Source organism: Aotus nancymaae, unplaced genomic scaffold, assembly GCF_030222135.1.
Source record: "Aotus nancymaae isolate 86718 unplaced genomic scaffold, 86718_ANA_hifiasm-v0.15.2.pri h1tg000077l, whole genome shotgun sequence".
Taxonomy (NCBI): domain Eukaryota; kingdom Metazoa; phylum Chordata; class Mammalia; order Primates; family Aotidae; genus Aotus; species Aotus nancymaae.
In genome coordinates, this window is record NW_026988492.1 from 3,416,661 (window position 1) to 3,705,018 (window position 288,358).

At 38.7% G+C, this 288,358-nt stretch overlaps 2 protein-coding genes across 5 annotated transcripts in view; one reads left to right on the forward strand and one right to left on the reverse strand.

The window, feature by feature from the left end:
* The first annotated feature begins 503 nt into the window (after window positions 1-503).
* On the forward strand, window positions 504-140,192 carry ITGB1 (integrin subunit beta 1). Of its 4 annotated transcripts, none has more exons than XM_064368478.1 (17): window positions 504-521; window positions 109,710-109,776; window positions 112,670-112,755; window positions 115,493-115,715; window positions 117,200-117,370; window positions 119,258-119,496; window positions 121,896-122,051; window positions 123,928-124,023; window positions 124,321-124,410; window positions 126,163-126,303; window positions 126,457-126,656; window positions 128,215-128,453; window positions 128,672-128,894; window positions 129,853-130,085; window positions 132,111-132,277; window positions 133,490-133,570; window positions 138,962-140,192. In XM_064368478.1, exons 2-16 carry the CDS (start codon window positions 109,710-109,712, stop codon window positions 133,562-133,564), a joined length of 2,406 nt encoding a protein of 801 aa, XP_064224548.1. In that variant the 5' UTR covers window positions 504-521; the 3' UTR covers window positions 133,565-133,570; window positions 138,962-140,192. The 4 variants fall into 4 exon arrangements, with proteins under 4 accessions (XP_064224548.1, XP_064224549.1, XP_021520870.1 ...); XM_021665194.2 differs by lacking the exon at window positions 504-521 and adding an exon at window positions 91,247-91,303; XM_064368479.1 differs by lacking the exon at window positions 133,490-133,570.
* A 52,749-nt stretch (window positions 140,193-192,941) lies between these two features.
* CCDC7 (coiled-coil domain containing 7) overlaps window positions 192,942-288,358 on the reverse strand; it is a 149,209-nt gene continuing 53,792 nt past the window's right edge. The window contains exons 2-18 of the mRNA XM_064368481.1: window positions 273,681-274,013; window positions 272,196-272,286; window positions 270,160-270,161; window positions 269,422-269,505; window positions 263,178-263,198; window positions 262,828-262,860; window positions 248,401-248,567; window positions 247,085-247,146; window positions 245,865-245,921; window positions 234,562-234,637; window positions 218,824-218,854; window positions 218,299-218,388; window positions 215,503-215,588; window positions 214,568-214,619; window positions 204,759-204,824; window positions 198,625-198,849; window positions 192,942-192,980 (exon numbers count right to left, since the gene is read on the reverse strand). Of these exons, the coding sequence (XP_064224551.1) occupies window positions 192,942-192,980; window positions 198,625-198,849; window positions 204,759-204,824; window positions 214,568-214,619; window positions 215,503-215,588; window positions 218,299-218,388; window positions 218,824-218,854; window positions 234,562-234,637; window positions 245,865-245,921; window positions 247,085-247,146; window positions 248,401-248,567; window positions 262,828-262,860; window positions 263,178-263,198; window positions 269,422-269,505; window positions 270,160-270,161; window positions 272,196-272,286; window positions 273,681-273,959 (1,461 nt within the window). The 5' untranslated portion in view covers window positions 273,960-274,013. The remainder of the gene's footprint in view (window positions 192,981-198,624; window positions 198,850-204,758; window positions 204,825-214,567; window positions 214,620-215,502; window positions 215,589-218,298; window positions 218,389-218,823; window positions 218,855-234,561; window positions 234,638-245,864; window positions 245,922-247,084; window positions 247,147-248,400; window positions 248,568-262,827; window positions 262,861-263,177; window positions 263,199-269,421; window positions 269,506-270,159; window positions 270,162-272,195; window positions 272,287-273,680; window positions 274,014-288,358) is intronic.

Below are 288,358 nucleotides of genomic sequence, written 5' to 3' on the forward strand. Positions count from 1 at the left end.
GTCACAAACTTAGCCGGAAGGGCTCTCCGCCAGTGTTCCTGCCAGTCCTCTTGGTTTTACACAGGAGGAAACTGAGACCTAGAGAAGTTAAGTTACTTGTTAACTAGTCGCCCAGGAGCAGATCTGCAAGAAGCTCTTAGCAACCCTGATTCCAAGTCTAAAGCTCTTGCGTTAGCTCTGTGCCGCCTCCTAGATGCTGATCTTCTTAATACTGAATAGCACATTTGCCAAATGTTTGCTGCTATGCTTTGGCTGTGTCCCCACCTAAATCTTATCTTGAATTGTAGTTCCCATAATCCCCACGTGTCGTGGGAGGGACCCAGTAGGAGGTAATTTAATCATGGGGGCGGGTACCCTCATGCTGTTCTCGTGATAATGAGTGAAGTCTCACGAGATCTGATGATTTTATAAACAGGAGTTCCCCCCGCACACGCTTTCTTGCCCACTGCCGTGTAAGAAGTCTCGTTGCTCTTCCTTCATCTTCCGCCATGATTGTGAGGCCTCCGCAGCCATGTGGAACCGTGAGTTCATTAAATCTCTTTTCTTTATAAGTTACTCAGTCTCGGGTATGTCTTTATTAGTAGTGTGAGAACAGACTAATATGTTTGCCCTGCAAAACTTCCTTATTCTTAAGCAAAATGATTTCCAAATTTTCTTTGTTAGACATGTAATTTAGAACTACAATTAATTAAACAATAACTGAGTGTCAATTACTGTAGTATTTCCTGCACATGGACACATTTAGGGTCAAAATGATGTACAAGGTATTATTTTCCTGGAAGCTATAAAACGTAGGGTATCAGTAAATGGAAAAAGATAGAACATTAATTGATAAAAGAATTCCGCTACAGAGAATCTCTTCACCTTCAATATAGCCATAGAGACTAGTCATTATTTGCAGTTCACAAAACAGTTAAAGGGCCTACAGAAATATTCTCAGCTATTTAATGAAGTGGCTGGCAAGTGAATTTGGTGTAGGTGCGTAAATTTGTCTGCAGGGGGTATGTTATAGAAGAAGGAAGTCTGGGTTCAGCTGGGGGATGGCAGGAAAAGCAGGATCCCAGAAGGAGGCTGGAAGAGTTGGAAACAGATGGAATGAATGGCCCACATGTCAAGTCTCTTCACCTGCCCACCTGGCCACAGAAAAGGCAAAGCTCTGCAAATGGATCATCTCATTCTTACTGTAACACATAAAAAGCAGTAAGCAACACAAACTCACCTGTGTCAGTGGAAAGAGTTAAACTCTGTGATATATTTAAGAAGGTTTATTTTGAGTCAAATATGAGTGACCAAGGCCAGCAACACAGCCCCAGGAGGTCCTGAGACCCTGGGTGTTTGTACCCAAGTTGTTTGGGTTACAGCTTAATTTTATACATTTTAGGGGGACAGAAGTTACAGGCAGACATCAATTAATACATGTGTACACTGGTTGAGTCTGAAAGTGGTTGTTGGGAACAGACTGGGAGGATAAGGCACAGCTTCCAGGTCACAGTGGATTCAAAAATTTTCTGATTGCCAATGAGTTGAAAGAGTTAAGTTATTATCCAAAGACCTGGAATCAACAGAAAGGAAAGTCTTCTAGGTTAAGATAAGAGATTGCGGAGACCAAGGATTTTATTATGCAAATGAAGCCTCCAGGCTGTAGAGAGAATAGAGAACAAATGTCTCTTATCAGACCAAAAAACATGACAAACCCTTAGTTAAATCTCTCCCAGATGAGATAAAGACCTAGAAAGGGAAGAGAATTTTCTACAGAATGTAGATTTCACCAGGAGAGACAGCTTTTCAGGGCCATTTTAAAAGATGTCAAACAAATAATTTTGGGGTAAAATACTTCAGTGTTTTTAGGGGCGTGCTATCTGTCCTGTGATGCTATACTAGAGTCAGGTTGGTGTTTGGTGTCTTATCACTACAAAGAGTCGGCTTTGTCAATTCTGAGATCTCTGTTTTAATGTTACTGCTGGTCAGTTGAGCCCAAATTCCAAAGGGAGGAGGGCATAAGGAGATCTGTTCAAGCCCCTCTTCCCATCACAGCTTAAACTAGTTTCTCAGGTTTACTTTGGAATGCCCTTGGCCTAGAGAGAGATTCATTTAGTCATTTTGGAGGCTTAAGATTTTATTTTTGGTTTACACCTGCTATTTATTTTTTCTCTGTTACGTTGGAAAAGTAACCCCATCTGCCCCTGAAAAAGGCTTCCTGGTAATCTCTCTCAGGAATCAGGGTGACTTCTCTAGTTGTTGGCGAGTTTGACAAACTGCAGGGGAACTGCTGCTTCCTAATCCTGCTCCAGATGTGTTCTGACCCTAGAACTGAACACTGAGAGAGTTCCAGTCCAACCCTACAAGAGGCAAGGGAAGGAGAGCCGCCCAGAGAGAGTTCAGTACCAAAGTGCACCTTCATTTGGTATTAAAATAATAATAATAATAAATAAAAATTAAAAAAAACAGCAAAGACAAAGGAATGTTGACTGGACCATATGACATCAAACTAAGCTATAAGAGCCCCCTCCAGAAAGCGTCTAAGTGAGTCTGAGGAAGAAATTATTCCAATCAAACACAGATCTTGAGAAGAGTAAAAAGGACTTGGCAGAGAATCACTGAAGTAGGGAATTAAAAAGGTTCAAACCTAGTGTTAAACAAACCTGAATTCCAATATTCAATGAAGCATCTTTGGTTGTGTTCTGAAGTTAAGGAAACTAGAGTCAAGTGTAACAAGAGGCAAGGGCCCCAGCTACAGGGCAGGGTGGGCCTCAGCTTGCTCAGTCCCCTTTTAAGCTAATGTTGGGGCAGGCAAAGACAGATGAAGTGAGAGAGGCTCCACTGTGCAAGTGTGGGGGCAGATCCTGCCTTTCTTTATGATGTTAATATTTTGTTCATCATGATTGTTTTTCCTTTGACTTTTACATTTAAAAACATTTCACAGCTGGGTGCAGTGGCTCACACCTGTCATCCTGACACTTTGGGAAGTCAAGGTGTGTGAACGATTGAGGCCTGGGAAACATAGAGAGACCCCATCTATGCAAAAAATATATTGAAATTGGCCAGGCATAGTGATGCATGCCTATAGTCCCAGCTACTCTGAAGGCTCAGGCTCGGTAGGATCCCTTGAGTCCAGGAGATGGAGGGTGCAGTGAGCCTTCATTGCACCACTCCACTCCAGCCTGGGCAACAGAGTGAGGCTCCGCTTCAAAAATAAAAAAATTAAAAAAGACTACAAAACTGACCAAAAGAAGGCACAATATATTTTTTGAAAGACCCACCTCGTTTAAAATACAATTTATCATGACTGCTGAGCTACTTTGTGTCCCCGTAAATTTATTGTTCCCCATGAGTTCTCATTTGTTTGACTCTGGTCACAGCCCCAGGAAAGAGCTTAACAGATGCAAGTGACAGATGCGAAAGATGGCGACGGAAAAGTCACCATCTCTTAAGGGTTGAATTGTGTCCACCAAGGGGTCTTAACCTGCAGTACCTTGGAATGTGACCTTATTTGGAAATAAGGTAATTGCAAATGTAATTAGTTAAGATGAGGTCACACGTGAGTAGGATGAGCCCCTAATACCATGATTGGTGTCCTTATCAAAAGGGGAGATTTGGACACAGACATGCACCCAGGGAGAAGGCCATGTGACTATGAGGGCAGAGATTGGGGTGATGCTTCTATAAGACATGGAATCCCAAAGATTGCCAGCACAGTGCCAGAAGCCAAGAGAGCAGCAGGGAATAGAAGGGAACAGATTCGTCCTCACAGCCTACAATCCTGCAACACCTTGATCTTGGACTTGGAGGCTCCAGAACTGTCAGACAATGAATGTCTGTTGTTGAAGCCGCTCAGTTTGTGGTACTTTGTTGTGGCAGTCCTAGGAAACTAACACACCATCCCTGGTCTTAAGGACAGACTGAGCACCTCTGTATCAGCCAGGCCTACTTCAGCCCTGTATCCAGGGAAGACCAGATCGGCTCTCATCCCAGAGATGAGCAAATCAACCCAAATCCAGAGGCTAAGAGGGCCGGATGGGAGGGAAAAGCCAGCTCCTTACAGGGAGGGTGAGGCAGAGTTAGAACCAGGGTCATGATCACTGTCAGAACACGGCACCTCATACAAATGCCAGAGCCAGGCAGGTCAGATGGGCAGACATCTCTGAGGATGGCTGGGTGATCAAAGCAAGTGGGAGCAAGAGAGAAAGTGTGCATAGGACAGAAATTTAGCATTGAGTAATCCTCTCGGACGACAGCTGCTTCATCAGATCTCATGAGACTTAATCACTACCATGAGAACAGTATGGGGGAAGCCACCCCCATCATTCGATGATGCCCCACTGGCTTCCTCCCATAACACATGGGAATTATGGGAGCTACAAATCAAGATGAGATTTGGGTGGGGACACAGCCAAACCATATCACCCAGCAAGGAAAGGAGGCCGATGGAGGACTGAGTTGTTTCATATTTCAGTGTTCTCACTAATACTGGGCATCTACTTCATGGGAAGAATGCTCATGTGACATGCCCAAGGAGTTTATGTACTCTTTACATAGAGGAATGAGGTTAGGTCAAATTGCGCCATCCTCATGTGCTTCAGAAAAGCAAAACCTGGGGGAATTCAAGCATCTCCTTTGCTCCGTTGCTGACAGAGCTCTGCTTTGTTTTCCCTTGTGACACATTTGCATTTCACTCTCAAAGTATGCCTGCCTCAGTTTTTCATTTATAGCTGGATTCTCTATTGTTTTCATTTAATTCCTTCTCAGATTCTTGAACTGCACATTGTCCGTGAGCTAGATGGTACCCAATAGTAATATGATACCATGCAAAGGCCACCGGGAACCATTCTCCTAGACTCAAGTGACCAGGTTCTGCTAACTTTACAATCCCTCTCCCCAAGCACCTTCCAGCAACCAGAAAAACCCTCAGGTCAGCTTCCTTCTCCAACCTCAAAATCTGTTTTGTGACCCTGCTGTGCACAGTGAACTCCTAGAAGCCTCCTTCCTAAGTCACTATTAGCTTTCTCATCAGCCATGTTTCTAAACCAAAATAACCCATCAGTGGGAAAATAATGCAGAAACTTGAGAAACATTCCCAGAATCACAACTTCTACTCTCCCTTTTGAGGCTGAGGATCCTCCAGGGCAGAGTCTCATTCATCTATTTACAAAGTTTTAAAAAACATATTTGTGGGTATATAGTAGGTGTGTATATTTATGAGTTACATGAGATATTTTGTTGCAGGCATTCAATGTGTAATAATCACATCAGGGTAAATGGAATATCCATCACTTCAAGCATTCATCATTTCTTTGGATTATAACTTTCCAATGACACTCTTTTAGTTTTTATTTTATTTTATTTTATTTTTTTTGAGAAGAGTCTTGCTCTGTTGCCCACGCTGGAGTGCAGTGGCACCACCTTGGCTCACTGCAACCTCTGCTTTCCAGGTTCAGGCAATCCTCCTGCCTCAGCCTCCTGAGTGGCTGGGATTACAGGCACCTGCCACCACACCTGGCTAGTGTGTGTGTGTGTGTGTGTGTGTGTGTGTGTTTAGTAAAGACGAGGATTTCACCATGTTGGTCAGGCTGATCTCAAACTCCTGACTTCAGGTGATCCACCAGCCTTGGCCTTCCAAGTGCTGGGATTACAGGCGTGAGTCATCATTCCCAGACTCTTAGTTATTTTAGAATGTACATTTAAATTCTTATTGACCATAGTCATGCTATGGTACTATCAAATAGTAGACCTTATTCATTGTATTTTTTGTGTTCGTTAACCATTCCCATTTCCACTCCCTGTTCCCCACAACCCTCCTCAGCCTCTGGTAACCATCCTTCTACTCTCCATCTCCATGAGTTCAATGGTTTCAATTTTTAGCTCCCACAAATGAGTCTGAATATATGAAGCTGGTATTTCTGTGCCTGGCTTATTTCACTTAACATAATGTCCTTCAGTTCTATCTGCGTTATTGAAAACGACAAGATTTCCTTCTTTTCATGGCTAAATAATATTCTGTTGTGCGTATACACCACATTTTCTTTATCCATGTGTCTGTCGATGCACATTTAGGTTGTTTGCCAAGCTCGGCTGTTGTGAATAGTCCTGCAGTAAACATGGAAGTGCAGATATCTCTTTGCTATGCTGAATTCCTTTCTTTGGGGTATGGACCTAGTCCTATTCTGCTTTACACCCCTAATGTCTAGCCTTTCTACATTTAGTAGTTGATCAAAAAATGTTTGTTGATCTAAAATGATTTGCATCATCCCTTGCATCAAAGGAAGCCAGCTATGCCAAGCGGGAGTGAATTTTCACTGTGAAGCCCATGGGGCGCTGGCCTTCCAAAAGCAGGCACTGTCACCCCTCTACCACCACCCCCTGGAGGCACCTGCCTGTTACCCTTTATTATGGTAAGAACAAATACTCTGTTGGTTATGATTTAAAATGCAGAGAGGCCATCACATGCCTTCTAATTAATTAAGGTGGATTAAATCACAGAAATTAAAGATTTTGAGTGTTCTGTTATTTTAGCTTCATATTTAAAGACTCAACGATGACCTGTTCCTCCATGTGCCATGAATCATGTGATGAATAAATGATTTAAGGTAACTGCTACATTATACCCAGGAGGGCCTGTCAATACGGCTTGCTATCAACTGCCACTTTATATCAAGGCTAATGGAATGAAATGTAATGGGAAATCCTGGTTTGGAGGAAAATAAAAGAGTGGTTGTCCATTGATTAAATTTACCTGAAAGTCTGACATATTCATCGACCAAATGTTGTATTTCTGAATGAGTCATGTGCTTTTAAGAGCCTGCCAGTAAAATGCTGGTTGCATTTTTGACTGATCACCAAAAGCATTTGTTCCCTAGGTGAATACACGTGATCCTAGGGACCAAGAGCTTCAGAAACTCCAAACATGCCCAGTCAGTACTGTGTGACTTGATTGATCCTAGCTATCTGCTGTTGAAGACCCCAACTCAGTGGGCCTAGAACACAGACCAGAAAGGCTTTGCAAATAAACTGGTCCAAGCTCACATTCCACAGATGAGGAAACCTTTCTGCTACACTGCTCAGTTTCCTATTGTTGCTGTAACAAATTACCCTCAACCTAGTGACTTTAAGCAATGCAGATGATACTCTCTTATGGTTCTGGAGGTCAGAAGTCTAAAATAGAGGCCTGGCATGGTGGCTCATGCATGTAATCCCAGTACTTTGGGAGGCCACAGCAGGAAGATCACTTGAGGCCAGGAGTTCAAGACCAGGCTGGGAAAAATGGTCAGACCCCTCCCCATCTCTACAAAATAAAAAAACAAAAACATTAGCCTGATGTGGTTGTGTACACTGACGTCTCAGCTACTCGAGAGGCTAAGGCGAGTGGGGTGGGAGAATCATCTGAGGTCAGGAGTCTGAGGCTGCAGTGAGCTATGATCACACCAGTGCACTCTGGCCTGGGCAACAGAGTAAGATTCCATCTCAAAAAAAAAGTCTAAAATGGGTCTGCAAGGCTGGGTTCCCTTTGGAGTTTCCAGGGGAGTATTTCTCTCCTTTCCTTTTCCAGCTCCTAGTGACCCCCTGCATCTTTTAGCCCTTGCCTGCCTTCCTTCATCTTTAAAGCCAATAGGGCACTGTCTTCTTTCGCATATGACCTCCTGCCTCTCTTTCTTGTAAGAGCCCTTGTGACTACATGGATCCCACCCAGGTAATCCAGAATCATCTCCCCATCTCAAGACCCTTAAGTGAATCCCATCTACAAAGCGCCTCTGACACATAAGGTAACACATTTGCAGGTTCCGGGGAGTAGAATGTAGATATCTTTGGAGGACCATCATTCTGGGCCCCCATTCTTTGTGTAACCTCAAGATGGCATAAAAGCATCAACCATCTGGCCATTTCTTTGAGATCTTGTATTATGTCAGACTCACGTGCATATCAATAAACGTATATATACCTTTTCTCTCATTGATTCACCTTTTGTCAGTTGATTTCTCAGAGAACCATCAGAGGGTGGAAGGGAAGTATTCTCTCAGCCCCTGCAACCTCATACCCACCTCTGTCCATTTGAAGAAAATTGTTCTGAACAATTCTGGGAAGGATGCTAAGAAGGAGATTATTTTTGACCACAGACTAATATCTTTCTTCTTAATTCTTTGAATAAATGATTCATGGAATGCATGCATTTTAAGGAATTGAAAGCATTTTGGTTGTTTTCCTGGAACTCCCCATTTCTGAACAGTCATAAATATACCCAGACATACAGCTGAGTGACTATCAGAATGCCCCATGTGTCTGTTACATTTGCTCCAGAAAAATTCATTAATAAATAAACATATTCCATAAATATGCCAGATAAAACAAAGGTAATGAGATTCACTTTTAACAAGTCAATATTGAGAATAACAAATGATGACTTTTTAGGGGATTTTCCTGTAAGTTTCCTGAAAGCCCCATAAATCTTTTCCTTCACCTCCTTCTATCCATAACTATTTTCTTCTGATTAAAAATTTACCATCCCACAATTAAAAATCCGGTCAATTGCACAGTTACAAGAAAATGATGAGAATGTGGAAAACGGCAAAGAATCATGGGAGTGAGTCTTCTGATTGTTCAAATTCTCTTAATGCCCAGTGACCCAAGGCTGCTACCCAGTGTATTTTCTCAGAGGGATTGGAGTATAGGTAGGATTGGCAGCCAGAGGTCCAGTGTGATTTGAATATTATTATTATTATTATTATTATTATTATTGATACAGAGTCTCACTTTGTCACCTAGGTTGGAGTGCAGTGACATGATCATAGCTCACTGTAGCCTTGAACTCTTGAGTTCAAGAGATCCTCCTATCTCAGCCTCCCCAGTAACTAGGACTATAGGCACATACCACAATGCCCAGCTAGTTTTTCTTATTTTTAATTTTTGTAGAGACAGTGTCTCACTATGTTACCCAGGCTGATCTCAAGCTCCTGACCTCAGCAGTCCTCCCACCTCAGCCTCCCAAAGCACTAAGAATATAGATGTCAGCCCTCACATGTGGTCCAATTTGAAAATATTGTGCTGAAATGGCTTTCCCCACTGGCACTGGGTTCTGTGACTTCCATTCCAGTGGTGTCCTGCACATTTAATAAGGACTCGAATGAATTAGTTAAGTCTTGATTGGCCAAGGTACAGAGTTACATTCGTTTTGTATGATAAGGTTTGCAAAAGTCAAGGTGGAGAGGAGTACCCCATTAGGCTTTCACAGCTTAATGAAAATACCCCCTAAGCTTAAAATGGTATTATGGAAAGAAGAGGAGATTTGGATTCTTACAGACCTGGTTGAATCCAAGCCCCACACTTATAAACCAGTTTCATGATCTTGAACAAGATACTTAATATCAGTTTTAATTCATCTTGAAGTAGCTGCAATAAAGGCTAATTCACAGGATGGTTGAGGGGTAGAATAAAACATCCTATCTAAATTACCTAGAGCGGCAATAAAGGTAGCAGATAGCCAATAAATATTTAGGTTTTTCTCCCAACCTGTCCCTACCCACTGATCCCTTGGCTTTAATTACTTTTATTTTAATTCAGATTTTCCAAGTAACCAAAGTAGGAAAAAATGTCTAACAAACTATTTGAAATATTTTTTTTCTCATTATTAAGTACATTGCATAGTGATCTATCTATCAAAGTTGTATTATTATTTGTATTTGGAACTTAATGGTTAGAATCTGGGGGAAAAAAAAGCCATTCTAAGCCACAAAGAGTTTTTCTCTACAAAGAGTTTGAAGGTCTGCATTCACCGTTTTTGCAGACTAAACTATGTTTAAAGGACATTCTTTGATTGTATGGATTTGAAAGAAAACACTGCAAGGTTGTCCCTGCTGCTTTAGGGTGACCATTCACCTGAACGCAATATTTTACACTGAGGAGAAATTTGGTTGAAGAATTAGGATATTGCAAGACTTGATTGAGCTAAAGTCATTTAAGAATGTCTTGCCTTTTGATGGTGGTGGGGGTGATAGTCTCTGGGGAGGATACTGGGGTGTTTCTTAGTTCCGTGTGACCCTAGAGAGCCTTCTGCACACTGATGCTTGTGCTCTGGAAATTGTTGGTGGAAAATCTGGATTAGAGAGATGGCAGAAGGTAGAAAGGACCTGTGTTTCTTTCCAGAAGATTCTTCACACCAGAGCGGAGATGGTGGAAAATACTGGCTTGAGCTTGGCACAGACCAACATGGACTAGACTATCAATTCTCCTAAGTGACGTTATCAATGAATAAATGATTCATAACATACTGATATCAAACCATTATGCTCCCATGATATTATCCTGCTGGAGACATAGAACAAGGTCACTACCCTGTGTGTAGGAGTGGGTTCCCCTGGAGGAAAGTGGATGCTTCCATTGTTAATTCTTGAAGGAAACAGTAGATTATGGAACAGGAACCATCGCTGAGCTTCCAGCAAAACATTTCCTCTCTTTCTGTGGCTCATGACATCCTGGCATCAACTGTCCTGTGAGCCATCCATGGAAGTTCTCTTCTGAAGCCACAGTGGAGGTAGCATAGGGGGATGTGGAGAAGAATCGCTGTGCCCAGGGCAGTCGTCAGTAATAACAGAGCTGATGGGACAATAACTCAGAGAGGCGAACCACAGACAGCACCAGGGGCAAATGTTCTTCCTGATTGACGGGAGGTTCAAGCCGATGTCAGAAAATAAACAAAATCTCACCACATTGTATATTCACAGACTTCTTAGGTTCTAATATTTTGTTTACAAGACTAATCATCTCCCTAACCCTGCTCGTCTTAATTGACCTGGTTAAAATTGTTTCCAAACCCAGCAATTCTAAAGAGCAGAACCCGAACAGAATGGAAACTTTCTGGACTTGCTCACCAAAACCTGAGACCCTCATCTCAGCCCACCCAATGAGTATACCTGAAGGTTTTGTTATTTCTTTCAAAAGACTCCCCGACCCCGTTCTGCCTTTTAACACAGAGAATAAGAAAGGAAAACAATGTGTGTTGAGTTCAGTCCCCTCATAGTGATATTTATTCACCAGAGACAAATTACGTCTTCATTATAAATTCAGATTTGAATTATGCTTCACTAGCAAAACTGGCTCTGTGTTTTATTCATAGAGGAAGCCTGTGTGATCTCCCAACCTCAGCTTAGATGGAAAGAAGAACACTTCTGTGCGTCTGCTCACCGGAGCCTGATCACATTTCCAGACACCACCCCAGCAAATTAAGCGGATGCTAAAATCACTTGGAAGGGTATCTAATGCACAGGATAAACATGAGCTACTGGAAAGAGGTATAGGATCAGTAATACAGAAGAGAAAAGGGAAGAAAGCACAGCCCATTTGGAACAGAGGGAAGAAATCACACACCACTCGACAGAGGAAATTGCTGCATTTCACCAAGGCAGGTGCACCGGGAATGTTTGTGTATTAAATCATTACTGGGATTTAAAGAGACCATGTAAGAAGGCAGTGTTACAGATTGATTCACACGCTATTTATAATTCCTTAACAATGTTTGATGTTCTGGAGTCAGAAAAATAGATCATGGGAATGGTTCACTGAAAAAAAATTAAACACACGGTATTTATTTCTCTCTGCTGAATGAAGTGCGGCAACCACTATTTATATTTTTTCCAATGCCGTAAAAATGTCTTTGTTGTTCTGCATAACACTATATAAAACATGGTGCAAAGAGGATTCTTGCTTTCACAGGCGTGAGAGTAGAGGAAACAGCCAAAGGAATGGAAACCAGGGCTCCTAGAAACCACATTCTCAGGCCCCATCCAAGAATCTGAGAGGGAAGACCAAGGTAGTAAGCCTGACGGCCTTCAGGCTCACCCTGAAACTGGGAAAGAGAGAAATGTTCCAGTTGTCCTTAGACCTCGCTTCCGGAGCGCCAGGCCTGAGTCTTGCGAATGGAAGTGGGAAGGAAAGTGAAAGAAATCAAAATGTTTCACCACAAAATATGGTTCCCTGGCATCATGAGCACTTTACACTAAGAATTCATGGAGATCATCAAGTGCTGGAGGAGAACTTTTGCCTTATCTACATAAAGATAGGACTGACTGGGCACGGTGGCTGATGCCTGTAATCCCAGCACTTAGGGAGGACAAGGCGGGAGGATCACTTGAGACCAGGAGTTCAACACCAGCATGGGCAACATGGCAGGGAAAAAAAGAGGGATAGGACTGACCCACCAAGGAGAACAATTGTTCTTGTCCTCCTCCTTGTTAACGCGTTACCCATTACAGGAAAGAAGACCATTTTTCAAGACAATGACTGTCTCAAATGATCGTTTAAATTCCAAAAAGAACATTTGCAAGTTACTATCTGTTTCTCCCCCACTTCCAATAGCCAAAGCAATCTTAAGCAAAAAGAACAACGCCAGAGGCATAAGGCTATAGTAACCAAAACAGCACGGTACTGATATAAAACAACTAAATGGAATGGAGAACTCAGAATTAGTGCTAAATACCTAGAAGCCACTGATCTTCAACAAAGCAGATGAAAACATACACTGTGGAAAGGATCTCCTATTCAACAAATGGTGCTGGGAAAATTGGATAGCCACAGGTAGCGCAATGAAACTGGATCCTTATGTCTTACCATATGCAAAAATTAACTTGAGATGAATTAGAGTCTTAAATCTAAGACTTGAAACCACAAAAATCCTAGAAGATAACATAGGGGAAACCCTTCTGGACACTGATCTAACAGAAGCCACCTCCAGACGGCTAAACTTAACACCCTGCAACACCCGCCCCCTGGGGCTTCAACTGTAAACGTTCACCCCTAGACATTGCCGTGGGGTTGGAGCCCCACAACCTGTCCATCTGTATGCCCCCCTAGAGGTTTGAGCATTGGGGCACTGAAGAGGGAAGCCACTGCCCCATCAAATGCCCTCCAAGGGGGAGAAAGGGCTAAGTTTCCCAAAGATATACAGGGTGGAATAATGGATGTTGACAACCCAGGGAGGGGGAGAGATGAAAAATTACCTATTGGGTAAAATGTACTCTATTCAGGTGACAGGTATATTGAAAGCCTAGACTTCATCACTACACAATGAATCCACATAATCAAAAAATACTTGTACTTCTAAAGCTATTGAAATAAGTTTTTTAAGGTTGATTTCTGTTCCCCCATCCAATCATTCTCCCTAGAAATCACGTATTGTCCCTCAATAGAATTCCTCTTTTCCCTCCCGCCTCTTATAACCTGTTTTACCAGGATCCAAGACTGCATTCTTTCTGTAACCTCAAGGTAGAATATCTTGAAGCTTCTGTACCTCATTGGAAAGTTGGGTCTTTATTCTGTACCCATGTGTACATGTTAAATTAATTTGTCTGTCTTCTACTAACCCATCTGCCTCATGTCAGTGATTTTCAGTGAACTTCCAAGGGGCCAAGGCTCACAAAACGATGGAGATGTCTTTCCTGTGTGTCTGCAAATTCCTCCACACCACTCAGGAAGCTGGAAGCTGAACCACTGGCTCTGGCTCTCATCTCTTTTAAAGGACCCCACAGAAATTCCTGTCCTTTAGCCAGGGTTCATCCAAGGCAGATGTCTCTATAATGTCACAGACAAAACATCCTCATTTTCTTCCCACAGCCTTGGGGGGCGCTTGTTGGAGCTCTATACCGTGAGGCAAGAGCTGAGTTGTCTCATCACTCGTGGAGAGAGTGAAAGAATCCCTGCAGCGGTAAACCATCCCCAGCTTGAGGAAAGGTATGGATACTGAGGGAACCCAAACTATTTCACTCCAAAGCCTGTTCTTTGACATATTTCAGATCCAATTCAGAAGGGCTGGAAATAGAAGAGTAGCTAAGAAGCTGTTTTTGCTGGGAGCTTTGGGTCTATAGAGAAAATCTGATTCATGCAGCCATTCGTTCTCTGAGGCCCTCCCTTGTCCAGATCTAGGAAAGACAACTGAGAGTTTGACATCTCTAAAGGTCTGAAGGAAACATGTACCATCTCTTCTCTTTGAGGGCTGCTACCCCCGTGAGGTTTCATCTGCATAACAAGGCCACCTTTGCTAGCCAGCCATCCTCTTCTCTCCCTTCCATAACCCGTCTTGCCAGCATCGCCTGATTCACCACCATAACCTGTTTGTGGCCATGCTCTGAGCCCCCATTCTTTATGTAACCTCATAGCTAATGCATGTGGGGGTTAGTACGCAGGCGACAGGTGGCTAGGTTCAGCAAACCACCATGGCACACGTTTACGTATGTCACAAACCTGGATGACCTGCACATGTATCCCAGAACTTAAATAAAATTAAATTTTAAAAAGAGAAAAGCTTCTGAGCGTCACTGGGGTGTTGGGGGTCATCTGTGTTGTCCCCCATGCATATTATTCATAATAAATTTGTATGCCTTCTCTCTTAGTAATCTGCCTTTTGTCAGTTGGTTTTTCAGCAAAAGTTCCAGAGGGCAAAGAAAATTTTCCCTTGGCCTCTATAGTACCAGCTAACCAGAAGTAGGCTTTGGGGAAAGCGTGTGCTCTGAGTCACCCAGAACCATCAGTGACACTTTCATTACCCTTACCCAGGCCTCTGCAGTGTGTGACATTAGGTACCTACCACAGCCATGCAATTTCCTCAACGCTGGGTCAACCTAAGGGAAGAAGAATTAACCTCTGCCCTCCAGGAGCACACAGATCTTTATTATTTTTTAAATTTATTTCAATTTATGTATTTATTTTGAGACAACATCTGGCTGTCACCCAGGCTGCAGTGCAGTGGCACAATCTTGGGTCACTGTACCTCTGTCTCCCGGATTCAAGCTATTCTCCTGCCTCAGCCTCCCAAGTAGCTAAGACTCCAAGGTGCGTGCCACCATGCCCAATTAATTTTTGTATTTTAGTGAAGACAGGATTTTGCCATTTTGGCCAGCTGGTCTCAAACTCCTGACCTCAAGTGATCCACCCGCCTCCGCCTCTCAAAATGCTGGGATTACGGGCATGAGCCACTGTGTCCGGCCCAGGAGTTTACACATTGCAAAATAAGTGGTAAACATTGTGAAATTAAGTAATCTGAATTTAGCTGTTAGATATTTGAACTTTTTTTCTTTTTGAGGCAGGGTCTCTCTCTGTAACCCAGGCTGGAGTCCAGTGGCAACATTTCAGCTCACTGCAACGTCTGCCTCCTGGGTTCAAGCGGTTCTCCCACCTCAGCCTCCTGAGTAGTTGGGATTACAGGCACATGTCATCATGCCTGGCCAATTTTTTGTATTTTTAGTAGAGATAAAAATGTCGCCATATTGGCCATTTCCCTCTGTTGGTCTCGAACTCCTGGCCTCAAGTGATCTGCCTACCTTGATTTCTCAAAGTGCTGGGATTACAGGCGTGAGCCACTGTGCCTGGCCAAGCTGTTGGTACTTTAGAGTACTCTGAGCCTTGGATGGAATGTGGCTATTCGCCCTAAGCCACATAGCACATAGGGAACTTCTGCCTTTTTTTTTTCTGTAAATAATTAAGAATTATTGGTAAGAATACCAAGTGGCTCCAGAGATAAGACCATTCAGATCTTTACCTCATGTAATAATAAAGTAATCTTCCTTGGAATGTAGCAGTCTGCAAACCAATCAAATCGCTGTAACCTATGCACGAATCTTGGGTAGAAAATGCTGTGATCCTGCTAACACTTCTCTGTCTCTGCCTATATAAGTGAAACTTGAACTGCTTCACTTTGGGACGCTGGCCCCGTTCATTTGGAATCTGTGTTTTCCAGATGGCTATCCTTAAGCTTTATGCTCAAATACATTCTATATTTACCTATATTTTAAAATCTCATGATTTAAGGTTGACAGCATAATGTGAGTATTATCAGTGGCTAATATGGGGAAATAAAGGAAGAATCCCAAACCAGGAAGAGGACATAGCAAGTCAGGAATTCTCAAGGACAAGGGTAGTACTCTAATGCCTATCACAGTGCCCTGCATAGAACAGGAACCTACTAGGCCAGGCACGGTGGCTCACACCTATAATCCCAACACTTTGGGAGGCCGAAGCCAGGGAATAACTTGAGGTCAGGAGCTTGAGAGCAGTCTGGCCAACAGGGTGAAACCCCGTCTCCACTAAAAATACACAAATTAGCTGGGTATGGTGGTGCATGCCTGTAATCCCAGCCACTCGGGAGGCTAAGGCAGGAGAAACACTTGAACACGGGAGGTGGAGGTTGCAGTGAGCCAAGAGAGGGCCACTGCACTCCAGCCTGGGCAATAGAGTGAGACTCTGTCCCCTCACCCCACCCCAAAAAAGAATAGGCACCTACTGTTTGCACCAAACTGCACTAAATATGCACTAAACTAACTGGGAATTTTCCCTCTGCCCATCAATACCTCCTCTTTTGCCAGCACTACCCACTCCCTCCACACACTGTCTTCCAGCAATGCCCTAACAATACAAAAGTCCTGTTTTGCAGAAGGTGTTAATATGACTGGAATGTGGGTTTAGATTATCTAGTTTTAAATTCTGTCTCAACCCCCACCTTCCCTTGTGAAACTCAGACAAACGATTTATCTTTTCTCATCAGCAAAACAAAGGGACTGCTCTAGGGTCTCTGAGGTTTCTTCCAACTCTGAAACTCTACGCTTCTAAGTTTCGACATAAAAAATCATTATTTCCAGTACTGCTAAGAAAATCTTTTAAAAAGCAATGAATACACATATGCTTTATTAATCATTATCCAAGTGCCCTGGATATATAGTCCACAACCTAACAGAAAGGATGAAATAAAGGCGATCAGTTCTCCTTTGAGTATTCTGCTGGGTGTTCCATACTTAAGAACTTCTAGTCAATTTTACTTGAGTTCAAACACATATTTCTTAAGTTCCAGGTATGTCTGCATATATTATAATTTTTATAGACATTCATAATTAGGAACTTTACTTTAGGTACTTGGCAGGATTTTCCTCCAAATACTTTTTCATGCCATAAATGAATACTCCAGGGCATCCTGAATGACTGCCTTGAAGAGGGGGCTACCTTTGGAGGGTTTATCTTTCAGCTAAACTGAAAGGGATCCAACGTGTTCTGACTTCCAAGCCTTAACAAACACTGCACAAGCAAGTCTGCATGTGTGCCCATTTCCGTCTTTCTTTATCTGATTGTAACATAATTCAGAAAGATATTTGGAAATAGCTGGATGTTTAACTTTATTTAGACAATCATTGTTAGCTGAATTTTTCACAGTACTTTTGCAACTGTCTATCAACCTCGTTCAAACTAAGCCCCTCAGAAACAATATGCACCATTTCCAGGCCAAACCTTTTAAGAAGCAGTCCTCGAACAGTTGATTTTTCCCCGATATGGCTCATTCTGAGATATGACTAGTGCTGCTATTACAAATAGTATCTTATTTCCTACTATAAGCCTGTTGGCTATTGCTGGTATGGTACAATACTGCACAGCTTTTCTTCAGAACCTGGCTGAATTCTCTTCTAGTTAAAGTTTACTCATGAATTAGTTGAGAAGAAAGTGAATAGCTAAGAGCCTAAATACTGGAGCTAGACTTCCTGGGTTCTAATCCCAGTTCCAACATTTTCATTTTGGAAAATATTTGTTAATATGTCTTCAAAGATTTCACCCCCTCCATTTTTTTTTTTTCACTATTTTGGGGTCTCTTTTTACACGGATGTTGATACTTCTGTTTCTGCCTCCCTGCAGTTCAGTCTCTCAAACTGTCTTTGTATTCCTTCCTAATGCTTTCATATTTTCTTTTTAAAAAAAAATAGAGAAGGGATGTCACTATGTTGCCCAGACTGCTCTCGAACTCCTGGGACCAAGCAATCCACCATCTTCCATCTTCCCAAAGTGCTGGGATTACAGAAATGTACCCCTGTGCCCAGCCACTTTTGTAATTTCCTGACGCAATCTTTCATCTTATTTATTCTTCAGCTTTATTGATTCCATTATGCAATCAACCTTTAAATAATAAATCTTCCATTTCAATAATTATGTTTTTAAAGTTGAGATTTCAAATTGCTTCTTTATACCTGCTTGTTTCTGTGGCATTTTTTCTGACAGTCTCTCTTATTTCTCTGGTGATCCTAATCATATTTATTTTACTTTCTTGATCTGTTTTCCTTTTGATTTTACTTCCTCTCCTAGGAGAGTTCTAACCATTTGCTGCCTTTCTTTCAATGTATTTATACTCCTCAGATGCCTGGGAATTTCCCTTATGTCTTTGCTGAGCTTTATTTGTTTGTTTTGAGACAGGATCTTGGTCTGTTGCCTAGCAGCCTAGGCACAATCAATCACACTCACTGCAGCCTCAACCTCCTGGGCTCAGGCAATACTCCTGCCTCAGCCTCCTGACTAGTTGGGATACAGGCACACAACATCACAGCCAGCTAATTTTCTAATTTTTTTCTTCTCCAGGCTGGTCTCCCTTGGCCTACCAAAGAGGTAGGATGATAGGCATGAGCCATCTCACCCAGCCGTCTTTCCTTTTTATTCTTGTAGGACTAACAGTTGCTGTTGCTAGTAATGTCTACCTAACGAGGGGGATGAAAACCTAGAATCTAGTTTCTGTCCCATAGGTCTTAATAGGCCCAGGTTAGAGAGGCCCTACAACTGTAATCTGGGCTCAAACATTCCCTGTTCTTCCAGCCATCCCTGTTCCCAGGGAACCTCCGAATTAATCAGGGACTGCTGTGAGCTGCACTGATTTGTAGTGAGCCATCTTCTGTCCCTGTGATAATGGCTTTGCCCTTGGGGAAAGTGTGAAGTTTCCAGATCTGCCAATCCCCGCTCTCATCTCTTGACTTCCCATACCAGCTGGGCTCCTGAGCCACCCTAGAGCAGCCTAACCTTGCAGCTTCAGGCTGGCTTCCTTGCCACCTGGTAGCAATCAGATTGACAATGGGCCCTTTAGAAAAGGGAAGAGAATAAACTCCACCACTCTTCTCAGCCCTCTCCCACTTCAGGCAACCTTCACACAATTGCTGCTCTTCCCAAACTGGGGCCCCCCCGCAACCCTTTGACCCTCCAAGTTTCAGGAAGGTTTGGTCACTTGCTGACTGACACTCTCTGATAGTCACGGCTGTTTAATTCATTTAGTTTTCTTTCTTTTGCATGGCATCTCTGGGATTTGAGGAAGGAGTCAGCAATCTGTGGCAATTCTCCATCTTACCCTTGAACTAGAGAGTGCAGATAGCTTACTGGGCCAAAGCAAAATTTGTGCTGAGAGACCTTGGATACAATTAAATTTCTAGCTTCTTAAGTGGAAACACACACACACACACACACACACACCAGTCCTGAACTTTTGCCACACCCCCCGGCAGGTTTCCTTGCCTCCAGTGGCAAGCTGCTATCACTTTTCATGCCAGATGCCCCAGCTTAGCCATTCTGACATGTCCCTTTCAGCTGGGCATCTGCCCCTTAATAATTGCTGGTGGAAAAAAATTGCTGGTGGCATTTTGTCATGAACCCCAGGTTTTTCAGCCTGTCATTTCAGTCCCTCCGCAAATAGGTTCCTCCTAATAATACTCCAGATTTTATTTTTGGTAGGAACCTTCTCTCCAGCCCCTCAAAACAAACACATCATTTCCCTTCTATTGTGGATTTCCTTCTCAGGACTATCCTTTATTTCTGCCTCTTATCCACATGCCACCCAACCTAGTTCAATGCTATTTATAAATGGCCGCCTGAGTCTCCTCACTTGAAATTCCTGTTTCCCTCATTTGAGTCCCTAAAGCAAAGATTCAGACACCATTGATTTGGGTCAGCTCACTTACTGCTCTCAAATATTTTCAAATATCCTCTATTAGCTTGTAGGTTTCCTTGAGAGTAGGAGTTTTTTCTTATCATATATATGATAGCCTTGAACACGATGTTACGTATTTACAAAGGAATCAATAGTTACTTGTTGTTTATTGATTGATCGAAGCCTGCAACTAATTCTACAAGTCACATTGTTTAGAATCGCCCAAGACAGAGAGAGGTCAGCTCCCTCATTTTCCTTCTGCTCTCAGAACTATGCCCAGCATTGAGATATTATCCTTGGCATCAAAATAGCTTCATTTCTACACCAAATCTATGAATAGGTTGCATTTCTGGCATCTTATAATGAAAACTTTAACTAATAATAACTTATTTGTTGTACCCCCATGCGAAAAAAAGCAATGCCCTTCTAGAAGGTGAACGAAACTAGGCTGAATGTGGTGACCTTGACTTATCTAAGTTAGCAGCCAGAAAGCAAATGGGATTATCCCAGATGGGACTAAGCTTACAATTTTTGCTCAGTACTAGATAAGCTCATGAACAAATCTAATTACCTGATATCTAATCTGCCAGCCTCAATAGGTCACCCTTCATTACTTGGGAGCATCTTACTTTTACAAGACAATTGGAAATGCTGAAGTCCTGAAGATTGTGGTTATTCACGAAATACTTCATTATAGGAAGTTTACTCCTAAGCAACTTGAACTTGTCTATTTTCAGCTCTGAACTTCGCAGTTTCAAAGCAGAAATAAAACATTTGTAACTATAGAGGCCTCCAATACCAGTACCTCAAAATCATACCCATGAAAGTTAAAAATATTGTTGCTTGAAAAACTATAAACACAGTTGCATCAGCCCTTTCTTGGCTACCCTTTCTTTGGGACACAAACTCTCAAAGACTCATTTTCCTCATCTGTAAAATATGAATAATGGTACTATCTCACAGGATACCTGTGAGAGTTAAATCAGTTAATATATGTGGATATGATTAAATTAAAAAAAAAACTTTCATAGTCCACCAACTGAGGACAATCAAACTCTTCATGATCTACAACCCTGAGATTAGGTTTTCTAAAAAGCAAAATTAGAGAAAGACTACTCTTGCCACCCACACCACAAGACTTCTCTGCTGGCCAGGCGTGGTGGCTCACGCCTGTAATCCTCGCACTTTGAGAGGCTCAAGGCGGGCTGATCACGAGGTCAGGAGTTTGAGACCAGCCTGGCCAACATAGTGAAACCCCATCTCTACTCAAAATACAAAAATTAGCTGGGTGTGGTGACAAACGCCTATAGTCCCAGCTACTCGGGAGGCTGAGGCAGGAGAATCGCTTAAACCCAGGATGCGGAGGTTGCAGTGAGCTGAGACTGTGCCATTGCACTCCAGTGTGGGTGACAGAGTGAGACTCCGTCTAAAAAAAAAAAAAAAAAAACACTACTATCATGACACTCTTATCTCTTAATTTTTTCCTTACTTATGCCTCTATAAACAATAAAATAAGAAAGAGAGTCTTGTACACTCGTGGGGTATACTTTTACTTGTAAAAGATTTTACAACCAACTTTATACATGGACAAATTTATACCTTAATAGGAAAAGATAAAGGGCCAGTGTGGGGGAAAAAAAATCTAATGGTACTTTTGTTACTTCATGATCAGTCAAAAACAAATCGATCTTTCTTCCTTTTTCCTTCCATTCCCTCCCCTCCCCCTCCCCTCCCTCCCTCCCTTCCCTTCCCTCCCCCTCCCCTCCCTCCCTCCCTTCCCTTCCCTCCCCCTCCCCTCCCTCCCTCCCCTCCCCCTCCCCTCCCTCCCTCCCCTACCCCTCCCCTCCCTCCCTCCCCTCCCCCTCCCCCTCCCTTCCCTCCCTCCCTCCCTTCCTTCCCTCCCCTCCCTCCCTTCCCCCTCCCCTCTCTCCTCCCCTCCCCTTTCCTTTTTTTTTTCAGGGTCTTACTATGTCACCCAGGCTGGAGTGCAGTGGTGCGATTTTGGCTCACTGCAGCCTCAATCTCCTGGGCTCAAGCCATCCTCCCACCTCAGCCTCCCAAGTAGCTGGGGACACAGGCACAAGCCACCACACCCAGCTAATTTTTGTATTTTTTGTAGAACGGAATTTTGCCATATTACTCAGACTGGTCTCAAACCACTGGACTCAAGTCATCTGACTGCCTCGGCCTCCCAAAGTGCTGAGAATACAGGTGTGAGCCACTGCACCTGGTCTTGAATCAGCCATTTCTGTCTTTGACCTGTGTTATATTCAGTTTTCTCAAATACAGAAGAGGAAAAATTAGTAAATTTTCATCAATGTATGTAATGGAAATGAAAGAAACTTAAAGCTAAGGAGCCCAGGTTAAAATCCTGTTCTGACAGTTTTCTAGTTGTGTAACTTGGGACACAAACTCACAAAGATTCATTTTCCTCATCTGTAAAATGTGAATGATAATACCTATCTCATAGGATACCTGTAAGAGTTAAATCAGTTAATACATGTGGAGATGATTAAATAGAGCACTTGTCAACTAGAAATTAATGCACATATGTTGGCTATGATCATCACTTTTCTTCATTTAAAAATTCATAATGCCAATGTATTTATGGCCCTAAATTAGGTACCTTAATATATCAGAAAATGGTCCCATTTAAAAACATTGTATTTTTATTAGCATATTTTATAATTCATTGGAGCACTATCTCTAATATTCAGGGGCCTGAGTTTTACATTGACTAATATAGTTCAAACATTCAAAGCACTTAGCTTCCAAGGATGCTGTCTAGAAATTGTGACATGGTCACCTAAGAAAAATTAAATGGAAGAGCTGTAGCAGCAGTGGCAAAAGGCAGGCCTTTGATGTGTAAATTTACCTTGGGCTTTTCTTGTTTGTTTCATTGATACTTACAGAAAGACCTCCTACTCTAAGCAGAAATCACTTCAAAATTATCTCCAAATGAGAAGGGTATATATTTTTTCAAGGAAATAAATTTTGCATCTTCATCGATTGTGTATATTAGGACTAAGCAACCCAAGGCTTTTAAAGAATCTGCTTTTTAAAACTTCTTTAAGAAAGAAATTTCTATTATAGAATAAAAAGAAATTATATCTCAAAGAAGAAGGTTAAAGGGAGAAAAGCTATGTATTCTGTAAGGTTTCTAGCCGAGTTAAATGAGGAAACGGAGACCGGAGTAAGGAAATTAAAAGCCAATTTATTCAGCTCCTGGGTGAGGTTCTATGGTCCTGGAAAGGGGCCAAAGAAGTCGCGCTTCTCTTCTTGGGGCGTGGGGTTTTATAGGGAGTGGAGGTAGTTGATCGGCTGTGGGGGAAACAAAGCGGAGGTGGTCTCATTGGTTATGAAAGGACTGGGCACAGACGAGGTGAGCTGCCACTGGCAGCCAAACTGGGCTACTGGCGAGTGGGCTGGTTGAGGACGTAAGGGGCAAGCTGCCATAGGGCAGGTCTTTGGCGGGATTTTTCAAAATTTCGGCAGGTGCATAGTTTGCTGATGAGTGCGGGACTGAGATTGGAATGCAGAAACGGGTGTGGTGAGCCCGCGTGGAGAGGCCAGATGCTGAGTAATGCGCTCAGAATGGTGACGTAGTTTTCAGGCGTGGAGAGAGAGTGGTGTGTCCATTTGGCTCCCAGCGAGGCGACCGGCCTTACATATTCAGTGTTTAAACCAAATTTATTTTATGTATTTGTTTGTTTGAGGCAGGGTCTCTCCCTGTCACCCCGGTTGGAATGCAGCAGTGCGATCACAGCTCACTACATCTCAACCTCCTGGGTTCAAGTGACCCTCTCTCCTCGGTCTTCTAAGCAGCTGGGACTACACGCACATGCCGCCACACCTGTTAATTTTTTAGTTTTTTGTGGAGATGAGGTGTTGCTAGGTTGCCCAGGCTGGTCTCGAACTCCTGGCCTCAAGTGATTCTCCTGCCTCAGCCTCCCAAAGTGCTGAGATTACAGGCATGAGCCACTGCACCTGGCCTAGAATAACTTTAAACATCTTTAAACAACTTCAAATGCAGAAGTCTAGGAACAATTTATGACCTTTGTGTATTTTGGTTATTTTGACTTCTCTAATAAGCTATTATGTTTTTCTAAAATTACTATTTGATATGGAGAATTTTTTAAAGCATATTTTCTGCTATCTCATTTGATGGCAAAAGAGAAAGAAAGCAAAACAAAGACAGGTGGTAAATTATGGATTAAGGTTAAGTATTTCTAGTGGTATGATGAGTTGTTCCAATGCAGATTTAATTTATTCTATTATTATTGGGTTGTTAAAGTCAGCACTGTGTATTAAATTGTGTTTCTTTATATATTTACTATTACAATTCAAGTAGTAGTAATTAATAAGAGTTACCAGCTATCATTTACAATAAATCAGGCACTATGTTAACATCTTTACATACATTATGTCCTTAAATCCTCAAAACAACCACTGAAATAGACACTATCTGGATTTCTACTTTCTGGTATGGTAAACTAGCTCATTTGGACAAGGTTACATATTCAATAGGTAGAAGATTCCATACCATGTTGGTAGTGCCAGAGGATCCCTCAGGTGTCACCTTGCCAGCTGGAAACTTCTGTGGCTGGCGGCACCTCTGCTTGGGTTTGCTCATGCCCCCTGGGCTCGTTCTGCCCACTCGGCCCAGCAGGCTGTGCTTGGCTGATGCTACCAGCCCGGATCCCACGCCTGCAAGGGCGAATCAGGTGCAGAGTGTCACCGGGTGTGAGAGCGAGTGAGTGCGGAGTGCAGCCAATGCACACAGTCAGGTGTGCTGGCTGAGGCAGGTGGGCAGCTCAAAATGCCAGCTCTGTGCAAGGCTGCAGCTGGACCAGACATACCACGAGCAGCTTCCGCTGTGAGCACCAGTGTCTGGACAAGGGGTACGTGATGGTGCCCAAAAGCTCAGAGCCCCAAAGAGCGCGTTTCAGCAGGTCACAGCCTTGGCTCAGGGAAGTCTGGGCTCCCAGAAGAGCCACAGCTCTTCTCTCCTCATTGTCCGCAACAAGGTGAGCAGGGGGCATGTTTCAGCCCTGTTTGTGTTACAGCTCTTTCAGTCCTGCCATCTGGTGGGTCCCAAGTTCTTGTCTCCTGTCCAGGAAGAATGAGGTTGGCAGACGATTGGAGGGTAAGCAAGGCAGAGATGAGCTTTACTGAGCAACAGAACAGTTCTCAGGAGACCTGTAGTGGGTAGCTCCTTTCCACAGGCAGGTCCGACCAACCAGTGTGTGAGTCTGGCTGAGTCTGAGGTTTATATGAGCTCAGAAGGGAGGAAGTACATGCTGATTGGTCCATAGGTGGCCATGGTTGGGCCTGGAAAAAGCACCATAAGTTCTAACTCCTGGTCTTGGACTTCACCTGGAACCAGCATCCCAGCCCCCAGGGTTCAGGCCGCCCCTGGCTTGAAAGTGAGGCTTCACCAGGGACCTGCCCCTTCCCACCTAGGAACGTGTCTGCCCCCTGCCATCATCAACATGCCATCCACAACAGACTGTTCATGCTGAGCTACCCTCAGCCCCCCGGACCTCCCTCTCTGAGCTTGTCAATGCCCACAGTTTCAGAGGGGGTGGAGGAGGCCAGGGGGATGGCATGTCAGTGAGGCCCTGAGCATGTGCACACCTGGCTAAGTCATGACAGTGCCCAGGCTCGGCTTCAACTTTGCTTCAAGATCAGAGTGGGCACCGGGAGCGGGAAGAGAAAAGAGAGCAGGAGCAAGCACTTTGGAGCCTGTGGGGGAGGCAGGCTTCCTGGGCCCCTGAGAGTGTAGGCATGCCTGGGTCCAGAGCCATGGCTGGGCGACTGCAGCTGTGCCCAGGAGCACAGGGTTCCAGCCCCACCAACTCAGTAGGGGGCAGGGCTTCCACTTGTTCCCAGCCCCCGCTAGTTCCACTGAGCACAGAGTTCCGGCCACGCCTCCCCCACTGCAGCTGGCATCCCCACAGCCGCTGCTCCAGATGCACCGCCGCTGCCATCAGTAGTAATACAAATGACCTGCCAACGTATATGGCTGCTACTATGTTTACAGAAAATGCTATCAGCTGGGCAAGATGGCTTATGCATGTGACTCCAGCACTTTGGGAGACTGAGGCAGGTAGATCACTTGAGTCCAGAAGTTCAAGACCAGCCTGGGAAGCATGGCAAAACACCATCTCTACCAAAAGTACAGAAATTAGCCAGGCGTAGTGTTGCATGCCTGTAGTCACAGCTACTCAGGAGGCTGAGGCAGGTGGATTGCTTGAGCTCAGGAAGCGGAGGTTGCAGTGAGCCAAGATTGTGCCACTGCACTCCAGGCCGGGCAACAGAGAGAGACCCTGTCTTAAAAAAAAAAGAAAGTACTTATCAGATATTAGTGATTATAATTTTGATAGAATACTATGAACGTATACATATTTATAAAAAGCCATCTGCCATGACTTTTCTTTGTAGACTTGGTTTAAAAATTTGTCCACGTTTGGCCTATATTGCTTATATGTTATTTGATTAGTTTCAGCTAGATAAACTATATCTAGACTAGGAAAATTGCACCTTAGACCTAACCCTAATAAGTAGTGTATTTTTAAACATCATTTTACTTTTGAGCAGCTAAATTATGTAGAGCACTAGTATCTGGAACAAGGTAAAGAGAATCTCGGGTGAAATGACCCTAACCTTGAATTCTCTCACAAATTTAGGTTATGCCCTGAACATTACATTTATGCTATAATTTTGTGTCATTTTGGTTTAAAGAAAGAAATTCTAATGTACAATGTCTTATTGAGCAGCTGTGGTCAAATATTTATTAAAAAGGACATATTGATTTGCAGATTAAAACTGACCACATATGAACGCTTCTTTTCCAGTGACATTCTTATTTAAGGTATTGATTAAAGACTTTTTATGCAGAAAGCATTTTTCTTGTCAGCTGAGTTATGCTGGCTTTTGTAATAAGCTAATTTGATTTCCTTTTTTAACCTTTGTTTGATTAGGGAACAGACATTTGCATTAAAATTCAAGAGAGATGAAGTCTATCATCGATCTTGACTTCCTCATGGACCTCTTGTACTCAGCGAAAGATGATTTAGAGAATGTCAAGAATCTTGGAACAACCATAATGAGAGCGAGGAAAAAAATCACTTCAGACTTATAAGCCAGGAAGGGCTTATTTGACAGAAAGGGCAATTGCATTTGGTGGATATGTTTTAGAGAAATCAAATCCAGGAAGTTTAATTTTGTTCTTAGGCCAAATCATTAAAAGATCTATGAGATAAGCTGCCATTAATAAAGTACTTGCTAGTTAAACGAAAACATTTCAAAACATCCAAAGAGGTTAAACAAAACACATACATTATTACTTGTCACAAAGGGAGAGTAAAAGTAAATTCTAATATTTCTTTATAAACGTGTTCCTGGTAAAACGCTAACCTCAGACAGGTTTGTGATTTAATCCTCTATCGCTTTCTCTGAGAATTGTGGGGGTAAAACCCTAATAGATTAGCCCATGTCTTCCATGAGTGTACCCAGGATTAATCCTCTTTCACAATAGGACTCAAAGCTATTTGCAAATTTTTTTTAATTGGAAAAAAAAAGGTTTTTAGACAGGGTCTTGATCTGTTGCCTAGGCTGCAGTGCAGTGGCATAAACAGAAGGCTCACAGCCTCAACTTCCTGGGCTCAAGCAATCCTCCTGCCTCAGCTTCCCAAGTAACTGGGACCACAGGTGTGCATCACCACACCCAGCTAATTTTTTTAAAAGTTTTGTAGAGATGGGGTCTCACCATGTTACCCAGGCTGTATTTGCAAATCCTTATAGTTGCCGTGGCCTCTGTCGCCTCTTCCTAGACAGAGACCAATGTATTTCTATGGCCTCAATAGCTTAGGTCCATTGCTCGTTCCTGTAATCTTTATTTGGGTCTTTTCTGTGAGTGGAGGCTTCTTCCATTTTCTGAGGACTTCCACTGGAATTGTAATTTTCAGTTCAAGAGGAACTGAGAATCTACAACAAACCTCATGATGTATTACATATTTAAGAGGACCCGTGGAAAGTGTATCAGATGGGCCCACCCATCTCTTATAACTACTCAGAACATTTGACACAGTAGTCACAAAAACAAAAGATAGAAAAAAGACCAACTTGGTTAAATTCTCTCAAACAACTGGTTACAAAACACCTGGTTCCCAGTATCACTGGGCTATCTCTTTCAGCTCAAACAAATAAATTCTCATAATTCTAGGTTACTTGGATACATTTCTAGGGGCAGCAGGTCATTGCTAATTTCTTTTATTTTCTGGAAAGTTATTGAATATATTTATTGAAAGTAATTTTCCGTTACCCGCTGTCCTAACAGCGATCCCTCCTCCTTAGTCCCATGTTTCTAGATCTCACAAGTTAGAGATGTGGTTTGGCCTTCTTTTATATCAATTATTTTAATTTATGTAAATTAATGTACTTCTTTAAGTTAACAGAAGCTAAGATTCTACAAAATTCAATTTTAAAAAAATTTAATTAAATCTGGAAGTAGAAGATATTTATCATTTGGTCTTAGAGGTCAATCTAGTGGTTTTTTTTTCTGTTGTGGATAATACTATAAAATTATATATCTTGTAGATATTTTGTTTCTAAGGACAGCAGATAAAATGAGAGGGTGCACATGGGAAAATATTTTTTTTATTTATTTTTGAGATGGAGTCTCACTCTGTCTCCCAGGCTGGAGTGTAATGTCACGATCTCTGCTCACTGCAACCTCTGCCTCCCCAGTTCAAGTGATTCTCCTGGGAGAGAATCTCAGGAGAATCCCTCCCAAGTACCTGGGATTACAGGGGCCAGCCACCATGCCCAGTTAATTTTTATGTTTTTACTAGAGACTGGGTTTCGCCATGTTGGCCAGGTTGGTCTCAAAATCCTGACCTCAGGTGATCTGCCTGCCTCAGGAAAATAGCTTTAAATTAAGAAAAATAATATGACTGAAAATACTTTGACATTCCATGAAGTGAGGCTCTTTTACAGGAAAGATAGCACTATTTTATTTCATGTCTAATAATTGAGGGAAAATATTCCATTTACAGTAACAAGTTTCCATACTGTTAGTGGTTCAGAAGCAGAATATCTATAAAACACAGCTGAGGAATTTAAGAGAAGTATTTTCATACATCCCATATGGGCAAAACATTAACTGTTCTTTCATGTCATGAATCCAAAAGTACCTATATTATGTTTTATATTGTGTTAAAATCTATATAATGTAATACAAAATTCATCCAGAGGATAATATATTTATGTATTCCTCAGGCAATTTTAGTTGAGATATTCATTTGGACTTTAATTTTAAAAATCACGCTAAGCTTCTATCTGCCTTGTTCCTCCAGTTTCATGGCAGAGAAAACAGTTCTAGCACCTGCGAAATCCATCAGACTCATCCCAGTGGAGGCTTTGAAAGCAGACACATCATTTTTTCAGACTTCAGTTGCCCTTCAAATCCAGTAAACAGAATTCCTTATCTTATAACACAAGGATTTTACTCGAGTATTTTATGTGTAATTTATCAGAATAGCTGCCAAGACATTCAAATTTGTTTTAAAAAGACAGGATCTTTGTAGCAGACAGGCTTGAGGTTTAAAAACCGGATTTTGCATGCTCTTCATTTTCCCTGCGGTCTCTGAAGTTTAGTATATTGGTCACTGCCACCTTACGAGTCCTGTCTCATCTGATTCTCCATCTCTCAAAGCCAATAATAATTGCTAACTATGACTAATATCATGTGGAAGGTCGCAGAGTTCACTGCTAACCTTTGTTCCAGCTCAAAATGTTTCCAAGGTTAATAGATTGATTTTGAGCTGAGATAGGATGCATTTATAAAATGGAAGAAAATGAAAAATTTGGCATCACCAATAGGCAGATCATTTTAAATGATTCATTTGTTACATTTGGATTGTAGCCATGAAATTCATTTGATATATATCACATCGTTATAGTCTAACCTAGATGCTGGAAAATAAATTAATGATACATTTTAACATCAGACAATTTTACATACACACACTCACACATACTCCAGGATGAGAATTAGGGCATTATCGCTTATTGATCACGTTAGCCCAGGAATACGACATATGTAAAATAGAGCCTAGCCTCTTTCAAAGACTGAGACTTATTTAAAATACAGTTAAGTTAAAACTACAGTTCTAAGAGCCTGGCTACTAATTGCATCCTTTAATCTCCTTGCTTGAAACAGAACACATAAAATCTCAAACCTTGTCTGAGCTCTATGCTTGCTAGACTTTGGGGAGCCCTGGTTCCAGTCTACAGAGGTCTTCTGATTTGCTCACACCCTTGACTGCACTTGAGGAGGACTCTAGCGTCCCAGAGAGATCTTTACCACCAGCCTTTCTGACCTTGCCCAACACCTGTGTCTGGGCCCATTTTTGTAATCAGTTTCTGAGCTTGCCTTTCCAGTTCAGTTTAGTGATTGCAGTAATCCCTGGCCTCTGGTGCTGGCCTGGACTTGGAGTTTGGCCCAGCATTGCCAGAACCTGGCCCACCAGATAAAAGGCAGCATTTCCTCAGAGTCTTCTGGTGTCATAAGATGTGTGGTCTTTAGTAAGAACAAGTCGGCTGGGCATGGTGGCTCATGGCTTCGATCTCAACACTTTGGGAGGCAGAGGCAGAAGAATCACCTGAGGCCCAGAGTTTGAGACCAGTGTGGGCAACAGAGTGAGACCCTGTTTCTACAAAAAGTTAAAAAAAAAAATAGACAGGCATGATGGTGCTTGCCTATAGTCCCAGCTACTCAGGAGGCTGAGGCAGGAGGATCACTTGAGCCCAGGAGGTCAAGGCTGCAGGGAACTGTGATTGGGCCACTGCACTCCTGCCTGGGTACCAGAGCAAGACTCTGCTTCTAACAGAGAGAGAAAAAAGAACAACTCACCACAGCCTGTCATTTCTTCCTTTCAAGTGTTCAATTCACCATTCCTTCATAGTCCATAATGTCTAGATTACTAATTTTATGCTCTAGCTAGATTGCCTTTATTTTCAGGCTCTTCCTTCCCATTTCCTAATTAATCAGCCCAACCACAATAAATATATTAGTCTTCTCCAAAAACATCCCCAGTGACTTTCCCTTATCTACAGAACTGCACACAAGCCTCTGGGCGTGGCTCCCAAGGTTTCCTTCCTGTTCTATGGTGTTCCTGTTCCTTGTCTTGCGTCGTTCTCTCTGTTCTCAGGGAGGAGACAAATCTGCCATCTGCCTTTCACTCAGCTCTCCCATCCTAACGGTGTGGGCATGGGCTGTCACTTCATCTGAATCTCCAATCTTCACCTTTGTACAATGGTAGAAATAAAACCTTCCTTATAGTTGCTGTGAGGATCAGCCACACATGGAGGAAAGGTCCTAGGACAGTTCATGGCACGTGGCAAGGCCTCAATGCGCTTGTAAGAGGGCTTTGTTTCTGGCTCACAGCTTTTAGTGCTCGCAGAAGACCCTCTATCTCCCCAAATCCCACCCACTCTTTAAGTCCATGTGAGATTTCACTTCCTCCTTGAAGATTGCTGTGATTAGGTCGAATAAAATCTAAAAAGCAATTTAGTGCTTGAACACATTTTATATTTTTTTATTTCCAAGATTTTCAGATTTTCTTGCCTTTCCAACCATATTATAAATTCCAGAAGGACAAACTAAAACCTTAACCTTTGTCACAAAAATTTTGGTGCTTCATGGAGTCACCTGCTCCCTGCATTCAGTCCTTGCCCTGAGTATTTCTGGGGGGCATCAGAATGTGTCTACAGGGTTCATTAATGTTTCCGCTTTGGGCCAGGAGTAGTGGCTCATTGCATGTAATCCCAGCACTTTGGGAGGAGGATCACTTGAGGCCAAGAGTTCGAGACCAGCCTGGGCAAATGGTGAAACTCCCATCTCTACAAAAAATACAAAAATTAGTCAGGCATGGTGGCACATGCCTGCAGTCCCAGCTACTTGGAAGGCTGAGGCAGGAGTATCCCTTGAGCCCAGGAGTTAGAGGCTGCAGTGAGCTATGATCATGCCACTGCTCTCCAGCCTGAGACACAGAATGAGACCCTGTCTCTAGAATATGTATATTTCCCTTTAGCAGTATCAGCCCCTGCTGAGCACTGCCATGCCTACTGAAGACAGCCTCACCTGCAGTTCCCACATGGCCTTCATGAGGCGTTTCCACTCAGTACCGTCACCCACATCGAGTCTGCTCAGCACACCTGCTACTGTGCCTGCAGGCTGTCATGCCACTGTTCATCATCTCATTGCATGGGACAATCGACTCCTGTTTCTTGTGTCTCCAATGTCTTACGAGAGCTTTTAGGAAAATGGTCCTTATTTAGGAAAATATTGTTCCTAAGATAGGATTTCACTGGAAGACAGCCAGGAAGAGAATCAGAGGGACACAAAAATGAAATGAAATAAAATAAAATAAAGCAAATTTTTAAAGAATTTTAAAAAGGCTGGGTGCAGTGGCTCATGCCTATAATCTCAGCACTTTCGGAGGCAGAGGCGGGTGGATCACCTAAGGTCAGGAGTTCGAGACCAGCCTGGCCAAGATGGCAAAACCCCATTTCTACTAAAAATACAAAAATTAACCAGGTGTAGTGGCGCATGCCTGTAATCCCAGCTGCTCGGGAGGCTGAGGCAGGAGAATTGCTTGAACCCAGGAGGTGGAGATTGCAGTGAACTGAGATCGCACCATTGCACTCCAGCCTGGGCGGCAGAGTGAGACTCGGTCTCAAAAAAAAAAAAAAAAAAAGACCCGAAAAGAAGAAAAAAAGGAATCAGAGGGACAGATTCCAAATCACCTTATTCAACTTGTAGCTAAGCTGTGATTGCTGGGTTAAGTCTGCAAACCCGGTTGCCTCTTTGTTTTGCCTGGGCTTGCTTCCGGGAGCCTTACTGCCTCAAGCAAGTAGACATCTAATGAGTTCAGAGCAGTGCAGCAGCCACACCTCATTTCCAGTGCCAGCATCCACTTAGCTGCAAGCTGGACCTCGGCTTCACATTCTTGAACCCCTCATGGCGCCTGGCTCTCTGCTGGGCTCACATATAAAAACTAGCTAAAGACCAGTAGACCAATGATCTTACTCCAGTAGCAGACATCAAGGTAATTCTGGGCTTTAGGTTCAATTTGGGCCATGGAGTTTTATTTTTAAAATTCCTGTTCTAGGCCTGGCACAGTGGCTCATGCCTGCTATCTCAGCGCTTTGGGAGACCGAGACAGGCAGATCGCTTGAGCTCAGGAGTTCAAGTCCAACCAGGGCAACATGATGAAACCCCATCTATACAAAAAATACAAAACTTAGCTGGACATGGTGGTGTGTGCCTGTAGTCCCAGCTACTCAGGAGGCTGAGGCAGGAGGATTGCTGGAGGCTGGGAAGTTGAGGCTGCAGTGAACCATGGTTGTGCACTGTAATCCAGCCTGGGCAACAGAGTGAAACACTGTCTGAAAAAAAAAAGGAAAAGAAAAGAAAAGAAAAGAAAAAGAAAAAGAAAAAGAAAAATTGAAGCAGTAATAAAAAACCCTCCAACCAAAGTAAACCCTGGACTTAGTGGCTTATGCCTGTAATCTCAGCACCTTGGAAGGCTGGGGTGGGAGGATGCCTTGAGGCCAGGAGTTCAAGACAAGACCTGGCAGCATAGTGAGACCCTATCACTACAAAAAAAAAAAAAAAAAGTAAAAAATTAGCTGGGCATGATAGTGCACACCTATTATCCCAGCTACTCAGGAGACTGAAGTGAAAGGATCGCTTGAGCCCAAGAGCTTGAGGCTGCAGTGAGCTGTGATTGCGCCACTGCAGCCTGGGAGACAGAATGAGGCTCTGTCTCAAAAATAAAAATAGAAAATAAAATTTCTTTTCTGACCTTGTTTTTCTGCCCTTTGTCTCTGTTATAAAAGTGGAACTAAAAAGAAAACAATGTCTGTTACTTAAAACACGCATATAGGGGAATTCATTGCACATCTAAGGTCAAACAACCAGGTCGAAGAAGAATAAGCTTTGCAAAAGCATCTGTTTGGAAAAGAACTGATTTTGCATGTTGCACTTCAGATAGCGAAGACCAAAATGCTTCCAAAGCCTAGAAGGTAGAGACCACATTAAAGAAACTTGTTCAGCCTCCACCTTCTAGAGTTTGGAAGCATTGTGGTCTTCCCTATCTAAGGTGGAGCCCACATTAAAGAAAGTTGCTGGGGGTTGGACGCAGTGGCTTACACCAAGCACTTTGGGAGGCTGAGGCGGGTGGATCACTTGAGGTCAGGAGTTCAAGACCAGCCTGACCAACATGCTGAAACCCTGTCTCTACTAAAAATACAAAAATTAGCTGGCCATGATGGTGGGCACCTGTAATCCCAGCTACTCAGGAGGCTAAGACAGGAGAATCGCTTGAACCCAGGAGGCAGAGGTTGCAGTGAGCTGAGATCACGCCCCTGCATTCCAGCCTGGGTAACAAGAGCAAAACTCCATCTCAAAAAAAAAAAAAAAAAAAAAGGAAGTTGCTCGGGATAACTTCCGAAGGCTACCAGAAGTCTATTGGCCTAAGAACTTAAAACTGCTCACTCACCCACTAGGTGTCATCACCCTCTGCTCCTGCTTCAGGTGAGCCTCATCCCAGACTGGCGCATTCCCATTCTCCTTTGTCCCTAACCTTCCCTGAGAAGACCAAGGTGTCCTCCAGGCCTCAGCAGAACCTTGGCACCCAAAACCTGTTACGCAGAAGTGCACCAGTCTGAAGGAGTCCTCCCTGGATTCTGAAAGTGAAATGAGAAAAGTGTTAGTGCGTCACTTGCATAAAGAGACCACCAGGCAGTCTTTGTGTGAGCAGCATGGCTGTTTATTCACCTGGATGCAGGTGGGCTGGGTCCAAAAAGAGAGTCAGAGGAGGGCGGTGGGATAGGAGTTGGTTTTATAGGTTGGGGCAAGTGATCAGTTAAAGGTGGCAATCTATTTTAGGGAGGGGAAGGGCATCCCGGGATGCATGGTCACAAGGGTAGGCGTCATCTATTACAAACAGGCATGATCATACGGGTGGGGGTTATCAGTTGCAAGCAGAGGGGAGGGTTAGATAAATTGCATAGTTACAGGGGTGGGGGACCTGAGATACCCAATATCCAGGGGGATAATTCTGCAAGACTGAGCAGGGACAGGTTGCAGGTTGCAGGGAGAGAGCAATTAGTTGAGTCAGGGACAAGTTGTTTCACTTCTTTCTGTGGCCACCTGGTTACCTGTGGTTACTTTAGACTTTCTGGCTCCTGGGGACCATCCAGAGGTGTATATGCGGGTCACCAAGGCTATAATGGCCAGGCTTGGACTTGGAGGCCTGACAATAAGGGGAAGGATAGTTTGAAGGAAATAAAAGATCAAGGAGAGAAAGAAAGGTACCGTGTCTGTTTAGAATGGATCCTCTGGGTTTTGGTCATCTAAATGCAGTGGCTTTACTTGGTTGCTTTAAGGTTTTTAAATCTGAATATAACACCAACAGACACGTGGCCTATACCAAGGTATATAAGCATATTCACACAGACCCTTTCAAAACTGAAAATATTAAGGCAAATCAACAAGAGATTCATTTCACAGTTGTTGCCATTTTCCAGTGACATAAGTTGGGCACAGCAACCACAGAACTGATTTTCCAGACGACATGACACACAGTGTAAACTACGGCATTCACAGAGCGTTAGAGCTAGGGGTCATCTTGGCGATCATCTAATTCCATTGCCTTACTTTGCAGATGAAGGAACTGGGGTCTCAAGAAATAAAGAAACGATTCAAAGTTAGAGAGATGGTCAATGTTAGAGCTAGAATTAGGACTCAGATCTCTCTGAAACACCTATCTTTCCATGAACAGCCATTGTCATTCGCTCCATGGGAAGGTTTAAAACTGAAGTTGCCGGGCCAGGCGCAGTGGCTCACGCCTGTAATCCCAGCACTTTGGGAGGCCGAGGCAGTGGATCACGAGGTCAAGAGATCGAGACCATCCTGGTCAACATGGTGAAACCCCGTCTCTACTAAAAATACAAAAAATTAGCTGGGCGTGGTGGCGTGTGCCTGTAATCCCAGCTACTCAGGAGGCTGAGGCAGGAGAATTGCCTGAACCCTGGAGGCAGAGGTTGCGGTGAGCCGAGATCGCGCCATTGCACTCCAGCCTGGGTAACAAGAGCGAAACTCCGTCTCAAACAAAAAAACACAAAACTTAAGTTGCCTTCTGAACCTGATATTTGTTACAGGGTGTTTGCAAACTGCCAGCTTACTCAGGTATAAACATGTTTTGTGGTTTTCACACCTCCCGTGCTAAAAATGTTTTACATTGTGGCTGAAAATTTTGAAAGGAATTCAGTCAATGTCTTCCTGATTTTTGATGTTCGGTATTTTCATTTTAGGATTCTCTCTCCTTTTAATACATCCTTTACTTTGCTCCTTATTTTGTCAATGGGTCATTTTTAAAGATTAAAAGCTGATTAACTTTAAGCTATTGTCAGAAAACACCTGAAAAGCCATGGAAGGAACCCCATTACCGGAATGCAAATAAAAGTACAGATCGATGTTCCTGCCTGGTAGTTCCGTTAAATTACATGCCTGTTGCTTTTTGCTGTTCAATTTCATATGGCCATCCTTCTATCACTTACCTTGGGCAGAAACTTATGGAGACGATAGACAATCTTGGCAGAAACTGAAGAGAAACTGTTGCCAGGGGGTGGAAAAATGGATGTAGCTGACAAATTACAGGGTTACCCATTCAGTCATGAGAATTGGAACAAGTCTGTGAATCAACGTATGAAAAGGATGCTTAATAAGATGAGAGAAGCCTCTTTAACACCTGTTTCTTCTGCAATTGAATGCCCTAATGCCAATCACTCACAGTCTGGACCCACTCTCCAAGTGGAAAATGATCTCATCTCTTTTTCTTTAAAGATCGAAGCAGCAGACCGTAGTCTATTTTTAACAGTCCTCGGAGCAATAACCATGGCATTGGCTGCTAGGAAAGATTGTCTTAGAAGGTCTGGCCTGCGGCAGTAGGGAAATCAGAGCCAGGAAAGAGGGAACCAGAGAGATGATGAACTTGGGTAAGCACGAGCACATGAAATTACTGCAGAAAATTTTAAAAGTCTGAATAAAAGGTGAACTCGTTTTACTCTGAAAGTTACTAAGCCTAGGGTTGTAAATGCCAAGATGAGGAGGAAGAGGCTCAGCCAGTGGTTTTTATTGCAATCCATTACGGTAATGGAAAAATCTTGTTTTGAACTGTAGCTGTCCGTGCTGACTTTGGTAAGGCGGAAATTCAGGCCCATTTATTGAGAAAGAAGGATTCAGAGTAACTCAGCCCACAGCTTCCCGCATTGCCCTGTGGGAGGACCTCTTTCACATAGACTAGGCAATGAAATGTTCAAGAAAGCGAGTTTGTGTCCCACATTTCTCCAAAGCTTGGGGGTTCCTCTGTACAAATGGTGTGGAGATTGTATTTCATTGGAGACCCTCACCAATCTCAGGTTTATTCTTTTCTGTGCATGTCAGCCACCGCTGTGGAGAGCAGTGTGAAGCATGCAGTATCATGATTGTCTTGACCTCAGAAATGTATTACCTATGCTTTCTTTTAGCTTTTATATTTCTCCAGAGATGAACGATGCATCTAGAACACATTCCCAAATAGCTTACAACTTCTCTAAAATAAAACTCAGGTTTTTTACTATATTGTAGGCAAGAATGTCTGCCTGATTTTGGACTTGTACTTGCTAAGAGGTTATTCAGTGAGATGCTGATATCCTTAAGGACTCGTGGGTATCTGGCTCACTTAATCATTTCTCCCAGTGTTTTACAGTAAGGGAGAGAGACCTTAGATGAAAGGGACCTGGGGAACCAGAATTGCTGCACGGGAAGCTGCCCACCAAATACCTCATCGGACTATGACCCGAGTGAGAAATAAACGTTCTGTGCCGTTAAGCTACTAAAAATTGGAGATTGTTCCTTACAAGAAGTTAACCTATCTATGTCTCTTAATTGTTTCTCCTGACATTTTACAGTATAGGGGGAGAGGCAAACAGGAAAGCAAATGAAAAATCCAATGTCATATTATAATAAAATACCATAAGGAAAGTAGGTTGTGGGTGCGTGCAGAAGGCAGTAATTCATTCTTCTTCTTGCGGGAGGAAGTTCAAGGAAGGTGTTGACAGAGAAGAGATGTCTGAGCTGGTCTTATGGTGGAGGAAGAGCTGGCGTTACGGTGGAGGAAGAGCTGGCGTTAACGGTGGAGGAAGAGCTGGTGTTACGGTGGAGGAAATACGGTGGAGGAAAAGCTGGCGTTACGGTGGAGGAAAAGCTGATCTTACGGTGGAGGAAAAGCTGGCGTTACGGTGGAGGAAAAGCTGGTGTTACGGTGGAGGAAAAGCTGGTGTTACGGTGGAGGAAAATCTGGTCTTATGGTGGAGGAAAAGAGTCTCAGACAGGAAATGACATTTGCAAAGGCCCAAAGGTGTGAACGTGTGTGACACATTCAGAGAATAACCAGTGGTCCAGTGTGGTCAGAGTGTTAAGTGCACGGGGCAGGGAAGGCAAGAGGGCTGAGTGCTGAGCAGCAAAAGAGATCTTGCCGAGGGCTCAGAACTTCTTTTGCTAAGAGAAGAGAAATTGCTTGACTTACCAGTTGCATTCTTCACAGCAGGTGGACATCATTCAGTTCTTTCCTATAGGCGTTTTGGGCCCCATAGGCCTTCTTATTATGTTCTTCAAACCCATTCATTTTCCTCTTGGGCACCCAGAAGACTACATTACACAGCTTCCCAGACAATTATATGGACGCACTGTGACTAAGTTTTGGCCAAATGAAATGTGAGCAATGCAATGGACACCACTTCCAGAATCTTCCAGTAAAGACCCGTAGGACTCCACAAAATGGCAGAGGCACTAGGTGGGAGAATCATGGGGTCCCATGATCACCGCATGGGAGGCTGTCCACCAAATGCCCAGTCAAACTCTGACCTGAGTCAGAAATAAAAGTTCTGGCCAGGCATGGTGGTTCACACCTGTAATCCCAACACTTTGTGAGGCTGAGGTGCACGGATCACCTGAGGTCAGGAGTTCAAGACTAGTCTGGCCAACATGGTGAAACCCTGTCTTTACTTAAAAATACAAAAAATTATCTGGGCTTGGTGGTGCATGCTTGTAATCCCAGTTACTCAAGAGGCTGAGGCAGAAGAATCTCTTGAATCTGGGAGACGGAGGTTGCAGTGAGCCAAGATTGCACCACTGCTCTCCAGCCTGAGCAACAGAGCAAGACTCCATCTCAAAAAGAAAGAAAGAAAGAGAAAAGTTTTATCTATGCTATTAAACTATTAAAAATTGGAGATTGTTTATGATAGTAGTTAACCTATCCACTAATTAAATAGGTGATGAAGTTCTAAGAGAAAAGATAGCTGCTTGCACCAATGGTATATCCCAGTATATGGGCAAAAACCAATGGTACCTGCTCACTTTTCTCCAAGAGGGTGTGGGAGTCCTGTATGTGCCTTAGCACCAGACTGTCCCCAGTTCATTGGCTGTAGGTGCACCGTGGTCATCTCATTCTTCCAGCCCTGATTGACTACTTCCATAAGGCAGTACAGAGCCAGCTCCAAAGAACCAGGTGTCCAGGCAGGGTTCCTAAGGGTCACAGAATGCTCAGTTCCTGCTTCCATCAAAAGCAGATAAACATCCTTAGGAAGTCCCTTCCAATTTTCAGTGCCCTAGGGCAAGAAAGTCTAGACTGTAAATGTGCCTATGTTTAAAACCTAATCGAGGCTGACTTTAGATTGAGCCATCCAAAGAAGCAGCCCAAAACTAGTACTCATTAGAGCATTTATGTAGTCTCCATTCTAGCCCTGGGACTTGCCGATAAATGGCTCCAAAGAGGATCGGAGTGAGCTGAATAGGGTAATTGGTTTAAATTTAATGATTTTCACTCAAATATAATTACTCCTAGTTACCAATAGGCAGTCTATTTATAATAATATTATTCTAGTTTTGATTATATCATTAATAAAGATACTAGTTTAGCAATTCCACCTAACATCTTTACTACTATGTCTAAAAGGCATAATATTATCAAGGTTTATCATGGGACTCTCATCATCTTAAATTTACACTTCACTTTAGCCACCAAGATAGTAATCATTTTTCTAGTCTTCACAGCCTGTGAAGCTTCGGCAGGCCTGGCACTACTAGTAATGGTGTCTAATACTTATAGTAGATTACATATAGAATTTATATATTTATTTATTTTTATTTTTTAGTAGAGATGGGTAGTATTTTATTTTATTTTGCTATGTTGCCCAGGCTAGTCTCAAATCCTAGCCTCAAGTGATCCTCCTGCCTCAGACTCCCAAAGTGCTGGGATTACAGATGTGAGCCACCACACCAGACCTCTGTAGAATGGAAATCTCCCTCAATGGTAAAAATTATCAAGCCAACAATCATACTTTTACCAGTGATGCGATATTCCAAGAATTACATAATCTGAGTTCATAGAGCTGTGCAGTTTCCAATCAGTTTCATTGGTTTATTTCTCTTTAGAAATAAACTGTATTGACAGTGACAAGTCTAAGCTTCTCATTCATCATTTTTCTGATTCACTATCAACACCCCTCTTAGTATTGACAACCTGATTACTCCCCCTAATAATCATGCAGCTGGTATGCTGGGACCTGAATTACCCCTGGCAGGGAGAAGGCTCGCCTTGCTCTTCCCAGTCACATCATTCAGGGTGTCAGTTGTGTTTGCACTGAATCCTGTCACTGGTGTCCTCTCTATAGCATCACTCACCCATCACAGCTCTAGAAGAATTCATATTCTTAAATATTTATTGAATTACTGTAAAGTTCAATAAGGTGACTAAAATAGAAAACCATTTCTCTTAGGAACGCTTTTGGTGGGAGTGTTTTCCACCAACACTTACGCTGTTGGTGGGAGTGTGAATTAGTTCAACCATTGTGGAAGACAGTGTGGCAATTCCTCAAGGATCTAGAACCAGAAATACCATTTGACCCAGCAGTTCATGACGGGGTATATACCCAAACAATTATAAATCATTCTACTGCAAAGACATATGCACACGTATGTTTATTGCAGCACTATTTACAGTAGTAAAGACTTGGAACCAACCCAAATGTCCATCAATCATAGACTGGATAAAGAAAATGTGGCATATATACACCATGAAATACTATGAAGCCATAAAAAAAGAATGAGTTAATGTCCTTTGCAGGGACATGGTTGAAGCTGGAAACCATCGTTCTCAGCAAACTAACACAGGAACAGAAAATGAAACACCAAATGTTCTCACTCATAAGTGGGAATTGAACAATGAGAACACATGGACACAGGAAGGGAAACATCACATATCAGGGCCTGTTGAGGGGCTTGGGAGGCAAGGAGAGGGAGAGCATTAGGACAAATACCCAATGCATGTGGAGCTTAAAACCTAGATGATGGGTTGATAAGTTCAGCAAACCACCATGGCACATGTATACCTATGTAACCTGCACATTTTGCACATGTATCCCAGAACTTAAAGTAAAATAAATAATATAAATAACAATAATGAGAAAAGAAAAAGAAAATCATCTCTCTAATTTTCATAAATCCTATGAGATGAGTTGTAAATTGTCAGGGACATATTTGATCTATATTTGAATTATCTGGACTGAGGAAACATATTCTGAAGGATAACTTAAAAACAACCAGTTAATACTTTTACCCAAAATTTCTCACTCTTCCAAAAAGTTTTCTCCTATGAGAAGGTGCTAGGACTGTAAGAAACTCTTCACCAGTGGGCTTTCTTTTTGGTAGTAGATAGTCAGTGAAATTGAATCCGATTTAAATTCTAATCCAAGATGCTCTTTGAGAACCCCACCTCAGAGCAAGAACATAGCAGTTTTTCCTAGGTTTTTAGAGCTTTCCCTCAGGCTGGTTCTGGGATGCTGTTAGTGAATTCTAAGATAAGCTATTTTTACATTATCACAAAAAAGAAAACCTTAAAATGTTTCTACAGATAATGGAGAGCTTATTTTAAAGCTGTAGTTACAAGGAAGGAAGAGTGATAAACAGGGATAATAAAAATCATGCAGGGTTTACTTGTGGCTCTTTAGAAATGAAGGTGGGTCCTTGGAAGGGCAGATGCTTTTAAATTAAATTTGAAATGTTCCCTTGGCAAACAATGGAAGTCTCAGAGTGAGCAAAATGCTGTTATAAACCTCCTGCATTTCGAGGCCTGTAACTTTGAAACCAGCACTAAGATGGCCATTAAGGGATGCTGGTTATTGCTTTTTTTAAAAGTTATTATTAATAATAGTTTTAAGGAAATTCATGGAAAGTACTTTCACATGCATTTTGCTGTTCTTGCCCACAGGAACCCCAGGAGCCAGGCGACAAAGGCTTCATTATCATCTCAGACAACAAAATATGAGCTCAGAGAGGTTGAAAGCTGCACAAGTAAGAGGTTAGATGGCTCATTTTGCTTCAAGACCATTGCTCTTTTCTCCATATTACCAAACCTTACTAAAAACTTACCAATTGACTTCTAATATTTAAATTAATAAATAATTTTTTAGAGATGGGGTCTTGCTATGTTGCCTAGCCTGGTCTCAAACTCATGGCCTTAAGCAGTCCTCCAGCTTGGCCTGCCAAAGTGCTGGAATTACAGGCATGAGCCACCATGCCTGGCAGACTTCCAGTATTTAAATGGCAGAATAAAGCTATTAATGCCTCCTTTCCTCTGTCCTCCAGAAACACATGAGGCAGAGCTGAATAACGGATCGCCGTTATCCCATCCACCCACAAGGCAGCATAAAGGCAAAGGGGTGTGCATGGTCAAAGGCGATGCAGCTGCCAATCTCTGCTGGGCAGAGGAAAGGAAGAGAGAGCGCACTCACATGTACCACTCTGCAAAGAGGAACTTCACGGGGAAGTTAGGTGTCTCTGTCCCCTGCCTCACATTCACCACCTGCAATTGCTGGTTCAGGAAGCCCATCCTAATGAAGACGCTCTATAGAAAGACATTACAAGAGGAAAGGCAGAAAGAAATGGAGGAGAGGAAGCTGGGGGAGGTGGGGGAGGCTGACACATTTAAAAGCAGTGAAACTTACAGTCACGGCAGAAGGCGAAGGGGAAGCAAACATCACGAAAACAGTGTGCCACAGACCAGATAAAAACCAGCATCAGTATCTCATAAACTCACACGAGTTTGAAGCCAAATGATAAGGGAAGATTAGATGAAATAATAAGAGAATTATGAAGACGACTTTGGAAGTAGCACGAAGGGCCTAGACACTGCTGAAAACATAGCAAGACACGTGGAGGAAGGAGTGAGAAGAGTGAGGAGGTGAAATGGGAGTTGATGAGACCTGGAAAGGGTCAGAGAAAAACAGCAAATATAGATGATAGATTAAGGAGATCCAGAATTAATAGGCTTGGATCTAATTCTTAAATGGCACCTCTTATTCTAGGAAAAGCATTCTATCAAATTTTCAACACTGAGATATATCCCAGGAGAGCTAATGGATACCAAAGATAAAGAAATAATTCTTAACAGCAGAAATACTATACAAATAACAAAAGTTCAGAAAGAAAGAGGATAGAAAGAGATAAACAACATGGTTTAGAGAGTTCGTTACATCCTATAGCCAAGCACAAACGCTGGTAAACCAACAAATGTAAGTTTATTCAAATATATAAATATTAATACTAAGAAAAATAGCAAAAATCAAACAAAATCACGTAGCAGAGGGAAGGCTGGGGTTAAGTGGCAATCACTGAATTCAACATTGATTATGGTAAGTGTTACGCCTGTCGTTCACATAAAAAGACCACCAGCAGGCTTTGTGTGAGAAACAAGGCCGTTTATTTCACACTTGGATGCAAGTGGGCCAAGTCTGAGAAAGGAGTTAGGCAAAGGGGCAGGAGAGGGGATTGGTTATATAGGTTGGGGCAAATGGTCAGCTAAAGGCAGTAATCTGTCTTGGGGAGGGGAAGGGCATCCCGGGATGCATGGTCACAAGGATAGGGGTCATCTATTACAAACAGGCATGATCATATGGGTGGGGGTTATCAGTTGCAAGCAGAGAGGAGGATGAGGTAAATTACATAGTTACAGGGGTGGGGGTCCTGAGATACCAAGTGTCCAGGGGGAAAATTCCATAAGGCTGAGCAGGAACAATAGTTGCAGGTTGCAGGTTGCAGGGGGAGAGCAATTAGTTGAGTCAGGATCAAGTTATTTCACTTCTTTCTGTGGCCACCTGGTTACTTGTAGTTACTTCAGACTTTCTGGCTCCTGGGGACCATCCAGAGGTGTACATGCGGGTCACCAAGGCTATAATGGCCAGGCTTGGACTTGGAGGCCTGACAATAAAAAATCAACAAATGATGATCAGAGAAATAGAATCATTATATAAGGCATACTATATTCTTATTAAAAAAAAACCACTAGAAAAATTTAATTTTTCACATTATCACAAAAAAGAAAACACTGACTACATAGTGAAAGACAGAAATTAATGCATCAGTAAAAACAGGTAGCATATCATTAATTATAATGTCATATCGACTTCTAGAAATTTATACTACAAATATGCTCATATACATGTGATATTATGTATGTACAAAGATGTGGACTGCAGAGTTGTTTCTAATATCAAAATACTGGGAACAATTTAAAAGAACATCAATAGAAAACTGATTGAATCAGTATGGCATGTCCATGAAGCAGAATATTATACAGCAGTGAAAAATAATGGCTTCAAGGTAATATTGCTAGGTTTAAAAAATAATTGTAGAACTAATGTTGTACAGTATACAACCATTTGATGAAAAATCATATGTACTTATCTGTGTATGTGTAGTGTGGGTTTAGGCATATATTATCATCCCTGAAAGGTTAAAGAAAGACTAAAAACAGATGTCCCCAAAGAAGGAAACTAGATCCTTGGGAAATGGGAGTAAGAAAGAGAGTAACGCTTCACTGCATACTCTTCTGTGCTTTTTGGATTCTGTACATGTGCAGGTTTTATCTAGTCAAAATCACAGAAATTAAATATTATAACTTATAAAAGACAAACACAACCATGCCAGTTGATTGACCCTTGATATGGTTTAGCTGTGTCCCCACCCAAATCTCATCTTGAATTTTAATTCCCATAATCCCCATGTGTCAAGGGAGGGACCAGATGAGAGGTGATTGGATGATGCTGTTCTCATGATAGTGAGTTCTCATGAGATCTGATGGTTTTATAAGAAAGAAAGTTTCCCCTTTCTTGCTCACTTTCTCCTGTTGCCATGTGAAGAAGGTCTTTGCTTCCCCTGCAAGTTTCCTGAGGCCTCCCCAGCAATGGGAAACTGTGTGTCAATTAAACCTCTTTCCTTTATAAATTAACCAGTCTTGGGCAGTTCTTTATAGCGGTGGGAAAACAGACTAATATAACCCTGGTGTACAAGTGCAGTTTATAATGAATTGAGAATGAAGAAGTTTGACTCTGAATAATTTTCTGCCTAGAACATCTCTGAGTACCCAGTTTACTTTTGACTCCCATTGGGACATAAGGTTTCATTTTGGCTTGGAGCCACTTAGAGCTTGACTTACAGGGGACTTGGACACAGGAATCACCCTCTGAACTGGAAATGGTCTAGATCAGCAGCCCAGAGCCTGACTCAAGAGAAGGCTAGAGACTGCCCACTGTTGTGCCATGTGCCAACCAGACAGAGGGACATCAAAGTCACAGTTGTAGTTAGACAGAGGTATGATGTGTCCAGGAGCCTGCCAGTCCCCTGTTAGGATATTACTAAGTGCACTTCAATTTTTAATTTTTCTAACTGAAGTGGAAGCTGTCCCACTGAGAGTACATTCCTGCCAATGTCATGTGACGTGAGGAAACATTTCTTGCTTTGTCTGTAGTTTGTGGATCCCTGAAGCCATTCCTTTTCTAATATATGACTAATAGATGGTCATGGTCAGACCAAAACCCGAGGGACAATTTACATGACGCTATTCCCACAGTGTGACTGTCCACAACATGTTCTTTCAAGGCATGGGAAAAAGAGTCACCACCGCCTAGAGAGAGAAAATAATTAAAAGGACAGCCTCCCCCTTGAGAGTTAAATGTAGTCCTTTAAGTCCAGTGATTCAATCTTTTAAAAGTAACTCACATGAAATTTATAGTAAAAGACTTTGTTCAAGAGAGACAGAGTCTTGCTGTGTCACTCAGACTGGAGTGCAGTGGTGCCATCATAGCTCACTGCAGCCTCCAACTCCTGGACTTAACTGATCCCGCACCTCAGCTTCCCAAGTAGCTGAGACTACATATGCGCACCACCACACCTGGCTGATTTTTATTTTTTGTGGAGACAAGGTATCACTGTGTTGTCCAGGCTGCCCTTGAACTTGAACCCCAGGACTCAACCAACCCTCTCCAAGTGCTGGGATTACAGGGGTGAGCCACCAATACAGCCCACAAGACATTTCTCAGTGGATTTTTCCCCAAGGTTTCCCACTGGAAACTTGTTCAGACAACATTTGAATTTATAGAAGACTAGAAAAATCGTATTTTTTGCACACATATTCCAAGGGCTAAATCGTCAATATTATTATGACATGGTGGAGTTTGGATCTTAACACATTGGTGTATATTCAGTGGATAGTGAAGTCACAAGGCTGTGGCTTCAGAACTGGGGCCCGCCTACCCGCACCACAACCACCAAGCTATGAGGAATGTGGGGCTGGAAGACATTTGACTTTCTAAGCCTACAAAAAAGGGGTCTGAATAGCTGGTCTTCCCTCCCACGGCCTGCTGGGAGAGCAGAAGAACACGAGCTTTGCAGTTGTACTTTGTATTGTTGTCACCATCTGGGCAGTTCCCAGTGGGAATAATTCTGGGCTTTTGGTGAGTCCTCTGTATCTGGTACATTATATGACAAGTTCCTAGTTGGCTTCAATTCTCATTTTAAAATCTCTTTCCATTTTTATCGTGAAAGATTTTTATAACTTGATTGAAAACCAATACTCTTTTTTTCCTTCAACTTATTTTTTTTTGAGACGGAGTCTCGCTCTGTTGCCAAGCTGGAGTGCAGTGGCGTGATCTTAGCTCACTGCAACCTCTGCCTCGTGGGTTCCAGTGATTTCCCTGCCTCAGCCTCTTGGATAGCTGGGACTACAGGTGTGTACCACCATGCCCGGCTATTTCTTTTTTTAAATAGAGACAGGGTTTCACCATGTTAGCCAGGATGATCTTGATCTCCTGACCTTATGATCCGCTTGCCTTGGCCTCCCAAAGTGCTGGGAATACATGAGAAGAAAAACCATGCCTGGCTTTTTCTTCAACTTTTAAGTTCCGGGGTACATGTGCAGGATGCGCAGGTTTGTTACACGGGTAAATGTGTGCCATGGTAGTTTGCTGCACAGATCATCCCATCACCTAGGTATTAAGCTCAGCATGCATTAGCTGTTCTTCCTGACGCTCTCCTTCCCTGTTCACCTGCCCTCGCCAGGCCCCAGTGTGTGTTGTTGCCCCCTGTGTGTCCATGTGTTCTCATTGTTCAGCTGCCACTTATAAGCGAGAACACGTGGTGTTTGGTTTTCTGTTCCTGTGTTAGTTTGCTGAGGATAGCAGCTTCCAACTCTATCCATGTCCCTGTAAAGGACATGATCGTGTTCTTTTTCATGGCTGCATATATTTCATGGGGATATGTGCCACATTTTCTTTATCCAGTTTATCACTAATGGGCATTTAGGTTGATTCCATGTCTTTGCTATTGTGAATACATGCAGTGAACATACGCATGCATGTATGTTTATAGTAGAATGATTTATATCCCTTTGGATATATACCCAGTAATGGGATTGCTGGGTCAAATGGTACTTCTGCCTCCAGGTCTTTGAGACCTGTCTTCCACAATGGTTGAACTAATTTACATTCCTACCAATAGTGTAAAAGCATTCTTTTTCTCCTCAATCTCTCCAACATCTGTTTTTTTTTTTTTTTTTTTTTTTTTTTTTTTTTTTTTTTTTTTTACCTTTTAATAGTAGCCACTGACTGGCATGAGATGGTATCTTATTGTGGTTTCAATTTGTGTTTCTGTAATGGTCAGTGATGTTGAGCTTTTACTCATATCAACTCAAGCCACATGTATATCTTCTTTTAAGAAGTGTCTGTTCATGTCCTTTGCCCACTTTTTAATGGGGTTGTTTTTTCTTACAAATTTGAAAACCAATCTTCTTTACATGTTAATAGTATTATCACAAAATAGAAGTAATAATATTGCATTTCATAACACTTTTAGGTGCAATTACAAAAGTCATTTGTGGCTGGGCATGGTGGCTCCCACCTATAATCCCAGCACTTTGGGAGGTCGAGTCAGGAGGCTGACTTGAGCCCAAGAGTTCGAGTCAAGCCTGGGCAACAAAGTGAGACCCCCCACTTCTACAAAAAGTACAAAAATCAACCAGGTGTGGTAGTGCACACCTGTAGTCCCAGCTACTCAAGAGGCTGAGGCAGGAGGATCACCTGAGCCAAGGAGGTGAAGGCTACAGTGAACCATGATAGAGACACTGCACTCTAGCCTGGGCCATAGAGCAAGACCCTGTGTCAAAGAAAAAAGAAAAAAAAAGTCACTTGTTACAACTATGCATTTAAATTTTCTTTAGACAGTCAATGTAAGCTTCTCTCTACTGCTTTTGTTTGATTAATGCATGTGATCATTCTAAAGCAGTAGCACCGCGTAACAACCTTTTGACATCTTTTTCCCTGGGTATAGGCCATCCCTCTGAACTCCCTGAGTGTAGACATGATATTTTCATTTTGCTTCCCTGTGCTCCTGCCCAGCACACCCAAGCCTCAGGGTCCAAGCCAAGCATGGAAGAACAAAAACATGTGAGGAAGCTTCATGGTGCAATTCCAGATGGAAAATGAATCCATCCTGTGGCCAGAGGAGGAACTACCTAGAAATTCTCCCCAACTCCGGTCATTCACTGACAACTCTGGCTAAAACACCTTGTCACACAGCAGTGGTTTTTAATTATTCCTCACGTGCCTGTAAGCTCCAAAACCGCAGGAGCCCTTTCAGCAGGCTAGGAGGTAGGGAGGCAGTCGGATCCACCGTGGTTTAAAGGAGTAAACAAGTCAGCTCATTTATTTGGATGAGTACAGAGGGTTGTGCCGGAGAATGTCACCTATGCCCAAGCACTCGTTTGTGGTTTTCAAAAAGGACAAATGGGTGTGGGCTGAAAATGTGGCATCACCACCCAGAAAGAACTGAAATTGCCACACAGGCTGCAGAAGCACACACCCTGATTATCATCTGTTGTCTGTGCCACAATATGAGCGTGTGCCCGTTATCTAGAAATCTATCTGAAAATAAAGATGGGCTTAGTGCATCACTCTGTGAGTATGATGGCCATGGGGTACACAGGGAAGGGGACTAGACAAGGAGGAAGTGCCCAGAGTTCCTGTCCTGGCACTGCCGTTCCCAGCAGCAAGTCTTGCAAATGCTCTGGGCTTTGGCATCCTCGTTGTAAAATGGGAATTACAATACCAGCTCCATCTTCCTTGCAGAATTATGAGCTGATAAAGAAAACCAATCAAGTATCTTACTGAGCTCACAGTGCTCCCAAACATGTAGACCCTGAAGAGGGCTTGAAAAGGGATAAGAAATAGTATCTGGCCTGGAATATTTCCCAGTAGATTTTGGATAAGATGAGACTAAAGCCTGTGTAACAATAGTAAACCATTTGACAAGTATTTGCACAAGCACGTGGTTATAGAATATAATCTATAACCCCCATAGATTTCACAAACAAGGGAGAGTGACATGGAGGGGCAACAGCTGGGCTGGATGCTAAGGTTGAAAAGGCTTTGTCTGGGGAAGGGAGGGAAAGGCAGGAGCTCATCAGTGATGACTCAAAGGCTGCAATGAGCAACACCTCTTCAAGGGCCAGGGAAGTGAAAATGTAAGGATAGGATGACACTGAATTAAAGCAACCGTGAAATCAGATGGAGGCAATGTTTGGGGAGAAAGGGAAGTTGAGTTCTAGGAGTTCTAGGGGATTTGCTTTTCTTTTCTTTTCTTTTCTTTTTTTTTTCAGACAGAGTTTCACTCTTGTTGCCCAGGCTGGAGTGCAATGGTGCGATCTCGGCTCACCACAACCTTTGCCTCCTGGGTTCAAGAGATTCTCCTGCCTCAGCCTTCTAAGTAGCTGAGATTACAGGCATGCACCACCATGCCCAGCTAATTTTGTATTTTTAGTAGAGACGGGGTTTTTCCATGTTGGTCAAGCTGGTCTCGAACTCCCGACCTCAAGTGATTCGCCCTCCTTGGCCTCCCAAAATGCTGGGATTACAGGTGTGAGCCACTGCGCCCAACTGAGTTCTAGGGGATTTTCAAACAATAGTGACAGAAGTTTAAGGAAGATGAATCAAGGACAGTGTATAGTCTGGTCAGACCTAAGATGGAAAGTGATATGGAAAAGCATCTATTGCTCATTCTTAGTAGCAGTAAGACAAAAACTGGTAAGACCAGATAACTCACTAGATACAAGGGAAAGAATTGGGTTAAAGTTCATTTAAATTTTTGAGCCTGGGGAACTACAAGAACTGCTCCTTTGAAAATCAGCATACACTGATGCGTTCTTGTTTGCTTTGCTTATTGGGGGATGGGGCCATTTAAAGCCATTGCTCCACAGAATATTCTGATTGCAGTTGACTCATATGAATGACAATAATAGTCCCTCACCGAGCCCAGCTGTTCATTACGCGATTCTGTAAGTGTGATTTTCTTCCCATCTTGATTTTGCATCAACTCCTGTTCTGTTTTGCAACAAATCTTCACCATTGTATCATCTTGTTTTTTTTTAACCTGTGGAGCTCTGAAGCTCGGAAGGTAGAATCATTTCGTAGACTCCATCAATCTTTATTTGAATCAGTACAGTATTTTTCTGAATTTTGGCTACCATAGTGGCAAGGCGCAATTCCAATTTTGTCCACTAGGTGGAAGACAAGAACTACTTTCGCTCTATCCCCCTCGAAAAATAATGGAAGCCACAGTATGGAAAAACAAAGCACTGTGGATCATACGTTTGTTTGTCCTCTGAACTTAGAAAAGGAAACACAAATTTTGATGTCTAATATCGCGCTGTATTCCACTGAAAGATGGCGGAAGGCTTTTCAGACTACTGAATTGGGGTACACACACTTTAGCTTTGTGTGTGTGTTTTTTTGAGGTCTTTTTTTTATTGCTTGATTGACATCTTTGTGTTTTGTCCATGTGAAAAACAGTGACAGGAACAGATAATGAAGGTGGTAATGATAGCGTTATGAAGTTAGACTATATTGATTATAATGTATTAATTTTTCATTCATTCATTCATTAACTCTTTGTAGGTCAGGGTTAAGAGGAGTGCCGGTGGGAAGGACAGTGGGAATTGTGCAGGTGGAAGAGATGATCGAGATGAATAGCAGTAAGACTGTTCCCAAAAACCATACAGCCTGTGCCACCCTTTTCTAAAATTATTTTTTGAGACAGAGTCTCATTCTGTTGCCCAGGCTGCGGTATGGTGGCAAGATCACGGCTCACTGCAGCCTCAACCTCCCAGGCTCAAGGGATCCTCCCACCTCAAACTGCCCAGTAGCTGGGACTGCAGGCGCACAACCCCATGCCTGGCTAATTTTATTTTTACTTTTTTTAAGAGATGGGATCTCACTATGGGCAACATCTCTTAATAAAAGAGTGAGACCCCATCTCTTAAAAAAAGTAAAACTAAAATTAGCCAGGCCTCCCAAAGTGCTAGGATTACAGGCATGAGCCAACAGAAACATGACTAAAAGTTACTTTACAGAGACATCTGGTTTATTCTTCTGCTTCTGGATAGAACTATACTTAAATCAGCTTAGTACAATGAAGCTGACAGTGGGCTTCAAACCTGACTCTAATATTGAATTGTGGGGCTGGGCATAGTAGCTCATGCCTGTAATCTCAGCACTTTGGGAGACCGAGGCTGAAGGATCACCTGAGATCAGGAGTTGGAGACCAGCCTGGCCAACATGGTGAAACCCTGTCTTTACTAAAAACATAAAAATTAGCCGGGTGTGGTGGTGTGTGCTTGTAGTCCCAGCTACTTAGGAGGCAAGGCAGGAGAATTGCTTGAACCTGAGAGGCTGAGGTTGCAATGAGCCAAGATTGTGCCATTGAACTCTAGCCTGGGTGACAGAGTGAGACTGTCTCAAAAACAAACAAACAAAAAAAAAATTGCTTTGAACAGTGCAGTAAGAATGATTTTAATCACATCCGTTGAGTGTGTATTTTGTCTAACATGCTCTGCAGTGAGTATTCTTGCACTGATGTCATAACTATCACACCCTCCCAAAGGAACTTAAAACTTACTGAAGCTTGTGAGACGGCTGCACATTTTTAAATATTCTAACAACATTCAGTTTTCTCCTACTCACTTTCTAACAATATCCAGACAGCAAAATAAATATTACTGCACTTGAAAATAAAAAGTGGCGCCATCAGCTCACTGCAATCTCAGCCTCCTGAGTTCAAGTGATTCTCCCACCTCAGCCTGCCAAGTAGCTGGGATTATAGGCGAGCACCACCATGCCCAGCTAATTTTTCTATTTTCAATAGAGAGGAGGTTTCACCATGTTGGCCAGGCTGGTCTCAAAGTCTTGTGTTCGAGGTCTGCCCACCTCAGCCTCTGAAAGTGCTGGGATTACAGGCGTAAGCCACGGCATCTGGCTCCCTTAGTAAAGTTTCTACTATTTTTAGGTAACTGTTTGGAAGATACATTGTTTTCCTCTCCCAAAAAAGCAAGGAAGATATAGCTATTTAAAGCTAATGAGATCATATTAAAAATATAGAAATAAATATTTTTACACATTTCTTTAAATCTTGGCATTCTGAATAACTTGGGCTTTCCTTCGATGAACTTCACTAGGAAAAAAACTATAACTGAGGTTGGGTGCGGTGGCTCAAGCCTGTAATCCCAGCACTTTGGGAGGCCAAGGCAGGTGGATCACGAGGTCAGGAGATCGAGACCATCTGGCCAACATAGTGGAACTCCGTCCCTACTAAAAATACAAAAATTAGCCTGGCATGGTAGCACACCTGTAGTACCTAATCCGGAGGCTGAGGCAGGAGAATCACTTGAACCCAGGAGGCGGAGGTTGCAGTGAGCTGAGATCGTGCCACTGTACTCCAGCCTGGTGACAGAGCAAGACTCCGTCAAATAAATAAATAAATAATTTAAAAACTGTAACTGATTTGGAGTGATGTTCCCACAGATGGGACTCCCATACGTGTTATTCATCCCTCCCTTGAACTTCCTCTCTGTCGCTTTCTATATATTTAAAGTGAAATGGAAGTTAATTATATGAAGGCAAATGGTGTTTGACCCTTGTACAGGAAATCTAAAACGCAGCACGGAGAGACACAAGCACAGTGCCTCCCTCCGCAATTCTGTATTTACAACGAAGCTGTGCAATTTAGGTGTGACTTTGGGCAAGACGTTCATGAGCCTCAGTTTCCCTGATGAGTAAAGGGCTTAGATCACTGACCCACCTTTCACTACGCTTTGGTGAGAATGGCAGGCGCTAACAGGACTCGGATTAAGGGCATGCACTATGCAAATAAGAGCAGCATTTCCGATGTCGAGAAAGACACAGCGCGGAGACTCAGGTTGGCTTCCAGAGGGTGGAGGCCGCCTGCGTTCCCGGGCTGCCGGGCCGCGTCAGCACCACCAAGCCCGGCTGCGGCCGTGCAAGCGCAGTGAGTCATCCGCAGGGCGTGCTGGGGGTGCCGGCTCGGTCCCTGCACCTCTAAGCCCGGAGGGATGCGGGGAATATCGCTCGGAAGATGCAATTGCTTTCATAATCGACTTTCACCCTTACTAGCAGAAAAACGACCGTGGCCACAGTACTACAGAGTTTCTGGTAATGTGATTCCACTTTCCAGTTTTCCTGGGGAAGCCAGCGGCCGCTGCCTGAGAGCATTATTACCATATATAGAGAGAAAACTGCCTAGTGGGGGGGAAAAGAGCCCGGGAGAAGCCTGAGTCAGTTGCTTTAGGTAGCAGTGACTGTTGCCAGGGTCAGGATGAAATCTGCCCTTCAGCCGACTTTATTACTAACCCTGTGAAGTTGCAGATGATTCAAACTACAGAGCAGAAAAGGGAAGTGTTGCAAACGTCAGCACGCTCAGGACTTCAAACTGGCAGGAGAGGCTGTGAAACAATTATTAAAATTCTGGAGAACGGTTGAAAGTGACTGTTCTCAATCCTGAAAAGAAGTAATAAATGTTTCCACTTTTATTTCTAGATTTGTTTATGACTTTTTTTTTTAATGAAAACAACAAAAAAAATTCTAAATAGAAGCAGTTTAATGATCTAGGACAAAAATCTCTGTGACTTTGAAGCACTGCTGTAGGTTAAAAAAAAATGCATCATGTGAAACCAGGAGTTTTGAGACCAGCCTGGCCAACAAAGTGAGTCTCCGTCTCTACAAAAAGTAAATGTTTTAAAAAATTAGCAGGGCGTGGTGACATGTCCCTGTAGTCCAGGCTACTCCAGAGTCTGAAGTGGGAAGATCCCTTGAGCCCAGGAGTTCGAGTCTGCGGTGAGCCATGATCCAGCCACTGCACTCCAGCCTGAGTCACAGAGTGAGACCCCATCACTACAAAAATTAAAGTAGTCAGGCACAGTGGTTCAAAAGTAGCCGTGCAGCAGGCAGATCACTTGAAGTCAAGAGTTTGAGACCAGCCTGGCCAACATGGTGAAACCTCTTCGCTACTAAAAATAGAAAAATTAGCCAGCACTTTGGGAGGCTGAGGCAAGCGGATCACCTGAGGTCAGGAGTTCGAAACCAGCCTGGCCAACATGGTGAAACCCTGTCTCTAACTAAAAGTACAAAAATTAGCCGGATGGTGGTGAGTGCCTGTAATCCCAGTTACTCGGGAGACTGAGGCAGGAGAATCGCCTGAACCTGGGAGGCAGAGGTTGCAGTGAGCCAAGATCACTCAATTGCACTCCAGCCTAGGTGATGAGAGCGAAACTCCATTTCTAAATAAATAAATAAATGTTGAAACAAATTAATGCAAATATAGGCCATAGAAATAAGACAACCTTGCTGACAAGTTGAAATGATTAGTAAGTATATTGTAATTCTTTTGATGCTTGTGACATCATAGTTACTGGGAAACCAAAAATATAGAACTATCAAGAATTTTGACCAGACATGTTTCAGGAAGAGGAAAAGGACTTGGATGAATGTTTGGGGAAAAAATGGAAAGCTTTCACATCTATTCCTGACTTCCATTTTGCTAGATTGTACATAGCTCCCATGACCTCACTTTTTCACTCATAAAATAATCATAGCATCTGTCTCTACTTAGTTTTTAGTACTCCATTTAGTACTCCTTTCAACACCATTTCCTTATAATGTTGATGAGAAGAAAAAATTGATTCCCAGCCAGGGCCACCGTCTATGTGGTGTGCGTGTTCTGCCCATGTCTATGTGGGTTCTTTCTGGGTACTCGGGTTTCTTCTCACATCCCACAGATACACACAGTGATGTCATATTTTCTGTGATTATTCCCTTAAAGCTTTTTTAATCTCTTGGAAGAAATACATATCTTCTCATTTTTTAAACTTTTCTGTCACAGCTCATGTTCTGATGATCAATATGCAATTATATATAATATATTATTGTCAGATGATAAGTCTGTAATATGAGGAATCTAAACATTACAAAATAACCAGAAGGAGCCCATGAACTTATTCTTAGATTCCATAAACATGGCCAGAAAAAAAAAAAAGGAGTGTCTAGCCTACATAAACCAACTAGGAAAATGCCTCTGTGACATTGCTAAGACTTAATGACAAAAGTGATGTAAGAAACCAAGTAATTACACCATGAGCTTTTCTTTGTATACAAAAAACATCTAGTACAGTAATTTCTTACTTAGTGTTGTCAATAGGTTCTTGGAAATTTCAACTTTAGGCCAAAGGATATATAACAAAATCAATTTGACCATAGGCTACTTGATATAAACAAGAGTCAAGATCCTCTGGCTTATTTCTAATCACAAAAACATGACCGAACTTTCAGACAAAGATCCAGAGCACTTCTAACATTAAAGACTGAAGTAAATGTGAGCTCTACTTAACATTTAAGAAAGATGAATCAAAACAAGTAACATACTGATTTGCCTGCTTAGTCCAGTTTAGGGTCACTGGTGGCCGGAACCTCTCACAGCAATTCAGCACACTCTCACCTGGACCATTTTAGACACAATTCACTTAATGGGTATATCTGTGGGATGTGAGAGGAGACCCAAGTACCCAGAAAGAACCCACAAAGACATGGGGAGAACACGCACACCACAGAGACAGTGGCCCTAGCTGGGAATCAGTTTTTTCTTCTCATCAACATAAAGAATGACGTTGAAAGGAAAAAGGACATTATTCAAGGACTTGCTGTTTGACATGGTTTGGCTTTGTCCTCACCCAAATCTCATCTTGAATTGTAGCTCCCGTGATTCCCACATGTTGTGGGAGGGGCCCAGTGGGAGATAATTGAATCATAGGGGCTGTTTGCTCCCTACTGTTCTCGTGGTAGTGAATAAGCCTTGTGAGATCTGATAGTTTTATAAGGGGAAACCCTTTTCACTTGGTTTTCATTTTCTCTTTGCCTGCTGCCATGTAAGACAAGCCTTTGCTCCTCCTTGCCTTCTGCCATGATTGTGAGGCCTCCTCAGCCATCTGGAACTGTGAGTTCATTAAACCTCTTTCCTTTATAAATGACCCAGTCTTGGGTATGTCTTTATTAGCAGCCTGAGAACAGACTAATACACTGTACTTTATCATTAAGTGGAATATTTTTAATTTTTTTAACATTCTTACTGTAGAAAATTCAAACAATACAGCAATGCAAAAAACTCTGAATACCTCTTATAGTCCCAGTCTCCAGAGACCAGAGATAATATACTGCCAGATCTCCTTCTTTTTTAAAAAATTTTGATTTATTATTATTATTTTTGTAGAGATGGCAGGTCTCACTATGTTGAGCAGGCTGGTCTCAACTCCTGGCCTCACGAGATCCTCCTGCTTGGTCTTTCAGAGTGCTGGATTACAAGTCTGAACCACCACGCCCAGCCCTTGCCAGACCTGTTTCTTAGGATAAAAACACACACATGATCGCAATATAGATAATGTTCTGCAATGTACTTTCCTCACCTAATGAATTCTGTTCCATATACCACTAGATGGGAACGCTCTACTTTCTGCTTGATTTTGCTGTGAACCTGAAACTGCTCTGAAAAATTAAGTCTATTTCAAAAATTATCTTAAGGAAATGGACGTCCAAACTGGTAACCAAGACTAAAGCCCAGCCCCCAGAATTTGTGGAGGAGAGCTGGTTTGGACTAATACAAAACCAATGCTATTATAAAAGTTCCTCCAAATGCAGCTATTCTGATGGGCACAGTGTCTACGTCCTAGGAGCAATTGCTGTGCATGGCTGTAGTCACTGAAGAGAGAACTTGAACTGGGAGCACACGTAGCTAAGCTTGTTCCCTGTAGGAAGATTATGAGGACGGAGCAGAATTGCTGTGGAGTAGACCAGCACCATCTGTTGCTGGAAGATGACAAATACACAGCAAAACTCCATCTGGCAGTGAGAAACAATAGCAAGGTTAAATTATGCCGATAGGAGAACTGTTCTCTGTTGGGTGTGGGAGTCAGGCAGATGGCACTTTGAGGACATGGGAGCCCAAGGGTGTGCTTAGGTGCCAGGGAGGGCAGTGGAAGGGAGCATTTAAGGATTGATTGGTCACTGGACCCCTAGCAAATGTGGGAATTGGGACGTTTCCACTGATCTTGGAAAAAATAGTATAATGTAATATCAATTCACACATTTGATATTCCTGATCTAAATGCTTGAGTTTCCTCTATTTTTTTCTGAATTGTTTGATCTTATTGTTATGTTCTTAAATTGCCATATATATCTGGAATTATGTAAAACAGATACACTGATTATGTTTTATGTCAAATAGGTTATGACATAATCTGTTTTCTTATTAGTGTGTTGAGATCTCGCTACTTCAGGAATATCCACAACAGGCAAGGCAAGAGGACAGTCCATGGCTGCTTATGGGAAGTTTTGAGTCTCTAGTTCTCTTTGGTTGTTACTGGATTCTCATGCTCATTTGCTCTCTTTTTTCTTCATCTTCTCACCCCGTTAAAAATTAGGCCATACCTTTAGAATGACAACTATTAAGAAAAGAAAATAACAGAGAATAGCAAGTGTTGATGAGGATGTGGAGGAATCAGTATCCCTGTGCATTGCTGGTGAAAACGTAAGATAGTGCAGCCAGTGTTAAAAGAAAGAAAGAAAGAAAGAAAGAAACAACAACAAAAAAAAAACAGTATGGCAGGCTGGGCGCAGTGGCTCGCACCCGTAATCCCAGCATTTTGCAAGGCCAAAGCAGGTGGATGGCTTGAGCTCAGGGATTCGATACCAACTTGGTCAATATGGCAAAACCCCGTCTCTACTAAACGTACAAAAATTATCTGGATGTGGTGGTACGTGCCTGTAGTCCCAGCTACTGGGGAGGCTTAGGCGGGAAAATCAGGAGACAGAGGTTGCATTGAGCTGAGATGGTGCCATGGCACTCCAGCCTAGGCAGTAGAGCCAGACTCTGTCTCAAGAACCAAAACAAACAAAAAAAACATAGAAGTTCTTCAAAAAGTTAAACAGAATTATCATGGATCCAGCAATGGCACTTCTGGGTGTATTCCCAAAAGAATTGAAAGCAGGGCTTTCAAGCAGGTATTTCTGCACCCATGTTCAAAGCAGCATCATTCACAATAACCAAAAGGTGGAGACAATCCAAATGTCCACTGACAGATTAACGGATAAGCAAACTGTGGTGCATACATACAACGGCACATAGTGTGGAATCATTCAGCTTTAGAAAGGAATGAAGGACCGGGCATGGTGGCTCACACCTGTAATCCCAGCACTTTGGGAGGCTGAGGTGGGTAGGACATTTGAGGCCAGGAGTTTGAGACCAGCCTGGCAAACATGGTGAAACCCTGTCTCCACTAAAAATACAATAATTAGTTGGGCGTGGTGGTGAGCACCTGCAATCCCAGCTACTTGGGAGGCTGAGGCAGGAGAATCACTTGAACCTAGGAGGCAGAGCCTGTCTCAAAAAAAGATAAATAAATAAACGAAATGAAAGTCTTACGCATGCTACAATGTTGATGAACCCTGAAGACATTATGCCAAGTGAAATCAGCCAGACACAGAAGGGCAAATGTTGTATCATTCCACTTACATGAGGTACCCAGAGTGGTCGTATTCAGAGACAGAAGTAGACTGGTTCTGCTTGGTTGTTACTGGATTCTTATGCTCATTTGCTCTCTTTTTTCATAATCTTCTCAACTGGCTAAAAACTAATTAGGCCATACCCTTAGAATGGCAACTATTAAAAAAAGAAACAGAAGAGTAGCAAGAATAGTCTCCCTCCGGGGAGAAAGAATGGAGAGGTATTATTAATGAGCACAGGGTGTCAGCTGGGGAGGAAGAAAAAGCTCTGGAGATAGTTAGTGGTGATGGTTGTACAACAGTGTGAATGTAGTGAATAACACCAAACTCTGCATTTACAAACAGTTAAAATGGTACATTTTAGATTATATATATTTTGTCACGATTAAAGAAAATTCATAAAGAACACTTGGGTCGTGGGAAAGGAAGCTGGCTTTCAGAGGGGATATAGATGCCCTGGTGTGTGCATGATACTTGGCCCTGGGTTCTTTACGTCCTCCCTTCCAGGTCCTGATTCATTCATTCAACTAATGTTTGTTAAGCATGTACTATGTGTTTAAGCTAAAACTATGGAATAGCTTGGAAACTACTGATTGTCAGTTAAATGCAGAATAGATTCAACTGAAATCATCAATACATGGGAATTATCAAACAATTTTTCTATTAAAGCAATATAATTTTTTGCTATCCTCATTGCAGATTTTTCACATCCAGATATGGACTTGATTCTTAAGTCAGTGCATCACAGAATAGGAAAGTTCCAAGGACAATGATCAAGCCTACTAAAATAACCCAGTAAAATAATATTTTTTCAAATAAAATTCATGCATCACTGGTATAAAATAAAATATTACAGTTGGTACACACCTTCTTAAACAGTCTAAATTGTCATGATTGGGCCAAAAACATGAATTCACTGTGAAACATGAAAGCACATCTGGGAACTTGTGTGGTTCACCTGACCTTCTAGAAGTGCACGATGCGGGCCGGGGGCCATGGTTCACACCTGTAATCCCAGCACTTTGGGGGGCTGAGCGAGAGGCTTGGGGCCAGGAGTTCGTGACCAGGCTGGGCAACATGTCAAACCCCAACATGTTGCAAAAAGAAATTAGCCAGGCATGGTGGCACACATACCTGTAGTCCTAGCTACTCAGGAGGCTGATGTGGGAGGCTCACTTGAGGCCAGGAGGTTGAGGCTGCAGTGAGCAGTGATTGCATCACTTCACTCCAGCCTGGTGACAAAGCAAGACCCTATCTCAAAAAAAAAAAAAAAAAAAAAAAAAAAAAGATTGGGAGGCCGAGGCGGGTGGATCACGAGGTCGAGAGATCGAGACCATCCTGGTCAACATTGTGAAACCCCGTCTCTATTAATACAAAAAAATTAGCTGGGCACGGTGGCGCGTGCCTATAATCCCAGCTACTCAGGAGGCTGAGGCAGGAGAATTGCCTGAACCCAGGAGGCGGAGGTTGCGGTGAGCCGAGATCGCGCCATTGCACTCCAGCCTGGGTAACAAGAGCGAGACTCCGTCTCAAAAAAAAAAAAAAAAAAAAAAAAAAAAAGAAAGAAAAGGAGAAAAAGTCCACATACATATTCTACCCCTTTATTCTACTGATTTAAGTAATTATGCCCAAAAGACATACTATAATTTTTTGATTATTATTTTTTTAATTGTTCTCTAAGTTGCAGCCAAAAACTGAAAGTTTGTTCTTTTATTCACAATTTTTATCTGTAAGGCAATTGCAAGTTGGAAAGTCTATATGTCAACAAAGGCAGCTTGGTAACTGTGGCATATAAGAATGTGGAGGCCAGGTGTGGTGGCTCATGCCTGTAATCCCAGCACTTTGGGAGGCCGAGGCGGGCAGATCAGAAGGTTAGGAGTTCAAGACCAACCTGGCCAACATGGGGAAACCCATCTCTACTAAAAATACAAAAATTAGCCAGGTGTGGTGGTGGGCACTTGTAATCCCAGCTACTCTGGAGGCTGAAGCAGGAGAATCGCTTAATCCAGGAGGTGGAGGTTGCGGTGAGCTGAGGCGCCACTGCACTCCAGCCTGGGCAACAGAGGGAGACTCCGTCTCAAAAACAAAAATGTTGACTTGAAGTCCAGAAATCTGCAGGTCACTAGATATATGATTTGGGAAAAATCAGTCTCCATGTTGTTTTCTGTCTGAAAGTAAGAATAATAGTGCCCAACCCACCGTAATTTCCCAGGTTACCATGCACATGTGAAGCAGGCTTATATTTCTGAGGATGTTTGCTGGTCACAGTATAAGAGGTGATAATAGCTATCACCAAAATGGAATTTCTTTTGAAGTTTAAGTAAGATAGTGTGCATTTAATGCTGTATAGGAACAATTATTAAAATGTTCTGTAAGTCCAGATTTTTTAAACATATAATAATAAATTGTTATTAATCAGAAAAGAAAAAGAAAACTAGTCAGGCACAACCGATAAATGGGTTTTGAATTCCATATTTGTCATTGGGCAGAAACTCCTGCAGACTTAAAATAATGGCTACTATTATTTCACCTATCAATTTCCCCACCACAGTGAGAAAAATATTTACTGGCCCCCCAAATTTAGAATCCCTCCATCTACTCACAATTCAGTTTGCTTCTTTCTTTTCTTACTTATATTTACCTGTTATGTTATGTATTTATTTTTGAGACAAGGTCTCACCCTGTTGCCCAGGCTGGAGTCCAGTGGCACCATCTCAGCTCACTGCAGCCTTGACTTTCTGGGCTCAAGTGGTCCTCCAACCTCAGCCTCCCAGGTAGCTGGGACTACAGGCATGTGCCACCATGCCCAGCTAATTTTTGTATTTTTTGTAGAGATGGGGTCTCTCCATGTTGCCTGGGCTGATTTTGAACTCCTGGGTTCAAGCAATCCAGCAGCCTCAGCTTCCTAAAATGCTGGGATTACAGTCATGAGTCACCGCACCCAGCCAAATTTACCTTTTAAATGCAAGGTTTAAAAACATTAAATTTATTTTTCTATAGCTATAGTTTTACTAATTTACATTTTTTTTAACCTACATGCCTTGATAAGATTATTCCTCTCTGGAACCAACAGAAACATAAAACAGGTAACAATAATTCCTATTGTGGACTGATTCTTTGGACAATCATTCAAACAACCAAACACAGGATACCCACAGAAAATTGTGAAGTTCTCTTGTTCTGGCATGGGTTTAAAACTAACAAAAAATGGTAATTTTTAAGTTGGGGGAAAAAATCAGTGATCTAGGGCAAGCCAAGACCTGTGAACAAAACCTGGCTGACTTCCTGTTTTTGAAAATAAAGTTTTATTGAAACACAGCCATGCTCATTTGCATACATATCATCCACAGCTGCTTTTGCAAGACCAAGGCAGTTTAGCAGATCACATGGTTTCCAAAGTCAAAGATATTTACAATTTGGTCTTTTGTAGAAAAAAATTGCCAACTCTTAATCTAGGGACTGGATAGAGGAAAAAAGAAATAGAAGCCCCTCTTGCAGTAATGTTAAAATCACAATTTTTTTTTTTTGAGACGGACTCTCACTCCGTGAGACTGGAGTGCGGTAGCATGATCTTGGCTCACTGCAACCTCTGCCTCTGGATTCAAGCAGCTCTCTCTGCCTCAGCTTCCTGAGTAGCTGGAATTACAGGCAACCACCATCACACCCGGCTAATTTTTGTATTTTTAGTAGAGACAGGGTTTCACCACGTTGGCCAGGCTGGTCTTGACTCCTGACCTCAGTTGATTCACCTGCCTCGGCCTCCGAAAAAGCTGAGATTACAGGCATAAGCCACCGTGCCCGGCCTAAAATCACAATTTCTAAAATATAAATATTTTGCACCAGGTTGGAAAACAGGCATTCAGCCTAATGCTCATTAAAGCCTTACCCTTAAGGGTCACTCTGTGGTCAGTATTCTTTGCTGCTGGATGACAGTAAGTGTGAGTAAGATTTCTCTCTCTGCGAATCAACAGCTTGCTGTGTCCAGATTTGTTTTTTAAGGGCAAACAATATTATGCAAAAAGCAATGACATATAAATAACAAAATGATGCAGAGACTCTTGCCAGAAATTGTTGGATGGGTTTTTAGACCAACTTAACCTTCATTCCACTTTTACTTTGAGAAGCTGCCTCTTTGGGACTTCAGGTTTGGGGGCAGAGGTCACAGGAAGTGGGCAGTGGTATGGTGGAGGTGTGTTCTGAGCTCCCCTCTTTCCGGCCTTGGGAAGCTGCCTCCTAAGGTGGAAGAAAATGCTTCCACACTTCTGGTACAGTCTACCTTCCTTCACCTCAGGCAGTCTAGCCTGTTGCTGGTTTCACTCCATTCCTAGCTACCTAGGGCAAACGTTTCCATTTGTGCTTAAGTACTTTGAGTTAGATTCCTATCACTTACAATCACAACAGCTTTTTTTCCAAATCATCTCTTTGGCTCTGATGTTCTATGATCTGCACTCCCAGTAAGTGCCCAACACAGTGTTTAATGCCAGATCTGAATTAAAATCACAGTTGTGATATTTGTTACTTGTGTGCACATTTGAGCTTTACTTCTTACCTCTACAAAATGAAGATAATACTACCTGCTTTCACAACTGTTGCGATGATGAAAGGAGATGACGTATTTGTAAAGCGTGAGGCATGGAAGAGACAATAAATATTGTTTTGTTTATTGAGGTAGAGTCTTGCTCTTGTTCCCCAGGCTGAAGTGCAATGGCACGATCTTGTCTCACTTCAACCTCTACCTCCCAGGTTCAAGCGATTCTCCTGCTTCATACTCCCAAGTAGCTGGGGTTACGGGCGCCCACCATCATGCCTGGTTAATTTTTTGTATTTTTAGTAGAGTCAGGGTTTCGCTATGTTGGCCAGGCTGATCTTGAACTCCTGACCTCGTGATCCACCCGTCTCGGCCTCCCAAAGTGCCGGGATTACAGGCATGAGCCACCACGCCTGGCCTAAATACTGTGAATATGGCCTTTCAGTCCTCCAGTGCCAAATCACGAACAATGGATGAAGAGGCCCCAACCTTCACCTCTTCCTACTCATCCTATGCATACTCAGTCTTCTAGAATTAATTCAATCACTCCTTGTTTGGGAAATCTCACCTTCCCACCTACCACTTTATTAAGCTCTAGATGTCAATTGTCAATGATTTTACAACCCTCTAGATTAGCACTCATACCATTTATAGCCCTCAAACTAGTTTTTAAGAATGACTTTCAGGTGGTGGCTCACGCCTGTAATCCCAGCTCTTTGGGAAGCCAAGGAGGATGGATCCCTTGAGCCCAGGAGTTTGAGACCAGCCTGGACACCATGGCAAAACCCTGTCTCTACTTAAAAATACAAAAATTAGCTGGGTGTGGTGGCACGCATGTAATCTCAGCTACTTGAGTGGCTGAGGCATGAGAATTGCTTGAACCCGGGAGGTGGAGCTTGCAGTGAGTCCAAACTGCATAACTGCACTCCAGCCTGGGTGACAGAGCGAGACTGTCTCAAAAGAAAAAAGAAAAAAAAACCTTTCCACGTTATTCATAATAGCAATATATGTTCATTACAGAAAATTTAGAAAATACAGAGAAATACAAAGATGAATATACAGTAAAGGCATAAATCAGCCATATTCCCACTCCTACAACCCAGAAATAATTCATTCTCTCTCTCCCCGCCAGCAGTCTCTCTCTCTGTCTCATACTACATGTATCCCAGTAGTATACTTTTAGTTGCAATTAAGAGGGAACCGGGACTCAATATGCAATTGGTTTAAACTATAACAAACAATTAGCTCACATACTAAGTTTGGAAATAAGATGAGTTCTTTAGCTGGACAACTCATGAAAAGTCAGTCTTCAGTTACAGCAACAAGGAACTGGGATGGAGACAATTTTAATATTTCTTAAATGCTGTCATGAAGACAAAATGAAAATCAGTCAACCATATCTATATATTTAAAAGCAGTGAGTAGGCCAGGCGTGGTGGCTCACTCCTGTAATCCCAGCACTTTGGGAGGCCAAGGCAGGTGGATTACCTGTGGTCAGGAGTTCGAGACCAGCCTGGCCAACATGGTGACACTCCACTGCTACTAAAAAAATTAAAATATTAGCTGGGCGTGGTGGCACACACCTGTAATCTTGGCTACTTGGGAGGCTGAGGCAGAAGAATTGCTTGATCCCAGGAGACGGAGGTTGCAGTAAGCCGAGATCATGACACTGCACTCCAGCCTGGCCAAAAGAGCAAGACTCTGTTTCAAAAAAATTAAAAATAAAAAAATAAAAATAAAGCAGTGAGTAAATCAGCCATAGTGGAAATTGACTTACAGTGGGTGGCTATTTGGTGAATTGACTCTTTGTCCCTGACCTGTAGCCTCCAAGGCTAAGGAGTCAAGAGATCGCCAGATCAACCATCTGGGGCCTTTGCATTTTTCCACACTCCCAGGCTTGTCAGCTCAGCCTCAGGCCTGGCTGCATGGTGGCTTTATCACATGTAGACTCTAAAATTTAATAGACACAGGAGTTTGTTTCCTGCTTTTAAAGACAGAGGAAAGCTTTTCCAGAAGCCTCTCCACTCTTATCCACCTCACTGGCCTGGAATGATTCACACTCCCCAGTCTCAGCAGATCACAAGCCAGGGGAATTCACATTCGCCACTCACTGATGATTCACTCTTCAGGGCAGGGCTGGCGACTGCCTCCTCTGAAGCGCACATCTATGCAGAGGAAGATAGAAATCCCAACAGAATTGTGAGGTGTTAGGAGGAAGGGAAGCGCTATGGTAGGAAGTCAGTGGTTTCTGCCGCCGTATCTTCTTGACTTAACACTCTCTCTCCATGTCCATATATAGTTTTTGAAAACATGATTGTATCTCAAAACATAATTCCATGAAAGCGTCATAGTTTAAAAAGTTCCTTGCTGTTAGGCATTTAAGGCAATTCAATTTTTCACTATCATCACCACTTAAAATTTTGTCCTAAAACTGCCAAATTAATGTCCATGAATCCATTGCCTTGAGTAGTGCTGTTTCTCTTACTGAAGAAGTATTAACATTTACAGTTAAAGATGACCTTATCTTTGCTTATATATCATCAGTGAATCAATGTATGAATTTTTGAAGAAATGCTGGATCTGTCCACTACATACCTATGTCCTTTTCCCATCTTTATTATTAGCTTCTATGTTTCCTCACTTTCCCCCATCCGGAAGGGCTCTTAGCCAATTCATTTCAACAAATCTTTGCTGATAATTTTGCCAGGTCCTATAAGGACCCAATCTCTGCCTTTAGGAGCTTATAATTTAGTAGTTTTTCCTGAATTGACTCTCAGTAGGCAGATCACTTGAGGCCAGGAGTTCGAGACCAGTCTGGTCAACATGGTAAAACCCTGTCTCTACTAAAATACAAAAATTAGCCAGGCATGGGGTTGTGTGCCTGTAATCCCAGCTACTCAGGAGGCTGAGGCACAAGAATAGCTTGAACCTCGGAGGTAAAGGTTGCAGTGAGCCAAGATCACACCACTGCACTCCAGCTTGGGTGACTACAAAGTGGGATTCTGTCTCAAAAAAAATAAAACAAACAAAAGAACCCCACAGAACTCTCAGGAGGTAAAGATATGTAGATGACCAGGACTGTCTGATTCATACATCTGTTTAATATTTACTGAACATCTATTATGTGCCAGGCCTGAGCTAGAATCTAGGGATGACCAGGTACAGTGGCTTATGCTTATAACCCCAGAATTTTGGGAGGCCAAGGCGAGAGGATCACTTGAACCTAGGAGTTCAAGGCAGCAGTGAGCTGTGGTCATGCCACTGCACTCCAGTTTAGGAGACAGAGCAAGACACTGTCTCAAAAATTAAAATAGACTAGAATCCAGGGGTGCAATGCTTTTGGGGAACTTGGTAACTTTCTTAGGTACTGAAAAAGAAACCCAAATGAATCTTTCAAGTTGTTCTTCCTACCTTTTATTCTCAAGCCCTTTGTCACTTACAAAGGAAACATCTGGTCTTTCTGCCCTTATCTGAATACTTTTGAGAGACTAATTCATGTAGATTTTCTCACCTTTGGCCTTGTCACTGTCGTCATAGATAATGTGGCTATTTCAACAAAGGGCTAGACTCAGCCAGAGAATGTAATTTTACAAACTTTATTTCCTGATGCAGCCTGCAGCTCACAAACAAGTCAGGAAGTGCTGCTCACAATGAACTTGGCACTGGCTGTGGCTGCAAATAAAATGGGAGCCTTCAAACACTGCTGACCCAGCAGCCAGGTCCTCTCTCTTGGGGCCCTGGCCCTACCAGGGCGTGAGAGGCCACAGAGCACTGGGCTCCAAATTAGGACTTTTGTTCACTTTGGAACTTGGGGGATAGAATTTCACCCTTACAAATGGGAATTTAAGTGTAAACAGCTCTGTACTTGCCCAAGTGACCAAACATTTCATTTCTACTGAAATAAAATTCTAAGAATCTTTCTACCTTTGTAGGTTTGTCTAAATTAATACAATGAATGCGTTCTTTTCTTGGCTCAAAGGGACTAGGTTGGAAAAAAATATCTTTGTTCATAGAATTTTAGAGTTGGAAGGGCTCTTGGAAATCATCTAGCCTGATGACAGAGAAACCTGGCTGCCCATGGAAATGACATGGAGAGCCTTCAAGAATAGGCATAGCTGGGCACGGACGCGCATCTGTAATCCCAGCTACTCTGTAGGCCGAGGTGGGAGGATCCCCAGTCCAGGAGTTTGAGACCAGCCTGGGCAACAAGGCAAGGCCCCTATAAGAAATATTTCAGGGTGCGGTGGCAGCCACCTGTAGTTGCAGCTAATCGGGAGGCTGAAGCAGGAGGATCACGAGAGCCCGGGAGGTTGAGGCTGCAGGGAGCTAGTCTCGCCACCGCACTCCAGCCTGACAAGAGAGCTGGACACCGTATCTGAAAACAGAACAAAGCAGGACCCAGGCTCCTCCTGGACCAGCTGTATCGGATTCCCAGGGCACTGGCATGACACATTTTATTTACTCAAACATCAACTTCTTTCTTTAGTTTGTTACCCCCCAAAAAAGGTCAGTGAAGCTAGAAGAGAAGCATGGACTGCTAAGAACCGTTTAGCTTTTCCGAGGAGATGAGAGGTCAGTAAATAGATACCAGAGGCAGAAACGCCAGGCGCGCCGAGGAGAGTCCGTTTCAGAGGCGCTCCTGGCCAGGACGCTAGCAGCAGAGCGCGAGGGTTTATCTGAGCAGCGACGTCGCTTCCCGAGTTTCTGAGAGTCCTGCTCCGGGAGGAGCCGCCCCCACAAGCCCCCGTTGCGCGCTGCGTTGCAGAGCCAGGACGGCACTGAGAACCCAGCGAGCCCTGCCGGGCCGGGATGCAGCCGCGGATCTGACAAATCCGCCCGGCGCACGGAGCATCTGACTCAGCGTGATGTGTCAGTGACTCGGGGGCTGCACGCGGGTCCGCACAGCGCTCCTAGCCCCATCCCTCCCCGAAGGCGATGACAGAGGTGGAGGCTCCTAGAAGCCGCCAGGCCTTGCAGCCGCGCTGCACGCAGGAGACGCGCGCGCCGACTGCAGAAGCTCAGCCGGTAGTCTCCGGCTGGCGTTTCTGCCTCATGCAGGTGAATACAGAATGCCCTATTTCCTTCCCTCCGTCCCACCTCCACTGTAGTAGAGCTGACTTTTCTTAGCAGAGAAAGAGCAAACGTTATTTGTTTTTAAGGTACGTTAACTTAAAATCCAATTCAAAGAAGGATGCATTGCTGTGACAGAGTTATCCAATAAGATGCATTTATTCAACGGATATGTTGAGTCCCTGCTAAGCACTAGACACCATTTTAGGCATTATGGATAAAACAGGCAAACATTCTTGCTTTCTGGAACTTACATTCTTTTTTAAGTTTTTTTTTGTGTGTGTGATGGAGTCTTGCTCTTTCTCCCAGGCTGGAGTGCAATGGCACGGTCTCGGCTCACTGCAACCTCCGACTCCCGGGTTCAAGCATTTCTCCTGCCTTGGCCTCCCTAGTAGCTGGGATTAGAGACGTGTGATACCACGCCCGGCTAATTTTTTATTTTTATAGAAACGGGGTTTTGCCATGTTGGCCAAGCTGGATTCAAACTCCTGGCCTCAAGTGATCCGCCCACCTCCGCCTCCCAAAGTGCTGAGATTACAGGTGTGACCCACTGTGCCCAGCCTGGAACTTACATTCTTAAAATGCAAATCATATATCTTGGTAATCTTGATAATTAATGAAGCATGTACATAAATGATGGTTTCCTTTCCCGAATTAAGAGCTTCCTAATGTTTATTGAAGTCTTCATATTTTAATATTTAAAGGAGCAGCAATTTAATTAAGTGGGAATATTTGAAATAAAGAGTGTGGCATCAGCTGAACATGGTGGCTCTCGCCTGTAATCCCAGCACTTTGGGAGGCCAAGGTGGGTGGATCACCTGAGGTCGTGAGTTCAAGACCAGCCTGACCAACATGGAAAGCCCGTCTCTACAAAAAATACAAAATTAGTCAGCCATGGTGGTGCATGCCTGTAATCCCAGCTACTTGGGAGGCTGAGGCAGGAGAATTGGTTGAACCCGGGAGGTGGAGGTTGCAGGGAGCTGAGATTGAGCCATTGCACACCCCAGCCTGGGCAACAAGAACAAAACTCCGTCTCCAAAAAAAAAAAAGAGTGTGGTATAATAGCAAATAGGAAGAATTAAGTTAATTTCACTCTTTCGTAGTATAACAGAACTCCTTAAAGCCACAAGTTAATGAGAAAAGCAAAGTTTAGTAAAATCTATGATTGAGAATCAAAATTCACACACTATCATACACTATGTTCTTTTTACTCTGGAGTTAACCTAAAAACTACCAATTTATGACTTTAATATTACCAGTAGCTACCATTTATGGAACACTATCTATGTGCCAAGCACTGTGCAAATATGCATTTTAAAAAATTAAATTCTTGCCATAAACTTTTGAGGCTGGTCTTTTTATGCCCATTTTACAGTGATAACTGAAGCACAGAGAGATTAAGTAACATGTCCAAGATCACACAGCTCTAGATGAAATTTAAACCCAGCACCTGGTATTAATGAGTGAGTTCTAGTGCCTTGCCAAACCTTTGTGTAAATCTATCATGGATTATAGATGGGAAAAGTATAGCCAAGTGGTTAAGAGCTTGGTGTCGAGCACACTTGATTTGCATCCTGGCTCTGCTGCTACAAAGCCAAATCATAACTGCCTCAGTGGATTATCCTGGGGATTGTAGGATAATTCATGTTAAGCACGTGGGACAATTCTTGGGTCTTAGCTCCCAATTAATGTTAACCATGATTATCACAGTCAAAAAGATGACGGTGGCTGTAGGTGAGAGTCTTGACTTAGGTATAAACTCTTCTTATTTCAGTCCCCCAAATTTTGAAGTTTGAGTTCCTAAATCTCTAGAGGATAACGATAAATAGTCATCAAATTGCTGTTTTATTTCTTTCTTGACTTATCATCACTGTTACCAAGTAGGTAACAGAGTGTTATACTAAAGAGCAAGGGCTTTGAAGCCAGGATAGAGTTTAAATCTTAGTTCCGACATTTGCCTGATGTGGAATTTGGACTCATCATTAAAGGTCTAAGCCCCTGTTTCTCAAGCTGTCTACAGTGAAGGATCAGGTGGTGGTTGTTGTTTTTACCTTTGTTCCTTCTTTTTTCTCCTTCCTTTTGCTTCTTCAGTTCTTCCTTTCTTGCTGTTTCCCATCCATTATGGACCAATTCTTTTGCAAAATGCAATAAAAATATCTTATCAATGCTAAATTGCTATAAATGTTCCTCAATACTCTCAAGTTTTGCTCTAACTTCATTGTGGACTGTTAACAGTTTTTTTTCTTATTTTTTATTTTTTTTATTTCCATAAGTTATTGAGGAATGGGAGGTGTTTTGTTCTATGAGTAGGTTTTTTAATAGTAATCTGTGAGACTTTGATGCATCCATCACCCGAGTAGTATACACTGACCCCAATTTGTGGACTGTTAACAGTTTTTAGATCACATTTCGACTGTCACTAAGCTTTTGTTTCCTAATTTATAATCTGGGACCCTAATATTTATTTCATGTGATGGTTGTCAAAAATCAAGTGAAATAATATAAATAGATTGCTTATTACACTATGTGTCTAGTGTATTGTGAACACTGAGAAATTAGGAGCCCCTCAGGATACCTATGTCAGAAACAGAGACAATGAGAGTTATAAGAAGTAGACACTCAAGTATTCATAGATGAGTTCCATCTGTGTTAATTTTCTGCCCACCCCATATACTCCCTTTGGGCACCTCAGCTGTTCCCTTGGGAGATATATCCCAGAACTCCTGTTTCTTCAGTGATGTCTTTTTTTTTTTTTTGACAGATTATCACTCTGTCACCCAGACTAGAGTGCAGTAGCAAAATCTTGGTTCACTGCAACCTGCGCCTCCTGGTTCAAGCGATTCTCCTCCCTCAGCCTCCCAAATAGCTGGGATTACAGGTGCATGCCACCATGCCCGGCTAATTTTTTTTTTGTATTTTTAGTAGAGATGGGGTTTCACCATGTTAGCCAGGGTGGTCTCAATCTCCTGACCTCATGATCTGCCCGCCTCAGCCTTCCAAAGTACTGGGATTACAGGCGTGAGCTGCTGCGCCCGGCCTCAGTGATATCTTAAAAGGGGTAAGTGACTAGCCTGGGCCAAGCCATGAGTCATGCCAAAGCGCTGCACATTCTGAACTCTCAGCCTGCTGTTTATTTTGCTCAGTATACACATGACCCTAGAACATCCTAAAAATAAGCTGTATAGACATTAATATGCTGTCTAAAAAAAGTGAGTACCTTATGATCAGGATTTTAATTGTGGCTTATGATTGTAACTCTCCCTGTAAAGCACAGTAAAATTAAATTGAGAAAAAAACCACTTAAGCAGCCTATTTAATAACAGTGCTATTACTGCACTGGCATCATCCATTTGCCTTCAGGAGTGAGATCAATAGAGGTCCCTATGAGGCAAGAAGAGGGCACAGTGATGCCCTGTAATAATGCCCATCGGGATGATTCATGTAATATACAGTGACGGGTTGTCAGGAAGTGCAGCTGCATCACAGTGACTGTCAGCACCCTTCAGGCAACATATAAAGGCTGTATGAGCAACTAAGTGTTTAAATCATGGTGCTGACATGAAACAGGAAAGGTTTCCCTGCTCATGGTATTATTTGATTCTGGCACAAGCTACAACTAAAGCACCAACAAAACATAAAAAAGGAAGATGGCAAATAGCACTAAGATGTGTCTGATGCCTCTAGCCCTGAGTGATAGCCTCAAAATTATCAGCAAAAATTACCTCGTAGACTGAGCATGGTGGTTTGCACCTGTAATCTCAGCACTTTGGGAGGCCGAGGTGGGCAGATCACCTGAAGTCAGGAGTTGGAGACCAGTCTGGTCAACATGGTGAAACCCTGTCTCTACTAATAATACAAAAATTAGCCATGCATGGTCGCACACACATGTAATCCCAGCTACTTGGGAAGCGGAGGCAGGAGAATTGCTTGAAACTGGGAGGCGGAGGTTGCAGTAAGCTGAGATCACTCCAGCCTGGGCAGTAAGAGTGAAACTCTGTTTCAAAAAAAAAAAAAAAAAAATCACCTTGTGAAAACAGCACCTGAGGCATGCCTAAAATAGCAGAGTAAAAGCTCTCAGAATCCAAATTCATACTAAATTTAAGTGTATATCAAACTATACCTAATAATCAGTATTAAAAACGCTTTCCGTAAAGTATATCAGAGAACAACAAATCCTCCTGCAAATGGTATTAATCTTTTCAGTTGTGATAGGGAAAACTACAACACTAAAACATATCTGAAAGAAGATAACATTTGAAGCACCTGAAAAAACTTCTATAGGAAATTATTGCCAAAACACCAAGGGTTTTATTTAGGTCCTGCTGCTCTCTGCACAGAAAGCCAATGACTGAGGCAAGAATCGCCAAGAAAGAAGTCTTTAATCGGGTGTTGCAGCTGAGGAGTCTCAAATCCATCTCCCTCACTGACTAAAACTAGGGCTTTATACAGCAGAGAAAAAATGTAACAATGCATAAGAAAATAGGAACTCGGAAGGGGCAAGGGAGCAATCATGATGAATCAGGGGTCTGCATCTCTCTCATTGTCTGGATGTGATGATCTGGGGAGTTCTAGTTCTTTGATACTTTTTTTGCCAGGCCTGAAGTTCATTTCTTAGAGAAGGAACTCAGATAAAAAAAATACAAGTTTCAAGCTTTAAGACCAGAAGGGTCAATTTCTGTGTTTATATTTTTTTAAAAAATAACAACAACTATCTATGGGACTATTGGGTGGGTTTCAGAATCTCAAATGGAAAAAACTGTTAAAGGAAAAAGGTGAAAGTCAAATAAAAAGGCAATATGAGTCAATTCAGTGAGAAGAAATATCAATACACTGAGAGGTTATGTGGTCTAAAACAATGAAACATATCTTAGAATCGATCATTTTCTACTACTTGAATTGGAAACGTCGTTTGCATTATCAGAGGGTACATAAATGTGGTGTAGAGCTGGAAGAAGAAAAGTTCTAGCTTGTAAAGCAACTGGAATAAAGGAAAAAGAACATTAAAGAAACGACACGGAAGGTAGCACAAGAAAAGAGTAAGGCAGCCTGCAGGTAAGCCGCTTGGTAAAGTGGTTATGAGTAGGAGCTTTCAGCCGCACATATGTGGGTTGAAATCTTTCTCTAAAATGGGGTTGGTGGCTGTGCACAGTAGCTCACACCTGTAATCCCAGCACTTTCAGAGGCCAAGGCAAGAGGATCACTTGAGCCCAGGAGTTCAAACCCACCTGGGTGATATAGTGAAACTGTGTCCCTACAAAAAATATAATTACAAAACAATAATAAAATAAAATGGGGTTGGCAAGGTCTACCTTGAAGATTTAATGAGATAATATATGGAAAGGGCTTAGCAAGTCCCTAACATGTGCTTGGGTAGTTCTAAAGTCATAACCACAGACCTGACGTCTAAGTGACTCGTTAAAAACTTGGGCTTTTCCTTTGGTCCTTTCTTGGAGAAAGAGCTCCTGTGTTTAGCTTTTGAGCCATCCTAGATATCATTCCTGCCTTCGGTTTTGCCTGCCGTTTTCACTTCCTCTCTTTGGAATGGCTCACATACTCATTTTCCCCTTCCCAGCCTCTCTTTGGGACAACTTCTCTGCCCTTCCAAGGTTCATCATCAGGAAAGAGAAGAGTGATTAGTACATACTTCTAGTCCAGAAGTCCTCCCAAGAAGAAAAAAACTAGAATGCTACTGATGAGTACACTTGACAAGTGAACAAACAATAGTATCCATGAAAGATCTTTAAATAATTTTATGCCTAACTAGAAATGCTGGGGACTAATGAGCTAAAACTGTTTGAAATTGTATATCAATGTGTACTAGGAAAACACTACCCACAATAAAAGATTTTATATTGAAATTTGGATTTGAAAATTTGATATTGTAGTAAGCTCAAACCCAATTTGTAACTCTACTTGTAAGTAGTTGCAATATTGTCTTTTTTCTTTTCTTTTTTTCTTTTCTTTTTTTTTCTTTTTGAGACGGAGTTTCTCTCTTGTTACCCAGGCTGGAGTGCAATGGCACGATCTCGGCTCACCGCAACCTCCGCCTCCTGGGTTCAGGCAATTCTCCTGCCTCAGCCTCCTGAGTAGCTGGGATTACAGGCACTCACCACCATGCCCAGCTAATTTTTTGTATTTTTAGTAGAGATGGGGTTTCACCATGTTGACCAGGATGGTCTCGATCTCTTGACCTCGTGATCCACCCACCTCGGCCTCCCAAAGTGCTGGGATTACAGGCTTGAGCCACCGCGCCCAGCCAGTCTTTTTTATTTTCAAGACAGGGTCTTGCTTTGTCACTCAGGTTGGAGTACAGTGGCACCACCATAGCTCACTGCAGTCCCGAGCGCCTGGGCTCAAGGGATCACCTCAGCCTCCCGAGTAACGGATTAATGACAGGCACTATCACACCCAGCTAATCATTTTTTTTTGCAGAGACAAGGTCTCACTATGTTGCCCCAAGTTGTCTGGAACTCTTAGGCTCAAGTGATCCTCTCCCAACTCAGCCTCCCCAAGTGCTGGGATTACAGGTGTGAGCCACTGCTCCTGGCCAATATTGTCTTATTTCATAAATGACAGTAAGATTTAGATATGCAGAAAAAAAGGAAAAAAGAATTTATTTTTAGTGAGCTATAGTAAGTTCAGAATTTCAAAATGAAGGGCAAGTATTCAACTTGACACTGGTAACATTAGAATCTGATCAAAATGGGATAACAGCAAAAGTTATTTCCTTCCCACCTATTTTTGCATAATATCCTGACTGACCACCTGCAAGACTTTTACTATGCTTGAGATGCTGATACTAATTTACATTGTAGGCCTGTTTTAGATGAGTCATCCTGTGAGAAAGCTGTGGCCTCGACTATATGTAATCTTTTATGCCAAATAATATTGTTAAGTGTTTCTTGGAACATCTGACAAAAGATACTTTCTGCTCTGCCAGCCTAGTGCCAGCAAAAATGTTTCTCCTTAATAACCCAAGGTAATGAGCATCTATATTTCTGAAAATCATAAAGTCCTGGGCAGGATGAGAAATCATTTCACATGTTCCTCCGGCTTAAAGTTTAAATTAACTATTGAGTGGCAAATAAACCTCTAGCCTGTTTGTAAAGATCTCCAGAGGTGCTTATTCCAAAACTTCAGAGACTCATTGCTATTCAACAATTCTTTGTTTTCTTCAAACAGATTTCAGGGGTTGGGTTTATCCTCATTTCCTCCGAGGCAAAGCGGAAGAGCTGGACACCGGCCTCACCCTTACTGCAAATACTTGACATTGACAAAGTGGTCTAAATGCATTTAATTTATCTCAAGTGTCAGGTGTTTTCTGTACATAAACATACAATCGCCACCTGGTCAACCATCCCTAAAGCTTTGTCTTTTACTGGAACACTTTTACACTGGCTGGAGCACTCTCTTTTCCTCGCTTCCCTGCAGAATCACCTCCCTCCCTCGCACACACACTAACAGTTTTACCTTTCGATATTTAATTTGTGGTAAACTTTTTCTGTATTAGAACTATCATTTTTAAATTATTCTCATCACAGGCACCAAAATTTAACTGTTTTTCCTCTAGAGATGGGAGATTTTTCACATGAAAATAATGCTTTTTGCCTTTTATTCAAGTTGCTGTTTTCAGTGATTAAAGGAAAACATTCAGGCTGTTTTTAGATCTGCTTACTAACTCAATCCTGAGCACCCGTCCGTCTGCAGAAATTCTGATCATGCCTCAGCAGAAAAACCAATTACTCCAGTTTCTACTCCAGTTGCCGGAGACTAGTGAACACTGTAGCTGCTAAACTGTGAATGTCAATCAGAGATTTCTACTTCCTCTGAAAATAAAATTTCCCTCACAACTTAGGCTTCAAACAGCAACAATTACTGTTAGACTCAATTTTTTTTTTTTTTTAATCTTTTTTTGAGATGGAGTCTCACTCTGTCACCCAGGCTGGAGTGCAGTGGCGAGATCTCGGCTCACTCCAGCCTCCGCCTCCCGGGTTCAAGCGATTCTCCTGCCTCAGCCTCCCGAGTAGCTGGGATTACAGGCACACGCCACCCACCCGGATAATTTTTGTATTTTTAGTAGTTGGGGTTTCGCCATGTTGCTGAGGCTGGTCTCCAACTCCTGACCTCGTGATCCACCCACCTTGGCCTCCCAAAGTGCTGGTATTACAGCTGTGAGCCATTGCACTCGGGCCTAGACTCCTAATGTTTTCCTGTCTTCTTTATTGCGCCTCTCTCCTATTTTTAGCCTCTTGATTAAATTCAAGTGTAGTTTCTTTAAAGACCTGCTCCTCCCATGCCAATTTTAATCAGTAGGGTGTGGTTCCCCAGGTGCACCCTGGCAGATTGAATATTTTTCAGAGTGCCGAAGTGAAAACGGTTGAGTAGCTTTACTTTACATAATAACCCAGTAGCCAGCCCTGAACCCTCCTGGCTCAGTCAGTCCACTAGCTTTAGTTTTTTCTCTTAGCTTTTACTTTTTTACCCTTTGATCTCTGTAGTTCTTCTCTGAATCCTTATTACCAAGTTAAACAGGTCTCATTCTTTTGATTAGTGCTGTACATAGCAGTAATGACAGAACAGAGAAAGTAACAATGTCTTGAGTGTAAAGGTTACTGACCAAGACCCCAGGGTAGTCGTCACTGCCCAGTCAGGCCAGTGAGACTGACCCAAGGTGCTCACGTTGTTGGTATCCCAAAGGTGTTTTCAAGGAAAGGAGTTAAAATACATACCAGCACCATCATTTCATAACATCTAGTATTTCAGTTAATTTTTACATTACATATATTGTCTCATTAATTTACTATCCCTAAGAACCCTGAGAAAGAGGTTATTGCAATCTCCATTTAACAGGTGAAAACGCTAAGGCCCAGAGAGGAAGTGTTAAAAATCAGAAAGAGATTCTAGGCTTGCCTGACTTCAGTGCAAACTTTTACACCAAATCATGCTGTTCTGCAAAATACGGTTGGCTGGGAAAGGCTTCTTAGCCCACCAGGGTGCTTTGGGATCCCACTCAAATGGTCAAAATGGTATATGAAGAAAAGAAATGGTATATAGTGTGTGGCACAGACCATGAGGTGTGTTCACACTTAATAGAAAATTGTCCTCTATAAATATTGAATTTTCTTCTTTAATGAGTAGTTCTGAGTCAGCCAGAGAGATGTAAATGTTTTACAAATGTTCTACAATGGCATATGAAGCCTCATAACTTTGCAGAAACCTGCAGCTTCTATTTCACTTTCCTTACTCCAGTTTAATACTGTTTGGAAGGGTGAGAAAAGGTGACTAGAAATATAAAAAGAAATAGAGAGGAAATGGATACGGTACCAAAGATATAACGTAGAATTATTTTTCTAAAATAGACTTTTGCACGAATGGGATTTCTAGGAGGCTAGATGCAAGTTAGTGGTAAGTTGTCCATGCAGTTTTAGAATCTGGGAATACTCATGATTACTATAGAAAGCTTCGGCTGCAATTTCTATATAATGGGGTCTACAAGCATGCCATTTTCAGACTGATATTTGTCAATGGCTCTATATGGTCCAAGTTCACCCTTCTCTATTAAATCTGTGGACAGATGGTCCCTATTTTGAGTGTATGTAAATCATTTTACGTTAATGCTATAATTTATCGTTTCTGGGTTTTCCATTTTGCCTTTTTTTCCCGGCCCACTTTCCAATAAACCAACATGATTTTGATACTAATTCTGTTTTCCACAATTAACTATCGATGCAGATTATCTGTAAATTAGTCTCTCAGTACCACCTAGCACTCACTCTTGTAAAACATTTACATCTCTCTGGTTGACTCAGAACCACTCATTCAAGAGGAAAATTCAACACTTAGAGAGGACAATTTTCTAGTAAGTGTGAACACCCTTTATAGTCTGTGCCACACACTGTATCATTTCTTTTTTTTTTAAAAAAAGTAGATTTTATAAAGATATAATTATAATCACCAAATATTATTTAATGTCTGTAAGAGTACTATTGATGCTGTGCTATACTGGTTTCATACTAAAAGCCAGAGTCCTTGGTAAAATAAGTATTTCCCCCTGAAACTCAGAAATTGCTATATACGATAATAATATATTGCACATGAACTTCTAATGATAAACATAAGAATTTGCTTGCTTGAAAAGGAGGGTTATTTTTGAGGTAGGTACATTTTTCAAATATAGCCCATAATTCATTTTCTGCTACTGAGAGTTCATGTTTGGCAGGGGGAGAGATGAAGTGATGAATTTATATTTTCACTAATGCATAATTTTAACAACTAAAGTTAGAGCATGTAAATTGCCCTTCATATTATTTATATTAATGTTTGTATACTCCAATAATTGTTCAATTATAATTAAATTATACAGTGTTTCCATCAATTTAAAGATAAACAACAGAAAAGATTACGTGCAGTGGGCAGATTTATTCAAGGCATAAGTTAGAGTAAGATTAGAAGGAAATCCAGAGTATGAAGGGAATTTTATTTGTTGAAATTTCTGTACCTTTATTTTTATTTTTATTTCTTTTTAAGATGGAGTCTTGCTCTGTCACCCAGGCTGGAGTGCAGTGTGATTCGATCTCAGCTCACTGCAACCTTTGCCCCCCCAAGGTTCAAGCGATTCTGCTGCCTCAGCCTCTTGAGTAGCTGGGACTACAGGTGCCCGCCACCACCCCCAGCTAATTTTTGTAGTTTTAGTAGAGACTGGGTTTTGCCATGTTGGCCAGGCTAGTCTTGAACACCTGCCCTTAGGTGATCCGCCCACCTCCACCTCCCTAAGTGATGAGATTACAGGTGTGAGCCACCGTGCCCAGCTTCATTTCTGTACATTTAAAATGCAGCATTTGTAACATATAATTTTAACTCTGCATTATGAAGATTTATAAATACACAAGTAGAGACACATGTAATGAGCCATGATATGTCTGTCACTCAAGATCAACAATTATTAATGTTTTCTCATGGTTACTTCATCCAACTTTTTCTTCTTATCGCTGAGAGATTTTTGATTATTTAATAATTTTTCATGTCATTTTACCCTTATTTCTCTAAAAAACTGACATTTTCTTACATATTCATAATACCAGCAAAAAAGTAATGATTTCTGAATATAATGTAAAACCCAGTCCATACCGCAAATTTCCCCACTTATCTCATGTCTTTTTATACTTGGTTTGCTCAAATCAGGATCCAAATAATTTCCAGTTATTGCATTTAATAGTTATGTCTCTTAAATCCTTTCTTCTCTTCATATTTTCCTTCATTCTTCTTTTATTTTTTTTGAGACGAAGTCTCACTCTGTTTCCCAGGTTGGAGTGCAGTGGCCCAATCTCAGCTCACTGCAACCTCTGCCTCCTGGGTTTACGTGATTCTCGTGCCTCAGCCTCCCAAGTAGCTGGGATTATAGGAACACACCACGATGCCCGGCTAAATTTTGTATTTTTCCTAGAGATGGGGTTTCACCATGTTGGCCAGGCTGGTTTTGAACTCCTGGCCTCAAGTGATCTGCCCACCTTAGCTTCCCAAAATTCTAGGATTGCAGATGTGAACCACCACACCCGGCCTGTTTATTGGTTAAAAAAAAAAAAAAAAAAAAAAAAAAAAAAACCTGGCCGGGAGCGGTGGCTCACGCCTGTAATCCCAGCACTTTGGGAGGCCGAGGTGGGCGGATCATGAGGTCAAGAGATCGAGACCATCCTGGCCAACATGGTGAAACCCCGTCTCTACTAAAAATACAAAAATTAGGCGGGTGTGGTGGCACGTGCCTGTGGTCCCAGCTACTCGGGAGGCTGAGGCGGAAGAATCGCTTGAATCCAGGAGGCGGAGGTTGCAGTGAACCGAGATTGCGGCCATTGCACTCCAGCCTGGCGACAGAGCAAGACTCGGTCTCAAAATAAATAAATAAAATAAAATAAAATAATGGCCGGGCGCAGTGGCTCACGCCTGTAATCCCAGCACTTTGGGAGGCCGAGGCGGGTGTATCACGAGGTCAAGAGATCGAGACCATCCTGGTTAACATGGTGAAACCCCATCTCTACTAATACAAAAAAATTAGCTGGGCATGGTGGCGCGTGCCTGTAATCCCAGCTACTCAGGAGGCTGAGGCAGGAGAATTGCCTGAACCCAGGAGGCGGAGGTTGCGGTGAGCCGAGATCGTGCCATTGCACTCCAGCCTGGGTAACAAGAGCGAAACTCTGTCTCAAAATAAAATAAAATAAATAAAATAAAAATAAATCTTTTCTATATGTTTTTACTTTTTAAAAATAATGAACGCATGAGTTTTTATAAGTGTAATGTGCTTGAATAAATCACAGTCATTTTTCCTCTTAGATGTCCAATTTCTCATTTTGGGCAGTGGAAGAGTCTTTTCTAGCTGGCCCCATGTCCTTCTAATATAACCAAACTAATCTTAAAGAGTTCCCTTTTTTTCTAGCGCGTGCACACTCGCGCAATCGCGCACACGCGCATACACGCGCGCGCACACACACACACCATCCATCTTGTCCATTTCCTATTTCAAGTTTAAAATCCATGATTTTCCAAGCACCTTGTTGGTATTTCCAATGGACCACAATTTTGATACTAGATGTCCTCAGTGCTTCCAGGTTATTAATGTTTTTACGTCTCCTCAGTGTACCAAAGTAGGAAATAGGTTATTTTTTAAATTGTGGCAAAATACACATAATAAAATTTATCAACTTAGCCATTTTTAAGTATACAATTCAGTAGTGTTAAGTACATTCACGTTGTACAACCAATCTCCAGGATGCTTTGCATGTTGCAAAGCTCTAAACCCATCAAATGACATTATCCCAGTCCCTCGGCCCATGGCAATCACACTTCCGTTTTCTGCCTCTATGAATGTTCTACTCTAGGTACCTCATATGAATGGAATTATATGATGTTTGTCTTTTTTTGTGTGTGACTGGCTGCCTTATTTCACTTAGCATAATGTCCTCAGTTTCATCCATGTTGTAGCACGTGTCAGAATTTCATTCCTTTTTAAGACTGAATAATATTCCATTGAATGTGTGTGCCACATTTATCCATTCATCCATCCATGGACACATGGGTTGCTTCCACCCTTTGGCTGCTGTGTATAATGCTGCTATGAACATGGGTGAACAAATACCTCTTAGAGATCCAGCTTTCAATTTATGTATATATCAGAAGTGGAATTGCTGGATCATATGGTAATTCTAGTTTCAATTATTTGAGGGACCACCATACTGTTTTCCATAGCAGTTGAACCATTATACACTCCCACCAACAGGGCACAAGCGTTCCCATTTCTCCACATCCTCACTGATGCTGGTTATTTTCTGGGAATTTATTTTGTTTTAATAACAGCCATCCTTATGGATGTGAGATGGTTATCTCACTGTGGTTTCAATTTGCATTTCTCTAATGATTCGTGATGTTGAAAAATTTTTTCATGTGTTTCTTGGCCATTTGATTATCTTCTTTGGAGAAATGTTTGTTCAAGTCCTTCGCCCATTTTTAAATTCGGTTGTTAGTTTTTTTGTTGTTGAGTTCTAGATCTTTGTATTTTTTGGACATCACACCCTTATCAAATGTATAATTTGCAAGTATTTTCTCCTATTCTGTGTGTTGCACTTTCACTATGATAATTATTTCTTTTCAGTGTACAGAACTTTTAAATTTTTATGAAGTTTAGGCCAGGCATGGTGGCTCATGCCTGTAATCCCAGCACTTAGGGAGGTTGAGGAGGGCAGATCACTTGAGGTCAGGAGTTTGAGACTAGCCTGGCCAATATGGTGAAACCCCATCTCTACTAAAAATACAAAAGTTAGCTGGGTGTGAGTAATCCCAGCTACTCCAGAGGCTGAGGCAGGAGAATCACTTGAACCTTGGAGGCAGAGATTGCAGTGAGCTGAGATTGCACCTCTAGCCTGGGTGACAAGAGAGACTCTTATCTCAAAAAAAAAAAAAGAAGTATAAAGTCTAATTTGTCTATTTTTCTTTTGCTGCCTATTTTTTGTTTTTGGTGTCATGTCTAGGAAATCCTTGCCAAATCCAATGCCATGAAACTTTCCCCCTATTGTTTTCTAAGAGTTTTATAGTTTCTGGTTTTAACTTTAGGTCTTTGATCTGTTTTGAGTTAATTTATACATGATGTTAGGCAAGGATTCAACATTATTCTTTTGCAGGTGAATATCCAGTTTTCCCAGCACCATTTGTTGAGGGGACTCAAATGTCTTGGCACCTTTGTTGAAAATCATTGGACATGTGAAGGTTTATTTTTAAATTCATTATTTTGTTCTATTGGTTTATACATCTATCTTTATGCCACTATCACACTGTTTTAATTACTATAGCTTTGTAATAAGTTTTGAAATCAGAAAGTGTTTTTTTCAAGATTGTTTTGACTATTCAGGGTCCCTTGAGATTCATAATGAGTTGTAGAATAAATTTTTATATTCCTACAAAAATCCTATGGAATTTTGATAGGGATTGCACTGAATCTGTAGATCACTGTAATACTGACATCTTAACATTAAGTCTTTCCATCCATTAGGATATCTTTTCCTTGTCTTCCTTAATTTCTTTCAGTGATGTTTTATAGTTTTCGGTGTACAAGTTTTTTACCTTTTTGGCCTGTTTTATCTTTGATGCTATTGTAAATGGAATTGATTTCTTAATTTCCTTTTGGGATTGTTTATATACCAAAAAAACTGGTTTTTGTATGTGTTGATTTTGTATCTTGCAACTTTGCTGAACTCATTTATTAGTTCTAACAGCTTGTATATGTGTGTATGTGTAATGTTTAGGGTTTCCTACATATAAGTCATGTTGTCTTCCAGCAGACATAATTTTACTTTTTCCTTTCCAGTTTGCATGCCATTTATTTTTTATTCTTGCCTAGTTGCTTTGTCTAGGAATTCTAGTACCATGTTGAATAAAACTGGTGAGAGTGGGCATCCTTGTCTTGTTCTTGATCTTAGAAGAAAAGCTTTTAGTCTTTTACCATTGAGTATGATGTTAACTGTGGGTTTTTCACATATGGATTGAGTAACAGGAGTTGTACAGAGGTAATAGTCAAGCTGAGATCTGATTGACAAGAAGTAGACATGTAAACTGCATTTCAGACAGAGGGAATGGCAAGCACAGAAACTCCAGGAAAGGAATAAATTTAATGAGGTTAAGAATAGAAAGAAGGTCAGTGTTGTGATTAATATATAGTAGGCAAGGGGGAGATGTTTTTAGAGGAGGTCAAAGAAGAGGGGTGGTGATTTTGTTTTAAATGCAAAGAAGACAACATAATGGTACATACAAAGCACTATGTTAGGCATACAAACACAAGATATGGCCATTGCCCTTAGGAAAGATAGAATTTTTAACGTCTCTGATAAAAAAATAGGTAATTGACAAATTTTGGATGACAATTGAAAAACCTTAGCCATGCCTGTGTGCAATGATATATAACTCTGATATCATAGCATCCTTTCCGTGTGTGTGTGTATATATGTGTGTGTGTGTGTGTGTGTGTGTGTATATAGTTGGTAAAGGATCAAGGGGGCCTAATAGCACTCCCATACAACTCAGTTCTGTGTCAATTAAGAGACAGACAAGGAGTAACACAGAGATGAAAACACTTTATTACTATTGAAAATATCAATATTGGAGAGCATGGCTCATATCTGCAGATATATTGACTTCTTATTCTTTAAAAACAAGTTTTGGCCAGGCGTGGTAGCTCACGTCTGTAATCCCCAGCACTTTGAGAGGCCAAGGCGAGTGGATCACTTGAGGTCAGGAGTTTAAGACCAGCTTGGCCAACATGGTAAAACCCCGCCTCTACTAAAAACACAAAAATTAGCTGGACATGGTGATAGGAGCCTGTAATCCCAGCTACTTGTGAGACTGAGGCAGAAGAATCACTTAAACCCAGGAGACAGAGGTTGCAGTGTCCAGCCTGGGTGACAGAGAGAGACTCCATCTCAAAAAAAAAAAAAACAAAAAACAAATTTTTTAATTTAGAAATAGGATCTTATTCTGTCACCCAGACTGAAGTGCAGTGATGCATCATAGCCTTGAACTACTGGGGAAAGTGATCCCCCCATTTCAGCCTCCCTTGTAGCTGGGGTTACAGGCACAAGCCACTGTGCCTGGTTTGACTTCTTATTCTTGAAACACCAGAATTACAGACTTGCTTTCCTAGTCACAGTGGAGCTGGAACAGGGCAGACACTGTCTCTGCAAAATTATACAAGAGATTGGAGACAGCAAAATGGAGAGAATAAACTCCAGTCTCTGGAGCCAGACTGACTGGGTTCCAATTTTGGTTCTGTAACTTACCAGTTATGCAATTAAATATCTCTTGTCTCAGTTCCCTTGCTTATAAAATGTGGATACAATTTTTTTTTTTTTTTGAGACAAAGTCTTAGTCACCCAGGCTGGAGTGCAATGGTGCAATGTCATCTTACTGCAACCTTCGCCTACTGGGTTCAAGTGATTCTTGCGTCTCACCCTCCTAAGTAGCTGGGACTACAGGCACAAGCCACCACATTTGCCTAATTTCTTGTATTCTTTTTTTTTGAGATGGAGTTTCGCTCTTGTTACCCAGGCTGGAGTGCAATGGCGCAATCTCGGCTCACCGCAACCTCCGCCTCCTGGGTTCAGGCAATTCTCCTGCCTCAGCCTCCTGAGTAGCTGGGATTACAGGCACGTGCCACCGTGCCCAGCTAATTTTTTGTATTCTTAGTAGAGACAGGGTTTTGCCACATTGACCAGGCTGGTCTCGAACTCCTGAACTCAGGGGATCCACCTGCCTTGGCCTCCCAAAGTGCTGGGATTATAGGCATGAGCCACCGCGCCCAGACAAATGTGGATACTATTAAAAATACTTTGTTGACCAGCCTGGCCAACATGGTGAAAACCCGTCTCTACTAAAAATACAAAAAAAAAAAAAAAAAAAGCCGGGTGTGGTGGTGGGCACCTGTAATCCCAGCTATTCAGGAGGCCGAGGCAGGAAAGAATGGCTTGAACCCAGGAGGTGGAGGTTGCAGTGAGCCGAGATTGTGCCATTGCACTCCAGCCTGAGCGACAAGAGCAAGACTCTGTGTCAAAAAAAAAAAGAAAGAAAGAAAGAAAACCTCACATAAGGGATTATATACCACAATGTGTTGTGCATCTTGTTAGACTCATCTAACTCATTTTTATTTAAAACAGATGATTGTTCTATTCCTTAGATGTATTTGGATTTATTTAATCAGAGGACAATTGTTTAGATGTAAGAATGCAGTTCCATCTATCCTGTGAGCTAGGTATCACACATCAACAACATTTACTGGTGAAATTTTGAATGAAATGCTTCCTTTCCACAAGCCAGTGGTCTGACTAGAAGAGAAAAATAGTTTAGTTGACATTTGGCATGTGGAAGCCACTGGAAAATTATAGATAATGAAGGATGTATTTTTATCATGAAAGGAGAAGACTAATTAAGGACTTCAGTGTAAACTTAGCTTAATGAAGAAGAGTCAGGAATATAAAAATATTAAAGAGCTAAACCATCAAAACTTTTCAGATTAAGATTATTTCATTCTAGTACAATAAAATAACACAAAATGCAAAATTCTTTCAACTTGAAACGTTACCCAACAGGCAGCCATAAGCAGTTCTAAATAGGGAATTCTTGTGATCAGAGGGAGCAGCCTGACATCAGCCAGCAACAATGCAGAAATCTTACAGTAGAAGCGTCACAGAACTTGTTCTTCCCAATGCTGCATGGCAAACATTATTAGAAAATATTCTCAACATTTATTTATTTTTATTCTCAATTTAAGTAAAAAGTTACAACAGTTTTAGAGTGATTTTTAGATATGATTTGAAGTCATTTAAGTCCTAATACATAAATTGGAATTTGAAATAAAAAGTTCGTTTCTCTTTGAAGGTTTATCTTACCTTGAAAAGTAAACATAAACAGCACACTCTAGTTGTACGGTTTGATCACGAAAGATTCTGCTTTTTCTGTTCTACCTCTTGCATTTGCAGTGAAAATCACATTATAAGAAAATATTTGGAAGTACTATCTGATATTTTAAATATTGTTTAAATAATAAGACTAATCAATATACGACTCACAGGTCCAGGGCAACCACAAAGACATTTGTTTAGGCATTTAGTCTATAAAAGAACTAATCGTATAAGTGCTTAAAATAGTTATTCTTAATGTTTTGTGGTTAAGATCCCATTCAAGCCACAACAATACAGATAGGTATGTCAAAGTAAAATTCCATCTAGAATTTTAGGGGTTTCATGGTATCCTGTTCATAGTCATGAGGCAAGAGAACTCTGTCTAAGACATTATGTTGTGGAAATTAATTTGTGTGTTGTGGGGGAGGGAGGCAGGAGGGAGGTGTTCTTACTTACCCCAAATGTCTTTTTTTAGTGAGAGCTATCCTTCCTACTTTCTAATGAATCTGGCCTGAAACGAGCTGTTCCTAACTTAAAATTGCAAATGTTAACTTTTCTCAAGATGCTCCAAAGCAGTTAAATGAGGAAACAAATAGTATTTTTTATAGTCACTGGCTGTAATGCATTGGCAACACAATCATTTCCTGTAGAGAGTGACCCTGGTTCCTAAAAATAACTCCAGTGCTATTCAATTGCTTATATTAGGCATTTTTTAAAATTCTTATGTGGGAAGGCACATTCCCTTCCACAGCTGAAGAAACTCAGTGTTTGAAAAGAGCTGCCTAAAACACTGTTCTTTGTAGGCTGTTAAAAATGTTCAGCATCTGAATGCTGGTAAGGAATGCTCACACCCATTGGAGGGAATGCTGTGTGGACTCGCAAAGGAAAAGATGGGGCCACTATATATGGAGAACAGGAAGCAGAACCAGCTGAGAAAGCCTTACTCATCTGTGACCCACATTCAAAGCCATAGTCGAGCCACTGTTAGCTACCTAGAAGAGGAAAAGATTGAATGGCTAGCCTAAGCTTTAAGGGACATGTTGCAAATCAGGCCAGACTGTTGTGCCATTTTCCACCTTACTTTCAACTAAGCAAAGAAATGAAGCCTCAGTACAGCCTGGTCGATACACTGACACATGCCATACCTAGTCAGTTGCTGGTTGCCTGATAGCAAACTTAATTTTTTACAGTTCCTCTGGCAATACCCTGTTATGAGTACTGAGGAGTGTTCACTAAATTGAAGCCCTCAAGCAAAAAAAAAAAATTGCAAATTCAATACACTTCCAGTTTCTCTGCATTATATGACTATTTGCATGTTATTTATACATTTGGAGACTGAAAAAGGAGGAACTGGCAGGACTGTCTCACCCCTTCTTGTTTTTCAAAATGTCAATAATTCCCAGGGCTGCTTTACACCCATACACACAGATTCACGCATTTTTAGATATGGGTCTCACTGTGTTGTCCAGGCTGGACTACGGTGGCATGATCATAGCTCCTGAACTCAAGTGATGCTACCGCCTCAGCCTCCTAAGCAGCTGGGACTACACATATGCACCACCACACCTGGCTAATTTTATTCTTTATTTTTAAGTTGGGGCCGGTGGCAGGGTTGGGGGTCTCACTACGTTGCTCAGTCTGGTCTTGAACTTCTGGTCTCCAGCAATCTTCTCGCCTCAGCCTCCTGAGTAGCAGATTCGCATTTTAAGAGTGATTTTAGTTACTCAGGTAAAGGAATGGAGTTGTTAATGATTTAGAAGCACTTCTATGTTAGTATTGTAGGATGTTATCAAAGACCTCTATTCCTTCCATCCCTATCCATTTATCTTTTTCTTTTTTTAATGTTTAAATAAGAAGTTACATTCAAAGTAACTGGAAGTGACAGATGAGAAAAATATATCTAGGTTAGTCTATAGAAACAGTCCTTAGAAAATCAGCTGAAGACTACTTTTCTAAGGACTGTTCATTCAATCAATTTGCTCCAAAGCCATCACATATATTTATTATACACTGATATTTGAAATCCAAGTCCCATTGATCAGCCAGGGTATGTCAAGATTTTTTTCTTAATAAAATCTCCCACTAGGGCATTTTCTTCACACAGCAACTGCCTAAATCTTCATACTCACTCCCACGCTGCAACTCACATTTTTCCTTTACTATTATCAATGTTGAAATTAGTTTTCACCTATAAACCTGGAACCTGATTTGCAATATATCCTTACGAATCCTCTTTGAATTTCTAAAATTCTTCTTCTTATTCCTTATTGTCTGGATACTCTTATTTATAGAGTGATCATATAATGTATTGTCTATACTAGAACATACTTTGGAGAGTGAAAAGGGGTGGGCATCCAGTAACATCTTTCTTGCTGAGCAACTTTGAAATTTTACTTTGGAAGATGGTAGATGAATAAAGATACATTCTGAAGAGCATATAGTAGTATCACCAGTGACAAAACTAAAGGAAACACCAACTTTAATTATTTGTTATAATAATGACTTAAGAGATAGAAGAAGACAATTGATAATAATTGGGAGACAGTGTAGGTAAAGCATGAATTTGTCTTGAATTCAACATACTAATGATGTTCTATTAGGTTGGTGCATGCAGCCATCTGGTCAACCTTAGACATGGGAAGGCAAGAGCCCTCTGGTTGACCTCAGACATGGAAAGGGGAGAACTACCTGGTCAACCTTACACATGGGAAGGGAAGAGACATCTGGTAGACCTTGCACCAACCCAACATCATGATACGATCTAGCAATGTGGCTTGCACTATTGCTACTTACCAGGATTTCCTGTTTAGCACATATGCTGCCCAACCTTTGCTTAGAGTATTCATAAATTTCATAGTTAACTCACTGTCCACCCATTATTCAAAGGAAATCACAAGTAGACTCATATTCTTGACCAATCACTACTTTTCTTAGAGAACAAAATTTCTTTTTCCTCAAAATTCATGACTTCTGTACACAAATTGCTACCTCACACGTCAGTTTAGTCAGGTGCTCTAGTGCTTGACAGTGGTATTAAAAAGATCAGCAAATTGCCCTTGAGGAACTAATTTAGAGTTGTGCATATGTAAACCTCTTAATGTTCTTGCAGTAAAGATTAGCCAGTGCCTCCTCTAGTCACACACAGGTGAAACAATTCCGGGAAATGTAGTACAAATCAGGCATGGACCAATTATGCTTTGGAACTATACAGTTTTCTGTGCTGAGACTGGGCCAATTCTGATGAATTCTGAACAATGGTAAAACCAATACCTTTAAAATTCAAGAATGTTGAGTTCGAATGGCAGTTTGACCATTGATATATTAATATAGGAACATCATTTAGTCTCTTAAGCTTGAACATCCATTAAGTGGGAAAAATAGTGCTCATTTTCTAGAGGTCTTCAGAGATTGGCTAACCAACAGATTTTGCTGGTAAGTAATGTGCAGATTTTCTAGAAAGATGTTATTGCTTTATTTTCTCTTATATTTTAGATTAGCAGCAGCCAAATGGGTGTCCCAGCCCCTAATCTCCTACAAGAGAAACACTACTTCTCAGTTTAATAAATCTGATAATTTTTGAGCTCTTTTTCTAACAGGGTGCTGCAGCTCACCAAGTAAAGCCCACAACATTTTCTGCTACCATGATAGCAGCTTGCCAGCAGCATACACTGAATTATGGGGTTTCAGTATGATGTTGGCTGGTACGGACTTCAATCATCGAATCGACATGTGCCCAGCCATTCTCATAATGAGTTTCCTTCTCTTTCAAACGTTCTGTTTCCAGCCCTCATCTCCAAGTGTTTTTTTTTTTTTTTTAAAAAGGAGAAACAGAAACTGTACTCCTCAGGATGAAACTTTTCCTTCTCATCCCTGTTCCCCATAAATGGACTTTCAGATAAACCTATCGAAAGCAGCCCCCAACTCACCAGCTTTTCTAAAACGTTCCCCATCCCCACCCTTCGTGGCACCCATGGGCTTCCCCAAGTCTTCACCTTTCTCTTAGACACACGCAAGCACATTCTCACCCCAGGAAAGCAGTCCTGGCTTGGCCAGTTCCCTTCCGGAAGGAGCACGTTGTTTTTGCCCCCATGGAGCCCTGCAGGGTCGGGGACTCAGGTCCCGATTTGCCTTGGGACTGAAGGGGGGGCTTCCTGGGTGCAGCATCTCACAGGCTCAAAACGAGACATCAGTGGACAAACGACAAGGGAGGTCGGACGCGCGGCTCTAAGGAAGCGGAACCAAAGAACACGGGCCCAGGAGGCGACGCCAGGAACGCGAGGGGCTCTAAGGCGCACCCGACCCCTCCCGCCCTTCGCAGAGGAGGAAACTGAGGCGCGGGACGGCCTATGCGGAGTCTCTGCCCCGCCCTCCACGGCCTCCCCCAAGGCGCGCTCCCGCGCGAGCCGGTTCCTTTGTCCCGGCAGCGCTTCCTGCCTCCTCCTCGCCCCGGGCCCGGCTGACGCGGCGGGAGAGGAATGCGTTTCCGGAGGGAGCAGGCGGCGGCTGCGGCCTCTGGAGCGGGATCCGACGCGCAGAGGAGGCGGGGCCGCGGCTGGTTTCCTGCCGGGGGGCGGCTCAGGGCCACCGAGTCCCCTCCTCCCGCCCCTGAGGGGGAGGAGCCGCCGCCGCCCGCCGCGCCCGTGACCTGGGAGGCCCCGCCAGCCCGCGGGAGAGGCCGAGCGGGAGCCGCGGAGCAGCAGGCCCGAACCCACCGCGCCGGGGCCCGGACGCCGCGCGGAGAAGGTAGGGGCCGGGGGCCTCGGTTACGGGCCGCGGCCTCAGGGCTCCGGTGCGCGGCCGCATTTCGGGCCGCCTGCTGGGCCGTGCCGGGACCTTTGTGCCTGGCGTGGGGGCGGGGGCGGGGGCGGCCGCCGGCGGGTGGGGGCTGGGGCGGGATTCCAGGCTACCCCGGGAGGAAGTCCGCGCGCTGCCGCCCGCCTGGCTCTTCCACCCGCCTCGAGTCGCGGGCGCTGGCAGTCCCCGGGCGCGGAGCCTACCCGGCCGCGTTCCGAGCGCGGGGGTCGCTGGCTTGGGCGCTGTCACGTCGGGGCTGCGGGAGCTGCGGGAGCTGCGGGGGAGCGGGCCCGAGCGGCCCCTGACACCTGCGGTCTCCCGCCTGGCTCGGGGAGCGCAGGTGGAGCTAGCGAGGTCTCCTGGGGCTCGGCGTTTGGGGCTCGGCGCGTCCCTGGACGGGTCCTGTGCCTTCGTCTCCCGCTCCCTCGCTGGCTGCCGTCCTTGGAGCAGCGACGAGCCGTTTGTCCGCGCCCGCGGCGGGCACTGGTCTGGTCTCCTCCCGCTGCCAGGAGGCAGCCCTGGGGCCAGCACCGCGGGCGGGGGAGGCGGGAGCCGGGTCAGAAACTGGTCTCGCGGAGCCCCTGGGGGCCAGAGGCGCGGTGCCGGCAGTGCCGTCCACCTCCCCGTGTTTATAAACGCGAGTATCTGGCAGTCAGAGTCGCCAGTCTCTGCCGGGCACCGCGGGACCAGGACGCAGGGCCACGGTCACCCCGCGCTCAGACCCTGTCCGCGAGCCTGAGAGCCCGGCCTGTGTCTAGTATCATTTTACCTTGTGCCATTTCTTAGGCTTCATAAATTGGTTTTATGAGGCTCCTACTCTAAGCAGCTTTTATTTCATGAAATTAGTGGTTTTGAGGCAAAAACTTTGCACACATTTGTATGATTAGTAAGTTGCACTCTCTAAGCTTCCGTTTCCTTGTCTGTGAAATAGGAACAATAATATCTACACTAATTATTCATTTTTATAATAATGACAGTGAGGGCCAAGTTTAGCTCTAGGAATTTTACATGTATTATCTCATTTAATTCTGGAACCGCTCTAATGAGGTCGGTACTGTTTATATTCCCATTTTCTGAGTGAGAAACGGAAGCACAGGGAGCAAAAATAAGTTGCCTTTGGACATCAGGAGCTCCTGGAGAAGGCATGGGGTCTAGCTCCAGAGCCCACGTTTAAACCACAAGTAACCTTCCTAATGATAGTCTAGTTGTGAAAATCAAATGCAAAATGTAAGACACTTAGAGTAGATGAATATTGACTCCTTTTCAGCCCTTCTTTTGTAGTAAAAAGATGTTAAAAATATCTCGGAAGGTAATTGGTAACATCATTAATAATTTCTTTGGGCCAACATGCCACATGGATAACTTAGGTGGCGAGAATTACTAGGTTATTTTGTTTTGTTTTGAGACAGGGTCTCTGTCGCCCAGGCTGGAGTGCAGAGGTGCCATCTCAGCTCACCGCAGCCTCAACCTCCCAGGCTTAAGTTATTGTCCCACCTCAGCCTCCTGAGTAGCTGGGACTACAGGTGCCTGCACACTTTTTAAATTTTTTGTAGAAACAAGATCTCACTATGCTGCCCAGGCTGGCCCCAAACTCAAGCAGTCCTCTCTCCTCGAGCTCCCAAAGTGCTGGGATTACAGGTGTGAGTCCCTAAGCCTGACTCTTAGGTTCTTATTTTTTTCTATTGTAGTTTTGATGGTACAAAAATAACATGCTAGAGGAATTTAGGTTAGACATCTTTCTTAAACCAGGTATGCCCTTAAAAATACGCTATGTAATAGACCACTTTCAGAAATGATTAAGAACTTTAGTTGGCAGTTAACTGTTCATTTGTGGACACCAAGGCCCAGAGGGGTCAGGACTTAGAGTCTCACTGTAATTCTCATATTTTTAAATAATGTTGGCTCATTGATTAATATTACATAAATGATTGAAGATGGTGAAGTGTTAAATAAAAAACAGTTTGGTGTTTTCATACAGGCATTTGGGGAGAAAGCCATTTTACTTATCCAAAAATTGAGTGTGAAGGTGGAAGATGTTATTAGAATGCTGGTTAAAAGGACAAAGAATATGGTTAATACTTTAGTTCTGTAAACAGAAAGCAAATAGACTGTTTAATGCATCTATGTTGACTTCAGACCTAGACCTACAATTTTAAGTGTTTGTAATTTTTTTTTTTTTTTAACAATGTGAAGGTCTATATTAAAGTTATTTTTTGATACCCTCAACATTCTCTCCATGGAAAGTAATGAATCAACAATTCTGAAACCCACTGGATTGAGTAATTTTAACAATTAGGCAGCTTTCTTCTTAGCTTTCTGGTCAGTATAATTTAAAGCAGCCCCAAATTACCATACGAATGAAAATGTAATTTTACGTTGGTGTTCACTTCCTAACTCTGGGAGTGACAGTGGGGACATCTGGTCACGTTTTGCGGTCAAACAACATGGTGCCAGTTTTCCTAAGAGTGCTTGCCACCGATTGTAATGTCTTTGTTGTTTGGCTTCTTGATAAGTAAGTTGTGGCTTATAGCGGAGAGTAGTATAATGTTCTATCTGGAAAAAATATTAATATTCTGTAGGTGCTCTGGTTTGCTTTTAACTATGTTGCTAGTGTGATAAGCTGAAACATCTTGTAACTGGTAAAAGTTTCAGAGAACTTTTGAGTTCCAAGGATGTAACTTTCTGAATGTGAACAAGCTGCATATATCTGAAAGGATTCATTTGGACTTCTGTTAGATTTTAGCAGATTTCCTCACTCTACGAGAGAGTTAGGATCTGTTCCATTGTGGGGGGAATCCTGGAGGATTATGTCGGGTAAACATCTGTATTGTATTAGTGTTTACTCTGACTTGGTTTTAGATTCTGAGAGTTTGGCTGGTTGTTTCAGAGGTGGGAGGTATGGAGTAGAGAGGTTAAGATACAGAAAGGTACATTCGTCTTCTGGATGCTGAAGAATTATGCTAGGGGTGTCTATAGCTGTGGAAAACTGAAAGAATATTATGGTATGTACCCAGGTTAAAGGGGGTACAGTCCTTAAAAGTCAGAATATTAGCAGCCTTCAAATACATCTGTTAGTAGGTGAAAGAAATGTTTCTTTCAGGAGCTATGTACAAAAGGAGCCAAACTATACTTTGTAAATTTGTTACTGTTTTAAAAGTGGCTGTGAGTTTTTAGAGGTCAGCTAACTTTAAACTTGCTGTTTGGTTTGTGGCTTTAGAAGATAGAGTTAACTGTATTTAGCAATATGTTTAAGCATGTGTATATCACCTCATGAAATGTATGTATGAGAAAAGAAGCTGCCTCAGATACAGATACATAAGTATATAAACACATATATACACATGCATATATATGTATATATTTCTTATAGGACCAATCTCATTACATATAATTTCAAAGCGCAGATTCCTAATTCCCAGGGATGCGTAAAAAGGCTCACTGAAGTATAGGAAGAAAATCTTAGGTTTACTATTATGTTTGTTAATCTCATCACTTTAAAGTTTAAAATTTTGATTATGATTTATATCTTACTATATTGCTGTAGAAGTACATGTATTTGAATTTTTAAATTGCGTATATTTTGGGTACATGTATGCTGAGAATTTTTTTAGTGATAAAGGTGAATCGTCAGAAAGCTTTGCAGATCCCTAGTATGGAGGATGGTTTGGGTGGGGGTTTAAGAGCTACCGTATTTAGGAGAGAGAATTGACAAGGCTTGATAAGAGAAATGAAAGAAACCCACTGTGACCCTGGTTTCTGGCTAGGAGGTGCTGTTCACTGAGGTCAGAGGGTGACTAAGCTGGGGGTGCTGGTTGGCTAAAGGGAGGGGAAATGATGACCTTATGAGGCCGAGTTTATTTTAAGGTGACCATGGGACATAGGTGGAGATGTCTAAAGTGCAGTTGAATACACATATTGAGAGCTAAAAAAAAAAAGTCTGATTGGGAAATTTCAATTTGGGAATTCTTAAGTCTGTTAAATGCTGGTTGAAGCTATAGGCTGTGCATGCAAACACCAAAGGAGGATGTGGAATGAAAAACAGGCTGAGGGTGGACCTGGGAACACTTAACAGTCAAGGGTGGGTAGAGGAAGAGGACTCCAGAAAAGCATTTACCTTCCCCAGTTTCTTCTCTGAACTTCTAATGCCTTTGAGTGACATTTTTGTGAAAGACATAGGTATATCTGGGGTTTTCCAGTGACTGGCATGTTTGTGGTTGCCTGATGAAAGAAGCAGTTTGATGTAGTAAAGGCTTCTTGATTGGGAGGCAGGAAACCTGGGTGTGACTTTTGAGTACTATACTTCCAGGGCGTCGGTTTCGACATCTACCCTATAAAGCAGTCTGCATGTTCCCTCATTCTCTTGTTCCAGGAGTTGGAGGATAGCTGCTGCCTGATGTAAGTACTGTAGAGTGCAGTTCTCGTTCTCCATGAGCAACCTTTTTTTTTTTTTGGTATCACCAGAGAGAGTAGGCGCTGTGCCACTGTGCCACTTACTCCTTTAAGGATACCTGCCAATGCTGACCAGCAGCATCTGTCACTTTCAGCTCTGCATCATGATGTAGCTCAGCTGTACATTACATTTTATTCTGTCGGTACATTGAGTACCAGTAACTTGAAAAATGCTTTACTCACTGGGCATGAATCAAGAAGTTGGCATGCTCTTTGATGTTGAGTGTATTGTCTAGTTGGGACAAGTTGTGTTCAGTTCAGGAAAACATAAATACCAAAGAGTGTTGTATACAGTGTACTGCACCAGATAATATTCCCTAACAGTATTTGAGAAAAATATCAGCATTGGCTTATTTGGTTTTGGAATACGTTGTGTAGGAGATGAAGCCTGAGCTTGGAATGGTATGAGCGAAGGTTGAATGACAGATGGATGCCACATTCAAGGGACAGTATAGGAAGAATCCAGTCTAATTTCGCAGATAGTACTTGGCCACATAATATCATATATATCAAAAGATTATATGAAGGCTATATCAAATGAAGGCCTGGATTCTTGCCCTCCAACACTAGCCTAATGAGAGACACAGACATGAATACAATTAGTTATAATAGAAGTTTGAATAGAAATAACCCTGTATTATTGAGCATCACTGAAGGTTTGTCATTTGCCCTGCTGGGCACTCTCAAGGCTGTTTTGGAACCACAGAGGAGGAGTTAATTAAGTTAATTGTGGTTGATGAGGAGATGAAGAGGCAATAAAGCAAAAAGGTAGAAGAAAAACAGCATTTTGTTTTGTGTAGGGAGTATAATTTCAGTGGAGTGATGAGGAAAATATTTATATGTAAAAGTTAGACATGTTCCATTTGTTTGAAGTATGGAAATGACATTTTCCTGTATAAATGTTTATTGAATGAAAATGTAAATAACTGAAGCTTTTATAATCTATGAAATTAGGAATAGTAGATGATTAGTTCTTCTTCTGTGTACGGTATTTTATGGTTTATGTATGATTTTCTTCATATTATGATTTCAGTGCTTCTTAAATGGGGTGGTCTGGGGTTATATTTGATTATTGGAGGAGGAAATTGGAGTTTGAAAAAGCACATTTAGTAGTATAACAGGAAACTGTAACAAAAAAGTACAATAGGGAATAAGGTTTATGCTTATTAAAGAAGCATAGATTAAAAAGATTGAGAAACATTTATTAAAGAGTCACAAGTCACTGGGGTTCTTGTTTTAGAAGGCCATGATTAGTTAATGAGTTGGAGAACAAAAAGCAAATTTAGTAATCAAGTAAATTATGAGCTGTTGAGCTTTCATATTCATGGTCATATTTTATCTTTCCAACAATCCTATAGTAGATATTATTCACAGCTTACTGATGAGTAAAATGAGAAACTATTTTCCTCCTATGTTCATCATGGTTTTAAAACATTTATCATATATTTAAAATACTGTATGCACTCCACCACAGACAGGACGGAGAAGATGATGTGACAAAAGATGTGGTCACCCAAGTACCGTGGCTTACGCCTGTAATCTCAGCAGTTTGGGAGGCAGAGGTGGGTGGATCACCTGAGGTCAGGGGTTTGAGACCAGCCTGGCCCACATGTTGAAACCCCATCTCTAATAAACACAGAGTAGTCAGGCATGATGGTGGGCGCCTGTAATTCCAGCTCGGGGGGCTGAGGCAGGAAAATCGTTTGAACCTGGGAGGTGGAGGTTACAGTGAGCTGAGGTTGCACCACTGCTCCAGCCTGGGCGACAAAGCAAGACTCCATCGCAAAAAAAAAAAAAAAAAAAAAAAAATGTGGTCAAAATTAGTTTAATCAAGGAAGCATTTTGGAATGATCTGCTTAAAAAGTGGATATAATTATGCAGTTTGAGAACATAATTATCCTTAATTGAAATTATGGGGAACAAGCCTTGCAATAAGGTGCTTATTGTTACCATTGATCGGGATGGTTAACTGTTTTTTTTTTGAGATGGAGTCACACTCTGTTCCCCGGGCTGGAGTACAGTGGCACGATCTTCGCTCACTGCAACCTCCACCTCCCTGGTTCGAGCGATTCTTCTGCCTCAGCCTCTTGAGTAGCTGGGACTACAGCTAGGCATGTGCCACCACACCCAGCTAATTTTTATTTTTAGTAGAGATAGGGTTTCACCATGTTGGTCAGGCTGGTCTTGAACTCCTGACATCAGGTAATCTGCCCGCCTCGGCCTCCCAAAGGGCTGAGATTGCAGGGGTGAGCCGCTGCACCCATCCAGGATGGTTATCTTCTTTTGCTAGCTCCACTCACAGTTATCTTTGTCAGCTTACCCCAAAGTAAACTTTCTCAACCAAAAACCATTCCCAACTTTCCTCCTCACAGGGAAAGGCAAAAAAATTTGTCGTGGACATAGAGAGTGGAAAGAAGGAACAGCTTACTAGGCTGCTTTGAAAAATAGTCAATTGCTAGGTAATAATGTCTTACCTTTTTGAGTGGAAGGAAGAGCTGGGAAGAATTAAGTTCAGGCAGGTTTTTAGCTTATTTTGGATCAGCCCTTCATATTATGGATTAATAGCTTTGTTTAAAGGCTATTTTTCTGCTTTTATTTTAAGTTCATCCTCTGAAGCCTTGTTAATTTTGTGCCCTCTTACCTCCATTTGAATTAAATGGTTCATTTTTTTCCCTGTTTCTCACATAAAGCTATTCTTTCTTCAGGGCAGTGGGGGTTGCTGGTGGTGGTGGTGCTGTACCAGTTGTTTATCAGATCACCATTAGATGATCTGATTGGCTTGAATTATTATTTGAATTTTGTGTGATGTTCCTGTTATGTTGATTCTGTTCTTTGTGTTCATGACTTCTGTAGAGGATTCCAGCCTAAATTTTCTTCCTTAGTTCTGTATATACTTTTCCTCAGCTTTTGTGGTCTTACTCTTTGATCACTTCAAGATTTATTTGAGATTTTCTGACTTCCTTCAAGAGCATAATGAGTTCTAGATTTTCTCTTATTTTTAAAGAAGATTCTTCACTGACTTCCTTTCACTTTTTGTTCTGTAGAAGTCTTTCCTAGGTGTTAAGTTCCCAGGCTTTACCTCCCCCATCACCAACATATTTATCTTTTAGGCATTTTGTTTGCCAATGCGCACTATGTCCATTATTTATCTTTCCCTTACACTTGTAAACTGGGTGGTGATAAAGATCTTCCATATTCTAATTTTCCTGGAGAAGGTGGGTAGAGTCACTAGTGATGAATTTTATCTTCAGTCTGTTACTGTATAATTAAAGTATCTAGCCCTGTTGTGAGCTGTTCTCAGATTTCAAATTGTTTTGTGAACCTGTAGCTTTGGTGCAGCCAAACCTTTATTGTTAGAGCCCCTTAGCCTCAGGTTAGTATTATCATTGTGTGAGAAGGGGGTTAATGCTCTTTGAAAAGCTATTTTTCTTCTGGGTGGGAGTAGTGAATTTTAGATGGTTTTCTAATTCAGATTACTTTTGTAATTATCAAGGAGGGGAGAAGAGGACTTCAGATGAGGTGTTAACATCTTTGGGATCCCTTAGCCTCTTCTCTTTCATGTCGTCGTCTTCTTTTTTTTTTTAATTCTTTCTGCTAAGTTTTGTTAATCATTAATGAGGGCTTATTATTAATATTTGGGCCATAAACACCTCTCTAGTCACCAACACACCTCCTCCTGCCAGACAGAAGGAAAAAATTGTTCTTCCTATAAGGGGAAAGGTGCCCTTGTCATGGGAGGAACCCATCTCCATATGTCACCCTCAAATGGTATAGAGTCCAGAAAGATGTCTCAGTTTCTTCCATTCATGTTTTTCCCATCTTTATTACTTTCTATGCTGGATAAGTGGGAAGAACCTCATGTCTTTCAGTTTGGCTCTGTGTTCTTTTTTGGAATATATTGATTTTTAAATACTAAAATTTGTTATTGGTCTATTTATTTTTTCCCCTTTTAAAAACAATAATGATGGTAGAAGAGACGTGGGATGAATCCAACTTTATTATAATTTTTAGGAGACATTTATTATATACCTCTATAGGTGTCAGAATCTTTTCTACTATTAAGGTGAAAAGATTTCAAGTATTTAAATAATGAGACCTTTAAACTTTTCTTACTGTACTCGGGCTTTTGAATCACACTTGGGTTCATATCCCAGCTCTGTCACTTATATATCTGATACATGGTAAGTATGCAATAAATATTTGTTGACTTGAATTTAATTAATTGTATTGAACTAAAATGTGCCCTTGCAGAAAGATTTTTTTTATAGGGAGAAATCTTTTGTGTATATTTTTATTTGAGTTGGCTTTTGGGTGCCTTATTTTTCAACTCTGAAATGAACATAACTTGTTATTTTTTTAAGGTAATTTTTTTTCTAAAGTTTAATTGTTTAACTTCTACAAATATAGTGCATACAGTGTTTCTAAAAGTTGTAAATGCTAAATGAATTATTTGTAACATTGTTAAAAAATTAATAAATAATGAGTGTGTATTTAAAAGTTTGAACAGGATATAAAACCACACTTTTATAGATAAAGATTAGTTTACAGTGAAGATTAAAACAATTATACACTATTTTTGACAGTGGAAACAATTGCACATATTTGGGTTAAGCACTAAAATGAGATTATTTGTGGGTGATGTTTAAGATTATTTATTGTTCAGGGAATGAATTATGACCCCTTAGATAAAATTGTATGTGGTAAAAAATGACCTTAAGGTGAAATTCTTTTATAGGAACAAGACACAAAACCTCTGTCTGTACTTATGAAATATGGCAATTAAAATAACTTTTCTTGGCCTCGATTAAGTTCAGATACCCAAGAAATAAACTCATAGAACATTATAAGCTGTTTCCATTTCTGTGCTCTGAGTCAGTTCTAACACAAGAAGGGCATTCTAATTTTTGTATTTAAAATAGTGATTAGGCTTTCAAAAAATTACAGTTTAATGAAATTAGGCCATAGTTTCTGGATTCAGATGGTCAGGTTTCAATTCCACCTCTGCAACTTTTGATTCCACCATTGCAAGTTGTTTAGTCTCTCTGTGGTTTTATTTCCTTACCTGTAAAACAGAGACACTATACTCTATCTCATAGAGTTACCTGGAAGAGATAGATGCTATTATTTTATCATTATTATTATTATATCCTTCAATATCCATTTGAAGGTGCTGAAATAAAAGTCTGATTTTTTAAAATTCTAAATGAAATAACTTTTTGTTATGAATTACTTTAAATCATCCAAACTTAGTGTATTATACTCTTCTTGCCTGTGCCTAGTCTGGCCCTCTCAATTGAGAAATCAATCTTTTTTTTTTTTCCAGTAATCCACAGTGAGCAGTAGTCCCTGAATGAAATCATGTTGGTAGTTATGTTTAATTAATAAAACACAGAATTCGTATTCTAGTCCTTTCAGGGCGGTTTCCTTCCTTGTGATACAAGAACCTTGTCTTAGTCTTTGTGCTGTTATAACAGAATGCCACAGAGTGGGTAATTTATGTCATGGTTCTGGGGGCTGGGAAGTGTATTATCCGGTGTCTTCTTGCTGCATCATCCCATGGTAGAAGGTGGAAGGGCAAGAGAGTGAGAGAAGGGAAGAAGGCCAAACCCGGTCTTTAATCAGGCACCCATTCCCCACTCCTATGGTAATAGCATTAATCTATTCATGTGGGCAGAGCCCTCATGACCTAATGACCTCTTAAAAGTCCCACCTGTCGTCACTGTTGCTTTGGGGATTAAGTTTCCAACACGTGAACCTTGGGGGGGATACCTTCAAACCACAGCAAACCTCAAAGGTTCCTCCCTATTTCTATTTGTATTAGGTATGTTATTCCCTACCCCTAGTGCTTTTTTTTTTAAGGGTCTCTGTGGTATTAGTGTTTAGAATATTTGTATTTTGTCTGCTACGTTAATATAGAACATTTGAGGTTTTGCTGCTTTTGTTATTTTACAAACACATTTGACAGGAATCTGATTGTTAAAAAGCATATTAAACAGAATTCTACTTGGATGTGGAATCTATAATTCCTTTAAAAAAAACCTTGGTTCATCTTGAAAGATTAATGAATTTTTGAAATATCTGCAGAAAAGGAAAATAAATTGTTTCCCCCGCAAAATACATAACAACCATTTACTGGCACTTGTATTTTAAGTACCTGGAAAAAAACAAGACCAGACAGATTTTTTTTTTCTTTGAGATGAAGTCTTCCTCGCAAGTTGGAGTGCAGTGGTACAATCTGGGCTCACTGCAGCCTCTACCTCCTGGTTCAAGTGATTCTCCTGCCTTAGCCTCCCGAGTAGCTGGGACTACAGGCACCTGCCACCATACCTGGCTAATTTTTGTATTTTTATTAGAGATGGAGTTCACCATATTGGCCAGGATGGTTTTGGACTCCTGACCTTATGTACCACCCACCTTGGCCTCCCAAAGTGCTGGGATTATAGGCATGAGCCACTGTGCCCGGCCCAGGACAGATTATTAAAGGCAATTGATAACAGCTTGTACAAGGGCTTGTTTCATTTGATTTAGCACCAAATAAAGTAAGATTAAATATGCCGTGGAAGATAGAGTTGGATTTTTCCTCCTTCTCTCATATGTTCCTCTTCTCCTACCAGGTCACAGTACATCAACAGCCATCCTTGTTGCCCCACTGAGGAATCACTTTAGATTCCAGTTTTTAAATGGCTGCACATATGACACCAGTAGAGTTCTTTCCCCTTAATATAAGGTGGCAGTGAATGCTGGCAGATATAATTTCTTTGATCAGAAACAAGGAACTCCTTCAGGAAACTCACTTTTTTGGTCTTTGCTAACCTATCATGTCATGTCTTTTTATTGGCACACCTGGGTACTAGTTATGATTGATTGCTATTTATGCCAAGAGAACATTCCCCACGCATGCCTGATCTATTTATGAATGAAAAAGTACACTTATTTTGCATAATGCCATGGGTTTTCACTTTTATTTTTGAAGGAGGGATACAATAACTTGTTATTTATCAGGGCAGATCATACATTTGGATCAAAAAGAGAAACTGGCAAGTAGATCCTAAAACACATTTCTTAACCCGAATAATATCTGAAAACAGACTTCAGTTATATTTTGTTGAAAATTCATTCAACTTTGGTGATTATCCAAGAACTTCTAATGTCATTTTTTGACAAAAATTATAACCCTCAATACATATGTATTTTCAATACATAGGTATTTTCATCTTGAAGTTATATTTTTCTATATGCTAATCGATAGAGAAAGAGACACTCACTCTGTCACCCAGGTTGGTCTTGAACTCTTTGCCTCAGGCAGTCCTCTTACCTTACTTAGCCCCTCAAAGTGCTGAGATTGCAGGCCTGAGCCACCATGCCTAGCAGCAAAGATTTTTGAGCATGGACTTTATGCCAAGTATTTCTAGGTGAGAACTATAAATAAGATACACCCAGGCCCTATTTTCTTGCAGCCTAGAATCCATCAGTGAAGACATGTTAGCAGATAGTTAGAAGTGAAATGAGCGTTATAGATGTGCCTGCATAAATTAAGTGTCCAATACCTGGTGAGCTCTAAACATTGCAGGCTCTCACTGTAATCCTATTGCATCTTTCTAATTTTCTGCAACCCTGAAGCCCTACCTCTTTTCCTAGCAGTGGTTCTGTTTCAGAAAAGACAGTCATGCATGAATGAATTCTCTCTGCCTTCTCACCTCCTGCTCTGCCTTAGAGGAGAGGTACCATGTCTCTGTTTAGGGTGATCCACCCCCTTGGGGTCCAGATGCTACCGTCTTTTCTCCAAGAAGGCCTGGCTTCATCACTTACCTTTTCTCTTTCCTGTGTCTTCACCGCTTCAAATTTGTCCCCAGCTCTCCTTTCTTCCTAAGTATTCTTTTCTTCCCAATCGCATCCATTTTCAGAACTTTGACACCTATATTATGACAACCCTCATGTCTGTGACTCTAACTGACTTATCTCCTGAGATCCTGATTCATGTCTTAGCTTCCCAATAGACATCTTCCCTAGACTTCACAATCTACCTTTCTAAAACCTCATTTTCTCCCCTAACCCCATTCTCCCTCTTACATCTTCTTTATTTAAAAGTAAATTCCTTTTTCTCCCATCCTTCTCCAAATAAATAGCAGATCCCTCATTAGCTACCTTCTAATCGTTGTTTGTTCATCATCTTGTTTGTTGCTGTTATCTGAATTTAGACATTTGTCACCTCTCGCTTGAACGTTTACAGTAAATTCCGTATTTGTCTTCGAGCTTCTGTCTTGCCCCCATCCTTTACTCCACTGAGTTTCTGCCATGTATATGTAGACATGTTACTAGCCTGCCCAAATTTTTTCAGTTCCCTTCCTATTTATAGAGTGGAATCTAAACTCTTTTAGCATGGATGGCATTCAAGGCTGTCTGTAATCTAGCTCCTCCTGCCTGCTTGGTCTTCCTTCCTGTTATTTCCAACTCGTAACATCTCAGAAATTCTTCAAGATTCCTTTTGGCCTTTTTGATATTTTAAGATTGTAAGATAATCTAATTTATACTTAACAATAGAAAATTTTAAGGATAAAATAACCACTCCTTCCACCAACAAGGTATAGCTACAAAAACGTATATTTTTCTAGTCTTTTTTTTCTGTAAAGAGAGGAAAAAGTGAGACAGTTCCAATTTTGGGTTGCAGGGAGGTGCGCAAATGCATATGCTTAGAAATAAGATTAGGAAGGAGTTGTTACAGTTCTTCTTGGGACTTCCTGGCTTTGTGTGTGCAGACTTTTTGTCTGGAATATCTTCTTTCCACTTGTCTCCACACCCGTCTCCTATGTGCCTTCGATTCTAGCTGAACCATTGCCATGTCCCTGATGCCTCTAAACTTGTCCAGGCAGATTTCAGTATCCTCAGTGTCCTGTGTCCTAGTTTATTATTGAAACCATCATATCATAATAATTGGTATTTTTGTTCTCGAACTCAAAGTTCCCTGAAGCAGTGACCCTTGTGTTTCCTGATACGGCTCAAAACCGGACAGAGTTGCCTAAAGAGGAACCTCCAGAAAGGCTGGGGGAAACCAGTGGACTCCAAGGGAGTAGAGTGTGTTGAAGAATGGTGAATTGTCTTACATGTTGCTTTATGTAAATTCTTTGGTAGTAAACTGATGTATTTCTTCAAGTTCATATTGTGAGTCAAATTTATGAATGAATGAAGGCAGAGAGTAAGATAAGGCCTGGAAGGGGTTCTTTTGCAAGAGTAGTTTCACATATATGCTCAGGCCTGGACATCAGTTATATAGTTATGTACCACATAATGACGTTTTGATCAGTGATGGACCGCATACATGACAGTGGTCCCGTAAGTTTATAATGGGGCTGAAAAACACCTGTTGCCTGGTAATGTAGCGTCATAGTGAAACACATTATTTACCTGTTTGTGGTGATGCTGGTGTAGACAAATCGACTATGCTGCCAGTCATATAAAAGTATAGCATCTAAATTAACTACAGTATGTAATACTTGATAATAAACAACTATGTTACTGCTTTATTTACTGCACTATATTGTTTATTGTTATTTGAGAGAGTATTCTTATAAAAAAGGTTAAAATGGCCTCAGGCAGGTCCTTCAGGAAGTGGTCTAGAAAAAGATCTTTTGGGAGATGACACCTCTGTGTCATGGAGACAGGATGTGCAGGCCCAAGACAGTGACGTTGATGGTCCTGACTCTGAGCAGCTGTGTAGGCCTAGGCTAATGTAGTGTGCGTATTTGTGTCCACAGTACTGTGATAGTAATGTCAGTAATGTCCTGTTCAGTGAATGTTCTGTGCAATGTACTTACTCGCCTCACTCACTCACTTGCCTCACTCACTCACCCAGAGCAGCTTCCAGTCCTGCAAGCTCTATTCAGGGTAATAGCGATGTACGAATTTTAAAATCTTTTGTACCATACTTTTACCGTACTTTTTCTATGTCTGGCTGTGTGTAGATACACAAATGCTTACTGCAGCATTCCAGTTGCCTGCAGTTTTCAGGACAGTCGAGTGCTGGACAGGTGTGTAGCCTAGGAGCAATAGGCTGTACCGTAGATCCTGGGTGTGTAGGAGACCAGACCATCTAGGTTTGTGTAAGTGCACTGCAGTGGTTGCACAATAATGAAATTGCCTTCACATTTCTCAGAGCTCTTTCTTCGTTAAGTGACACATGAAGGTACTGGGTTGAGAAGAGGGAAGGTAGGTAGGAAATGGAGACCATTGTAAACAACTATTTCTAGACTTTGACGATGAAGAGGAGACAAGCGTTGGCATCAGGACAGCATGTGAAAGGCATCTTTCCTTATTGTCCCTTCATAGTCTGTTTTATATGGAATGTCATTGGGAGGAAATTCCTTCGGGTCCTTTTCTCAGAAAAAGAATCACCAGAGTCCAGGCCCCATGCTCAGAGACTGTGGATTTTAAGCCTGGGGTGGGCATCCAGGTAAATTCAATGCAGGCGTTTCCTAGGCCCACTTAGCCCTGGGAGCTTTGCAACATAGGACTCCGGGCACCTGTTCCTTTCCCTTCCCCTTGCATGTGCAGGGGGTGCCCAGTACCGGCAGAAGGAAAGGCCAGCAGCATTGAGAGGAAGGCTGCCTGGCCCTCTGCCTCTCCTTTCCTGTCCAGCTCTCTGTGGCTTGCCTCCTGGTCCTGTAGCTCTTCTGTGTTCTTAATTGGCATCATCCTCTGGCCTTTTCCTTTCCTTGAGAGAAAGCTTGGCCTTTTACAGACATCACTATCCAATGGCAGTGCCTCTCTGTTTCTTGCCAGTGCCCCTCCAGTCACAGGAGCATTGACATCTGTCCTTAAACTGTTTCCAGCTGCTGGCCTTGTTCTCTCAGCTGTTCTTCAACACTGAAGCCTTGTTTTGCCTTCTTCGGGTTTGGAGCTCTTCCAGAGGCACTAAGGTTTCAGAAGGTTGATTTTTTTTGCCTTGTAAAGGTTTATAGAAGGAAAAGGGCAGTGACATTTAAAGTAGTGTTTTAAAGCTGTGTGTCCTCGAATGTTAGGAAACATTTTCTGTTACCTAATAGCTTCATCTTAGTGATTATTGTCTGAAATGTGTGATATGTTGACACATTTCTCAAAGCAGTCTCTAGTGATTATTAAACAGCCTGAATTCGTATCCTGAAGAAACATGTATCTGTCCATATATGGAACAAATATTTGTTCTGCTCCCTTTGTGTGGAAACTGCCTGCATGCTTCATTAATCACAGTAATGCATCTTCTCAGGAACTTTAATGTTCCAGGTGTCTGTAGTCATAGCTTTGGAATTGTGATAACATTAGTTGACTTGCTTAGGATTATAGTCTAATGGATTTATCACACATTAAACCTTTTAGGCAGGCCTTGAAAGGTGAATTGGTAGGCATTTCACACTTCTGTGACACTCAGATTTTGCTGGTCTCTTGAATATAGTCACAAGTGATATGTAAGCAAAACTGCAAGCTCAGGCATAACAGCCTGCTTGGCTGAGCACGATTGCAGAAGTGGATAATTTTTCACATTACTCTTAGCTCTTTTCTCTCGGGTGCTCAGAGCACAACTTAAAGCATTGTCTCTGAGGTAATAGCATCTTGGAGTGTAAGCCCTTGAAGACGGAGGTCTGTAAAAGAAATAGTGTTAATTTGGAATTCAGTGAACTGTTTTCTTATTAAAGGAAATCTACCAAGAAAAAGAATTGCACAGTTAAACTGTGCTACAGTTGTTTTCATTAAGAAAGGAAGGGCTGGGCATGGTGGCTTACGCCTGTAATTACAGCACTTTGGGAGGCTGAGGTGGGCGGATCACCTGAGGTCAAGAGTTCAAGACCAGCTTGGCCAACATGGTGAAACGCTGTCTCTACTGAAAATCCAAAATTTATCTGGGCCTGGTGGCACACACCTATAATCCCAGCTACTCAGGAGGCTAAGGCAGGATAATTGCTTGAGCCCGGGAAGTGGAGGTTGCAGTGAGCCAAGATTGTGCCACTGCACTCCAGCCTGGCAGACAGAGCAAGACTCTGTCTCAAAAAAAAAAAAAAAAAAAAAAAAAGTAGAAAGAAGACTAACGTTTTGCAAAACAAATGGCCCTCGTCTTTATATTGTATATATAGCTTTATTATCCTCAGATTATGTGAAACTGTTAGTATTATTTTTATGTTCCTCTCTTTTTTTTTTCTGCTGTCTTGAGAAAGTCAGGTTCTTCTCATCTTATTGTGTACTTTGCATCCAAAATTATTCTATAACTCTTTTAATGTTGCTGCATTTTATTATTGTATAGTCTATCTAATAGTCCATAAACTTGATGCAGTTAGATTTCCCTATTATTGGATATAGGATATTTACATTTTTTGCTCTTGTGAATATACTGGAGTACTGTAACGAATGTGTGTGTGTGTGTGTGTATGTGTATGTATATCACCTTTTATATATTTACTCATTTTCTTAGGGTGAATTCCCAGTAGGTGGATTACTAGAGGATAGGAATTTTTTTTAATGGTTTTTGATGTAAATTGTCAAATTATTTCCCAAAAAATTAGGTTTTTGATGTAAATTGTCAAATTATTTCCCAAAAACTTGTACCAGTTCATGGAACTACCAGTTGGTTTCTTGCAGCCATCTGCTCTCAGTTTGTTGGGTTAAAAAACTTTCTATTTTGGCTTGTGAAGGGACAGATATTTATATATAATTATTAGACTGGCTGCTAGTCCAAGAGCAGTAAGTAGTTAAGGGATCAGGTCAGCAACCAGTGGCCATAGCTATCTTTGACCAGATCAAAGTTACAGATTCATATCAGTGTGAAAGCTTTGATTCAGGGGAAATACTTACATATATACGTAATAGTAGGAGATTGGGATAGTTATATTTAATATGTAGGATATTAACAAATTTTTTTGTTAGAGGTTCTAGAAGACAAGACTTCTCCAATTTTGTCTTATGCCCTCCTTTTTTTTTTTGGCAGGAGGGTGGGATTCTGGACACTCTAGGAAATTAAAGTGAATATTTTACTAATTCCATGCACAGAAGTTGATTTTCTTTTCTTTTCTTTTTTTTGAGCTGGAATCTAGCTCTGTTACCCAGGCTGGAGTGTAGTGGCACGATCTCGGCTCACTGCAATCTTTGCCTCCTGGGTTCTTGTGATTTTCCTGCCTCAGTCTCCTGACTAGCTGGGACTACAGGCACACACCACCATGCCCAGCTAATTTTTGTATTTCTAATAGAGCTGGGGTTTCACCATGTTGGCCAGGCTGGTCTCAAACTCTTGACCTCAAGTGATTCGCCTCCTTCAGCATCCCACAGTTCTGGGAGTACTGGTGTGAGCCACTGCTCCTGGCAGAAGTTGATTTTCTTAAAAAAGAGAGGTAATAGGAGATCAAGTTCAAAAATCTATTTGGGGCCTTATGCGGGTTGTTAGTCTTAGCCTGAGGAGAAATAAAAACTGATGAAGCATTGTTAGCAGGGGGATAACTTGATCAGGTTTTTGAAAACTAACATTCAGCATTGAGGTAACTGAGGCATCTGGATATGCTGATTTGGGCCCCTGGGAGCCACAGGAGATCATGGAGATAAGAGATTCAATGGGCTGAGATTTTAGTAGCTTTTATGGTGTTGAGGAATACCTAACACTCATTTTTTTTTTTAGCACTGTCAGTGTTAAAATATATTCAGTTTGCTTTAGAGAAAGGCCCGAATGGGTTCTGGGGCTCTGGTATGGAAGTTATTTTTGCAGTGTAGGTGCGAGGTGAGGGAACCAGCTGTGAGGGGAGATGGGCAAGGGTTTGTGGAAAGGGACTGGAGTGAAATGGTTTGAAAGACATCATATTTGTAAGAGCAACAACAGAAGGTACGGGAATACTTTCTATTCAATGCAATTTCTCATTTTCTTTATTATTAATATAAGGCATATTTTATATTTCAGATGAATTTACAACTGATTTTCTGGATTGGACTGATCAGTTCAGTTTGCTGTGTGTTCGGCCAAACAGGTAAAAACAAAAAGTTTTCTTAGTTGTCTTTTTATTTCTTTATCTTGTGTCACTCTTTGACCAGTTAGGTTTATGTGAGAACCTAAGTCATACTGCTCCTTCTGGAGGCCCTGCAGTGGCCCCATCTCACTGAGAGAAAGGGCAGGATCCTTCATGGTCAGCTCCCCTCACCCCTGCCACCCAGGATGATGGGAGGCAGGTTGACTGGTGAAGTACTAAAATGGTAGGGATTGAACACACTGCATGAAAATCTTTTGAGAACATGAGAGTGAGTTAAGTGAACAGAAAGAAGGCAAAGGCATGTAGTACATTTAGAAGCAAATAAAGCAAATGTTTAGAATGGAAGATTATGAGCTGCCCATTATTATCTAAAAAGTAAAAACAGAACAGTTGACTTTCTAGAAGACATTCTCACTCTTCAATCAAAAAGTCTGGCAAAAATGTTGGCATCATCTAGGAGTGCAGTGAAAATAAAGCTGAAAACATATTTAACCCTTCTATAAAGATATGCTTCCATATCTGGAATAATGGGCACTCAGTTCTATCCTCCAAATCGTGAGAAAGTACACTGCATAGAGCAGTTTGATACCAAGATTGGAAGGACTTACTACAAATAGTAAAAATGAAGCAAGAGACCATAAAAGAAAGTACTGATAAATTTAAATTACATAAAATCAACAAGAACAAAAAAATTATATGGCAGAACATCATAAACAAGATGAGAAACTAAACAGAGGTTCAACTTCATTAATGTGTGTAGAAATCCAATAAAAACTGAGAAACATAACAAAAATTTGCAAAAGACATAACAGAAAATTATAAAAGAAATGGTTAGTTGTAAAACCTGAAATTGATAGGCTTGACCACTGAATTGATATTCTAATTTACACTTACTTGTTAAATCAGCAACAATTTTTTTAAATACTAAAGCACTTTATTTTGTTGGGGGTGTGGTAAAATGGTATTTGTACACTGCCATTTTGTGGGGCTTATATTAGTAGTGTCGCCCTATGGTATCCATGGGGAATTGGTTCCAGAACCTTCTTCAGATACCAGAATCCACAAGTGCTCAAGTCCCTAATATAAAATGGCATGATATTTGTTATAACCCACACATACCGTCCTGTGTAATTTAAATCTTCTCTAGATTATCTATAATACCTAATACAATGTAAATGCTGTGTAAATAGTTCTTATACTATATTGTTTAGAGAATAATGACAAGATGTTCAGTACTGACCCTTTTTTCCCCCAAACATTTTTGATCTGTGGTTGCTTGAACCCACTGATGTGGAAACACAGATACAGAGCGTCAATTGTATGTTACTTTTGGATAGAAATTAGTGTGTATTGAGAATTCTAGAAATGTTACTATACTCTTCAACTTAGTAGTTACTCTTTTGGAATTTGTTATAAGGAAATAATCAGATGTGTACTAAGGTTTATATGTAAGAATGGTCATCAGTGTATGTATGTGCGTGTAGTACAGTATGTGTATATGTATACTTGGGGGTTTATGTGTGTATGTGAGCAAGCATGTGTGAACCGTGGACACATACATTTGGAGACAATCTAAATTTGTCCAGCATTAAATAGGGTACACTCATATATTAAAATATTACATAATCATTAAAAGCTAGATTTAAAAATATAATTTGTAATGACAAGAATAAAAACTTAGGATAAGGTATAAAAAACAGCATACAAAACTATGTAACTGTATATATAAAGTGTGTCTTCAGTTTCACGTAAATAGTGCATCTGCTAATACATATATGCTTGCTTCCTTGCTATTTATCTGCATAGGAAAAAGACTGGAAAGAAATGTTAGCAAAAATGTTAGCAACAGTTTTCTTTTAGTTAACAGATTTAGTTTGTTCTTTAGTTCTTAGTAAGTTTTAGTTTGTTCTTTATGCTCTTATGTGTTTTCCAGATTTTCTGTAAGAAGCATATGCTGGGTTTGTAATCAGAAAAGATAGGTTGGAGACAGTCTGTAGTAGTGCTTACCATGTGGAAGGCATACTCTTATAAAACATACTTTGAACTGAGAAATAATAGGATTATGGATTAGATGAATATGGACTTTTCAATTATTTAGCATACTGAAAATGAAGGGAAAGCCCTTAAGATTCTTATGGATATGGTAAAATGAATTAAATGACAAGAACTTTACCCAGTTTTTAAAAAACTCATGACATTTATGACAATCGAGAATGATAAATTCTGAATTATGCCTTTGAAAAAAAGGATTTAGTGTTTAATACAGAAGATAGGGAAGATAACTGTGTGTCTCTGTGGCTTTCAGTCCCAAGGTGATCCAAAATCATGGTGTCAAATTTTGCATTTTTCTCATTTATTTGTGGGAGCTAAAAATTAAAACAATTGAACTCATGGAGATAGTAAAAGGATGGTTACCAGAGGCTGGGAAAGGTAGTGAGAGGGTGGAAGTCGGGAGTGTTAAGGGGTGCAAAAAAATAGAAAGAATGAATATGACCTAGTATTTGGTAGCACAACAGGGTGACTATAGTCAATAATAATTTAGTTGTATATTTAAAAATAACTAAAAGAGTATAAGTGGACTCTTTGTAACACAAAGGATAAAGGCCTGAGGGGATGAATACACTATCTACTATTAAATGACTGTTATGCATTGTATGCCTGTTTTATATCTCATGTACCCCATACTTGTGTATATCTATTTACCCACAAAAATTAAAAATTAAATTTAAAAATCCTGCTCTCTTTGGGGAAGGTCTAGTTTAGATGCTATCTAGGTCATAGTATTCATATTTGACATTTACATATATTGCATTGTCATTGTGATCCTGATTTTTCACTATTTTTCTCTCTGACATTTCAAGTAAAATATTCTCTTCTTTCTTCTTCCTGACAGATGAAAATAGATGTTTAAAAGCAAATGCCAAATCATGCGGAGAATGTATACAAGCAGGACCAAATTGTGGGTGGTGCACAAATTCAGTAAGTAAGGTGTTCCTCAAGTCTTTTCCATTTGTTCCCTGGTCATTTAGTGTGGCTCAGTGCTGTATCCTTGGGAAGTACAGATTAATTTTTATGTAAATCAATACTTATTGAATAACATGATGGTCTGGAGCTATGTGGTTCAACACAGTAGCTGCTAGGCACAGGTGGCTGTCGAGGACTTTAGTAAATTAGAATTGCTCTAAGTTTCAGAGATATACAAGATTTCAAAGACTTAATTAAAAAAATGATGAAATGATAATTTTTGTATATTTAAAAATGTAATGTTGTAACATGTTATAAGTATTAAAATTAATTTCCTCTTTTTTTCCGTGTGTGGCTGCTAAACAGTTATAAAATACATACATACGTAGCTTATCTTTGTGGCACATTCTATATTTTTACTGGAGAACTTTCAAAGAAATCCTAGTCATTTAGTTTGACTGTTTTAGATTTCCCCTTTTTTATGGGGAGGTATAAATTAACCTTCCTAATTATATTTGATTTAAACTACTAGAATTGATTTGCATCCCAATATAAGTTCTTTGAGGTTAATGAGGGTTTGGATTTATTCACTTTTGTCATCTCTATATTTTTCCTAATATGGTGCCTTCCACAAAGCCCACTAAATATTCAATGAGTCGATGAATTAATGAATGAGTAAGTCAGAACAGGTGGCAAGGAAAAGTTATTTTGAGGTTGTATAATTTATCACAGGATGAATAACTAATATCAGAAGGTCAAGGGGTTATTGATTGTGTTTCCATGTAGGCATTTGGGCCCAAATTTCAAGTGCCTGTTTTTGTACACCTAAGTAGTCGAGTGTCAGATAAGTCATATGATTTGACCATATGAAAGAAAAAATGAGAGGTTTTGTTTTTTCAAAATTTTTCTAATGGCACTTTCTAAAAGTGGTGTGCTGGGATTACATTGGCAACAGTGGAGGAAATAAGGAGTGTTGTGAGTTTGTCTCAGGCAAGGCTTATGTAACCGAAGCTCTTGGTTTTCATATCTGAAAAATGAGGATGATAATATCTTCTTTATCTATTGGTACAATAATTAGAATTGATGAACTTAAAGCAGTTTCACTTAATAAGTGGTAGCTGCTATTGTTAACAGCATCCATTTTATGGGGACTGTAGCTTTATCTGTCGTTGAGGGTTATCTTAGCCTTCAAGGTTTAGAGCATAATTCTTAAAATTAAGGCTTTCTTTTTTTTTTTTTTTGAGACGGAGTTTCGCTCTTGATACCCAGGCTGGAGTGCAATGGCGTGATCTCGGCTCACCGCAACCTCCGCCTCCTGGGTTCAGGCAATTCTCCTGCCTCAGCCTCCTGAGTAGCTGGGATTACAGGCACGCACCACCGTGCCCAGCTAATTTTTTGTATTAGTAGAGACGGGGTTTCACCATGTTGACCAGGATGGTCTCGATCTCTTGACCTCGTGATCCACCCGCCTCGGCCTCCCAAAGTGCTGGGATTACAGGCTTGAGCCACCGCGCCCGGCCAAGGCTTTCTGAATATATTCAGTGAAATTTTATTTGGGTGTCATGAACGTAAAGTTTCCTGGATTGGTTATTATTTAGAAACGTAATTCACCAGGATCTTGTGTTTTGGTAGGTAGTAGTTTAGGTTTAATAAAGTGTGCAGCTTTGAATTATCTGATTCTTGGTATTCCCTTCCAGTTGTTGATTACATAAATACTCTCATTAGTGTGATGTTTCTCTTAAAAAATCCTGTGTAAAAACTATTGTGTATTTTTTAATTGAAATATCTTCACTTACTGTTATTTTCTACAGCACCATTAAATTGATATTTAATATATAAATACCATATATAATGTCACTGTTTTCTCTCCATTTTCACATTTCATTAAACACCTTTATTCAAAGTCTTTGTATAGATCTTTAACAGCACTGTTTTTGTATTCACTAAAGTACATTTCAGTTATCTGATTAAATTTTTATTTCTGCCTAGGTTGTTTGAGGATAGCACATTTAAAATCTTTGTCATTACTAGAAATTTTACTACTACAAATAGCCATTCATGTGCCATTACGATCTTATTTTTCTTTTTTGCAATTTATCTGCCATTAGGACCTTTATCCTTGTCATATAATTACTTACTATTTTGCTTTCTAAATTTTTAAAAAAAATTTATTTACAATAATAGCTAATACTTGAAATTTTTCAAACCTGTAGGAATACTTAATCTGTGCTAAATTTTGTTTTCTTCTTTTTAAAAATGCCATAATTAATTGAGTTTTTTTAAAGCTAATCTGTTTTCCCTAAACATTGGGTTGTTCAACATACTGTGATGGGGAGGGAGAGTGCCATGTAATATGAGAGGCTTTGTAAGGACTTTCTAAAGGAAATCTTGGAGAAATGGTCTGATACTTGGGGTATATGTATATATTATTAGTAGCTATTAACCATGCTCAATTAGTGATTTCACTGAAGAAATTGCTTTTGATTAGATACTCTGAATTACAAGATAGAGCATTTAATATGTACACTTGGGTCAGTTCTGGGAAAGGTATTACTTTCTTGGAAATGATTGTTTTTAAACAAGAATACTTCTTGGAGTTTGGATGAAGTGAGCATTTTGTTTCAAAGCCAGAATTGAGGTACATTAGATGTAATTTAATGTTTTGCAACTTAATTGCTTATTTGCAATCATTATGTAAAAAGGTTTGGCCATTACACTTCTTATTTATACCTGTGTTTTATATGTCATTTAGACTTTTTTACAAGAAGGAATGCCTACTTCTGCACGATGTGATGACTTAGAAGCCTTAAAAAAGAAAGGTTGCCCTTCAGATGACATAGAAAATCCCAGAGGCTCCAAAGATATAAAGAAAAATAAAAATGTAACCAACCGTAGCAAAGGAACGGCAGAGAAGCTTAAGCCAGAGGATATTACTCAGATCCAACCACAGCAGTTGGTTTTGCGATTAAGATCAGGTATGGAAGCCCAACGCTATGAATAACCTCTGTGTCTACTTGAGGCATTTGACACCAGCTTTATGCAAGCTCTGACCAGTTTCTGTTGAAGGCTCGTTTTTACATGTGAACTGGCAATTAAAAATATGGACTTGGTTAAATTTTAGAAAACTTTATGCATATACAACAATTGTAAGACACATATACTTGGAATAATATTAAATGTTGCCTTAATGTTCAAAGTAAATTTTGTTAGATTCAGAAATTATTAATTAGATTTTGTGAGTTTTAAAAATGAAAGTGTTCATCCTCTGGTCTAATTACATGATATATTATAAAATCAACATTTTAACCTATTCTTTTTCTTTGTATTTGTTTAGTATTATTAAGCTGTTAAGGTTTTTGTAATTATGTCTGTCAGTCCCACATCTAAAAATGAATTTAAAAAAAAGGGCTCTTCATCTCTTTTCTGATTTCCAGCCTTTCTTGTCAGAAGAATGGTGAGTGGCCCTGTCCCCTGACTTCCCTCCCGGCCCCTCCTCAGCCAGGTCAGGCCTCGCCTCCTCATCCTGCTCCACCATCACCTTCAGCCCGCAGACCCTTGTCAGGGCTTTTTTTTAAAAAACCCTTCTGTACCTAGTGTCACTTTGTACTTTTTGAAGTGCTCTCCCCTTGATCAGTGATACACTCCTTGTATTTTTGCTTGTGTCTTTTACCATTGCTTTCCAGGCCCCTTTTTGTGTCTTTTTTCTTTCTCAGTTTTTGTAGTCCACCTGAATGTCAGTTTTCCTCTCATAGCTTTAAAACCAATTGTATGCTGTAGCAACACAGACTTTTTTTGAGCTCCAAACCCATTTCTCCAACTGCCTATTAGAAATCTATATAGAGAAAACTACAAGTTAAAATTTTAATTACATTTTCATCCAAACCTTCTTTCTCCTGTATTTTCTACGTAGATTACGTTAACATCTCTTGTATCTCTCTCGTCTCCTTCATCATCTCTCTCTGGATTTCTTTTGTAGATTAGTCTCTTTGCCTCAATAATTTATTTTTAAACTTCCTGCCAAGTTTTCTAAAGTGAAAATCGGATCATATTATTCACTTGCAGAGAGCATCATCCAATTACACACAGAACAGAGTTCACAACCTCGGTGTCTAGGAAGTCAGTTGTACCCTATATGTGTTCTGCTTTGCCCTCTCCAGACTAATTTATGGTGTTCTATTTGTTTTCTTCTCTTGTAAACCGACTTTTTGTCTGTCTTGTCCACTGTGGATTGGGGATGTCTTTTTTAGTTTTGCATCCTGAAGTCCTGGTGTTTTAAGTATTTGTTTAATGAAATTGAGTTCATACTCATTGAGTTACTTACAGAGTTCCCAGGTTTTTATAAAAATTAGGACAACGTGTTTTATCGTGTTTACCATGTAAATCACATTTATTTGGTTTTTCTTATTTGCATTTGATTGCCAGCAGGCAAGTTTCATTTTCTAATCTCTTGTCTAATTAGGGGAGCCACAGACATTTACATTAAAATTCAAGAGAGCTGAAGACTATCCTATTGACCTCTACTACCTTATGGACCTGTCTTACTCAATGAAAGATGATTTAGAGAATGTAAAAAGTCTCGGAACAGATCTGATGAACGAAATGAGGAGGATTACTTCCGACTTCAGAATTGGTAGGAATGTTGGGAACATTGATCATTTTCATTTATGAAGTCTTGGCAATTCTCAAAGGTGGTTTTATATTTTCTTCTTTTGTCCCTCACAATATACTTGTGAGATAAACACGCCAGTTTTTAGTCTTTTCTAAGTGGAAACTGATATTATAGTCACATGTTTAGTAATCCTTCTTGCCACCTTGTTCCTCTGTCACTGGGTGCTACTGTTTGACACAGATTTTACCTCATAGATAATGACTTGCATGCTTGTTTTCACAGGAACTTGTTCATTTATTTTATGGCTTATTTTATTTTGAGATGGAATTTCACTCTTGTTGGCCAGGCTGGAGTGCAATGGCGCGATCTCGACTCACTGCAACCTTCACCTCCTGAAGTGATTATCCTGCTGCAACCTCCCGATTAATTGGGATTACAGGCGTCTGCCACCACGCCCAGCTAATTTTTTGTATTTTTAGTAGAGATAGGGTTTCACCATGTTGGTCTGGCTGGTCTTGAACTCCTGACCTCAGGTAATCCACCTGTCTTGACCTCCCAGAGTAGTAGGATTACAGGCGTGAGCCACAGCACCTGGGCCTTACGACTTATTTTATAAACATGTGTTGAGTACCCAGATTTTATCTAATTACTAATTAGTATGACTGCACCTGCCTGTATAGCCTGATGTCACCTTAGATCTGGATTTTTCATGTGATGATGATCCGCTTTCCAAACTTTATTTTTCTCATTTCATGCATCCTCAGCTTGAGGTTTACCTACAGAATAGTAGAAAGATTTGACAGTCATGAGGCCTTTCAAAAATTAGCTCTATTTTAGTGGAAACAAAAAAATAGCACTTGCTTAAAATATTCTTTTATTCAGTAAGCATAATTCAAGGACCATGGTAATAGGAAGCTCCTACCAAATTAGTCTTTTTTAAAATGGCCAGGATTCTAGAATATTCATTTATTCATTTGTTCAACATGCCATTATTGACGGCTGATGTGCCAAGAAAATGAATGTGAGTTGTTTTTAAAGTAGGGAAGCAAAATATAAAGGTTGACTTAGGTCTTAGTCCATTTGCACAGCTGTAAAAAATACCATAAACTAAGTGGCTTATGAAAAACAGAAATTTATTTCTCACAGCTCTGGAGGTGAGAAGTCCAAGATCAAGGCAGATTCAACATCTAATAAAGGTCCTCTTCTGGGTCCATAGATGATACCTTCTTCCCATGTACTCACATAGCAGCAGGGGGACAGCAGCTCTCTGGGGCTTCTTTGATAAGGTCACTGTGGTAGTCTGTTAACATTGCTATAAAGAAATATCTGAGACTGAGTAGTTTATAAAGAAAAGAGATTTAATTGGCTTACTGTCCTGCAGACTGTACAGGAAACATGGCACTAGCATCAGCAAGCTCAGGAAGCTTCCAATCATGGCAGAGGGCAAAGTAGGGAGCAGGTTTCTCACATGGTGGGAGCAGGAGCAAGAGGTAGGGGGAGGTGCCACACAATTTTAAACACCAGATCTCGTGAGAACTCACTCACTATGGTCAGAACAGCACCAAGCCATGAGGGATCTGCCCCTGTGACCCAGATACCGCTCCCCAGGCCGCACCTTCAACATTGGGGATCACATTTCAACGTGAGACTTGGGCGGGGACAAGTACCCAAACTGTATCAGTCACTAATCCCATTCATGAGGGTTCTGCCCCATGATCTAATCACCTCCCAGGGGACCCACTTTCTAGTACCATCATGTTGGGAATTAGGTTTTCAATGTAGGAATTTTGGGGTAATACAGACGTTCAGTCCATAGTCACTTACATGTAGATTAATTTTTTAAAAAATGCAGATCCCTTTCCATCCATCATCCATCCATCCATCCATGTACCATTTTTTTCTTTACAGGATTTGGCTCATTTGTGGAAAAGACTGTGATGCCTTACATTAGCACAACACCAGCTAAGCTCAGGAATCCTTGCACAAGTGAACAGAACTGCACCAGCCCATTTAGCTACAAAAATGTGCTCAGTCTTACTAATAAAGGAGAAGTATTTAATGAACTTGTAGGAAAACAGCGCATATCTGGAAATTTGGATTCTCCAGAAGGTGGTTTTGATGCCATCATGCAAGTTGCAGTTTGTGGAGTAAGTGCATTCATTTCCTATAAGGGGATATTGTTTTATTATGTATGTGAATTTTAAGTGTGATTTTACTATGTTAATAGAAAAATTGACCTTAATTTTCATACATGATTATCTTAGGGAAGTAATTTAAATGATCCCATAAATTGCCTCTATACAAGTGCTTTATAAAAGCATATTTAATCCTTATGCAAACCAGGCAGTTAGTTTATTCATGTAGGCTTTTTTTTTTCTTGGGAGATAGAGTCTCGCTCTGTCGGAATCTTGCTCTGTCGCCAGGTTGGAGTGCAGTGGTGCGATCTCGGCTCACTGCAATCTCTACCTTGCGGGTTCAAGCAGTTCTCCTGCCTCAGCCTCCCAAGTAGCTGGGAATAAAGGTGTGTGCCACCATGCCCAGCTAATTTTTGTATTTTTAGTAGAGAAGGGGTTTCACCATGTTGGCCAGGATGGTCTTGATCTCTTGACCTCGTGATCTGCCCGCCTCGGCCTCCCAAAGTGCTGGGATTACAGGTGTGAGCCACCACACCTGGCCTCATGCAGGTTTTTAAAAGCCAGAATGCTAACCATTTGAAACAGTGGGACAACCTCACTGTACTGTAGCTGGTGGTCTAGATTTTAGAAAAGCCCAGGTGTCCTAACTTTCTGGCTTTGTACCAGAGATGGAATTGATGTTATTATCTGAGGCATCACCAGGAACCTTGGAATTGCTCAAAGGGAGAGTGTCTTGTATCATTTTTCTTTGGTCAGTTTTCTTCTCACTGTCTTTGAAAGATGGATCTTTCTCTTGTGTCTTAGTAATTCAAAAAGAAAGAATTTTTTAAGCCCTAGTTGGTAAGCTATATGAATAGATGTATTTTGAGAAGTGATATGATACTTGTAATTTTAATTGTAAGATCTTCAGTAGCAAGCCCATCCCTGTTGGACCAGTAATTGGCATTTTATGATCCATGTAGCAGCTGTGTACTTTGAGATGACACTTTAATGAAGTGGCTGAGGCTGAAACTAGAAAACATCGTGAGGTCAAGTTTGTCCTGAGTACCTACTGTTGTCTCATTTTTGTTCCATCCAGTGCCCTCATTCTCTAGATGACCTTCTTTGATTTTAGAGGCCTCTTAAATGGTTACTTTTCAGTCAGTTTTTGCCAAGGTGCTAATTGATACTCAAAATAATAAGTGAAGGAATGTGGATAATAATTTTTCTATTGCCATTGATGCTGGCCAATTTACTTAGCTAACTCTCTAGGGTTGTTTTCTTCTCTTTAAGAAGGGATGATAATAGTGTTTACCTCATAGGGCTCTTGTGAAGTTAAAATGCAGCAATTTCCATAAAGTACCAATGAGCATTCAGCAAATACTCATTCCTATATTGTTGTTACTTTTGACTTTTGACTGGAGTGGTTGCAATTTAAGGTTAGTCCCTGTGTTATAGCGGAAGCAAGTAACATTCCAGGTAGTGCTTGGCCTTACACCTCTTTTCTTACTAGCCATTGATTTGTGAACCTGTTAGCAGCTTGTTAGCAGAGCGTTCTCTGGGCTGCCTCCAGCTAGGCCTTAATCTGTGGGATCAAACAAGCTGTAGCACCTTTGGTTGTGGCTATTTTTCTGTGTTGGTCATGCTCATCCATGTCTCTAGATGCAAAAGAGACAGACATTCCACTTTTGGAAAATTGCCAGTGTTAATAAATGTGATTCCCACCTTAAAGGACTTTATAGTCTTATGAAGGTATAAACAGATATATTAAGTAAATTAACTAAAGAAATTAAATTACTTAATTATATAATTTATAATTATAAAATTGCCATAGTGAGAAGAGGATTTTACTGTTACTTTAAGTTCTTTATTGGAAAAGGTCAAGAATAAAGTAAATGAGCAGTTAAACAGTACGGATTGAGGAGTTAGAATGGGTGAAATTATCATTAAACAAGATAATTATTTCTGTCATTAAAAAGGGAAGCCTCATATGGTGGGCTGATAAAGAAGGCGTAGCAGAGATAGGTGGATGGGGACAAGACAGCAGCAGTGGGGTAAGGTAAGGATAGGCTGAGACACATTCATTTATTCAGCAAATGCTCAAGTGCTTAATGCTTGCTAAGCAGTGTGCTGGCACGCTAGCTCCTGGAGATTTGATGATAAGCACAACAACAACAACAAAAAAAAGGCTTTTAAAAAGAACTGAGAGATATGGATGGTCAGGCAGGATATAGTTGTACATGGGACGGAAGCGCTTCATTCAGTGGGCTTTGTGCATTTCTCAGCAAGATAATTAGCATCGTGTAACGAGAAGATACTGAGAAAATACAGAATTAGGTTAAAAATACAATGGTGGCTTGTATGAAAATTAAAGGATTTTTGTTGAATTACTGTGAATAGTGTTTTAAAATTAAAATCCTTTTCTTTTCAAGTCACTGATTGGCTGGAGGAATGTTACCCGGCTGCTGGTGTTTTCCACAGATGCCGGGTTTCACTTTGCTGGAGATGGGAAACTTGGTGGCATTGTTTTACCAAATGATGGACAATGTCACCTGGAAAACAATATGTACACAATGAGCCATTATTATGTAAGTGCTTAGTTCCTTACACAGCAAATTGTTTATGTTGGATTTTAATGTTTAATACTCAGAGTTTATGGGTGACTGGCTTGGGGTTTCTCAGGGTTTGAGGTTTTTGCTATTTTGGTAAGTAGAAGTCCTGATTAAAAAATCTGGAGACAATAGATGCTGCAGAGGATATGGAGAAATAGGAACACTTTTACACTTGGTGGGAGTGTAAATTAGTTCAACCATTGTGGAAGACAGTGTGGTGATTCCTCAAGGATCTAGAAATAGAAATTCCATTTGACCCAGCATTACTGGGTATATACCCAAAGGATTATAAATCATTCTATTATAACAAAGACACATGCACACATGTGTTCATTGTGGCACTGTTTACGGTAGCAAAGACCTGGAACCAACCCAAATGCCCATCAGTGATAGACTGGACAAAGAAAATGTGGCACATATATACCATGGAATACTATGCAGCCATAAAAAAGGATGAATTTATGTTCTTTGTAGGGACATGGATGAATCTGGAAACCATCATTCTCAGCAAGCTGACACAGGAACAGAAAACCAAACACTGCATGTTCTCACTCGTAGGCGGGTGTTAAACAATGAGAACACTAGGACGCAGGGAGGGGAACATCACACACTGGGGTCTGTTGGGGGTGGGGGGTTAGGGGAGGGACAGTCGGGGGCGGGGAGGTTGAGGAGGAATAACATTGGGAGAAATGACTGTTGTAGGTGACGGGGTGATGGATGCAGCAAACCACCATGGTATGTGTGTATCTATGCAACAATCCTGCAAGATCTGCACGTGTACCCCAGAACTTAAAGTGCAATTAAAAAAAAAGAAAGAAAGCACAGGAAAGCTAACATTGCTGTTTGTGAAGATGCAGCTTTGTATTTGCTTCCTTCTGCTCAGACAAGGGCCTCGCTGGGGTGGGAAAGGGATGCCTAGATGCCACTTTCACTCCTTGCCTCAACTCCCCTCCACAGCAGTACTATTTCTTTCTTTTTTTTTTTTTTGAGACGGAGTTTCGCTCTTGATACCCAGGCTGGAGCGCAATGGCGCGATCTCGGCTCACCGCAATCTCCGCCTCCTGGGTTCAGGCAATTCTCCTGCCTCAGCCTCCTGAGTAGCTGGGATTACAGGCACGCGCCACCGTGCCCAGCTAATTTTTTTTTGTATTAGTAGAGACGGGGTTTCACCATGTTGACCAGGATGGTCTCGATCTCTTGACCTCGTGATCCACCCGCCTCGGCCTCCCAAAGTGCTGGGATTACAGGCTTGAGCCACCGCGCCCGGCCCAGCAGTACTATTTCTAAATAAAAAGCACAGTCAGTACTATTTCTAAATAAACAGTTTATCTAGTCTCATACTCTTAGACGATTTTTAAAAGCAGTCACTCGGCCTTTATTGAAAATAAATATTGGCAAATCATTCAAGTTCTAAAAGAAATCCAAATGGTGAATCTTGGTCTTTTCTTAAGTTGTAGATAACAGAATATTTAATTATTCTTTAATCTCATTGTCCTTATATTTAATATACATAGATAATTTTACTATTTAAAATTTTTTGAATATGGAAATTTTTGTTCATACATGAAAGTACAGAGAAGAGGATTAGCAATTCACGTATACACACTACTTCAGCAATTATTTACATTTGATACTGTTATTTAAAAGCAGTCTTATAATCTATATATAAAATCTAGTTATATATATGCAGCTAGATGTAATCCAGCTATATAGAGATTACTTATGTAATCTAGTTATATAAAGCAGTCTTGTAATTGAGTTACGTATAATCTTGCATGTATGACTAGATTGAAAATTGGAATAGGTTGTAAGGGTGTATTTACATACTAAATTTTATTACTTGATTTATTAGGATTATCCTTCTATTGCTCACCTTGTCCAGAAACTCAGTGAAAATAATATTCAGACGATTTTTGCAGTTACTGAAGAATTTCAGCCTGTTTACAAGGTAAATGTGTGAGATAAAAGTAACAAAATTCTAAGTATTTTTTGTTGAGTTGTTAAAGACAAATCATGTTTGAATTGAAATGTGGGAAGATGCCACCAGATAGGCAAACTGGATTTTACAAAAATGGTTTATGTTAATTTTTGATCACATATCATAAAACCGGTTTCTAGGTTTCACCCCTAAAGTTATTTAGGAAATATTTGGGAACTGACCTTTAAAGATAAAAGTTACTCGGTAGATGCTAATTGGTTGAATGAATAGTAGTTGTATTTTACATGTTTTGTCTTTTAATTGCAGGAACTGAAAAACTTGATCCCTAAGTCAGCAGTAGGAACATTATCTGCAAATTCTAGCAATGTAATTCAGTTGATCATTGATGCATACAATGTGAGTACATCTTAAATAAGATCAGTTTTGGACAATACCCTGTTGGGAATACTTTGTTCAAAGAAAGTAAAACTTCGTGCACACTTTGGCAAACTCAAAGGACTACAAAGAAATTTAAATTCTGTATCTGGAGGAAAAGCTTTATACATGTTGTCTTACAGAAGCAGATTCATAGCCTAAACAAAGCAAAAATATGATACAGGCATGTGGGAAATATTTCCAAATATCTGTTTGTTTATCATTAAGGAAGAGATCTTCTTGTTGGAAAGCAATTGTAAAACATGGCTTACATTTAAACTTTTATAGGATTTCTCCAATCTTTTTTCTCCCCAAAATATCTTTTATAGAGTCATCTATTTTGATGAACTATGCTAGAAACTTTTTTCCCCCCAATTCTTCTCTTCTTCAAAGGATATAGTTTTCTATTTCAGGAGGCACACACATTCATATATACATATACCACTAAATCTGTAAAAATGTAAATACACATGTGATTCACCAATTCAAAAGGATTTATAGTGTTCTTTTTCTACCCACAGATGGGAGGATGTTGAATTGAAATTAAAGAGGAATTGGCTTCTCCTTTTTGAGCATAATTCAGTATACTTTAATTATGCCCAGTTAGCCTTAATTAATAATCATTTAAATAATCTGAAGGCAGCTGTAATATTATGGTAACCCTGTGTGCTGCATGCACCACTTTCAGCCCCCGTCCCTCTAACCCTGTGGCAGCTTGAATTTTAAACATTTTAACTTCATGCCATGGGGTACCATAATGCTTTGCAAAGGCCTGATTCGGAGGGGTTTTTACAAAGGTTTTTAAAATTTCACTTGTTCCACAGCTTTTCCATCCTCCCCAGTCTTGGATAATTTTCCTAATTCCTGTCTTTTCAGGGGTGTGAACAAGAGATAGCTTGCCACTGCCCCAGCTCCATTTGCCCTGAATAGTTTTATACTTTCAACAAGCACTGGCTTGAATACCTCCTTCTTGCGGGATTTTGTTTTTCGTTTTTTGGCTGGGCTACAATGGTTCTTTAAGCAAATTTGTTCCCAGACTGCATTGTTGATTGTGTACCCTAGTCCATAGTTAGCTGGAGGGGTAGGACCACAGAAACACCATTTTGCCAATGGGGAAGACAGCATTTATTTATTCCGCATTCTTTTTTTTTTGAGACGGAGTCTCGCTCTGTTGCCCAGGCTGGAGTGCAGCAATCTTGGCTCACTGCAACCTCTGGCTCCTGGGTTCAAGCGATTCTTCTTTCTCAGCCTCCCAAGTAGCTGGGATTACAGGCGCATTCCACCGCACCTGGCTAATTTTGTTTTTTTTTTTGTATTTTAGTAGAGATGGGGTTTCACCGTGTTGCCCAGGCCAGTCTCGAACTCCTGAGCTCAGGTAATCCACCCGCCTCAGCCTCCCAAAGTACTGGGATTACAGGCGTGAGCCACCGTGCCTGGCCTATTCCACATTCTTAAGACTCCTCCTAATTAGTAACAGCCCTCTGTACTGTGTGATCTTGAGTATTTTAACTCAGTGATTAAAACAGGAATACTCTTTTGAATTGTGTATTTTATTTTGAAGATTGGATCTTTATTAATTTAAACCTGTTTCTCTGGCATCTGTGTTTTCTAGTTACTGAGTTGGATTTGGCCTGTAAATATTTTATTGAAATTTCTGAGCAGTTTATCCATTGGTTTTATGCATTCAAGTAGCATTTTGTTGACTTTTCTGTATATAATTAGGCATTCTTTTAGTCCCTTTCCTCAGAAGTCATTTTGGAAAACAGCAAATTATCAGAAGGAGTAACAATAAGTTACAAATCTTACTGCAAGAATGGGGTGAATGGAACAGGGGAAAATGGAAGAAAATGTTCCAATATTTCCATTGGAGATGAGGTACGTTGTATAAAGCATTTTCTGTAGAAAACATTGCTTATTTATAAGCTAATTTAGTTTATACTTTGAGAAATGTTAAGTGAGAAGCTTTTTGAAGTATTTTTAGTAGATTTAAATTCTTAATTGGTTGTTGATCTTTTTTTTCCCTTCAAGGTTCAATTTGAAATTAGCATAACTTCAAATAAATGTCCAAAAAAGGATTCTGACACCTTTAAAATTAGGCCTCTGGGCTTTACGGAGGAAGTAGAGGTTATTCTTCAGTACATCTGTGAATGTGAATGCCAAAGCGAAGGCATCCCCGGAAGTCCCAAGTGTCATGAAGGAAACGGGACGTTTGAGTGTGGCGCGTGCAGGTAAGCTGGTCATTGTCAGATAGTGACAGAAAGGGCTACATTGGTTTAGAGAGTAGAGGCAGGTCATATTTTGGGACATCCAGAGAATATCTCTCTATTTGGAGCAAATATTTTTTCTAACTGTGGTTGCTTATCACAAAATCAGTTTGTTGATCTTATGTGTGATATTTATAGGAAGCTCCTTCCTGCCTTTTCTTCTTAAAGTAATTACTCTTTTAAAATAAAAGCTTTTATAGCCATGAAAGTATATTCAACAAATTGTTAACATAGCATTTCTCTCATGTGAGAGCAATCTGAATTTTCTAGAACAAAATAAGCTTGTGTAAAACATTTATAGAAAAATGTTTTGAAAAAACATCAAACCGATGATGGCGATTTCATCTGGGAAATGGAATTATGAAGCAATAGAAGATGTTTATCTTGTACTACATGTACTTCTGTATTGTTGGAATAATTTTTTTAAAATAATGTGTTGTAAAATAAAGAGAAAATGGCATTTTTAGCATGTAGAATCTAATACTAAGAAAACTAACAAAATTACTTCAGATTGTATTTTCACACTGTGGTTCCTTTTTTTAATTGAAAAATAAGAACTGAGTATACTTTCAATACAGGCTTCTCCGTAAAAGAATAGGAGGAGGGGAGAGTGTTTTAATCCAGTGTCAGCCCCAAATGACTAGGCTTAGAAGGGCTATTGACCATGAAAGAAATGCATGGCTGTAGCTCACTATCAATTTTTCATTGTCTGTGCTAAATAACAATTTAAATGTTAGAATTTTTAAATTTTCCATGTTGTACATATCCTGTTTGAATCATGCCAGGTCCATTTTTAGTAAAATGTCATTTAACCAAAAAGATTATCTTGAAAATACTTTGCCTTTCTTTGCTTGTATTTTGCTAGATACAGAATCAGTGCATTCAGTGTGCGTGAGCATTATGTGTTCTGAAAATACACATAATCCTGAAAAGTCTGCACCTGTAGGATAAATTTATTTTTAAATAGTATATTAGTTATATTTTAAGTTGTATACACAGTGTGTTTTTTTTTTCAGCTTCTGTACACTTTTCTTCAACTTTTATACACTTTTTTTGCATGTGTTGTTTGTATTTCTTTAGGTTAATAGATTGTTGCTTTAAATTTAGAGAGAGTTCACCTAGAATAGGAAATGTAATAGCATACCATTTAAAAACGTAACTAACGTACTCTAAAATTAAGTTTATTTTGCCTTTCTACATGTGTCGTTCATAATTTATTGCTAGATATATTTTTATCTTCACCAAAATTGTTACTTTCCTGAAGAAGTTTTTTTCCTAGACTCTTGCATATATTCTGTAGAACCTGAGTGACTGGGATGTACATGTGCGCCTGTGTGTATTTGTCCTTGCTTGCACATGTGTGTACACTTCACTACACATCTGTGACATGTGGCATGGACACTCCCATCTAATAGATTGGTAGCTCGAAGAGATAATTTTTAAAGTTTTATTTCCGCTCCTAGTATTTCTCTTTTAAATTATTTTTGTTTTGTGTGATTGCAATTGTGGAATCTTTCTTCAGGTGCAACGAGGGGCGTGTAGGTAGACATTGTGAATGCAGCACAGATGAAGTCAACAGTGAAGACATGGACGCTTACTGCAGGAAGGAAAACAGTTCAGAAATCTGCAGTAACAATGGAGAGTGCATCTGTGGACAGTGTGTTTGTAGGAAGAGGGATAATACAAATGAAATTTATTCCGGCAAATTCTGCGAGTGTGATAATTTCAACTGTGATAGATCCAATGGCTTAATTTGTGGAGGTAAGTAAAGGGCTTGAAGTGGTTGTAAGATGTGATCCCATCTAATGCCTCAAAAAAATCTTAAGAGTTTACTTGGTGCATAAGTAAAAAAGGGGTAGCTTGAGGGTCAGCCCTGCCCCTAGGTACACTTTCTCACATGTTGCTTATTGTACTTTTCAGTCAATACTGTGATTGTATATTTTTACCATTATTTTGAGAAATCATATGCTTAATTGCAGGAAATGGTGTTTGCAAGTGTCGTGTGTGTGAGTGCTACCCCAACTACACTGGCAGTGCATGTGACTGTTCTTTGGATACTAGTACTTGCGTAGCTAGCAACGGACAGATCTGCAATGGTCGGGGCATCTGTGAGTGTGGTGTCTGTAAGTGTACAGATCCGAAGTTTCAAGGGCAAACGTGTGAGATGTGTCAGACCTGCCTTGGTGTCTGTGCTGAGCATAAGTAAGTATTTCCTAATTGCTTGAAATAGTTGATACTTCCTCTTGGCTCTCCTAAGCCTGTATTGTTACTAGAACCAGAACAGTGCCAATATTAGATTATAGTATAAATAAAATGCCTGCCATGTGGAAGCCTATTCTTTAATTCCTAAAAGTTCTTTCTCAACAGCTAGTATCTATTACATGGTATGAAGTGTGTCATGTGAGAGTTGTACTATTATTTTGATCTGAATTTGCTAGATAATTTACATGGTAACCTTTATTAAATTGGCATTACCAGTTTCTTAATTACTATCTTTTAACAAAGCTAAGCCAAATTGAAGATTTTTCCTCTTGAAGAATTATTATACTAGTAACATAATATTCAAATTATTACGGTTTTGGCTGAATACGGTGGCTCACACCTGTAATTCCAGCACTTTGGGATGCCAAGGCAGGTGAATCACTTGAGGTGAGGAGTTCGAGACCAGTCTGGCCAACATGGTGAAACCCCATCTCTACTAAAAATACAAAAACTAGCCAGATGTGGTGGCATGCGCCTGTAATCCCAGCTACTTGGGAGGCTGAGGCACAAGAATTCCTTGAACCCAGAAAGCAGAGGTTACAGTGAGCCAAGATCACACCATTGCACAGCCTGGGTGACAGAGTAAGAATCCATCTCAAAAAAAAATTATTATGATTTTTATATTATACATTTATTATGTGATAGGGCTAATTTATTTTACTATCTTTTATTTCTTAATAGGATTTTAATTTGAACTATAATTAGTATTTTATTATGGAAAGTAGCATATTTTTACATAATTTCTCCATCCAGAAATGTAATGTGCCTCTTCATTTGTTCAAATCCTCCTTCGTAGCTGTTTATTCAATTAGGTCACAAGAGTTTAGCATGGAAAATATGTGTAAGTAAATATTTATTGAAATAATAAAATTTAAATGTAATAATTTTTTTTTAACAGAGAATGTGTTCAGTGCAGAGCCTTCAATAAAGGAGAAAAGAAAGACACATGTGCACAGGAATGTTCATATTTTAACATTACCAAGGTAGAAAGTCGGGAAAAATTGCCTCAGCCAGTCCAACCTGATCCTGTGTCCCATTGTAAGGAGAAAGATGTTGATGACTGTTGGTTCTATTTTACATACTCAGTGAATGGAAACAACGAGATTATAGTTCATGTTGTGGAGAATCCAGGTATAAATCTGATGATTTCAAACATTCTTTTCATTTCTTATGTCTTGATTCTGCGTATTTAGGCCTAACATCGAGAAACAGCCTCCAGCTGGAATATTTTAGGTTCAAGTTGGGAAATTTTTCATCTCTTGAAGCCTAAAATAGTATTTAATTAACCATACAAGAAATAAGGAAAAGAGAGTTCCAATTTTAAATTTTCTGAGTGGAGAGTTCGAAGATTAAATGCAATGATCTATGTAAGACACTTAGAATGGTACCTGACACCAGGTGCATAATAAGACTATTTTATGATTGATATTTTAAAATTAGAGCTTGATTTAGTCTTAAATACTGGGAAAGATAATTTGCTAAAGGATGTTAATATGTAAGTGTTGAGTTTGTTTAACTTCTCAGGAGGTGAAACATTTTTTTTTAATCTTAGTTTTCCTAGTAGCTTTTTATAGATCCTTTGGAATTTGCTACTTTAGTGTCCATGTTTTTGTGTGAACATAAGCTTTCATTTCTCTTGGGTGAATTCTAAGAATGGCATTTTGGAGCATATGGTAAGCATATGTTTAACTTTGTAAGAAGCTGCCAGACTCTTTAGAGTCTCGTACTGTTTTGCATTATCAGCTAGGTGTTTTGCAAATATTGTCTCCCAGCCTGTGCCTCCTTACCTTTTTATAAGTGTTTTTTGAATACCACAGATTTCAATTCTGATGAAGTATGGTTTACCAAGTTTTTCTTTTGTGAACTTGCTTTTACATTGTCTGTAAGAACTCCGCCTAACCCAAGATTTTAGAGATTTTTCTCCTGTGTTTTCTTCTAGAAGTTTATTATAGTTTCTGGTTTCACATTTAGATCTGTAACCTATTTTGAGTTAGTCTTAGTGTATGGCAAAAGGGTCAGTTTTTTTTTTTTCATATCAGTGTCTACTTGTTCCAGGGGCATTTGTTGAAAAAAGACTATCCTTTCTCCACCTTTATTGAAAATTAGGTGACCTTACATGTATAGGTCTGTTTCTGACTCTGATTGCTGTTCCATGTATCCGAGTCTGTCCGTTAGCTATACCACATGGTCTTGTAGCTTTATAGCTTGTCCTGAAAGTAGGTAATGTGAGTCTTCCAGCTTCATTCTTTCCAAAAGTGTTTTTGAGACACTTCCCTAGCTCTCTGCCTTCCGTGTAAATTTTAGAATTGGTTTGCCAATTGCTACAGAAGTTCTGCCAGGAATTTGGGTGGGATACCGTTGAGTTTATAGATCCAGTTGGGAAGAATTGACATCTTAACAGTATTAGATTTTGTAATTCATGCACATGGAATATCCCTCCATTTTTTCAGTCTTAAAGATTTCTTTTTATCAGTGTTTAGTAATTCTTTTTTTTTTTTTTTTTTTGAGATGGAGTTTCACTCTTGTTACCCAGGCTGGAGTGCAATGGCGTGATCTTGGCTCACCGCAACCTCCGCCTCCTGGGTTCAGGCAATTCTACTGCCTCAGCCTCCTGAGTAGCTGGGATTACAGGCACACACCACCACGCCCAGCTAATTTTTTGTATTTTTAGTAGAGACGGGGTTTCACCATGTTGACCAGGATGGTCTCTATCTCTTGACCTCGTGATCCACCCGCCTCGGCCTCCCAAAGTGCTAGGATTACAGGCGTGAGCCACCGCGCCTGGCTAGTGTTTAGTAATTCTTAACATGCAGATCTTGCATATATTTTGTTGGACTTATATGTGTAAGTTTTTCACGCTTCTTCATTCTGTAGTAAATGATACTGTTTAAAAATTTCTATTTTCAATACGTAGAAATACATTATATATATAGAAAAATACATGATTTTTGTTCATTGATCATGTATCCTGCAACCTCGTAAACTCACTCGTTCCAAAAGCTGTTTTATAGATTCTTTGGGATAGCGTGCATTCACTGTCTTGGGTGTTTATTCCTGTATGTTTTTTATAAGATACTGCGCAGCTCTTTGTGGTTGTGGCTGGACTCTGTGTGTGTTTGTCCCTTGTGTTCTCCTTACTACCTTCTTATTTTTCAGAGTGTCCTACTGGTCCAGACATCATTCCAATTGTAGCTGGTGTGGTTGCTGGAATTGTTCTTATTGGCCTTGCATTACTGCTAATATGGAAGCTTTTAATGATAATTCATGACCGAAGGGAATTTGCTAAATTTGAAAAGGAGAAAATGAATGCCAAATGGGACACGGTAAGTTACAAAACATCCAAAAACCGAAGTGGCTTATAAAGCAAATGTAATACTCCGAAGACTTACTTATTAACTGTCAGGCTGATTATTAAATTCCTTTTTAAATATTTTAGTCCCCCATAAGTTTCTCATTCAAAGAATTTGCATTTAATGAAAAACAGAAAGCATCCTAAATATATCCCATTGAAACAAAACATTGATTATAAACATGTATATTCTGGTTACTGTGGCCAGTATTTTTATTTCTTTAATAGTTTTGATCCTAAATCTGCCTTTCATCTAATGTGAAATAGAATCCTAAATAATGTTACCTGTGTAGCAGACTATTCAATGGAAAGCTGCTTCTTTCTTTAAAAAAACAAAAAGACAAAGAACCTTCAGTGAAAGCCAGATTCAAAAGGTTATATGCCAAACTTGTCCAACTCGCAGCTTATGGGTCACATGCAGCCCAGGACAGCTTTGAATGTGGCCCCAACACAAATTCGTAAACTTTCTTAGAAATTGTAAGTCTTTTTTTTTTGGTGACTTTTTTTTTTTAAGCTCATCAGCTATCATTAGCATATTTTATGTGTGGCCCAAGACAATGATTCTTCTTCCAAGGTGGCCCAGGGAAGCCAAAAGATTGGACACCCCTGCTATATACTATGTGATTTCATTTAAGGGACATTCTGGAAAAGCAAAACTATATGGGCAAAAATGAGTTGTTGCTAGGGGCTGGAATGAGGGAAAGGGCTGACCACAAAGGGCCGTAAGGAAACTTCCTGGGATGATCTTGATTATGGATGTATTTATGTGTTTGAAAACTCATGGAACTATGTACTTTAAAAAGGTTTATGTTCCTCTATGAAAATTATATCTCAGTAAACATTGGCTTATAAAAATTTTAAAAGCCCCAAGTGACTGAAAGTTTATGTTAGCATTTAGTGCTTTGAAATATGGAGTCAGATGGTGGGGTAGCCAAATGTCAGCCTCTGTGTATTCATCTTTTGATACAAGAAAGCATTGACAATCTTTAGTTTTTTTAAGTTGTAAATGAATTGTAGTTACTTGCACTTAACTACAATTTGCTGGAGTTTTAAAAAATTATCAATTTTTTAAATTATAAATTTCACAAGGGTAGAAATAGAAAAAAATTCCCTTTATAGTGTTTGAACACTATAAATGTCTATTTTTTTCTGATGAAATCATTAGAAACTATTTCTTTTACTTTAGCAAGAAAATCCGATATACAAGAGTCCTATTAATAATTTCAAGAATCCAAACTACGGACGTAAAGCTGGTCTCTAAATTGCCGTTCGTATTTTCTTTCACTTTCTGCCTTTGCATGTTAACTTTTACTTTTTTTACTGCACTGTGTGCCCTTTATCACTATTGCTTTTCTTTTTTGAAGTCTGGCTTTATTTATATCGCTATTGCAGCTTTTCTTTTTGTGTGTTAACTTCGTGTTTAGAAAGACTAAAATAAGTAATGTGATATAGAAACAGCAGCCATGTTGTAGTGAGAAGAAAATGTGATTTGCAATCAGACCTCACGTCAAATCCCAACTCTCCCACTTAGTAAGTAGAACAGCATTGAGCCACTTCACTTCTCTCATCTATCACAGGACGTCAGTATTCTGTATTATATGGGGCAATTGTATTTGGCAGATGCACTCCAGTATATGAAATCAGCTTGTGAGCTCTAATCCTTACAACAATTCTATGCCTAGAATGATAGTATCCTTTTTTCTTTTTCTGTTTTTGGTTTTGTTTTGTTTTTTTCAGACAGAGTCTTGCTCTGTCACCCAGCCTGGGGTACAGTGGTATGATCTCCGCTCACTGCAACCTCCGCTTTCCAGATTCCAGCGATTCTCCTGCCTCAGCCTCCCATGTGTCTGGGATTACTGGTGCCTGCCACCATGCTCAGTTAGTTTTTATATTTTTATTAGAGACAGAGTTTCACAATGTTGCACAGGTTGCCCTAGAACTCCTGACCTCCAGTGATCTGCCCGCCTTGGCCTCCCAAAGTGCTGGAATTACAGGTGTGAGCCACTGTGCCCCCACCAGTATTATCCTTAAATAACAAATTGTTAGAGTAAATTTTAGGGTTGGATAGTGAAAACTGATCATGAACTCCAAACTGCAAAATAGAAAATTAAATGTAAATTGGTATGATATTTGTGTGGTATGCAACTACAATATCATTATTATTGGTTCTCAGAAGATTTGAGATTAATTTCTTGAATATAACTTGAAATTTCATTAAAAGCTGGAAGACCATATTATATATATATTTGTATATTATATATATGTCTGTGTCTGTGTGTGTATGTGAGAATGATTCTAATTTTCAAATGTAAGTTTGAAACTGTTCCTATCTGAATTTTCATGAAATGCTTCCATCATACTTCAATATAATCATGCAAGCTTCTAAAAGTCAGTAATAACCAAGGTTAATTGTGATTAGAACTAAATTCGCCTGACTGGTGATCGGGAACTCTTCTTCCCTTTCCCAGTTGACTGACTGTAATAGGACCTGGAAGATTTCCAATTTTCTCACTGCCTACCTTATTTTGCAGATAAAGACGGTGTTGGTAACACTTACATAAAACTCATTGCGTCTCAGGCATGATTGTAAACACTTAATCTATATTTAATCTTCATAGTGAAAGTTGAAGGAATGATGTTTATACCTGTTTTATATGTGAGGAAACTGAGACACATAAGGGTTATGTAACTTGACCGAATTCACATGGCTAGTTAGTCAGAGAGCTGAGATTTGACCCAGGCAGTTGGGCTCCAGAGTCCATGTTCTTGTCTATGATATTCTACTTGGTAGCAGTTACGTATCTTCAGAAGTCCCTGTTACCTGGTTAGGAAGAGGTAGATCAGTCTTTTATAGAGATTTACAGCGTATTGACAATTTGTTGTTCCTCTGTCAGAGTTAACACTGCCTCTGTTGGCAAACATCGTAGTAGGGAAGTCACTTGAATACATGGAACCCAGTGCTGCAGTTATGCTTTCTGACTGTTGGGAGTGTGCTTACAAACGGATCATGAATAAGAGCCTAAAGTACAAGAATGTTTAATAGTTAAAAGTGATATAGGAAGTACTGATAATATTAGAAATCATTAACTTGTCAGATTTTTATTTCTAAGTAGACCATAAGACTTTTTAAAGTTAAATGTGTTGGCAGAAAATTATATTCAGATTCACATATGGGCAGGGTTGGAACATATTTGTATTAGTCTGTGATGACACATTTTTCTTGTTCTCACTTAGTACTTTACAGAAAGTCATTTTTAGAGGAAAACTGATTAGTCAATGACATTGCCAGGCTTTTTTTTTTTTCTTTTATATTATTTTCTTTAGTTGTAGGTCAAAAATAGTCAAATATTGACAATTTCGTGTGGTTATTTTTCACGGGAGAAAAAAATTTCATACTGAGGTGAAATTTTCATCCTTTCTGTACCTTTAATTGTATTTTGAAGGAAATTATCAATAAATGTTATTTAAACTTAATGTTTATAATGTATATATGGCTAAAATGTTGCTAAAAGAAGCATTTAATGTAATTCAAGAAGCAAAAGTTTGGTAAAAATTTCTCTGCATTATTGAATTCCAGGCAATTTGATTATTTTGAGATATTTTCTCAAGAAAAAGTAGAACTTAACTAAGTAAAATTGAAATAAATTAACAAGCATCAAGAAATTATATCATGGATTGTAAAAAAAAAAATTTCTGATATGGACTGAGGTTTGCCCGTCAATTACATCATCAATATTTTTGAGATAATGGGCAGGCACTAATTACTTTGGCACAAGTAGGAACGTTAAAAAGAACATGTCACATTCTCAGCTTCTAACTAATTGGAGTGGGTTAAAATTGTCCTCATCTGCTGCTATGCAGGTTTAAATGTGGATCCCAAATATCCCACAGTTCTGCATTACATATCTAATACATTATAGAAGCTATTCCAGAGTGAGCACAAAGATGACATTTTACTGAGCACTGAGGGCTTCCTCCATAATATAACCCTGTCCTCTTGATGCGGGTTTTGTTGGGGTTGGGTGGTGTTGCACTCTGAATGATGGAAACTAATCTGAATTATTTTAGTTTACCTCCATTTAAAATGATGCCTAATGCAGATAGTGAGCTTAATTTTACCTCTAACCTTGCATGTTAAACTTTTTGTTTGGATGGACTTTGAAATAATAAATACAAATGTTTGTGTATATGACAAGATAGATTTTTCTCCAAAGGTAAGTTCTTCCACGTAAATTACACTTTGGACTCATCTGTGTAGGGCTTGCTTTCTTTATTATTATTATTATTATTATTATTATTATTATTATTTTGTCCTTCCCTTATAATTCTTGAGTATTAAATACTAGATTTAGCAAATACATTATTTTAAAGAAACTTAATTAGATAATAATTTATTTTCCCAACATATTTGAAGGAATGAATAGCACTTAGCCTCCAATCAGATAGGATATAAATGTGGAGCCTAACTTATTTGTGCTCTGGCTTTTTAAGATGGCAGTAGTTAGAATCCAGTTTTCTGACCCCCATTTTGAAATGTCTGCTGTCACAACTGTATAATGTATTAGCTTCAGTTGGGACTAAAGCTGAGAATTTGATGTGCACAGTTTTGACATACACGTTATGTGCTGTTTGTCTCTGAGGGATCCTGAGTTTCTCCATGTTTCTGAAACAGCCGATCAAGGTGTATATTGAGGAGAGGGGACTGAGGGCTGAGGCATGTTGTCGGGTTCTGATTGGTATCACACAAGCTGCTGAGCTAAAATCACACTGGTTTATTTGGTGTCTTGCAGAAGGCAGCTATGCAAGTGTCTGGCTTTTTCCTTCATCCTGTAGGTGGGATACTACTTTTCCCTCAGTGGTATCCCACCTGCAGGATGAAGTTCAGATTTCACAGCAAGGCTTCTAGGGCCATTCTTCTATTGTCTTCTCATCTCAAATCATATGCCCCCTGACTCTTTTTCCTTTTGTTCTGAGATGGAGTCTTGGGCTGGAGTGCAGTGGCACGATCTCAGCTCACTGTAGTCTCTGCCTCCCGGGTTCAAGCAGTTCTCCTGCCCCAGCCTCCCAAGTAGCTAGGATTACCGGCACCTGCCACCATGCCTGGCTAATTTTTGTATTTTTAGTGGAGATGAGGTTTGACCATGTTGGCCAGGCTGGTCTCAAACTCCTGACCTCTAGTGATCCACCTGCCTTGGCCTCTCAGAGTGCTGAGATTACAGGCATGAGCCAAGGCACCTGTCCTTCCCTAACTAAAAACTGTGAACTGTGTATATTTCTACTTAAAATGTCCCATTCTTTTCCCTACACCTTAACTTTGCATAGATTTCTATGTATCAACCAGTAGTTTATAGTCAATTTCATGATGAAAATATCCTTAATTTTCTCAGATAAAATTAATCATTTTTCTCATACTATTCCCAGATTATGTTCGTAACTGTTGTGTACTATATCAGAGTGCCTTATTTTCATGCCTCTCACCTTGAGGGCAGAAATTGTGGCACCAAAAGGCAGATCCAAATACGTTTGCAAAGAAGTATGAATAAAAATTTAAAAACAAAAATTACTTTTAGATCAAAAACTGCTTTTAGATGCTTTCTATAAATATTTTTTTAATCATCTGCAGTTGTTTCTGTAGTGAGATATAAAACTAAACAACATTTTAAAATCTTAATTTTTGCCTAAAAAAATGTTTCCCTGGTAGTTAACAAGTATTTTTGATACGTACTCACTGAAATTTTCTCTGATAAAGTGTCATTTGGTCACACTTCTCATTTGGCTTTCAAGCCTGCTTTCAATTTATAAGAACAGGAGAAAAAAGAATGCTATAGCAAGTATTTAAATGTAGCACTTAGAATATATAATTTTTAAGGAAAATGGTGATATGGAATTACATGTTTTTTCTGCTTAAAACATCACTGTCAGTATATTTTTGAATCTTGAAAGATCTCTTGCGTTTATGGCTTGGGGTCTGCCTGCTAGGCTTGACTGCAGACCTGTTCACTACATTACAGCATTGCAGTAAGACATTTCACCAATATGATATTGAAAAATAACAGTTTTTTCATAAGGAATGGTAATTATCTAGCATTCTAAGCAAATTTGGCAGTGTGACTTTGTGGGGCTCAATGCCATTCGTGACACAATGACAGCCTTACTTGAGAATTCTCTAAATTGGTAACTTATGTAGGAGAGCCCAGAAGCACACCTCCCTCCCAGCAGTGAAAACCAAGTATTCCCGTTTTGATTAGCAAGCGCCTTCTGTACACAATAAAGGGATAAGAATGAGGCAGTGATGACAGCGGAGCTGATGCTTCCTTAAGGCAGGCACTACAAGCTAGTTCAAAGGAGAAAATCCATGATGACAGCACATTCTGTTTCATGGAGAACTTTCTTAAATCAAGCCACCAGTAGAGGAAGGACTCAATAATGAAATAGCACCAGATAACAGGGGCATCATTTGGTTTGTAAAGCAAAGCTTCCATTTTCCATTTTTATATATAAGCTGCTATTAATGCCTTTGAAACAACTGTGATATCTGGACAGATAAAATAGAAATGACTTCTTAAAATGACTGCAACTTTTAGACTTGATTTATAAAATTATGCTACATGATTTTAGTAGAGTAACTCATAATTTTTCTCACTTTGTTTTTTTTTAGGGTGAAAATCCTATTTATAAGAGTGCTGTGACAACTGTGGTCAATCCGAAGTATGAGGGAAAATGAGTACTACCTGTGCAAATCTCACAACACTGAATGCAAAGTAGCAATTTTCATAGTCACAGTTAGGTAGCTTTAGGGCGATATTGCCATGGTTTTACTCATGTGCAGGTTTTGAAAATGTACAGTATGTAAAATTTTTAAAATTTTTTTTTATTATTTTGAAAATAATGTTGTAATTCATGCCAGGGACTGACAAAAGACTTGAGACAGGATCGTTATTCTTGTCAGCTAAGGTCACGTTGTGCCTTTTGACCTTTTCTTCCTGGACTATTGAAATCAAGCTCTTATTGGATTAAGTGATATTTCTATAGCGATTGAAAGGGCAATAAAGTAATGGGCATGATGAGTGTTTCTGTTAATCGTGTATTAAAACTGATTTTTAGCTTTACAAATATGTCAGATTGCAGTTATCCAGAATCCAAAGTAAATGTCCTGCCAGCTAGTTAAGGATTGTTTTAAATCTATCATTTTGCTATTTGCCTGTTAATCATGACTGATGACGTTTCTGAAAGACAAGTACGTTGAGAGTTGCTGCGTAAAGTAGGTTTGAAATAGTCTATCTGTGAAGGCCATGGGAAAAATTCAGAGACTTAGGAAGGAAAAACCAATAGCTTTAAAACCTGTGTGCCATTTTAAGAGTTACTTAATATTTGGTAACTTTTATGCCTTCCCTTTATGAATTCAAGCCTTAGATAAAAGTACTGAGCAATTTCCTGCTAAAAAGTCCTTGATTTAGCACTATTTACATAAAGGCCATACTTTACAAAGTATTTGCTGAATGGGGACCTTTTGAGTTGAATTTATTTTATTATTTTTATTTTGTTTAATATCGGTGCTTTTTATCACCTAATCTTTTAATGTATTTGTTTGCAAGTTGGGGGTAAGACTTTATCAGTACTTTTGCTTTGACGTTTTAGCTGTAAATTTGCCTTTTTAATGAACATGTGAAGTTGTACCATGGCTTATGCAACCTATCACTTAGCGAGTCTTACTTCGAATTAGTGCCGTAACAGACCACTGTATGTTTACTTCTCACCATTTGAGTTGCCCATCTTGTTTCATACTAGTCATATTCTTGTTTTAAGTGCCTTTAGTTTTAATAGTTCACTTTTTACAATGCTATTTACTGAAGTTATTTATTAAATATGCCTAAAATACTTAAATTGGATGTCTTGACTCTGATGTATTTTGTCAGATTGTGTGCATGAAACTTTTATAGATTAAAGAAGTAGAGGAAAAGCATTTCTGGTTGCTGGGTATTTCACTTAATGAAGCTAAAACATAATTCTTCCAAAAAATATACTAGGGACATGAGGAGAGTGGTATGGTAAAATACAGACTTGAAGACCGTCCTTGGGCTGTCTGTGTAATGGTGGATAGATCTTTATCCCGCTGTGCTGGGAGGTAGGTTTCATCCCGATATTAAGCAGAATTAACTTTATGAATATCATCTTAGAGTCATTAGTAGGTGCTGGAAATTGTATTATTTTGTTTAAGATTATATATAGGGAATTGTTAACTTTTCTGATAGGAAAATAAGGAAAAATGTACTTTTATTTGGCTTTGGTTTGTGTTTGAAAGGATATATTTATAATACTTGTGTAAAGCTTATTAGAAGAAATATATGCTCCTTTCTTGAGCATACAACAAATGGCAGAAATATTTGGAGGAGAAAATTTTCAGCCTTACTAGCCTCATATTTGTAGAATCCCTTCACATCCTGTTAATTGATCTTCTTTTACTTACTCAATTTAAATGGGATTCATAACTTAGACTAAAGCTTCTTTGAGGTGAGAATTACACATTTTTACTAGTTTGTAAGAAAGATCCATGAAAAATTATCTTGTTCATGTATTTATCACCCCGTTTCATTTTGTTTACCACCATCCATAATTCCACTTAGCTTAACTCATTTCCTTATGCCTTAGGTATAATCAATGAAGTTGAATTGCTATTTCTGCTCCAGAGCTCTGCTCTTATAATGATATTTTAAAAATATATTAGAACAAAGTAACAAAGTCTATCTTCTATATGTACATAATTAATTTTTTCCTGACGTGTTTGAGGCTGGAATATGGTGAATTTTTAGGTTTTATATTACAATTTATAGCTGACAGATTTTCTAACTATAGGAATCCCTGTGTTGGAAGCTGGGGAAATTGGATACAAATTTATTCATGCTGACCATGAGAGCATTAACATTTGAGTAATTCTAGGCTTGAAACTGGACAATTTCAAAATATAGTCTGAGCAATTGATAGTAGTGTATCTATATGTACATATACACACCACACATTGAGATTCTTGATTGAAGCCACATAGGACTTTGTCACTAAAATAATGTATTTTCCCAGCAACAGCACATGTTGATCTCCAGTGAAACACTTTCCAAAATGCAAGAGTCCAGGAAGCAAAATAACAATTAGATTTTTTTTTTCCATTTAAACTATACTATAGAAATTTACAAAATATTAAGTATCATGAGTACATTATTTGGCTAATGCCAAATAGTGGCATATTTTGTAGTAATTTCATGATATGTTACAAAGTTTTCTTACTCTTTTGCAGGCTTACTTTATGAATTTCCTTAATATAGATACCTAGGTAAGACCTTGAGCTACAAGAACAGTTCAGAATGCCACTTAAAAAGTCACTTGTTGTCAGCTTTTTATTTTGACCTGGAATTTTTTTCTCTCTGTTGCCCACTACAGTTTGAGAGGTAACCTCAAGTAGAGGCCGTTTGTCTTTATTCCTTGGAGGCTTAATGTTTAAAAAAGTTTTTAAACGTTCGTTTTTATAGATTCCAGGGGTACATGTGCAGGTGTGTTACGTGGACATATTGCGTAGTAGCTCCTGGCATACCCATCACCGCAGTAGTGAACATCGTAGCCAACAGGTAATTTTCTACCTTTCACCCGCCTACTACCCTCTCCCTTTTGGAGTCCCCAGTGTCTGTCCTTTCCCTCTGTATGTCCATGTGTACTGATTGTTTAGCTTCCACTTATGAGGGAGAACATCTGATCCTTGATTTTCTGTTTCTGAATTATTTCACTTTGGGTGGTGACCTCCAGCTCCATCCATGTCACTGCAGAAGACATGACTTTATTAAGGCCTAGATATTTCTGATCTGATATCCTTAAAGAAGTTCAGAAACAGAATGAGTATCTCCAGGACTCATTTTGAGCCTATAAAGATCCTTCATTAGCTCTTTAGAATTTCTCTCATGAATCAGGATTCTTCTGAGAATTTAGGGATAGGTGGAAGTGACTTCTGAGTGATGAGTGGGAGCAAATTTTCAAGCTGGATTAGGTCTAGATTAAGTAGCCCACCAAGGCTCCACTGTTCTGTGGGTGGTAAGTCATCTAAGTGTAAACCTTTAGGGTACAGAAATGCAGGAGAAGCATGAGACAAATATTAAGCTCACTGATAATGGCAGTTCTTATCTTCATTTGCTTCTACAGTTAAGTCTTCACTGGACTTTTTATTACACTTTTAAATAATTTTTTAAGGGTATAGAGTTTCCATAAAAAGTCATCAATGATAATTAATTTTATTTGGCTTTCTACTTACTCTGGATTCTAAAATAGACACTGATATAAACAGGTTACTTATGGATCACTTTGAGAAAGAAAACACTATTCAGAAGATTTAAATCTCAGAATTTACTTCATTGCTTTATTGCAAGTTTGCAGGAGACACAGCTGTCTTCAGTTTTAACTGCAGTAGTTGATATATTGACTTTACATGTTGAAAACTTATATTGCTTACTAACCAAAATTATTACTGGGAGATAGATACAGAAACATTGATTTTCTACAATAACCACTGACTGGCCCCTCAGCAGCCATTTTAAACATAAATTGGATGATACTGCCCAAACATCCCTAGTCCAGTTCGACTTTGAGATCCTCAAGCCCACCATAGTCCTTTGTGTTTGATATTTCTTTCTTATCCTTAAATGTGGTAGCTCCATGAGGACAGGGACCTGTGTTTTGATTCACTGTGTCTGTCTAATTCACTTAGAATGTTTTCAAGGTCCATCCATGTAGTCGCATGTATCAGAACTTCACTCCTTTTATGGCTAAGTATTCTATTGCCTGTGTAGAGCATAGTTTGTTTATCCATTCATTTTTCAGTGGACACTTGGGTTTTTTCCACCTTTTGGCTCTTGTGAATAATGCTGCAATAAATATTGGCGTATAAGGATCTGTTTAAGTTCATACCTTCAATTCTTTTCAGTATATGCCTAAAAGTAGAATCGTTGGATCATATAGTAATTGTGTTTTTCTGGTCTTTGAGGAACTGCCAAACTACTTTTTCCACAGTGACTGTACCGTTCTACATTCCTACTAGCAGTGTATGAGGGTTCACCAGAGAACCCTCAGAACAGAACAGAACAGATACTTCACCAGAGAAGATGAATGACCAAAAAAAGAAAAATGAAAAAAAATGGAAATGCAAATTAAAATTATGATGAGATACCATTAGATACCCACTGGAATGGCTAAGTTTAAATGGCTGAAAATACCAGTTGTATCCTTAGAACAGTATCTGGCACAAAGTAAGGTGTAGGTGACCAATAAGTATTTGTTGAGTAGATGGATTCATTTTTGTGATCTGCTGCCATGTCCACCTACCTATTAGCAACTGCAGTGACATACTGACCTTCCTGCCACTACTTGTAGATAAACTCTCCAAGGACAGACCTTCCATTTGTATTCAAACTTTATCACCTCTTGCCTGCTAAGACAAGCAGTTCTCTCCTCTACTGCATCATCAATTTTCCCCTCTTCTGGGTCATTCCCCTCAGTAACAAACATAGTTACCATCTCTGTTGTTATCTTTCCTTTTACAACTCAGGAGTAGTCTAAGCCATACACCTGTGACCAACTGATTTTGACAAGGTTTTCAAGTTTGATAAATGGGGAAAGAAGAATCTCTTCAACAGATGATGCTGGGATAACAACTAGATTTCCACAAGCAAAAGAGTGAAGCTGGACCCCATATACAAAAATTTACTCATAATGGATCAGTGACATATCTAAATGTAAGAGCTCAAACCATCAGACTTTTAGAAGAAACAGGTGTACTTCATAAATTGGACTTCATCAAAATTAAAAATACTTGTGCATCATTAAAAAAGGCAACCTACAGAATGGGAGAAAATACTTGTAAATTATATAACTGATAAAGGATTAATATCCAGAATATATAAAGAACTATAATTTACCAAGAAGTTCAGTTAAAAAATGGGCAAAGCAAGACAGATCCAAGATGGGCGATGAGCAGCTCAGGATCACAGCTCCCAGCAAAAGCGATCCTGAGTGAAAGGGTGAGTGGACACCGCATTTGTAGACAGATTTCTATTGCCTACAGACCAGGAGATTCCCAGGCAGAGGAGCCCCACGGGTTGCCAGCGCAGCTGTTTTGGCTGGTGCAGCAGGTCTCCACACAAAATACACGGGTCCGGATGCTGTTTTAGCTGGCAATTGGAGCTCCTGGGAGACAGAGCAGCCCATTCAACTAATAAAAAAGGGGACTGAAACAGGGAGTCAGGCCAGGAGATTCCGAGGCAAAAAAGTGCCACGAATCTCAGTGCGGCTGTTTTAGCCGGTGCAGTGGGTCACTGCACAGGAAATCACACAGGTCCTGGCACCTTTTCAACAGGTGACTGGAATACCTGGGAGATGGAGTCGCCCGTTCAACTGAAAAATAGAGGGGTCTGAGGCAGGAAGCCAGATGATCAGGCTTGGCTGGTCCCACTGTGACAAATAGCAATCTGAAACGCTCTGGACTGAGAGTTTCACAGCAAGCACAGCTGAACCAGGGGTGGTCCAGCTCTGTGGGGGAAGGGTGTCCACCATTACCGAGGCACTCCCAACACTATGGAGGTAGTCTGCCATTGCTGAGGCAGCCCACCATTACAGAGTTGGGCCACAATTGCCGAGGAAGTTCTAACTATTCCGGTATAAACATGACTCTAGGGAAGTTCACACAGCAGCTGGGCGGAGCCCACAGCAGCTCAGCAAAGCCTCTGCAGGCAGATAGTGGCTAGGCTGCCTCCTTGCTGGGCAGGGAAGCTCTGAAAAAAGCCAGCAGCACAAAAGAAACTCATAAATAAAGCCCTAACTCTCCGGGACAGAGCACCTGGGGGAAAAAAAAGGCATTGATGAGTTCTGCTGCAGACTTAAACATACCTGCCTAGCAGCTCCGAATGAACAACAGAGCTCACAGCTCAGCACTTGAGCTCCTATAAAGGACAGACTGGCTCCTCAAGCAGCTCCCTGACCCCCGTATATCCAAAGAACCACCTCATAAAAGAGAACTCTGACATCTGGTGGGTATCCTTCTGGGACAAAGCTAGCAGAAGAAATTGGTGGCAACCCTTACTGTTCTGCAGCTGCTGCAGGTGTTCCCCAGGCAAGCAGGTCCTGGAGTGGACCTCAGCAATCCTACAGCAGAGGGGTCTGACTGTTAGAAGGAAAACTAAGAAACAGAAAAAAAGAACTTCATCATCAACAAACTGGATGTCCACTCAGAGACCCAATCTGAAAGTCAACAACTACAAAGGCGACAGGTGGATAAATCCACAAAGATGGGAAGAAACCAGCACAAAAAAGATGAAAACACCTGAAACCAGAATGCCTCTCCGCCTACAAGGGATCACAACTCCTCACCAGCAAGGGAACAAGGCTGGATGGAGAATGGGTGTGATGAATCGACAGAAACAGGCTTCAGAAGGTGGATAATAAGAAACTTCTCTGAGCTAAAATAACATGTTCTAACCCAATGCAAAGAAACTAAGAACCTTGAAAAAAGATTTGACGAAATGCTAACAAGAATAAACAACTTAGGAATATAAGTGAATTGATGGAGCTGAAAAACACAACAGGGGAACCTCGTGAAGCATACACAAGTTGGAACAGCCAAATTTACCAAGCAGAAGAAAGGATATCAGAGGTCGAAGATCAACTCAACGAAATAAAACGAGAAGGCAAGATTAGAGAAAACAGGGTAAAAAGCAATGAACAAAGTAAGTCTCCAAGAAATATGGGACTATGTGAAAAGACCTAATCTACGTTTGATAGGTGTACCTGAATGTGACGGAGAGAATGAATCCAAGCTGGAAAATACTCTTCAAGATATCCAGGAAAACTTCCCCAACCTAGCAAGGCAGGCCAATATTCAAGTCCAGGAAATACAGAGACCACCACAAAGATATTCCTCAAGAAGAGCAACCCCAAGGCACATAATCGTCAGATTCACCAGGGTTGAAATGAAGGAGAAAATGCTGAGGGCAGCCAGAGAGATAGGTTGGGTTACCCACAAAGGGAACCCCATCAGACTCACAGCATATCTCTCCACAGAAACCCTGCAAGCCAGAAGAGAGTGGGGGCCAATATTCAACATCCTTAAAGAAAAGAACTTTCAACCCAGAATTTCATATCTAGCCAAAGTAAGCTTCATAAGTGAAGGAGAAATAAAATTCTTAACAAACAAGCAAGTACTCAGATTCATCACCATCAGGCCTGCTTTACAAGAGCTCCTGAAAGAGGCACTAAACATAAAAAGGAACAACCAGTACAAGACACTCCAAAAACATACCAAATGGTAAAGAGCATAAGTGTATCAACTAATGGGCTGAAACAGCCAGCTGCCATCAAAATGGCAGGATCAGCTAACAGACTAAAACAGCCAGCTAGCATCAAAATGGCAGGATCAAATTCACACATAACAATATTAACCCTAAATGTAAATGGACTAAACCCCCCAATCAAAAGACACAGACTGGCAAATTGGATAAAAAGCCAAAACCCATTGGTGTGCTGTATCCAAGAAACCCATCTCACATACAAGGATACACAAAGGCTCAAAATAAAGGGATAGAGGAAGATTTACCAAGTAAATTGGAGAGCAAAAAAAAGCAGGAGTTGCAATTCTCGTCTCTGATATTAAATAGACTTTAAACCAACAAAGATCAAAAGAGACAAGGACATTACATAATGGTAAAAGGATCAATGCAACAAGAAGACCTAACGATCCTAAATATATACGCACTTAATACAGGAGCACTCAGATACATAAGGCAAGTTCTTAATGACTTACAAAGAGACTTAGACTCCCACACAGTAATAGTTGGAGACTTTAACACCCCATTGTCAATATTAGATCAAGACAGAAAATTAACAAGGATATCCAGGACTTCAACTCAGATCTGGACCAAGAAAACCTAAGAGACATATGCAGAACTCTCCACCCCAAATCCACAGAATATACATTCTTCTCAGCACCACATCACACCTACTCTAAAATTGACCACATAATTGGAAGTAAATAACTCCTCAGCAAATACAAAAGATGGAAATCATAACAAACAATCTCTTAGACCACAGTGCAATCAAGTTAGAACTCAGAATTCAGAAACTAACTCAGAACCACACAGCTTCATGGAAATTGAACAACTGGCTCTTGAATGTTGACTGGATAAACAAATGAAGGCAGAAATACAGATGTTCTTTGAAACCAACGAGAACGAAGACACAATATACCAGAATCTCTGGGACACATTTAAAGCAATGTCTAGAGGAAAATATATAGCAATAAATGCCCACATGAGAAGCAAGGGGAGATCTAAAATTGACACTCTATCATCAGAATTGAAAGCGCTAGAGGAGCAAGATAAAAAAAACTCAAAAACTAGCAGAAGATATAGAAATAACTAAGATCAGAGCAGAAATGAAGGAGATAGAGACACAAAAAACCTTTCAAAAATTCAATAAATCCAGGAGCTGGTTTTTCGAAAAGATCACAGACAACTAGCCAGATTAATAAAAAGGAAAAGAGAGAATAATCAAATAGATACGATAAAAAACGATAAAGGGGATATCACCACAGAGTCCACAAAAATACAAACTATCATCAGAGATTATTACAAACAACTCTATGCACATAAACTAGTAAACCTGGAAGAAATGGATAAATTCCTGGACACTTGCATCCTCCCAAGCCTAAACCAGGAAGAAGTCAAAACTCTGAATAGACCAATAACAAGGACAGAAGTTGAGGCAGCAATTAAGAGCCTACCACCCAAAAAAAGCCCAGGTCCAGATGGGTTCACAGCCGAATTCTACCAGACATACAAAGAGGACCTCGTATCACTCCTTCTGAAACTATTTGGGAATCCTTCCCAAATCATTTTATGAGACCAACATCCTGACCAAAACCCAGCAGAGACTCAGCAAGAAAAGAAAACAGGCGAATATCCATGATGAACACAGATGCAAAAATCTTCAATAAAATACTGGCAAACTGATTGCAACAGCATATCAAAAAGCTTATCCACCACAATCAAGTAGGCTTCATCCTAGGGATGCAAGGCTGGTTCAACATTGCATGTCTATAAACGTAATTGACCACATGAACAACCAAGGACAGAAGCCACATGATTATCTCAATTGATGCAGAGAAGGCCTTTGACAAAAGTCAACAGCCTTTTACGCTAAAAGCCCTCAATATATTAGGTATCGATGGAACGGATCTCAAAATAGTAAAAGCTATTTATGAGAAACCAACAGCCAATATCATTGAATTGGCAAAAACTGGAAGCATTCCCTTTGAAATCTGACACTAGACAAGGATGCCCTCTCTCACCACTCCTATTCAATATAGTACTGGAAGTTCTAGCCAGAGCAATCAGGCAAGAAAAAGAAATGAAAGATATTCAGTTAGGAAAGGAGGAAGTCAAATTGTCTCTATTTGCAGATAACATGATTGTATATTTAGAAGACCCCATCATCTCAGCCCAAAATCTCCTGAAACTGATAAGCAACTTCAGCAGAGTCTCAGGATACAAAATCAATGTGGATAAATCACAAGCATCCCTATACGCCGATAACAGAGCCAAATCAATAATGAACTGCCATTCACGATTGCTACAAAGAGAATAAAATACCTACGAATGCAACTAACATGGAATGTAAAGGACCTCTTCAAGGAGAACTACAAACCACTGCTCAATGAAATAAGAGAGGACACAGACAGATGGAGAAACATTCCATGTTCATGGTTACGAAGAATCAATATCGTGAAAATGGCCATACTCCCCAAAGTAATTTACAGATTCAACACTATCCCCATCAAGCTAACAATGACCTTCTTCATAGAACTGGAAAAAACTACCTTAAACTTCGTATGGAACCAAAAGAGAGCCCGCATAGCCAAGTCAACTCTAAGCAAAAAGAACAAAGCTGGAGGCCTCACACTACCGGCCTTCAAACTATACTACAAGGCTACAGTAATCAAAACAGCATGGTACTGGTACCAAAACAGAGATATAGACCAATGGAACAGAACAGAGGCCTCGGAGGCAACACCACACATCTACAACTATCTGATCTTTGACAAACCTGACAAAAACAAGCAATGGGGAAAGGATTCCCTGTTTAATAAATGATGTTTGGAAAACTGGCTAGCCATGTGCAGAAAGCAGAAACTGGACCCCTTCCTGACACTTTACACTAAAATTGACTCCAGATGGATTAAAGACTTAAACATAAGACCTAACACCATAAAAACACTAGAAGGAAACCTAGGCAAAACCATTCAGGACATAGGCGTAGGCAAGGACTTCATGACCAAAACACCAAAAGTATTGGCAACAAAAGCCAAAATAGACAAATGGGACCTAATCAAACTCCACAGCTTCTGCATGGCAAAAGAAACAGTCATTAGAGTGAATCAGCAACCAACAGAATGGGAAAAAATTTTTGCAGCTTACCCATCTCACAAAGGGCTGATACCCAGAATTTACAAAGAACTGAAACAGATTTACAAGAAAAAAGCAAGCCCATTCAAAAGTGGGCGAATGATATGAACAGACACTTTACAAAAGAAGACATACATGTGGCCCACAAACATGAAAAAATGCAAGTGTAAATTAGTTCAACCATTGTGGAAGAAGACAGTGTAGCAATTCCTCAAGGACCTAGAAATAGAAATTCCATTTGACCCAGCAATTCCATTACTGGGTATATATCCAAAGGATTATAAATCGTTCTACTATAAGGACACATACACACGAATGTTCATTGCAGCACAGTTTACAATAGCAAAGACCTGGAACCAACCCAAATGCCCATCGATGATAGACTGGACAGGGAAAATGTGGCACATATACACCATGGAATATTATGCAGCCATCAAAAACGATGAGTTCGCGTCCTTTGTAGGGACATGGATGAACCTGGAAACCATCATTCTCAGCAAACTGACACAAGAACACAAAATCAAACATCGTATGTTCTCACTCATAGATGGGTTTTGAACAATGGGAACACATGGACACAGGGAGGGGAGCACTATACACTGGGGTCTGTTGGGGGGAATGGGGGGGAACAGCTGGGGGCAGGGATTTGGGGAGAGATAGCATGGGGACAAATGCCAGATATAGGTGAAGGGGAGGAAGGCAGCAAATCACACTGCCACGTATGCAGCTATGCAACAATCTTGCATGTTCTTCACATGTACCCCAAAACCTAAATTGCAATAAAAAAAAATGCTCATCATCACTAGTCATTAGAGAAATGCAAATCAAAACTACATTGAGATACCATCTCACGCCAGTTAGAATGACGATCATTTAAAAATCTGGAGACAACAGATGCTGGAGAGGATGTGGAGAAATAGGAACACTTTTACACTGTTGGTGGGAGTGTAAGTTAGTTCAACCATTGTGGAAGACAGTGTGGCGATTCCTCAAGGACCTAGAAATAGAAATTCCATTTGACCCAGCAATCCCACTACTGGGTATATATCCAAAGGATTATAAATCGTTCTACTATAAAGACACATGCACACGAATGTTCACTGCAGCACTGTTTACAATAGCAAAGACCTGGAACCAGTCCAAATGCCCATCGATGATAGACTGGACAGGGAAAATGTGGCACATATACACCATGGAATATTATGCAGCCATCAAAAACGATGAGTTCTCATCCTTTGTAGGGACATGGATGAACCTGAAAACCATCATTCTCAGCAAACTGACACAAGAACACAAAATAAAACACCACATGTTCTCACTCATAGGTGGGTGTTGAACAATGAGAACACATGGACACAGGGAGGGGAGCACTACACACTGGGGTCTGTTGGCGGGAAATAGGGGAGGGATAGCGGGGGGTGGGGAGTAGGGGAGAGATAGCATGGAGAGAAATGCCACATATAGGTGAAGGGGAGGAAGGCAGTAAATCACACTGCCACGTATGCACCTATGCAACAATCTTGCATGTTCTTCACATGTACCCCAAAACCTAAAATGCAATAAAAAAAAAAAAACTCAAGCAATCAGAAGATAAGAAATAAATAAGATCAGAGCAAAACTGAAGGAGATAGAGACACAGAAAAAAACCCTTTTTAAAAAAAGATAAATCCAGGAGCTGGCTTTTTGAAAAGATCAACAAAATAGACCGCTAGCCAGACTAATAAAAATGAAAAGAGAGAAGAATGAAATAGATGCAAGAAAAAAAATGATAAAGGAGATCACCACTGATTCCTCAGAAATACAAACTACCATCAGAGATTACTACAATGACCTCTATGCACATAAACTAGTAAATCTGGAAGAAATGGATAAATTCCCAAACACTTGCACACTCCCAAAACTAAACCAGGAAGAGGTTGAAATCCTGAATAAACCTATACTAGGTCTGAAGTTGAGGCAGCAATTAATAGCCTACCAACCAAAAAGAGTCCAGGTCCAGACTGGTTCACAGACGAATTCTACCAGACATGCAAAGAGGAGCTGGTATGATTCCTTTTGAAATGATTCCAAACAATACAAAAAGAGTGAATTCTCCCTAACTCTTTAAGACCAACATGATCCTGATACCAAAACCTGGCAGACACACAACTAAAAAAGAAAACTACAGGCCAATATACATGATGAACATTGATCCAAAAATCTTCAATAAAATACTGGCAAACCGAATCCAACAGCATATCAAAAAAGCTTATCCACCACTATAAAGTAGGCTTCATCCCAGGGATGCAAGGGCAGTTCAACAAATGCAAAGCTATAAATGTAATCTACCACGTAAATAGAACCAAAGACAAAAACCATATGATTATCTCAATAGGTGCAGAGAATGCCTTTGACAAAATTCAACAGCTCTTTATGCTAAAAACTCTTAATAAACTAGGTATTGATGGAACATATCTCAAAATAATAAAAGCTATTTATGACAAACCCACTGCCAATATCATACTGAATGAGCAAAAACTAGAAGCATTCCCTTTAAAAACTGCACTAGACAAGGATGTCCTGTCTCACCACTCCTATTCAACATAGTATTGGAAGTCCTAGCCAGAGCAATTAGGCAAGAAAAAGAAATAAAGAGCATTCAGTTAGGAAAAGAAGAAGTCAAATTGTCCCTATTTGCAGATGACATGATTGTATATTTAGAAGACGCCATTGTCTCAGCCCAAAACCTCCTTAAACTGATAAGCAACTTCAGCAAAGTCTCAGGATACAAAATCATTGTGCAGAAATCACAAGCATTCCTATATACCAACAACAGACAAACAGAGAGCCAAATCATGAGCAAACTCCCATTTACAATTGCTAAAAAGAGAATAAAATATCAAGGAATAAAACTAACAAAAGGATGTAAAATATCTCTTCAAGGAGAACTACAAACCACTGCTCAAGGAAATTAGAGAGGACACAAACAGATGGAAAAACATTCCATGATCATGGTTAGGAACAATCAATATTGTGAAAATGGCCATACTGCCCAAAGTAATTTATAGTTTCAATGCTATCCCCATCAAGCTACCAATAACCTTCTTCACAGAACTGAAAAAAACCACCTTAAACTTCATATGGAACCAAAAGAGAGCCTGCATAGCCAAGACAATCATAAGCAAAAAGGACAAAGCTGGAAGGAGTATGCTACCTGACTTCAAACTATGCCACAAGGCTACATAATCAAAACAACATGGTGGGAGGCCGAGGCGGGTGGATCACGAGGTCAAGAGATCGAGACCATCCTGGTCAACATGGTGAAACCCCGTCTCTACTAATACAAAAAATTAGCTGGGCATGGTGGCGCGTGTCTGTAATCCCAGCTACTCAGGAGGCTGAGGCAGGAGAATTGCCTGAACCCAGGAGGCGGAGGTTGCGGTGAGCCGAGATCGCGCCATTGCACTCCAGCCTGGGTATCAAGAGCGAAACTCCGTCTCAAAAAAAAAAAAAAAAAAAAAAAAAACAACAACATGGTACTGGTACCAAAACAGAGATATAGACCAATGGAACAGAACAGAGACCTTGGAAGCAATGCCACACATCTACAACCATCTGATCTTTGACAAACCGGACAAAAACAAGCAATGGGGAAAGGATTCCCTGTTTAATAACGGGTGCTGGGAAAACTGGCTATCCATATGCAGGAAGCTGAAAGTGGACCCCTTCGTGACATCTTATATAAAAATTAACTCCAGATGGATTAAAGATTTAAAGATAAGAACTAACACCATAAAAACCCCAGAAGGAAACCTAGGCAACACCATTCAGGACATAGGCAGAGGCAAGGACTTCATGACTAAAACACCAAAAGCAATGGCAACAAAAGTGAAAATAGACAATTGGAATCTAATTAATCTTCAGAGCTTCTGTACAGCAAACGAAACCATTAGAGTGAACGGCAACCAAAAGAATGGGAAAAATTTTTTGTAATATATCCATCTGACAAATGGCTAATATCCAGAATCTACAAAGAACTAAGACAGATTTGCAAGAAACAAACAAACAAACCCATTCAAAAGTGATTGAAGGAGATGAACAGATACTTTTCAAAATAAGACACTTATGCAGCCAACAAACATGAAAAAATGCTCATCATCACTGGTCATTAGAGAAATGCAAATCAAAACCACATTGAGATATCATCTCACACCAGTTAGAATGGTAATCATTAAAAAATCTGGAGACAAGAGATGCTGGAAAGGATGTGGACAGAAAGGAACACTTTCACACTGTTGGTGAGAGTGTAAATTAGTTCAACCATTATGGAAGACATTGTGGCAGTTCCTCAAGGATCTAGAAATGGAAATTCCATTTGATCCAGCAATCCCACTACTGGGTATATACCCAAAGGATTATAAATCATTCTACTATAAAGACACATGCACACATATGTTCATTGTGGTGTTGTTTACAATAGCAAAGACCTGGAACCAACCCAAATGCCCATCAATAATAGACTGGACAAAGAAAATGTGGCACATATACATCATGGAATACTATGCAGCCATAAAAAACAACGAGTTCAGATCCTTTGTAGAGACATGGATGAATCTAGAAACCATCATTCTCAGCAAACTGACACAAGAACAGAAAACCAAACACATGTTTTCACTCATAGGCGAGTGACAAACAATGAGAACATGGGCACAGGGAAGGGTACAACACTCACTGAGGAAGGTAGGGGGTGGAGGAGAAGGGAGGGGAGGGACAGCAGGGTGTGGGGAGGATGGTGAGGGATAACATCAGGAGAAATGCCTGATGTAGGTAATAGTGGGGATGGAGACAGCAAACCACCATGGTATGTATGTACCTATGCAACAATCCTGCAGGATGCAGGATGTACACATGTACCCCAGAGCCCAAAGTACAATAATGATAAAAAGAAAGATAGAGATTGGGAGAATTGATTAAAAAATATGAACAAATTGCATTCTTCCTACAAGAAACTTACCTTACTATCTGTAAAGACACATATAGACTAAAAGTAAAGGGGTGAAAAATAAATTCCATGCAAATGGAAGCCAAAAGGGAACACAAGTAACTATAGTTAAATCAGATAACACAGACTTTAGATCAGAAACAGTAATAAAAGTCAAAGAAAGTCATTATATAATGATCAAGAGATTAATTCAGCAAAAGATATAACAATCCTAAATACATGGGCACCCAACATCGAAACATCCAGCAATACAATAATAGAGGAGGACATCAACATCACACTCACAGCACTAGACAGATCATTTAACAAAGAAATACTGGACTTAAACTGGATTTTAGACTAAATGGACTTAATAGACACAGAACATTCTACGAAGTAACTACAGAATATGCATTCCTTTGATAAGCATATAGAACATTCTCCAAGGTAGACCATGTAAAAGCAAAGCCACAAAACAAAGTCTTAACAAATTTTTAAAAATTAAAATCATATCAAGTGTCTTCTCAGACCACAGTGGAATAAAGCCAGAAATCAATACCAAGAGAAACTTCAGAAACAATTTAAACAGTATGCTTCTGAATGATCACTGGGTCAATGAAAAAATTAAGATGTACATTTTAAAATTTTACTAAATAAATGAAAATGAAAACACAGCATACCAAAACCTGTGAGACACAGCAAAAGCAGTGCTAAGAGGGGAGTTTACAGCATTAAAGCCTACATCAAAAAAGTAGAAAGATGACAAATTCACAACCTAACATCACACTTCAAAAAGCTAGAGAAACAAGAATAAACCAATCCCAAAGTTAACGAAAACAAAAAGCAAATATCAAAGAAGAATCAAATGAAATAGAGAACAAATACAAACCAGTGCTTCCATTCATATTGTGAAAAGAGAGAGAGAACAAAATAAAATACAAATAATGAAATAAAAAGTTGGTTCTTTGAAAGTGTAAAGAAAATTGACAAACAGCTAAATATACTAACCAAGAAAAGACAAGATCTCAATAAATGCAGTTGGAAATGAAAAGAGAGATATTACATCTGATTCCACAGAAATACAAGATATCTTCAGTGACTATTATGAACAACTCTACACTCACAAGATAGAAAACCTAGAGGAAATGAATAAATTTCTGGAAACATACAAACACCCAAGATTGAACCAGAAAGAACTAAAACTCTCGAACAGACCAATAATGAGTATCAAATCAATAAATGAAATATATCACATAACATTATTAAGGACAAAAACCATATAATCATTTCAATAGGAACAGAAAAGGCATTCCATAAAATTAAGCATCCCTTCATGATAAAAATCCTCAACACACTAGGCATAGAAGGAGCATACTTCAATGTAATAAAGGTAACAAATGACAGATCCACAGCAAACATCTTAATTAACGAGGAAAAGTTGAAAGCATTCCCTCTAAGAACTGGAAGAAGACAAAAATGCCCACTTTTACCACTCTTATTTAACATAGTACTGGAAGCCCTCACCAGAGCAATCAAGCAAGAGAAAACAAAAAAGCACTGAAATTACAAACAAGGAAGTCAAATTATCCCTGTTCACTGATGATAAGATCTTATATCTAGAAAACCCTAAAGACTCCACCAAAAAAAACCTGTTAGATTTGATAAATCAATTCAATGAAGTTTCAGGATGCAAAATTAACCTACAAAAATCAGAAGCATTTCTATACACTGATAATGAATTAGCCGAGGACCAAATCAAGAAAGTAATCTCATTTACAATAGCTATAAAAATGAAACAAAATATCTGGGAATATTTAACCGAGGAGGAAGAAGATCTCAATAAATCACAGATGATGCAAATGAAAAAAAGTATCTCAGGCTCATGTATTGAAGGAAACAACATTATTGAAATGACCAACATTATTGAAATGACCCAATCCACAGATTTTATAGGAGACAAAGTAATCAACAGATTCAATACAACTTCTATCAAATTATCATCATTTTTTATAGAATTAGAGAAAATAATCCTAAAATTCATATGGAATAAAAAAAAAAAACAGAGCCCAAATACCCAAAGCAATCTTAAGCAAAAAGAACAAAGCTGAAGGCATCACATTACCTGACTTCAAATTATACTACAAGGCTACAGTAACCAAAACAATATGGTGTTGGTATAAAAATAGACACATAGGTCAATGATACAGAATAAAGAAACATATACCTGCAACCAACTGATTTTTGACCAATTCAACAAAAATTTACACTAAGAAAAAATATCCTGATTCAATAAACAGTGTTGGGAAAACTGGATTGCTATATGCAGAAGAATTAAATTGGAGCCATAACTCTCACCATATGTAAAAATAAACTCAAGATGGATTAAAGACCTAAACTAGAATTTGACATTGTAAGTATCCTAGAAGAAACCCAGGAAAAACTCTTCTGGATATTAGCCTAAGCAGAGAATTTATGAACAAGTCCTCAAAACAAATGCAGCAAAAATGAAAACAGACAAATGGGACTTCATTAAACAAAAAAGCTTCTGTACAGCAAAGGAAACAATCAATTGAGTAAACAGACAACCTACAGAATGGGAAAAAAATTGTAAATTATGCATCCAACAAAGGACTAATATCCAGAATTTACAAAGAAGTCAAAAAGCTTAACAAGGGAGAAAAAAAAACATTTAAAACATGGGCAAGGGAAATGCTGAACAAACGTTTTTCAAAAGAAGACATACAAGCAGCCAACAAACTATGAAAGAATACCCAACATTACAAATCATCAGAGAAATGCAAATAAGAAACACAATGAGATATCATTTTACACCAGTCAGAATGGCTATTATTAAAAGTCAAAACACAACTCTGCAAGGATGCAGAGAAAAGGGAATACTGTACACTGTTGGTAGGAACGTAAGTTAATACAACCTTTATGGAAAATAGTATGGCAATTTCTCAATGAACTAAAAATAGAAATAACATTTGATCGGCCGGGCGCGGTGGCTCACGCCTGTAATCCCAGCACTTTGGGAGGCCGAGGCGGGTGGATCACGAGGTCAAGAGATCGAGACCATCCTGGTCAACATGGTGAAACCCCATCTCTACTAAACATACAAAAAATTAGCTGGGCATGGTGGCTCGTGCCTGTAATCCCAGCTACTCAGGAGGCTGAGGCAGGAGAATTGCCTGAACCCAGGAGGCGGAGGTTGCGGTGAGCCGAGATCGCGCCATTGCACTCCAGCCTGGGTAACAAGAGCGAAACTCTGTCTCAAAAAAAAAAGAAAAAAGAAAAATGAAATAACATTTGATCTAGCCATACCACTATTAAGTATATACCCAAAGGGAAAAAATTGTTATACAAAAGATACCTGTACTTGCACGTTTATCCCAGCACTATTCAAACAACGAAGTCAAATATCCCTGTTCACTGAAAATATACAAAATAGCAAAGATATAGAATCAACAACCTGTGTTGATCAAGAGAGGAATGGATAAAAAAAAAATGTGATCTGGGTATGTGAAGGCAGTGGTGGGGGTGGGTGGCTGTAGGTATGTGTATACACACACATGATGGAATACTACTTAGCCATTAAAAAAAAATGAAATCATGTCTTTTGTAGCAACATGGATGATACTGGAGGCCATTATACTAAGTGAAATAACTCAGTAACAGAAATCAAAAACTGCATGTTCTCACTTATAAATGGAGCTAAACTATAGGTACAATGGACACACAGAGTGGAAAAATAAACAGCAGCAGTGACTGGAATAGATTGATCTCCCTGGCCTCCAAAGGACACAGGCAGGTGCTTATGGCAAAAGCTGGGTAGTTCTGTCTTTGTTTCCCCAGTGGTGCCTGTGAGTACCAGCAGTGGAAAGCAGGGTGGGTCAATCCACAGGTTTTACAGGAGACAAAACAAGGTGGGAGGGTTGAAAATTACCTATTAGGTACAATATTCAGTATTTGGGTGAGGGGTACACTAAATGCCCAGATTTCACCACTATGAAATATATGCATGTAAGAAATCTGTACATGTTGACTCCATGAAGAAACTGCCTCAACTAATGGGCAAAATAAACAGCTAGCATCATAATGCCAGGATCAAATTCACATATAACAATATTAATCTTAAACATAAACAGGCTAAATGTCCTAATTAAAACACACAGGCTGGCAATTGGATAAAGAGTCAAGAATCGATCAGTGTGCTGTATTCAGGAGACCCATCTCACATGCAAAAGACACACATAGGCTCAAAATAAAAAGATGGAGAAATATTTACCAAGCAAGTGGAAAGCAAAAAAAAAAAAAAAAAAAAAAAAAAAAAAAAAAAAAAAAAAGCAGGGGTTACAATCCTAGTCTCTGATAAAACAGACTTTAAACCAACAAAACAAAGATGAAAATACATAAAGAAGGGTATTACATAATGGCAAAGGGAGCAAAGCAACAAGAAGAGCTAACTATCCTAAATATATATGCACCCAATACAGGAGTACCCAGATTCATAAAGCAAGTTCTTAGACATACAAAGAGACTTAGATCCTGACACAATAATAGTGGGAGACTTTAACACCCCACTGTCAGAATTAGATCAACGAGACAGAAAATTAACAAGGCTATTCAGGACTTGAACTTAACTCTGGACCAAGCGGACCTAACAGACATCTACAGAACTTTCCACCCCAAATCAACACCGTACACATTCTTCTCAGCACCACATCACACTTATTCTAAAATTGACCACATAATTGGAAGTAAAACACGCCTGAGCAAATATTAAAAAAAAAAAACAGAAATCATAACAGTCTCTCAGACCACAGTACAATCATATTAGAACTCAGGATTAAGAAAGTTACTCAAAACCACACAACTACGTGGAAATTGAACAACCTACTCCTGAATGACTACTATGTAAATAGCAAAATTAAGGCTCAAAATAAAAAGATGGAGAAATATTTAGGTATGTGTATACACACAGGAACAGAAATAAATATGTTCTTTGAAACCAATGAGAACAAAGGGACAAGGTACAAGAATCTCTGGGACACAAGCAAAGCAGTGTTTAGAGGGAAATTTATATCACTATAAGAAAGCAGGAAAGATCTAAAATCGACACCCTAACATTACAATTAATAGAACTAGAGAAGCAAGAGCAAACAAACTCAAAACCTAGCAGGAGACAAGAAATAACTAAGATCAGAGCAGAACTGAAGGAGATGGAGACACAAAAAACCCTTCAAACAATCAATGAATCCAGGAGCTAGTTTCATAAAAAGATTTAAAAAATAGATCACTAGCCAGACTAATAAAGAAGAAAAAAAGAGAAGAATCAAGTAGACACAATAAAAAATGATAAAAGTGATATCACCACTGACCCCACAGAAATACAAACTACCCTCAGAGAATAGTATAAACACCTCTATGCAAATAAACTGGAAAAACCTAGAATAAATGGATAAATTCCTGGAAACTTACACCCTCCCAAGACTAAACCAGGAAGAAGTCAAAACCCTTAATAGATCAATAATAAGTTCTGAAGTTGAGGCAGTAATCAATAGTCTACCAACCAAAAAAAGCCCAGAACCAGATGGATTCTACCAGAGATACAAAGAGGAGCTGGTACCATTCCTTCTAAAACTATTCCAAACAATACTAAAACAGGGACTCCTCCCTAACTCATTTTATGAGGTCAGCATCATTCTGATACCAAAAACTGGCACAGACACAACAATAAAAAAGAGAATTTCAGGCCAACACCCCTGATGAATATCGGTGAGAAAATCCTTAGTAAAACACAGCAAATCAAATCCAGCAGCACATTAAAAAGCTTATCCACCATGATCAAGTCAGCTTCATCCCTTGGATGCAAGGCTGGTTCAACATACGCAAATCAATAAATGTAATCCAACACATAAACAGAACCAATGACAAAAACCACGATTATCTCAATAGATGCAGAAAAGGTCTTCAATAAAATTCAACACCCCTACATGCTAAAAACACTCAATAAACTAGGTACTGATAGAATGTATCTCAAAATAATAAGAGCTATTTATGACAAATCCACAGCCAATATCATACTGAATGGGCAAAAGCTGGAAGCATTACCTTCAAAAACCAGCACAAGACAAGGATGCCCTCTCTCACCTCTCTTATTCAACATACTATTGGAAGTTCTAGCCAGGGCAATCAGGCAAGAGAAAGAAATAAAAGGTATTTAAATAGGAAGAGAGGAAGTGAAATGTCTCTATTTGCAAATGACATGATTGTATATTTAGAAAACCCCATTGTTGCAGCTCAAAAACTCCTTAAGCTGATAAGCACTTCAGCAGTCTCAGGATACAAAATCAATTGCAAAAATCACAAGCATTCCTATACACCAATAACGGACAAACAGAGAGCCAAATCATAAGTGAACTCCCATTCACAATTGCTAAAAAGAGAATAAAATACTTAGGAATACAACTTACAAGGGATGTGAAGAACTTCTTTAAGGAGAACTACAAACCACTGCTTGAGGAAATAAGAGAGGACACAAACAGATGGAAAAACATTCCATGCTCATGGATAGGAAGAATCAATATAGTTAAAATGGCCATACTGCTCAAAGTAATTTATAGATTCAATGCTATTCCCATCAAACTACCATTGACTTTTTTCACAGAATTAGAAAAAAAAAAAAAAAAACCACTTTAAATTTCATATGGAACCAAAAAGGAGCCTGTATAGCTAAGACAATTCTAAGCAAAAGAACAAAGCTGGACACATCACACTATCTGACTTCAAACTATACTACAAGGCTACAGTAACGAAAACAGCATGGTACTGGTACCAAAACAGAGGCCTCAGAAATAACAACACATCTACAACCATCCGATCTTTGACAAACCTGAAAAAACAAGCAATGGGGAAAGGATTCCCTATGTAATAAATGGTGTTGGGAAAACTAGCTAGCCATATGCAGGAAACTGAAACTGGACCCCTTCCTTACACCTTATACAAAAATTAACTCAAGATGGATTAAAGACTTATATGTAAGATGTAAAACCATAAAAACCCTAAAAGAAAACCTAGGCAATACCATTCAGGACATAGGCATGGGCAAAGACTGCATGACTTAAACACCAAAAGCAATTGCAACAAAAGCCAAAGTTGACAAATGGGATCTAATTAAACCTCAGAGCTTCTGCACAGAAAAAGAGACTATCATCAGAGTGAACAGGCAACAGGAGAAAATTTTTGGAATCTATCCATCTGACAAAGGGCTAATATCCAGAATCTACACGGAACTTAAGTTTACAAGAAAACAACAAGCAAGTCCTTCAAAAAGTGGGTGAAGGATATGAACAGACACTTTTCAAAAAAACAAATTTATATGGCCAAGAAACATACAAAAAGAGCTCATCATCACTGGTCATTAGAGAAATGCAAATCAAAACCACAGTGAAATACCATCTCATACCAGTTAGAATGGAGATTGTTAAAGAGGATGGAGGCAACAGATGCTGAAGAGGATTTGGAGAAACAGAAAAGTTTTTACACTGTTGATGGGAGTGTAAATTAGTTCAACCATTGTGGAAGACAGTGTGGTGATTCCTCAAGCATCTAGAGCTAGAAATACCATTTGAGCCAGAAATCCCATTACTGGGTATATACCCAAAGGATTAGAAATCATTCTGGTATAAAGACACATGCACATGTATGTTTACTGTGACACTATTCACAATAGCAAAGACTTGGAACCAACCCAAATGCCCATCAATGATAAACTGGATAAAGAAAATGTGGCATATATACACCATGGAATACTATGCAGCCATAAAAAATAATGATTTCATGTATTTTACAGGGACATGGATGAAGCTGGAAACCATTATTCTCCACAAACTAACACAGGAACAGAAAACTAAACACTGCATGTTTTCACTTATAAGCCAGAGTTGAACAATGAGAACATATGGGCACTGGGAGGGAAATATCACACACCAGGGCCTGAGGAGTATTAGGAGGAAAGGGGAGGGAAAGTATTAGGAGGAATACCTAATGTGGATGACTGGTTGATGAGTGCAGCAAACCACCATAGTACATGCATACCTATGTAACAAACCTGCACATTCTGCACATGTATCCCAGAACTTAAAAGTACAATAAAAAAATAATTAAAAAAAGAAATCTGCACACATATTTAAAATATATTTAAAATGTTTAAAAATTACACACACACACACAAATCTCATGCTGTCTCACTCTATCTCACCCAAGACATAAATCATCACTTTGTTCAGCATATCTGCACTGTATACACTATTCAGTCATAACTCACTTCATAGCCATCTCAGTTACCAGGTCAACTGCCTCAGAAAACTTACAATCACGGCAGAAGTTGATACAGGAGCAGCCCCATCATGTGCCAGCATAGGTGTAAGAGATGAGGGAGGGGAGGTGCCACACACTTTTAAATGACCAGATCTTGCAAGAACTCACTCACTATGATGAGGACAGTACGAAGAGGATGATGCTAAACCATTTATAAGAAATCCACCTCATGATCCAGTCACGTCCCACTCGGCCCCACCTCCAACACTGGAGATTACAATTCAACATGAGATTTTGGTGGGAACACAGATACAAAGATACAAACCATATTAGCCCTCATGTATCAATAGTAACCTTGAATATAAATGAGTTCTCCACTCAAAAGATATAGACTAACTTAATGGATTTTTTTAATGACACAACTATATGTAGCCTATGGAAATTCAAAGTGAAGGAACAGAATTTTAAAATTCCATGCAAACCAAAACCAAAAGCAAGCAAGAGCAGTTGTATCCGTATCAGATAAAAGAGACTTTAAGTCAAAACATTAAAAAGACACAAAGAAGGTTGTTACATAATAACAGGATCAATTCAGCAAGACAATATAACAATTCTAAATATATATGCAAACAACACCAGAGAACCCAGATATTTATACTAAGTATTACTAGATCTAAAGGTAAAGATTGACTCTAATGCCATAATAGTGAGAAACATCAACACAGCAGCATTAGACAGGTCATCTAGATAGACAATAAACAAAGAAACAACGGACTTAAATTGCAATGTAGACTAAGTGGACCTAACACACCTCTAAAGACCATTTTATCCAACAGGTAGAGAATATACATTCTTTTCATCAGGACATGGAACATTTTCCAGGATAGATTATTTAGGCCACAAAACAAGCCTCATCAAATTTTTAAAATACAAAATTATATCAAGTATCTTCTGAAACCACAATGGAAAACCAGAAATTAATAGCAAGAGGATCTTTGGAAACTACAAATACATGGAAATTAAACAACATGCTCCTGAACAACCATTGAATCAATAAAGAAATTAAGATGGAAATCAAGGCCAGGCATGGTGGCTCATGCCAGTAATCCCAGCACTTTGGAAGGTTGAGGCTGGAGGATTACTTGAGGCCAGGAGCTCAAGACCAGCCTGGCCAACATGGCAAAACCCTGTCTCTACTAAAAATACAAAAATTAGCCCCGCATGGTGGTGCATGCCTGTAGTCCCAGCTACTCGGGTGGCTGAGGCAAGAGAATTGCTTGAGCCTGGGAGGCAGAGGTTGTAGTGAGCCTAGATTGCACCACCGCACTCTAGCCTGGGCAACAGAGCAATACTCTGTCTCAAAAACATAAAAAAATAAAACACACAAAAAGATAGAAGTCAAAAAAATTCACAAAACAATAGTAATTGAAACACAACATACTAAAACTATGGAATGTAACAAAAGCAGTACTAAGAGGAAAGTTTATAGCAATAAATGCCCATGTCAAAAAAGCAGAAAGATCTCAAATAAACAGCTCAAATAAAATACTACACCTCAAGGGACTAAAAATAGCAGGAACAAACCAAGCCAAAAATCTGTATAAGAAAAAAATGAAGATCAGAGGAGAACTAAAACATAGATACTAAAAACAATAAGGACCAAAAAAACAAAAGTTGAGTTTTTTTAAGCTAAACAAAATTGATGAACTGCTAGACTAAGCAAGAAAGAAAGAGACAGAAGACCCAAACGAAATCAGAAATGAAAAAAGACACATTACAATAGTTACCAGAGAAATACAAAAGATCATCAGAGACTACTATAAAAAAAACTACATGCTAACAAATTGGAAAACCTGGAAGAGATGAATAAATGCCTGAACACATACAACCTACCAAATGGAACAGTATCTGTTAAAAAGCCTTAACAGATCAATAATGAGTAACAAAATTAAATCAGTAATAAAAAGTCAACAAGAAAAAGCCCAGGACCAGATGGCTGTACTGCTGTATTCTACCAAACTCATAGAGAAACTAACATCAATTTTTCTCAAACTATTCCATAAAATTGAAGAGAAAATTCTTCCTAACTCACTTTATGAAGTCAGCATTGCCTTGATACCAAAATCAAAGATACAACAAAAAAGAAAACTACAGGCCAAAACCTCTGATGAAAATTGATGCAAAAATCCTTAACAAAATAGTAGCAAACCAAATTCAAAAAATATTTAAAAAGATAATTCACCATGATCAAGTGGGATACACCTCAGGGACATAAAAATGATTCAATGTCCACAAATCAATAAATGTGATACATCACATAAACAGAACCAAGGACAAAAACCATTGATTATCTCAATAGATGCTTAAAAAACTTTTGATAAAATTTAACATCGTTTCATCATAAAAACCCTCAACATATAGAAGAAACATACCTTAACACAATAAATGCTACACATGACAAACGCACAGCTATACTGAATGGGGAAAAGTTGAAAGCGTTTCCTCTAAGATCTAAAATAGGACAAGGATGCCCACTGTCACACTCTTATTACTATAGTATTAGAAGTCATGTTAGGCCATTCCTCCATTGCTATAAAGCAATGCCTGAGGATAATTTATAAGGAAAAGAAGCTTTTGGTTCACAGTTCTGCAGGCTGTACAGGAAGTATGGCACCAAGTATCTGCTCAGCTTCTCACGCGGCCTTGGGCTGCTTACAATCATGGCAGAGGGCAAAGGGGAAGCCAGTTTATCCCATGGAGAAAGCAGGTACAAGAGGGGTCAGGGGAGATGCCGCATACTTTTAAACAACCAGATCTCTTGAGAACTCACTATTGTGAGAACAGCACCAAGCCATGAGCGATCTGCCACCATGATCCAATTACCTCTCACCAGGTCCCATCTCCAACATTGGGGTTTACATTTCAACATGATGTTTGGGTGAAACATATCTAAACCATATCATTCTGTACCTGGCTCCCAAAATCTCATGTCCTTCTCACATTTCAGAATACAATCATCCCTTCTCAATATCCCCCAAAATCTTAACTCATTCCAGCATTAACTCAAAAGTCCCAAGTCCAAAGTCTCATGTGAGACTCAAGCAAATTTCCTTCCATCTATAAACCTGTAAAATCAAAGGTGATTTTATTTCTATATATAGTACAGGCATTGGGTAAACATTTCTGTTCCTGAAGGGAAAAGATGGCCAAAAGAGAGAGACAACAGGCCCCACACAAATCTGAAACCCATCAGGACAGTTATTAAATCTTAAAATTCCAAAATAATCTCCTTTGACTCCGTGTCCCAAATCCAGGGCACACTGGTACAAGGGGTGGGCTCCCAAAACCCTGGGAAGCTCTGCCCCCATGGCTCTGCAGGTTAAAGCCCCCACAGCTTCTCTTACAGGTTGGAGTTAAGTGCCTGCAGCTTTTCCAGGCACAGGGTGCAAGCTGCCAGTGGAGCCACCATTCTGGCAGTCTGGAGGACAGCGGCCCCCTTCCCATAGCTCCACCAGGGAGTGCCCTGTTGGGGATTCTGTGTGGGGCCTCCAATCCCTCTTTTCCCCTTGGCACTGCCCTAGTGGAGGTTCTCTGTGAGGGCTCTGCCCTTGCATTCTGCCTGGGCACCCAAGATTTCTCATACATTCTCTGAACCTTAGGCAGAGACTGCCAAGCCTCCTTTATTCTGGTACCTTGCTCACCTACAGGCTTAACACCATGTAGAAACCACCAAAGCTTATGGCTTGTACCCTCTGAAGCAGTGGCCTGAGCTGTATCTGGGGCCCTTTGTGCCAAGTCTAGAGCCAGAGCAGCCCAGATACAAGGAACAGTGCCCAAAGGCTGCACAGGGCAACAGGGCCCTGAGCCTGGCATTCTTTCCTCTTAAGCATCTGGGCATGTGATGGGATGGGCTGCTGTGAAGATCTCTGAAATGCGAGGCCTTTTTCCCATTGTCTTGGCTATGAGCAACTGGCTCCCTTTTTGCTATGCAAATCTCTCTAGCAAGCAGTTACTCTGCTTGGATTCTTCTCCTGAAAACAGGCTTTTCTTTTCGACTATATGGCCAGGTTGTAAATTTTCCAAAGTTTTATTCTCTGCTTCTCTTTTAAATATAACCTGAAATTTTAAGCCATGTCTTTGCTCCTGCATCGAGTTAGGTAGCTAGAAGCAGCCAGGCTATGTCTTAAATGCTTTCCTGCTTAGAAATTTCTTCTGCCAGATACCCTAAGTCTAAACTTCCACAAATCCCTAAGGTTTGACATAATATAGCCAAATTCTTTGCTAAGACATAATAAGGATGACCTTTGCTCTAGTTCCCAATAAGTTCCTCACTTGCATCTTGAGACCTCCTCAGCCTGAACTTCACTGTCCATATCACTATTAGCGTTTCGGTCACAGTCATTTAATCAGTCTCTATGAAGTTCCAAACTTTCCCTTATCCTCTTGTTCTTCTTCTGAGCCTTCCAAATTCTTCCAACTTCTGCCTCTTACCAAGTTCCAAAGTTGCATTCACATTTTGAGGTATCTTTATAGCAATGCCCCATTCCTCAGTATCCATTTTCTATATTAGGCCATTCCTGTATTGGTGTAATAAAATATCTGACACTGGATAAATTTATAAATAAAAGAAGTTTAATTGGCTCATGGTTCTTCAGACCGTCCAGGAAGCATGGCATTGGGCATCTGCTTGGTGTCCAGCTAAGCCTTAGGCTGCTTACAATCATGATGAAAAGAAGGTGACAGTTTTTCACATAGATAAAGTGAAAATAAGGAGCAGGAGAGGTGCCACATACTTTTAACCAAATCTCAGGATAACTCATTATGATGAGACTAGCACCAAGCCATGAGGGATCTGCCCTGATAGCTCTAATACCCTATCAGACCCCATCTCCAAAACTGGGGATTGCAGTTTAACATAAGATTTGGGTAGGACAAATATTTAAACCATCTCATATAAACAGAACAATCAGGCAAGAAAAAGAAATAAAAGGCATCCAAACAGGAAAGGAAGATGTCAAATTGTCACTTTTTACAGACGACATGATTTTATATACAGAAATACCTAAAGATTCCACCATAAAACTGTTAGAACTGCTCAAAAAATTTAATAAAGTTGTGGCATACAAAGTTAACATGAAAAATTCAGTAGCACTTCTACACACCATTAAAGAACTAGCAGAAAAAAATCAAGAAAGCAATCCCATTTAAATAGCTATAAGAAAAAGTAAAATACCTAAAAATAAATGTAATAATGAAGGTGAAAGATGTCTATAAGGAAAACTGTAAAACACTGATGAAATAAATTGAAAAGGATACAAAAAAATGAAAGAACATCTCATGCTCACTGACTGGAAGAATTAATATTGTAAAAATGAACATACTACCTAAAGCAAAATATAGTTTCAAAGCAATCACTATCAAAATACCAAAAATATTGTTAGAAACATCTTTTAAATCCATATAGAACCACAAAAGAACCCAAATAGTCAAAGCTATTCTGAGCAAAAAGAGACAAATTGAAGGCATCACACTACCTGACTTCAAAATATACTACAAAGCTATAGTAACTAAAAGAGCATATTATTGATATAAAAACAGACATATAGACCAATGGAACAGAATAGAGAACCCAGAAATAAAGCTATGCACTTACAGTCAACTCATTTTTTACAAAGGTGCCATGAACATACATTGAGGATAAAAGAGTCTCTAAAAATGGTGCTAGGAAAACTAAATCTTTATGTGCAAAGAAATAAAACTAGGCCCCTACATCTCAAAAATGAATGGAAAATGCATTAAAGACTTAAATGTAAGACCTGAAACTATAAAACTACTAGAAGAAAACACAGGAGAAATGCTCTAGGACATCGGTCTAGCCAAAGATTTTATGGCCGTGATCTCAAAAGCACAGGCAACAACAACAAAAAATAGACAAAAGGAACTATATTAAATGAAAAGCTTCTGCCCTGCAGAAGAAACAATCAATAAAATGAAAAGACAACTTTTTGAATGAGAGAAAATATTTGCAAACTATTCCTTTAACAAGAAACTAGGGGGAGGAGTTCCAAGATGGCTGGTTAGATCCACCTCAGGATTGCAGCTCCGAATGAAAGTGCAGAGGGTGAGTGGATGCCACATTTCCAGACAGATTTTTATTGCCCACAGACCAGGAGATTCGCAGGTGGAGGAGCCCCACGGGTTGCCAGCGTGGCTGTTTTGGCCAGCGCAGCTGTTTTGCCTGCGCTCCGGCACAGCTGCTCCCGGTGCAGAGTAAATGGGACTGTGTTCCCACTTAGCCAGCAAGGGGAGCTGAAACAGAGCCAGGCCAGGAGATTCCTGGGCAAAAAAAGTGCCACGAATCTCAGAGCCGCGGTTTCAGTGGAGCAGTGGGTCGCCGCACGGGAAATTACACAGATCCCAGCGCCTATTCAACAGGCGACCAGGACACCTGGGAGAGGGCCGACTGTTCAACGAAAAAATAAAGGGCTCTGAGGCAAGGAGATCAGGCCCAGCTGGTCCCACCCCCACAAAAACAAAAATAAAAACAAAAAAACAGCAATTGGAAACGCTCTGGTTTGAGAGTTTCACAGCAAGCACAGCTGAACCTGGGATGGTCCAGCTCTGTGGGGGAGGGGCGTCCACCATTACTGAGGCAGCCTGCCATTGCTGCGGCAACCTGCTGTTACAGAGAAAGTCCGTGATTACAGAGGCAGGCCAACATTGGGGAAGCAGCTCTAACTACACCAAAATAAACAGGACTGCAGGGAAGTTCACATGGCAGCTGGGCGGAGCCCACAGCAGCTCAGCAAGTAACTAGGCTTCCTCCTTGTGGGCAAGGCATCCCTGAAGAAAAAAAAAGGCAGTAGTACAGCAGAAACTCATAAAGCCCTAACTCCCTGGGACAGAACACCTGGAGAAAAAAAAGGGGGGGGTTATGAGTTCTGCTGCTGCAGACTTAAATTTACCAGCTCAGCAGCTCTGAATGAACAACGGGGCTCACAGCTCAGCACCTGAGCTAATATAAAGGACTGTTTCCTCAAGCAGGTCCCGACTTCTGTATATCCAAAGAGTCACCTCATAAAGCAGAGCTCAGACTGATATTTGGCAGGTATCCTTCTGGGACAAAGCAGAAGAAGAAACTGGTAGCAACCTTTACTGTTCGGCAGCTGCTGCAAGTGATCCCCAGGCAAGCAGGGCCTGGAGTGGACCTCAGCAGTCCTACAGCAGAGAGGCCAGACAGTTAAAAGGAAAACTAAGAAACAGAAATAACTTCATCAACAACAAACAGAACGTCCACTCAGAGACCCAATCAGAAAGTCAACAACTACAAAGCTGACAGGTGGATAAATCCACAAATATGGGAAGAAACCAGCGCAAAAAGGATGAAAACACCCAAAACCAGAACACCTCTCCTCCTACAAGGGATCACAACTCCTCACCAGCAAGGGAACAAGACTGGATGGAGAATGAGTGTGATGAAATGACAGAATCAGCCTTCAGAAAGTGGGTAATAAGATACTTCTGTGAGCTAAAAGAACATGTTCTAACCCAATGCAAAGAAACTAAGAACCTTGAAAAAAGACTTGATGAAATGCCAACGAGAATGGACAACTTAGAGAGGAATACAAGTGAATTGATGGAGCTGAAAAACACAACACAAGAACTTTGCGAAGCATGCACAAGTTTCAACAGCCGAATTGACCAAGCAGAAGAAAGGATATCAGAGGTCGAAGATCAACTCAACGAAATAAAACGAGAAGGCAAGATTAGAGAAAACAGGGTAAAAAGGAATGAACAAAGTCAACAAGAAATATGGGACTATGTGAAAAGACCTATCTATGTTTGATAGGTGTACCTGAATGTGACGAACAGAATGCATCCAAGCTGGAAAATACTCTTCAGGATATTATCCAGGAAAACTTCCCCAACCTAGCAAGGCAGGCCAATATTCAAGTCCAGGAAATACAGAGAACACCACAAAGATATTCCTTTAGAAGAGCAACCCCAAGGCACATAATCATCAGATTCACCAGGGTTGAAATGAAGGAGAAAATGCTAAGGGCAGTCAGAGAGAAAGGTCATGTTACCCACAAAGGGAAGCCCATCAGGCTCGCAGCAGATCTCTCAGCAGAAACCCTACAAGCCAGAAGAAAGTGGGGGCCGATATTCAACATCCTTAAAGAAAAGAACTTTCAACCCAGAATTTCATATCCAGACAAACTAAGCTTCATAAGTGAAGGAAAACTAAAATCCTTTGTGAACAAGCAAGTACTCAGAGATTTCATCACCACCAGACCAGCTTTACAAGAGCTCCTGAAAGAGGCACTACACATAGAAAAGAACAACCAGTACCAGCCACTCCAAAAACAAACGAAATGGTAAACAGCATCAACACAATGAAGAATCTGCATCAACCAATGGCAAAACAGCCGGCTAGCATCAAAATGGCAGGATCAAATTCACACATAACAATATTAACCCTAAACATAAATGGACTAAATGCCCCAATCAAAAGACACAGACTGGCAAATTGGATAAAAAGCCAAAACCCATCAGTGTGCTCTATCCAGGAAACCCATCTCACATGCAAGGATACACAAAGGCTCAAAATAAAGGGATGGAGGAAGATTTACCAAGCAAATGGAGATTAAAAAAAAAGCAGGAGTTGCAATTCTCATCTCTGATAAAATAGACTTTAAAGCAACAAAGATCAAAAGAGACAAAGAAGGACATTACATAATGGTAAAAGGATCAATGCAACAAGAAGAGCTAACGATCCTAAATATATATGCACCTAATACAGGAGCACCCAGATACATAGGGCAAGTTCTTAATGACTTACAAAGAAACTTAGACTCCCACACAATAATAGTGGGAGACTTCAACACACCATTGTCAATATTAGACAGATCAATGAGACAGAAAATTAACAAGGATATCCAGGACTTGAACTCAGACCTGGACCAAGCAAACCTAATATACATTTACAGAACTCTCCACCCCAAATCCACAGAATATACATTCTTCTCAGCACCACATCACACCTACTCTAAAATTGACCACATAATTGGAAGTAAATCACTCCTCAGCAAATGCAAAAGAATGGAAACCATAACAAACAGTCTCTCAGACCACAGTGCGATCAAGTTAGAACTCAGAATTCAGAAACCAACCCAGAACTGCACAGCTTCATGGAAAATGAACAACTTTCTCCTGAATGTAGACTGGATAAACACTGAAATGAAGGCAGAAATAAAGATGTTCTTCGAAACCAACGAGAACGAAGACATCACATACCAGAATCTCTGGGACACATTTAAAGCAGTCTCTAGAGGAAAATATATAGCAATAAGTGCCCACATGAGAAGAAAGGAAAGATCTAAAATTGACACCCTATCATCAAAATTGAAGGAGCTAGAGGAGCAAGATCAAAAAAACTCAAAACCTAGCAGAAGACAAGAAATAACTAAGATCAGAGCAGAATTGAAGGAGATAGAGACACGAAAAACCCTTCAAAAAATCAATAAATCCAGGAGCTGGTTTTTTGAAAAGATCAACAAAATAGACAGACCACTAGCCAGATTAATAAAAAAGAAAAGAGAATAACCAAATAGATGCAATAAAAAATGATAAAGGGGATATCACCACAGATTCCACAGAAATTCAAACTATCATCAGAGATTATTACAAACAACTCTATGCACATAAACTAGAAAACCTGGAAGAAATGGCTAAATTCCTGGACAGTTGCCTCCTCCCAAGCCTAAACCAGGAAGAAGTCGAAACCCTGAATAGACCAATAACAAGGTCTAAAGTCGAGGCAGCAATCAAGAGCCTACCACCCAAAAAAAGCCCAGGTCCAGATGGGTTCACAGCCGAATTCTACCAGACATACAAAGAGGAACTGGTACCATTCCTATGGAAACTATTCCAAATAATCCAAAAAGAGGGAATCCTTTCCAAATCATTTTATGAGACCAACATCATCCTGATACCAAAACCCAGCAGAGACTCAGCAAGAAAAGAAAACTTCAGGCCAATATCCATGATGAACATAGATGCAAGAATCTTCAATAAAATACTGGCACACTGATTACAACAGCACATCAAAAAGCTTATCCACCATGATCAAGTAGGATTCATCCCGGGGATGCAAGGCTGGTTCAATATACGCAAGTCTATAAATGTAATTCACCACATAAACAGAACCAAAGACAAAAACCACATGATTATCTCAATTGATGCAGAGAAGGCCTTTGACAAAATTCAACAGTCTTTTATGCTAAAAAACCCTCAATAAACTAGGTATCGATGGAACGTATCTCAAAATAATAAAAGCTATTTACGACAAACCAACAGTCAATATCATACTGAATGGGCAAAAACTGGAAGCATTCCCTTTGAAATCTAGCACTAGATAAGGATGCCCTCTCTCACCACTCCTATTCAATATAGTACTGGAAATTCTAGCCAGAGCAATCAGGCAAGAAAAGGAAATAAAGGGTATTCAATTAGGAAAGGAGGAAGTCAAATTGTCTCTATTTGCAGATGACATGATTGTATATCTAGAAGACCCCATCATCTCAGCCCAAAATCTCCTGAAACTGATAAGCAACTTCAGCAAAGTCTCAGGATACAAAATCAATGTGCAAAAACCACAAGCATTCCTATACACCAATAACAGACTTAAAGAGAGCCAAATCAAGAATGAACTGCCATTCACAATTGCTACAAAGAGAATAAAATACCTAGGAATACAACCAACAAGGAACGTAAAGGACCTCTTCAAGGAGAACTATAAACCACTGCTCAACAAAATAAGAGAGGATACAAACAGATGGAGAAACATTCCATGTTCATGATTAGGAAGAATCAATATTGTGAAAATGGCCATACTGCCCAAACTAATTTACAGATTCAACGCTATCCCCATCAAGCTACCAATGACCTTCTTCACAGAACTGGAAAAAACCACCTTAAACTTCGTATGGAACCAAAAGAGAGCCCGCATAGTCAAGTCAATTCTAAGCAAAAAGAACAAAGTGGGAGGCATCACACTACCGGACATCAAACTATACTACAAGGCCACAGTAATCAAAACAGCATGGTACTGGTACCAAAACAGAGATATAGACCAACGGAACAGAACAGAGGCTCTCGGGGGCAACACAACATATCTACAACCATCTGATCTTTGACAAATCTGATAAAAACAAGCAATGGGGAAAGGATTCCCTGTTTAATAAGTGGTGTTGGGAAAACTGGCTAGCCATATGCAGAAAGCAGAAACTGGACCCCTTCCTGACACCTTACACTAAAATTAACTCCAGGTGGATTAAAGACTTAAATATAAGACCTAACACCATAAAAACCCTAGAAGAAAACCTAGGCAGAACCATTTAGGACATAGGCATAGGCAAGGACTTCATGACCAAAACACCAAAAACATTGGCAACAAAAGCCAAAATAGACAAATGGGACCTAATCAAACTCCACAGCTTCTGCACGGCAAAAGAAACAGTCAATAGAGTGAATCGGCAACCAACAGAATGGGAAAAACTTTTTGCAGCCTACCCATCTGACAAAGGACTGATATCCAGAATTTACAATGAACTAAAACAGATTTACAAGAAAAAAAAAACAAGCCCATTCAAAAATGGGCAAAGGATATGAACAGATACTTTACAAAAGAAGACATACATGAGGCCAACAAGCATATGAAAAAATGCTCATCATCACTGGTCATTAGAGAAATGCAAATCAAAACTACATTGAGATACCATCTCATGCCAGTTAGAATGACGATCATTAAAAAATCTGGAGACAACAGATGCTGGAGAGGATGTGGAGAAATAGGAACACTTTTACACTGTTGGTGGGAGTGTAAATTAGTTCAACCATTGTGGAAGACACTGTGGCGATTCCTCAAGGACCTAGGAATAGAAATTCCATTTGACCCAGCAATTCCATTACTGGGTATATATCCAAAGGATTATAAATCGTTCTACTATAAGGACACATGCACACGAATGTTCATTGCAGCACAGTTTACAATAGCAAAGACCTGGAACCCACCCAAATGCCCATGGATGATAGACTGGACAGGGAAAATGTGGCACATATACACCATGGAATACTATGCAGCCATCAAGAACGATGAGTTCGTGTCCTTTGTAGGGACATGGATGAACCTGGAAACCATCATTCTCAGCAAACTGGCACAAGAACACAGAATCAAACACCACATGTTCTCACTCATAGGCGGGTGTCGAACAATGAGAACACATGGACACAGGGAGGGGAGCACTACACACTGGGGTCTGTTGAGGGGAAATAGGGGAGGGACAGTGGGGGGTGGGGAGTTGGGGAGAGATATCATGGGGAGAAATGCCAGATATAGGTGAAGGGGATGAAGGCAGCAAATCACACCGCCACGTATGCACCTATGCAACAATCTTGCATGTTCTTCACATGTAACCCAAAACCTAAAATGCAATAAAAAAATAAAAATTAAATAAAAAAAGAATTAGTGAGTTTAAAGATGGGATATTTGAAAATACACAGTCAGAGGAGAAAAAAAGAATAAAAAACAATGAAGCATGCCTACAAGATCTATAAATGAGGGAAAATGTAAGTTATTATCTGCAAAGGCCAAAAAAGGGCAAATTTAAGGATTATTGGCATCAAAATGGCAAATTTAAGAGTAATTGGCCTCAAAGAGGAGGTAGAAAGAGAGAGAGAGGGGTAAAAAGTTTATTCAAAGAGATAATAACAGAGAACTTCCCAAATCTAGAGAAAGACATCAAGATTTAAGAATAAGAATGTTATAGAAGCAGATTTAACCCAAAGAAGACTACCTCAAGGCATTTAATAATCAAAACTCCCAAAAGTCAAGGAAAAAGAAAGAATCCTAAAAGCAGCAAAAGAAAAAAAAAAAGCAAATAACATACAATATAGCCGCCATACATCTGGCAGCAGACTTTTCAGGGGAAATCTTACAGGGCTGGGAAGAGTAATATGAAATACTTAAGGAGCTGAAGGAAAAAGGCCTTTACCCTAGAATATTATATCTGGCAAAGTATGCTTTAAGCATAAAGGAAAAATAAAGACCTTCCCAGATAAACAAAAGCTGAGGTATTTTGTCAACACCAGACCTATCTTATAAGAAATGCTACAGAGAGTTCTTCAATCTGAGAGAAAAGGACATTAAGGAACAGTAAGAAATCATTTGACGGTATAAAACTCACAGGTAGTAGCAGATAGAAAAACACAGAATAGCATAACAATGTAATTGTGATGTGTAAAAGACTCTTAAGTAGAAAGACTAACTAATGAACCAATTAAAAATAAATAGAACTACAACAACTTTCCAAGACATAGTAATAATAAGACATAAACAGAAAAATAAAGTTAAAAAGCAGAGGGATGAAGTTAAAGTATAGAGTTTTTATTAGTTTCCTTTTGGCTTGTTTTTTTCTGTTGTTGTTGTTAGTTTCTTTGTGCAATCAGTACTAAGTTATCATCAGTTTAAAATAGGTTATATGATTTGCAAGCCTCATGGTAACCACAAATCTAAAAATATACAATGAATACACACAAAATAAAAAGCATGTAATTACTACATGCCACCAGAGAAAATCGCCTTCACTAAAATGAAGACAAAAAGGAAGACCACAAAACAACCAGAAAAGCGGTAACAAAATGGCAAGAGTAAGTCCTTAGAATCAATAACAACACTGAATGTAAATAGAATAAACTGTCCAATCAAAAGATTCAGAGTAGCCAAATAGATGAAAAAAAATCAAGGTCCAATGATTAGTTGTCTACAAGAAACACACTTCATCTATAAGGATGCACATAGACTAAAAACATAGAGATTAAAAAAAGCATATTCCATGCTAATGGAAACCAGACAAACAAAAGCTGAGGTATTTTGTCAACATCAGACCTATCTTATAAGAAATGCAAAGAGAGTTCTTCAATCTGAGAGAAAAAGACATTAATGAGCAATAAGAAATCATTTGATGGTATAAAACTCACAGCTAGTAGCAGATAAAAAAAAAACACAGAGTAGCATAACAATGTAATTGTGATGTGTAAAATACTCTTAAATAGAAAGACTAAATAATGAACCAATTAAAAATAAATAGAACTGCAACAACTTTCCAAGACACAGTAATAAAAAATAAAAAATCAGCAGGAGTAGCTATACTTACATCAAACAAAATACATTTCAAGATAAATACTGTAAGAAGAGACAAAGAAGGGCATTATATAATAATAAAGGGGTAAATTCAGCCAGAGAATATAACAATTATATATGCACTCAAAACTGAAGCACAAAGGTATATAAAGCAAATATTATTAGAGCTAAAGAAAGACATAGACCCAAATACACTAACAGCTGGAGACTTCAACACCTTACTTTCAGCATTAGACAGATCATCCAGACAGAAAATCAACAAAGAGGTCTCATACTTAATCTACACTGTAAACCAAACAGATATTTACAGAACACTTCTTCCAATGGCACCAGAATATAAATTTTTCTCCTCAGCACATGGATTATTCTCAAACATAGACCATATGTTAGGCCACAAAACAAGTCTTAGAACATTCAAAATAATGAAATGGCCCAGATTTGGAGGCAGCCCAAGTGTCCAGCAACAGATGAATGAATAAAGAAAACATGGCACATATACACAATGGAGTACTATTCAGCCATAGAAAGAATGAGATCCTGTTTATGTGCAACAACATAGATGGAACTGGAAGACATTATGTTATGTGATGTAAGTCAGGCACAGAAAGACAAACATTGCATGTTTTCACTTCTTTGTGGGGGCTAAAAATTAAAACAATTGAACTCATGGAGATTGAGAGTAGAAGGATGATTAACCAGAGGCTGGTCAGCATAGTGGGGGCTTGTGGAGGAAATTAGGAGGAGTACACAAAAACAGAAAGAATGAATAAGATCTAGTATTTGATAGCACAACAGGGTTACTAGAGTCAAAAACAATTTAATTGTACATTTTAAAATAACTAAGAAAGTAGAATTGTATTGTTTGTACACAAAGGATAAATGCTTGAGTTGATGGACACCCCATTCACCCTACTGTGATTATTACACATTATATGCCAGTATCAAAATATCTGATATTCCCCATAAACATATACAAAAACTATCCAGAAAAAAAATTATAAACTAAAAATTCTAGAAAGAAAATCTAAACAGACCTGTAACTCGTAAAAACATTGAACCAGTAGTCATAAAACTTCCAACAAAGGAATGTCTAGGACCTGATGGCCCCACTGATGAATTCTATCAAATATTTAAAGAAGAATTAACACCAATCCTCCTCACATTCTTCCAAAACATAAAAGAATAGGGAAAACTTCCAAATAAGACCAATGTTACCCTGATACAAGAACCCAGAAAAATACATTATTTTTACAAACATACAGAACAATATCTTTATGAATACAAATGCAAAACTTCTCAAAAAATACTAGAAAAATTGATTTAATGGCATATTAAAAGAATCATACACAAGACCAAGTAGGATTTATCCCAGGAATAGAAGTGTGGTTCAAACTAAGAATATCAATCACTATAATACACCACATTAATAGAACAATGGACAAAAACACGTGATCACCTCAATTATTGCAAAAAAAATGCATGTGACAAAATCTGATACCATTTCGTGGTTTAGAAAACACTCTCACAAAACTATGAACAGAAGAAAACTTCTACAACATGATAAAGTATATTTATAAAAACCCACACCTAACGTACCTGCCTTAGTCCATTTTCTATTACTATAACTGAATACCTAGGACTGGGTAATTTGCAAAGAAAAGAAATTTATTTCTTACAGTTCGGAAGGCTGGGATTTCAAAGTTGAAGGGCCACATCAGAGGAGTGCCTCCTTGCTGGTGGGGACTCTCTGAAGAGTGCTGAGGCCATTCTGGGTATCACATGGCAAAGAGGCTCACAAGAGACAGATAAACTGGCTTTTATAAAAGACCCATTCTCTTGATAACCCATTAATCTATGAATTGATTGATTTATTCATGTGGCAAGACTTTCATGACCCACTCATATAGCAAAGGTCCCACTTCTTAACACTGCTACAATGGGGACCAAGTTTCCAGCACATTAACTTTTAGGGTATACATTTCAACCATAGCAAAATCCAGTTTTCCTCTTAAGATAAGGACAAAATGAGAAAGTCTGCTTTCACCACTGTTATTCAACATTGTACTAAAAGATCCAGCCAGAGAAATTAGAAAATAAAAAGAAACAAAGGGCATACAAATTGTAGAAGAAGGAGTAAAACTGTCTTTATTCACAGATGATTCATGTATATAAAACATTTCAAAGTTTCCACACAAAAATATTGGTTAAAATATAAATTCAGCAATTACAGAATACAAATCAGTATGTGCTCTCGTTCATGTACGAGAAACTTACTCCCTGCTGCAACAACGTTGGGAGTTAGGCTCTTTAAGACATAATTAGGTCACGAGGGCGTCATCCGCATGAACAGATTAATGCCACTATTTTAGGAGGGGGTTAATTATCACAAAATAGATTCCTGAGTTTGTACCCCTTACTTTCTGTTGCTCTCTCATGCTCTCTCAACCTTCTGCCTTCTGTCATAGGATGATGCAGCAAGAAGGCTGCAGCCAGAGCCAGGTCCCTTGACCTTGGACTCCTCAGCCTTGAGAAGTGTAAAACATAAATTTTTCTTTATATTAGCCAGTCCATGGTATTCTGTTACAGCAACCCAAAATGGAAGAAACTTCAGGGAATAAAAGTTATTGTTTAATGAGTTTCCTTTTGGGGTGATGAAAAGTTGTGAAAATAGATGTTAGTGATGGTTGCACAACATTATGAATGTAATTAATGCCACTGAATTGTATACTTAAAGATGGTTAAAATGGTAAATGTTATGTTATGTATACTTTGTATTTTGAAATTTTTAAGTTGATTAATTCAGTTCAACTTAACTGCTGGGATAAAAGAAAATGTCCTTAGATAGTAAGAAATATTTAGCTCGGATAATGGCTCATCACAGATGAAACAGTTAGAGGCATTCCCACTTCAAAGCACAATAGAAAAGTGCATCCTATACCACAGCCATTTAATTTTGTTTTAAAAGTTTAGGTCAATGCAATAAAATATGGATTGGATACTAACATTATATATGTTGGAAAGAAAGAACAAATTTATCTTTGCTTTTAACCATGTATCAAACACCTAAATAACCTAGCAAAAATATTACATATAAAGAAATCATCTTTTTTTTCCTGCTATGCTCAGATTAATTTTGGGTGTCATATTAAGAATTCATAGGGACTCCATGTTTGGGTCCCCTTCCACGAACACTCTCTCGTGGAAGCCATCTTTCTCTCTCCTGGATTTCCACTCTGGAGTCCCCTTCCACACTCTCTCGTGGAAGCCTGTCTTCCCTCCTAAACTCCATCTCTCTCTATTCCCTTCCACTCAGTGTGGAAGCTGCTTTTCTCTCCTGGATTCCATCTTTCTAGATTCTCCACTCAGTGTGAGAGTTACCTGTTTCTCTCTCTCTTCTCCTGTTTCTCAAAAAATAAAAATAAAAAAAATAAAATTTTTTAAAAAATTCTTAATGCCACATACTATTATTTGCTTGAAATAAAGCTATCACTTCCCCTTTACACAGATCTTAGTTAAAATAGACTCTCTGAGTAATACAATGATAACTCACCAAGTTAATTTTATTTTTTTGAGATCAAGACTTGCTCTGTTGCCCAGGCTGGAGTGCAGTGGCGCGATCTCGGCTTACTGCAACCATCGCCTCATGGGTTCAAGCAATTCTCCTGTCTAAGCCTTCTGTGTAGCTGGGAATACAGGTGCATGCCACCACACCCAGATAATTTTTGTATTTTTAGTAAAGATGGGGTTTCACCATGTTGGTCAGGCTGTTCTTGAACTTCTGACTTTGCAATCCACTCGCCTCAACCTCTCAAAGTGCTGGGATTACAGGCATGAACCATTGCACCTGGCCCACCAACTTAATTTTTATATAGTTGTCATTTTATTTGTATGATATCCAGTGACTGTCTAACAAGTTGTTTGTATATTTAATAATGTTCTCCCTCATTTATTTATAATTTTATCATGGGAACACATAATCATTCACATTTTCATCTTCCAAAACAGAATCTTTTTACCTTGAGATTTTTCTGTTGCTTGGTAAGTTTGTTTTTCCAGTCTTCTGTTGTAATTGTTCTTCTGAAACATCTGCCTTAATAACAAAAGTTGTAATATGTAATTAGAAATGTTATACATATATATATCAAAACTGGTGTTTAATTACCTGCTTTGAGAAAAAGAGTTAGCTTTTTGCTCTCATCTACAATGTCATTGCAGAAACATTTTATTTTTCATTATTTCCTGAATGCATCAAATTAAAAAGTCAGAACAATTAATGGACCTGAGAGGCAACTGGGAACACTGAATAGCAAGGAGGGTGCTCAAGCAATATTGTGATTTTCCCTCGCAAACAGTTCTAACCAAACAATATTAATAATTATTGATTCTTGTTTAGATCTATATTTTAGTCTGTTTTAATCTTTAGAAGAACTCAAATGGCTTACAAGATTATTATGATAGGAATACTTTAATAACACCTATGATCAAAATACATTTTGGATACATGTCACATATGTACAGCCTTTTATCTTTTCTCTTTTTCCCAGCATTTTTGCCCTATGAATTTCCTAATTAAATGCTTTTAAACCAAAACAATTCTAAAAATTTTCTAGGTCTTGTTTAAAGGTATATAAAATTATTTGAAAATGAGTATGCTTTTACAATCATCTTATTGTATAAATTTTTTTTGTAGATGAAGCGAAAACTATGAAATTTTCCTTATCTCAGAATGAAATATCTTTTAATTTACCATTAAAATTATAATGTAACCCACAACTTCTTGATCAATATCAAACAATTTTTATAAGTTGACAATATTATTACATTTCCCAAATATTACTTTCAGCATTCTAAATATAAAGCAGGTTGTGTTAAAAGGTAAACTTTTAGTTCTCTTGAAATAAGAAAATATTTATTAACTCATTTAAATAGGTTAGAATTTATTTGGGATATTGAATGAGCAATATGAAATAAACAGCTTTGAAGTATTTATGTATGTCATACCTTTTTACTTTCTGTAAGAACAGGAGGTAAAATGAATGGTGATATCACTGTTTCATTTTTTTGAGCCAATGTTCCAACAGACAGTGAATCCTGAATTTCTTTGCTGGATGATATTGTTGCAAGTGATTTATCATGGGTCTCTGATGGAGATTTATAGGCTAGGTCTTCAGCAACTGAAACTTCATTTGAACTCTCTAAAAAAGTTGATTCATCTTGAGACTTAAGGATCTGTGAAAGATCTGAAATAGCAGGGCTAGACCGTTTCTTCTCTGAGCTTTAGAATTATAAAACATCTGGTATTAGATTATGTGAAGACTATTTTCTTTGCAACTGAAGAATCATTTTAATAATATATAAAGATATTAAATAATTATAATAACATTAATTTATGGTAACTCCAATATGAAATTGATGCTAGATAACAAGTTGACAATAGCAACATACATTCTAAGATTTAACGTGATATATAATACTAAGGAAATCATGTAAAATAATCCAATATAATCATTATTCAAGGTGATAAGCCACAGAACAAGAAAAATTTACTCAGCCAAAGTAGAATATAGGATGGTTTGGAGATTTACCCGTTAGTCACATTTATTCCATTATTTTTCCACAATTTCATTTCAGAATGAAAATTATGATCTCTCCACAGAAGCTTTGACATTAAAAGATCACCACCTTTTACCAGAGTCTATTTCCCAAGCTCCGAGTTAGTTTTCTTTAAGGTAAGGGGTATTTATTCTCCACCAATTGCCAAAGGATCAGCTTTCCAGGTTCCAAAACTAGGGTAACCAGATGTCACGGTTTGCAAGCACAATCCCAGTTTTGGTTTGTTGTTCAAAAATTCTAGTTTAGATAATAATTTAAGTGATCAAACAATAAAAATTTAACAAAGCTTTCCTAGTCCTATGAAATGCAACAGAATTTGATGTGTTTTGTTTTGAACAGCTATTGCTCCAGTTGACATAATTTGCCTAAGGTTTGTTGCAAAGTGTTTACAATAATTTGAATTTTGATCTCACAGAAGCAAAATTTTCAATGTACCTACTGCCACCTATCCTACATTTGTTAGTTTAGAATAAACTTAGAACTCCAAAGTTTGGGTTATAAAAAAAGGGAGTGGAGTGGAGAGGATAGCTCTGAAAAAATATATATATAAAGTGCTGGTAATTTAAAAAGACATAGAATTTATGACAAACAGACTTTTGTTGTGGCATTATAAAGCAGATTGCAGTATTAAAAGTAAAGAGAATAGGTGACTTTCCTAAATTAAGCATGGAATCTCATCCTCAAACCTGATTTATTAGTTTTATTAGGTATTTGAATTTAAGATGATTAGTTCTGAAATAAAGTCTAACACTCATCTGGAGACTATTTGTTACAGTTATTCACAAACCATCACCCCTGACACTAATATTACCACATATCTAAAAATAGAAAGCAAAATATTTTTGGAGATTCTGAAATGGTTATAAGGGGACATCATTAATCACTTGATTCTACACAGGCAATTGTTCTTATAACAATAGAGAAAATATGTGGCAATACAAGAACAATGCCTTAAATGCTAATATACACCATATTCCCACATTCAGGCATTCCCCACTTCTATTGTCTCCTGCAACCATAAGGAACCACTGCGTAACAAACATGATACTTCTGCTGAGGGGTTCGGGAATAAAAAATACGAGGAGGTTGTGCAAGCAATGCTGTATTCAAGCTTGTGTCAGTCAAAGAGAAGTGGAAATACTTTCAAAGCCTTACTGATAGACAGGGAAGGAGAAGGAGAACGAGAACGAGGGAGGAAGAGAAAGAGGAGGATGAGGAGAAGAGGAGGAGTTGAAGGAGGAGGAGGAGAACAGCAATGATGACTATGGAAGGCAGCCTATAGCCACACAGAAAATAATAATAAAGCAAGTGATTGCACACTCCCAATTCTTTGGTAAATTGCCCAAAACAACCAAAATATAATTTATAAATCTTACTAACTTTGTGTCATTCACTGTCTGCTTAAGACTCTGTTTCTAATAATCATTCCATGTCTAAATACTACCATATAATAGTCTAATTATGAGCATGTATTTTAGCAGCTTTTATATAAGCATGTTGACAGCATTCTACATCACAGTCTTCAACATCACTGAAGTGGTATAAAGAGTGTATCTCCTCCTGCTTGCAAAAGCATTTGTTAACTCTGATGATCTGAGCACTGCATCCTTTTCTTACTAAGCAAATAGATGTACAAAAGCACTATCTGTTATGCATATTATCATGGATACTTTATAATTCTTAAATCAGGCAAAATGGAAAATGTCATTGGATGATAACTGCCCAAACTGCCCTAATTTTTTTTTTCCCTTTCCAATACCTTCTTTTTCAGGAACTTTACTTAACACCATCCATTTTCTAAAATGTTAACACAATCCCCAACCCATACCCTCTCCTCTTAGGAAAAAAAAAAAAACTCTTTCACAAGTATTGATGTTACATTGAATTTTTAATTATCAATGCAAATAAGAGACTAATTAATAATAAAATACTAAGAAAATATTATTGATATTCTTATCTGCAATAATACAAGATGTAGAATGCATTCCTATATACAAAACAAAAATATCTAAGACCCAAAGTGTGCAATACAGTACAAACTAATACGATTCTAAAAATGAATTTTATAGAAAATTTTCAATATATGTGCCATAAAAGTCAAAAGTTATCAATATTTTGATAGTTTTAGAAAATTACAATTAACATTGATCAAAATATTCATAGTGTCTAGTTCTAGGCTCCTCAACTGAAAAGAAAGTCAAAAATTTTTAAAGGTTCAGTAAAAGTCCAAGATAACTAAGAGCCTGGAAAAAATAAAAGATTAAAATACTTGAAATTGTTAACTTAAAGAAAATTGGTTGATGGACTAAGAAATAGTTTGTAAATGAATAAATAATTCTTATACTGACAATGTTGCCTAGCTACCTCTAGCCAGCAATGTTACTACTGAAATAATCAGAAATGGAACTTAAACTATAGGGATATTATATAGGACAAAGAAAAACTATTCTCATACTAGAAAAAAAAAGTTATCAGTTAATGAGAATGACAATGTTATGAATGAATGAATGGCTTCAGTTAATATCTCCCTTCCCTACTTGGTAGCTTGGCAGAGACTTTCAGGTCTTTCATTGATACCTGTAATATTGCAATGTGCTCTGCTTGCTATTCTCCTTATACGTTTTTCTGAATAAACCTTGTTATATGTAGCTAGTGGTATATGACTCGTGTACGTTACATATAGCTTTTGAAAACAAAGTTTGGGCTACCACTAAAATGGGAAATAATTCCATCGGAAGCCTTATAGCAGATAAACTACCAAGTTGAAATGGTCAATATCTCAGTGTCCATATCTTACACAGTCATAAAATCTCAAGAGATAACAAATTACTTGTTCTCAATAAGAATGGCTATAGAGATCAGGTAGCCATGGAATTATGGGACACCATAATCTCAGATTAAGTAGGATGTTTCTTTTGGATTTTTCCCATGCACATTTTCCTTTTGCTCATTCTGCTTTGCATCCTTTTTATGTAATAAATCATGGTCATCATAATGACTATATGATGAGTGCTGTGAGCTCTCCTAGTGAGGAGAGTAGTCTTGGGGAACGCTAACACACAAGGCTACTATTTTTGTACTTTATATTAATACTGTTTGCTGTTTCTTTCTCAGATTACATAATTAATAAGGACATTCTGAATTATTAAACCGAAAACAGGTACACAGCCATATTAGTTGGTTAATTATCTAGTGGTAACCTCCATAATGGCTGGCCAAGCACATGGTAAAAAACTGAACTGGCAAGATCATTCCATAATATTGCATACAGGAAGAGTAATAATAAATTATTCTTCAAACAAAATGTAATGCATACAGGGACTCTGCAATGCTGGTCTGTTTAGTTTAAAAAAAAAAAAAAAACCACTGGACACTCCATAGTGGACTACTGAAGCTTAAACAGGGAAATAAAAAGCTCTACTTACTCCAGTCTCTGTCGTTACATAAGCTATAGAATAAATTGCTGCCACTACTGATACATGTATGTAGCTGAAGACTTGGCAAGGTATGCCAAGATTAGTAAATGTACCTTTAGTAATCTTTCTTGAGAATGTTTTAATTCCTGTTATACATTTTCAGTGTGGGACAAAACTTAGTAAAATGTACACTGCTAGCAATCTCCAGATATTATATCACACTGATGACTGTGATCAACACCAAAGAAACATTAGATGTTGTCTAGTCATACTGATTAAAGATAACTTTAAATGATCCAGGGCCCTAGTATTCAGATGAATTTGGAGAAGGCAGTCATCATCTGGACAGTATCACAAAGATACATTCTGTATCACTTAAAGCAGGCATCCCCAACTCCTGGACCACAAACTGGTACCAGTTCAGGGCCTGTTAGGAACTGAGTCACACAGAAGGAGGTAAGTGGTGAGTGAGCAAGCAAAGCTTCCTCTGTATTTATAGCCACTCCCTCATCACTTGCATTACTACCTCAGCTCAGGCTCCTGTCAGGTCAGCAGATGCATTAGATTCTCATAGGAGCACAAATCCTATTGTGAACTGTCCATGAGAGGGATCTAGGTTGCATGTTGCATACGATAATCTAATGTCTGATGATCTGTCACTGTCTCCCATCACCCCCAGATGGGACCATCTAGTTGCAGGAAAACAAGCTCAGGGCTCCCACTGACTCTACATTAAGGTAAGTTGCATAATGATTTCATTATATATTATAATGTAATAATAGTAATAAAGTATACAATAAATGTAATGTGCCTGAATCATCCTGAAACCACCCCCTCCACCCTAATCTGTGGAGAATTTGTCTTCCACAAAACTGGTCCTGGGTGCCAAAAAGGCTGGAAACTGCTGCCTTAAAGGAAAATTTACTGGGCCTCCAGTCCCAACAACAAAGAATTTTCCTTGTTAGGTAGTGGTGACATCACATTCTATACCTGGTGATTCTTCAAAGCACTATATCAATGCAACTAATTTTAAATAGAAGCCCATGTATTAACAAGCCTTGGAAGAGGTCTAGGCATCATAAAAACAAGTTCTAACTTTAGATTTTGCCATGTCTTTCAAACTCATGAGATCACACATACCTGTAAGAAACCATTTTCTGACTGAAGCTTTTGGCAACAACACTTCAATAAATTATTTGTCATCTCCTACATCTTTGGACCAAATGATTTCCTTCTGCTGAGTGTCATGTCAGTGATTGCTAGCCTATTACTGAGCCCTAATGGGGCAGATTTTTCTTACTCTTCAACCCAACATTCCTATCCCATGAGTCTTCTCTAATCCAAAATCTGATAAAGTGGTACGTGCCCAGGAAAATTCTATTAAAAGGGGAATATAGCATATCCAATCAATTTGACCTTAGACAAATTCATAAAATATGGCCTTACACTCACAAGCACACAGAAGATCCCTCTGCTGTTTTAAACAAACCATTGACTCAGTAAGGCACTTGCCTGAAAGATTTGCCACTTGACAAGAAAGCATGATTCCCTAATGGAAAAGCCTGTGTCAAAGGTCATGAAATCTTATGGAGTGCTACAGTCCTTCACCATATTGATGGTTAAGTTGCTGAGATCCTATAGTACTGGACATTCTTCAGAATTGAGTAAACTTCAGGCATTCGTCATGGCCATAGAGCACAATCTCCTCAGATTTACTGAAACTGCACTCTTAGAAAGACTAATGAGCCATTGTTAATGAGCCTAGTTACTCAGTCAGGCTATTGGATCCCCTAGGACAGAACTCTTTACACATGCTATTCTGAGGTAACCTTTGCCCAGGGAAATAGTTACAACTTAATCACAAGCTCAGTTCTTATATTCTATGTGTATGTGTCCAAGAGAAGGAACCAAATCTAAAGGAAAACATTTGACATGAAAAAGCCAGTTAAGAATGTGTAACCATCATCTCTAGTTTAGTTTTGGGTCCCTGTTCAAATCCATCCCACCATGAAGAACAGAATGCCCAATAAGGAGTTCAGTAAAAAGACATAGAAATCTTTAGGAAGCTGAGGTGTGAAAAGCCCCTGAGTCTAGGAGTTCAAGACCAGCCTGGGCATGATAGGGAGGCTGTGTCTCTATAAAAATAAAACAATTAGCTGGCCATGGTGGCACATGCCTGGGGTCCCCGCTAATCAGAAGGCTAGGATGGGAGGATGGCTTCAGCATGGGAGGTTGAAGATGCAGTAAGCCATGATCGTGCCACTGCACTCCAGCCTAGGGGTCAAAGTGAGACCCTATCTCAAAAAAAAAAACAAAAAAAAAACCTAGAAGCCACTGTTGTCCATCAAGCTTACGCTACTTGCCATTTAAGGCAGCCTCTTTGAAAACGACCTCCATAGAGCTTGTCAGTCCACTTTTCCCTAATTGTTTATAAGCTACAGGATACCATACCAAGCAAGGGCCCCTCTTTCATGGTTAAACTCCAACGTACCTAGAAGTTAGGGAGTAGAGAAAGATATCATTTCAAGAGGAATAGTATACTCCTTTTTCCCCTTTGCTTTGACCTCAGTGGATGGGTAGACACAACATATTGCTCATTTAAAAGCATCAGATGGTGCTGTACATACCCTCTTCTAACCCCACAGGTGACCTATGATGGCAAAATGGTAACTTTGGGGTCCCCACGGAACTATCACTCCAGAAAAAAGACAACCTGACTCATCTCCACAGAGAAGAACAGATCTGTTTGTCAGATGTGAACATATCTGACCCTGAGAAATGGTCGGCGGTGGATGTTCAAGGGAGGTGATAAATGACTTTCTCTTTCCTATGGCAAATATGGAACACACATTTAAAAAAAAAGGTATCCGTGTTTGGCCAGGAAAAAGAGTTCATAATGTTCACTTAGGAGGATGTTGGTTCTACATCCTCATCCAACCCAGCTGGTGACCTTACTAATATTCTTCTCTCAGACAATACTAAGGAAATTGGTATGTTCAGAACCAGGTGTCAGACAGAGCTAACGGAAAGACCTATAATAATGAGTCTCCAAGACCAAAGGGTGGATAACAGAGAGACAAATCTTTATTTATGAATGGTCCTGGTGATTTTCTTTCTTCCCTCTTTTTGTGGTTTCACAGAGCTGGCTCACCAGGACTGTTTGACTCGCTGATACCAGCTACATTAGTATACAGAGTACCTATTTCCTTCTTTTTTCTGTAAGGCCACTGCTCCAACCAGGAAGCTCTGTGTTACATGGTTGATTAGGTGCTCTCTATGCCCTCCCAATTACCCTATAATTTTATAAAGTCATATGTGAGAAGGCGGTTTCTTTCAGGAGCCTTTTCTATGGTGAATCCAGCTTTTCTCAAACTAAGTCCATTTCTCTATGGAATAATGACAGCTTAGGGGATATTGTCCCCTCTATTGCTTCCTAGATTGTAAGGTTTCCTCTATAAAATCTACCTTTTGCCTATTATTTGGGTCACTAGTAATATGCCCCTTGTGTAACAGTTAACTGAGGATATTAAAAGCTCCTCTAGTCTAGACCTTTTAGTAATAACATAAATTTTCACTTGTAGAAGTTTATTTTGGTAAAAATTGAAAAGAAAAACCATTTTAACAGTTTTTATTTCACAATTAGATAATGCTTTTTCTTCACTGTTAATACCTTGCTTGACCATCCAATCTAAATTATCCTTCCCTGTTAATGTCTGATGTGTAGATTCATTATCTTCATTTATTAGTCTCTACAATTATCTTGTTCATTTATTTTTACTTGTTATTTTTTGTCTCTCCTGTTATAATGTAAGTACCACAAGAGAAGGCATCTTGTCTGTCTTATTTTTCAGGAAAACACAATACCCAAAAGAGTACTGGGCATATGAAGGTGACTAAAGTATCTGTTGAATGAATTGGTGAATAAATGAGTAAATTTAACAGCTAATCATCTATGGAGAAAAAAATGAACATGTACCAATACACTTCCCTTGTAGGTTTTTGTGCTTTATAGCAAACCCAAGTAGTAATGGGGAGAAAAAAGTCCTAATGAAAGTATTTAGAAAGAAGTAGGTTGATTATATAACTCTTAAAAATAAAACACCATGAATTAGTCGACATTTACGTTATCTAAAAGGTGTGAATTTCAGTGCCGCAAAACATTTAAGAAAACGCAGGATGTGAAACAATACATTATTGTTTGATTAACTGTTTATCACTAACTCATTCCCTAAGCCAAAATAAACTGCTCAATGCTGTAAAGAGCAAAAATGTACTTTATTATAAGCAATACCATGTATCTGCTCAGGTGGGGTCTCCTTACTTCACTCTCATCTACTCTCTGAAGGTTTAGGAGATTTTTCCAAAGTATTTCAGAAACTCTATTAGGATCTAAGAAGTAATCCAAAATGAAGGTTGATGAATATGTGGCATGTGCTTAATAGTTTGAATTTTTATGTTTAGCAATATAATATTATATATGATATGATACATTATCATATATATAATAAATATGATATATTATATATAATAAATATGATATATTATATTATATATAATAATTAGCCTAAAGCTATTAAGGGTAATTCTATAAAACCTATCAAGCTGAAACAACCTATTTCATCTCATATTTCCCATTACTGTCCAAAGTCTAGAATCCAAAAAAAATGAATTTTTGGCCTTTTCCTGAGCACACTGTATAGATTCCAAACATCCTCATCTTTGCCTCGAAGCAAAGTTCTGTCCACTTGGCACACCCTTTCTTCACATCTCCCTGTTAACTAATCCAACCCAACCATCTTTCCTAAATTAAATGGTATGTAATTCTTAATCCAGTCAGAAATAATTTTTCCTCTGTTTTGATGTAGCTTCTTGGTAATGTTTTATAGAATGCAATGTCTGCATTATACTCTACTTATTTTGTACATGTCTAGTCGGCCCAACTAGACTGTTAATGCATTGAGGGCAATGACCATATATTTGAAACCCTTTATATCCCTTAATATCCAACACAGTGCCTTGCACAGCATGGATGCTGAGTTAGTGTTTCCTCATTAGAGCTAAACTGAATTGAAATGAATTAAAATAATCTTCCTCCTGAAGCTATTACATCAATTAACATTTCTAGGGAAAAAACGGCATTTCAGATTAATAATTTGATATATTCATTCTATGATTTTTTTCTTAATCTTGATGTCCTATATTCTCTATCATCCTCATTCTGTTGTTCTCCATTGAACCCTTCTTCCATTCTATCACTTCAAATTTAAATTCTAAAATATGACATATCAGAAAAGTAGAATGAGGACTGGACTAGGTAACATTGACATAACCCCTTCTTTAAGATTTTTCCAAACGTCCATGGAAAGTAACTGAGACTGCCTTATCATGTCTTCATACAGACTAGAAACTATTTAAAATGCTTTTTTTTAAGCCAATGTTTCTATTTTCCGAGATTTATCAATGTACAAAGAGCCTATCACATTTAACAGCAGCAACTAAATGTTCAATTTTAAAACAAATTATATCAAAAGTTACCACCTCGTGTTCTTCAGGGTGATAAACTACTGGCTCTCCAGGATTTTCCAAAGCTATCCTTCACCATGATTACACGGAAAACTATAGTAGTATTCCATGCTCTACCATAATCTGAGTATGAATATAAGAGCACCATGCTTTATTTCTTCCCATTTCTGCACGATACATAAGATGGCTAAGTTCCCATTACTGCTGAAGATAATTATTAATACTTTTTCTTATGCCTTTCCAAATGTTTATAATGCTGATCATACATATTTAAAATATAAAGAAATCAGTAATAAGAAACCAACCATAATAAGTTTGCAAATCAACAAGTGGACCAATGTCTAATTTTCTCTTACATATTGTATTTAAAACATATAGTTTTTAGTATATATTTAGTTAGTATTTAAAATACTTTTAAATATAAACATTCACTACAAACATTCAAAATGAACATTCTCAAATCTTCTGGCCATTAATCATTATACTTATTACCTAATTCTTGCTAATTCACCTGGGTCTATAATCCAGATATATTTAAAATGGTGATGAAGTACATAAATGCATACTTCTAGGAAATTCCTCCTTACTGCATGGTAATGTGAATCAAAAAATGCTGTGTATCAATCATAATATGCTAATCAAAGAGACTCACAAGTAAAACTGTAAGATTTAATTGGCTGAATCAATCAACTCAATTATTTATGCACATGCATGTACATATGTATGTGTGTGTATAGTGACTGAATTAAAATGAAAGGCAAAAAGGATTTTTAAATAAATTGTTTATGTATCTAGTTCATATATCTTGATAACTAAGTTGAAAAGAAGGGTTAGTTCCTCACTATTTGGAAATTTTAATTAACGTTGACAGAAAAAAAGTGTTTTGTACATAGACTTGGTCCTTAATTTAAATTTTTCATTTAATTTTGATTTTTGACTGCAAAGTTTCAAACATTTTCTACTTAAAATTAGTTTCAAAGATAAGAGTGCAATATCATAGGAAACATAAAAATCAAGGAGTTTTGTGATATTAAATTAAGAATGGTACTTTTCATTACTTGGGTATGTGAACTGATAAAGATTAGAAAATGAGAGAACAAATTTTTTAAAGTGTTTTACCTTTTTTCAATTGATCTTCCACTTTGGGCAGAGATCTGTGATAAAGATAATACATTTAAATATATCAAGTACATATCAAGTATACACATAAAATGTTTACATTCGGTCATTTAGAAAAATATCATTTAAGGCAGTTTAATATGATAATTTTGTAAAATTAAGGTGTCAAAAAAGCAAAGAAATTATCATATTTCAGCATTGGAAGAGACACTATAGAAGAGCAGACCCTAAAATTACACTTATACTTTTAAATTAAAAGCAAAGAGGGTTTTATACTTTCAGTAAACAAAACTTTTTGAGTGAAAGAAAATCGTGTTTATTAGAGCAATAGAGCACAAGAAAATAGCTGCTCCACAGACAGAGCAGGGCTGCTCTACAGGCAGAGTAGCCCAAAATTTATTTTAAACTTATCTATGACATAATTATCTATTCTTTTTAAATATTCTTGTTGAAGGGTTTATAATGCTAATATTATATATAATAAACAGTGGTGGTACTCTTTGTAATTTATTTATTTTAAAATAGGTACATTGAGAACACAAGCTCAAATATGTTTACAGAAGTATGTAACCAAAAACGTTAGGCCAGCCAGGCAAGGTGGCTCACGCCAGTAATTCCAGCACTTTGGGAGGCTGAGGCAGGCAGATAATGTTAGGTCAGGAGTTCAACACTAGTCTGGCCAACATGGTGAAATTTCATCTCTACTAAAAATACAAAAATTAGCTGGGTGTGGTGGCGGGCGCCTATAATTCCAGCTACTCAGGAGGCTGAGGCAGGAGAATTGTTTGAACCAGAGAGGCGGATGTTGCAGTGAGCCGAGATCATGCCATTGCACTCCAGCCTGGGTGACAGAGTGAGACTCTATCTCAAAAAAAAAAAAAAAAAAGTTATGCAAGTGGCCTTCAAAGTGTGATTTTTATTAATAAATTACCTCTCGTGAATATAATACAAATTTTTCTATAGTATAAATGTTGATTCTAGGTTTTATTCCAGATCTGATTTTCATCTAATTTAGCTTATTTTATGCAGAGATTAACTGGCTTTATCCATATTCCCCTGTGGCAAAGACTTCAAAATGGTCAACAAACTACTTTTATCTTCTTAGACACATTTTTAGTCTACATTTTTAAATTCCCTCTGTAGTTAAATGTAGCAAATAGAATGTGAGAAAAAATGATGTGTGTCTCCTCCGGCCTGGTCAATGAAAATTACTTACGTTTGTCCTCCATATTCTTTTCTGAGAGCTAGATAACTATACCCAGTGTGGCTTAGGAAGCCACATGTAAGAGAGTAAAACTTCCGTATGTCAGGATACCTGGACAACTCTGTGGAGCAGAACTCACCATGAACACCGGCCTTGAACGTCCCTGGACTATTAACACCAGGAAATAAGCTTCTATTGTGTTTGAGCCATCATACATTTTGTGTCTCTATGTCACAATAGTCACAATAGTTACCCTATATACTAACTAATAAATCGCCAAGAATTTTCATACAGCCTATGTAGACAACTCCTACTGAGCTAAATAGGGACGCAAAATAACAGTTATATAGGGCTTCATGATACACAAAAGTTTACAAGCATTATCTTATTTTATCCTCAGTATTTTTTTTTTTTTTTTTTTTTTTTGAGATAGAGTCTCACTCTGTCACCCAGGCTGGAGTGCAGTGCCACTATCTGGGCTCACTGCAACCTCCACCCTCAGGTTCAAGTGATTCTCCTGCCTCAGCCTCCTAAGCAGCTGGGATTACAGGCACACACCACCATGCCTGGTTTTTAATTTTTTTATTTTTAGTAGAGACAGGGTTTCACCATGTTGGCAAGGCTGGTCTCCAACTCTTGATCTCGAGTGATCTGCCTACCTTGGGCCAGAGAGCTGGGACTAGAGGCATGAGCCACTATGCCCAGACACAGTATTCTTATAAAGTATTATCATCCTCTATTAATTAACAATTTATAGATAATTATGTATAGTTCCCAACAGAAATAATAGGTATTGCCCCCTCTCTGAATTAAAAAAGATTATCATTTTAATAAACAACCTCCAAAACAGTTGCAGAAACAAAAAGGAACTACTTTTCCAACTTGTCATTAGGATGTATATATGACAGCCCTTTTGTGTAATACAGCGTCTAGTTGTAGAAGTTCCAAATATTTTTCCTTTACTTGTAAACTTTAGATGTCTATTCCGTAAAGCACAGGATGATAAGGTGGCTTCACTGTGAAGCCCAGACCCAAGAGCACTGAGACCTTCCCACCTCAGGTGAGAAAGCCTGCTCTTGATACTAACAATATCACAGCTCCACAGCCAACCAAGGGCATTATGATACCCAGGAGAGCTCTATCAGCAGAAAAAATGAAATACATTTATAGTTACAATATACATAAAAACCTTATTAATTATGGGATCAATAAAAGGGAATGACACATCTACCCCACTGATGTACAATTATTTTCTTTAAAAACAGTATCTTGCATGTTATTCCTTTACCCAGAAATTTTCTTTTCTGAAAATTGAAGACCAAACAGCTTGATTTAGTATTGGATTCAGGAATTTTCACAATCTCATACCTATTAATACTCATAGTAGGCCGCCTCTAAAATGACTACCAGTGATCCCTGCTCATGGTATTCATGCCAGTGGTATACCCTTCCCTTGTGTGTGGGCTGGCGCTAGTGACTACTTCTACTTTTAATTAGTAGGATATGACAAAAGTGATGGGATGTCACTTCTGAGATTAGGTTATCTCTCTGTCTCTTTCTCTCCATCTATGTCTCCCTATATCTCACTCAGCCCTTATTCCCATGTTGTAAACTGCATTATGGAGAGGGTCTAAAGCAAAGTCTGATGTCTCAAGTCAACAGCAAGGACCTGAGGCCTACCAACAGTCACGTGAGTATATGAGCTTGGGAGTACATCCTTCTCCAGTTGGACCTTAAGATACAGCCAAGGATAATGCCTTGGCTACATCCTTGTGAGAGGGACCCTGACCCAGAGGACACAGCTAAGGAACACTAGGATTCCTGACCTACAAATATTCTGAGATAATACATGCTTGCTTTCTACACTGCTAAAGTTTAGCGTAATTTAGTTATGCTGCAAAAAATAACTGAAACAGTACTTTTGTTCCTCATTTATCTTTTAACCAGATAAATTTTAGGAAATGGAGAAGGGAGAAACTGTTTCCAGCAAAGAACAAAATATGCAAAATATTTCAGGTTACAGAAAATACCATATGTTCTATGAACTTAAAGGAGGTTCAGTGTAGCTAAAGTATAAAACATACAATACACATGTGCATATGAAAGCATGTGCAATAGCTTGGGGGGTTAATTAAAGATGAGGCTGGGGTCTCAAAAAAAGACCAGATCTGACAAAGCCTTAAACCATAATTAGGGCTTTGTTCTTAAAGTAAGGGAAATAGAAAGCATTAAATATTTTAGACAAGAAGGTAACAACTATCAATTTTTGAAAAATGACTAGCCAACACATGGAGACTGACCTGGAAAGAAAAGCCAATTACAGTCCTAGAGGGAGCTTGACTACCAGAACTGTCAGTAATATTGAGAAAACTGGACAGAATTTGATGGATAATAATAGGATCAAGACAAAGGAGGAGAAGAAATAACAGTGATGCTAGACTTTCTAGTTTCAGCAATTAGATGGAGGAGGATGCCAGGAGACTGAATATTGGGAGATAAAGCAGGTTTGAGAAGAAAGCAATTGGTTCATTTGAGGACATGGTGAATTCTAGATGTTTGAAACCCATTCAAACAGAAAAAATTCAGTATGTTAATGAATAACAGGTCCGGAAATTAGGTGCTATTTGAGTGAGAGATAAGAGATTTATATGACACTAGAAGTCATGAAGGTATATGAGCATACTCAGAAAGAGTATATGGAATAAGCAACTCTTTTTTTTTTTTTTTTTTTTCAGAGAAATACCAACATTTAAAGAATAAGCAGAGCAAGAGGAGACCAAAGAGGTGTCCCAGAAATATAGAAGGAAAACCAAATAACTATGCTGTTTCTTAAACAAATTATAGACTATATTTAAAAAAATAAATGGTTAAACATGGTTAAATGCTGCTAAGAGGACAAATGAGATAAAACTATAAATCATCTGGCTGAGCATGGTGGCTCATGCCTTGTAATCCCAGCACTTTGAGAGGTCGAGGTGGGTGGATCACCTGAGGTCAGTCTGAGACCAGCCTGGCCAACATGGTGAAACACTGTACTAAAAATACAAAATATTAGCCAGGCATGGTGGTGGGCACCTGTAATCTCAGCTACCCAGGAGGCTGAGGCAGGAGAATCACTTAAATCAGGGAGATGGAGGTTGCAGTGAGCTGAGATCATGCGCTGCACTCCAGCCTGGGCAACAAAAGTGAAACTCCATCTCAAAAAAAAAAAAAAAGAAAGAAAGAAAGAAAGAAAAAGAAAACTATAAAGTATCTTCAGAATAGCATCAAGTAGATTTGTTATAACCTTGGCAAAAATAGTTTTAATACAGTGGTTGAGAAAAAAGATTACAGTTAAATTACTATAAGAACATGGACAGTGAGTATAAACTTCTATTAAATAAAAATCTCCAATAATGATAACTCCTGTTTCACTATTACCAGAACATTATATACATCTTCTACGCAAAGAACCTAGCATATAGTAAATGCATAACGAGTGTTAAGCTAGATACGCAAGACAGGTGTGTATTGATCTATATATAAACTCACTAAAAATGACAATCACGTGAACGCAATGTGATGTTTTTAGGTAATGAAGTTGTTCCTTCTGTTCAGGTTCATTTTATTATTTAATGTGACTTTTTCTGTCATATATGAAAACCTTTACTTTGGATTTGGGGGATAAATACGGGAAATGTAAAACAATACAGCTATTAACAAAGCAAGTTTCAAATCCAGCCATACAGACAAGCAAAGAAGTTATCTTTAGATGTGATTTTGGATCTAGGAAGACCTGAATTTGTAATCTAAGTCAGTATTACTCACTGTAATGTTGCATGTCTAATTTTTTAAAGCTTTGGTTTCATCCTCAAAATGGAGGTGCTCATAGCTATCTTATGGTCTTGTGTAAATAACCAGCCCATATAAATAAATATAAAAATGACTACCATATTTGATAACAATCACAGATATAAAATGACTAGCACATTTTATAATAGCAGATATAAAATGACTAGTAGATTTTAAGTTATACTGCTTCTTTTGTTCTTTGTCTTAAAGCAGCTGACAATCCTACATTTCTTCAAATATGTTTTTATATTCAATTCAGTGTACCCTACTCCATTTATATACATGACCTAACAACTTTAATAATTTTTATTGCCCTCAGAAAAACTGTCTATTATTTATCTTTCCAGGAAGAAGTTAAGGTAGTTCACAATAAAAATTATACGCAAAAAGAGAAGGTAAAAATAAAGGACTCAAATCTCAGATGCTTATGTGGTCATTCAAAGATATGTCTATATTTAAGTCACAGTTTGGTATTAAAAATAATAATGAGTTGACATATCCAGAAGGTAAAGGGCAAAAGTAAAAACAAACCCAAAAAAAAAGGAATGATTTTTAAATAACATATACAAATTAAGTAAATAATAATATGAAAGATAAACTTCTCACAACATATATTACTGTCTCCATTTTGGTTATTTCCTTACCTGTGGATATTCTTGGATTTTATCATTTGTCTTTTGTCCACCTGAATCTGAAACCAGTGATTTTCTTGTTTCTTTCTTCAGTGGTATATTTTTTGAATCTTCACCTTTAACTTTTGTTTGACTATTACCCACTTCCATTGTTGTCTCGATTTTCCCCTCACTTTTTCGTAACTTCTTATCTTGACTTAGGAAATAGTTAAGTTGATGCTTAGCTTTTTCAGCTTCCTGTTTTAAAAAAGTGGCAGTTTATCAAGCATTTTCTGACATTTTCCTGCCAATACTACCACATTCAGGAATCCACATATATTTATGCGTACGTGATTTCTCAACTCATTTTTACTGAGTTAAAGGGAGCAAAGTTAAGCTATTGATATAATTGATACTTTAACAATTCCAGTTAAAATCAAAAGTTGTGAAGAAACCTCTTCCACCTTTGAGGGCTATTTTTATACCCAGGAGTTTCTTCTGGCTGTTATTTTTTAAGGCTCTAATTATTATACAAGCAAAATTAAAATTCATATAAGGTATACATCATAAAATTGATAGACTATAACAAAGATAATTAACACCTATAATATCAAAGAATGAAATAAAATGTAGAGAATAATTTATTCTGGAATAAATGTCTCCTTAAAAATGTCACTTTTTATAATTTTAGTTATACAGTTAACTTACTTATTGCTGAGTCCAGCTTGGTCATGGAGACCCCAACCCAGAGGCACCAAAGGAATTAAGAAACAAACACAAAGATACAGCACAAAGTGGGATCGGGAGCTAGCAGCCTTCTGAGCTGAGAGCCTCCAGCAGACTCTGACCCACGAGTTTATTCTCTCTGAACAGGTGAGTATTATTAAAAATCAGGTGTTCTGTGTTTTCTCATAGAACAAAGATAAACTAGGGCAGCTGGTGCCTGCTTACCACTGAACAAAAACAAACTAGAAAGCATTCTCCACGAGGGAGCAGTGGGGGCAGGATCACAGAGTCTGTGTTTAAAGAATTGGTTTAACTAGTGTATGATATGCATATACTGCTCACTATTTTAAAATGCCCTGAGCAGTTTTCTGCTTAGGGGCTGGCTTGGTCTCCTTGCTGTCATTCTCAGTAAACAATATAATCCATCATACACATTAGGACTTGTCCCAGCAACTTATATAAAAGAATATATAGATAAACAAAAAGAAAATTAACAAATAATCTCACCTCATAAAGAAAAATCATTATTAACAATTTGAGGTATATGCTTTTTACATTTTTCTGAATATAGTTAGTGCATACATATATCTTATATATGTCATATATATAAGATACATTTATATACATATATAGATATAGATATAGATATACATGGATTTTTTGCAACCTCTGTCTCCTGGGCTCAAGTCATCCCTCCACTTCAGCCTCCCAAGTAGCTGAGACTACAGGCCCATACCACCACATCCAGTCAGTTTCTTTATTTTTAGTAGAGACAGGGTTTTGCCATGTTGCCCAGGCTGATTGCAAACTCCTGGGCTCAAAGTGATCCACAGTCCTCAGTCCCACAAAATGCTTGGACTATAGGCATGAACCACCATGCCCAGCCAAATTTTTTAAATGTTTATCTAGATTGGGTCATACTATACATACTCACATAATAGGCTCTTTTTATTAAATAATGTCATAGATATGTTTCTATAACAATAAATATACATTTAAATCAGAATAGGTAACAGAAATACATTTAATAATATACCATAATTGGCTTAGCAAATTCCTTATCAATGGACAATTAGATCATTTCAAAATTTTTGCTATTAAAACATATAACATTGTACATACTTGTGCAAAATCTCTGTATACTTTTTTCTTCTTTAGAATAAACTTTTAAAAGCTTTTATTGAGTGAAAAGGATACATCTTTTCAAGTTTGCTGTCTTTTTTGTCTCCCAGAAAAGACATAACAAATATCTTTCATACTTCTGTTATCAAACATCTATGAATATATCAATTCATACTTTTTTGACAATAGAAGTATGTGAAAGGTTGCCCATTTCAGCATACAACCACAAATACTACATATTTCTGTAGTTTTTACCCCTTACATTTTTACTAAGATGATAGGCAAAATAAAAAAATCTGTACTACTGTATTTTAAATTGCATTTATTTGATACTAGTGAGTTTAAATATGTTTGCATGTATTTATTGGTAATATGTATTTCTGAAACTTGCCTATGCACATCCTTTGTCTATTTTGGGGGATGGCTATCCATATTTCTTGTAGGTTTATAAAATTTCTTTATTGCATAAAGGAATATAAAACTATTAATATTGACCACCATTCATTAGCATTTACAATAAAGTAAACAAAACACAGTTAGGTAGCATTCTGATTACTACAAAGTTGTTTTTCCTGGCTTCTGCTGAACGAGTAAAGCAAATACTGAAAAGACTGAGCCTACATGTAATGAATGAGTCAAGGTAAAGAAAAAACATGCAAGTCAATAGTTTAGATGACAGAAGTTTATTCACTCTTTTATGGCAGCAGGTCCTAAACTGCCAACATCTCTAACCCATCTGATTAGGTTTCCATACACCAAGTCTTAGGTATTCAATAAATCATGACCTTTTAGTCCATGTAGCAACAGAGATTTCAACTTTTTGTTAAGGAATGGATTCACTAGAGGAATGTCCAATTAACTAAGTCTTGGTTAGCCAATTAAAATAAACTAGGATTTGTCTAGTTTTCTCATCTGAATGGGGAGGTTGTTGACAGTGATAAAAGTTTTCCTTTTAGGAATTTTGCAAACAAACCATAGTATATATAGATATGCATGCTTTTAAATTATCCCATTAAACTTAATTAGAATTAATTAGAACCATTTCACTTGAAATGTACCGCTTCAGGAAATTTTTCAGTTTGACTTGATTTACATTTTGGGTTGCTCAGACTGATGGCATCTCAGAAATATGGGCTTACTTGTAAGTTTTGTTTTGGCAATTTTTTTTTTAAAGAAGAAAACTATTTATATACGCTTTTTATGTATACACAAACACACACAAAAAAAACAAAAAACGCAGCATGGTCCTTAGGCATATAAGAACACAAGTTCTGATTGAGTAATGACTATGGGAATTTCCCTGAACCTTTAGAAAAATTGTTCTCTAATGCAGAGGAAATAATATACCATGGTATCAAATGTTCTTTTCTGATTAAGGAAGCAACTATGGAAAGTTTTTATTTGTTCAAAGTAACCAGTGCTATTGATGCAAAAACAAACCTCCAAAAAAAACCTCCCAACACTACTTTGAAAACAAATGTATCAATTGTGTTATTTCTTCATACTAGTAAAGCAAAAACCAAGATCCAGATTTTATATAAAACAATGGAAACAATTATATGTATACATATATGTATATAAAACAATGCAGACAATTATTGAGCTTCATCTCCTGGTCAAGAATGCCAAGTTAGTCTCTGTTCATAAAAAGCAGTTATAACTGGAGAACACTTCATATTTGCCTCTTCTGCCAGCATAAAGTCTGCCTCATCTCAATCTTTCCATTGCATGAGAAACATCAATTCTCCACTGCTGTCTGAGACAATTATTCTTTTAGAATCAAGACCTCTGGTAAATCTTGGTTTGTCAGCAGCATCTCTTTCCTTCTTTGATTTCCTGTCATCAGATTCATTGTCAGATAAAGATTTTCTTTTTATATCATCTTTTTCTTTACCAGCATTCTGAGAATTAAGAAATGCTTTAATTATCTCTGTACAATCTAAATTTTCTTCAGGTTCCCAAGTACTATCAGCATCTATAAATCCCTTCCACTTAGGAAATATTGCACTTTCCCATTCACTGCACGTTGATCTAGTACTTTTTCCAACACAAATTCTTCAGGTTGTGCCTCTTCAACTTTTTCATCCTTTTCACTCTGTTTCTCATTTTTTGCAATGCAGTTTTATTGGAGGACATTCTTATCGCAAATGTGAAGAGTTCACCACTTCTGAGCTGCTTCGGGTGGCAGGTCTGTGGCATCTCTGGCCCTGTGCACCTCAAGCTTGAGCCACAGATACCTTCATATACAATATCTTCATATGCAGATAAAGGGGCAACATATCTTTACATAAAATATTTTGCACACACTTTCCATTTATCTTTACTTCTTACGTTTTTTTAACATAAAAAAGTTTTAAATTCATATATAGTCAAATACATTAACATATTCCTTTGGGGATATAAAGCTTAAAAGTCTTTCTCTAATCAAGACCATCTAACTGTTACCAGTGTTTCTTCTAACATTTATTACTATTTAATCTTAAATCAATCTCCAATTTATTTTTGTATATTATCTGAAAACAAATGTACATTTTTCCACTAATTCACTTTGTGTGACTATTTTATCCTTCTTTAAAAATTTTTAATAAATAGTTTATAAAATACTAAATTATTATATTGATTTGAATCTGTTTCTGGACTTTCCATTCAGTACCAGAATCAGAACCACAGTGTTTTGGTTATTGAAGTTTTACATGATTCACTGATTTTTTTTGACAAGAAAATCTTCTTGTTTTTCTTTTGTATAATCATCAGTTTCTTGTCTCATTATATTTTATAATATATTTTTTTGAGACAGGATCTCTCTCTGTTGCCCAGCCTTGAGTGCAGTGGCCTAATCGCTGCTCACTGTACCCTCAAACCTCCTGGGCTCAAGTGATCCTCCTGCCTCAGCCTCCAGAGTAGCTGGGACTATAGGCACATCCCAACATACCTGGCTAACTTTTTTAAATTTTTTGTAGGGACAAGGTCTCACTCTGTTGCCCAGGGTGGTCTCAAACTCCTGGGCTCAAGAAATCCACTCGCCTCAGCCTCCCAAAGTGCTGGGATTGGTTATATATTATAACGTTATATATTATAATGCCCCTGCACCCGGCCTTATAGTGATTTTATTAAACTCAAGAACAATTTCATTTATATCTAAAAATAAATTGCTTTAAGTTTGTATAACTGTTTGAGAAATAGAAAATTAAAACATTGATAACACTGAATGCTCAAAACTAAAATTATAAATTTCTATTTCTTCACCGTTGATTTGTGTCTCTTGGTAAAGTATTTTATTTTTCTTTTTTATTTTTCTTTTTTTTTTTTTTTTTTTTTTTTTTTTTGAGACGGAGTTTCGCTCTTGTTACCCAGGCTGGAGTGCAATGGCACGATCTCGGCTCACCGCAACCTCCGCCTCCTGGGTTCAGGCAATTCTCCTGCCTCAGCCTCCTGAGTAGCTGGGATTACAGGCACGCACCACCATGCCCAGCTAATTTTTTGTATTTTTAGTAGAGACGGGGTTTCACCTTGTTGACCAGGATGGTCTCGATCTCTTGACCTCGTGATCCACCCGCCTCGGCCTCCCAAAGTGCTGGGATTACAGGCGTGAGCCACCGCGCCCGGCTCTATTTTTCTTAATATTAAACTGTGTATTTCTTATTAAATATACTATTCTTGTATCACTCTAGACTAATATTATGAATAAATATATATTACATTTTATAAAATGATATATTTGAACAATCATTTTCTAAATTATTGTTTCTAATAAAAAGGAAATCTGTTGATTTATTTTTTCTATTCTATTTTAAAACCTATTCTATTTCGCCCTCACCCACCTTTTTGAACTCTATCACTAATAACTAATATCTTGAATTTTTCAGAAAAACAATTTTATAATAAATAAATGATTAAACTTTTGTCCATTTATGAAATGTTTACAGCTTTTTTCATTTCTTGTTGTATTATTCAACTAGAATTTTTAAAAGAGTAGTAAGAGCCAACATCTTGGTTCAACTGAGTTTAATTGGAATGCCTGCAGTAATTTACCTTTAAGTATATTGCCTATCAGCTTGAAATACATTGTCATTTTTTTCTTTTTCTTTTTTTTATACTGCAACCATGACAGATGAATAGATTGTCTTTATTAGCTTAAGAAAAGTTACTTTTCTATCTCACTATTTTTGATAAGAATACTAAATTTTATGAATATATCCCTAATTCATAAATGAATATAGTTTAAACCTGACCAAATAGTAAAAGTATTCATCTGAAAAGTTCTTTGTGGATATTTTCTTTACTTGTTAACAATGTTAAAGAAACAGGACATCCTTTACCTGTAAAGCCTGTTTCAATTGCTCCTGAAGGACTTTGTTCTCAATTTCCAGAGCATGTGCTACTTTCTAGGAAGTAATAAGGGAGGAAAAAGTTATTTACATTGGTATTTTTAATTAATTCAGTTTGCCATTTTTACTTTTCTAAAACCCATAGATAGCCAAGATAAGATTTGAGCATACACATTGAACTGCACACCTCTCAGGTATAATGGTGGATAATACCTGAAGATAAAACTTCCTATTGATTTTTCACAGGCAAATTGAGCATGAATCTGGCAAATTACAATTGCAGTAAATTAAATGTTTCATTTATCCTTTCCTCTAGGCCTGAAATATATAAAAAGAAATATCTCAAATTTTACTAAAAGAAGAATCTCTACTCTTAACACAAAATAAATATTGTTCTGTCTTGTGAGAATGAGTAAATTCTATCACACATGAAGTCTCAGGAATTCTCCACCAAATTAAAGACACTTTGAGGACTGTATTTAGAGTTCCCAGTTTTGCTTCTGATATGACTAAGTTCCCACTGAACAAATACTACCACACATAACAACCATAAACTCTGGACTAAATACAAGTATCAACAATAGGAGAACAACCAAGAGTAAGCAGATTTTTTTTAAACTTCTTTTTATTTATTTATTTATTTTTTAGAGCAGGGTCTTGCTCTGTTACCCAGGCTAGAGTGCAGCAGTGGGTTCCTAGCTCACTGCAGTCTCAAACTCCTAGGCTCAAGCCATCCTCCTGCCTCAGCCTCCCAAAGGATGGGTATTACAGGTGTAAGCCACCACAACCAGCCAAGTGTAGGTAGATTCTTGAGTGAAGGTGATACTTGGAGGAAAGGAAGAATTCTAGGTAAGATTCTCATTTTTATGGCTTTTAGTTTCAGGGCAATCCCTATTTGAGCCATTCAAGGTGCCTAATAGCTGACTTAAAAACCAGTAGAGAACAGAGTTCAGGACAACCCAAGCTACTGGAAAGGTTAGAGGGAAATTATACAAAGAAAAGAAGATAAGATAGGAAGCCCCAGATTTTTTATATAAACTCTACCAAAATATCCACCTGACCCCTGAACCACATCTGCATAGAGAAGACTAAGAAGTCTAGCAAAAGCTAAAAAAACTAAAATGCAATTTGAGCTGCTACCTAAATATAGAATTTACATTTTGAATCCAATAGTGTTAATTATATATTAAAGAAAAAAACAATACCAATCATCAGAAGAATATAACATAATCTAGGGTTTCAAGAATATGATATTTATAATACCCAGGATATAATTTAGAAATACTTGACATCTGAAACTTATTCTTAAGATAAAAGACAATGAACAAAGAGTGATCCCAAGCAAGACAATCCAGATTTTAAAATTCACATATAAGATGTTTAAAACAAGTATAATAAAAATGTCCAGTGTAAAAGAAAATAAGCTCATAATAAATAAAATGATATAAATCTTAGCAGAGAAATATAAACTATAAAAAATACATCCCCACATCTATAATCCCAGCATTTCAGGAGGCCAAAGTGGGAAGATTGCTTGAAGCCAGGAGTTCAAAATCAGCCTGGGCAACACAGTGAGACCCTATGTCTATAAAATAGATTTTGAATTAGTCATGCATGGTGGTACACAACTATAATCCTAGCTCCTTGGGAGGCTGAGGCAGGAGGATTGTTTGAGCCCAGGAGCTCAAGGCTGCAGTGAGCAATGATCCTGCCACTGTACTCCAGCCTGAGTGATAAAATAAGACCATGTCTCCTAAAAAAAATAGTCAAATGGAAATTCTGAAACTGAAAATCATAATATATGAATTGAAAATTTAATGTATGAGCATAGGAACAGATTGGATCTGATGACAGTGGAAAAAGTCAAACCACTCGAAAATACATCAATACAAAATACTCAATCTAAATACAAAAAACAAAGTTAACTAACAGATACTGAGAAAACTGTCAGATAAAACTAAATATCTAATATGTAATTGTATCCCTTAAGGAAAAGAGAAAAAAAAAAGTTGTAGACAAAATATTTTAAAATAATAATACATTTAAAATGTTCCAAATCTGGTGAAATTTACATATTCGGCATGTTCAGTTCTGCCCAAGTTGATATTTACAAAGAAAATCAAGCCCATACAAAACAAAGTCAAACTGCTGAAAAACAAATAAAAGGGAAAAAAAAAACAGAAAAGCAGCCAAAGAAAAATGACACATTACACAAAAGGAAATGATGATTTTAATAATTGCTTCTCATCAGAAATAAAATAAAAGCCAAGCAAAAATGGAAAACTACCTTTAAAGTATAGAATAAATGCCCCTTTTCTGAAACAAAGTTATTTTAAGAAACAAAAGAGGAGGTGGATCCAAGATGGCCAAATACAAACAGCTCTGGAGTGCAGTTCCCAGTGAGAACAATGCAGAGGGTGAGTAATCACCAAATTTCCAAATGAGTTTTTACTGCCAACAGACCAGGAGATTTCCGGGCAGAAAAGCGCAACGAGTTTCCAGCAAGACTGTTTCAGCCTGTGCAGTGGGTCTACGCACAAAAACTCACATAAATCTGGGCGGCTGTTTCAACTGGCACCTGGAACACCTGGGAGACAGAGCTGCCCATTCAACTGGAAAAAATGGTGGCTGAAACAGGGAGCCAGGTTATCTGGCTCAGTGGGTCCCACCATGACAAAGACCAGCAATCTGAAACACTCTGGATTGAGAGTTTCACAGCAAGCACAGCTGGACCCAGGATGGTCCAGCTCTGTGGGGGGAAGGGCGTCTGCCATTACCAAGGGAGTCCACCACTACCAAAGCAGTCCACCATTACCGAGGCAGCCTGCCATTACCGAGGCACCCCGCTATTACTGAAGCAATCTGCCATTACTGAGGCAGTCTGCCATTACCGAGGCAGTCTGCCATTACTGAGGCAGACCACGATAACTGAGGCAGTTCTAACTATACCTCTGTAAACAAAACCACAAGGAAGTTCACAAGCAGCTAGGCAGAGCCCATGGCAGCTCAGCAACATCTCTGCTGCCAGACTGTGACTAGGCTACCTCCTTGCTGGGCAGAGCATCTCTGAAAAAAGGCAGCAGCATGAGAGGAAGTTATAAATAAAGCCCCACCTTCCCAGGACAGAGCACCTGGGGAAAAAGGCAGTTATGAGTTCCACTGCAGCAGGCTTAAACGTACCTGCCCAGCAGCTCTGAATGGAACAACGGAGCTCCCAGCACAGCACTTGAGCTCTGATAAGGGATAGACTATCTCCTCCCTGATGGACAATCTGCCCCCTGACCCCTGTATATCCAAAGAGACACCTCATAAAGGAGAGCTCAGGCTGACATCTGGCAGGTATCCTTCTGGGATGAAGATAACAGAAGAGGAAACTGGCAGAAACCCTTACTGTTCTGCAGCCACTGCAGGTGATCCCCAAGCAAACAGGGTCTGGAGTGGACCTCCAGCAGTCCTATAGCAGTGAGGTCTGACGGTTAGAAGGAAAACTAAAAATCAGAAAGAAATAATCTCAACATCAACAAAAAGGACACCCACTCAGAGACCCCATCCAAAAGTCACCAACTACAAAGACCATAGGTAGATAAATCCACAAAGATGGGAAGAAACCAGCACAAAAAGGATGGAAGATTTACCAAACAAATGGAGAGAAGAAAAAAAAAAAAGCAGGAGTTGCAATAGTAGCTTCTGATAAAATAGACTTTAAACCAACAAAGATCAAAAGAGACAAAGAAGGGCATTACATAATGGTAAAAGGATCAATGCAACAAGAAGAGCTAACGATCCTAAATATATACACACCCAATAGAGGAGCACCCAGCAAGTTCTTAAGAACCTACAAAGAGACTTAGACTCCCACACAATAATAGTGGGAGACTTTAACACTCCACTGTCAATATTAGACAAATCAACGAGACAGAAAAATAACAAGGATATCCAGTACTTGAACTCAGATCTAGACCAAACAAATCTAACAGACATCTACAGAAATCTTCACCCCAAATCCAAAGAATATACATTCTTCTCAGCACCATGTCAAACCAACTCTAAAATTGACCACATAATTGGAAGTAAATCACTCCGCAGCAAATGCAAAAGAACGGAAATCATAACACTCTCTCAGATCACAGTGCAATCAAATTAGAACTCAGGATTAAGAAACTAACTCAGAACCACACAACTGCATGGAAACTGAACAACTGGTTCTTGAATGTTGACTGGATAAACAATGAAATGAAGGCAGAAATAAAGATGCTTTTCAAAACCGAGAATGAAGACAGAAAGCAGTGTCTAGAGGAAAATTTACAGCAATAAATGCCCATATGAGAAGCAAGGAAAGATCTAAAATTGACACCCTATCATCAAAATTGAAAGAGCTATAGGAGCAAGATCAAAAAAACTCAAAAGCTAGCAGAAGACAAGAAATAACTAAGATCAGAGCAGCACTGCAGGAGATAGAGACACAAAAAGCCCTTCAAAAAATCAATAAATCCAGGGGCTAGTATCCTGAAAAGATAACAAAATATACCACTAGCCAGATTAATAAAAAAGAAAAGAGAGAAGAATCAAATAGATGCAAGAAAAAATGACAAAGGGGATATCACCACCGATTCCACAGAAATACAAACTACCATCAGAGATTACTACATACAACTCTATGCACATAAACCAGTAAACCTGGTAGAAATGGATAAATTCCTGGACACTTGCACTCTCCCAAGCCTAAACCAGGAAGAAGTTGAAACCCTGAATAGACCAATAACAAGGGCTGAATTGAGGCAGCAATTAATAGTCTACCAGTAAGAAAAGTCCAGGTCCAGATGGGTTCACAGCCGAATTCTACCAGATATACAAAGAGGAGCTGGTACCATTCCTTCTAAAATTATTCCAAACAATCAAAAAAGAGGGAATCCTTCTCAAATCCTTTTATGAGCCCAACATCATCCTGATACCAAAACCTGGCAGAGACTCAACAAAAAAAGAAAACTTCAGGCCAATATTTATGATGAACAGAGATGCAACAATCTTCAATAAAATACTGGCAAAACGATTGCAACAGCATATCCAAAAGCTTATCCACCCATGATCAAGTAGGCTTCATCCCAGGGATGCAAGGCAGATTCAACATTTGCAAGTCTGTAAATGTAACCCACCACATAAAAGAACCAAAGATAAAAACCACATGATTATCTCAATAGATGCAGAGAGGGCCATCAACAAAATTCAACAGCCCTTTATACTAAAAACTCTCAATAAACTAGGTATCAATGGAATATATCTCAAAATAATAAAAGCTATCTACAATAAACCCACAGCCAATATCATACTGAATGGGAAAAAACTGGAAGCATTCCCTCTGAAATCTGGCACAAGACAAGGATGCCCCCTCTCACCACTCCTATTCAATATAGTTTTGGAGGTTCTAGCCAGAGCAATCAGGCAAGAAGAAGAAATAAAGCATATTCAATTAGGAAAAGAGGAAGTTAAATTGTCCCTATTTGCAGATGACATGATTGTATATTTAGCAGACCCCATCATCTCAGCCCAAAAATTTCCTTAAATTGATAAGTATGTTCAGCAAGGTCTCAGGATACAAAATCAATGTGCAGAAATCACAAGCATTCCCATACACCAATAACAGACTAAGAGCCAAATCAAGAGGGAACTCCCATTCACAATTGCCACAAAGAGAATAAAATACCTAGGAATCCAACTAACAAAGGATGTAAAAAGGACCTCTTCAAGGAGAACTATAAACCACTGCTCAAGGAAGTAAAAGAGGATACAAACAGATGGAAAAACATTCCATGTTCAGGGTTAGGAAGAATCAATATTGTGAAAATGGCCATACTGCCCAAAGTAATTTATAGATTCAATGCTATCCCCATCAAGCTACCTAAGACCCTCTTGACAGAACTGGAAAGAACCACCTTAAACTTCATATGGAACCAAAAGAGAGCCTGCATAGTTAAGACAATTCTAAGCAAAAAGAACAATGCTGGAGGCATCACGCTACCTGACTTCAAACTATACTACAAGGCTACAGTTATCAAAACAGCATGGTACTGTTACCAAAACAGAGATATAGACCAATGGAATAGAACAGAGGCCTCGGAGGCAACACCACATATCTACAACCATCTGATCTCTGACAAAAATAAGCAATGGAGAAACGATCCCCTGTTTAATAAATGGTGTTGGGAAAACTGCCTAGCCACATAGAGAAAGCAGAAACTGGACCCCTTCCTGAAACCTTACACTAAAATTAACTCCAGATGGATTAAAGACTTAAACATAAGACCTAACACCATAAAAACCCTAGGAGAAAACCTAGGCAATACTATTCAGGACATAGGTGTAGGCAAGGACTTCATGACCAAAACACCAAAAGCATTGGCAACAAAAGCCAAAATAGACAAATGGGATCTAATTAAACTACAGAGCTTCTGTACAGTCAAAGAAACAATCATTAGAATGAACTGGCAACTAACAAAATGGGAAAAATTTTTTGCAATCTACCCATCTGACAAAGGGCTAAAACCAGAATCTATAAAGAACTAAAACAGATTTACAAGAAAAAAACAAGCAAACCCATTCAAAAGTGAGCAAAGGATATGAACAGATACTTTACAAAAGAAGACATATATAAGGCCAACAAACATATGAAAAAATGCTGATCATCACTGGTCATTACAGAAATGCAAATCAAAACCACATTGAGATACCATCTCATGCCAGTTAGAATGGTGATCATTAAAAAATCTGGAGACAGATGTGGAGAGGATGTGGAGAAATAGGAACACTTTTACACTGTTGGTGGGAGTGTAAATTAGTTCAACCATTGTGGAAGACAGTGTGCAGATTCCTCAAGGACCTAGAAATAGAAATTCCATTTGATCCAGCAATCCCATTGCTGGGTATATATCCAAAGGATTATAAAACATTCTATTATAAAGACACATGCACATGTATGTTCATTGTGGCACTGTTTACAATAGCAAAGACCTGGAACCAACCCAAATGCCCATCGATGATAGATTGAACAAGGAAAATGTGGCACATATATACCATGGAATAATATGCAGCCATAAAAAACGATGAGTTTGTGTCCTTTGTAGAGACATGGATGAATCTGAAAACCATCATTCTCAGCAAACTGACACAAGAACAGAAAATCAAACACTGCATGTTCTCACTCATAGGCAGGTGTTGAACAACTAGAACACATGGACACAGGGAGGGAAGCATCACACACTGGGGTCTGCTGGGGGTGAATAGGGGAGGGACAGCCGGGGGTAGGGAAGTTGGGGAGGGATAACATGGGGAGAAATGCCAGATATAGGGGCTGGGCGTGGTGGCTCAAGCCTGTAATTCCAGCACTTTGGGAGGCCGAGGCGGGGGGATCACGAGGTCAAGAGATCGAGACCATCCTGGTCAACATGGTGAAACCCCGTCTCTACTAAAAATACAAAAAATTAGCTGGGCATGGTGGTGCGTGCCTGTAATCCCAGCTACTCAGGAGGCTGAGGCAGGAGAATTGCCTGAACCCAGGAGGCGGAGGTTGCGGTGAGCCGAGATCGCGCCATTGCACTCCAGCCTGGGTAATGAGTGAAACTCCGTCTCAAAAAAAAAAAAAAAGAAATGCCAGATATAGGTGACGGGGGGATGGCAGCAGCAAACCACATTGTCATGTATTGTTTACCTATGCAACAATCCTGCATGTTCTGCACGTGTACCCCAGAACCTAAAGTGCAATATATATATATATATATATACACATACACATATATATATAAACATTTCCCTATGCAATAAAAACTTGTGTGCACACACACACACAAAACAAAAATTAAAAATGCTTGAGGAAATGGATACCCCATTTACTCTGATGTGATTATTATGCATTGTATGCCTGTATCAAAATATCTCATCAACTTGATCCCACAATCAAGTTACATTAGTCTTAGCAGACAAGAGAGACTCTTCACTTGCCTAAAAGAAATCCTGGCAATCTAAAATAATCCCATTACCTTCATCAATAGGGTTATGCTGTATATAATAATCCAGTCCCTCTGAGTGTGGGTGAAACTGGTGACCTGCTTCTGGCCAACAGAATATGACAAAGTAATGGGATGCCACTCCCTTTATTCAGTTCATTATATAGCAAGAGAGAGAGAATATCATTTCCATCACCAAGTTACATTACAGCAGAAGTCTGTCTTAGCAGACAAGAGAGACTTTTCACTTGCCTAAAAGAAGAAGTGAGCTAGCCAAGCATGGTGGCTTATGGCTATAATCTCAAAACTTAGAGGCTGAGGCAGGAAGACCATTTGAGGCCAGAAACCCAGTCTGGGCAACATAACAAGACTTAGGTGCTACAAAAAAAAAAAAAACCCAAAAAAACAAAAAAAAACAAAAATCTTAAAAACTAGCAGGGTGTAATAGTGCATGCCTGTAGTCCTACATACATGGGAGGGTGGGGCAGGAGGATGGTTTGAGCCCAGGAGTTCAGGCTACAGGAGTTCAGGCTGCAGGGTCATGCCATTGCACTTCAACCTGGGTGACAGAGTGAGACCCTGTAGAAGAAGGAAGGAAGGGAGGGAGGGAGGGAGGGAGGGAAGGAAGGAAGGAAGGAGGGAAGGAAGGAAGAAAGGAAGGAAGGAAGGAAGGAAGGAAGGGGAAGAGGTGGGGGGAGGCGGCGGCAAGTTGTTACATGAACAATCTATGGAAAAGACCATGTGGCAGGAAACTGCAGACTGCCCCTAGAAGCTAAGTGCCTCAGCCCTACAACTGCAAGGAACTGAAGTTTATCATATCCACTTGAGCTTGGAAGAAGATTCTCGAGATACATAATGGAGTAGAGCCCAGCCAGCACTTCGATTACAGCCTGGTGAGCATAAGTTCATTACAGCATAGGACACAGCTAAGCCATGCTCAGATGCCTAACCCACTGAAACTGTGAGATAATATAAATTGTTTAAGCTGCTAAATTTGTGGTAACTTGCTATGCAGCAATAAAAAACTAATACCATAAAGTAGTACATTTTATATTCACTATTTTATGTGGTACTCTCATTTTTTACAAAATTTATGTTTTCTAGTTCTTGAGTCATTCAGGTGTATACATACTTGTACACTTGCACATATTTGTACACTTAACTCCAGCCATTCACTGAAATAGGTGATATAATGCTAGATCGTTAAGAAATTAACTTGTAGCAAATGAAAAAAAAATATTCAAAAGTCAAAATATAATAACAGGTTATGTGTATTCCTTTGATTGGATCACATAAATCAGAGTTACGTATAGAGTTTACAATTTCTGAAGAAATCTTTAGTTGCATAACGTTTAGACCTTTTTAAGATAAGTAGAGTAGCTATTGCTTTACACATTTGGGTTATGAAAAATTTGAAATTCAAATAGTTTAAAGGGAATTATCCAAAGTCATATAACCAGTAAGTGGCTGTTCTGATTCCCAATATGACACTTTTTCCTCCATGGTATTCCAGGTAGTTGTGTAAACTATGGTAATTTTCACAACATTGGCATAAATATATCTGGATTTTTATTTACCATTTCATTTTCTGAACCTTGATGAGAAAAGTCAATCAATAAGAAAGACATTATCTCAGGAAGAATTTTAGTACACACACACACACAGAGAGAGAGAGAGAGAGAGAGAGAGAGAGAGAGAGACATATATACCTATAATCACATACATAATAATGTTGTCTCTACATATGACTATCAGAGCAAATATTAACCAAATATTGATGCATTGAGATAGTGGGTGAGTTACCTGTACTTGATGCAAATCTTCTATTTTAAACTCTTTTTCTAGAGACATCTTCCTGTAATATAAAATGTTCTAAAATGCATCATGATATTTTAAAATGCATCACTGCTTTGCTTTCTTGAGAATGTTTTAAACCATGTTAAAATGATGAAGTATTTTTTTAAAAAATTCATATTTCTAAGAGACATAAAATTCATACAGGCTAAATTACAAATAACTGAAAAACATTTTTCAAGCTAACTTCTCACTGATATTATTAAAATATGAAAAGACTGAGATTTTCAAAGCATATTGGCCATTTTTTCCTCTTGGATCATTTTTTCTAAGTTAAAGGTCAGGTTAAAATTAAGTTAAAGGCCATTTGTCCCATGAATTTCTTTTCAGGATTTGTGGAATTCCATATTTGACTTCATAGTTTCTTTTTTAAATTATTTTAATATTAGAGTTTAACCAAGCAAATTCAAATGCAATCATTATTTTATAATACTAAAGAAAATATTTATTTAATAATTCTACTTTCTAATAATATGCATACATAAGAAATAAATAACTTCTTATAAGAATAATCCAATTAGTAAGTATGGTAGAAAAGAACAGCCAAGACTGTGGAGTTAACAAATTACAAAGCATGAGCTAGACCATCAAAGAAACAATGTAAATGCTTTTTTCTTATAATTAAAGATTTAATTCTGTTCACCTATCTCTGAATTTATTGTGGTTCAATCTCTTCGTCCAATCCATTTTTGGTTCTTTGTTCTTCCCTCTTTAGCTTTATCCCATAATCATATACTGGAATGCTTATAAAAACATGTATTTGCCAATTTTATGTTTTTAAAAGTCTATCTGTAAGTTATGTTTATTTGACTTTAAATTGCTCTTATAAAAGGAAAACATAAATTAACAAGGAAAAAAGATTAACATGTATCTTTATGTCTTACTCTTCTGAATCCTCAGATTTTCCTTTGCCTTTTTTCTTCTGTGTTTTTACAGTTTTCCTTATTCTATCATTTGTAGGCTTGGTTTTCTGTATAATTTCATATAAGTCAGAAATAAAGGGTTAAAACACAATGAGTTATAGGGAAATACACAATAATATACATTATTAATGTACATTTTACTCTGAGAGTCACTATGCAAAGTTTCAAGAAAAATTATTTGCATAGAAGCAAAACAAAATGACACATTTGGTCTGTTTGTAACAGTGCTTTACTTAGTGTAAGTTGTATATAAGGTAATACATATTAAAACAGTTAAATTTTTCTGACAATTACAATCAGTTATGTTATAATGTGGCATATGCCTTCCTGAAAATCACCTCACTATGCAAAAATACGCAATAAAACCTGTAGGATGTATGGGGGAAATGGGTTAGGTACACATCTTGCAAAAACCTTGTCAGTGATATATTTTTAAAAATAAAAACCTAAGAAAAACAGTACTATAGGATACAGTTAAATGATTAAGAATACATAAATACCATGAGAAATATAGACCTTTATCTTGAAAAATACCTGAAACTTGTTTGTGAAAGTGAGCATAGAATAGAGGTTGTAACTTGAGTTACTGCTCAAAATAGAGCTACCATACAATCCAGCAATCCTATCGATATGTACATACATACCCCCCTCCAAAAAAAGGAAATCAGCATATCTAGGATGTCTGCACTCCCATGTTTGTTGCAGGTCTGTTTTCAGTAGCCAAGATATGGAAGCAACCTCTGTGTCCATAAACAAATGACTGGAAAAAGCAAATGTGATACTTATACACAATGGAGTATTAGTTGTAAAAAATGAGATTATGTCATTTGCAACAACGTGGATGGACCTGGAAGTCATGATGTTAAACGAAATAGGTCAGGCATAGAAAGACAAACATTGCAAATTTTCGCTTATTAGTGGGGGCTAAAAATCAAAACAATTGAACTCATGGAGATAGAGAAGAAAAGGATGGTTACCAAAGGCTGGAAGGGTGAGCAGGAGGTGGGTATGGTTAATGGGTACAAAAAATATATTACAGCTTAAAAGAACGAATAAGAACTAATATTTGATAGCATAACAGGGGGACTATAGTCAATAGTGATTTAATTGTACATTTAAGAGTAACTCAAAATGTGCCTCATATACACCATGGAATACTATGCAGACATAAAAAAACGATGAGTTTGTGTCCTTCATAAGGACATGGATAAATCTGGAAACCATCATTCTCAGCAAACTGACACAAGAACAGAAAGCCAAACACCGCATGCTATCATTCATAGGCAGGTGTTGAACAATTAGAACACATGGACACAGGGAGGGGAGCATCACACTGCAGTCAGTTGCAGGGGGCTAGGGGAGGGACTGTGGGGGGTGGGGAGGGATAATGAGCAGAGAAATACCAGATATAGGTGATGGGGGGATGAAGGCAGCAAACCACCTTGCCATGTGTGTACCTATGCAACAATCCCACATGAGCTGCACATGTACCCCAGAACCTAAAGTACAATAAAAAAATTTTAAAAAAAGAGAATAACTAAAAGAGTATAACTGGATTATTTGCAACACAAAGGATAAGTGCTTAACGTGATGGATACCCAATTTTCCACGATGTTATTATTTTGCATTGTATGCCTGTACCAAAATATCTCATATTTCCCATAAATATATATACCTACTATGTACTGACAAACATTTTTTAAAAAATTAAATGTTTTAAAGAATGGATAAGAGTATAACCTGCCAAATGAGCACCAAAGTTTCTATGCATTAAACAAGAAAATCTTGTTGTATCCTAGATCATATATTGAAGTTTGTGCAAAACCATTGCTCTCTAGAGCAGAATTAGAGACAGAATATTTAAAGAAACAACACAAGAAAGCAACACCAGAAACTGCTGCAACATCCTCAAGTCATCTAAGAAGCTCCAGAGATTTTTCAATGTGGCTCTAACAGTGTGTCATTAGAATGCTGTAAAATTCTCACACTTGGTCAGACTACTCAGTTCTTCAGCATGACAATTTACTATTTTTAAGATTTTTTTTATACCAATGTTCTACTCCTACTTGGCATGATACCTAAAGGGAACTATTCCTAAACTGAACATATATGACAACCCTGATCTTATATTTGACACCTGTGTAAGATTACTACTTCTCTGACTGATCAAACAGCAAATCTCCTATATGATTTCTGCTTCCTCCTCTAGTAAGAAACCAACATTACTGAATTTAGTATTTTTCCTCAACAATATATCTTGTTTTTAAGTGGTTAATAAAAATTCACTTCCAATGTATTTGACTTTATTCTCTACAGTTTGAATTTGCAAGCTGTCTAACAATGGCAAGAGGAATGATAAAATACAAAAGAAAACAAATTTTCCTTTTTCCTTGGCATTTCTATTTCTATTGACTCTCCTTGGTATAATGAACTGGGATACACACATCACATAATTATAAAGAATACCACGAATGCATTTACAATATATTTGAAAACTAATTTTTGCTAGTTTAATAAAGTCAAATATTTGGCCTAGAAATGTATTTTCAGATGTTTAAATTCTGTTTTTTCATGGAATTCTTTTGGTTTTGACATCTAAAGTGATAATTTAGAATATGGCATAATTTTATTTTTTAAAGTACAGCTGCTACAAATTATTAATATTAAAAACATATTTAAATATCTCTTTGATTTCTATCCTAAAATAATAAGCCTTGTTAGGTGTATGCCATTTTTAAACACGAAAATTTTACCAACCTCTGTGTCCTTCAACTTTTGTAGTTCATTTTCCAGCACCAACTTCTCTTCTAATAACAACTTAAAATCACGTTGCATCTGTTTGTATTCCTAAAAAGAAATAATTTTAGTAATAATGAAGAGTAAAACTCTCAATATAGAAAGATTATTTAGATACTTAATTATTAAGGCAAGAAAGTCTTCATTAACTCATGACAATAACAAAACATTGGTATTAGTCTGTACAGTGAACCAATAATTGAAGCTGAAAGACATAAAGATCTATAAGTGTCAAGGACTGGAACTATTCAGATGACTGTAGGATATTATAGTGTAGTATTTCAGAAGTGAAGTATTTCTGAGTGATAATGAGAGTAAAATGAGCAAAATAGACAAGGCTTTCCAGTTCGCATATGCATAGAAATCTCTTAAATAAACTACATAAGCATTGGATCTTTATATAGGATTATGTATCCTGACAATTTCAAGAGTCTGTTAAGAACTCAAGGACAAAGCATAATTTCAAATTGAGAGAACTATACTTACAGCATCTAACAAAACTTGATCATTTACAGCTCTGAAAAATAAACAAAAAATTTATGTTCATAATTGTACATTTATATTTTAATTTATGTAATACATTTACACATTTTCCTTGTAAATATTTTAATACAAATGAAGTTTAAAGGACACTTTGATTACCACTCCAAAAATTTAATGCTCTCCTTAGAAATATTATTGGATCACTGTTACCTTTCCAGGACTTGTTCTATGCATTTACACAATATGGCATGTACCTTCTCCATTCTGTAATTTTTATTAGTGGGTTGGATTTCAGTTTTATTTTTCACATAAATGACATCACTGTATATATTGTTCTCAACTTATTTTTTCACTTAACATCATGTCTGAGATTTCTTCATATCCATCAACATACATCATTCTCAGTCCTTTTAAGTGTTAATTATTATTCCATAGCAGAAGTTGGCAAACATTTTTTGTAAAGAACAAGACAGTAGATATTTTAGATTCTGCAAGCCTCATGGTCTCTATCACTATTACTCAATGAGTGTGACTGTATTCCAATTAAACTTTATTTATAAAAATAAATTGCAGATTAGGTTTAAAATTGTTCCATAGTTTGCTGACACAGTTTGGTGACATTGTTCCATAGTATGGATAAACCATAGATTATTTTCGGCAAAATAATCTATGGTTATTTGGGCCACAGTTTGCTAACATTGTTCCATAGTATGGATAAACCATAGATTATTTTTGACAAGAGTTATTCATTTAATAAATTGGAATTTATAACAGCTTTATTAAGGTCTAATTAATATATCACACAATGAAGAGATGTTCATTTAATATATCAGAATTATAACAGCTTTATTAAGGTATAATTAATATATCACACAATGCACATTTTAAAGTATACAATTCAATGTCTTTTAGTATATTTACCAACGTAAGCAACTGTCAACACTATCTAATTTTACAACATTTTATTTACCCCACGAAGGAACTCCAGACCCAATTTCTCTTTGCAAATGCCCAGCCAGTAATCTACTTTCTCTAGATTTGCCTATTCTGGATGGTTGATATAAATAGAAGCATACAGTATGTGGTCTTTTGAGACTGGCTTCTTACACTTAGCAATATGATTTCAAGGTTCTTCCCTATTGTAGCACATGTTACTACTTTGTTCCTTTGTACTGCCAAATAACATTCCATTATATGGATATGCCACATTTCATCCATCACTTTATGGACATTTTGTTTGTTTCCACTTTTCTGCCATTGTAAATAATGCTATTATGAACATTTATTACAAGTTTTGGTATGAACATGTGTTTTCATTTATCTCATGTATAAACCTAGAAACAGAATTTCTGAGTCATATGCAGAGTCTCTATGTAATTTTTTGAGGAACTGACAAACTGCTTTCCAAAGCAGGTACACAATTTAAATTCTCATGAGTAATATATGAGGGTCCCAATTTCTCTACATACTTGCCAACAAATCCTTGCCTTGTCTGTTTGATTATAGCCATCCTAGCGGGTGCAAAGTGGTATATCATTGTAGTTTTGATTTGCAATTAAAACTAGTGATGGCCAGGCCCGGTGGCTCATGCCTGTAAGCCCAGCAGTTTGGGAGACTGAGGCGGGAGGATCACCTGAGGTCAGGAGTTTGAGATCAGCATGGCCAACATGGTGAAACCCCATCTCTACTAAAAATACAAATATTAGTCGGGCGTGGTGGCAGGTGCCTGTAGTCCATTACTTGGGAGGCTGATGCACAAGAATTACTTGAACTCGGGAGGCAGAGGTTGCAGTGAGCTGAGATCACATCATTACACTCCAGCCTGGATAACAGAGCAAGACTCTGTCTCAAAAAACAAAAAAACAAGAAAAACTAGTAACTAATAATGTTAAGTATCTTTTCATGTGCTTATTGAGCATTTCTATGCCTTCTTTGGGAAAGTATTTATTCAGATCCTTTGCCTATTTTTAATTGAATTATTTACCTTTTTATTATCAAGATATAAGAGTTCTTTATATATTCTGTGAAGTACCTTAGCAGATATATGATTTGTATCTATTTTTCACATTCCATGAGTGGTTTTTTTCATGTTTTTGATAGCCTTACTTGCAGCACAAAAGTTTTTAATTTTGATAAAGTTTATCTACTTTTTTCTTTTGTTGTTTGTACTTCCGATGTCATATTTAAGAAACCACTGCCTAACCCAATGTCACAAAAATTTACTCCTATGTTTCTTCTAAAATGCCTATAGTTTTAGCTCTTAAATTTAGGTGTTAGACAATTTCAACTTAACGTTAGTGCATGGCAAAAATAAACAATCCAGCTTTATTCTTTTGCATGTAGATAACCCACTTGCTCAAGTACCATTTATTAAAAAGACTCTTCTTTCCCCCATTGAATCATCTAACCTTAAAAATCAATTGTTCATAAATGTAAGGGTTCATTTGTGGATTTTCAATTCTATTCCATTGCTCTATATGTCTAACCTTATGCCAGTAATACATTGCCTTGGTTACTGTAGCTTTCTACTAAGTTTTAAAATCAGTTAAGTGTGAGTCTTCTAACTTTGTTCTTAAGGTTGCTTTGGCTGTTCTAGCTTCCTTGCACTTCCACATGAGTTTTAGAATCAGCTTGTCAATTCTTACAAAATGTCAGCTGGAATTCTGGTAGTAATTACAGCGAATCTGTAGGACAATTTGGGAAATACTGCTACCTTAAAATTATTAAAGCCAGGTGTGGTGGCTCATGCCTGTAATTGCAGAACTTTGGGAGGCCAAGGCAGGAGAACACTTGAAGCCAGGAATTCAAGACCAGACTAGGCAACATAGCAAGACCCTGTCCCTACAAAAAAAAATTTTTTTTAAATTGCCAGACATGGTGGTGCATGCTTGTAGTCCTAGCTGCTTAGAAGGCTGAGGTAGGAAGACACCTTGGGCCTAGGAGTTAGCAGCTAAAGTGAGCTATGATCGCATCACTGCACTTCAGCCTGGGTGACAGAATGAGACCCTAATAGCTCTAAAAAATAAAAAATATTAAGTTCAACTGTCTGTGAATATGAGATATCTATCCAATTATTTAGGTGTTCTTTAAGTTCTTTCAATGATGTTTTGTAGTTTCAGTGCCCAATTCTTGCATTTCTTTTTTTAAATTCAGTCACAATCTCTTTGATGCTATTATAAATGGAATTGTTTTCTTTATTTCACTTTTGAAATGTTCATTGTTAGTGTGATCATTTCCTAGAGCTATAGTAATAAAGTACCAAAATATGGGTGATTTAAGACAACAAGAATTTATTTTCTCACAGCCTGGAGACTTGAAATACAAAATGAAAGTGTTGGCACAGCACGCTCCCTCTGAAACATCTAGGAAAGGAATCTACCATGCCTATTCTAATCACTGGTAGTTCCTAGCATTCTTTGGATTGAGGCAGAATAAATTCAATCTCTGCCTCCATTTTTATATAAGCAGTCTTTCTTCCATGTTTATCTGTCTTCTCCAATTCCTATAAGGACATTAGTCACACTGGATTAAGAGCCCATCCTATGACCTCATCTCAACTAAAGATATCGGCAATAACCCTGTTTCCAAATAAAATCACCCTGAGGTAGCACGGGGTGAGAACTTCAACATATCTTTTGAGCAGATACAATTCAACCCATAACAGTTAGTGTATAGATATTCATTTGTTTTTGTTTCTTGATCTTGTATATTGCAGTCTTGATGAATTCATTCATTACTTCCAATAGGTTTCAGAAGAACTCAGGATGTTTTTATACCTAAAATTATGTCATTTGCAAATAGAGGTAGTTTTACTTCTTCCTCACCAATGCAGACACTTTTTTTCCCTTTTCTTCCATAACTGCCCTTGCAAGAACCTCCACTATAATGATGAATAGAAGTGAATGCCTTGTCTTGTTCCTGAGCATAGGGAGAAATTATACATTCTTCACCATTGAGTATGATGTTGACTATGGGTTTTCCAAATGGCCTTCATCAGGTTTAGGAAGTTTCTTTCTATTCCTAGTTTATGGAATTCCTAGTATCATGAAAAGATGCATTTACTGAATTTTGTCAAGTGCATTTACTGAATCTAGTGAGCTGACGAGATTTTTTTCTTTTATTCAATCAATATTTTACATTATGTAAATTGATACCTGCATTTTAAATCAACCTTGCATTTCTGAGATAAATCCCACATGTTCATTATATATAACCTTTTTTATATGTTGTTGGATTCAATTTGCTGGTATTTTGGTGAGGATTTTTGTATTCACATTCATAACACATATTTATCTGTAGACTTATTTTCTTGTGATTTTCTAATTTTGGTATCAGAGTAACACAAATCTCATAGAATGAACTGAGAAGTATGAAATCTTCTATTTTTTTGGAGAGTTTGTAAAGGGCTAGTATTAACTCTTCTTTAAATATTTGATAGAATTAAAAAGTGAAGTCATCTGACCTAAGCATTTCTTAATGGGAAATATGTTAATTACTAATCAAATCTTTTCACTACTTATTAAGTCCAGTCATATGTTCTTGCTCTTGTTGATTCAGTTTAGTTTCGGTCTTTCTAGAAATATATATCATCTAAGTTATCTAATTTGTTGTCATATAGTTATTCATAGTATTCCCTTATCATTCATTTACCATAGATTATTGAGCCATACTCCCACTAACAAAAACAGGTTCTTTCTAGTTCTGCTACTATCACACTGATGCAAAAAAAAAAAAAAAAAAAAAAAAACACCTTTTTATATGCTTTCTTGAGCATATTGAACTTCTTTCTCTAAGGCAGATAAAGAAATTTGCTATATAATATAGCATACACCTTTGTTATGGCTAAACTGTGTTAAATTGTCCTTGAAAGTGGGAAATTTCTATTGCACTAGCATTCATACTAGAGTATTCATTCCACCAGCAAAAGCAGTTCTAAGTGGGAAGTTTATAGCAATGTCTACTTAAAAAAAAAAAAAGAATGATCGCAAATAAATAACATAATGTGATATATCAAAGAACCAGAAAAATAACAAAGTAAGCCAATAGTTTAATAGAAGGCAGAAAATTACAAAAAGAAGAGCAGAAATAAATCATATAGAGACTAAAAATACAATAGAAGAGGTTAACAAAACTAAGGGTTTTCTGAAAAGATAAAAATCAGCATATGTTAAGCTGGACTAAGAAGAAAGAGAGAGAAGGCCCAAATAACCTCAGAAAAGAAAAATTAAACATTATAACTGATACCATAGAAATAAAAAGATAATAAGAAACTACCACACAAAATTATATTCCAACAAACTGGACAACCTAGAAGAAAATGAGTAAATTCCTAGAAACATACAACCTACCAAAACTGAAGAAACAGAAAATCTGAAGAGACCAATAATGACCAAGGAGAGTCAATCAGTAATAAAAAAAATCTATCGAAGAAAAGCCCAAGACCTCATGGCTTCATGGTTGACTTCTACCATATATTTAAAGAAGAACTAATACAATCCTCAAACTCTTCCAAAATCTTGAAGAGGAAGAAATACTTCCAAACTATTTTACAAGTCAGCATCAATCACCCTGATAACAAAGTCAGACATGAACATCAAAGAAAATTACAGGCCAATATCCCTGATAAATATAGGTGTAAAAATCTTCAACCCAATACCAGCAAAACAAATTTCACAGTACATTAGAAGGATCATTCACCATGATCAAGTAAAATTTATCCCTGGAGTGCAAGGATGATGCAGCAAACCAATAAATGTCATGCATCATAGTAGCAGAATGAAAGACAAAACCATATGATCATCTCATAAGATGCAGAAAAAGCATCTGACAAGATTCAACATCCTTTCATAATAAAACCCATCAATAAATAGGAATAGAAGGAATGTACCTTAATATAATAAAACTCATATATAATCACCCCATACCTAACATTATTATACTCAATGGTGAAAAGTTTAAAGCTTTTCCTCTAAGATCAAAAACAAGGATACCCACTCTCCCCACTTCTATTCAACATAGTACCAGAAATCCAAGCCAGGGCAATTAGTCAAGAAAAAATAAAAGTATCAAAACAGAAAAAGAAGAAGTAAAATCATATTTGTTTCCAGATGATGCACTCTCATATATAGAAAGCTCTAAGGATGCCCCCCATCAAAACTTGCAGAACAAATGAATTCAGTATAGTTGCAGGATACAAAAACCAATATACAAAAATCAGTTGTGTTTCTATAAACTAACAACAAATTATCTAGAAAAGAAATCAAGAAAACAATTCCATTTATAATAGCATGAAAAGAAATAAAATACTTGGGAATACACTTAACCAAAGAAGGGAGAGATCTGTTACACTGAAAACTGTAAGATGTTGATGAAATAAATTGAAGAACACAAAGAAATGGAAAGAATTGAATTCAAACAATATTGTTAAAATGTTCATGCTACCCAAAATAACCTACAGGTTTAATGTAATCCCTATGAAAATTCCAATGACATTTTTCACAGAAATAAAAATAGATTCTAAAATTCATATTGGACCACAAAAGACGCTGAGTAGTCAAAGCAATTGTGAGCAAAAAGGAATAAAGGTGGAGGCATCACTTTATCACAAAATCTACTACACAAAGCTACAGTAATCAAAACTGCATGACCCTCACGTCAGAACAGAATAGAGATCCCAGAAATAAATTCACATATATGGCCAACTGATCTTTAACAAATGTACAAAAACACACAATTAGGAAAAGAATGTCTCTTCAATAAATGATGTTGGAGAGACTGCAGAAGAAAGAAATTGGGTCCTTATCTCACCTCATATATAAAAATAGACACAAAATGGATTAGAAACTTAAATGTAAGACCTGAAACTGTAAAATTACTTAACAAAAACATAGGGGAAAACTTCTTGATATTGGTCTTGGAAAATATTTTCTGGATATGACCCCAAAAGCAAAAATGGACAAATGGGACTGCATCAAGCTAAATAGTTTCTGCACAGCAAAGGAAACAATCAATGGAATGAAGATACAACCTATGGAATGGGAGAAAATATCTGCAAACCATACATCTGATAAGAGCTTAATATCCAAGATATAAAAGAAACTCAATTGCAAGAAAACAAATAACCCCATTTTAAAATGGGTAAATGGCTTGATATTTCTCAAAAAAAGACATATACATGGTTAACAGGTATATGAAAAAAATGTTCAACATCACTAATCATCAAGGAAAAGCAAGTTTAAACCACCATGTAATATTACCTCACATCTGTTATCGAAAAACAAATGGCTATTTTATATATATATATATACATGTACTGGCAATAATGTGGAGAAAAGGGAACTCTTATACACTGTTAGTGAGAATGTAAATTAGTACAGCTTTATGGAAAACAATATGGAAATTCTTCAAAGAAATAAAAATAGAACTACTATATGACCAAGTAATTCCACTTCTGAGTATATATCTAAAGGAAATAAATGTAAAAATAGATGAAGAACATGTGGAAGATATACATATATATAAACACACACACATATATATACATATACATATATATACATATACATATACATTTATATATGTAAAATATTATTCAGCCTTAAAAAAGAAGGAAATACTGTCATCTGCAATAACATGGATGAACCTGAAGGGCATTATGCCAAGAAGTCAGGTACAGAAAGACAATTACTGCATGATCTCACTTATATGTAGAACCCCAAACAGTCAAACTCATGGAAATAGAAAACAGAATGCTGGTTACCAGATGCTGTGGTTGGTGAAAATACGGAGATGTTGGTCAAAGGGTATAAAACTTCGGCTAGACAGGGAAAATTTATAAGAGAGTAATTTTTAAGTGTTCTCACCAGATAAAAGAAAGATATGTATGTGAGGATATTGGGTCTGTTACATAGCTTGATTTAGCCATTCCACAATGCATGCGTATATCAAAACATCACATTTTATACCATAAATTTTCTCAATAAAAAATAAAACATTTATTTTAAAAAGCAATTATATGAGTTTACAGGTGAAAAAAAATTCACAAACTACATTTTGTATCATTGTAACTTTTAATTTTTTAACTATGGAAAAATACATACAATAGAAAATTTATCATCTTAACCATTTTAAGTATATGGTTCAGCAGTGTTAGGCACCTTTACATTATTTTACAACCAATTTCCAGAACTCTTCTCATCATGTAAAATGGAAGCTTTGTGTGCATCAAACAATAACTCCCCATTCCCCCCCCCAAACCCCCAGCAACCATCATTCTATCATCTATGTCTATGAATTTAACACTACTCTAGATACCTCATGCAAGGGGAATAACTGCATTTGTCTTTTTGTGACTGGCTTATTACACTTAGCAGAATGTCCTCAGGGTTCATTCATGTTGTAGCATGTATCGGAATTTCCTTTCATGTTAAGACTCAATAATAATTTCATTGTATGTATACGCCACATTTTGTTTATCAATTTATTCATTGTTGCACAAGTGGGTGGCTTCCATCTTTTGGCCGTTGTGAATAATGCTGCAAAGAATGGATGTCAAATATCCCTTCAGCACTCTGATTTCAATGTGGGGGTATATATACCCAGAAGTGGAATTGCTGGATCATAAAGTAATTCTTTTTTTTTTAATTGTATTTTAGGTTTTGGGGTACATGTGAAGAACATGCAAGATTGTTGCATACGTACACACGTGGCAGTGTGATTTGCTGCCTTCCTCCCCTTCACCTATATCTGGCTTTTCTCCCCATATCTCTCCCCAACTCCCCACCCCCTACTGTCCCCTCCCCTATTTCCCCCCAACAGACCCCAGTGTATAGTGCTCCCCTCCCTGTGTCCATGTGTTCTCATTGTTCAACACCTGCCTATGAGTGAGAAGATGCAGTGTTTGATTTTCTGTTCTTTTGTCAGTTTGCTGAGAATGATGGTTTCCAGGTTCATCCATGTCCCTACAAAGGACGCGAACTCATCGTTTTTGATGGCTGCATAATATTCCATGGTGTATATGTGCCACATTTTCCCTGTCCAGTCTATCACTGATGGGCATTTAGGTTGGTTCCAGGTCTTTGCTATTGTAAACTGTGCTGCAATGAACATTCGTATGCATGTGTCCTCATAGTAGAACGATTTATAATCCTTTGGATATATACCCAGTAATGGGATTGCTGGGTCAAATGGAATTTCTATTTCTAGGTCCTTGAGGAATCACCACACTGTCTTCCACAATGGTTGAACTAATTTACACTCCCACCAACAGTGTAAAAGTGTTCCTATTTCTCCACATCCTCTCCAGCATCTGTTGTCTCCAGATTTTTTAATGATCGCCATTCTAACTGGCGTGAGATGGTATCTCAATGTAGTTTTGATTTGCATTTCTCTAATGACCAGTGATGATGAGCATTTTTTCACACGTTTGTTGGCCTCATGTATGTCTTCTTTTGTAAAGTGTCTGTTCATATCCTTTGCCCACTTTTGAATGGGCTGGTTTGTTTTTTTCTTGTAAATCTGCTTTAGTTCATGGTAAATTCTGGATATCAGCCCTTTGTCAGATGGGTAAACTGCAAAAATTTTTTCCCATTCTGTTGGTTGCGGATTCACTCTGACTGTTTCTTTTGCCGTGCAGAAGCTGTGGAGTTTGATTAGGTCCCATTTGTCTATTTTGGCTTCTGTTATCAAAGCTTTTGGTGTTTTGGTCATGAAGTCCTTGCCTATGCCTATGTCCTGAATGGTTTTGCCTAGATTTTCTTCTAGGGTTTTTATGGTGTTAGGTCTTATGTTTAAGTCTTTAATCCACCTGGAGTTAATTTTAGTGTAAGGTGTCAGGAAGGGGTCCAGCTTCTGCTTTCTGCACATGGCCAGCCAGTTTTCCCAACACCATTTATTAAACAGGGAATCCTTTCCCCATTGCTTGTTTTTGTCAGGTTTGTCAAAGATCAGATGGTTGTAGATATGTTGTATTGCCTCCAAGGCCTCTGTTCTGTTCCATTGGTCTATATCTCTATTTTGGTACCAGTACCATGCTGTTTTGATTACTGTAGCCTTGTAGTATAGTTTGAAGTCTGGTAGTGTGATGCCTTCCGCTTTGTTCTTTTTGCTTAGAATTGACTTGGCTATGCATGCTCTCTTTTGGTTCCATATGAAGTTTAAGGTGGTTTTTTCCAGTTCTGTGAAAAAGGTCATTGGTAGCTTGATGGGGATAGTGTTGAATCTGTAAATTACTTTGGGGAGTATGGCCATTTTCACGATATTGATTCTTCCTAACCATGAGCATGGAATGTTCCTCCATCTGTTTGTATCCTCTCTTATTTCGTTGAGCAGTGGTTTGTAGTTCTCCTTGAAGAGGTCCTTTACGTTCCTTGTTAGTTGTATTCCTAGGTATTTTATTCTCTTTGTAGCAATTGTGAATGGCAGTTCGTTCTTGATTTGGCTCTCTTTAAGTCTGTTATTGGTGTATAGGAATGCTTGTGATTTTTGCACATTGATTTTGTATCCTGAGACTTTGCTGAAGTTGCTTATCAGTTTCAGGAGATTTTGGGCTGAGATGATGGGGTCTTCTAGCTATACAATCATGTCATCTGCAAAAAGAGACAATTTAAATTCCTCCTTTACTATCTGAATACACTTTATTTCTTTTTCTTGCCTGATTGCTCTGGCTAGAACTTCCAGTACTATATTGAATAGGAGTGGTGAGAGAGGGCATCCTTTTCTAGTGCCAGATTTCAAAGGGAATTCTTCCAGTTTTTGCCCATTCAGTATGATATTGGCTGTTGATCTGTCATAAATAGTTTTTATTATTTTGAGATACGTTCCGTCAATACCTAGTTTATTGAGGGTTTTTAGCATAAAGGGCTGTTGAATTTTGTCGAAGGTCTTCTCTGCGTCGATTGAGATAATCATGTGGTTTTTGTCTTTGATTCTGTTTATGTGGTGAATTACGTTTATAGACTAGCATATGTTGAACCAGCCTTGCATCCCCGGGATGAATCCTACTTGATCATGGTGGATTAGCTTTTTGATGTGCTGTTGCAATCGGCTTGCTGGTATTTTATTGAAGATTTTTGCATCTATGTTCATCATGGATATTGGCCTGTAGTTTTCTTTTCTTGTTGAGTCTCTACCGGGTTTTGGTATCAAGATGATGTTGGTCGGGCCGGGCGCAGTGGCTCACGCCTGTAATCCCAGCACTTTGGGAGGCTGAGGCAGGTGGATCACAAGGTCAAGAGATCGAGACCATCCTGGTCAACATGGTGAAACCCTGTCTCTACTAAAAATACAAAAAATTAGCTAGGCATGGTGGCACGTGCCTGTAATCCCAGCTACTCAGGAGGCTGAGGCAGGAGAATTGCCTGAACCCAGGAGGCAGAGGTTGCAGTGAGCCGAGATAGCGCCATTGCACTCCAGCCTGGGTAGCAAGAGCAAAACTCCATCTCAAAAAAAAAAAAAAAAAAAAAAGATGATGTTGGTCTCATAAAATGATTTGGGAAGGGCTCCCTCTTTTTGGATTATTTGGAATAGTTTCAGGAGGTACCAGCTCCTCTTTGTATGTCTGGTAGAATTCAGCTGTGAACCCATCTGGACCTGGGCTCTTTTTGGATGGTAGGCTCTTAATTGCTGCCTCAACTTCAGACCTTGTAATTGGTCTATTCAGGGTTTCAGCTTCTTCTTGGTTTAGGCTTGGGAGGAGGCAACTGTCCAGGAATTTAGCCATTTCTTCCAGGTTTACTAGTTTATATGCATAGAGTTGCTTGTAATAGTCTCTGGTGATGGTTTGAATTTCTGTGGAATCTGTGGTGATATCCCCTTTATCATTTTTTATTGCATTTATTTGGTTATTCTCTCTTTTCTTTTTTATTAATCTGGCTAGTGGTCTATTTTGTTGACCTTTTTGAAAAAACAGCTACTGGATTTATTGATTTTTTGTAGGGTTTTTCGTGTCTCTATCTCCTTCTGTTCTGCTCTGATCTTAGTCATTTCTTGTCTTCTGCTAGGTTTTGAGTTTTTTTGATCTTGCTCCTCTAGCTCCTTCAATTTTGATGATAGGGTGTCAATTTTAGATCTTTCCTTGCTTCTCTTGTGGGCACTTATTGCTATATATTTTCTTCTAGAGACTGCTTTAAATGTGTCCCAGAGATTCTGGTATGTTGTCTTCGTTCTCGTTGGTTTTGAAGAACATCTTTATTTCTGCCTTCATTTCTTTATCAAGTCAACATTCAAGAGCCAGTTGTTCAGTTTCCATGAAGCTGTGGGGTTCTGAGTTAGCTTCTGAATTCTGAGTTCTAACTTGATTGCATTGTGGTCTGAGAGACTGTTTCTTATGATTTTCGTTCTTTTGCATTTGCTGAGGAGTGATTTACTTCCAATTATGTGGTCAATTTTAGAGTAGGTGTGATGTGGTGCTGAGAAGAATGTATATTCTGTGGATTTGGGGTGGAGAGTTCTGTAAATGTCGATTAGGTTTGCTTGGTTCAGATCTGAGTTCAAGTCCTGGATATCATTGTTAATTTTCTGTCTGGTTAATCTGTCTAATCTTGACAATAGGGTGTTAAAGTCTCCCACTATTATTGTGTGGGAGTTTAAGTTTCTTTCTAAGTCATTAAGAAATTGCCTTATGTATCTGGGTGCTCCTGCATTGGGTGCATTTATATTTAGGATCATTAGCTCTTCTTGTTGCATGGATCCTTTTACCGTTATGTAATGTCCTTCTTTGTCTCTTTTGATCTTTGTTGCTTTAAAGTCTATTTTATCAGAGACAAGAATTGCAACTCCTGCTTTTTTTTTTTTTTTTTTGCTTTCCATTTGCTTGGTAAATCTTCCTCCATCCCTTTATTTTGAGCCTTTGTGTATCCTTGCATGTGAGATGGGTTTCCTGGATACAGCACACTGATGGGTTTTGGCTTTTTATCCAATTCGCCAATCTGTGTCTTTTGATTGGGGCATTTAGTCCATTTACATTTAGGGTTAATATTGTTATGTGTGAATTTGATCTGACCATTATGATGCTAGCTGGCTGTTTTTCCCGTCAGTTGATGCAGATTCGTCATTGTGTTGATGCTGTTTACGATTTGGTATGTTTTTGGAGTGGCTGGTACTGATTGTTCCTTTCTATGTGTAGTGCCTCTTTCAGTAGCTCTTGTAAGGCAGGCCTGGTGGTGATGAAATCTCTGAATACTTGCTTGTTCGCAAAGGATTTTATTTTTCCTTCACTTATGAAGCTTAGTTTGGCTGGATATGAAATTCTGGGTTGAAAGTTCTTTTCTTTAAGGATGTTGAATATTGGCCCTCACTCTCTTCTGGCCTGTAGAGTTTCTGCTGAGAGATCTGCTGTGAGTCTGATGGGCTTCCCTTTGTGGGTAACCTGACCTTTCTCTCTGACTGCCCTTAGCATTTTCTCCTTCATTTCAACCCTGGTGAATCTGATGATTATGTGCCTTGGGGTTGCTCTTCTTGAGGAATATCTTTGTGGTGTTCTCTGTATTTTCTGTACTTGAATAATGGCCTGCCTTGCTAGGTTGGGGAAGTTTTTCTGGATAATATCCTGAAGAGTATTTTCCAGCTTGGATTCATTCTCTTCGTCACATTCAGGTACACCTATCAAACGTAGATTAGGTCTTTTCACATAGTCCCATATTTCTTGGAGACTTTGTTCATTCCTTTTTACCCTGTTTTCTCTAATCTTGCCTTCTCATTTTATTTCATTGCATTGATCTTCGACCTCTGATATCCTTTCTTCTACTTGGTCAATTCGGCTGTTGAAACCTGTGCATGCTTCGCGAAGTTCTCGTGTTGTGTTTTTCAGCTCCATCAATTCATTTATATTCCTCTCTAAGTTGTCTATTCTCGTTAGCATTTCATCAAATCTTTTTTCAAGGTTCTTGGTTTCTTTGCATTGGGTTAGAACGTGTTCTTTTAGCTCACAGAAGTTTCTTATTACCCACCTTCTGAAGCCTGATTTTGTCATTTCATCACACTCATTCTCCATCCAGCCTTGTTCCCTTGCTGGTGAGGAGTTGTGATCCTTTGTAGGAGGAGAGGTGTTCTGGTTTTGGGTGTTTTCATCCTTTTTGTGCTGGTTTCTTCCCATTTTTGTGGATTTATCCACCTATGGTCTTTGTAGTTGCTGACTTTCTGATTGGGTCTCTGAGTGGACATCTAGTTTGCTGATGATGAAGTTATTTCTGTTGCTTAGTTTTCCTTCTAACAGCCTGGCAACTCTGCTGTAGGACTGCTGAGGTTCACTCCAGGCCCTGCTTGCCTGGGGTCACCTGCAGCAGCTGCAGAACAGTAAGGGTTGCTACCAGCTTCTTCTCCTGCTATCTTTGTCCCAGAAGGATGCCTGCCAAATGTCAGTCTGATCTCTTCTTTATGAGGTGACTCTTTGGATATACAGGAGTCAGGGAGCTGCTTGAAGAGACAGTCTGTCCTTTATAGGAGCTCAAATGCTGAGCTGTGATCTCTGTTGTTCATTCAGAGCTGCTGGGCAGGTACGTTTAAGTCTGCAGCAGAACTCATCAATGCCTTTTTTTTCCCCCAGGTGCTCTGTCCCGGAGAGTTAGGGCTTTATTTAAGAATTTCCATTATGCTGCTGCCTTTTTTTCAGGGATTCCCTGCCCAGCAAGGAGGCAGGCTAGTCACTATCTGCCTGCAGAGGCTTTGCTGAGATGCTGTGGGCTCCACCCAGCTGCTGTGTGAACTTCCCTGCAGTCCTGTTTATATGGGTGTCGTTAGAACTGCCTCGGCAATGGTGGCCCACCTCTGTAATGGCGGACTCTCTCTGTAATGGCGGGTTGCCTCGGCAACATTGGGCTGCCTCAGCAAAGGCGGACTACCTCCGTAGTGGTGGAGTACCTCAGTAATGGCAGACACCCCTCCCCTACAGAGCTGGACCATCCCAGGTTCAGCTGTGCTTGCTGTGAAGCTCTCAACCCAGAGTGTTTCCAATTGCTGTTTTTGTTTTTTTTTGTGGGGGTGGGACCAGCCAAGCCTGATCACCTGGCTCCCTGCCTCAGAGTCTTCCTTTTCCTTTTAGTTGAACAGTCGACTCTCTCGCCTGCTGAAAAGGCGCTGGGATCTGTGTGCTTTCCTGTGCGGCGACCCACTGAGCTGGCTGAAACAGCGGTGCTGAGATTCATGGCACTTTTTTTTTGCCCAGGAATCTCCAGGCCTGGCTCCCTGTTTCAGTCCCCTTTTTTAATCAGATGAATGGGCGACTGTGACTTCCCGGACCTCCATTCGCCAGACCCAGACCAGTGTGTTTTGTACGGAGAACCGCCATGCCGGCCAAAACAGCCATGCTGACGACCCATGGGGCTCCTCCACCTGGGATTCTCCTAGTCTGTGGGCAATAAAAATCCATCTGGAAATGTGGCGTCCACTCACCCTCTGCACTTTCACTGGGAGCTGCAATCCTGAGCTTCTCCTAAGCGGCCATCTTGGATCAATTCTGTTTTTAATTTTTTAGGAACCAACACACTGTTTTTTGTAGTATATATTTTACATTTCATTTTACATTCTCTATGTTTATAATTTTCAATGTAAAAAATATTTATATATAAAATCACAAAAATTGATACAAGAAATTATAAATTCGTTGACAGCATTGTTATTTTATGCTTCAATATTTCTGCAATAAATATGTACTAACTTTCATAAACATGTTACATACGGAAAAATACAATTTTATCTGTTAATTATTTTAAATAGAAAAATAATAAAATACAAAAAACAGCTTACCTCTCCAACATATTTGCCTGGTTTTCAAATACTTTCAACATGGCATTAAATCGAGTAGTCATTGAATGATCAGTTTCTATTATTTAAAAAATCAAAAATGTTAAAAGTTTTATAAATGGCTGGAATTATAGCTCTACGCTAAATATAACTGCTATAGATATGAAAGCTAAAGAAACATAGAGAGGGGCTAGCAGGGCTACATGAGTATTAACAGAATGCTTATGAGGAGAATAGCTACCACTTTATTAAATACCTACTTGTGCAAATCACCATGGTATATTGCCTTCTCTTATTCTTAAAATAATCTAAAAAATAAGATACGGTCATAATTTTCAAATACAAAAGTTCAGGCTCAGAGAGGTTATATAGCTTGATCTATACTATATATATAGTAAAAGATAAAACTGAATTAATGTCAATATATGTGACCTTCTAATGATACAGCATATCAGAGGAACTCGAGGATGCTAAGAGAGAAATGCTTTAGTTGCTGTTGCTAACTCAATAAAGTTTATGGGAAGGATCTAGCTAACCTACTAAGTTTTACAACTGCATCAAAGAACCCAAAAGAGAACCTAAGATGCTACTTAAAAGAGAACCAACATAATAAGGATCCACAATAATCAATGTACTATTAGGATAATACCACAAGACTCCTCAATCTTATGACATAAAAAGCATATGATAGAAGACAGTCCTGCATTAAGTTTTCTGTCAGAAAAACAAGATATGAAACAAAGAAAATGTTTAAAAACATAGTAGCATACAACAGTTCCTAAATATTCACTGTATTTTTTCTATTTCACATGTCAAGAGTGGCATAGAATAATAAATATTTAGGAGCTGAGAAGAGAAAGTAGAAAGATATAAAGAAGCTAAGCCTTAAAGAATGGATAGAGCTTCATTCAAAAGAAAAAATAAAAAGTAAACATCTTAAGCAAAAGCAAGAAAAGTAGAAATGTGTAAAATATATCCAGGGTACCAAATATATCAAGTATAACCAAGAAACCAAGTCAAACAGAGGCTTTACTTTGAGAGAGTCAATATTCCTCAAAGATTCCAACAGGATATTGGGAGAAGCCAGTTTCATAAGAATTAAATTTATAATTTTTTGTAGGTGGGGGGTAGTAATTCAAAATGCTTACATAAAAAGTCACAGTTAATAATAAAACAATAATTTAAGAGTAATCTGATTGTAGCACATTATATAATTTTAAATTCTGTCCTAAATATGGTAAAGAACTACAAGGAACACCAACCATTATTCCAGCTACAATTTGAAAATTCAGCCCCAAGAAAGAAGAAAAAGACACTACAAAACATTCCTGGGGGAAAAAAAGGAAGAACACGAAATGACATTAGCAAGATGAGAAAGTAGGAGATATCAGTCTTCATTTTCCCACAAAAAAACAACCACTAGACAGCTATCCATGGATGAAAATGGCCATGTTAGGGCTCAAAGTCTCAAAGAAGCTGCAGCAAGATAGTAAAGCAAAAAAAATGTAGAATAACCACACAGACAGGATAACTGAGGAGATAAGCATACCAGAGATATCTGGAGACAGCAAATAATGAGAAAGAGTGCAGAAACTATCACTATTAGCCATGCAACAGGTGCCACCATGGTTCCCAGCAGTCTGCTCTACAGAGAACACTGACAGCTCTCACCACTGAGGTAACTAATAACCACTGCCACCATGAAACCCCCAGATAAGAGAAATATTGCTCTATCCACCACCAAGAAGAAGCCACTATTGTGCCAAGCCAGGACTAAGGCCACCATGCCCCAGATCCATGTGTGACCCAGATCACAGAGTCACAATCTTTCCATATGTACCCAGGCTCCAGCATTGGCTAGAAGGCTGCATCATGCACATCCATGCCTCAGACACCAGAGCCACCTTCACTAGGGGCTAGCCCCTCCCCAGGCCCTAGAGCCATGCTCACTCTGCACCAGCCTGTGCAATGAACCCTAGCTCTGCCATTCCTCCGAGTCCTATGTTTCAGGTATCTGAGCCACTGCCACAGTAAGCTAAGCCACAGCCCAATCCTGGAACCACTGCTGCTCTGCATGTGTTCACACTCCAGTCCACATCTCTGAGGCTGCACCATGCACACGTATAATATAGTCACCAGAGCCACTGGCTTCACATGCTAGCCTTGCCCAGGGCCCTGAAGCTGCAGACTCTCAGTACACATGTGGGCTGCAACCTCAGCTCTGATGTTACCCTTTGAGACTCTAACTGCACATGCATTAGACATCAGAGCTACCACCACAACAAGCTAGCCCAAACCCAAGGCCTCAGAGCAATCCCAGCTCTCCATCTGTGACTACATTTCAGAATGCGGCTCTGCAGCCACTCAACAAGTGCCTGCATCCTAGACACCAGAACCATCAATGCAGCAGGGATATCCATATCACAGTCCTCAGAGCTGCAATAGACTGGCACACACCAGCATCTGGACCCCAGAGCCACTGTCAGTTCATACATGCTCGTGTTCCCAGATCCAAGCTGCTCTACCACTCCACAGGTACCATGCATCAGACATTAGTACCACTGTCACTACAAGCACACCCACAAGCCAGATCCAGCACCAAGGGATGTCACCTCTGCCACAACATCCCTTAGGGAAGTAAATGAGATCAGAAGAATTCTGTCAGGCTTTGCCACTATTGCAGATACCTATCGCCTTGGCCACTGTACACCACTGAAGTCTTTACCCACATCAACCACAGCTGAAAATGCTACATGGATGCTGAACTGCCACATCCTCATTGGATCCTAAATTGCCACACCCCACCCAGCTAGTGTACTCAAAACCACCCATAGGTGAACATCTTTTCATACAAAACCACTCCATAAAGTCTGGAAGCAGTGATGCTATCAAAATCTGCCAAAAAAAAATCAAATAATTATCTTAAGGAAGCTCAGTAATCTATAAGAAAACACTGATAGACAACTTAACAAAAATAAGGAAAACAATACACAAACAAAATGAGAAGTTTAACAAAGTGAGATTTAAATCATAAAGAAGAACCAAACAGAAATTCCAATGCTAAAGAATACAATGAATAAAATTTAAATTACAAAAGATAAACCAAAAAAATGTCAACTGTATAATTCATCAAGGAGAAGAAAGAATCTGTAAACTCAAAGAAAATTATTTGAAAATATATATTTAGGGGAAAAAAAGAATAAAGAATAAAAAGGAATGTTAAAGGCTATTACCTATTGGATACAATGTTCACTATTTAAGTAATGGGTACACTAAAAGCCCAGACTTTACCATGACACAGTATATACATGTAAGAAATCTGCACTTATCTCCTCGAAGTAGATAAAAATTTTAATTTTTTAATTCCAAAAAATTAATAAACCCTACAGAATTTATAGGACAGCATCAAGAGTGTTATGATTTACATTATAGGAATTAAAAAGGAGAAAAGAAAAAGAGGCAGAAAGCTTATTTGAAGAAATAATGGCTAATAATGTCCCAAATATGAGGAAAGATATAAACATCCAGAAAGATAAAGTCACCAAACAGGTACAGCCTAAATAATATTTTACCAAATATACCATAACCAAACTGTCAAAAATTAAAGACAAAAAAAGAATCTTGAAAGCAACAGAGAAAAGAGCCTTCTCAAATAGAGAGAATCACCATAGGGCTATCAGCAGTTTTCTCAGTGAAAATTTTGCAGTCCGAGAGAGTAAGAAGATATTTTCAAAGTTCTTGAAGAAAAAAAAAAACTGCCAACCAAGAATACTTTACCCAGAAAAGTTGGTCTACAAAAATGAAGGAGTGATACTTTCTCTGACAAACAAAAGCTCAGGGAGTTCATCACCATCAGGCTTGCCTCAAAAAAATGCTAAAGGGAGTTCTTCATTTTGAAATGAAAGGACACTAAGTAGTAACACAAATACATATGAAAGTATAAAACACACTGGTGAAAGTATGTATATAGTAATATTACATACTATAATATTACAACATACTATAAAATAAAATTATATACCATATATATGTATAACATTACATATTATAATATTATAAAGTGGTCTGTAAATCACTTATGTCTACAGAATAAAGGTTAAAAGGCAAACAACATACCCACAGCTACAATAATTTCTTGAGGTATTCACAAAATAAAATATATAAATTATGACATTAAAAACATAAAATGCTCAGAGGGGAGTAAAAGTATATCAACAAATTGCAAGGGAAGATAGCAAACAGGGAATAAAAAAACAAAGGATCTACAAAACAGCTAAAAAACATTTAACAGAATGGCAATAGTATTGGAAACCAATAATTGAACAGGAAATTGGAAATCAATTATTGAATAGGGGTAACTATATTTATATCAGACAAGAGACTTTAAGTCAAAAAAAGTCACAAGAGACAAAGAAGGTTATTATACATTGAAAAAAGCTCAATTCGTCAAGAGAATATAACAATTGCAAATATATACATACCCAACATTGCAACACCTAAATATATAAACCAAATATTAACAGATCTGAAGAGAGAAACAGACAGCAATACAGTAATAGCAGAGGACTTCAATACTCTACATTCAATAATGGACAAATCAGACAGAAAACAAATAAGGAAACCTTACATTTGAACTATACTTTAGACCAATGGACCTAACAAACCTATACAAGATATTCCATTCAATACCAGAATATAGAGCTTTCTCAAGCGCAAATGGAATGTTCTAAAGGACAGATCTTGTGTTAGGCCAATAAGCCTTATAAAATTTAAGAAGGCTAGAATCATATCAAGGATTTCCCAATCACGGTGGCATGAAACTAGTAATAACAGAAGAAAAACTGAAATATTTACAAATATGTGGAAATTAACACACTCCTGAACAATGGGTCAAAAGATAAATTCAGGTTGGAGGGCCCAAGATAGCTAAATAGGAACAGCTCCAGAGTGCAGTTCCCAGCAAGAACGACACAGAGGGTGAGTGCTCACTGCATTTCCAAACAAGTTTTCGCTGCCCACAGATCAGGAAATTCCCAGGCCGAAAAGCGCCATGAGTTTTCAGCATGGCTGGAGCCGCAGGTTGGCGCACAGAAACTCTCACAAATCTGGGTGGACATTTCAACTGGCACCTGGAATGCCTGGGAGACAGAGTCACTCAATCAACTGAAAGGGAGGGGGCTGAGACAGGGAGCCAGGCAATCTGGCTTGGCGGGTACCTCCCCCACAAAACAAGCAATCTGAAACGCTCTGGATTGAGAATTCCACAGCAAGCACAACTGGACCTGGGATGGTCCAGCTCAGTGTGAGGAAGGGTGTCCGCCACTACCGAAGCAGTCCGCCAATATCAAGGCAGTTCACACAGCAGCAGGGCAGAGCCTTCGGCAGCTCAACAATGCCTCTGCTGGCAGACTGTGACTGGACTACTCCATGCAGGGCAGGGCATCTCTGAAAAAAGGCAGCAGCACATCAGAAACTTATAAATAAAGCCAACCTTCCTAGGTCAGAGAACCTGAGAAAAGAGGCGGTTATGAGTTACGCTACAGTAGATTTAAAGGTACCTGCCCAGTAGCTCTGCACAGAACAGCGGAGCTCACAGCACAGCACTTGATATCCTATAAGGGACAGACTGTCTCCTCAAGCAGCTCCCAACCCCCATATACCCAAACAGACACTTCATAAAGGAGAGCTCAGGCTGACATCTGGCGGGTACCCTTCTGGGACAAAGATAAAAGAAGAAGAAAATGGCAGGAACCCTTACTGTTCTGCAGCCCCCGTAGGTGATCCCCTGGCAAGCAGGGTCTGGAGTGGACCTCCAGAAGTCCTGCAGCAGAGGGGCCTGTTAGATGGAAAACTAAGAAACAGAAAGAACTAGCTTCAACATTAACAAAAAGGACATCCATTCAAAGACCCCATCCGAAAGTCACCAACTACAAAGCCCACAGGTAGATAAATCCACTAAGTTGGGAAGAAACCAGCACAAAAAGGATGAAAACACCAAAAACCAGAATGCCTCTCCTCTTCCAAGGAATTACAACTCCTCACCAGCTAGGGATCAAAGATGGATGGAGAACAAATATGATGAATTGACAGAAACAGGCTTCAGAAGGTAGGTAATATCAAACTTCTCAGAGCTAAAAGAACATGTGCTAACCCAATGCAAAGAAACTAAGAACCTAGGAAAAAGGTTCGATGAGACACTAACTAGAATAAACAGCTTAGGGAAGAATATAAGAGACTTGATGGAGCTGAAAAACACAGCACGAGAACTTCACAAAGCATACACAAGTTTCAACAGTTGAATTGACCAAGCAGAAGAAAGGATATCCGAGACTGAAGATCAACTCAATGAAATAAAACAAGAAGGCAAGATTAGAGAAAAAAGAGTGAAAAGAAATTAACAAAGTCTCCAAGAAATATGTGATTATGTGAAAAGACCTAATCTGTGTTTGATAGATGTACCTGAATGTGATGGAGAGAATTAATCCAAGCTGGAAAACACTCTTCAGGATATTATCCAGGAGAACTTTCCCAACCTAGCAAGGTAGGCCACTATACAAGTCCAGGAAATATAGAGAACACCACAAAGATATTCCTCGAGAAGGTAAATCCAAAGGCACATAATCATCAGATTCACCAGGGTTGAAATGAAGGAAAAAATGCTAAGGGCAACCAGAGATAAAGGTCAGGTTACTCACAAAGGGAAGCCCATCAGACTCACAGTGAATCTCTCCGCAGATACCCTACAAGCCAGAAGACAGTGAGGGTCAATATTCAACATCCTTAAAAAAAAGAACTTTCAACCTAGAATTTTATATCCAGTCAAACTAAGCTTCAGAAGTGAAGGACAAATAAAATCCTTTACAAACAAGCAATTGCTGAGAGATTTTGTCACCATCAGGCCTGCCTTACAAGAGCTCCTGAAAGAAGCACTAAACAAGAAAAGGAACAACCAGTACCAGCCACTCCAAAAACATACCAAATGGTAAAGACCAAAAGATCATCAACATAATGAAGAAAATGTGTCAACTAATGGGCAAAACAACCAGCTAGCATCAAAATGGCAGGATCAAATTCACACATAACAATATTAACCTTAAATGTAAATGGGCTAAATGCCCCAATCAAAAGACACAGACTGGCAAATAGGATAAAAAGCCAAGACCCATCAGTGTCCTATAGTCAGGAAACCCATCTCACGTGCAAGGACACACATAGGCTAAAAATAAAGGGATGAAGGAACATTTATCAAGCAAATGGAAAGCAAAAAAAAAAAAAAAAAAAAAAAAGCAAGAGCTGTAATCCTTATCTCTGATAAAATGGACATTAAACCAACAAAGATCAAAAGAGACAAAGAAGGGCATTACATAATGGTAAAAGGATCAATGCATCAAGAAGAGTTAACAATCCTAAATATATACGCACCCAATACAGGAGCACCTAGATACATAAAGCAAGTTCTTAATGACCTACAAAGAGACTTGAGACTCCCACACAATAATAGTGGGAGACTTTAACACTCCACTGTCAATCTTAGACAGATCAATGCAACAGAAAATTAACAAGAATATCCAAGACTTGAACTCAGAACTGGACCAAGCAGACTTAATAGACATCTACAGAGGTCTCCACCCCAAATCCACAGAATATACATTCTTCTCAGCACCGCATTGCACCTACTCTAAAATTGACCACATAATTGGTAGCAAATAACTCCTCAGCAAATGCAAAAGAATGGAAATTATAACAGACACTCTCAGACCACAGGGCAATCAAATTAGAACTCAGAATTGAGAAACTAACTCAGAGCTGCACAACTTGATGGAAATTGAACAACTTGCTCCTGAATGTCGACTGGATAAACAATGAAATGAAGGCAGAAATAAAGATGTTCTTTGAAAGCAATGAGAACAAAGACACAACGTACCAAAATCTCTGGGACACATTTAAAGCAGTGTCTAAAGGGAAATTTATAGCAATAAATGTCCACCAAAGAAGCGAGGAAAGATCTAAAATCAACACCCTATCACCAAAATTGAAAGAGCTAGAGGAACGAGATCAAAAAAACTCAAAAGCTAACAGAAGACAAGAAATAACTAAGATCAGAGCAGAACTGAAGGAGATAGAGACACAAAAAATCCTTCAAAAAATCAATAAATGCAGAAGCTGGTTTTTTTTTAAAGATCAACAAAATTGACAGACCACTAGCCAGATTAATAAAAAAGAAAAGAGAGAAGAATCAAACAGATGCAAGAAAAAACAAAAAAGGGGATATCACCACCAATTCCACAGAAATACAAACTACCATCAGAGATTACTACAAACAACTCTATGCACATAAACTAGTAAACCTGGAAGAAATGGATAAAGTCCTGGACACTTGCACCCTCCCAAGCCTAAACCAGGAAGAAGTTGAAACGTTGAACAGACCAATAACAAGAGCTGAAGATGAGGCAGCAATTGACAGCCTACCAACCAAAAAAAGCCCAGGTCCAGATGGATTCACATCTGAATCCTACCAGACATACAAAGAGGAGCTGGCACCATTCCTTCTGAAACTATTCCAAACAATCCAAAAGAGGGAATCCTTCCCAAATCATTTTATGAGACCAACATCATCCTGATACCAAAACCTGGCAGAGATTCAACAAAAAAAGAAAACTTCAGGCCAATATCCATGATGAATATCAATGCAAAAATCTTCAATAAAATACTGGCAAAACAATTGCAACAGTACATCAAAAAGCTTATCTATCATGATCAAGTAGGCTTCATCCCAGGGATGGAAGGCTGGTTCAACATATGCAAGTCTATAAACATAATCTACCACATAAATAGAACCAAAGACAAAATCCATGATTATCTTAATAGATGCAGAGAAGGCTGTCGACAAAATTCAACAGCCCTTTATGCTAAAAATTCTCAATAAACTAAGTATCGATGGAACATATCTCAAAATAATAAAAGCTATTTATGACAAACCTACAGCCAATATCATACTGAATGGGCAAAAACTGGAAGCATTCCCTTTGAAATCCAGCACTAGACAAGGATGCCCTCTCTCACCACTCTTATTCAATATAGTATTGGAAGTTCTAGCCAGAGCAATTAGGCAAGAAAAAAAAAAAGTATTCAATTGGGAAAGGAGGAAGTCAAATTGTCTCTATTTGCAGATGACATATTTAGAAGACCTTATCATCTCAGCCCAAAATCTCCTTAAACTGATAAAGAACTTCAGCAAAGTCCAGTATACAAAATCAATGTGCAGAAATTACAAGCATTTCTATACACCAATAACAGACTAACAGAGAGCCAAATCATGAGTGAACTCCCATTCACAATTGCTACGAAGAGAATAAAATACCTAGGAATAAAACTAATAAAGGATGTAAAGGACCTCTTCAAGGAGAACTACAAACCACTTCTCAACGAAATAAGAGAGGACACAAACAGATGGAGAAACCTTCCATGCTCATGGTTAGGAAGAATCAGTATTGTGAAAATGGCCATACAGCCCAAAGTAATTTATAGATTAAACACAATCCCGATCAAGCTACCAATGACCTTCTTCACAGAACTGGAAAAAAACACCTTAAAATTCATATGGAACCAAAAGAGAGCCTGCATAGCCAAGACAATCCTAACAAAAAGAACAAAGCCAGAGGCATCATGCTACCTGATTTCAAACTACACTACAAGGCTACAGTAATCAAAACAGCATGGTACTGGTACCAAAACAAGAGATATAGATGAATGGAACAGAACAGAGGCCTTGGAGGCAATGCCACACATCTACAACCATCTGATCTTTTACAAACCTGACAAAAACAAGCAATGGGAAAAGGATTCCCTGTTTAATAAATGGTGTTGAAGAAACTGGCTAGCAGTGTGCAGAAAGCAGAAACTGGACCCCTTCCTGACACCTTATACAAAAATTAACTCCAGATGGATCAAAGACTTAAACATAAGACCTAACACCATAAAAACCCTAGAAGAAAACCTAGGGAAAACCATTCAGAACATAGGCATAGGCAAGGACTTCATGACTAAAACACCAAAAGCATTGGCAACAAAAGCCAAAATAGACAAATGGGACCTAATTAAAATCCAGAGCTTCTGTACAGCCAAAGAAATAATCATTAGAGTGAACTGGCAAACAACAGAATGGGAAAAAAAATTTGCAATCTATCCATCTGACAAAGGGCTAATGTCCAGAATCTACAAAGAACTAAACCAAATTTACAGGAAAAAAACAAACAAACCCATTCAAAAGTCACTGAAGAAGATGAGCAGACACTTTACAAAAGAAGACATATATGAAGCCAACAAACATATGAAAAAATGCTCATCATCACTGATTATTAGAGAAAAGTAAAAACCACATTGAGATACCACTTCATGCCAGTTAGAATAGCAATCATTAAAAAATGTGGAGACAACAGATGCTGGAGAGGATGTGGAGAAATAGGAACATTTTTACACTGTTGGTGGGAGTGTAAACTAGTTCAACCATTGTGGAAGACAGTATGGTGCTTCCTCAAGGACCTAGAAATAGAAATTCCATTTGACCCAGCAATTCCATTACTGGGTATATACCCAAAGGATTATAAATCATTCTACTATAAAGACACATGCACATGTATGTTCACAGCAGCACTGTTTACAATAGCAAAGACCTGGAACCAACCCAAATGTCCATCGACAATAGACTAGACAAGGAAAATGTGGCACATATACACCATGGAATACTATGCAACCATAAAAACTGATGAGTTCATGTCCTTTGTAGGGACATGGATGAATCTGGAAACCATCATTCTCAGCAAACTGGCACAAGAACAGAAAATCAAACACCACGTTCTCACTCATAGGCAGGTGTTGAACAATGAGAACACATGGACACAGGGAGGGGAACATCACACACCAGGGCATTTGTGGGGTGGGGGGATTAGAGGAAGGATAGCAGGGGGTCGGGGGATTGGGTACAGAAAACATTAGGAAAAATACCTAATGTAGGTGATGGGGGGATGGATGCAGCAAACTACCATGGCATATGTATACCTATGTAACAATCCTGCACAATCTGCACATGTACCCCAGAACTTAAAGCATAATTTTAAAAAAATCTAATTTCAGTAACATGTATCCTTAACTAGGAATTTCAATACTTGCCTGACAACCAAATGAACTGTATGGCTCTCAGCTCCAAGGCGGGGAATATGTATTGTTAACCTAACAATCATTACTTTATAGAAATTAATGTAACAGAGGTTATTACCACAATAATGCTTTCATGAGTGGAAACTCACGTGGCTCTATTGCAGAAACATCTTTAAATTCATCAGTTGAGTGGGCTTTTATGAATTCTGAAATAATTAAAAGTGTATTTGTCACTATAAATTTCAAACAATAATCACATGCACTAATTGAGTTTTAATTTTAGTAACTCATCAAAAGAAAGAAAACTATGAAACAATAATAGCTGCCAACACTGTAGATCTTTCCAATCAGTCAACAAATGATAATATTTAAAAGAACATGTGTAACAGTTGATTATAATCATCACTTTCTCATAAAAATTTGTTTTTCCTCTTGAAGTCTCTTATATTCATTGATGGTACCATCATTATCTAGTCTTCCTTCCTTCCATATCCAATCACCAACTTTTGCCAATTCTATCAAGTAAATATTTCTCAAACCTGACTGCCTTCTTCTCTTCACTAGTCCTCGAATATAGGTGCTTATCACCCATCTAAGATACAAAAACTTCCCTTTCTTACTCCTAGTCCCCAAATTTAGCTTCTACAGTTTGGCCAGGAAAAAAAAAAAAACTCTCTAAAATTAAATTCTACAAAAAATCTTCAATTATTCTTGAAGATTTTTCAAATTATATTTGAAAACAATTTCAAAAAATTATATTTGAAAAAAGTCTAAGCTCCTTAGCAGAGCATCCATTCCCATGATTAGGCCTTCTTTTACCTTATTCCTTATCCCGCTTCTCACTCTGATACCAATCCAGTTGTAATTCCATATACATGTTGTTTGTTCATGCTATTGTCTTCTTAAAATACCAAATATTTCCCTTATTTACTTGACTAAATCCTATTCACCCTTTAAAGTTGCATAAAGGCTTTCTAACTCCCTTAGTTTGAACAGATTGCCCTTTCTGTGGACCCAATGCAAATTCTACATATCTTTATCATGCATGACACTGTACTGACATGCTAGATAATGTATTTGTATCCTTATTAAGCTGTAAATTTTATGGGAGTAACAACCAAGTTGTTGTCTGTACAGGGATACACATTGTATTCATTTTGTATGTTCCCAGAATCTGGAACATAATAAGAACTTTTATTAAAGTATCAAACTCACTATTAAATAAGAGTTTGAGGTTGCAGTGAGTGATAATCATGCCACTACACTCCAGCATGGGTGACAGAGTGAGACTCTCTCTTTAAGAAATAAAAAATAATAACAATTTTTTAAATAAAATTTTTAAGGACAAATATTTATCAAATATTATTACCTTCCATTTTCTGTGCTACATCTTCACAATTTTTCACTGCTTCTGGTAGATTTTCTTTATTCCTGTTAAAGTTCAATAAATAAAACATTTTTAATATATCAAAGAGTAAGAGTTTAAATTATACTAAAGAACTAAAATGTGCAGTCTAGACATATGAAGTTTGTAAAGTAAAAATTAAACATATCTTTAATCTTTACTTATAGACATTAAGGTAAATTAACAAGTTATAAGTTAAAAAGTATAAAAGTCAAACTAAACTATGTAATCATGACTTCTATGTATTCCATGAATATAATTAGGTATACCAACAACATTAACAACAAAAATAGCAAAAACTGTTAGAAACATAAATTGCTTGTCAGTGTATTATTATCAATCATATAATGATGAAGGACATAAGTTCTGGAGTAAGACTAGCAGACCCAAAGCCTGCTTCATCCATTTACTAATTATATGACCTCGCCAGGTATATTACTTAACCTCTATGGGTTTCAGTTTATTCTTATTAAAATCAGGGTATAATAGTACCTTTCTCATGAAGTAGTTACAGTAATCAAAGAAGATTATACATATAAAGTTTCTACAAAAATCCCTAGTACACTGCAGACACTTAAATGTCAAGTATTAATATGATCTAAACCTTAACCTCTGAACCAGGGATCTAGATATATAATCCCCAGGAGCCAACTCAGGTACCACTCTCTTCAATATTTTAAGTTATTTAGTAATATATCACTAAAGTAACTGCATAACTAGTGGCCCCTCCCAAATATGGGTACATGTTTTCTATTTCAACACTAAAAAAGAATTTTGTGTATGTTTAACGCAAAAACATGGTTGCTTATAAATGTAAAAATTTTACTTGGATGAGCTGTTAATATAATTTGAATGAAAGTGTTCAAGAACAATGAAATATTTCATTAGATCTCAGTTTTCTATTTATTATTAGGAGTTACCTAATCAAACTGAAAGAAGAGTTTATAAGCCAGATATTTCAGTTAGCAATGTCCAATATAACTTTCTAATAACAGCCAAATGTGGGTACTAAGCTCTTTAAATGTGGCTAGTGTGACTAAGAAACTGATTTTCTACATTGAATTTGCATAGCCACATGCAGATAATGTCTCCTGTTTTGTATATCTCAGATTATTAAAAATTGCAAATAGAAATTTGCAAGCAAACAAGCTGACTAGACCTGATTTGACTAAGAAGCTTTATGTGTAGCAATCATATATGACTCATTATCTTACATTCAGTGCTAATTATATACCCCTTCTTATTGTTTTTAATTCAATTAGTTCTTCTATTTCACTTACATGGTTTTAGACAATATGACTTTCAAGGAGTTTTTAGACCTCTGTTTAAGGCGATTCTTCAGTTCTTCAAATCTTTGTGCAAGCCTTACTACTTGTGCAAGATTTAAAGTGACTGTTTTGTCAGGGTCTGGAGGCTCTGCTTGTAAAAGAGTTTGATCTTTACTTATCTAAAATAATAAAATTAACCAATTACTTAGTAAATACTTATTTTGCTCCAATACTTCAAATAAATTTCATTATTTCCTTTATAAAATCAAAGTAATTTTTTATTACTCTATAGCTATAGCCAAGTAATGATATAATATTTTACAAATATATTTATATGAGCAATTATCTATGAATAGAATTATAGCTCAGTGATGGCTTTTACATGTAAAACCTGAAATTGAATCATCTGTTTATTGTTTTAATATTTAGGAATTTTAAGCAAGTCCAATAACAGTACATGCAACTCACAATATTTACAAAAGTAATTCTAAATTGTTTCCCATAAATTCTTTCTAAGAATTACCCTTACTGGGGTAAATTAAAGACAGTAATTTTCTCTCAAAGGCTAATATTGTCTATACTAACTCCCAGAAGTTAACATATAAAGGTCTATGGAGCTAGCATTCCTTCAGTCTGTGTGGGGAAGACTGAGACTTATTTGGGTGTCCTTGAGACTTTTGGAATATACCAAGCTAAAAAATAACAGGCAATGGGAAGAAACAGTAAAATTCACAGAATAAGATGACCATAATTACTATTCTAGGTAGTAAGTTTATTTAAAGAAATTCAGCAAGAATGACTGTCCAAAAACCACAGTAAAAGAAACCTACAAACAGCCAATATGTGGAGACATAAACAAGCAGAACTAGCAATTGGGGTCATGATCCTATATCTAGAAAGTGATCCTATATCTAGAAAGTTTTGAAAGAAAAATGGCAGAGAATATTTACAAGAGTAATGCTAAAATAATTGCTTCCCCTAAATTCAGAGATCTGCCCATGTAGTCACCTCCAATCCTTATGATAGGAGGAAAAGTTGGGGGGGAAATGAAGTCTAGGACTTAGCAAAGATAAATTCTAGCATTGGGGATTAAGAACAGAGACTTCGGTATTTGCCGGGGAGAGATCCAAGATGGCCGATTAGGAGGAACTCGCGATTGCAGCTCCGAGAGAAAGCGCAAAGGGTGAGTGGATGCCGCATTTCCAGACGGATTTTTACTGCCCACAGACCAGGAGATTCATGGGGTAAGAGCACCACAGGTTGCCAGCGCTGCTGGTTTAAGTGGCGTGGCCACTAGGCCTGCACCCTGAGGCAGGGAGCAGCGGCTCCTTCTGCAGAGTGAGTGCGACCGAGTCCCCTGTAAGCCAGCAAGGGGAGCTGAAACAGGGAGTCAAGCCAGGAGATTCCCCGGGCAAAAACATGCCACGAGTCTCAGAGCCGCCGCTTCAGCTGATGCAACGGCTCACAGGGCAGCGGATTCTTACTGCCCACAGACCAGGAGATTCACAGGCGGAAGAGCCCCACAGGTCGCCAGCGCAGCTGGTTTGACTGGCACAGCCGCTAGGCCTGCGCCCTGAGGCAGGGGCAGTGGCTCCTCCTGCAGAGTGAGTGAGACCGAGTCCCCAGTAAGCCAGCAAGGGGAGCTGAAACAGGGAGTCAAGCCAGGAGACTCCTGGGCAAAGAAAGCACCACAGGAAACACAACTGAACCCGGGTTGGTCCAGCTCTGTGGGGGAGGGGCGTCCTCCATTAGGACACACCCTGCAGTTCCCAGGGCAATTTGCCATAACCAAGGCAACCCGCCACTACAGAGACTCTGTCACTACAGGGGCGGGCCAACATAGCGGAAGCAGTTCTAACTACACCCATATAAACAGGACTGCAGGGAAGTTCACAAGGAAGCTGGGCAGAGCCCACAGCAGCTCAGCGAAGCCTCTGCAGGCTGAGTGCGACTAGGCTGCCACCTTGTGGGCAGGGAAAGCAACAACAAGACAGCGGAAAATCATAAAGCCCTAACTCCCTGGGATAGAACACCGGGAGGGAAGAAAAAGGGGGTTTATGAGTTCTGCTGCTGTAGACTTAAAATTACCAAAATCAGAAAGACAGCAACTACAAAGTCGATAGGTGGATAAATCCACAAAGATGGGAAGAAACCAGCGCAAAAAGGATGAAAACACCCAAAATCAGAACACTTCTCCTCCTACAAGGGAGCACAACTCCCCACCAGCAAGGGAACAACACTGGATGGAGAATGAATGTGATGAAATGACACAATCAGCTTTCAGAAAGTGGATAATAAGAAACTTTCATGAGCTAAAAGAACATGTTCTAACCCAATGCAAAGAAACTAAGAACCTTGAAAAAAGACTTGATGAAATGCTAACGAGAATGGACAACTTAGAGAGGAATATGAGTGAATTGATGGAGCTGAAAAACACAACACGAGAACTTTGCGAAGCATGCACAAGTCTCAACAGCCAAATTGACCAAGCAGAAGAAAGGATATCAGAGGTTGAAGATTAACTCAACGAAATAAAACGAGAAGGCAAGATTAGAAAAAACAGGGTAAAAAGGAATGAACAAAGCCAACAAGAAATATGGGACTATGTGAAAAGACCTAATCTACGTTTGATAGGGGTACCTGAATGTGACGAAGAGAATGAATCCAAGCTGGAAAATACTCTCCAGGATATTATCCAGGAAAACTTCCCCAACCTAGCAAGGCAGGCCAATATTCAAGTCCAGGAAATACAGAGAACACCACAAAGATATTCCTCTAGAAGAGCAACACCGAGGCACATAATCATCAGATTCACCAGGGTTGAAATGAAGGAGAAAATACTAAGGGCAGCCAGAGAGAAAGGTCGGGTTACCCACAAAGGGAAGCCCATCAAACTCACAGCAGATCTCTCAGCAGAAACCCTACAGGATAGAAGAGAGTGGGGGCTGATATTCAACATCCTTAAAGAAAAGAACTTTCAACCCAGAATTTCATATCCAGACAAACTAAGCTTCATAAGTGAAGGAAAAATAAAATCCTTTGTGAACAAGCAAGTACTCAGAGATTTCATCACCACCAGACCAGCTTTACAAGAGCTCCTGAAGGAGGCACTACACATAGAAAAGAACAACCAGAACCAGCCACTCCAAAAACACACGAAATGGTAAAGAGCATCAACACAATGAAGAATCTGCATCAACCAATGGGCAAAACAGCCAGCTAGTATCAAAATGACAGGATCAAATTCACACATAACAATATTAACCCTAAATGTAAACGGACTAAATGCCCCAATCAAAAGACACAGACTGGCAAATTGGATAAAAAGCCAAAATCCATCAGTGTGCTCTATCCAGGAAATCCACCTCACATGTAAGGATACACAAAGACTCAAAATAAAGGGATGGAGGAAGATTTACCAAGCAAACGGAGAGCAAAAAAAAGCAGGAGTTGCAATTCTCATCTCTGATAAAATAGACTTTAAAGCAACAAAGATCAAAAGAGACAAAGAAGGACATTACATAATGGTAAAGGGATCAATGCAACAAGAAAAGCTAATGATCCTAAATATATATGCACCTAATACAGGGGCACCCAAATACATAAGGCAAGTTCTTAAAGAATTACAAAGAGACCTAGACTCCCACACAATAATAGTGGGAGACTTCAACACCCCATTGTCAATATTAGACAGATCAACAAGACAGAAAATTAACAAGGATATCCAGGACTTGAACTCGGACCTGGAACAAGCAAACCTAATAGACATTTACAGAACTCTCCAGCCCAAATCCACAGAATATACATTCTTCTGAGCACCACATCACACCTACTCTAAAATTGACCACATAATTGGAAGTAAATCACTCCTCAGCAAATGCAAAAGAACGGAAACCATAACAAACAGTCTCTCAGACCACACTGCGATCAAGTTAGAACTCAGAATTCAGAAAGCAACCCAGAACCGCACAGCTTCATGGAAAATGAACAACTTTCTCCTGAATGTAGACTGGATAAACACTGAAATGAAGGCAGAAATAAAGATGTTCTTCGAAACCAACGAGAACGAAGACACCACATACCAGAATCTCTGGGACACATTTAAAGCAGTCTCTAGAGGAAAATATATAGCAATAAGTGCCCACATGAGAAGAAAGGAGAGATCTAAAATTGACACCCTATCGTCAAAATTGAAAGAGCTAGAGGAGCAAGATCAAAAAAACTCAAAACCTAGCAGAAGACAAGAAATAACTAAGATCAGAGCAGAATTGAAGGAGATAGAGACACGAAAAACCCTACAAAAAAATCAATAAATCCAGGAGCTGGTTTTTTGGAAAGATCAACAAAATAGACTGCTAGCCAGACTAATAAAAAAGAAAAGAGAGAATAACCAAATAGATGCAATAAAAAATGATAAAGGGGATATCACCACAGATTCCACAGAAATTCAAACCATCATCAGAGATTATTACAAGCAACTCTATGCACATAAACTAGAAAACCTGGAAGAAATGGATAAATTCCTGGACAGTTGTCTCCTCCCAAGCCTAAACCAGGAAGAAGTCTAAACCCTGAATAGACCAATAACAAGGGCTGAAGTCGAGGCAGCAATTAAGAGCCTACCACCCAAAAAAAGCCCAGGTCCAGATGGGTTCACAGCCGAATTCTACCAGACATACAAAGAGGAACTGGTACCATTCCTACGGAAACTATTCCAAATAATCCAAAAAGAGGGAATCCTTCCCAAATCATTTTATGAGACCAACATCATCCTAATACCAAAACCTGGCAGAGACTCAACAAGAAAAGAAAACTACAGGCCGATATCCATGATGAACATAGATGCAAAAATCTTCAATAAAATACTGGCAAGCCGATTGCAACAGTACATCAAAAAGCTTATCCACCATGATCAAGTAGGATTCATCCTGGGGATGCAAGGATGGTTCAATATACGCAAGTTTATAAATGTAATTCACCACATAAACAGAACCAAAGACAAAAACCACATGATTATCTCAATTGATGCAGAGAAGGCCTTCGACAAAATTCAACAGCCCTTTATGCTAAAAACTCTCAATAAACTAGATATCGACGGAACGTATCTCAAAATAATAAAAGCTATTTACGACAAACCAACAGCCAATATCATACTGAATGGGCAAAAACTGGAAGCATTCCCTTTGAAATCTGGCACTAGACAAGGATGCCCTCTCTCACCACTCCTATTCAATATAGTACTGGAAGTTCTAGCCAGAGCAATCAGGCAAGAAAAGGAAATAAAGGGTATTCAATTAGGAAAGGAGGAAGTCAAATTGTCTCTATTTGCAGACGACATGATTGTATATCTAGAAGACCCCATCATCTCAGCCCAAAATCTCCTGAAACTGATAAGCAACTTCAGCAAAGTCTCAGGATACAAAATCAATGTGCAAAAATCACAAGCATTCCTATACACCAATAACAGACTTAAAGAGAGCCAAATCAAGAACGAACTGCCATTCACAATTGCTACAAAGAGAATAAAATACCTAGGAATACAACTAACAAGGAACGTAAAGGACCTCTTCAAGGAGAACTACAAACCACTTCTCAACGAAATAAGAGAGGACACAAACAGATGGAGAAACCTTCCATGCTCATGGTTAGGAAGAATCAATATCGTGAAAATGGCCATACTGCCCAAACTAATTTACAGATTCAACGCTATCCCCATCAAGCTACCAATGACCTTCTTCACAGAACTGGAAAAAACCACCTTAAACTTCATATGGAACCAAAAGAGAGCCCACATAGCCAAGTCAATTCTAAGCAAAAAGAACAAAGCAGGAGGCATCACGCTACCGGACATCAAACTATACTACAAGGCTACAGTAATCAAAACAGCATGGTACTGGTACCAAAACAGAGATATAGACCAATGGAACAGAACAGAGGCATTGGAGGCGACACAACATATCTACAACCACCCGATCTTTGACAAACCCGACAAAAACAAGCAATGGGGAAAGGATTCCCTGTTTAATAAGTGGTGTTGGGAAAACTGGCTAGCCATATACAGAAAGCAGAAACTCGACCCCTTCCTGACACCTTACACTAAAATTGATTCCAGATGGATTAAAGACTTAAACATAAGACCTAACACCATAAAAACCCTAGAAGAATACCTAGGCAAAACCATTCAGGACATAGGCGTAGGCAACGACTTTATGACCAAAGCACCAAAAGCATTGGCAACAAAAGCCAAAATAGACAAATGGGACCTGATCAAACTCCACAGCTTCTGCACAGCGAAAGAAACAGTCAATAGAGTGAATCGGCAATGAACAGAATGGGAAAAAATTTTTGTAGCCTACCCGTCTGACAAAGGGCTGATATCCAGAATTTACAATGAGCTAAAACAGATTTACAAGAAAAAAACAAACAAGCCCATTCAAAAATGGGTGAAGGATATGAACAGGTACTTTACAAAAGAACACATACATGAGGCCAACAAGCATATGAAAAAATGCTCATCATCACTGGTCATTAGGGAAATGCAAATCAAAGCTACATTGAGATACCATCTCACGCCAGTTAGAATGGCGATCATTAAAAAATCTGGAGACAACAGATGCTGGAGAGGATGTGGAGAAATAGGAACACTTTTACACTGTTGGTGGGAGTGTAAATTAGTTCAACCATTGTGGAAAACAGTGTGGTGATTCCTCAAGGACCTAGAAATAGAAATTCCATTTGACCCAGCAATCCCATTACTGGGTATATATCCAAAGGATTATAAATCGTTCTACTATAAGGACACATGCACACGAATGTTCATTGCAGCACAGTTTACAATAGCAAAGACCTGGAACCAACCCAAATGCCCATCGATGATAGACTGGACAGGAAAAATGTGGCACATATACACCACGGAATATTATGCAGCCATCAAAAATGATGAGTTCGCGTCCTTTGTAGGGACATGGATGAACCTGGAAACCATCATTCTCAGCAAACTGACACAAGAACACAAAATCAAACACTGCATGTTCTCACTCATAGGTGGGTGTTGAACAATGAGAACACATGGACAAGGGAGGGGAGCACTATATACTGGGGTCTGTTGGGGGGGAGTGAGGGGGACAGAGAGGGGGTGGGGAGTTGGGGAGGGATAGCATGGGGAGAAATGCCAGATATAGGTGAAGGGGAGGAAAGCAGCAAATCACACTGCCACGTATGCACCTATGCAACAACCTTGCATGATTTTCACATGTACCCCAAAACCTAAAATGCAATTAAAAAAAAAAAGGAAAAAGAAAATGTATTTGCCAAATAAATAGCTGCATACCAGGTTGAAAAAAAAAAAAAAAGAACAGAGACTTCATTTTTGTAATGACTGGAATGAGATTAGGATATAACAGCAGGAAGTAAATGCTGGGCAATGAACTACAAATATGAGCTTGAGTGTATGTAGGGAAGATATCAAAAGGAACACAGAATTAGTGGGAGGGAAGCAGGAGATCTATGGAAACTCTACAGACAAATGAAAGATCCCAAATAAGGAGCCACAAATCATAAATTGAGTAAAAATGATGTCATCAATTTACTGAGTCTCATCTCAAAAATCTATTCTTTATTGTCTTGTCTGTGATAGAATATTTCTTCCTTGACAAGTGGCCTGATATTAACCTTTCCTGGAGAGGCAATGGAAGAACAAGAGGCTTTTCTTCCTAGTTCTGTGTCTCTTTCTGCTTATTCCTCAGGCAGTGTGTATTTTATAGTACTCACCCGCAGAAAATTTCAACAACATCATCCTTATGGATGACTTCCTGGTAAGGTCCCTGGCATCACAGATTCCTATGGGCAGCTTCTCCCAGAACTTCCTAACAAAATCCACCAGTACAGAGCCTCCCTTAGAGAAGTTTTCCAACATATCACCCTTGTTAACAGTTACCCAGAAGAAAGTACAGCACCTCTCTGGAAGGTGGCTTTTCCTAGCATCAGAGAGGGCAGATTTCTAAGTGTACCACCCTCATGGACAGCTTCCTATTAGAGTTCAAGTTCCACCAGCTTCACAGCCCAGAAAATTTCTCTGCTACGTAGTGATGAAAGCTGCTCCCTCTTCAGAAGTTCTGCATCTTAGCTCTGGGTTGCTGGGAGAGAAGGATTGGGGATATTCACATTCTGAGTCTATCCTAGGAGTGGAAGCTGTTCCCTATATCTTCTCCTACTGTATTCATTAGAATTATCTTTACTCCTTTAGTAGAACATCTATCAATATCCTTTAGTAGATATTCCTCTGTTATAATAATTCTTTATATTAAACTTTCCCTAATCAAATTACTGTGTGGTTTTTGTCTCTTGATTAGACTGTTGATACATTACATTCCCAATAGAGATTAAATTGTAACAGAAGACTTTTCTAGGAAAAAAGATGAAGGCACGGAACTAAAAGAGTATGGAATAGACAGTGGGTTATCAGCTAAACAATTTCATCAGAAAGACCTATGGGGCACAGATTCCAGCAGGACAACTCTGAAGAGTACAGGCTACAGGCTCAGCCTACATTTCTCTGGTGCAGCTCACCATATACTCTAATTTTTAGATTTCCACATGTATCTCTATTAATACAACATACAATGCAACATGATCACTGGCATTAACTTCAACAGCATGTACTGACAATAAATTCTGTCAGCAGTAAAAAGATTATCACAAGAATCTCAAATGTTAATGTGCGTAAGAATCCCTTGTTCCTTGCCTGTTGAAACAGTAGATTCCTAACTCACAGACTCACAAAAGAAATCTAATTCAATAATGTACACTTATAACAGGTATCTTGGGTGACAATTAAACATGTTCTATCAACTATACTTTAAGACACATTTCTTGAGGTACCCTTTCCCACCACTCTTATTCAACATAGTATTGGAAGTCCTGGTAAGAGTAATCAGACAAGAGCAAGAAATAAAGGGCATCCAAATAGGAAGAGTGGTAGTCAAACTATCTCCATTTATAGACAACATGATCCTATATCTAGAAAACCCCAAAGTCTTGGCTCAAAATATCCATCAGCTGATAAACAGCCTCAGCAAAGTCTCAAGATACAAAGTTAATGTAGGAAAATTACTAGCATTCCTATACGTCAACAACAGTCAAGCCAGGAGCCAAATCAGGAAAGCAATCCCATTCACAACTGCCACAAAAAGAATACCTAGGAATACAGCTAAGCAGGGAGTAAACTATCTCTACAAGGAGAACTACAAAACACTGCTCAAAGAAATCAGAAATGACACAAACAAATAAAAAAAATTCCATGTGCATGGATAGAAAGAAGCAATAAGGTTAAAACGGCCATATTGCCCAAAGCAATTTATAGATCCAGTGATATTTCCATCAAACTACCAACGAAATTCTTCACAGAACTAGAAAAAATGCATATATTTTAAAATTCATATGGAATTAAAAAAGAGCCCAAAGAGCCAAGGCAATCCAAAACAAAAAAACAAATCTGGGGGCATCACACTACCTGACTTCAAACTATACTACAGGGCTACAGAAACCAAAACAGCATGGTACTGGCACAAAACCAGACACATAGAGCAATGGAACAGAACAGAGAAGCCAGAAATAAGGCTGAATACATACAACTATCTGATCTTCAACAAATCTGACAAAAGAAAGCAATGAAGAAAGTACTCCTTGTTCAATAAATGAGGCTAGGATAACCAGTTAGCCAAATGCAGAAGATTTAAACTGGACTCATTCCTTACAACCATATGTAAAAATTAACTCAAGATGAACAAAAGCCTTAAATGTAAAACCCAAAACTATAAAAATTCTGGAAGACAACCTAGGCAATACCATTCTGGACACAGCGATGGACAAGGACTCCATGAAGATGCCAAAAGCAATTGCAACAAAAGCAAAAATTAACAAATAGTATCTAATTAAACTTAAGAGCTTCTGTGCAGCAAAAGAAACTATCAACAGAATAAATAGGCAACCTAGAGACTGGGAGAAAACATTTGCAAACTATTCATCTGACTAAGTCCTAATATCCAACATCTATAAGAAACGTAAGCAAATTTACAAGACACAAACAAACGACGCTATTAAAAAGTGGACAAAGGACGTGAAGAGACACTTTTCAAAGAAGACACACATGTGTCCAACAATCATATGAAGAAAACTTCAACATCACTGATCATTAGAGAAATGTAAATCAAACCACAATGAGATACCATCTCACACCAGTCAGAATGGCTATTGTTAAAAAGTAAAAAAATAACAGGTGCTGGCAAGGTTGTGGAGAAAAAAAATACATACACTGTTGGTGGGAGTATAAATTAGTTCAACTGTTATGGAAAACAGTGTGGTGGTCCCTCAAATACCTAAAAACAAAACTACCATTTGACCCAGCAATCCCATTACTGGGTATATACCCAAGGGAAAATAAATCATCCTATCACAAAGACACATGCATGTGTATGTTCACTGCAACACTATTCAGAATAGCAAAGACATAGAATCGACCTAAATGCCCATCAGTGGTTGACCAGATAAAGAAACTGTGGTACATATATACAATAGAATACTATGCAGCCATATAGAAGAATGAGATCATGTCTTTTGCAGGAACATGGATGGAGCTGGAGGCCATTATCCTTATCAAGCTAGCACAGGAACATAAAATCAAATACCGCATGCTGTCACTTATAAGTGGAAGCTAAATGATGAGAACTCATGAACACAAAGAAGGGAATGACAGACACTGGGATCTACTTGAGGGTGGAGGTTGGGAGGAAGGAGACGAGCAGAAAAGGTAACTATTGGGTACTGGGCTTAATACATGGGTGATGAAAGAATCTGTACAACAAATACCTGTACCATGAGTTTACCTAAATAACAAACCTGCACATGTATCCCTGAACTTAAAAGTTTACAAAAAAAGAGAAACCCTCCTTCAAAGACAGTAGAGAATACAAACCTTTAGAAAATGTATCTGGAATACCAAATTAACAAAATATTTGAGAGAAGTAACTATGGGTAAAACATTGGAAAAACTTGAAATTCCAGATCAGAAGTATAGTTGTGTAGTGAGGATTCCTCCTGGTGATTATGAATGCGCCGGTTGGGATTTCAGGCATAATGGGTATGATAATAACCAACAATAAGGTGTAGTCACAGAGAAAAGTGGACACATCTGACAGTTATTTAGAAAGTAAAATCCAGAGGATTTGTGGATGAATTAAATATCAGGAATAGATGGAAATGAGTTGTCAGGAATGGTTTCCACATTTCATGTTTACCTAATTTGATAAATAGTACTCATTCACTAAGATAGGGAACACTAGAAGATATATGAGTTTAGGAGTAAAAAATTCTTATTTCTGACGCATTGCATCTGAGGTGGAATAGTTTTGTAAGTAATTATATACAAAGCCTGGAGTTCAGGGAAACATTCTGAGCAAGAGGTGTATGTTTCTGAATTACATGCATAAAGGTAATACTTGAATGGGAAAACTGGACAAGACTGCTTAGGGAGAAAGTTTGGAGGAAAAAGAAAAAAGACATAGGATAAAACTTTGAGGTATTCCAACATTTACTGCTTGGGTTAAGGAGGGGACTCTAAAAAGGAGACAGACAAAGAAGTTAAACAATAGCCAGGAAAATGTAATTCACAGAAGCCAAAGGAATAATGTTTCAAAAATAAGGGCATGATCAATAATATTAACTACAGCTGAAGCAAAAAAAAAAAACGTCTGTTGAATTTAACAACATACAACTTACTGGGAACCATATGGAGAGAATGTTTTACTTGTTAGGGAGACAGAATTGTCTGGATAGGTTGAGAAATGCTTGGAAAGTAAGAACATAGTGTACAGTAAATTTATATACAAAAAAATGTGGCTCTGAAAGTGTGACACATGCTCCATAGTTAAACTCTTAAGGGTTTTTATAGGAAATTCATGAACAACTCTAATTGTTTTACTTAATACCCTTGGTTGTCTCTTAAGGAAAGAGTGCCCAGATTAATCTCTTCACTAGGTGCCAGTTTATTCATAGAATACTTAAAAAAAAAAAAAAAAAGAGCCAACTAGTTTCATTGTTCAAAGACTGTCTACTCTGATTTTTTTTCCGCTCACTTATAAATCTGTTTTGTCTTTACACCCTGATAATCATCTAATGACTGCTTCCCTAATATGAGTAAATTTGCATACAAAATATTTTTGTAAAAAACAGGCTAATGAAGGGCATGGAAATAGGCCTTTAACTAGAAAAGAATGTGGATCAAATGAGAGATAGAAGAGCATATTTTAAAACTGAAAGGAAGGATACAACTGAATGAGAGAAATTGAATAATACAAGAGAGAATAACTGATTAATCAAAGTTTTTGAGAAGGCATGGCGGGGCACAGTGGCTCATGCCTGTCATCCCAGCACTTTGGGAGGCAGAGGCGAGGGGATTGCTTGAGTCCAGGAGTTTCAACCAATGGCTTGTATTTATAGCATTCCAAGTATTTGGTTGAGAGTGAAGATTAAATGGGACAGAGGAAGTAGGTTTGAGATGTTAGCAGGGAAGGGTTGAAATTCATTTCAGAAGTGTAATAGATTTGCCAAGCAGTATTTGGAGTACTTATGTCTGACTTATTATGTCATTTTCTCCAGCAGTGTTTCATAGCTAAGATATAGGCCCAAGGTTAGGTTTTGTTAGAGAAGTGCAATGAAAAGACAAAGAAGTAAGGAAGATTAGGAAGTTAAGAAATTCACTTGTGGCAAATTGCAGTCTCTAAGCTGAGAAAGATTAATTAAAAAGACTGCAAGATGGTAGAGGAATAAATGAACTGGAGGTCTTGATGAAGACAAAGAGTGGCCAGAGCAGTATTTAAAGTAATAATTGGAAAAACAGAAATTTAAAGTTCAAGAATAAGTTGCCTAAATTAGTGATTTTTATAATAAAGTAATTTGGTTAATGACAAGGTCCAGAGTGTGACTGGAAGTGGAGGCCAAGAGATCTTTGCAGATGAGGAAGTCAAGAAACTGAGAGGCCAGGGTTTAGGTAGGTCATGTGCATTGACAGGAATGAGTATAAGAAGAAGAGTAAAAGTAAACCCATTAATAAAACAATAAAAAAAAGGTTGATGGATGAAAAGAAGATGACAAGATGAATTGTAGTCCCAGCACTTTGGGAGGCTGAGGTGGGCATATCACAAAGTCAGGAGTTCAAGACCAGCCTGGCCAATATAGTGAAACCCCATCTCCACTAAAAATACAAAAAAAATTAACCAGGCATGGTGGCATGTACCTGTGGTCCCAGCTACTCAGGAGGCTGAGGCAGAAGAATCACTTGAACCCGGGAGGTGGAGATTGCAGTGAGCTGAGATTGTGCCATTGCATTCCAGTCTGGGCAAAAAGAGCAAAACTCCATCTCAAAAAGTAAAATAATAAAAATACATAAATAAAACTATAAAAAGAGGTTGATGGATGAAAAGAAGAGGACTAGATGAATTTCCAAAGTTGCAAAGAAGAATACATTTTAAAAGAGGATAGAGGAATAGTAGACTTCACTCTAACCCTACTTCTCTGGAAGGATAATGACCACTATGCCATAATCAAAGAATGATTAACACTTTTCCAATGTCAGTCAAATGTATCCTAAAGCAAAGAGCATATAGACCATGAAAATCTTCTATTCTGGGATCAGAGATAAAATAATGAGAAGATGCTAGGATATAGTTACAGTTCATGCATTTAAGGTTCTATCTATATTTATCCTTTCATTTTATACCCCCAAATAAACTGGCCTCTTTTCTTTGAAGAACCTGGGCTTCAAGAGTGTTTAATTGGACTGAACCATAAGTGTGACCAAATGAGAACTAAAATAACTCTGTAAATCAGTAAAGCTACCCTGGAAATAATTCTACTATACTAATAGCATATATAAAGTATTTTCCAAAGTAGAATTAATAACCCCTAAGGACAGAGACCAGTAGTTCTCAAACTAATGGCAAAGTACCTGAAAATCAAAAGTATAAAAGAACATCATTAAAATAACATATTTCATGTATAGAAAATTGATACATAATTTTATGTCTACACATAAATCATTTAGAATGATTTTTTAAATATGGTAGAAATTTTTAAGTGAAAGATTCTCTCATCACTCTTTTATGTAAATTGGAAAAAATAATAACTTAGTTTCCATTATTTAATTTTAGGAAAATGAATGTGTCAGTCAAACTTGGAGTATACTAGATATATGCAGGGACATAGGGTGTAAGTCACTGAGAAATATTTTACCCCATCCTCTTATTCCTTGTCTACACAAATGAAAAGATTACTTTATAAACAATAGTTATTCAAAAATGACTTATACATATATATAATCTAAATTGGTTTTCAAATGAGTTTAAAAGATTAATTTAATTAACAATTTTAAAACATTAGACTTACTTCTTCCATCTGATTGACCTGCAACTGAAACCACTTTAAGAAAACAAAAGAGGGACAAAAAAGGAAATAGTTAGTGACAATTTAAATTGCAACAATGAAATAAATATGTATATAAATGTGTGTCTGTGTCTGTGTCTGTGAATCTTCATCTATCAAATATCAGCCCTGACCCAAATATCACTTGGGATTCAGAATGAGGCGAATTCACTACACAAATGAACATAAAATTCTTAAATATATAGAGAAGCAAGTATGAAATTCCTTCTACTCCCTTAAAATTTAGAAACCTCATTGGCATGTATTTCTGTGTTCAGTTTTAGTAGATTTAAGCTGTAATATATTAAACATACCTTAAAAAGAGATTCCAAAATCTGAAAAATAAAGTTTCAATTAACATATTTAAGATTAGAATGCTTCACAATGTATGATACAATATTTAGTTCAGTCTTTTGCAATTTTCAATCACAAAAATATACTAAGTATTAAAATATAACTTTATGTCTCTAATTGAAAATTATAATTTTTTATTTACAGACAGTGCTTTTAGTTCACCTTGCATAGACAACTTCGTTCTAGACTTTTTAAATAATTCTTTTTATATATAAAAAGGAAGAAAGAGGGAAAGAGAGACAGAATCTCACTGTCACCCAGGCTTGAGTGCAGTGGCGCACTGTAACGTTGAACTCCTGGGCTCAAGTGATCCTCTTGCCTCAGACTCCTGAGTAGCTAGGACTACAGGGGCATACCATCATGCCTGGCTAATTTTTAATTTTGTATTTAATAGAGACAGAGTTTGGCCATGTTGCCCAGGCTGGTCTCAAACTCCTGGCCACAAGCGATCCTTCCATCTCAGCCTCCCAAAGCACCGGGAATACAGGAACAAGCCATCATACCTGGCCCTAATACATCTATATTAGGAGACCCCCCAAACAATTCCCAAATTTATTTCCTATATTTTCTTAATATAGGTAAGGAATAAAATTTTAATTCCTCGAAAAAGTATTATATTTCTCTTCATATGGCACCAAGTACAATAACAAAAAGCATCACTTTCCCAACACTATTTTCTCAATGCAACTCTGTTCCTGCTAAATAGGCTATAAAATCAAGATATAAAATATTAGAATACTATTTAACATTTTTAATGGAAAATGCAAAGTACTTGTTTATGAGATTATAAGAGAAACTGAATAAATAAACCAACAGAATAAAAAACCAACAGAAACTGAACTTCACATACACATATAATTATTCTGTTTTTCAGTTTTAGTACAGTATTCAATAAATTTTATGAGATATTCAACACTTCCTTATAAAATAGGCTTTGTGTTAGATGATTTTGCCCAACTGCAGGCTAATGTCCAGTGTTCTCAACATTTAAGGTAGGGTAGGCTGAGTTATGATATTTGGCAGGTCAAGTGTATTAAATGCATTTTCACCATATAATAAATTCAACTTATGATGGGTTTATCAGTATGTAACTCCCTCATAAATTGAGGAGCATCCATACACAGTTCAAAATATCAATATTTACCACTTAATATCTAATGTTAAAATGATTAACAAAAACCTCACCCTATCTAATTGAGTAAAAGTTTTCAATTACATTATTAAAGTAAAATGTTACTATATGCATTCAGGGAGTAACATAAAATTGAACAAAAATTAAACTAGTCTAAAATTTATCTTCCACAACACTAACTCTAGATCTGTGGTTCAGAAAGTAAGGTACCATAGCAACAGCATCAGCACCACCTACAAGCATGTTTATTAGTATTAAAAATTCTCAGGCCTACCCTACCCTACTAAATCAGAAATTCTAGATGTGGGACTAACAATTTGTGTTTTAACTAGACCTGCAGGTGATTGCTTTGCATGATAAAGTCTGAGAATCACTAAGCTAATAATAAGAAAGCATAAATCTAAGCAAAAAGGGCTAAGACCCTTCAGAAAATATACCAAAGCAAATTAATGTCTGTGACAAAAGAAAAATAGTTTCAGCTACATAAGTGTTTAGAAAATAATGTCCAATAAGGCATATTATACCTAGGAATAACTCATTCTTACTGTCTAGAGAGATTCCAAGGTTCTTAAAACTTCCCTTTCTGCATTGTAACCTGATGGGAAACGTTAGCACATATCAATTCAACCACTCGCTGTAGCCACAGTTCTACAATAATTTAAACCACTATAAACTAGGAGAACAGTGACTTTCTCAAGTACTGAGGAAACCCACATCATGAATTACTGATACTGCTAAATCTAAATCATTGTTGATAAAAATGAGTGAAAAATAAAAACTGATCCACTGTGAAATGCCTTTTTATTATAATGATTTGTTTAATCTTTTACTTATTGATTAGTAGACATTATCTATATACTCTAGATAATCAATACTTTATGTGATTAAATACACATATATGTTAGTTAGACACGATCCAAATTTTTCCCCCATTTGAAATTTATCTTGCCCCTCTCTTTATGAATTCTTTATATAATAAAGGTTATAAATTTAATATACGTGAATTTATCAATCTTGCCTTTTATGATTTGTATTTGTTTTGTGATTGTTTCTTGCTCCAAGTCATATGCTGATATCAGTATCAGTATCATATTTGATCATACATCAATTCAGTTTTTTTCCTTACAAATAACCAGTTGCCCCAAAGCCATTTATTATACTGCTGACTCTGTCATCAACAAAATTTTCCATATATAAAAAGGTCTACATCTGAGACTTTGTTCAATTTCATCAGTTCATCCAGGCTTGCACCAAAAGCAAATAATGATAATTGATATAGCTGCATAATGAATCTTGTATCTGTTAGGGTAGGTCATTTGATATTTTCTTCAGGACTCACTTGGTTATTCTTGGTCTACTGAAATATATACATATAATTCAAAGTCGGTTGTAAATTTGCACCAAGGAAAAAAACCATTAGGGTATTTGAAGGTATAAAAAAAATGTGTAGTAGGAAAGTCCAAGGGCCTACACTCCAATTTTGTTAGAACTCTGAAAACAGTTAAAGATTTAAAGCAACCAAGTAACGCCACATCAAGAAAATGTGGCTTGAACACCACAGGAGAACTGCATGGTACTTTAACTCGGTCTTGCCTCACCCCCTCCTCCAGCATAGTAGCAGTCTTAAAACCAGCAACCCTCATTTTGAGTGGTTTTGGAGAGAGCATAGCAGACATATTCCCAAAAAATTGTGTACTGTTTTGAGCTTTCTAGAGGTTCCCACTTTTGCCATTGTTTCACCTAACCCAGAACTCTCCCAGAAAAGCAACTAAGTGGAGGGCCTGAAAAGTGTCCCTGTTTGCAGACAACATAATCATATACATAGAAAAAGCATATACATAGAAGAATCCACCTGAAAACTTCTTAGAACTAATGAATAAATTCAGAAAAGCTGCAAAATACAAAATTAACATATAAAAATCAGTAGCATGTTTATATACCAATAAAAAACTAGCTGAAAAAAGGAATCAAGAGAGTAATTTCATTTACAATAGATACAAAATAATATACAAGATACCTAGAAATAAATTTAACCAAGGAGGTAAGGAGGTGAAAAGTCTCTACAATGAAAACTATAAAATACAGATGAAAGAAATTAAAGAAGACACAAAAAAAATAAAAGACATCCTATGTCCATGTATTAGAAGAACTAATGCTGATACTAGGCTTAAGCCCAGTATCATTTTGACAGGGATTTCACTGAATCTGCATATAGCTTTGAGTAGTATGGTCATTTTAATAATATTAATTATTAATACCATGACATTCTTTACAGAAAACAAATCCCAAAAATTCATGTGGAACCACAAAAAACCCTGAGTAGACAAAGCAATCCTGAGCAAAAGAAGAAAGCTGGAAGCATCACACTATCTGACTTCAAAATATATCACAAAGTTAGCCAGGCATGGTGGCTCATCCCTGTAATCCCAGCAGCTTGGGAAGCTGAGGCAAGAGGATCTCTCACGCCTAGGAGTTTAAGGCTGCCATGAGCTATGATTGCACCACTGCACTCCAGTCTGGGCAACAAAGTGAGACCTTGTCTCTTAAAAAAAGTGCTCGTGCATGCACGTGTTCTCCCTCCCCCTTCCCCTCCCCCCTCTCCTTCCCCCTCCCCCTCCCCCTCCCCCCTCTCCCCCTCTCTCTCTCTCTCTCTCTCTCCCCGCCCCTCCAAAGCTATAGTAGCCACAACAGCATGGTACTGGCACAAAAACAGACACACAGATCAATGGAACTCAATGGAGAACCCCAAAATAAATCCACTTATTTATAGCCAACAAATTTTTAACAAAAGCACTGAGAACATTGGCAAAAGGACAGTCTCTTCAATAAATGGTGCTGAGAAAACTGGATATCCATTGGCAGAAAAATGAAACTAGACCCCAATATCTTACCATATACAAAATCAACTCAAAAATGGCTTAAAGACATAAATATAAAACCCAAAACTATGAAACTACTGGAAGGAAACATAGAGGAAACGTTTCAGGACATTGGTCTGAAAAAGTATTTTATGGATAAGACCTCAAAAGCATAGGCAACACAAGCAAAAACAGACAAGTGGTATTATATCAAACCAAAAATCTTGCGCACAGCAAAGGAAACAATCAACAGAGTGAAAAGACAATCTGCAGAATGGGAAAAGATATTTGTAAAAAAAAATCATCTAACAAGTGATTAATATTCAAAATATACAAGGAACTCAAACAACTCAATGGCAAAAAAAAATCTGATTTTAAAATAGGGAAATGGCTTGAATATTTCTCAAAAGAAAGATATACAAATGGCCAGGAAGTATATGAAAAAAAAAAAATCCTCATCACTAGTCATCAGGGAAATGTAAATCAAAACCACAATGAGATATCATCTCACCTCAGTTAAAATGGCTATTATCAAAAAGACAAAAAATAATAAATTCCGACAACGATGCAGAGAAAAGGGAACTCATATATACTTATGGTGGAAATGTAAACTAGTAAAACCATAATGAAAAACAGCATGGAGTTTCCTCAAAAAACTACAAATAGAACTACCATATAATCCAGCAATTTCACTACTGGGTATATATCCACAGAAATGGAAATCAATATACTGAAGAGACATCTGTACTTCCATGTTTATTGCAGTACTAAACTGCAATAGCCAAGATATAGAATCAACCTAAATGTCTACTAATAGACGAATAAAGAAAATGGGGCACATAGGGAGAATGGACTACCATTCAGCCACTTTCAGTTCCAAACAAGATTTCACTCTTTTCTTTTTTTTGAGATGGAGTCTCACCCTGCCACCCAGGTTGGAGTGCAATGGCATGATCTCAGTTCACTGCATCCTCCACCTCCCAAGTTCAAGCAATTCTCCTGCCTCAGCCTCCCAATTAGCTGAGATTACAGGCACATGCCACCACGCCCAGCTAATTATTTTAGTACGTTTAGTAGAGATGGGGTTTCACCATGTTGGCCAGGCTGGTCTTGAACTCCTGACCTTGTGATCCACCTGTCTCGGCCTCCCAAAGTGCTGGGATTACAGGTGTGAGCCACCGCGCCCAGCCAGATTCGACTCTTAATTCCAAAAAAGAATTAAATCCTGTCATTCACAGCAACATGGATGGGCCTATAGGATATTATATTAAGAGAAATAAGTCAGGAATAGAAAGATAAATATTGCATGTTCTCACCCATATGCAAAAGCTAAAGCAAGCTCATCTCATAGAAGCAGGGAGTAGAATCATGATTACTAGAGGTTGGAAAGGATAGGGGTGAGGGAGAATAGGGAGAGGCTAGTTAAAGGATAAAATATTACAGCTAGATAGGAGGAATAAGTTAAAGTGTTCTACAGTACTATAGGGTAACCACAGCTAACAAGAGTTTATTATATATATTCAAATAGCTAGAAGAGAGGATTTTGAATGTTCCCATCACAAAGAAATGGTAAGTGTTTGAGGTGATGAATATGCTAATTACTCTGATCTGACCACTAGACATTGTATGTATCAAAATATCACTATGTGCCCCACAAATATGTATAATTACATGTCAATTTAAATACCTATTGCCAAAAAAAGAAAGAAATTAAGTGTATTCTATTACATAAAAAAAAGACAATTTCAACAATTCCATTGTATTCTTACCTTTCACTCACAGCTAATTGATAAGGGTTATGATATTAAACTATGATTGTGTGGTCATTCTCTGTAATGGCCAATCATTCTCTCTTTGATGCTGATTGCCACAATCTTAATATTTATTAACTGTATTGTAACTACTTACAAACTCTTAGTGAGGAAATATGGCAGATTCATTAAAATTCACACAACTATTGAATAATTAATTAAAATTTCATGTCTTATTTGTGGTGGTTCAGTGGCATAATCTTTGCATTTGGGCATAGTAAAAACCCTTGATGATGATTACAAAAAGAATACAAAATAAATAAATAATGCTTTCCAATGCTATTTATAACTCTTTAAGACACTGAATCTAGGTTAATGTTGGCTAACTGGATAGCAGATTCAATTTTCAACAACCAGTACAGGTTTGATATTTTATACTTGACAGTATATACAAAATACATACATTTTGTTCTTCCTTAAGTGTTTCTTCTAGCTGAGCTGCAAATTGTGAACAATACGTCAAGAATGAATTCATATCATCCCCAGCCTTTTGAAAAGAATAATAAAATATAAAGTTACTTTTACTTCAGAATCCATATGCATGTCTATATTTTTCTAGTATGCTTTTTGAAAATATTTTAATCTTGTGTAATTTATGTCCCTTCAAACACACAAGGCAAGAAGCCATGCTTCAAATGCCATACTAGCAAATTATTCCAGAGAGAAAACATAGAAGAAAATACCCACTGAGAAGTGACCCATCAATGACATATATCCAGCTATGTCTCTCCTCTCTTTCCTCTCTACACAGTTCTAGAAAATTTAGCATCCCAGCCTTACGGTCCTGAAATTTTTGGGTGGCCTAATAAAAGATAATCACTACCCCAAAAAAAAATCTCTTGACATTAGAAAAAGACTCCTAGCTATGACATCTGACTGTATACTTGCCATGAACTGCAGTCTTTTGCTTTCACCTAATGGTCAATACAAAACTTTGACGAAAAAAATAGTTACAACTTAAATGTCATAATGATCAAATCCCTTCTAGTAAAGCAGTGATTTATAAATCAGAGAACTGACTTATGATAAACAAATATTACAGGCTTATATACAGTTAGGATTTTCATAGAGTGGTTCTCCATGAAGAATATGTTCCCTGAGGATTACATTTAAAGATACTGAGCTGGGCTCAGGGGCTTACGCCTGTAATCCCAGCACTTTGGGAGGCTGAGGCAGGTGGAACATTTGAGGTCAGGAGATCAAGACCAGCCAGGCCAACATGGCAAAACCCCATCTCTACTAAAAATACCAAAAAAAAAAAAAAAAAAAATAGCTGGGCATGGTGGCACATGCTGGTAATTCCAGTTACTCGGGTGGCTGAGGCACAAAAGTAGCTTGAATCCAGGAGGCAGCAGTTGCAGTGAGCCAAGATTGCACCACTGCACTCCAGCCTAGGTGACAGAGTGAGAGTCTGTCTCAAAAAAAAAATTAAATAAATAAGTAAATAAATATACTGAGAGGCTCACATACTTTTTTTGTCACAGTAAAGACCTATTATCTTATAGGAGATAGAGAAAAAACTAAAATAATCATCCAGCAGAGTAGGAAAATAAAGAGATTAGTGTTACTAATCACAAATATAAAGAGAAACCATTAGCCCACTTGGGGATCTTCTTTCACCCACATTTAGGTGCCAGAAATATAGAGAAGATAGAGAAATATAGAGAAGATAGAGATTTATTTGACCAGGTTTATAATTTAACCAAATAAGACCAATAAAATAAAACTGGGCAAGACAGTTAAGTACATATGAAAGGGACTGATAGTAATAGTGGACCATGCTATTTAAGCCGGGCGAGTAAGGGCACAGGAAGACTTGGGACACTAAAAAGGTAGCAGGACCAATGGATTATGGTTCCCTGTGAAATCAAAGGATTTTTAGAGTCAGAATATTGGACAGACTGAGTGGGAAAGACAGGAGGTGGTGGCCAGAGATTAGGATAACTGAAATACAAATTATGAAAAAGTTATGGTAAGGACTACAGGAAGAATATGAACTTCCATTTCATTTTATTTTATTTTTTGGTTTTTTTTTCAACTTTTGTTTTAGATTTAGCTGGTACATGTGCAGGTTTGTTACCTGGATATATTGCATGATGCTGGGTTTGGGGTACCAATGATCCTGTCACCCAAGTATTGAGCGTGGTACCCAATGGCTAGTTTTTTAACCCTTACCCAGTCTCCCTCCTACCTCTAGTCATCCCCAGTTTCTATTGTTGTCATCTTTATTAGATTTCAATTTTAGATTTTAGTTTTGGCTCACATTTTGATTCAATCCTGGCAGGGCCACAAAACATAAGAACCACAAGGTCATGCAGTATAAGGATTGTGGTTACACAATCCTTTTAATAGTTGGGTAATCATCACCACAATAAAAATATACATTTCCATTATTCCAAAATGCTTCACTGAACTCTTTTGCAGCCAATTCTCTCCTACCTTAGCTCAAGACAACCACTTGTCCTTTACTACAGTTTTCCCTTTCCCAGAATTTCATATAAACAGAATTATACAGTATGTAGCCTTATTTAGCTTCCCCACATCCTAATGTTTTTGAGATTCATCCACGTTGTTCTATGTGTCAGTAGTTTGCTCCCTTTATTGTGAAGAGTATTTCATTGTATGCTGTACCACAATTTGCTTATCCATTCACCGGTTAATAAATATTTGGGCTGCTGGATTCAGTAGCTATTCTGGCTTATGAACAAAACTTCTATAAACATTTATATACAAGTCTTTGTGAGGATGTATGTGTTCATTAATCTTGGATAATCACTTAAAATGGAATTAATAGGTTGTCTTTTAAGTATATGTTAAACTTTATGAGCAGCTGTCAAACTGTTTCTCAATACAGCAGTACCATTTGTGTTTTCACCAGCTCTGTATGAGACTTCCTGTGGCCACAAATCTTTACCAAAACTTGATATTGTCTATCTTTAAATTTTGGTCATTCCTAATGAGTATGTAGAACTCCTTTTCTGTAACCTTCTTGGCAAAATTCAGGTCAAGAGGGATTTGATTGGGTTGAGTAATTTTCTAAGAGGATCCTTTTCATGAATGGGAAAATCATTCTGAGAACATATAAGGACTCCAAAAGAAAATATTTTAAATTTATATTTTTAAAAAGAAAATCGGCCATTTTCAGTGTTAATGTCTCTATCTTAGGGTTGCATATACTTAAAGATAATTCTTTATGTTCACGCTTTACAAATCGTTCTTCTCCATTCTCATCACAATGTCCATAGGTTTCTTCCAAAGTGGAAACAACCTGTTAAAAAAAAAAATCAAAGCACATTAGATACTTTAATAGTTTAAAATTAATTATATTAAATGTAAATAATATTTAATCAACTATTCCAGGACATTTTTAACAGTAATACTTATTTCTTCAGTGCTATAAACTTAAGTTTTCCATCCCATCCCCTATTTCATGTCATCATGAGGAAAAAGCAAAATTCCTTGACCCTATTCCCTAGCAATGGAGAGATGTTCTATGACTGTACCATTTCTGTGTTGATAGGTATCGTAAAACAGAGAAGGCCTATCCATGAGTGGTTGACACATTAAGTAGTTTTCCTCAAAGTCTGCCTTGACTTTCTCCTCTGAAGAGAGTTGGAGGAAATCAAAAGGTGGAGATCAGAAAGGAATGAATTTTTAAAGAAAATTCTCTAGCCTCAAACTTTCAACAAAGTTGGACTGTACAAGTTTGACATAGTATTTTTATATTTGTGTTCTTCCTCATTGTTCTCACTTGATATTTGGTACATTTACAATTCAATTCTGGATCACTGTCCAAAAAGAAATTTAGAGAAAGGGAAATTTTTCCCCACATCAAGAGCTAAAGTTTCAGCTGGGCACGGTGGCTCACGCCTGTAAACCCAGCACTCTGGGAGGCCAAGGCAGGTGGATCACCTGAGGTCAAGAGTTTGAGACCAGCCTGACCAATATGGTGAAACCCCATCTCTACTAAAAATTCAAAAATTAGCTGGGTGGTGGCGCACACCTGTAGTCCCAGCTACTCGGGAGGCTGAGACAGGAGAATTGCTTGAACCCAGGAGGAAGTTGCAGTGAGCCGAGATCACACCACTGCACTCCAGCCTGGGTGACAGAGCAAGACTTTGTCTCAAAAATAAAGTTTCTGAAATGCAGAGTTTAACATAGTAGAAATGTAGGACTTGGAAAGATCTGCTTGCAAGATTGGCCTTAACCTGGCATCTGAGAACTTGGATTTCAGGAGAGTTCTCCCCATTCACTGATAGAAGCAGCTCACTCCAAGATGTTTGTATAATGTGGTTTATACTGAACCTCCTTTCCTTGTGAGAGTCTGAAATTTTTGTACATGCTAGGCACAGAGTGAGTAAGTAAACAACCCACAATAAGACCCAAGGCAAGGAGTTTCTAATGATTTCCCTGGCAGACGTTTCATGTGTGTTGTCACAACTCATTGCTAAAGAAATTAAGCATGTCCTGGGTGACTCTAAAAGGAACAGACTTTTGCAAGCTTAGATCTGGTTTTCTCCTAATTTCACCTCATGTGCCTACTGTAATAAATGTTAGCCATCAGTATGACTATATGTGGAGTCATGTGAGTCCTCCTAGCATATCACCAAGGCTGGGGTGATCATGGGGACCCTGCAACACAGAAACCAATAAGCCTCTTACCATCTTCAGATGTTTGATAACTTTTCTGATCATTGCTTCTTCTGGTAGTAAGTCCTTTGTCTTACTCGATGGAATGGGCAAAGCATACCGTACAATGGATTCTCCTGTTGGTGGAGATCTTAGGACCATTGGTTCAATTCTATCATGAATTAATTTTGCATTATGTTTTTCCCTTAGTTTAGGTGACAACGGTAAATTATGTAGTCCTTTTTTAAAAGTTAATTCTGGAACATTTGCCGATTTGTTACTGGTGGTCAACAGATGCTGTACTGGTTTCATTTTGTTACTGACTTGGCTTCCAAATCATAGGTGAAAAAAAAAAATTATTCCTCCCTGTGGAAAAAAACATTAAGAGATTCAGAGAAAACACCAGCCCCTAATTAAATTTACATATTATATTTCTTTTTTCCTGATACTTTAGCAATTTGCTCAGAGTACATTAAGCAACTTCTGGAAGCTATAATTACACTTTGGGCTCTTTTGAGTCACAGTTACTTAAACAAAACAAACAGAAATGGAATGCAGTTATCACAGTATCTAATTTACATCAAAAAGTTATTTAAACCTAAGAATAATAACAATAATAGTAAAAGTTCTATCATTTTTAATCTAAGGTATGCCCTTTACGTACATCATCATTCCATTTTACACGGGAGTAAACTGAGTTCAGACAAGTTAAGTGACTAACCGAGAGTCACACAGCTAATAAGTGTTACATTTTTCAGAATTACAACATAGGTCAAATGGACTACAAATCTTGCTTTTTTTCTATACCATTTGCTCTCCATATGGAAAATGTTGGTTTTTTTTACCTACAGGATTTATATCATTTCCTATAAGTAAGGGGGAATTGTAGATGAAAAAAATTCAGATTTAAAATGATAAAAGTATTATCAATTGCTATGATGAATCCCAAAATCAACTCTGAAGAAGTTAAAAATAGAAAATATTCCTAACAATAACAAACAACAACAAAAAAAGTTTTTTTAACTGTATGAAACCCCTAACCAAAGTCTGATTTATTTTGGGGACATTTAGGATGGGAATATAGGGAGTGAAGAAGCCAGAAGCAACAATGAGAGAATATATTCAGGAAAAAAATTGTATTTTCTTTCTTCCTTTCCCCCATATTTGAGCTAATATATGGCCTTAATATACATCTTTCTTCCCACAGGAGCAGTAGCATTGGCCCAAGGTATCATTAGGGTAATATCAAGGCAGCACCAAAGCTATGTTAAGATAGAAAAGTACAAACTAGATAGGTCTTGGGCTTTTATTCCTCTATTTTTCTCTCCCCTCAAAGCTGACTAAGATTGAGGACAATGCCACCTCCCAAAGAGCGTAAAAGTATATGCCTAACCATGGGAATTGTCAAGTACAGTGGCAAAATCAAGACACAGTAATGTAACACTGGTTCTCTATTATCTGAAACTCTGTAAACTTAGGCTAGTCCCGTTGTTATGTGTTGAACTGTGTCCCTGAAAAAGATATGTTCAAGTCCTCAGCCCCTAGCACTCTCAAATGTGACCTTATTTGAAAATAGAGTCTTTGTAGATATGATAAAGTTAAGATGTGGTCATAATGAATTAAGGTGGGCCCTAAATCCAATGACTGGTGTCACTTATAAGAAGACCATATAGTGACAGGCAGAAATTAAAGTGATGCAGCTGCAAGCTAAGGAATGTCAAGGATTGTTAGCATCCACCAGAAGCTTGTAAAAACCAATGAAAGATTCTTCCCTAGAACTCTTGGGGGGAGCATGGTTTTGCTGAAACCTTGATTTCAGTCTTCTGGCCTCCAGAACCATGAAAGAATAAATTTCTGTTGTTCTAAGCCACCCAGTTTGTGGTACTTTGTTACAGCAGCACTAGATCTTAGTCTGTTGAGGCTGCTATAACAAAACACTATAAATTGCATGGCTTATAAACAAGAAACATTTGTTTCTCACAGTTCTGGAGGCTGGAAAGTCCAACGACACGGCATTAGCAGATATGGTTTCTGTGAAAGCCCAGGCACCAAATAAATGGTGCCTCCTCTCTGTGTACTCACATGGTAGAAGGAGCAAGGGAGCTTTTTCAGACCTCTTTCATAAGGGCACTAGTCCCATTCATGAGGGTGCTGCATTCATAAACTAATCACTTCCCAGAGGCTCCACCTCCTAAAAATTCTATCATATGTTGAACTGATGCCCAATTTCAACATACGAATTTGGGGATGACACAAGCATTTAGACCACAGGCAATATCTAGCACTTACTTTAGACCACAGGAAATACACCCACATACTTTCCCTAAACTTCCAGGAGGCACACAGGCTGGGAACTGGCTTTTGATCATTTCCTAATAATAGATTACCAGAGGAAGTAGGTGACACCCCCAACAGTATATGAGGTCACAGGCCAAAACAACATGACAAATGAAAAAGACAACCATTAAAAAATCAAAATAATAGGCTGGGTGCAGTGGCTTATGCCTGTAATCCCAGCATTTTGGGAGGCCGAGGCAGGCAGATTATCTGTGGTCAGGAGTTCGAGACCAGCCTGGCCAACATGGTGAAACCTTGTTTCTATTAAAAATACAAAAAATTAGCCAGGCATGGTAGTGGATACCTGTAGTCCCAGCTACTCTGGAGGCTGAGGCAGGAGAATCACTTAAACTCAGGAGGCAGAGGTTGCAGCGAGCCAAGATTGCGCCTCTGCACTCCAGCCTGGGCAATGGAGTAAGACTCTGTTTCAAAAAATTAAATAAATATAAAAATAATAAATTTAAAAATGTGTTTTAGTTGCAGAATCATTAGAAAAGAAAGATTAAAAATACATAAACACACAGCAAAAGAATGTTAGCCATATAAAATGGGTATGAGGTATTTTTAAGACCCAAGTGAAAATATTACAAAATGAAAAATAGAAAAAATAACACAAGCAATCACAAAATAATACTGCTGAATAATAAAAACTAATGCAATGAATAAAAACAGTTGAAGAATAGTCAAGCTGAACAAAAATGAAAAAAAGATCAGCAGCATTTATCACATATTCCTGAACCTTAATAAAATAAAATGCACATCAATAGTGATAAGTATTAAAAGCTAGTATCAGATTTGAAAAAATATAATTAGCAATTCTACTGAAAATGAGAAAATAAAGGCCTATATACTGTTAATAACAATAAACATGATTCAATTTTTAGAAGTAGTACCTAGTGTCCAGAAGATCATTCAATAAATATTAAGAGCCCAATAATATGATTTTTTCTATTTGCCAGAAACCACGGCAAAAGCTGATAGTATCCTGTTAGCACATTTATGCCAAACACAAACATCAATACCAAATAATATTAACATACTATTTTAGAGAATAAAATATTAAAACAAATAATAAAACTTACAGATGTTATAAATAAAATCACTTTGAATAAAGTTTTAAAACCTAATAATTTCTCAATTATTTTGGACGCAGAAGATAACAACTGTTGTAATTACAGATTTCCAAAATGCAGGTATTTCAATGTGTAAATATTTATTACGATTTTAACAAGTAGATGACACACAGCTGGAAAAGGATCATACACATGTTTAAGAGACTACTTATAAAAAATTAAAATTAAAAACATATGATACATATGGGGCAAGGGGATACATGCCCTTCAATATGTCTGACAAGCACTAACAGAAAATTCTCAAAAACAAAAATTCTAAGACATTTTATACAACTTGCTGTTACATTCTTTAAACTAGGTTGTGAACAATATAACAAAAATGTCTAGCACTTTTTTGTTTATAAAATGTTTATTTTATCCAATAATTGTATAACTACCTTTTTTGTTACAGTGAAACACTATAGTTAATTGAACACACAGCTGCCAAACATGATTTTTAAATCATAGTCAAATATGAGTTAGCAAAAATAATTTGATACCAATGTCACTAAAAATCCATTTGAAGGAAGAACACAATGCTCTTCTGAAAACTACTGAGGATAATACTAAATATATACGTTATAGAACTTGAACCTGAAAACTACTGATGATGATAGTAAATATATACATTATAGAACTTGAACCAAAGCCCCTGCAAAATACTCTTTTACATTTTTCTTTTCTTTTTTTTTTTTTTTTTGAGACAGAGTTTTGCTCTTGTCACCCAGGCTAGAGTGCAATGGCGCAACTTTGGCTCACTACAACCTCCGGCTCCCAGGTTCAAGCGATTCTCCTGCCACAACCTACTGAAGTAGCTGGAATTACAAGCACCCTCCACCACACCTGGCTAATTTTTGAATTTTTTAGTAAAGACGGGGTTTCACCATGTTGGCCAGGCTAGTCTTGAACTCCTGACCTCAAGTGATCCACCCACCTCGGCCTCCCAAAGTGTTGGGATTACAGGCCTGAGCCACTGTGCCCTGCCCCCTTTTACTTTTTTCTCTTACCAATTGTGACATGATGCTTTAAGTAAAAATTAATGTTATAAGCAAAATGATGCAGAAACCATGATTACATTTACAAAATTGAAAACCCTCAAAAGAATTTTGAATAAATTACATTGCCAAAGAAACTCCATCAAAACCATCAGGTCTGACCAAACGTCAAAAATTCCAACAAATCCATCGGGACCAGCAAACAGGACTTAAGAAGAGTGGCCAATGAGCCAATAGATAAAACCAAAAGGGTATATATAGCTAGAAAGCAAAGAGAAGAAAATATCACCGAGGACTGAGTGATGAACTATGTCAAATGCTGAGTCAAGTAAAATGAAGACTACGAGCTGAGACTGGATTTGGCAACATGGAGGTAGGTCATTGGTAACCTGAAGAACAGCAACAATTTCAGTAGAATGATCGAGGTAAATATCTGACGTCTAAAAGAGAGGAAGTAGGAACAGTGAATTAAATATAAGCAATGTAGAGAAATTTTGCTACTAAAGGGAGTAAAGAAATAAGAGTATTACTAGAAGAAGGAAACAGGGTCAAGAGGAAAGTTTGATGAAAATAATAAAAAGTGTATATGCTGTTAGGGATTGCATTGTGTCCTCCCCCTCAAAAAATCTAAGGTCAAGTCCTAGCTCTAGAACTTGTGAATGTGACTTTATTTGGAAGCAGGGTCTTCGCAGAGGTAATCAAGTTGAGTTCGTAATGGATTAAAGTGTGCAGTTGTTCAATGACTATGAAGAAAAAACAAAGACACACCTAGGAGAGAATGTCACGTGAAGATAGAAGCAGAGATTGGATTGATGAGTCTGCAAACCAAAGGACACCAATGACTGCTAACTGCCCCAGTCCCTCATCTGCTATCTCCACAAGCTAGGAGAGAAGCACAGATCATTTCCCTAGAAGCCTCCACTAGGAGTCAACCCTGCCAACACCTCAAGTTTGAACTTCTCAAAGTCTGAACTTCTCAAATTTCTCAAAGAAATTTCCATTTCAAGACACCAAGTCTGTAGTGAGACAGCCCTAGGAAACTAATACACAATACTGATGACCATAATCCAGGGAAAAGCAAAATGATGGCCAGTAAGAAATCATCAGGATAATATCCTTGAGTAAATGAGCAGCAAGGGTTTTTAATACAAACGGAGCAACTTAATTCAGATGACTACAGGAAAAGTTTGTTTTTGGTAACAGGCAGGAAGGCAGAGATGTGAGGCTACTTCAAGAAACCAGTAAGAAAAGAAGGCAGCTGGGCATAGTGGCTCACGCCTGTAATCTCATCATTTTGGGAGGCCAAAGCAGACAGATAACCTAAAGTCGGGAGTTCTAGACCAGCCTGACCAACATGGAGAAACCCTGTCTCTACTAAAAATACAAAATTAGTCCGGCGTGGTGGTGCACGCCTGTAATCCCAGCTACTCTGGAGACTGAGGTAGAAGAATAGCTTGAACCCTGGAGGCAGGGGTTGTGGTGAGCCAATATCGCGCTAAGACACTCCAGCCTGGGCAACAAGAGCGAAACTCCGTCTCAAAAAAAAAAGAAAGAAAAGAAAAAAGAAAAGGATGCTACGCTCACTTGGTGGGGAAAAAAAAGAAAGAAAAAAAGAAAAACTTAAATGCTCCTATGAAGTTCACATAAATACAAAAATAGAGTCACGCACTGAATAGTTGTGTTAGCAAGCAAATATTTAAGGACTTTACATATTTAATTCGTTTATCCCTCCTAACACTGCTAGGATGTGGATATCTGCATTACTTCGCCCAAATGTATCCATCCCTTTCCGCCTCCACAAATGTTTTCTGGTTTCATCCTTCAAGTATTAATTTACATTCATTTTAAAACCTTTAACGATACCATCTCATGCCAGTTAGAATGGCGATCATTAAAAAATCTGGAGACAACAGATGCTGCAGAGGATGTGGAGAAATAGGAACACTTTTACACTGTTGGTGGGAGTGTAAACTAGTTCAACCATTGTGGAAGACAGTGTGGCGATTCCTCAAGGACCTAGAAATAGAAATTCCATTTGACCCAGCAATCCCACTACTGGGTATATATCCAAAGGATTATAAATCGTTCTACTATAAAGACACATGCACACGAATGTTCACTGCAGCACTGTTTACAATAGCAAAGACCTGGAACCAGTCCAAATGCCCATCGATGATAGACTGGACAGGGAAAATGTGGCACATATACACCATGGAATATTATGCAGCCATCAAAAATGATGAGTTCGCATCCTTTGTAGGGACATGGATTAACCTGGAAACCATCATTCTCAGCAAACTGGCACAACAACAGAAAATCAAACACCGCATGTTCTCACTCATAGATGGGTGTTGAACAATGAGAACACATGGACACAGGGAGGGGAGCATCACACACTGGGGTCTATTGGGGGGAAACAGCGGAGGGACAGCAGGGGTTGGGGAGTTGGGGAGAGATAGCATGGGGAGAAATGCCAGATATAGGTGATGGGGAGGAAGGCAGCAAATCACACTGCCACGTGTGTACCTACGCAACAATCTTGCATGTTCTTCACATGTACCCCCAAACCTAAAATGCAATTTAAAAAAAAACCTTTAAAGACAAAATCGAGAAGAGTGGTAGGGGTCGGAAGGGAGGCATTGGGAAAGGATGATTTAACCTCGACCCTAGATCCTGCATCAAAAGCAGCACAACCACCACGGAGGCAGCCAGGCAGCGGGAAAACTAAGTGCAAAGCCAGGCCTCTCCGGAGACCCTCAGGTCCTGCTGAGGGAGCCGCTGGTCAGGCTCCCCGCCCTGTATACCTGCTGAGGCTGTGGGAAGTCGGGTGAGTGGGCGGTTTGGCCTCGGCAAGGCTGGCTCTAAGGTGAAAAACTATCTGCCTGAGGAAGATGGAAATTCCGAGCCTGCCAGACCACCTTCGAGACGGAAGCCTGCACACTCCGCAGACGCCAACCCCGCCCTCTTACAAACTGACATTTGTACTGAAAGAAAACGCCCGGCCTCCGCGCCCCCGGGCGGCAGCAAAGACCGCAGGCCGCCGGCCGCCAGTTGGGGCCGTTGACGCCACGGCCCCGACGCCAGACGCTGCGACGCCTTGGCGCCGCCGACGTCGCCTACGCTGCGGGCGTGAGCTGCGAGCCGGGAGCGGAAGAGGAGGGGCAGTTTGGCAGCTGTGGGGTCTGCAGGAAGGTTAATAATGTCCCTGGGCATCTTGGGCTCTTCCTTTCTTATTCTCTCCTGGGTGTAATTCCAGGACGCTCCAGGAGGGCAGATTCATTCAGGCATTTGGCCTAGAGGCCCGCGGAGGAGAAATAAAATACGGCCCTGGTAAGACCTTTGAGAACCTGGGCTTCACCTACAAAATCAGAGCCCCAGTCCCTCATCTGCTGTCTCCTCAAGCTCGTTTCAGTGTACTGTGGAGTTCATTACCAGATTCTAAGCTCGCACGGAAGTATATATCAGCTTCATGATTTTTAAAAGCAAAATCAAATGGACTAGGAATTAATTCGAAGCAGAGTTATGACACATAAGTGATTTCTTGACGTCAGCTTCCACCCATTGCTTTTATACGCAGTTTTCAAGGTAGAGTTTTTTAGATAATTTGACCTCAAGAAATTAATTTTCTCTTCAAGTTGACCAAAGTGAAATCTTAATAATGGCTGTGTGTAAATAAAAGGGATAGGAAAGATGGAACTAAAAATCAGGAGATTTAGTTTAAAGGAGACCTTAGATTTGACGTAGTAGATTTCAACTATCTTCTAAAACTCTGAAAATTGATTATATCCAGTCATTTCCATTTTTCTGGTAAAATCTGAATGCCTCACGAGAGATGCCTGAAAATTTATCAGCTCCCAAGAGCTGGTGTAGGATAGTTCCAATACACCACTGGGAGTTACCACTGGGGTTGCCTGGAAAGGGAAAACAAATTTTCTGGAGTGCCAGAAATGTTCTGTCTTCTGCTCTTTCTGGGTGTGTTCAAAAATTCATGAAGGCAGGCTGGGCACGGTGGCTCACACCTGTAATCCCAGCACTTTGGGAGGCTGAGGTGGGCAGATCACTTGAGGTCAGGAGTTTGAGACCAGACTGACCAACATGGAGAAACCCTGTCTCTACTTAAAATGCAAAAATTAGGCATAATGGTGGGTGCCTATAATCACAGCTACTCGGGAATTGAATTGCTAAATTCAAAATCTCTCAAAACCATTGCAAATGAAAGGGATAGGAAAGATAGAACTAAAGGTCAGGAGAGATTAAAGGAGACCTTAGATTTGACAAAGCCAATTTCAATTTCTATTTTCTAGAACTCTGAAAATTGATTATAGCTAGTCATTTCTAATTTTGTTGGTAAAATCTTAATGGTCAAGTTGGCGTACTTTAGCAAAACTCTCAGCATGAGTCTAGTCAAAAGTTCAGCATCATCTGTGGCCTTAATAGCACAGCTAAGAACCACAGAAAAGTTATCAGTGCAAAATGTAAAGCAAAGAAGTCTAAAAAGTGAATAAGCATGTAATGTCAAATTTTGCAGTGGTTCAAGTCTGCGACATGAATTGATTCTTTGAAAACATAAGCAATACTTATGAATAGAAACGAATTTTTTCATCTGATGAAGGATGTCTGTGAAATATCTCCAGCTAACATCATTTTTAATAGTGAAAAACTGATTTTTCCTTAAGATCAGAAGGAGGCAAGGATATTTGCTCTCACTGTGTCTATTCAGTACTATACTGAAGGTCTTAACAAGTGCAATAAGGTAAGAAAAAGAAATAAAGGCATAATGATTTCAGTGAAAGAAACAAAGCTGTATTTCCAGACAGCATACAATTTCCAGACAACATACAATTTCCAGACATCTACAATAGAAACTATATAACATTACTGAGAGAAATTAAAGAAGATTGACATAAATGGAGATTATATACCATGTTACTGGATTAGAAGACTCGATATTGCTAAAATGTCAGGTTTTTAAATCTATGTCTATCAGTATTTATGGATTAAATGCACTTATGATCAAAATACAAGCAAATTTGTTTTCTAGAAATTGGCAAAATAATTTTGCAATTTATATGGAAATGAAAAGGTCTACAGCCAGAACAATCTTTAAAAAATGAGCAAATATTTAAATGATATATACTACAGGTTTTCAAGAGTTATAAAGTTATAGTAATCAAGATAGTATAATATTACACAAAGACAGACAAAAATGGAACAAATAGAGGCTTAAGAAATATATCCACATATATAAAGTCAATTGATTTTAAATAGTACCAATGTACTTCAATGGGGAAAGAAAAATCTTTCCAACAATGAAAACAAAAGCTGATATCATTGAGAGAAAAAAAATTAATTATCCACAATTACCTGAAAGTTCATTTGAATTAAATCATGGACTTTATGCCATGGACACACACCATACATATTATCCTTCAAGGGATAATGTGAAGGGTTCTGCTTCCAGCCAAGGTGGAGTAACAGCAACTGGGTTTATCCCTGTCCATAACAAATAAAGAATTAGACAAAATATATGAAACAATGAATTTTGATACCTTGGTTATCAGATACTGAATGACAATGACCCCTGCATAACAGGAAACAGACAAGACGATCCATTTGATTTCCTAAGCTTACTGCCTGAAGACAAGTGGTTCCAAGTCATGATACAAAGAACGGAAAACCCAAGCAGATTCTAGCAGTCTCTTTGAATTGAGGGAAGAAAGTGTCCAGTAAGACCAAGGAAGCTAGAGTTCAAAGGAGAGAATCCTAGAGAAGAAATTAAAGAACAGAGAGAGTTCCATAAACCTTTAAGGGACTCCTTTAGTCTTCAGCTAGGTAATAATCATTGTATACATGTATGAAAACTATCCATGGCTGGGGAAAAGAACCACCTGAAAGCATGATAGGATACAATACTCAGTGCCTACAAAGAGTTCAGAATATCTCATGTGACCACCAGCTAGAGTCAAAAGTTTTATAATTTAAGGGGCTGTGAGTAAAGTGCTCAAAAAGGTTTTGCCGCAGGAAGGGTTCAAAAACAGTCTTACACTGAACACTCCTCTGAACCTGTCAAACAAAACTCAAAAGTAAGATCTGAAAGGACTGTTTCCAGTAACTTAACTGAGACCCAAAACACAGCTCAAGAATATTTATAGGCATACAAAGGTAAACAGTTACAATGTCTAGTATCCAACTGAAAATTATAAGATGTGCACATAAACTGGAAATAATGGGATAAAAATCAGTCAAAATTGTCCCAAACATGACAAATGATAGCATTAATAGACAAGGACAATAAAAGTAACTACAACTGCATTAAACGTGTTCAAAAATCTAGAGGAAAGATTGAACATGTTAAGTAGAGACATAGGAGATATGAAATAACCAAATCAACTTTTCAGAAAAGAAAATTACAAGGAGATTAAAAACACACTGAATGAGAAAAGTGGTAAATAAATTACCAATTACAAAGGAAAAGAGTCATGAACCTGATGTCATAGTGAGAGAAACCATTCAGAATAAAGGAGAAAAAATTTTGGAAAAATATTATCAGGATTTTTGTGAGCCGTGAAACAACTTTGAGTTTGACATAACATATAGTCATCCCTTGGTATTCATGGGGAATTAGTTCCTGGACCAAAATCCATGAATGCTCAAATCCCTTACATAAAATGATTTAGTATTTGCATATAACCTATGCATATCCTCATATCATCTTTAAATCAGACTCTAAATCATTTCTAGATTACTTATAATGCCTAATACAATATAACTTCTATGCAAATAGTTGTTGTACTGTATTTAGACAATAATGACTAGGAAAATAAAAGTCTGTACAGGTTCAGTATAGACACAGCCATCCATTTTCTTTCATCTTTGTGGTGTTCTCTGTATTTCCTGGACTTGAATCTCGGCCTGCCTTGTTAGGTTGGGGAAGTTTTCCTGGATAATATCCTGAAGAGTATTTTCCAGCTTGGATGCATTCTCTTCGTCACATTCAGGTACACCTATCAAATGTAGATTAGGTCTTTTCACATAGTCCCATATTTCTTGTTGACTCTGTTCATTCCTTTTTACCCTGTTTTCTCTAATCTTGCCTTCTCGTTTTATTTCATTGAGTTGATCTTCGACCTCTGATATCCTTTCTTCTGCTTGGTCAATTCGGCTGTTGAAACTTGTGCAGGCTTCACGAAGTTCTCGTGTTGTGTTTTTCAACTCCATCAATTCGCTCATATTCCTCTCTAAGTTGTCCATTCTTGTTAGCATTTCGTCAAGTCTTTTTTCAAGGTTCTTAGTTTCTTTGCATTGGGTTAGAACATGTTCTTTTAGCTCACGGAAGTTTCTTATTATCCACTTTCTGAAAGCTGATTCTGTCATTTCATCACACTCATTCTCCATCCAGTCTTGTTCCCTTGCTGGTGAGGAGTTGTGATCCCTTGTAGGAGGAGAAGTGTTCTGGTTTTGGGTGTTTTCATCCTTTTTGCGCTGGTTTCTTCCCATCTTTGTGGATTTATCCACCTGTTGACTTTGTAGTTGTTGTCTTTCTGCTTTTGGTAATTTTAAGTCTGCTGTGGCAGAACTCATAAACCCCCTGCTCTTCCCCCCAGGTGTTCTGTCCCAGGGAGTTACGGTTTTATGATGTTCCTCTGTGCGGTTGCTGTTTTCCCTGCCCACAAGGTGGCAGCCTAGTCACACTCAGGTTGCAGAGGCTTCGCTAAGCTGCTGTGGGCTCCACCCAGCTTCCGTGTGAACTTCTGGGTGTAGTTAGAACTGCTTCCGATATGTTGGCCCGCCCCTGTAGTGACGGAGTCTCTGTAGTGGCGGATTGCCTTGGTAGAGAACAGCAGGGTGCCTATGGAGAACGCCCCTCCTCCGCAGAGCTGGACCGTCCCGGTTTCAGTTGTGTTTCAGGTCTTCTTGCTGGGTAAGAGGGGACACCGTCTCATCTGATCTGCCTCCGGAGCCGCTGCGTTGGCTAAAGCCGCGGCTCTGAGATTCGTGGCGCTGGCCTGGCTCCCCGTTTCAGCTCCCCTTGCTGGCTTATAGGGGACTCAGACTCTCTCACTTTGTACAGTGAGCCGTTGCCTCAGGGTGCCGGCCCAGTGGCTGCGCCGTTCAAGCCAGCAGCGCCAGCAGCGCTGGCGACCCGTGTGGCTTCTCTGCGTGTGAATCTCCTGGTCTGTGGGCAGTTAAAATCAGTCTGGAAATACGGCGTCCACTCACCCTCTGTGCTTTCTCTCGGAGCTGCATTCCCGAGTTCCTCCTAAGCGGCCATCTTGGATCTCCTCTCCCATTTTCTTTCAAATGCTTTTGATCCACAGTTGGTTGAATTCATGAATGTGTAACCCATGGATACAGAGGGCCAACTGTACATATATGTGGAGTTTTCAATATTTTTTTAAATTTGATGGAAAGTACAATCCACAGAGCCAAGAAGCTCAATAAACCCCAAGCACAAGGAACAAGAAGGAAACAAGACACATTATAATCAAATTAGATTGGACAAAATGAATAAATCTCTTGAAAGAAATAAACCACCAAAGATCCTTCAAGAAAATATTGATCTCCTGAATAGTACTATATCTATTAGAGAAATGAAGTTTGTAGATAAAAATATTTTCCCAAGAAAACTTCAGGCCCAGATGGCATCATTAGTGAGTAATATAAAACATTAAAGAAAAAGCTCAAATTTTATACAACTGCATCCAGGGAATTGACAGAAGATCCAGGAACACTTCCTAACTCATTCTATGAGGTAACATTATTCTGGTACAAATATCAAAGACATTATAAGAAAAAACTATCAGTCGATACCCCCCATGAACAGATATGCAATAACTGTTAAAATTTTAGCAAATTGAACCAAACAATGTGTAGAAGGATAATACATCAGGAACAAGTAGATTTATCCCAGAAATGCAAAGTTACATTAACATATGAAAATTAATCAATAATTTATCATATTAACAGACTCTCTGTCTCTCTCTCTCTCTCTCACACACACACACACACAGAAATACACTCTCACAGTCATCTCAATAGTGTGTGATGAATTCCAACATCCATTCCAGATTTTTAACTCTGCAAACCTAAAATAGAAGGAAACTTCCTTAGCCTGTTAAAGCACATCAGTGAAAAACCCATAGCTAACATCATGGTGAAACTTAAGGTTGAAAGGTCAACTGCTTTCCCTCTACAATGAAGAACAAGGCAAGGCTGCCTGCTCTCATAACATCTTTTCAACACTGCACTGGAAGTCCTCACCAGTGGAAAAAGGCAAGGAACATAAGATTTTTTATTAAGAAAGAAACATAAGGTTTTTTATTAAGAGGCAAATGGTCTATGTAAACACTATGATGAAATTTTTGAAAATGAACTAATTAGTGAATTTAATTTAACATGGTTGCAAGATCGATACATGAAAATAAGATCTGTTTCTGCCTGCTATCAATAAGCAATGAGAAAGTAAAATAAATATCACAATGGCATCAAAGGTATGAAATACTTATTCAAAATACTGACAAAAAAATGTGCAAAAGCTCTACACTGATAACTATAAAAAAAAGGTGACAAAAAATAAAAAGACCTAAAAAATGGAGATACACTGTGTTCATTAATCAGAATATTTAATAATGTTAGGATATCAGTTCTCCTCAAATTTATCTATACATCCAATGCAATTCCATTGAAAATACCAGCAGGCTTTTATGAAGAAATTTGCAAACTGATGCTAAAATTCATTTGGAAATAGGAAGGATCTGCAACAGCCAGAATGACTTTTTAAAAGAAAAACAAAATTGGAGGTATACATTGCAGGAAGATAGGGAGCGTTGAGTGCCCTGGAAATAAAGTCTTGTTTGCAATTGCTGGGCACCCCCTGTCCCCCTGCGTCCACCAAAATGGCATTCATATTACTCATGAGACACGGGTTGACCATGCCTCCAACATGGCCCCCCAATCACTGATATACCTTAGGATTCCTAGTTCAGTGTGAATAATTGAGAGTCCTTGTTTTTGGAGGTATCACCTGATGGAAGTCAGTCCAATCTGTCCTGTTTGGCTATAACAACAGCTGGGTGGCATTTATCTACTGCCACAAAATATCTAAGTGACAGCCATGGGACTGTCTACAGGCAATACATCCAAGTTTTTGCATGGGAAGTGAAGAAGCTGAGGCCATTCACTGCTGTTTCTGATAGACTTCTCAGAAAGAATAAGATAATAGTAATCAAATTGTGGTCAAAGTCATCAGGCAGAGGATAACAGACCC

Bases quoted from the DNA above. Each gene is read 5' to 3' on its own strand.
- ITGB1 (XM_064368478.1), top strand. From the start codon at position 109,710: ATGAATTTACAACTGATTTTCTGGATTGGACTGATCAGTTCAGTTTGC. The intron at 112,756-115,492 runs GTAAGTAAGGTG...TATGTCATTTAG, and splicing joins GTGGGTGGTGCACAAATTCA to ACTTTTTTACAAGAAGGAAT. The intron at 117,371-119,257 runs GTAGGAATGTTG...TTTTCTTTACAG, and splicing joins TACTTCCGACTTCAGAATTG to GATTTGGCTCATTTGTGGAA.